The 252,775-nt window shown below is 42.9% G+C and overlaps 4 protein-coding genes across 9 annotated transcripts; all 4 read right to left on the minus strand.

Annotated features, from left to right (window-relative positions):
* Positions 1–48,875: 48,875 nt before the first annotated feature.
* GLIPR2 (GLI pathogenesis related 2) lies at positions 48,876–91,568 on the minus strand. Of its 5 annotated transcripts, none has more exons than XR_012629890.1 (7): positions 91,470–91,568; positions 88,241–88,366; positions 65,631–65,739; positions 60,927–61,030; positions 52,083–52,160; positions 50,651–51,023; positions 48,876–49,384 (listed from the first exon to the last, which is right to left on the minus strand). XR_012629890.1 is itself a non-coding variant. In XM_074876688.1 (6 exons), exons 2-6 carry the CDS (start codon positions 88,299–88,301, stop codon positions 50,863–50,865), a joined length of 513 nt encoding a protein of 170 aa, XP_074732789.1. In that variant the 5' UTR covers positions 88,302–88,366; positions 91,470–91,568; the 3' UTR covers positions 49,446–50,862. The 5 variants fall into 5 exon arrangements, 3 of the variants coding, with proteins under 3 accessions (XP_074732789.1, XP_074732808.1, XP_074732817.1); XR_012629889.1 differs by having other exon boundaries at positions 50,367–51,023; XM_074876688.1 differs by lacking the exon at positions 48,876–49,384 and having other exon boundaries at positions 49,446–51,023.
* On the minus strand, positions 90,735–97,803 carry BLOC1S4 (biogenesis of lysosomal organelles complex 1 subunit 4). Its single transcript, XM_074876675.1, has 5 exons — positions 97,539–97,803; positions 97,078–97,149; positions 95,969–96,070; positions 95,082–95,216; positions 90,735–91,723 (listed from the first exon to the last, which is right to left on the minus strand). The coding sequence occupies exons 1-5, from the start codon at positions 97,749–97,751 to the stop codon at positions 91,625–91,627; spliced, it is 621 nt and encodes a 206-aa protein (XP_074732776.1). The 5' UTR covers positions 97,752–97,803; the 3' UTR covers positions 90,735–91,624.
* Positions 97,804–98,939: 1,136 nt separating this feature from the next.
* Positions 98,940–167,930, minus strand: PARD6G (par-6 family cell polarity regulator gamma). 2 transcript variants are annotated; one of them, XM_074876742.1, is made up of 3 exons: positions 167,829–167,930; positions 154,208–154,430; positions 98,940–101,757 (listed from the first exon to the last, which is right to left on the minus strand). In XM_074876742.1, exons 1-3 carry the CDS (start codon positions 167,898–167,900, stop codon positions 100,898–100,900), a joined length of 1,155 nt encoding a protein of 384 aa, XP_074732843.1. In that variant the 5' UTR covers positions 167,901–167,930; the 3' UTR covers positions 98,940–100,897. The 2 variants fall into 2 exon arrangements, with proteins under 2 accessions (XP_074732843.1, XP_074732852.1); XM_074876751.1 differs by having other exon boundaries at positions 154,208–154,336; positions 167,834–167,902.
* A 55,116-nt stretch (positions 167,931–223,046) lies between these two features.
* Positions 223,047–251,547, minus strand: SCGN (secretagogin, EF-hand calcium binding protein). The gene is made up of 11 exons (XM_074893230.1): positions 251,475–251,547; positions 250,715–250,785; positions 238,512–238,604; positions 237,873–237,962; positions 236,948–237,004; positions 235,961–236,038; positions 227,177–227,232; positions 225,660–225,705; positions 225,483–225,542; positions 224,533–224,601; positions 223,047–223,175 (listed from the first exon to the last, which is right to left on the minus strand). The coding sequence occupies exons 1-11, from the start codon at positions 251,545–251,547 to the stop codon at positions 223,047–223,049; spliced, it is 822 nt and encodes a 273-aa protein (XP_074749331.1).
* Positions 251,548–252,775: the final 1,228 nt, after the last annotated feature.

Consider the following 252,775-nt stretch of genomic DNA (forward strand, 5'->3'; position numbering starts at 1 on the left):
AAAAAAGCATAATTCTTGGTTGTGTCTCTATTTACAAGTGTGTAAAACAAAACAAATCACAGCAGCATCACAGCTTGTGTGATTTTCTCTTTTTTAATCTTGATCCTGGCCTAGGATTAGTCCTGTAAACAAACCTACAGCTGAACAAGGTGTTATGTGTAGCAACAAACAAACCTTGTAATGATTGATTGCAGGAACAGATCCTGACCATCATTGCCTCTAGGAACACAGGACAAGAGGACGGAGAGCTATGGAAGCATGAAACCTAGCAGGAATGTATCTCTCATTGGCACCCCTCTTCTAGCACCTGGCCCTTGGGACAGACCATTTGCCTCCTTCATCCCCCCTTTTTAAAAAAACCTTTTCTTAGCAAAGTGAAACCCAAGAAGGCTAACATGGTAAAGGGCTGCTCACAGGGACCTAGTGCTTGGAGTCTAGCAGGGCATTTGACCCTCCAGCAAGGTGAGAGAGATCCAAGCAGAGCTCCTATAGGAGCAGCACAGGTAATGCAGCAGCTGAATGAAGATGCCCGATGTTCTAGTTGGGGCTCATCAGTGAGAAGGGAGAATGAAGCCATCTTTGGTGCTAATGAAGGTAACAGCACTCAAATAGTCCAGGAAGAAATCCAGGACCACCTCAATCCCCAGCTATCTCAGTTTCCCTCTGGTCAATCCTTTTTATTACCTCTCCCCACCTGTCCAGATCCAGGCAGGATAGAGTTAGACTCCCAGGGAGCAGCAAGGGCCGTTTGGTCACTAAGGGGCAGGGAGCCAGGAGCAGTGTGTAATAATGGGGTGGACATCCCACAGTATCCAGGCAAGATGTGCAGGGCTGTAGTGGTGCAATTCTTACCCCTCCCCACTCGTCCTTGTTGGGCTGCTTGGTGCTACATGTGATTCCACCCACATCCCCCAAGCTATACACCAATCTGTGGAGATAAGGACTGATAACTTTAACGAGCCTGGCTCCTGCCCCTCCCGATTGCTGATTGCTCGGAAATGGTTATAACGGCCCATCATCTCCTAATGGCCTGGCACACCCCTGCCTGGGATGTGGTCAAATGGGAACAATAACATAGTTGCACATTCATCAAATTCTTGTGTAACTGCTAGAAGGCACCAGAAGGTATTTGACAAAAGTCAATTATCTTGGACCCTATAAACTGCGACCACCAGGGAGACCCTTTGAGCTCTTCTGGATCTCAGTGGGCCTGTGACCAGCGTCTCCCCTGAGCTGGGACACCTCTCAGGTACCAAAACCCTTAAGGTGTCGTCTGCTCCAGATGGAAGGCCAGGGCGAAGTCCACCTGCTTGAGTCTCAATTATCACCCGTTGAGGAATGCCAAGGCATTGTGAGTATTTGCTCTAAACTCGAGAGGGAAATTTTCTTTGACCTAGCTTCTCTTTCACCCGTTCTTTCTCTGTTTATTGGGGGGGTACGTACCCTTGTTTCTGTGTGTGTTTGTCCGTTTTGTGTTCATTCTACTGAATCCAAACACCTTTGTTTCTGTGTATGTGTATGTCCGTTTTGTGTATGCGCATGTATATATGTATAAATTAAGGTACCGTCAAGTAAGTTAGTGTGAATCTTGTCATTTTAGAATCTGTGAATAAGTTGCTTCTCTTTCTTTCAGCATTTCTGAATTATTTTGTAATAATAAATTGCTGTTAGTTATTAATAAACCTAGATTTCTTACTAAATCATTACCGTGTCAATACTTTCATCCGTGACAAAGGCAGGCCTGGAGATGGCAGGATGTGTGATTTACTGATCATAGCTGTTGCACAGCTGTGAACATGCCTCAGCAGAAAGGGAACCAGAAGGTAGCTTTTGCTCTAGGCAAATGGATGTATCAGCTGGGTGAATGAACTGGCTGTGTAGCTGTTGGTCCCCAAGTTAATAAAAAGAATGCAAATATACCAGCATGGCTTAGCCCAATGTACAGTATAAAATACAAACAAGAAACAGGAAGAAATCTGAAGAGAGCTATGGGCTTGAGTGGCTTTCAACCCACATATTCCTTCCTGGAGGCTGGGAACACCCAGCATTGTGATGGTGAATGTATTATAGAGATTAGTAACGGAAATCACATTTGTATCGTGACTGAACTGCGTATTACAGTTGTGATATACTCCTAAGTATGATTTGTACCTGTATTGTGATTTAAGTACATTGACATTTCACTCTGATAGATCAAAATCCCATGTAACATAAGATAACTTAAAAAAACAGTAGGCTTGTTGTTAAACATTAAATCCTTCATGCATGGAATTTGTGAAAGAACCTGGTCAGAGAGAGAGAGTAGCATGTGCCCTGTGAGGAGAGGCTGAGGGAAGCGGGCTTGTTAATAGCAGCCTTCCAGTTCTTGTAAGGGGTTACTGGAAAGAAGCAAGGCTCTTTGCCCTGGTGCTTAGTAGGATGACAAGAGACAAATCAAGAAAGGTTCCAACTGGTTATAAGGAAAAACTTCTGGTCACCATGAGAGCAGACAAGCCATGAAACCAGCTGCCCAGACAGGTAGCATAGCCTCCATCTTTGGAGGTTTTCACAACCCAACTCAATAAAGTCCTGAGCAGCCTGGTCTGATCTCATAGCTGACCCTGCTTTGAGCAGGAGGTTGGAGTCTGGCCAGAGTGTATGAGTGGAGTACCTCAGAAGTTACTGTAGAGTCCAATAGTATTCAACATCTTTGTGAACAATCTGGATGATGGCATTGAAAGCACCATCACCAAGTTTGCATGTGACACCAGGCTGGGAGGAGAAAGAGATATGCCAGAAGGTAGAACCGTTATACACAAAAGTTTGGACAGTCTGGAAGATTGAGCCAATAAGAACTGAAGATAACGAAGATAAATGTCCCCCACACTTGGGAAAGAATAACCCCAAACAGCAGTACAGCCCGGGGTCTGACTTGCTTGGGAGAAGCTGTCTAGTGAATTAAAAAAAAAACCAACCCTAAACAGCCTCTTCCATGTGCACTGTCCACAGCTATTGAGCAGTCAGTTAATTCTATTTATCTATGCGGGCTATATTCTGACACTGTGAGAAGTGCCAGTGGTCTGAAATTGTGATCTGAAAGTGATACTAACAGGACTATTTATTCCTGCTCGAAGGATGGGAACAAAATGTGAAGAAAGCCTCTGGAGGGTCACTGTATGTGACTGATGTCACTGGATGAATGGAAATTATTTGCTACTGCTTCCCAGGTTTCTATCTGTTCCTTACCTTTTGATGTAGCAAACCCAGTGTCACATTTCTGTGTTATACTTGTGCTTGTGTAGATACCTAGCAGCAAAAAAAACGCTAATAGGAAAATACAAAATATTTTTTCTGGTTCTCTTGGTTATGCTGCGTTCTCCTCTGCCCAATGACACTGGTTTAACATCATGGTTCTACAGACTTACTGCAGGGTAAAAACAAAAAAGTAAAGTCTTTTTCTTCACAGCACAGTTACAATGTGGGAACTCATTTCCTTAGTGCTAAAATAACACTAAAAGCCAAAAATAAATTAAAAAATGGGTTAGGCAAATAGGTCGATTTAAGAAGTGATGGTCCAAATACAGACATTGCTTAGAATGTCCATCAATAACTGGTGATTAGGAGCTGGAAACTATATTAGGTAACACACAAATAGTACTAGGCATAAGCATCTGCTTTCAGGCACTGCTGAAAACAGAATATAAATCCAATCTGACCTCTGATCTGTATTCGGACCTCTTATGTTCTTAGGCAGAACCCCTCTATCCCTAAGTATTCCAAACTGTGGAAAGATGGATCAAGAAGGCACCCAAAGAGCACACGCAGTGCTTAAAGGACATGAAACTATTCCTGTTCCAAGAAAAATCATCATCATCATAAACAGTAATACACAGAGAGAATTCTGCTGAGAGGGGATGTTTAATTCATCCAGTGCTAGTGTGTCCTTTCATAATACTTAAAGGAGAGGATGCTTTGTCACCTATTCCAGCAGCATCTAATTTTCTGCATAGAAGTATTCTTCTAACAGTTCAGCATGAATTCAAGACAAGAAATTGTCACTTTTAAAGTAAGGTACCAATCTGTGATTTACTGTGAATGAAGTGAATAGTATTGCAAATCATCTGTGAACTTTTGATCACTAAAGCTCTATGAAAGTTCATGATAGGTGACAGGGTAAAATTCCCCAACTTCCGTTCCTGCTGTATTTCATAAATTATCTGGCATGCTCAAGTCTCAAAATACTTTGTACCCACTGTGTGCCCACTCAAAATACAAACCCACTGTGGAGGTCTGACCTATTAAGTGAGAGGGGCCCAGTCCAGGCTGCCCCCCATAGTGACAAAAATGCTCACATAAGTTTACTTTCTGCCTATATTTTCTTAAAGGGAAGTCAGTTCCTAGAATTTGGGGGTTATGGGGTTATTAGTGAGACTACATTTCTAGAGGCTGAAGGAGATATTCATTAGAATTAAATTTAAAATATTCTCTGCAGTAAGGGCACTTGCCATTAATCTAACATGGTAGTCTAACCCTGCAACTCCAACAAACTTCTATATTTCACGAGAGAAAGAGCTTTTGATTAAGCACCCGTTTAACTAAAATTAGGCAAAACAAACTCTGATTCATGCAGGTGAACAGGTTCTCTAAAATATAATTTGAAAAAATATCAACTGTGGACATCTCAAACAAAGCACCTCAACAAGGACTATAGAGGCAGATTTTTAAAAAATGAATAGATGGAAGTCCAAAAGGATTAGAGAAAATGCATCAGTTTGATAGGAATGATTAAGCATTAACATTCCTTCCTTTAAGGTGCAAAGAAGCCTGTACCTACATTTGTAGAAGATTCCTTGATTTTTATTTGGTTTCAAGCATGAATATTGATCCCAAAAGTAACTTAAAGCAGAATTCTGTAGTTGAGCAACTGAGACTGTTTTGTATGCTCCAGATCTCACAGTTACCAAGAAATGATTCACTGTTCTGCCAATCCTTATAAAAGATCAAGAGAAAGTGAATCCTGAGACCACTGTACACAGAAGAGATGCAAAATTCAAAGAAGAAAGATCTATTTTGAAGAAGCAGATCCACTGAACACAAAGCAATCACAAAAAGTATTAAAATAAATGGTTAATAAAAAGGATTAGAAAGATATGCAAAGGCCTGAAATAAAACACTTCTTCAAACTGAGACTCAGGAGAAACCAAGACTTCCAAAACCAATCATAACAAAGGCAGGATTTTCAGCAAGAAATGTGCTTTTCTCCAGAGTAAGTGACTTCCTCCTTGAAACAGTCTCCTAAAAGGCATTTTTCTCAATCAGACGTAAAATAGGCCCTAACCACAGTCATTTCTTAAAGAACTAACTTGGAGTAACAGCAATAAGTATAGATATATAAGAAATTACACATGATTTTCTTCACAGTAATAGGAATCAGAATTTATATACATGTGTATACATATATTTGATTTACTTCAAAGAACTGGAGGAAGGCACAGCATCTTCACCTAAATTCCAAGTAGATAAACATATTCTGAGTTAAGAAAATATTTAATAGAGGATCTTCTTATGAACTCAGCTGTAATATCCTTCATATCTTTGTCTAGAACCTGATTGGGTTGCCAACCACGGAATCATTTTTGTATGCGAGCAACGTTGTAAGTGCTCTGTGCTTGCTGAAGAGTGGTTCAGAAGAGAGCAAGAAACACACTGAAACCAAGATGTATTGTTCTGTGAGCAGCCACATGCCAAGTCCAGAGTCTCGCTGTGATAAGCAGCGGTTATATTGCCATCAATACCTTGTATCTGCTCTCTTTCGCTTTCTTTCTCCCCCAATGCAATGCACTTACTGTTTGCTTTTATCAGGTTTCATTTCTTCCATTTCTTTATCTCTTTATTATTATGACACAAGAGGCACCTTATTACAAAATACTTGGGAAGCTGTTCTTCTCAGACAGATTCATCATAGAATGGCCTGCTGTGAGAGACGAGAAACCAGGCCTGCGAGAAACTAAGAAAAACAGCCTGAGAAAGCAAAAGTTGAGGCTGATTAAAGAAATGCCTCAAACACTCGCAAGACAAAACTGTGAGTCACAGGGTGGATGGTGTGGAGGTCGAAGCTGATAAGGCTGCCCGAATAACACAAGATGCAGCTGGAGGAGGGAGCCCTGTGGAGACAGGACGGCTCTGCTCTGGTGCACCTGGACAAATTTCAAGGGCCATCTGTCCGGTGAATGACCTTTGCTTCATTATCCACAAAATGCATATTAAAGTTAACACCCCTCAATATGCTAACGAGGGCTAACATGATCATGCTAATTACATCATCCCATGAAACACCTTACCCCTCCCCGTACATGGGATACGTAGGTATGTGGGTCGACCTAGGGGACGGACCCAAGGAAAGTGTGTATAAATCAAGGGGGGGAAGAAAGCGGGGAAGGGGGGGGGGGGGGGGGGGGGTGGCGGGCGGCCTGAAGAGTGCAGTGAAGCAAAGAAGATGGATGCAAGTGAAAAAGACGGCTGCCTCCTGTGCCTCCTGGAACCCTCGCCAGCGGGATCAGCGCAGAAACCCAGACCGGTGATCTGTATTTCCCCATTCCCTCTATCTCCCTCTTTTCCCTTTCCCATTAAGAAATGCAAGGCATATGGTATTGCTTGCCACAACCTGCTATATACTTAGCCAATTATCATGTGTTCAATTAGTACATTGTGGGTAGTTAATAAATGTTTGGACTTGGAGACTTGTTGTCCACTCCATTGGGGATTTGCGAATCTGAGTCACTTGTCTCCCTCGTCTGAGCGGGACATGACACCTGCATGGTCACCATGTGCATGAAGAAAGGAGCAGAAGTTGCTGCATACTGTGATTAATGCTTCATGTAATTGTGTATGGCACTAAGATGCTATTCTCTTAGGAGCGTGTAAAAGCCATATAGAAGAGTGAAAGAAAGATTAAATCTACAGCACACTGGGATCTGTGAGACTTCTTCCAATGACCATGGTATGAATGTGAAAAAAAAATCCCTGGTGCTCAGGTACCAGTACACAGTCACTGCAATATTGCAGCTGCTTGGATGGAAAATCCTCTGGATAATAAGCAGATGATAAACAGGCAGGAAGATCAACTCCTTTTGCAACTTAATTCAAATGTCCTCTCTCTTGCCTGCAGGATTCATCAAGTTTTCACCTACCTTCTTTAGAACCCTTTTATATCACATTCTCTCACCCAGGCAAAGAGCAAAGTCATTTACAATGGCAATAGAAAGTTGATTAGAACAAATAACAGTGGCTGTAGTTTCAGTAAGTTAAACTTTAAGAGCATTAAACAGACAAAACTCAGGCAGGATCAGAGTCTGATAGACTCCCACAGTGGGTTTCAAGGCAAGTGTTTCCTTTTCATAGGACTCTACATGTTTCCTCCACTATAGTGATTCTAAGCCCTAGAAATGGGCTGTGAAGAATTAATGCACAAAAGGCCAAGCAATTGATTCCTAAGGCGCTTGCAAAATGACAGGCTACGCCACGCTCATTACAGGCCTTTACAAGCTGAGCAAAGTAACTATGTTCATATTTGAAAATCTCACCTCCCCAGAATATTCAAATTGCCTGTTAGACTGTGCTTGGTTCTGGTCTTGGTGGACAGGGATGGGAAGGATAAAGCTAGTTTATCCCTTTTGCAATGTTGTTTGCATTCCCCCAGTAACAGACTCCCTTAGCTAATTGCAAAGACTATTCCAACCCCTACAGAGGGAAAGAGGAGGAGAAATGGATGGAGGTGGGCCTACAGCCAGAAAGTTATCCATAAACTTTTAGACAACATCTCATTTAAGCTGATGAAACTCACTTTCACATGGGTTGTGACATAACCATGGCAGGAACTGACAAGTGTCAAAATCTTGCTGAACAAATAAGATTTCAAGTCCTATTCCTCTGTACCAAAGAAGAGCCAGCAAATATTACACATTTATCCTGCTTTTTCCCATGGCACTATCTCCTCTCAGCAGCTTCACTGCACTCTGTAAGCATGTCCAATTCACGCTTTCACTTAGAATAGCTGCTGATATTTAAACTGAACTTTGCATGGCTTTCCCATCAGGGCACCTTTCTAAATATCACTCTACTGTGGGGAATAAAGAGTTACTGGATGCTCTGCCATCGGGACTGGGGTTTCTGTGCAGATTCTTGAGCCCAAGAATCAACCCCTTGTGTTGACCAGGAGACCAAGGAATAATTTTCCTCACAGGCCAGAACATCTCTCCTTCCCTTTTTCCAATGCTCTCATCACACACCAGTGTCTTAATGGAACAGACCAACAAGTGTGCACCTGGGCTCAAAGGACAGATACTGGTAAAAACCAGATAGATTTAGGTATCACTGGGGAAATGGGGGAAATTTCCAGCAGCTTCTTCCCCCTTGCAGTCATGTAATAAGCATACACCAGGGGATATTGTGACCTCTTGCAACTAATCAGGTCCTACAGCCTATTTTTTTCCAGAATAGTGTCTACCTGATGCTGCCGCATAGAGACAAACCACACCACAGGGTGCCTTCCTCGTAGCCCCTCTCTGTGCCTGTAACTGCAGCCATGGGTAATGTCTCCTGACAGCTCTCACCCCTACCTCAGACCAGGTGCTCTGACAGGCACTAGGTCTGCAAACTTAGTGTGGCTGAGGGAGTGGGGGAGACAGTCTCAGAAAGCAGAACCATCATGACCTGGAAGGACTGCAGTTATTATTTCTTGGGAAGTAACAAGCATTACACAAGTGTCCACGTTATGCCTTTTCCTCTGTTCATGCCCTGCTCCTCATGTGAAGGTGAAAGTTGCCTTCTGCTCAGTCACTCTTTTCCAAGAAAGGTTTCTCCATCTGTCTAACCATGCTCTGACAGCTACTCCAAACCAGGCACAGCCTTCCTCAGGACAGTCTCCAACATGAATTATCAGACTTACTGAGGAGCGGAGCATCTCAGAACAATGGAATGAGATGGAGTGAGCCTGTTCATTTGCTCTGTCAGAGCAGGCTCAGGAGACATGCACAAATGACAAACTGGACAGAAAGTTCAGGAACTCTTTTGCTAATGAACCTCCCTTTGCTCCTGCATGGATTTCCTCCTGGAACTCTCTCACTTGGTTCCTTCCAGATGTATGACCCCTTGGGATTGTACACATGGGTGAGTCGTACCCACAGCAGGCTCTGCTTTATCTTTACCTCCATTTTCAGGCTCAAAAAATAAAAGACCAAGCTGCTGATGTTTATTTGTCAGCTGAAGTAACTTCCCATGCTTTGGAAAATAAGACCTTTAGCCCTAAGGAAAGGATCCTTCATTGCAGGAATAATGGCTTGTGTTAAATGTCTTTGGGATAAAAATGACTTCACTAAGAACATTAAGCACTGGCTATTCCATGACACCTTTCAAGTACCACTCTCCTTGCAGCAGAAACTAACAGCCTTGAGAATGATGTCCAGGCTTCCATTTCAGTGTCTCAAAAGCATGTGATAGCTCGGGATGGGAAATGAAGGAATCAGCAGGAAGCCCAATGAAATAATGAAGACTTCTTTGCAGACAGAGAACAAATGGGAACATGACTCCATGGCTGAGTGCTGCTTCTACTCCTGGTTCCTATGGAGCAGGCCTGACTGAGGGGAAAAAAAAAGTTCTCCAGCCTATGACTGCTTCACACATGTCTGGGGACTTTTGGAGAGAAGTGGTGGGGGAAAGAGGAAATACTATAAGGCTGAAGTAAATGAGTTCTGAATTAATAAGGTGTGGTGGCAAAGGAGGGAGAGCATTTGAGAGACCTGATAAAGGAATCCACAGCTCTATAAACTCCAGATTAACACTTTTTCACACACTGATGCCATCTGCACGTGTGCAGTACCCTGAAAAATTATAGTCATGTTATCTTCATATCTCATGAAAGAGTTTCCCCAAGGCTTTGCAGAAACTACAGAGGGCACAACAGATGGCACATGTAAGGCTGTGGTAAGGCTTGTTGGCATTTAGCTTGTCCTTGCAGTCAACAAGCTGAAGATAAGTCTTATATTCTGCCAGGCAGGAGTTCAGGGCCTCATTGAGACCCCTGAACACCCTGTGACTGTGGCTACACATCCCAGGGGTTCAGACAGCCTCAGTGCCATGATGCAGAATGGTAGCCAAATATTGAAAGTGTCAGTGTCTCCCAAGGGACAGAATAGCAGTTCCTGCACAAAGACATCATGGGCACTGTGAATGGATCACATCACTGTCTCTAAGTAATCTCATATCCCATCTCTGTCTGTTAATGCCCTGCTGGATCATGGATCAGCATCCCTTCCTACAACACATCCTGCAAAGAGTGCATCCATCTGCAGAGCATGCTGCCCCCACCACAGCTTGCACGTGATGCGGGCAAGTAGGGAAGGCTAGTACACTAGACAGGTCTATATAGCATAAGGAGAGATGAGAGAGGTTTGCTCTTGAAGCTTTGGTATGTTCCCAGATACTTTACATTACAGACAGGGCCTGGGACCATAAAGGCTCTGAGATATGGGCAGCACAGGCTCACCAGGCTGCTCACTCATCCAAGTAACAAAACATATAGATGATCCATCTAGGACAGAATGATCCATCTAGGACTGTTCAACCTACCTGCAGTAAATAGTTTATCCAGTGGCTTATCTGCAGCCACCAAAGGCAACAGAAATCTCTCCATTATTTATTGTTAGTACCTCATGGTTTGACATTTAATTTAAGTCTTCCACTGTGTTTTGCCCATCAGCTTTAGCATTATAAATAGGGAAGCACTTTCTTTCCCATTTAAGAACTAGCCACAAGGATTCAGATCTGCTTGATGAACTTTTTCTTAAGGCTTGCATTATGTTGTCATAAATGGGTGATGTTCAGAAGCTTACAGGCACCTCTGTTATGAGGAAAGTTACTTAATGACTGAAGGCACTGTTGCTTCAAGGCATCTATCCATTTCCAGCCTTCATGGGAAAACATGTTTCCCTAAATACTGTAGAGATGAGAAAGTTGTTTCTTTTGTTTACAGTTGCAAACTTCTTTACAAACAGCTTTTTTTTGAGAAATTTTATTTTCTTCCTGTTACAAAAGCTTCCATAGCACTTGGGATACCAGGCATTTTGACACAGAGGGCAGTCAGGTTGGCCACGGACAATATGCCCTTGGCAAATCCATGTTGAGTATTGCTGATTACTCTCTCATCCTTCACGTGCTTGGGTATGGATGCTAGGAGGACACGCTTCATGATCTTTCCAGGGAGGGCTTCCACTGTGTGCTTTTCTCACTTTACTCATGCTGCTATAACTGCCTACCCTTTACAATATCTTAGATGCTGTATTACATTTATTTGTAACAATGACAGTAAGCACACTCACCAGCTTCTATCAGATGGCACTCGATCTCCAGCGTAACAGTGTAGGTCATATAAGCATGTAGCCTTCTCAAAACAGAAGAGACTAATGCCAAATCCAAACATCCTTCAATGCTAAAACTAACCGAGACACATAAAATAAGAGGTTTCTCCTCATTGAAACAGGCTGTTAGGGCCTAGAAAAGTCTAAAAGAACTAGCCACTCTTACTGCTTTTCCAAGGAAACCTCTCAATCCTTTGTAAGCATGGACTGAAACATACCCACACATCTTGCAGCTGGAACTGAGAAGTAAATCAGGCCATCTGGTCTTCAGACCCCTTGCCCATGTAACAGATTGGCCACTTTGTCATTAACTGCTTTTGAAAGCACCCATAAAAGCACTTCCAGCACTTATGCTTTCATAGATACTCACTTGTATTAGCATTTGAAACCTCTTTATCCACATTAAATGTTTATACTATACTTATTACCATAATGCCTGAGTAGCATAATATATGTGGCCTCAGAGCTCTCCTGGGAATAGGAAAATAATATTACCTTCGACTTACAGGCAAGGAGAGGTCCACATGTTTTAAGCTGTCTGTGCTCAACTTTCATCTTCTGAAAAGACTTGCCCTTTCATTTCTGAAAAAAGGACATTGTTTCGGTCCCATAGACCCTGAATGCTGACCCAGACACACATGATTAGAGCGCACTCCTTGGATGCAGAAGCTGCAGTATGGGAGATGAGGAAGAGAGCTGACAACCCCAATAACAGAAACCACCACTGAACTCATGTTCTCTGTTTCGGACTATAGATGGTAGACATCACAGCCTTCTTTTCTGCCAGCTGCTTCTATGTGGAACTGGACCCACCAGGCCTGCCCTAGGAGCATCTGCTGGATCAGGTTCACTGGCTGAGGGAGCAGCTGCCCAGAGGGACCTGAGCCATTCTGAACTGCAGCACTTAACCTGGAGCACACACTGTGCCACGGGCTTATCCATGTGGTGCCCATGAACTAGAAAAGGTTCCTATGCTTATATATGTTTACTTAATTATGCTCTTATATGCTTACTTAATGTTTGTAGATGGTATATTTTAAAGTGGTTTTATTAAGACAGCAATTGTGATTACATTTGAATAGCAGTGGGAGCTCACTGTTGTTAAAAATAGCATTTTGACCATTAATTCTTTACATTTTATTTTTGCTTTCACATTTCTTCAAGAAAAAAAGCATCTTATATTCTCTTAAGGGAGAGGTGCAACCAATTAATGACTTATATACTTGGTCTATTGCCTTGATGAATCTGCTTCCTAGGTTCCAGAAAGACTTACAGTTTTCCCTCGTATCTACACATCTTGAAGACTGCATGGACCGATTAATATTATTTTCCTTCCTACAGTCTAGAATAGTCTGTATTCCTGAGGTTTTGTTAATATAACTATACACAGGAAATCTGAAAGCTCAAGATAAAATGGAACTTTTACTCAACAGATGCCAGAGTTTTACCACTTATCTATATGTTTCTTTAACAGAATAATATATAAGGGAACAATTCATCTTTATCTTTACCTCCATTTTCAGGCTCAAAAAATAAAAGACCAAGCTGCTGATGTTTATTTGTCAGCTGAAGTAACTTCCCATGCTTTGGAAAATAAGACCTTTAGCCCTAAGGAAAGGATCCTTCATTGCAGGAATAATGGCTTGTGTTAAATGTCTTTGGGATAAAAATGACTTCACTAAGAACTTTAAGCACTGGCTATTCCATGACACCTTTCAAGTACCACTCTCCTTGCAGCAGAAACTAACAGCCTTGAGAATGATGTCCAGGCTTCCATTTCAGTGTCTCAAAAGCATGTGATAGCTCGGGATGGGAAATGAAGGAATCAGCAGGAAGCCCAATGAAATAATGAAGACTTCCTTGAAAAACTTCTGGGTCAATAACTTTCCACTCTTTTCCTAGCTACAGTAAATTTCACCAGTAGGAAGACTGGCAAGTTAAAGAAAGTGACCCGTGCCTCTACCACACAGCCATGAGTACTCATCTTTACCTTAGAAAGACAGATAAGAAACCTGCATTAATTAATGTATATTCTTAAAAGAGTTCTAGAAGTTGTTGAGAAGCATTATTGTTTATTTCTGAGGGAGTTTTGCTATATGATTAGAGATACACTAGACACATACCTAAATAAAGTTATAAGGTACAATTTTTCAGGTATCAGAATTGTCCCCATGAGCCCCTGATTTTCTAAGCTATCAGTAGCCCTTTAGCTACTTATGTCCTAAAGGTAGGGTTTTAACTGTGTTTCTTAGATCTGAAATAATGAGGGATATAAACAAGATGGAGAATCCCCTCAGACGTGCCCAGAGAAAGGACAAGAGACAACAGATATAAGTTGCAGAATTCTGACTAGATATACAGGGGAAAAAAAATCACCATAAGTGTGATCAAATACTGGAGCAAGTTGCCCAGAGAGGATGTGGAATCTCCATCCTTGGAGATACTTAGAATTCAACCAAGTGTGTCTCTGAGCAAATAAAAGGGTATATCCTTGACTGGACCAGATGATCTCCAGAGCTTCCCTCCAACCTAAATTTTTGTATGAACCTATAATTATGACTACATAAAGACCTCTGTCACATTCACATAAATCATGTGATGTCACTGTGTGAGCTCACATCAGTCCCTTGATGTCATAATACCAGTCTTGTGAGGTTCATTTCTGTTCCTATTTTACACTATGTCAATCTTGACAGAGACTGAAAAGTTTTAAATCAAAACATTGTGTTTGCTGACCTACTCTAAGCATGACTGTGGTCATATGTTAAATGCTTATTACGTTAATTGCTTTTTTTGGAGAGCTTACCTAATACAGCTTGATAACAAGGTTCCTAATTTTTCACAGCAAATGTAGTTTCATAACTAATAAAACTAGTGTCACCTGTATTATGCAGAGTTTCAACATTTTTGAGTTATCTATATGGCCTCTTATTCAAGTGGAGTTACTTTAGAAGTGTCTTGGAATATGTATATCAGTTATATGTGGCTTGTATGTGTTTCTTCTTGGGTGAAATGAAAAATTTAATTATATGAAAAAAATGCAAATTGCTGCCAACTGTGTTAACTGTGAGAGAGTTGCATTATCTTCTAACATAAATTGTCAGTGAATTGAGAAAAGACGTTTTGGAAGCTGATCTGATTACTGTCAGAGAAAGTGCTCAAACTCAATTGTTGGCAAATGTCCAGTACCCATCACTGAACGATCATCACCTCATCATTCAGCCTTCTCAACTGACATGCAAAACAACATCCAAATATTCATTGCACATCTGTGCTGGACAGATTATGCATTAGCAATTCAAATCAATTCAATGTACAGGCAGTTTCTGTAAAGGCGTCTGTTTGGGTGAGATGCCTTGTTGTCTGGGATGGATAATAAGGCAACTCTGTCTAATCTTGGAGAACAATCAACCCATCTTGAGAAGGTGACTGACTACGTATGCTCTTGCCCTGACAGCACTAGAACAATGGCCCCATAATGCACTTGACTCAGCTGGTAATAAAATCTACTTTTGATTAGCAGCCATGGCTTGTGTCAATCACTGCATGATGTACCATTGTCCTCTGGTCCTGAACACAGTTTATTTACAGGGAAACAAAAGCTTTTTGGATATGGCTGCTGCCCAGAGATTGCAAAATAGATTGAGCTGTCAGCCTCACACACTAGATGAAGATTAATGAGTTGTGCAGACAATAAATATGAAGCAATGACCATAAATATGCTAATAGGTATTATCCATATACACTATAATTGCTACAAAAATTAAAAAGTAGTGTGAAGGAAATAGGTCACAGGGTGACAGATAGATAATCTTGGATGCTGAAGATCTTTGGTTCAGTCAGATTCTCTACAGGTTTATTTCCTTCAATTAAACCCTTCAAAAGAGTAATTGTTTAAAAGCTGTTTGAATAATCTCTTTTGAAACAGAGGTTTATGGGAAAATGTTTATGAAAAAGTGACTTCAATGAACATGTTATTGCAATGAAAAAGGTGACTACCAAAAGCAGGCTACGCAGAGATTAATGTCTGTGATCAGCTGCCCAGCTTCACTATGAGGAAAATATCTCTAAGTGGCACACTAGTGAGGACTTCAAGGAAAACATACTCAAGAGACACAGTAGTTTATATCCACAGACACAAGTGAGTAAGGTCATTCCTGAGCAAAATATAGAAGAGTTGCATGCACATCTGGTTGTGTTGGTTTGTTTGGTGTTTTCAGCTTAGCACACTTTTTTTCTTTTTTCTTTTTTTTTTTTTTTTTAAACTGAAGAAGGGAAGGATGCCCCTGGCTCAAATTTTCGGAGTACTCCCAATCAAGCCTCTGGTTTTCCACTTCCTTTCAAAGAGCACACAATCTAGACAGCACATAATTTCTGAAACTTAAGGATTTCATTTGAACCTGAAACTCAGAGAGTTAAACATCAAACTATGTTAGCTACATGCTTCAGCACCTAAGTCTACTGAATTTGTAGTGACACCGAAAATAAAGGCAGTGGTACTCTTGGTATTCATGGCTTTGACTCTCTGTTCTCTGAGACTTGGAAGTACCACTGGATGCTTTTTAGGTCAGCTCACACTACCCATCTCCTCTCCTCAGATTTTTAGTTTCTGGAGCAGGGAAATTACTCAGGTACTCTCCCAGATACAATTTACTGTTATAATGTCAGGCTCGGTTATACAAATGAGTTATTTTCTCTTTCCTTCATACTTTAACAAGAAGTTGCATCAGTTTGGCTCTTAAATTATCACTGTTTGAATTTTTGGCAGTCCACAAAGACACACAACTGCCTTAGTGCTTCTGTGCTAGGCTCCCTGCAAACTCAGCTGGACATCAACTACACTTGTCTAACATCTTGGAAATTACACTTTCTATCCAGAAATACCAGTAAAACAAAGCAAAAAAATGTAGGGGACCATTTAGGAAAATTTTTCACACAAAGCCAGCAGGTCAGAGGAGAAGCACTTCTTTCTGGATGAATTGGTGGAGAGAGAGGACCTCTGGAAGATGTGAGCTCAGGGACTGAGATCTTGTTTCCAGTCCCACTTCAGCAGTGACACTGGGTCTTTTTAAATGGGAGACTGTGATGTTAGTCACGTCACATGTTGCCAGGGCACAGCGAGGCCCTGTACCACCACCCCAAGCAAGGTGAGCACAGCAGACCCAGAGATGATAGGCAGGTTGAACCAAGAGTCCAAATCATCAGGCAAGTTTGCAGTGACGAGGCAAGTCTGAGGTCAAGCCAGAAACATGAATCAACAAATCAGGTTCAGGTCAGTTGATGGTAGCCAGCGTCAGACACAGTCCAGTGATTGCTGGGCAAGTCTATCCTTGCTAACCAGGCAGGTCCAAGTTCAAGCCACGAAGACAGGCTGAAGCTCAAGGTGGATCAATGAGGTATGGCTGTGATGGAGCTGCAGACAGGTGCACCTACAGCATCACTCAGGCAGGGAGGCCCAGGGGAGGCTGGCAGGAGCTGCTAGAACCTCATAGCAGATTCAGCCCTGATGCAGGTACAAGAGATTGACCTTGTTTTCACTCATTTTCATACAAGAGATTGTCCCAAGCTTTCGTAATAAGCTGAAAACAAGTAAAAGCAAACCCCTTCCATCCATAACTTCCATTTGCCATGCCATTACAGTAACAATAGCATGAAGGTAGGCAGAGCTCACCTGTTTTTAGCACCATGTCATCTGCACCTACTCACAGGTTCCTCATCCAACTCACTGCAACCACATAACAGTTTTTAGAGCCGCCTCCTTGCTATGTCCATGTCACACTTGTAAACAGAGGCTTCCCTTGAATCCCTTCAGTAGTTTTCCTCTCCTTATTACATTGAGTTTCTTTGCCTTGTTTTTATGAGACTACTATTAATTTCCCCTTTTCCTGCTTATTCACTGATGTCTCTGCCAATCATGAATTGCCTTGAGGCACCTTGCTTACAATAAAACTTTCATTTTATCTAACTTTAACTATTTTTAGTTAAACAACTTTGCGTGTATCCATTATGAATTGTGTTTTAGGATTGAGTAAAAGGTCATCACATATAGAGTCTCTGCAACTTTGTGAAGCCTTCATTCCCCATGGCTTTGCCGGACTCTATCATCATTTCCTGATGGGCTGTTTGGAATATTAAATAAATTATATTAACAAAGTACCAAAAGATTTTAGCAGTTTTGAAGGAAGGATCTGTAGTAATATGTACAAAGAAAGTTACACTTTTGGTTTTGTTGTCACTTTAAAGAGGGCCTATACCATTAATTATCCTATTCTTACATGGAATTTTACTTGCAGTTAAGCTATAACTTTAGATATTTTATGAAATTAAGTAATTCAAAAGGATCAATGAGAGACCTGAGAAATTATGGGGATAAAGATATATCATAATTACAGAAGCCCTAGTGCAAGCAGAGTAGAAAATAGAAATAACAAACATTAGAATTAAAGAAAACCAACATATATGAATTAAAGAAAAATTGAATGAAAGAAAAGAGTTAAAAGAGCAATGCTGCTCAGGTGTACATGGGCCAGATATCCCACTGCTCAGATAAACAGCACATATAAGAAGAGAGGAATGAACTTTGTATCCTTTGTTCTATAACCCACCATGTACAAGATATAGATATTATATAACCATGAAAATTCTTTATTTTTATTCTGTATATTTCCACTTGAGAGCCATCCCAGTGGTAGTGTGGCATAATCAGATATTCCTCTTTATGTAAGGGAGGAGGCCCACTTATTTTTAAATAGCCTTATTTAAACTACTGGTTAAGAAAAACTGTGATAAAGGCGTGTGTGCCATTTGCAAAGGCCTGTTCATTAAAGATGGAGGCTCTGTTTTAGCAGGATTTGCATGAAGAAGAACAAAACATCTGTGTCAATCTGCTCGTATGACGCAAGGTCCCCTAACAGTTCCTTCCATAAAGAAATTAATTTTAACCATCCGTTGTTAATTAAGTTCTGATTTCCAGCTCTCTGTAAACCAGTTTTTTTGAGGGGGATAGCTGTACCACAGCTGAAGTCTGAGTGCTGCAACAAACTCAAGTTGCAGTTTCTGCATGACCACCCTATTGCTGCTTTTTTGTCTATTGTCTTTACTCAGAGTTGTATTAATTCTTAAAATGAGGGGCTATCTTCTACAGTTGCAATTCAGTACAATAGACGGCAGTGCAAAAGAATGACTAAGAAAAGTTCTCAGCCATTCAGTTGCCAATCAGTGATTCATATAATACTAATTTGTTTTAGTATCATAAGAGCAAATTAGTCGGTTTGCTTAAACTTCACCCTGATAACAGCAATAAAAAGACAAGTTCATAAAGCTCAGTTTCTTTTCCTGGATGAGGATAACTGATTGTGGTAGCAGTTTCATTTCTTTGCTGTGAGCTAGACAGTGTATAAAAAGACTGGCTGAGCCTCACAATGCTTCAGTGGATTCCATACCACCAGAAAGCAAAATGTCTGACCAAAACGTCCACAATGCTGGTTTCACTCCCTCTGGGATCAGAGGAGGATCACTTGCTTCATCAATGATGTCACAGGAAGCAAGAGCGTCTGGGGGAGGCGTGCATTCTGGAGGCCCTACTGCTACTCTCCAAGAAATGGGTATGTGCAATGTTGTGTTTGTGTGGTTTTCTGACTTAACACATAGGGCCAAACAATTTTTTTTCCTTGAAAATAAGATTGCCAAGTAATTTCTTCTCTCCTACATTCCTGTATTGCACTGAAGACAAAAGATTCCTATATTTAACTTCATGTTATGAGTGGGATGCTATTAAGGGTGTTTTCTGTGTATGTACATATGCATGAATGTACACATACATATGTGGTATTCATGAGATTCCAGGACAGTGTTTATCTGAAGTTTGTGCTATCTCCATTCTGCTAGGAATCATCAATAATATGGAAAGTCATGATAGCAATAAGCAAAGATACACTTATGCAAGAACACGATCTGTGTACCTACATTTCATATAAATTATCAGATTTCCCTTGCTCTTTACTCACAGACATCCATACAGGGACAACCCATAAAACCTTATGCAAACGCTATAGCAGAGGGAAATTAGCTGCAGTCCAAGAACTGAATTCACTAAGGGAATATATACACATCCTTGACAGCACATATCTAAGCACTAAAATTAGGCATAGCTGGCTTTCACATGAGCTAACACTGCAGGTGCTTGCTTTTCTGTTGCATGCACAGAGCAATCTCTGACCTGATGACTCTAAGCAGTTCGGCACTTGTTTAACCCCAGATCCCGTGGGATTCATGCACAAGGTTTTCTCCCTACCAGTCCTGTCTGTGTGATCGGATTCAGCAGGCATCCTCTAAGCAGGCATAACTCCACAGAAGAGAGTGCCCCATGTAATCCTGCTTTACCCAGCAGCACAGTAGTTAGATCTCTGACTTTGGATAAAGGCTTCAAAAACCCTTTCTGCCTTAGGGGTCTTGGACCCACATCTCCCACGTGTAAGGAGAATGCTAATCCGCAGGCTGGTTATAGGGGGGGGATCTCTAACATATTGGTCAACCACTGGTCTACTCCTTTTGTAGTAAGCAGCTAGAAATCTTCTGAAGGATGGAGATAAACCTGACTCTTCCAGCCATAAAATGGGTGGTTGGCCAGGTGAGCTGGCCAGGGTCCAGATTTGCGGCATCTTTTAACAGTAAAAAATGTGATAAGCTTGATTGAGAGGAGGTAAGTTATTTTTTTAAGATATGATTTACATTGCTGCCAATATTATTCATAGCATGGGGCTCTCTAGACAGTGAGGGAATAAGTAACCTAAGGGTCATTTAGAGAGATACTGCATGTGACTCCTGTGAGGCATTTTTTAATTTTTACTCTGTATGATTTGATCAGTGAGTTTAGGTTACTGAATACATGTTTATTGAATATTCAACAGCAAAGAGCTTAAGGGATTGTAGCAGCAGAGGGACAGAATATGAGAGAGAGTCAGGAGAGGAGGAGGACCTAGGGAGTAAAGAACAGGAAGAGATGCTCTCAGGCAACACATTGCATTAGCAGCAGAAATCCTGGTATACAAGAGATGCCAGTTACTTAATCTAACCATACACTAGAGTGGAGTCAGCTGCACAATCTTGCCTTCTGTTACAGATAAGGGTGGTACAGCAGTACTTAGCACACCCATAACCAGTGGCAAACTCTTCAGTGGTGATGCCCTATAGAGAGCATGAAGTTGCAGTTTCTAAACTAAAAGACTGAAGACTTGTATCACTCTATGTGCTGAGAATCTTTAGAAGAGAGAGAAGCAAAGTAAACATTTAACAATGCCTAGTTTTACTCTTGTAATATCTGTATCAGCTATGGACTTTCATGAAAACCACTATTTTGGTGAAGAGAAATCTGAATGACTCAAGGAAACCTTAACCATGCCTACAGGAGATACTCCAAAAGAGCTTTTATCCATGTGAAAAATGCTAGCTCTGTAACATTGCCAAGACAGGTGTGAGTTTTGGCTCCCTGCAGCAGGAGAGCTTGCCACACATTCTTTGCCTGATTGAGAGCTAAAAGGGCCTGATTTCATTTCCGCAGGTGCTCACTGAAATCTCTCACTCTTCAAACACATCTTCTTAACCTTTTCATTCAGACTGTAACCCTTCCTCCCCCCAGAACAAACATGCTCGAAGAAGCAACTTATTCTGCAGCAGGGCACGAGTATTGTTCAATATCACTCTACAGAAGATGTTATAACAAGCTCATCACCAAACTATTTGAGCATCCTCCAGGAATGCTTTAAGCATTATTGCTAACATTTGTCATCACTAATGTTTTACTTCTCTCCCAGGAGAAGACGACTTTGCAATAGAATACTTTGATTGGGGCTTATTTATACTGAGATGGAGATATACATATAAATTGGTCACTGGCTATCACAGCTTGCTGTGTTTGAATTTTACAGGTATTTATTATGTATAGGTTTATGCTATGGAAAGTGAAAGGAACATATCTGTCACCTGAAACAGTAAGGGTGAGGTGTGCAACTATCCTTAGCTCCTGTTTGTCCACAGTCCTCGGGCAGCTCCTCAGAAAATTGTAATTTCAGCAGAGACAAACTGCTGAAACTGTTCTGGAGATAAAAACATTATCAAAAGCAGTCTGTGAAAGAACATCCACGAAACACTTCAAATATCTTTTCCCCAAGGTGGCAGCTAAAAAACAGTATACTGATGAAACAAGTCAAGTAATCAGCAGTCTCCTGGTCTTTTGATACATTTGCTAGCCTTGAATTTTTTTAAAACAGAGTAGGTTATAATTATCCCACAAGGTTCCTCCTAGTCAACAACATCTCCTTTGTAACTGTTCTAGGTGCCAGAAGCTCAACCCATTCATCAGGTTTTACCAGCAGCGGGATCTCCAGTGGATCCCAGGCCTCCCAGATGATGTCTCAGGAGGCCAGATCTCATGGAGGTGAAACTCCCAGGGGTGGTACAACTTCCACTGTCCAGTCCATCTGTAAGTGAGAGTCGTCCTGATAACGATGAATTTTAACAGATGACTTCTGAGAAGTCAGCAGTATTTCAGCTTAAATGTACATTTACTGGATGAGGAGATGTAAATAAGAGAAGTGGCTGCACTGTACTTAAAGCAACATTTCTCCTGACTGTGCTTTATACTTGGTGAGAAGCTGAAACTAAGGAATTAGTGGAAATAACTATGCCATAAAGTTGCAAAGACATGGGTGGATAGCAGAGACAGAAAGCTGAAACACTAGTGACAGCAAAAAAGGCCAATGGAAGTTTAGCTTATGCTTTCATCAGCACCACAGTGGAAATCCATTATTTTTTTTCAAACACAAATTCAAGAGATTCACATTTGATCATACAAAACAGATTAAGTGGGAGGAAACAGTGAAACATGAGAATGGAGTTATCAGACTGACAGACAGGAAGCATTAGTCCACTTCTTGTGGCCTTTTAGAAGAGCTTAGATTTCTCTCCTTTAAAGGAAATTCACTGGGTCAAAAACAAAGGGATCTACCTGCACTTGCCATCTTAAAGCAGAAAACAACACAGGTTTTCCTCATCACCCTGCTAAGTAATGCAGCCTCCACCTAGATAAATCAAACCAAGGTATGAGGAAGCCTAATCTATACCTGAATGCATCAGTAAGGATGCTAATTATGGTAGTGGGATCCTACGGGATTTAGAAGAGAAATGGAGACAGGACTGAAGTTCTTAGTTTCAAAAAGTGTCTTTCAAAGTGTAACACAGACCTTTGGTCTCTGACCTGGGAACATTTGTAACCAAAGCTCAGATATTCTGTACGTTTCCCTGTACTGCAACTTTGCTTCAAGTTGTTTGTTTTTTTTTTTTTAATTTGTCCTTAGCCATGGGTGGCAAAGGAGGAAGACACTGAATAGAAGAAAAACATCGGTCCAGAACCACGCTCTGCAAGCAGTTCATCCTTTACCAACAGTCATTATTTCAGCTTCTCCACTTCTTTTCTCTCCCCGTCACTGACATGAAAGGCAAAGCCTTTTACACATGCATAAATAAAGATTCTGTTAAAATGATGGACTCTTGCATTAAATTAGTGGGGACAGGGTTGAGGGGAAGTTTCTTCCTTGATTCAACATTTTCTGAAGCACAGGCACATACAAACACAAGCCGATAAAGGGAAGCTAAGGTACTTTGGACTGCAAGGATTTTACAAAAATCCTGGGTGTAACAACACTAGACTCTCTGATTACAGGTAGCCTGCTTTGTTTATTTTATGAAAAGTGACCACAGTGCAAAAGCCAGCCTGTTGTGAGAGGGAAGCATAGAAACACTTGATAAGAGGCATCCAGCAGTTTGCTTTGGATGCACTTCTAATGGGCTATCAAATTTAATTGTACTTAATTAAAAATCCACATAAGGAAATGAGAACAGGTCCCAAGAAATGTCATACCTCAGAGATGCAACTGACATTTGTATGTGTATTTCTAAGGTACCTTTCACACTAATTTAATTTCAAGTCCCTGTTTGTTTATTGAGAGGTGTCGGCTTTGTCACAACTGGACCAAAACTACTCCTGTAAACTTTTTATGATACCTGAGAACAGATAAGGAAGAGATCCATCTTCTCTGGTACAGGTCTAACTATTGGGGCCTCTTGCTGTTCCCCACACACCTGGCTCCTTTCCTTCATATGTACTCATATGATGAAGTTTCTCTAAATACACGTAATGTTGTCTGTTCCCTATACAAATTCCTACATGCACACTCCCACACACTTCCATCTTCCTCCTGTCTTTCTGGCTCCTCATCTGTCCTCCCCTATCACCTCCCTCCCTCTGTATTTCTAACAAAGCCACACAGTGCAGTTTCTCCTTCCCCTTCCCCACCCCAAGACAGAGGGAGAGAATCTCACAACTTCAGACCAGAAGTTAAGAGTTGCTGGATTTTTGGTGCTGCAGTCAGTGATTTTCTCCAACAGCTTCTATCAGCCAACTTGAGCATTCCAATCTCAGCTGCATCTCTTCATGGCTGGGAGATGTGTTTGTACCCATGCACCTCATGGTCTCAGATATAGTCTTCTCCCTCCTACCTAGGCACTTTCCTGAATGGACATGAGAAGTCAGTGTTTGCCTTCCATTGCAGCAAAGTTAAATTGAAATATTTGTTGAGGGGGGGAGTACTAGCATGGAGGAGAGGCTAATGAAGAGGGAAAGAAAGGTATTTTCATTTGCTGTGCTATGGAAAGTATTAAAATGCAATTGAAAAACAGTCTTCATTTCATGGGATGGAGCTGCTCTTCTAGCTTGGGCAAATACTTAAATGTAACCAGGACTTGAAGTCATAAAATCATACAAATATTTAATTTCAAAGAGACCTTGGTGTGAGGAGAATGGGGGCAGTTCTCTAGTTCAACCTTTTCCTCAAAGCAGGGTTAACAATGTTAGACTTGTTTGCTCAGGGCTTTGTCCAGTCAAATTTTTAAAATCTTCAAGGATGCAGATGTCACAGCTTCTCTAGCAACCTGTTCAAGAGTTTTACCACTCTCACAGTTGAGATTTCCCTCCATATGCTGACATAGAATTTCCTTTGTCACAAAGTAGCACTTACCACAATAAGTACATACTTAATAGTGATGTATTTTAAAGTTTTACACTTTAGAGATTCACCAATAAATATGCTTTCCTGAACTGGCACCTAAGCCTAAAAGTGGTGAAGATGGAACTAAAAACATCCTTTGCAGAGCTCAGTGCCTCCCAGTGCTGCTGCTGAGAACAGACTTGCTATTTGCAAATCACACACTGTCACATCAATGGGAATGGATGTTTTCTCTCTCCTCATACTTTCTGTATAATTACAGATTTAGAGATTTCTTTGCACAGTAGTAGTAACTTATAATTATGTGTTAGCTTTCATAGTTAAGGATCCTGAACTGTTTTGTTTGCTGCAAGGGAAACGCAGCAACATAATCATACATGTTGGGTTTATTTTCCTAAGGTCAGATACCTTTAACTTGACTTGGGTGGTAGTTTACACATTCGCATGCATATGAAAGCTTCCCTGATCATTGCCTGCATGCTGGCTATCTAATACTAAATTCTTACCACTGCCGTAAATATCTAATTGTAATATTGTTGTTGTATGTAACAAATAAAGACAAGGAATGAAGAACTCCATGCTCAGGTGAAATATTTTTTTTTTAAAAAAAAGTAAGAATTAAGCTGTTATGGAGTAAAAAATTGAAGTATTCAGGACTCAGAGAAAACAGCCAGACTCAACAGTCTGTGAATCTGACTGAGAAATGTGGGGCATGCTCTCTGAAATGGTATTTAAGATGTAATTTTCAGTCTTTCGTCCAGCCTGTCTCTATTCTCCTCTAGCATCTCTCCAGATCTCAGTCACCTCTCTGTAGCAATGATTTTCACCATTGCCCCAGTCGCCATTAAGCACAAAGCAAAAGTTTTGGCTGGACACAAACAATAGGACTTAGAAACTGGTGTCACCAACTCTGAAAGAGGGGACGGGGAGGCTGCTGTTTTTACTCTGATGAAGTTTTTGTCTGGTTCTTCTGTTGTGGTTGTCCCTTCTTATAACAGGCCTGCCTTTCCCACTGTCCCTACCAAAACAGCCTCCAATTAAGCAATCCCTTTTCCCTCTCATTTTCAAACCTGCTCCATAGTCATTTTATGGCAGCAGCCTCACAACTGCTGCAGGACATCAGCAGGGTGCTGTTACTTTCCTATCCCACCTTGGCTCACCCTCTGCGAGAGCTGTGTCGAAGCACTTTGCTGGCTTGGGCTCTGTCCCATGACCTCATGTCACCTCTAAAAAGGGCTACAGCAGCTTTGTCAAACAGCTACTGGTATATAGGTGGAGAAAGCTGGCTACATGCCCAAGAGCACAGCAAGATTTTTCTGAGGCACTTAACGTTCCTCGCTCATAGAAGCTTCATCACAATTCTGCCATCTCTTTTCACAGGAGGGGGGGAGCATAAGGCTGGTGTAAGGCAGTGTGATTTTGACTGAACAGCATTTTACGTCTATTTACTACAGATTAAAGGATGTGGGCAAGTAAAAGGCAAAGGAGAAGCTGCATCCTGTCTTTATTGATTTTTACAGATCACCAGTGATTCTGCTTTTGCAGCTTTGTCCACTGACAATAATAAAAATAAAACCATTGAAACTCCACATATTTGGCATAGCCTTGATGCATGTGTGCAAAACCAGACTCAGTTGTCTTTAAGTCTGGGCTTGTACATGACTCTAATTATGCCATCCTGCACTTTCCTCCCAAGGCCTAATGCAGCAGCCTATGACTACTAAAATATAGCTGTGATCTATCAGCAGATCTTTATTCCCTTCTATGCCCTTAGCACTGGCCTGAGGTACAGCAAGAAGGTCTATCCTGGCTTCGTCCCATTCAGAGGTTCCTCCCATGTGCAAATGCCAAGGTATGCTCTCAGGGAACAGAAAGGACATAGATTCCCACAAGCAGACAATCAAACACCCGCTTTAACACTGATGATGCTAAAGTGAGTCATAACAATGAAATTAATGTCAGAATGACAAGAAAAAGTCAAACACATACAGAACTCGTCAGACCAACAGTTTTGTAAACTGAAGCTGGATTATCCAAGAAAAAATGTGTGACAATTTCATGAAAATTAAAGACCTTGCTTCTTATTTACCTACAGAAAATTTAAAACTGCTTTTCAACTTTGATGTTGGCAATTCTTGACCTCAAGTGTTTTTGTCTTGTTAAAAAATTACTATCATTAGTGAGAGCTGACAAAAGGTATTTATGTCTAAAAGAATGAAAACCAATCCAAAGCAAAGCAAGGATCCTTGATCACATATCATTTCACTTTTCAACACTTATGTGATTCTGGCATTACTAGTTTGGATTATTTTTCACATCTTTAGATCTTGTTGTGTTGAGAACTAGACTAGATAGCTTCAGTGAAGCAGGGAGCATCCTCAGCTGCATCTGAATTCAGTCAACTGAGTCAGCTCTGTTAGGTCAACAGGAGAACAAAGGTAAATGCTTCCTCTTGAAAGCCTTACTCACAGACCACTTAAGCAAATTCATATGTACATTACTACAAATGAAGTATTTACATTTTTAACAGAATATAATTGAAAAGGTCAAATAACAACAAATATGGCAATCTAAATCCCTCATGTCTCTCAATCAATCTTTCCACAACAAATAGACAGAGAGAGAGAGAAAGGAAAAGAGGCAGCAGTGTGATTACCAGAGCAATAGCACTGAAGCAATACAGTGCAGAAAGCACATAGCTCTCTGCACAGAAATCAATTTCTCCCATGGGATGGGGTCGATAGTTGTCTGACAGGACAGTATACAGGCAATTTAATAGCATTTTATCTAAATGAATCTATTCCTCCCCCCCACTGGCCTCACAGTTCATGAGAAGACTCTCTTAGTAAAACAGATGTATTTATTTTTTATCATACAACAGGAAAGTATTTATCATTCTGAAGACACTACCATTGTCTATTAAAAATCATTTATCCCTGTTAATTACTCATTACCCACAACTCTTGCCCAACATTGTTATTCTAATTAGTTAACTCATGCACACAGCCCATAAAAATTACTTTCAGTTGCTCTGGAAACATTTTTTTACCCCAAAACATTTTCAACTATAGATCACCCTTTCAGGAAAAAGAAGCCCACAAAGCAGGCAAACTCTGTTGACTCAAAGCAGTATCGGTATCTGAAATGACATTTTTATGCAAGAAAAAGCTTATTTTTTGAGGAATGCATTATACGCAGAGATTGGTTGTCCAGTGTATCTATTTTAATAGTACTTAATAAATAATAAATACTAAAGCCAAGCTGATCTTATTAGTGGGTATCTGTGTGAAGTAAATGGTAATGAATGAGAACCCTTAATAACCATAATTCCAAGGATGGATCTTTGGCACGCTGGGAGTATGGTATTGTGCCCCAAAGGCTCTTGTAAATCCAGCTGCAGTTCTTGCTCATCATTTAGAAGATTAGGGGCTGATAAGCGACAGTCAAGCCTTATTAGAACAGACTAAGGCAACAGGAAACATTAATTGGGTAATTTAATGCACAAGGAGACAATAAATGCCTCCATTGTGGTTCAGATACTGTTTCCTCTATTGATTTGTTCATGTCTTATTTTGTAAAATTCTTACAAATTCTTGGGGGAGAGACTGTAAGACAAAGTCCAAGTTTAAAAAAAACACAACACTTTTGTTATTTCCTAGGGCTTCCCTTTACCTCTTGTGTTACCAAGGGACCCACCAGTAGCCCTGCCCTTGGAAGCCAAAGATTGAAGACTACTCCCTTGACCAAGGACTCCTACAATAAAGAAGAGGAGAGATCCAAGGTATAGCAGCTATCTGCAGTGAAATGGTGTCTCACCATCTCACTTGTGTTACAATCATGTGCACACGGCATGAGCACTGTGACTCTGGGAGGAAGTCCAGTCTCTCTTTTCATCTAGAAAGCTGAGGACACTTAACAAAGCTCTTCTCCCTTTACCATTCTGGAGGAGACATGGAAATATTTGCTGGACTGATCTTCCTCTGGAAGCAAGGAAGATGAGAGTAAGCCTCTGAGATGTGTGTTTCTTCCCTGTCTAATGCCAGAATTAATCCACTTGTGTGGGTGGATTCACTCAGTCCCCTCAGTGGTGGATATTGGTGTCTGGAACACCAAAATCTTTCAGTTATATAGCAGCTCCTCATTTGGGTCCCATTCTAGGATTTCCTTCCCTGAGATATCTTTCCCACAGCTGAACAGGAGGGAAAAGAGGTTCTCTTGCAGTGGAAGGAATTTAACATGAGAAGGGGAGAGTCTTTCCTTTACTTAGCTGATCTAGGCACTCTTTCCCTCTCATTTTCTATCACTGTAAGTTGGAAGATTGGGGGTGATAATTCATAGACATTTTATTTTAATAATTTACATTTGCAGCAATTTAAATATTAAAATGCAGTTTGAAGGCATACAAGCATCATTAATTTCAAATAAACATTGTACATTATGCTCTGTTTAACAGCATTCAATCTTACTTTTTGTAGCTTTATTCCACTTTCAAGCACGCTTTTGAATTATTCCTTTCAGAGATCCCTGACCACAGACTCTCCCTTCCACCCAGCAGCTTGGCACGGTTTCTGCTGTAAGCAAGGTTCCCCGTGTCCATGACCCTGGCTGGAAGGCCACTCCTTGTTGCCTGTTGCAGCAAAACTCACTGTGGGCAGAGCACCCCCTCCACTTCAAGCTTCTTCAGGACTGCCACATTTGAAGTTGGTGTCCTCTTCACACCTCCCCATATTTAAGGAAGGAAGTAGTCTCTCTAACTCTATTTACTACATGATGTGGTGCTGCAGGGTGCCTATTAACAGATCCTTAAAGCCATGGAAGCCTTGGTAGAAGAGGCAGGGTCCACCTACAGCCCAACACATTCTCTCCACCACCATATTAACCAGCGCTCTAGCTGTGCTCCTTGCATCTCCTCAAGGACTGACCCAAACACAACAATCCTAGACTGTCCACTAGACCAAAAATAGGAAACGTGCACATCTTCTTGTTGATACAGTGCTTATTTGTACTTGCAATGAACACCATGCAGGACAGCCAGTGGCCAACCTATTCTGCTGGACACAGCGCAAGGGCAGGTTAAGGCAGATCTCCACATCTCAGAAGATCTGAGAGTCTACCTGCAACAGGACCAACACATTTCTTTCAAACCAGCAACAAGGTACCCAGTAGCTGGGTTAAGCAGGTTAGCCCCTTTCTTCTTACAGAGAGAAAGACACCCCAACACTCTTTCTCTGGGCTTTCTGTGGTAACCGTACTGAAAAACAATAAAATTGTGCAGGCTGAACGGTCCATTTCCTTAGGGCCTCACATAGTAAAGAGACACAATTAATAATTCCAGTTAAATACACAGTAATGCAAAAGATTGTAAGTACATTCCCTTATAAAATTATTCATCATTAATGATTACAGTAATCAAAATAGTTCCCCATCCTTCTCTGTTTCACTTTGGGGGAAAAGTGAGCATTGAAATATAATTTGGTTTAGTGCTCATCTAATGCAAGTAATATTTTATCTAAGCTATCTTGTTTTTAACCATTGTTTGGTGGGTTTTGGGTTTTTTTGCGGGGGTGTTGTTTGGTTGGGGTTTTTAAAAGAATGCCTGAATGTGAAAATAAATAAATAAATATATTTCCCTTAATGTAATAAAATTTCATAGAAAATATTGTCCCTAAGGAAAAAAGTGTATGCTACAAAAACAGTTCTTAAAATTCAGATGTTGCTTTTTGCAGTCTTTTGCAATTGGATTTTCCACCCAGCCAAGATTTTTACTGGCCAGTTTTAAGCTACCTCTGCAATTTATGTTTATACATAAACAGCTCTGATTGTAATTGCTATCAACTTCTTATACTTGATAGATGGTCTTAAACATTTTTTGCCTCCAGAGACTACTTATTTTGCCAAGTATTGACACACTTGCAAGATTTATACTTCTCTAAGGAATGAAGTTTACAATAAAATATAATGTATTCCGTGGCTGTGAATGGTAATGTTACTAAACAATCCAAAGATATTTCACAACTGATAGTTATTTCCCTCTCACACCAGCACTGCACTGTTTTAGTCCTACTGTAGACTTAGGTCTTTAAAGAAAAGTAAAATGCCTAATTTGCCTAATCTAATGTTTCAGAGATCCAGTATGACTTAATTTATGTTTCCTTCCACTAGAGCCATTATTGGACTAAAAATTGCACTTTCATTTTCCCAATAATTATTTTAAGAAGGTAACTCTTGTAGAAAGGATTCATTCACTTATGCGATTGGAATAACCCCTCAACTATCACACTGCAGTCAAAAATAGGAATTGTTACAGAGGTGGAAAATACAATGTCAAACATACAAGTAGTTACTAACTATTAGACAGACATAACTCAGTAGATGATTGAAGTCATATCTAGATGTAAATATTTGGAATGGATCCAGTTTGCATGGGTCATACTGCCTAGAGAAACCCCAGAGGACAAGGGAGGGTTCTTAAAAAAAATACATCCATTTGTACCATCTCCATGCAACTGGTATTGCATTACTGCAGAAGTAGCATCATCAAGCTCTATCAGTAGCTGTTTTAAAATCAGCTGAAAAGATCTCCAGCACTGAAACAATTCATAGATGCTACTTTAGTGACAAAGTGCAGCTCTCAGCCTTTTAAGAAAACACTTTCAAGGGAGATTTCATTTTCTTACTGTATTTTTTCCAGCCATTTCACCTCTTTAATACAGCTTTCTGTATTAATCTATTTTGTAAATAAGTGATTTAATGTCACACAGCTCCTTTGCAGAGGAAAAAGAAAGAGAGCTCTGGATTGCTCTCTTTTTATTTTGTTGTTAGCACTTCCCAAGATGAGCGGGCAACAAAAGGAAACACGCTCCATGGGTTGCACAACTCATCCTCCTCATTGACTGTGGAATGGAAAGGATGTGGTCCAAGAGGGTCTGTAATTCCCCTGGGGTAGGTGGTGTTGCAGCCTGTACGAGAGTAATTTGTTGTAAAGTTTTGAATTTAAACATCCCAGCTCTTGGTGAGACTACAACTCCAGATTACTTGGCCTCTGCCCTTGAGATGGAGGAGACATTTCCTACAATTTCTGTAAGAGAGGTTAAAAAGTCTAGGAACAAACAATTTTGCCAAAGTCATAATTTCTATAATTACTCATTGGGAGCCTTTGCCCTGGCCATCCTCCCTCTCCCACCCATCTCATAAGGATTCTTCTAGAGCAAATAATAGTTTAAACTGCAGACAGAATAAAAACTGAAGAAAGCAGAACAGAAGTATAAAGAGACAGAAATGAGCAGTTGCTTATATCTGTTAGTAACCAGATATAGAAAAAATTAATGAGAATGATCAGAAAAGAGACCAGAAAGGAAAATATTCTTGCAGATTTCATCTCTGAAATCAATAGACATAGAGACCTAATTCAACTTATGATTCAAAAAGCATGTAAATGCTTACTTAAGCACTTATAAACTTACTTAAGCATTTATATACAAATGGTTAAGAAGTTCCTCATGTTCTGTCATCATGAAGTTAGTTTTTACTTGGGCCTGGTAGTTTGTGTTGCAAAGATTTTTTGCAATACCACTAGTGTGTTTCCAACAAAAATTTTATTAGGATGTAAATTAACTCTAGAAATCTGTTTCAAGATATAAACCCAATAATTCTTCTGTAATGCATTTTATTTATTTTTTGATGCAAGGATATAAATCTGACAGTAATTTTGTACCAGTCCAATAGAAGACTTACAAAAGAAAGCAGATAAGATAATTCATTTCTGATTATTCATGTTTATTTTATCTTTAACATAAATAGATTATGAAAATAATCTGTTCCATGGATGGTGCTTTTCTGATGAATTTAAAATTACATGTGGAATATTCTTAAGAAGAAAGATACTGAAAATATAAATTTATTATTATTTTGACTCCTGTTGGCTCCTGTGCTTAAAAATGGTATACACACAAAGAGGTTAATGGCATTACAATTTTCAGATAAACTGTTTTTAAACTGCTGACTTGGAAACTGTGAGATTAATAGCACTGAGAACATCTAAAGGTAATAGGATTACAATTTAATATTAACTAAGCGTTTCTTGGTCATCTGCTGTAGCAGTGCCTCATCTATGGGATACACTAGAGTAATTAGTCTATAGTGGCATACAGTGGTGATGCATGATAACTGCAGCTTTTTCCTGCTGCAGTTAGGGTTTTCCATTCACTGGTAACCAGTTTGTACTTGTAATACCTGTCATAAACCAGCACAGAGCAAGCTTACAATGCTCCTACCCTAAATTGATGCTGATTGGGGAGAGACCAGTTCTCAAAGGTCCTATATTGATCCAAACGCACAAGAATAATTGCTTTTCTCCTATATAGCAGAATTGCAAAAATTATCTGCTCTCACTTCTACTACACTCCAGGACTGGTGGTGATACTGCACAGTCTCTTTAGGAGAGCCTGTTGTAGTCCAGGCATGAATGTTGTGCTGGCTGCAGGGCAGAAGGACAAAGGAAGTAGCAGCTCCTGCCATACTAATCATCTAAATCTCTAATTTCTTTTCTCCTCGTTTCGATAATTAATTCTATCCATGTGAAAGGAGTTGGTCTCCTTCAGCCCATGTTTCCATTCCATCTGGGATGACGGGGTAATTTGGTTCTGCTGTCATGTATGATTGTCTGACCAAGCCACACCTGAAACACCAGTCACAGCTAATCAGGGCAGTGAACTGAGGGTTCTGGAGACTTTCCTCCAGCTGTAGGAGTCTGTAACAGGAACATTAAGGTAGCATGACTGAAGTGCAAGTGGAAGAGGATCCAAGAACACAGCAGAGCAAAAGCCACAAGACCAGCTTTTATTTGTAAACAAGGGCACAGTCAACAGCAGGCAAGGTCCTAAACATCGAAGGTGGTGTTGCTTACATCAAGATCAAAAGGCCTGTGACTCAGTAAGGCTAAAGTACAGCTATGTCAGCAGAGGACCTGGATGGGAGGATGGTAAAAAGGCACTTTTTACCTGGCATTGCTTCTCCTGCTCTCCTAACAGGAAAATGCAACATTACTACAGGGATGCCCAAATTGGGCACGGCAACAATGCATGGTAAACTATGCTTAGTATTTACAGGGTCTGAGGGTTAAAGAAGAAATATTCAGAAGCAAAAGATTATCTTATACTAAATATCAATCCTTAGAAGCTCAAACAGATCACTTCATGACAACCGGTCCCTGCCAACCCCAGGAGTGCAGTGAGGACTTTGCAGCCAGAGCCCCTCTTCCTCCAGGTAACACAGAGGGACTTCTACCCACACCTTGTGGACACACACATCTTGCTGCTTGTATGCAGGTTTGAGTGAGTGAAATCTAGGAGACTTTCGTATATTTGGTAGCAAAATGAAAGCATTTAAGTTAGAAAAGTAGGCTAGCAGAAAACCCCTCTATACATCTTCATAATTGTTTGAGGGGGATGTTTTAAAATCTCAGTTTGTGGGATGTCCTCACAAAATACAAAGCTTGAGAATTTGATGTACTTCAAGGACTACCTCCCACATAATGTTAGTAGGATTTAAATGCTGTTACTTGTGCATTTTTAAATCTACCTTTCAGGTAATGAACAACAACTGAATTTTGATTACAAGGTTCCATCCACCTAGAAAATTCAGATCCACAGAGGATCTCATGTAGTGTTAACACTCAAAAGTAGCGTCATGCTCAGTATCGATCCCTTCCATACCTGCATTCAGTTCAACTGATCAGCTTTCCAGCTATTTTTACCAGTAATTTTTAATCCTTTGCTTGCTAGGGTATGTCTTTATACCAGTAGGAAAACAGTTAATGATGGAAAAAAGATAGTGACTCAAAGAGTGAAAACCAATAACAAACCAAATCAATGTAATACATAGAAGATAGAAAAAAAGGACTGGGGTCGAGATCTCTGTAGGTCAATGAACCCCATTAGATTAGCAGATGTGAGCCTACTTTACACTCACAGTACCCCTCTGAGGCAGAAAATTTTATCTGGGAGCAACAGCGCACGAGGAACCTGAAGAAGCTGTTCATAGCCACGCAGCAGAGGAGGGAACCAGGGATTGCTTAGATGGCACTGTTACAGACCCTTTTTTTCCCTCCTAGATAGCTACAGAGGCTCAAAATCCACATTTTAAGTCACTCACATGACAAGAGCCACTGCGTATCCCCACTTCTCGACCCTCTGCTTCCCCACTGGTGTATTACATGGTCCGTAGGTGATCCCTGCCAAAATCAGCCCTACTGATATGCTGCACTCATACACGAGCTTTCCTTGTTCGGAGGCCTCTGTAAGAAACTCGGTCCCACAGCATCAGAAGCAGACAGAGGAAATGGAAAACAAATTGCCCAATATCAGTGAAACATGCAGTAAAAACATGTGACCACCTGCAAAGAAACACCAGCAGAATAAAGAGGAGTAGAGATGGAAGGGAAGGTAGGATGCACGTTTACGACAGAAACATCAATGGCAACCTCGAACCTCTGGACAGAAGGGAAAAAACCTAAGCAAGAAGCAGCCATAAGCATCATGAGCTGAGAGGGTAAGGACAGCACCTGAGCACATAGCTCTTGTAACCACTTCTTAACAACACTGGGTCATAGAAATGCTGACCAGAAGGGACCTCTGGAGGTCATCTCTCACTCAAACTGGGACTATTGCCCACACTAGATTACATCAGCTTTGCCTAACCACGTCTTGAAGTCTTCAAAGGTCGGAGGAATCTCTAAACATTTTCATGCATGTCATTGCCACTGGTTTCAAAAGAATTTGGAAATTTAAACACATATAAAAATCTGTGTTTAAAACAATAAGGCTGAACAGTTTTCCCACTACTGGTAAAAACGTCACTGCTTTTTGAACCCATGATAATTAAATTTGTGCAATCTATATCATAGGGTTATCAGCATACCTTGTACAGGCAAACTTACTCCTTCTTCCCTATGTGAGCCATAGGAACTTCTGTAGGTGCATCTGTCTTATCCCTTGTAAGCAGTAGAAGAATGGTGACAGGACAGCATCCACTGCAGGACTATGACAGTGTATCTGCAGTGCATGAAGAGGCGTTTAAATGGATCCCTTCTCAGTGATATTTGCAAACGTAGGCAAGCAGTCATTCCCTTCATATAGACACCATCTTAGCCCACCCAGGAGTTGTTTTTGACCATTGCTACGGATGGTTACCTGCAGTGAGCTAGCTAGCAAAAGCATTAAACATTAATATATTTCGGTTGTGCCTATTGACTGTGTATTTTAAATAGACTCTGCTATTCTCTCCCAGTGGAAAGATTTATTTTACTTTAAGAACATACAGGGCTGTGCTTTCAGTACTTTTTCTTTGTTTAACAAGCAGCTCTCTTACTGAAAACCCAGTAGACCACAAAACCAGTCAGGGGCTTTTATCCAGGATGTCTGACCCATCGCCTGACAATAATTAGTTCAGGTTAATTACAGCAAATCTGTAGATTTGTAGCCTGAAATCATCTCATCCCCTAAGCTGAACCCTCCAGAGGTTTCTTTTATGAGCTCTGCATCCTAAGGGTGGACTTAAAGTAATGAATTTGTCTCTAATAAGATTCATAGGTTTGTTCCCTAAGCAATGGTGTCAATTATAGAATCTAACACTGATGGCTTATTTTGCTGAAAATAGAGAAATCGAGAGTTTTTAATGAAGCATGCAGGATTTTAAACATTTTTGTTTAACTCTTTGCATTGTCGAAAAGTATAAAAATGCAATTATGCAGAATACTGCACCACTTTCTGTGTATTTCTGTGTGTGTCAATAGCTAATTTCCTTCTGCTCTATAATGGAAAAGGTTAATGTAATGACTCTGAGATTTCATTTGGAAATGTTCCAGAAGAGTGTCTGAGTATTTGCTGCACTTAATGGCAGGAAGTAATGAGTGAGGTTATGTATTGGTGAAAAATATTTCATGTACTGAGAAGATTAATACTGGAGAGAGGCACAGGGGACACAAGCCTGAGGCTTCCTCCTCAATTCTGACACAATATAATATGTCCATACTTGATACGTGCCCTTCTGTAGTTAGTTCTTAATCATTAACAAAGCAGACAGTAAGTCTCTGGGTGACGGGGTATATCGGGAGAGGAGAAGGAACCAGGCATAGGATTCTCCTCTTTCCTACAAATAAGTGACAGGCACCTCCAACTGGGAACACTGGACCAGATGGTACCGGTACCAGCAAGGTGTCTACATAGTAAGATAATGCTGTAATGCCCTTCAAGGGTTTGACTCTGTCCTGAGTATTTCAATGTCTATACTAATTTTTGTGCATAGTTATTGCATTTAGAGTTCCTGGAAGATGAACCACCATGTCACGGCTGTGTTTCAGCATTTTATTTCACATTAGATTTATTACTTATGAAAAATTTCGCATTATTGTATATGAAAGATTTAGCCATCTCCTTTATTCCAAACTTTTCAAGTTTACTTTTAATTCAGATCCCATTCCTGTTGTCTGAGTCAGTCCGAGACACAATGCTAAGGTTTCAAGCTCATGAGAAATAGCTCAAATCATTTATTTTACTCATTTTAATAATTAAATTATTGTTTTGCTTTTAATAGCATTGAAAGAAGAGACAAGGTTCCAGGACTCTTGACTCCATTGGAAAGAGATTGTTGAAGTTGGACCTGGAAGGGGGTAAACGTGGCAGTAGCCAACACTGGAAGGGTGGATGTAGCTAAGAGTAACAGTACCTCTACACCTACAACAGTGCCTAACTTTTAAAACACAATTTACCTGAGCAAGGTAAATTGCTAAAAAATTTAAACTAACCCTCCACTGCTGGTAGACTACCACAAGAGCTTGTTCTGCTCCCCGGCCAGGGGTCACACAGGCAGGTCAATGTAAGCCTCATTTTCAGAAAGACTTTTAGATCAGCTGTGGTCTCTCTGCACCTTCAGCTGAGGGGAGAGGAGAACCTCCATGCTCCTTTGGTTCTTGGGTGCTCAGCTGAGCACACAAATCACTGACCCAAAAGGGGAGTTTGGGTCATGAGTACAGAATGTTGGGTTAAACTTAGAGATATGTGTCACGTACATGAGACAGGCATCAGACAGGACTGGCTGCCACGTTCACTGGTGGTCTAGCTCACACTGGGAGTGGGGATTGAGGGTTGTGTATCTCCTTGCCTACCCCAAGTCAATGAGTTCATTGAATTCTCATTTTTTACTGACTGTCATGCATAATCTTCCACTGGACTCCGCTCTGAAGGCTGCTTATCTAATGAAGTCTATTTCAATGCACCTTTGAAGCAATAAAGACATCCATTAAGAAGAATAATATTTAGGAAAGGAAAAAAATGCACCCCAGATGCAAGATAAAAAAGAAAACTCCCTTCTCTAGATTAAGCACTGATCAGATGCTTGCAGTGACACACTTTTCAGGTGGAAAACATTGAAGTATTGTATAGGATTTACGTGGCAAGGTTCTGGTAGCAGGGGGGCTGCAGGGTGACTTCTGTGAGAAAACACCATGAGCTGCCCCCATGTCAGACAGAGCCAGTTCCAGCTGGCTCCAAGATGGGACTAATGCTGGGTAAACCTGAGCCCATCAGTGACACGGGTGGTGCCTCTGCAATAACGTATTAAAGAAAACATAAAAAACACTGGGCAGCATCTGTGAGAGGGGAGTGAGAACATGTGTGAGAAACCACCCTGTGAGCCCTGAGGGGAGAGAAGAACTAGGTGAGGGAGGTGCTCCAGGTGCCGGAGCAGAGATTCCTCTGCAGCCTGTGCTGAAGACCGTGGTGAGGCAGGCTGGGCCTCTGTAGCCCCTGGAGGTTAACGGTGGAGCAGAATCCACCTGCAGCCCGTGGAGGACCCCACACCAGAGCAGGTGGACATGCCCCGAAGAAAGCTGCAGCCCGCGGAGAGGAGCCCACACAGAGGCAAACTCCTGGCAGGACTTGTGACCCCAAGGGGGACCCACACTGGAGCAGTCTATGCCTGCAGGACTGTGACCCATGGGAAGGGCCCATGCTGGAGCAGGGGAAGAGTGTGAGGAGGAAGGAGTGGCAGAAATGAAATGTTACAGACTGACCCCATCCCCCTGCACTGCTCAGGAAGAGGAGTTAGAGGAGATGGGAATGAAATTGAGCCTGGGGAGAAGGGTGGGGAGTGGGGAGAAAGTGTTTCTGGTTTTGTTTTTACTTCTCACTATCCTTCTCTATTATTAATTGGCAATAAATTAAATTAATTTCTCAAGTCAAGTCTGTTTTGCCAGCGACAGTAATTGGTGAGTGATCTCCCTGCCCTTACCTTGACCTATTTTCTCCCCCTGTCCAGCTGAGGAGGGGGAGTGGCTTGGTGGGCATCTGGCAGCCAGCCAAGGTCAACCCACCACAAGTACCAAGACCTAAACCTTTAATGGAAAAATTGCTTGATTTCATTATTTTCCCAACAGGGTCCAGAACTGTATTTCTGGAGAAAGAAACCCAAACCAAAGAAAGCAAATGGATTGATCACTCGTCTCAGATGGCAAATGCTTCAATACCAGCTGCCATTTTCTCTGTTTCAGGACAAGGAGCTGAACTTACAAACTGGATGTTGTACACAGGTATCCACTCTGCTTGAGAGAAGAGAGGGTCTATGACAGCCTACCTGTAAGTCAAGCTGGCCTCTTACTCGTTCATGCAAATAAAAACTGTTTCGAGACAAGCAATTGAAGACTGTATCTACAACCTGGCAGTTGCAGCACTTGTCTTAAACACAACTTGGACCTGAGACTTATATTATTGGGGAGACAGAAGGGTAGGAGGACCATGTTAGAAAAGCTCAATTTTCTTCTGATGTTGAATCAAATAAAAATTCTACAATCTCTCACATCTCTCATAAAACTAAAGAATTGTTTTTCAGGTGGCCCTAGGGACTGACTAAGTGGTGTTAATTACTTAGAAAACTGTTTTGGCCACCTCTTTGAAAATATTTTCATTACAAAGTTATCAAGCAGGGGTTTAGTTAGGGGAGGCACATACTGCGCTTGGTTCTGTTAACCCTGTAAGTTCTGCATTGCGACATATTTTGCCACATAACAACCTCTCCGCATAGAAAGACCACAGAAAAGCTTAGGTGTACAGAATATCCGTCTTTTAATCCTGTATTGCAGTCAGAACCCTCCTCACTTGGAACCTCTAACCTGTTAATTGCCTTATCCTCATTTATATGATAAGTGGTTCATTTCCTTTATTGTGATTGAATCCCCTCCCTATATTACAAGAAAACCGGAGCTGCAGAGAGTGCTTGATTGGATTTCATTGCTGTAGGCCATTTCTTAAACAGGTTACAGGTTGACAAACATAGAAGGGGGATCAATATCCATCCTTTGCCTCATTGACAAGCTAATCTTTTCAGTAAACATTTCATCAGTACCTGCCATTTGTATACATACCTGCCTCATGAGGATGGAGCAAGCTCTGCTTTATAAGGTTTAGGTAACTAATAAATGAAAAGACAAGAATATAAATGGGGCAAATCATCAAGATAGCATTTTTAGGAAAATAGCCTTTCATTGCCTGCAGAATATAACCAAGCACGTTTCCAGCCATTCTTAATTATAATTAGGTTGCGTTATACTCAGACCTGGTGTCAGCTTCTGTTTCTGTAACTCAGCTTGTACCGCTCTCTCGGAAAGGTCTGCCCCTCAGCCCGAAATCTCCAACCATGTTACAAATGCTTGTGAAGATCACACTTGCCAGAATTAGAGATATTAAATGAGCTCAGCAAATGTAACAGGGGAACTAAACTGCTTCTTTTCAATGCACAGGGCCTGCCCACTTTTTGCCTGCTTTTTCACTCCAGTGTAGATGAGAAGGGCCACCACGCTCAATAAAGTGACATCTTTCTCTCTTATCAGAGGTAACAGGACTATTTTGAGTGGGGGTTTAATGAAGTTGAGGCTCTACTAATCACTTAAAACTCATGAGTCATACTCCAAAATAAAGCAAGAGAGTTATGCTAAGTGTGTTTGGAGACATCTTTTTTTGTTTGCTTTTGTGTCACATGTTGAAGTCTCCTTCCCCCACAACGACGTGGGCTAGAAACTGGCATTGTCTCTGACATAAATGAGGGCCAAGATGATTGCTATATTTAGGCTTCTCCTACAGTCCTGCCTATTAGAATTGCATGGTTGAATGACAAATGCTGCAAAAATTGGCGATGCCGAATTTTGGTCTAACGTGAAATGGAGCATAAATACATTCCCTGCAGGGTCTGGGGTGAAGGAAAATGGACAGCAAACATGAAACTTTGGGTTCACAAGAAAAGAAAAGAATTCTGCTGTTGGTAGTTTAGAAATAAGTTTATTATTATCTTCCTATCTTCAGTATCAAAGAAAGTAGATACTAGTGATGCAAACAGGCTGTAAAGCATGTCAGGTAATCAATTTCTTTTACAAGCCCTTTCTCTGCTTCTAGGTTCCAGAGCTACTACTGGCTGTACTAGAGGACTGCACTATTTCCTCTTGCACTCTTGAAATACAGCAGAAGCCAGCAGAAGGATGTACACATTAAAACAGCTCCTTTCCATGTCCTTTCTATGTAGACAAGTCTCCCTTCATTGCTCCAGTCTCTGCCTTTTCACTAAGGCTAACAGCAGTGGGCGTGCTGGTGCAAACTGGCAGTTGGTGCGTGTGTTGCTGTATCTAAGCTGCTTCTGATCCCAGTTACAGGACTTGGCATTCCTCTAGCTTTGGGCAACGTTAAGGCTTCTAGAGCATCTCCATACAGAACTGCCAGTGGATGCTAGAATGGGAGATACCAGTCCTATCAACACAGGTAGGATACTGCACCTGGGATACTGCACCAACTCTGCTTATGGTGTATAGTCGTTCCTTTGGACATTTTTAATTTGCCGTCTTACCAAGTCCTACAAACCAGGAAAGTCCCCTGTAATAATTTTGGAGGCAAACTCTTTCTTCAATTTCTCACGAACTTTCCTGTTTTCTTTCTTCTGCGACATAAAGAAACTCTATTAAACCACACAGTAATATTTAGCAGTCAAATAAACTTTGTAGACAGTAGAAAATATTAGAGGTGAAGATTGCCCTGGATGTAACTTCACTGACACCACTGAAGTAACAGAAATATTTTGGTCTTGCATCTTGCTAGTGAAAATTGAGGTGACACAACTATTTAGTGCTTGAGGAATGAGAATAGAGAAAAAGTGGGGCAGTGTAAAGGTCAGGAGAACACATACACATTTTCTTTTCTTCCCAAGAGAGACTTTCAATAAGTCTTTTAAAATACGTATTAACTAACTGCCACACCCCTCAGATGTCTGTTCTATCATCTATATAATGTTAGGAAGAGCAAGTGGAAAGGAAGAGCTCAGCTAATGCTCAGCAGTATGGGAAAGGATTTAATGTAACATATTTCCAGCATATTGGATGCTCTCTTTTCTCATATCAAGCTGGTCCATGTAGGTCTGATAACTTTTGTTTTCTAGTCTTTACAATTAGCAAAAGCAGTGTTAGGATGCATCTTTTATTTGATGTGCAGACTAGAATAGAAACGTAATAGGGAAAAAATATTCCCATAACCGTAGGTTAATTGCTAGTAAATGTTGCTCAAGCAGTCTCGGGTATGTTGATTAATGGCCTCAGTGAGCAGCTGAAAAATAGCTAGGCTGCTGGAAAGATCATTAGCAATTTTAACTCTTCAGCTATTGTGATGGGCATAGAGAGAAAAAATTGCTAAAATTTATAATACATTTCACTGAGTACAGTGGCATACTGAAATGCAAGTTACAGTGAGGAGGAAACAATTACTGAGTTTTTCTCACGTCCAATTTTATAGAAGTTTACAAGACAGAGAGAGACAAGGAATACTTTTTTTCTTCTTTTTCTAAAGCTTTTGGACACATCCTTGATAAATGAATGGAAGATTTTATACATAAACACAAATACTTAGTTCTGCTCATTAATCCTACTATTTGAAAGAGGAGAGGGACAGAGATGCTGCATGAAAGAAAACATGCTGGCGAGCAGACCCTGTTTTAGCTCATAGAAGCACAGCAATATTAAGCCATGCCTTGTGACAGCACAAAGCTTGCAGTCCAGGGGCTGAAGAAAAGAATGATGAGCTTTCAAGCTGCCTGTGATCTTTCAAAGCTCTGAATACCACAGCCTTCCTCAGACCATCCAGGAGACCACGGTGCTTGTGGGAATTCATGACAATACCTCTTCTTTCCTGGAGTGATTGCAGACCCTGACTGTGCTACAGTGCCTACTGCAGTTCCAGGGAGGGGATCTCTCAGCAGTCAGAAGAGGGGATTTCAAAGCTCTTATAGACCACTCCAGACTATTTACACTGCACAGAATCAGGGCAAGGATCTTATCAGCAGCCTTTGGATAGTCACCCAGCTCCACAAACATGGTCATAAATTGCCTTTTTCAAACCCAGTCCTCAGAAAAGAAGGAAAGCATCACCTTCAGCCTGCCTCTTCCTAGTGAGGCTTCTACAGGCTAGAGCACGGCCACACAAACACCTGAAGTATTGCACCCAGGAGGGTGGGAGAAAAAGCAGCTGAGCTAAGAAAAAAGCTCATAGAAACACACCTGCATACACGGCAGCTAACACTGCTTCATTCAGGTATAAAGCAGCCTCTGGAAATTACGATCACGTTCCAAAATAACGCACCTTTCAGCTGTCTGTGGGGTAGGCAGGGCATATTGGTACACAGATCTGCCAAAATCAGCTCTACATTGCTGAATGCTCTTTCTGGCCCTAAGCTGACCACCTTCAACTCTAGGAATTTCTCAATGACTTCTGTTGACCAGATCATCTCTTTACTGAAGAGTCTCATAAGGGTGATACACTCTCATGAACGGTCATCACTGCCTCCTAGATCATCACTTGGTAGGCCCTGGTCTAGGATAAAAGCACCATATAAAGCCTTGATGAAGTGTCTGTAGTGCTCAGAGCCCGCTCTTCCTGCCCTCTTTCTGTGCTAGCCCAGATGAACTTGTGCCACCTACCTTCAGAGATTCCATGACCCGAATTAGCATTCAAATCCCAGGAGGGGAAAGTAAAATAATCCTGAACTGCAAGAGAAAAAGGATGGCAAGAAGCTGAAGGCTATATTTGGCTGATAATGAGACAAGTTCAATTGTATCAGGCTCCTGGAAAGCTCATCAAGAACAATCCCTCACATGGTTTCAGAAAATATGCAACAGGAAATTACAGCCTGAAGGCACTGTGTTCACTAGCAATTCCCAACCAAGAAAGGAAGAGAGAGGACAAACCAAAATAATTGAATAAGACTCTTTGAGCTTTATATGCAAGCTCTGCACTTGCCAAGGGAAGTGGGCAAGCAGCCAAAAGGGACACAATATATCACTAATTATCAAATATAGGAGGGAAATGCCTGCTTGTTGGAGAAACAATTCATGCAAAGCTTTCTCTATATTTTCTAGCATAAATGCTGTAACATTGGCAGAGTTCAGCAAAAACACATTTTCCACAATATAACTTTGCCTGGAGTGAGGCATTTGTTAATGTACCTGTGATGGAAGGACAGGGGGAAATCCCCCCATGCTTCTTACAGTGGCATAGCTTTTGCATTGATCCTTCCAAGAGCCAGTGCACAACATAGACACGGAGAATGCAAGGCACTGTAAGCTATTGGTTTTGTGGAAGAAATGTATGGGATAGATAGCTGTATGCAGTGATTTGCCACAGTCGTAAGGCACGTGAACCCCTTCTTGGCAATACCCCACTCACTATTGCAGGGGATTTCCTCTCTGTTTTGCAGAAAGCCTAAGTAAATGTGGGGGAATGAAGAAAAGTGGAGGCAGGAGGAGAGGGGAAGCGCTCTACACCCCCTGTGTAGCCAGGCGGGACATTGCTTCCTCCCAGATGGGAGCAAGGGCTACAGATCCCGACTGCACACCAGCCAGCTGCCTTAAGCAGCCTTCCAGCCTCAACTCCCCTGGACCTGTGACCACAGATCTCCTCTTCTGCCTTCTTCCACTCCCTACGCATTCATAGACACCCGTCAGTACACTTACAGGTACCTTCTCTCTGTGCCCAAGGCCGGTGAGGGTATTTAACTATTGAGTCAGTACTACAAAACAACATTGAGAAGTGTATCAGCCAGGACGCTTGAATAAATGCAAGCTTTTCACACCATAAATTGCCTTGTTGGTACTTTGTTTTCTGGAGTTGATGTTTAATGTGAACTTTGGATGCAGGTATGGATGGAGCAGCAGCCCCGAAGCTGCCATGTGTGAGGCAGCAGTAGGTGCAGACTCTGGGCTCACCGAAAAAGGACAGGACAGAACAGAAACCCACTCTGTTCCCATCACTTTACCTCACTCTATATTTGTATGGGCTCAGCTAAATCCCTTTCAAATTACATTTTCAGTCAAATCCATGCAGAAAAACAAAACAACCTCAGCCTGTCTTTATTCCACTGGATGCTGTGATTATTTTTAATCTATTCAATAAGCGAGCCGTGGGATTAAGAACATTAAACGTTACGCTTAGAGCCACACCTGCGGTGGCAGGGCACCGGGGAGCTGGGGGATCCGGAGGGGAGGCCGCGGGGCCCGGGCAGGTCGGTGCCGGCTCCGCTGCCGGCAGCGGGCGGGAACCGCGGAGCGACGCTGCCACCTGCCGCCCGCTGCCTCCACCGCCCGCCGCCGGGCCGGGCCGGGGCAGGCTGGGCTGGGCTGGGCCAGGCTGGGCTTAGCCGGGCTGGGCCGAGGCCTGGCGGGGACAGCCGGCTCTCCTCTGAGGTTTCGAGGTCACCCCCGGGGAGGGCAAAACCGCACCGCCCTGAAGCAGGCGGCCGGCCCAGGGTGGGTACTCCTGCTAAACTGAGGGGTGAAAAATGGAAGCAGCCATCCCTTCAAAAGGTTTTGGCAACCAATCAGCAAAAAAAGACAAATTAAGGCACTGATGAAAAGTCCAGGGTGAAGCAGAAGTGGAGGAAAGACCCCGATGGAAATCTGTCAGAGCCCCCGGATGCATGACAGCAAAGCAATCATTGCTGTTTCTTCTTTTCCAGCCCACAACACATTAACCATATTTTACAGCTGTGCCTGCCTTAAGGGAGAGAGGGGATATCTAATGCCTTGGCATTTATTGTTGTGAGCCCGCAATAGCCTGTGCCTGGGCTTTACGGGCCTTACAGGGCCTTGCAGCAGGAGCAAAGGGCGTGGAACCAGAGACTGGGTTTCCCAAGTGCTCCAGCTCTCCCTGCAGCTACCCTGCCAACGGGACACCAGCGGAGACTGCAGCCCCACAGACACAGCTGAGGGCAAAGGGACCTTCATGATTGTCTCCAAAAAAATGGACAACCAGCTAGACTTCCCTCCTGACACATCATTGAGCACCCCAGCGCTGATGGATAGGGGAGAAGTTGTTCTGAAAGTTCCCGGCTTTTCGTGGTGTGACCCCTGACTCTGGATTTTGATGACCTATCACCACAGCTTTGCCCAGGCAGGCCACCCCCAGGCATTGCAGATTAGCAGGCTCTGCATCCTGGCCGTGCTTTAATGTGCTCTTACTCTCTGCAGACATCTTTACAGCTTTTCCTAGGTTACTCAGATCCTAGTCTGAATGTTGTCCATGTAATTCATGTCTGCTTTTCCTATGTTACTTCTTTCCAGTTCACCTGGCATAACCGAAAGCCAACTGCATTTCATTGCATCAATGACAAGATTCTTGCAATCCTGTCTTGCTCAGTGTCCTAGTCTAGCTGCAACAGACAGCTCAGGATAGACAGAGGAATTAATGTTTGAGCAAAAGCAGAGAACGTAAAATTTCTTATTAGGGGATATGGTAGTTAGGCCCCTGAGAGCACTGCTCAAGAGAAACAGCTCAAAAAAGGAACCTTGCAAGGCAGATTTATAGTGGCTGCTAGGTCATGCAAGGGTAAACTCAGCTAGAAGGCCCTGCTCTCCCTGAGGGAACAGAGGAATTATGGAGTGTGAGGGGAAGAGTAGAGGAGAGAGGGGGTCACTCAGCCCCCAGACTGCTGTTTGGGGCACGTGGGAGCACAGGGATGGCACTCATCCCAGGAGGGTGTCAGGGGCATCCACTGTTAGCGCATGGCTCCAGAGACAGGGAAGCGGAGGCAGAACCCAGGCACTGCTGGAGACTGTGGCCATCCTTGGCTTTCAGCATTTAATACCTTTCACAAAGGGCTTCTTTAACAGCTTGAAGAAGCAGATTATTCTCTGGATTGTGACTTGCTTCAGGATGATCACATGGGAAAGCCCAGGCTTAGTGCAACTCCTGTTCTGTGTTCCTGCCACGAGAAGTGAAATCCCACAGACTGGTGTGCAGAGCTTTGGGGAGCAGAAATTAACCTGTGATGTCCCCCAGAGAGGCAAAGAGAGAGCTGAAACACATTAAAACTCAGTCTCACCACCTCCTTATGGTATAGTCTGGGAAGGACAATACAAGGATGCAACAGCTCATTGTAAAGCTGGATACGCAGACAGGTTTTCTGGTCTTTAGTTCGTGTAAAGGAGACAGAAATAATTATGTCATTTTCAATTTTCACTTTCCTACCATGTTATAACTGAAGCAGCCTACCTCTGGCTTTTTCTTGTGTTCTCCCTAGAAATGCAGTTTTCTGAGATTTCTAGTGCTCGGTTCAAGAAAGAAGGGAGGTGGCTTTGGCTCTCTGGCTTGCTTTGTGCCATCTCAAGCCCCTTTTCCACACTGCTTGGGGTCAAACAGCCTCCAGTTGCCATCTTACACATAGCCCTTCCCTCACAAAGCCTCTGGGGGGAGAGAAGATGTAGCACTGGCATGTACCGTGACCACAAGACCAGCAGCATCACTGTTTGTAATCAACAGATCAGGACGGGTTATGGTTTTGTTCACATTACCATGTTCTAGGCTTTCTAGTATAGGTCAAAGCAACCATCACCACGGGGGCAAACTAAATGCAGTGAGCACTTTGGGTCATACCTGACTTTTTTGCAAATGGCTGCTTGGACATTGTAGGAACTTGAGAAAAAGGATGCTGAAAAGACAGCTCAAATTAGCGTTAACACCAGCCACATGGAAAAGGGTCTTTAAACACTGAATTAGGCAGAGGGAAGAAAAGGCTAGCAAAGTCAGATACCCACAAAAGCTAAAAACATTCTTAGGGCACATGTGACACTTGCAAAAGTCTTCATATCAGCAGTCCACCAGCCTAACATGACTACTCTGCAGTCTACCCAATCAAGTCAAGCACTTTGTTGGAGGCAAATCCACCTGAAAAATTAGACCTGGAGACAAGTAGAGCAGCTAAGCTCCCAAAAAAGCAAAGCATTTCCAAGTACAATTTGCAAGATTTCCACTAAGTGCTTGCATCTTTTTTGCCCATGGGCTTATTACTGTTCATGTGGTATGGCTTTCTGTCTGATCTGTGGTCTTCTAACAGTACTTCTACCACTTCTCAATGTCATCTTCCACTTTTTGGAGGAGGAATTGCCTGGGTTTTGTCCTTTTGGGAAGATAAAGGAGGGAACTTGGAAAATTAAAATGCATAATGCAGGCTCCCCCTTTTAGCCCTATTTTAAGACCAGTCCCAGTTCTCCCCTAAGTGCCTAGAAACGAAGCCTTGGACCAGCTAGAATTCCTCCTCTTGCTGCTGCAAAAAGACCTTAGAAGCCATCTGCAGGCCTCTAAAGATAGGTATTTTTCTCTTGTATCAGAACTGTCATATCAGCCTTTTCTTTCTTCCCAGGGCAAATGTGACTTCTATCTGTATAGCCCTGGCTGAAGAAGCTCTTAAACACCTTGTTCTGCTCTAGCATGACAGGAGATAACCTTTCTTTGCCACCTCCCAATCTCCACAACTCTCCAAGATGTGGTGGAGAGTGGAGCAATACACCTACACAGAGTCTTTTAATACAGATGGCTGGTAAGTCAGGTTTCAGCATACACTTCCCAAAAATCATATGGCTTTTCAGTGAGTCACATCAGCACTGTTACCCTTCCCTTTGCATTTGGACTCCTACGTACACCACCATTTACTGCGCAGCCAGAGTTCATTTGCAGAAGGCATCAAGATCTTGGGTCATGAAGAATTAAACTGACTTTTTTTTTCCTTTGTTAAAGTCATATTTGCACGGACTCTGTGGAGTGCATGAAGCATGCATTGAGTCTATTTGAGTGGCTTTGTGCTTCTTCCATGTCTGATTACCTCTGATGCCGTCTCAAAATGCTCTGTCTAAAAAGCTCTGGAAGTTCACTTGCCACTATCATTTTAAATAAAGATAACTCCAAGCTTTGTTTTGTTTTGTCCTTTCTTTACCTACCTTCCCAGTTCTCTCTGACATTAAAATAAAACCTAGGTGGCAGCAGAGAAAAATTCTGACTTGACTCACTCAACTAGGATTTATACAGTTTTACACCAACCATTCAAGGAATTAGAGGACCAATAGCAGTGCTGTAATTAGGAAAAAACAGTATTTTAATACCATTAATTTATTTAACATCAGCTTTTACTTTTACGTCAGTTGCAGCAAGCTGGTTTTTTTAGAAAGTCCCGTTTTCATTCTCAGGGATGAAAATGCGCTACACATAAAACATTAGCCTGTCTGGAGCTGCAACATTCGTCAGCTGAGGGTTGGAGAGAGGAAGGCCCCAAGATTGCAGTTACTGAAACACACAGGTCTGAGTGGGAGTCGAGTGAGTATTTTTTACTGAGAACACGTCAACCAAGAGAGGGAGCAGCAGAAATGAAACGAGAACAAATCAGGAGTTCAAGAAAGAAAGAGGTACGCCTCTTCAGCTTCAGCTTCAAGTGTTAGCTCGGTCTTTGTATAAAGGGATGATGTACGATCTTCTGTATGATTTATCATTTCTTAGAAGGTCTCTTCTTTCTTTTGTGGACTAGAATACTTGCTGCTTTTATTTGCTCCACGTTGAAAAAGTAATAATGGCATACGTTAATGTCCTAGAAATAAAATTGGAAGATTATTCAGCAAAGACTCAGGTAACAGCAAAGGCTTGAGTAATTCATATTCAAAAAATATTTAATTTTCAGACGTTCATTATATGTGTTAAATTCTTGGTTACAGCAAAAAGATTGTAACATTCAGCATCACAGTGACATATAATCAAGCCATAACAGTGCAGTTTATTACAACTGTGTAAACAAAAGGAAGTATTTCTGTAATGGCACTCTTCATGAACCAAATTCTGGCATACAGAATCTCAGCAGACATCAAAAGAAACATTTACAAAGAAAAGAAAACCCCAAATTGAAGCACAGTATATGAACCTGGCCAAAACAGCCCAAATCCACATTTCATAAGAGAAAAAAGGGTCCTCAGAAATTTTGCTTGCTTGCTTTTAAGGAAATTCAATCTGATTTTTTTCAAGGCATCACTCCAGCATGTAAAATATTTTTACTATTACTGAATGATATGAACAAAGAGTAAACATCTCTTAATTATGACCATGTGTGTATCTCCTACTGTGACATTATTAAAGGAGACAAGATATGATTTGGGAATGTTATTGTCTGTATAGCATGACACCTGCAGAAGGTATTCCTTAGGAAATAAAAATAAGTTATTGAGAAATAAAATCCAACGTGCTCCATCAAAGACATTTTTTGTGCGTAAAATATCTAAGAGAAAAAGTAGTATCTTACTTTCCTGTAACAGAAGGAAGCGATTTGATTATAAGACAATGTACATACTGCAAACTATAAGATGGGGTTTGAATTTGAAATACACTCATCTCAAATAGATTTTAAACATTAGCACCTAAAACGTAACTCTGGGATTTAAACGATTTTAGTAGCTCTCAGGTCATGCATCAGTTATGGCTTGCTTGACGGATACGGTCTTGCCAGCAATGTTTTAGTGTTCTGTGAGATCCTCTTAATGAAAATGCGTAAGTCTGAATGCCACTACATTTTGCATGTGTACCTTTCATACGGGAAGTTTTGCATATGTTCCATCTGCAGAGAGAAGGCCCCACAGTAGCAGGAGGTATAGATAGAGCAAAGAAGTTACAGTTATTAAAAAATACTGGAAAACTGGGAGTACGTGATATAATTACAAGCTGGTATCTTCAGTTTACACTAAGCTATAAATCCGCTTGTTTAAAAAAAGACATCCAACATGTGCTTACTCACATGCTGACACAGAGTTCATGCAAACTATTAAAAAAAAACCTTATAAATGTTACCCTTCAGAAATGCTGCATATACCTCATCCTCAAATAAACTGGAGCCCCCTCAGAAACAACAGGGACCTCAAGTGCAGATCAACTCAAGCAACATGTAATTGCTTCCTCTGTAATGAGAAGTGAACAGCAGTATCAAACAGGAAATTTCATCGTACTTCATTTCAAACACTGTTAAGTCCAAATCCAGGTTCACTTGTCATTAAGCAATAAGACTAACTTTTAAAAACAAAAAAGTTATTTTCTTGGAGGAAGGACATTTTCTTCATAATAGCCTGGATTTACTACATTTCCAGCTGGATCATATCTAGCCACCACAAATGTTGAGCCATCACTAGCAGATGCTTTTCCAACTCCCATCTTTTTTGTGTTCTTCCAAACCATTGCTGTGAAGTGACCTGAAGAAAGAGAGAGAAACATACGCATACATTTTAGATACTAAATCTGTAACATTCCCTTTAACACGTGAGGGGTGTGAAAAGAAAGAACAATACAAAAATGTTTCTTTCTCTAGCAAGAGAACAAGCTAAGGACATGAATAAAAACCCTACATCTAGCATTTTGTCTTGAAAAAGCCTGATCTGATCTGGTTCCATGCTACTATTACCATTTCCGTATCCAAATAAGAACACTTAGTAGGAGAACCATAAAAGAAGTAATTTGATGAGTATCTGATATAAAATTTGACAAAGACATCACAGTCTTTACCCCCTGCAGTGTGAATAGCAGTTCTGACAGTGACTATTATTCATTTACTTCAAGCATCTCATACTCCCCCATTGTCTGCATGCGCAACTGTTCAAAATAATACTGGTTTTGTGGCTTCTTCTGCCTAGCTGTAATAGCCACCCCTGCATTGTGCTGCTCCATCAGTTGTTCGCTCCATGCATAGACAAATCCCATGGGAGAAAAACATGATTTTCTTCATCTGAAACAAGCTCAGGCATATCTCTTGCTTGAGCATTATTCAAGGAACAATGTTCTTATGTTCATTCAATACCCAATTGTCAACAGGCAGTCAATGGCCTGTCCTGATATCCAAATTACATCTGAAGTGATCTCTGTGATTGGAGTGATAGAATTTGGTAGAAATCACATGTCAGTGTAAACAACAGCATAGTACATTTAGTAAGACACTTACATGGTTCCAATTTAGTATTTTCTACAAATTAATTTGCCTTAAAAATAAGTTGCCTTTCAAAAACTTTGGAGTTGGAGGACAAATACAGTATTAAAAAACCCTGCAAATTTTGCTTACTTCCTCATTTCTCAGTTTCCTTTTACCCTTTTGTGAGTTTCTAACATAAAGCTTCGAGGAGATTCTAATTTTTTTCCCCTCTCATTTTTTTTTCTAAGAAAGAAAGGAAGATTTTTGAAAAATACTGAACAAGTTGGCTAGCCAAATTCTTAACATAAAAGATGCACTTTTGAAGAAACAGTGCCCCGTCTGAACTTACCTGTCCCAGAAGAAAACCCTGGGTTTTGAAAGCTGTAATTTTTTATTTCACTGTACCATCTGTCAGCCACATCCTTTCCTGAAAGACAAAAGAAATCTGCTGTGGAATCATGACATAAACACAGAAGTGTAGCTCGTTCACAGCCTCGCCAGCAAAATCTTCTGTTAATAGCTGGCAAGAACTTCTATAAACATGGAGAAACAGTCTTTATACAGAAAAGAGTTTTTGAAATGTAGGTAACATGCTAGTACACGTACCTTACCAAATCTTTATTGTTTTGCAATAGCTGTTGCTACTCAGTTATCATAGAATCACAGAACTGTTTAGGTTGAAAAAGACCTTTAAGATCATCAAGTCCAACCATAAACCCAACACTGCCAAGTCCACCACTAAACCATGTCCCTAAGTGCCACATCTACATGTCTTTTAAATATCCCTAGGGGTGGTGACTCAACCACTGCCCTGGGCAGCCTGTTCCAGTGTTTGACAACCCTTTCACTGAAGAAATTTTTCCTAATATCCAACCCAAACCTCACCTGGCACAACTTGAGGCTGTTTCCTCTTGTCCTATCCCTTATTACTTGGGAGAAGAGACTGACACCCACCTGGCTACAACCTCCTTTCAGGTAGTTGTAGAGAGCGGTAAGGTCTCCCCTCAGTCTCCTTTTCTCCAGGCTAAACAACCCCAGTTCCCTCAGCCGCTCCTCACAAGACTTGTTCTCTAGACCCTTCACCAGCTTCATTGCCTTTCTTTGGACACGTTCCAACACCTCAGTGTCTCTCCTGTAGTGAGGGGCCCAAAACTGAACCCAATATTTGAGGTGTGGCCCCTCCAGTGCTGAGTACAGGGGGATGATCACTTCCCTGTCCCTGCTGGCCACACTATTTCTGATACAAGCCAGGATGCTATTGTCCTTCTTGGCCACCTGGGCACACTGCTGGCTCATGTTCAGCCGGCTGTCGACCAACACCTCCAGGTCCTTTTCCACCGAGAAGCTTTCCAGCCACTCTTCCTAATTTACTAAGTTACTAAATTACTAATTAGTGCGATTCTTTTTGTTAAGCATCTCATGCCATCAATGACTTGAGTTCTGCTCGACACAAACACAGTCCATCAGTTTCTCCACTGGACTACCAGGGACCATGTGGCCGGCACTGCCTGGCCAGGCAACCCATGAAACAGCTGTAGAACCAGGTAGAGTTCATCCCATTCAGGGAAGATCTCTGCAGCAAGGTGCTCACCTGATAGGACAGAGCTGATGAAGAGCACTATACTATCACCAGCAGATGAGGAAACAGGACCATCCACCAGTTCTTGTCTTCTGTTAAAACTTTACAAGGTAGAAGTTAGAAGAACCTTTGGACAAGAGAGATCTGTGTGGCACAGCATTTGGATCAAGATGGGGCAGAAATACCTTTAGTACTTAAAGAAATGTCCTCAAATAAAGCATGTGGCAATTTAACACATTGAGTTTACACTTCTTTCTGCCCAGAACCTTCTGTAACTTTCAGCCTGGAAGGCTCCTCTTGGATGAGTGCTCCTGTCGTTAGCCTTCTACATACAGCTTTCACCACCTCCTCCCTCTTGGAACGTGTTTGAAAGGACGTAAGTGAGCCTTGCCAGATTTTCTGAGCAAAAGGGCACAGGGACCTTTCTACAGGGAGGCTGCCCACCTGTGGATGCAGGCATATGAAGATATCCCCTTACAGCTCCAAGCAAACCAAGGAAAAGTGACACTTCTGACATCGTCTGGTTTTCCATGTTCTCATCAGCATTTAATACTCAAATTTCTGAGTGCATTTCTTTTTTAGTGGTTCTTACTTAGCACTTGAGCTATTGTGAGTGTCCACTTTGAGGCACTCTAACTCAGGGTACTACAGACACCTCAAACATACATGCCTAGGAGCTGCTGCTGTGTGGAAGTCCTTGTGTCCAGTACTGTCTCATCTCATCAAAGGCTTTCACTGACCACAGCTGTGTGAGGGCTATGACTATGGCCTGCAATGTAGCACTACATGTCTGTGGCTCTCTAAGGTTGATGTTTGCCAAAGAAATAATCCTTCCTTGTTTTCTGTTGAACAGTTAAGGAACCTGATAGAAAGGAGCAGATTCTGCTAATCTGCAGTGGGCCCCATGGAACAGGCAGCACAGAGGGCAGAAGCTCAGACCAGAACTTGCAGATTCTATGCACTCGAAATTAAAATGTTACTTTTTTTCCATTACTGGTTGTTAGGAAATTCTTGTGTCAAACACTGCAGGGGGAAAGGGGGCAGGTTTTTCCCTGAGCTACATCAATAATGAAATTTCTGCTTAGCATTCCAGGATGTATAACGCAAGGCCAGTTGATTTCATAGCAAGCTGCCAATGCTGTTAAGCCTACCATCATGAAGAACTCTGGTCCCTGGTGGACTGTTGGCTGCAGAACAGCAATGACTCATGTTTTGCTATTTTGCAGCAAAAAGTCTTAAACTTGCACTGTTCTAGAAATCAAACACTGCATTAACTTCTTTAAACTTCAGTTTCTTATGAGCGCAGTCTGTTAAAGGGATGGTGTTGTTAGCCTGGCAAGTCAGAGCTGTCATTGAAAACAAAATATTGAATGAAATGCCATCTCTTGAGCGGTTTGTGAACCAAAAGTACTATGAACTTTACCTATGCCACACTGCTTGTTAGGAATATCACTCTCTTAGCAGAGTCAATATACATTTTCTACATTAAAAAGTACCAAAACCTCTCTTGCTTCCCAAAGTAAATGTTTCAGGAATAACAATAGGTTCCTTCTTTCCCTGCTCTCTCTGTGCCAAACAACAAACCCTGCAGACCTGTTTTACAGCTGAAGTCTGTAACACAAATAAATATGTGTTCATTTGTTACTCACACTAAAGCTAAAATGAGGACTGAAAAAAGTGCAAAGAGCAATCTTTATGCAATACCAGGGGAAAAGAAAAAGCACACAGTAAAAAACAAAACAAACCCAAGCAGATCATCCTGTCCCACCCTAGACTTCAAAGCTATGAAAGATATAGATGTGTCAGTGGTAAGCTGGGTGGAACAGAAGTACAGAATGCGACTGCAGACATGTCAGGCCTTATGAAGCACATGTATTTTATGTATACAAGTGCTAAGTGATGATACTATGTAAGTAGCATGTTTACAGATACAGGACTGCATTCCCACTGCTACCAGCACTTAATTCCCTCTGTTACCATATCACTTCGATATAGTGTAAAGAGTATTTCAAGAGAAAGTCATTCCCACACTGCTTACTGTAGCTCTAAGAAGTGTACCTAGGTTCCATGTGAAAAGAACTTAAAAATCTCCATAATGGAAATATTGCAAGACACATGGAAGTTTTGATAAACACAATAGCTATTCATATGGGGTTTTTTTCCTTTTTAAAGAATACCATCACGTGAAAATTTGGTAACTTTAATTCAAGGGAGATGGCAATGGCATCAGGTAAGAATACCTCAATCCTCTACATGAAAGACAACAAGCACAGTCGGGTAGCAAAATCTATGACATGTTAATTCCCAGCCTTTGCGGATGAAAGCTTGCAACTTACTGCAGCCAGGCAGTGAAAGCCTAGAAGCTCATACCTACGCTCCGTTTTTCACGTGCAGGATCAGGTTATCATTATATGGCATTGCTGTCATCCGCCCTGAATTAAAAGAGTCATTGCATCAGGCTATGAGAAAGACTAACTTGTTCCCGGCAAAAGAGAAGGTGACCAAACGACTAGGCAAATTTTGACAGACTCTGTCTTGAAATCATGTTAAAGAAGCGTCCTGGAAGTGAAGGGAATGAATTGTATCTGTCATATGTCACAGGAGGTGAGGGGGGTCCTACGTGGAAGTTATTACCATGTGAAAAGACAGGTAGGTACCTAGTGATTAAATGCACTCTCTTTCCTCTGAAATACTTTTCTTCTGATTCTCTGATCCCTGGGGAGCAGTAAATAATGTGGTGCTGGGACACAAGCCAAACCAGTGTTGAAAGTGACAGCTGATACACAGGGGACTAAGGAGAAACTCTGCTTTGAGCCCAGTGACCCCCGGGCTTCCAGAGAGAGAGCAGCAGAGGGGTCAGCAGAGCACTGAGCCTACCTGTTTTAGCAGCAACTTGCATCCTCAGACTTGCTGATTCATAGAACTGACCACAGTATTTCCATTTCAAATTATTATGGAATGAATGCTGCAGTCATATTTAGCGTCCGCTTCCCTTGCATCTCAATGTTTTGTTGAAAATAGCTCCCACTCCCCCCAAAGCTCCCCCAAAACAGGGGTTGGTTGCTGTTCAAAATGCATTTCAATCAGAAGGAACGAACATAGAAAAGAAATCTCACTCCCACCACTCATTCCCGATTATAGCAGAAATGGTAGAAGTTTACTTCTACCAAAAAGCATGCAGATCTCTCCTACAGTCAGTGTTGCAGCTTCTCTTCTGTGGCTTCACTTGCAGAACCAATTAGTATACTGCTGGTTTTTTAGAAGTACCCTTCCTGTTTGCGTTGCTGTAAACCTCATTCACAGTTTCAACACCTTCTCTATGGAAACACAGTTTGACTTCACCCTTCTCCTAGCTATAGCTGACTGATGACCTGCTTAGTTAGACTTACTAGATGTTCATTTCAGAGCAGGCTGAATCTCACTTTAGCAAGTTTCATCAGTTCCATGACTCTCTGGACACATCCACATCACATAAAAACTTGGTGTAACAATTTTTGAATTATTGTCCAACTACAGTTCTGCTCAAGACTAGGTCTAGAATTTTATTTTATTTACCCAAGCTATGAGCTAGTAACATGGCCACACTGACTGAGAGGATTGACCATATGAGGTCGGTCCATATATAGGACTAACAGTCCTGGTGTAAAGTTCTTCTGCTGAAACCAGTCTCTGAAGGATAGAGATATAGATAATAAGGGGCCACCACTTGTAAAAAGGTGTCAGTACTCTTGCCTGGCCATGCCCTGCACCTCATCCGTTGTACTGTTGTCTCATTCAATTTCATTTCTACCTATTCTCCTGGGTGAGGAGCTCTATTCTGTGTGGATGGCAGGAGGGGGTGTATGTGAGTGCCAGTAACTGGTATCAGACCAAGGGTTGCAGGGACTGGGTGTCTGCAGTACCAGCAACTGGAGCACCGGCGTAGGTGTGAGTGTGTGAGCGCTAGTGAAGCACCGGCTGGACTAGGTGGCTAGCAGGTGAAGTGGTCTGAGAGGAATTGCTACAGAAGTGTATGGCCCCTGGAGGGACAGTGCAGGTCCTGGGTGACGATCAGGGAGCTGCAGGTGTGTGTGTGCAAGATGCACTGTCCTGGCAACTGGAGTGAAACCACAGCCTTAGAGGTTGGTACGCCCGTGTCCAAGCAACTGGGGAGACTGGGATCTAGGGGCAGCTACTCAGCAGACTGAGTGTCTGTTAGGCATTGGAATGGACTGGCCACGGAGGTGGTGGAGTCCCCATCCCTGGAGGTGTTTAAGAGTAGGGTCGACTTAGCACTGAGGGATATGGTGTAGTTGGGAACTGTTAAAGTTGGGTTGATGGTTGGACTGGATGATCTTCAAGGTCTTTTCCAACCTAGACAGTTCTGTGACTCTGTGTGATTCTGTCTGAGCTTAGATGCTGCAATGATCCACACTAGAATTTTATTTCCATTACTGGTATATACATATATATATATAAAATTTAATGCTATAAAAATATAAATTATATCTATTTATCCAAATCCATTACTGGGAAATATATATTTTTATATGCTATATTATATTATTTATATACATTCCAGTAACATACTTCACTGCAATCAGCCAAAAAGGGAAGAGGATGAGGCCACTGGTGCTGTTCCTTTTAATGTTGATTGCATCTGTTTGTGCTGATTTGTGTGGTCGCCTGCATGTATACACATGTACATGCTGTATATGTGTGTAAGCCTGGGAATACACTCTCAGCCTCACAACTGGGAACACAAGGCTGTGGCAGCCCTACAACTGTATTTGGCTCCCCCTAACATTTAGTTTCTCTGGGCCCAGCCTTACTGCTTCTCCTCATACCAAAGAATCCTTAAATCTTCAAGTAATCCCACCGAGAAAGCTGCCAAAAACATTCTAATAAAAAGCACATCGGACATATTTCTGTGCAAGAATGGGCAGCACCACAGTGATCTAGTTAACAATGAGGTACCCCAAACCTCAGATTTTTCCTCAAACATTTTTCTAGCTTTTGTTATCACAACTTTCCTTACACCAGTCTGAGAGGAAAGAAGGTAGAAGTAGATTTAAATTTGCCTCAGAAATCTACCTAGATTTAAGTCATACTAATGATTTTAGGAAGTAATCCTCTACTTCCAGCATTCATCATGGAGGTTCTTATTTTATTTTGCTTTATTTTATTTAACAGTACTGTATGTCTGGTGTTAGACAGCAAGTGATGCATCAAGGCAGGCTCTCAGGCAGAGCATGATCCTCCAAGGCTGGGGCAGAGGGTGTCTTGTGCTGCCCTGCCCACTAGCCCCAGTCTGTAGGCAGACCCAGGCTCTTCCCTTAACAGATCTGGGTGATAACATACAGTGAATTTCTCTTACGAACTCTCTAGAGTTCATAAGCTGCAGTGTTTTCACAGGCAACACGACATGTTCTTCATGACCACACCAGCCATCCCAACCAGAATTTAGTCATCCAGCGCTTGTCTTCAGCCTCCCGACACATGAGAAATGAGATGAGGCATCCTGAGAAGCCTGACACACTACAGCTGCCAAGGCAGGCTGCAGTCTCTCGCATTAGTGGCAGATGACAGCTCACTTATTTGAACACAGACAAAGAGAAGTCTGCCACAGAGCAGTTCCTGCAGGACTGGAGGGAGGAAACAGCTGTCAACTATTTCTTGGATTACAGGGATAAACATATTTCCAGTGACAGCTTTAGGCTATGTAACTCTAAAATCCGGAATACAATTCAAGGTATTCTTGTACCAGGAGAGGAGTCAAACTAGAAGGCTTTTATAGTTGAAAGCTTAAATCTCCTCAAACAAGAAATGCATCTCCTGATGTTATTACAGAATTCAGTAAGAGCCAAAATAAACAATAGCATCACTTTTTTAGAGAGAATACAGAGTATGTTGGGGGTTTATTGAGTTTTGCTTTATCTGGGAAAGAAACACTGCCTGCCTTTGTTAAGCCCTTGAATGGATGCCTTAATACAAATTTCAGCCTCATTGAGCAGGGTACAAATCAACTACCCAAAGGAAACTATATGAAAAAAAGAGGAAGAACGAAGCAGTTCCACAGAGATGAAGACTAAGCCCAGACGAGAGAATAACTTTCTTTGAAGAACTAGTTTTCTCATTCTGGTACTTTGAATGATCCTGCTACCTTGGAAATGTAGAAGTGTTTTACAGAACAAAAGAGGATGTAGCTTAATTTTCTCAGCAAGACATTCAATCCTGTGGATAAAAAAATAGCAACAAAATTGCTCAAAACTGGCAAGTTATGTATGGAAACAGTGCACTGAAGAAAACAAATGGGATCCAGAAAAAGACAGGCATTATACAATTTATGGAAGGATTCATGTGTTTTGTTTCCAGCTCTTTAAATGGGAATTCTGTGACTTTAACCTCTGGGGAAGGAGCACAGGCCATTAACACAAACAAGAAGGAAGAAGTAAGCTCAGTCAGTGAGTCACAGCCACTATGCAAACTTTGCCGTACATCTGTGTTTTCCCATGCTGCTCTGAACCCTTGCCTCAGACTCTTGCAATGGACAGAATGCCAAATATGCGTAGATCAAATTGTATTTTTCCACCCCAGGTTTCTTTTTCAGCATGAAAAAGTACCTATTGGAGACTAGAGTTGGCACTTGCAGAGGAATTGAGCAGTGGCCCTGGGTCTAAAACTCACGTACCGAAATTTCCTGGTCCTTCAAACAGGGCCTCCAGCCTGCAGAAATGAGCTTCTGTCTCCCTGAGGCTGTGCTGGAAATTCCAGGAGTAGATGGGAATAAAGAAAGCAAGTGGTCACTTTTAATACGTCCCACCTGCTGTCTCAGCAGGCTCAGGCATGAGCCCTCCCTGCTGGAGGAGGCAGGAGGGAAGAGCGTGCTGAACATCACTGTGACTGGGGGCTCACTGGAGGCTGTCAGCCTGGCCAAAATTCATCTGCTCAGGCATCCAAACCAAATAACTGCAAAGTTATGTGTTACATTTATAATCAGAAAATATATGGAGTATTTTGTCATCAGAAATGAAGGCATGGAAACGGGCTCAAAGCCTGTTAGCTGACAGAGCAGAAGAGACCAGGTGTCTAAGACTTTAGTCTCTGTAACTTTGGTGTCTGCCCCCCCCCCCCCCCCCCCCCCCCCCCCAGTTTTTACTCCCACAAACAGGACCTGCTCTGTAGCATGAAATGGCCATTTTTCCACTTTCCTCACCACAGCTGGCCTGTGGTCAGCCCCCTCTTTGGCTGGGACAAGCTAAGGATAAGGGTGAAGCACAGGGCATTGATGGTTTCCTTCTCTCCTCCCACTGACATACAAGTAGCACTCAAGACAGCTCCACAACGGGGACACACGGAGCAGCCTACCTGCCAAGTCCTGCCTCCAAAGGGACACAGCACCACTTATCAGAGTCCCTTATACCTTCTGTGCCTACACATGCTTCTTGCTCTCAGTACATGTAGATGACTGCAAACCACCATCCTGTCCCCAGGGAGCCTGGGCTGGGCTGTGCTGGATGCATTTTTGAAGCAGAGGAAATGCCAGTACTCTTGCAACCAGATGCTCTGAGCCCAAAGTACATGACACAAGCCATTTATCCAGTGTCTGTGAGACACCAAGAGAAGAAAGCTTACCTGGTTGGTCATAGGATGCCCATGCTAGGTTTTCTCCACATTTTCCGTTAGCAGACTCAGAGCTATGTTTGAGGACCCTTGTGGTAGCCAGTTCTTCTGCATACCTAGCAAAGGAATCCACACATTGAGTCACAGACCACAGCCACAGAAAGCAGAGAGGAGGAGGAGCAGTAGGAAGAGAAGGCAATGCAAGCAAGGAATTTTCCTGGAAGATGACAGTTTAAGTCAAGTTACTCAGCTGCAAAGCCCTGAAGCCAGGGATGCTTTAAGCTTACATAAATCTAGGAGCCGGGCAGAAGGAAGGCCTAGAGGCTATTTTCCCTGTCTTTCATGAGCATCTATGTCACTGCTGAGAAGCACCTAGAAGAAACTGAAGGGCAGATCTCCCCCCACTATGTTCTGCCCAGCACCTGGAAATCCACCAGTCACCCATAGCTGCAGCTGATGGTAGAAAGGGAAGTACCTGCAGCAATTGCTACAGGTGTCACATCCTGACATTTCTAGCCCCCCCTCACAGGAGTAACTTCAATGTTCTCAGTGAAATGGAAAAAAGACAAAAGACCACAGTGGGGATTCAGTCAAAGCAAGTGTAAAAAACCCTACAATTTACAAATGAAAAAAGGTCAAATGAAAAACAAGCGCAATGGGCTTGGTGACAGTATGGAAGAGAAGGAGACCACACGAAGAATCTGAGGCCACAACTGTGTACACCAACATAGGGATAAGCAGCACTGTTTCTATAGAAGTTGACATGTGTGAGAGCATGGGATGTATTTTATTGTCTTAGGACAACAGGGTTAAGAAGAAAATCATGTGTAAACCAATTATTCTCTTTATTCAACATTGGAAAGACTTCAGTCCAGAAACAGTGAAATTGGAAAGGCCATTTGTTATTTCTCATGGCACAAGAAATAGGAGGCAACACAAGGAATCATCAGGACATAGATTTAAAAGTCAAGTAAGACAAAGCACTTTTTCTGCACTGTGCAGCAGACGTCATCACCACAGGATGATGCAGACACCAAAGCGCATGGGGGTTTGGAAAAGAGCTAGACAAATTTACAGTGTGTGTATGTGGGGAGGAATCTTCAGGGCTTATTAAATAACAGCAACAAAAAAATGAGGATACAACGTACTGCTTAGGAAAACCATAATTTCCAGGAGAAATCTGTAATTTCCGGGAGAAGATAATGGGGGAAGGATCACCACATTTGTTTTGTCCTGCTACTCCTTCCCTAATCATGAATTACTGGCATCTGCCATAGACAGGAAATTTGTCCAGCTGAACATTTTGGCCCAAGCTAGTACTTCAGTCATTCTGTTCTCATTTCCTTCTGTCCTAATCCTCCCACCAAACCGGAAAAAAAAAAAAAAATAAATATTTAGCTACCTCCATTAATTTAGAAATAATGAAAACTTGTCAGTTGTCAGTCTGCTAGATCCTGACTAGAGGATCTCTAGATGCTCTTTCATGCCCTGTATCACTACAGTCCTGTAATTTTTCTCTTCAAGGATTTCCACATCCCAAGGAAGAGGCAAGACTGGAACAAAGTACACATTGCACTCAGACAAAGTTGCCAAGGATTTGAGACAAAGGGTGATTAATTCATTCTAGCTCAGGCAGTTGAAAGCATGAGATTTGCATCTGAGATCATCACCCTATGCTTCATTACAGTCAGAGATAAACAGACACCTGCTGAGGGTGAATCATCTCATGCTAAAGCAGGGAACCAATAGTCAGTTCATCTAACCTGCCACAATTATTGGAACTGAAAGTAGTAGGAAACAGACCATTTTCAACACAGATAGAGAAGCACAGAAAAGTACCCAGAGATACATGAAATATATACCAACAAATTCAATACAAACAAATATTCCCACAGCATTCTCCTGGCTTGGATGATCGCACGCTTCGCTGGGTAAAAAACTGGCTGGATGGCCGGGCCCAAAGAGTTGTAGTGAATGGAGTTAAATCCAGTTGGCGGCCAGTCACGAGTGGTGTCCCCCAGGGCTCGGTTTTGGGGCCACTCCTGTTTAACATCTTTATTGATGATCTAGACGAAGGGATCAAGTGCACCCTCAGTAAGTTTGCAGATGACACCAAGTTGGGTGGGAGTGTTGATCTGCTCGAGGGTAGGGAGGCTCTGCAGAGAGATCTGGACAGGCTGGAGCGATGGGCTAAGGCCAACTGTAGGAGTTTCAATAAGGCCAAATGCCGGGTGCTGCACTTGGGCCACAACAACCCCCAGCAGCGCTACAGGCTTGGGGAGGAGTGGCTGGAGAGCTGCCAGTCAGAGAGGGACCTGGGGGTGTTGACTGACAGCCGGCTGAACATGAGCCAGCAGTGTGCCCAGGTGGCCAAGAAGGCCAATGGTATCCAGGCTTGCATCAGAAATAGCGTGGCCAGCAGGGACAGGGAAGTGATCTTACCCCTGTACTCGGCACTGGTGAGGCCGCACCTCGATTACTGTGTTCAGTTTTGGGCCCCTCACTACAAAAAGGACATTGAATTACTCGAGCGTGTCCAGAGAAGGGCAACGAAGCTGGTGAAGGGTCTGGAGCACATGTCATATGAGGAGCGGCTGAGGGAACTGGGGTTGTTTAGTCTGGAGAAGAGGAGGCTGAGGGGAGACCTCATCACCCTCTACAACTACCTGAAGAGAGGCTGCAGAGAACTGGGGATGAGCCTCTTTAATCAAGTAATAAGTGATAGGACAAGAGGTAATGGCCTCAAGTTGCGCCAGGGAAGGTTTAGACTAGACATTAGGAAGTATCTCTTTACAGAACGGGTTGTTAGATGTTGGAATGGGCTGCCCAGGGAGGTGGTGGAGTCCCCATCCCTGGAGGTGTTTAAGAGTAGGGTCAGCATAGCGCTGAGGGATATGGTCTAGTTGGGAACTGTCAGTGCTAGGTTAACGGTTGGACTAGATGATCTTCAAGGTCCCTTCCAACCTAGATGATTCTGTGAAAGATATCAGATATACCTAAAGAAAAGGTGAAGTTCTTTGAATTTAAGATTATGCAAAATCTGTCTTGACAAATATGAGATTTCTTTTATTTCATGTCTTTTACTCAGATCAAACCAGTTCTGGTTCTTGCTATCAACCAGTTTCACCAGTCTCTGAACATGTGTCTTTTCATTCTTACAAGTTACAGATCGCAACCAAACAAAGCTTTACTATTGTTATTCATCACAGTGGGGAAAGTCAGCTGAGACCAGAGAGGACTGTGAGGAATTCCAGAAGGATCTAAAAATACCCAGCAAGGGCAATAGCACACTTAGAGATAAATGTGGAGCAATGCATATTTGACAGAATAATCTGAACTATTCATACAAGTTGACTTGTTCAAACCAACTGTAGCACTTTGGAGACACAAGTGTTATTGACAAGTCAATTAAATTTCTTCCTCGTTGTGAGGCATCATGTAAAACAGAAACAAAACAACCCTTTGAAGAACAGAAGGAAACCCCCAGCAGATTACAAAGGTATGTGGATGAGTCACTGGCATTCCATCTCTTAGAAATACTGTATCCAGTTATCATGGTGTCTCAAGAAAAAAAAAAGAGTGAAAAAGTCAAGACAGAATCAGGTTTTGCTTGCTACTAGAGTGCATGTCCACACGCCACATATATGGTGCATTGTACAGCACAACACCTGGCAGAGATCTCTGATCTAAAAGTGCGTGAGCTGGTGCATCTGTGTGACAGCACAGCACCATCCTGGGACAGTAAATCAGGTTCGGGAAAGGCTACAGCCTCTCTGGTTTCCAGCCAGTCAGCACAGAAGAGTCTGCACAGTTACGGTATAAAGCCTAATGGGAGATGAGATCTCATGTCCGCAGGGATCAAACTGGCCACTACTTAGCTATTATGGAAAGACATTTACTTTCTGAATAGTTTAATCAGCATTTACTCTTTCAGGTATCTCCTTTGTACTGCGAGGATTAGCCTGAAAAAATTGAAGATTTTCAAATCTACTTTGAAAAAGGTTGCTGTAAAGGGAAAGGAAATTATCTGGTTGTTGTATCTACAGCAAAGAGGACAAGCAGTATTGGACCTAAACTTCTCTGAGAAAGACTTAAGTCAGACAGCAGGAAGATGGATCCACTGTACGTTAGACTGACAAGAAGTTGTGCAGTCTTCAGCACTGAAGAAGAGGTAAGATGTGTTCCTCCTGACATACTAGAGAACAACATATACTGATTTTTCTTCTGGGGCAGGGAGATAGTGTGATCTGAAATCACTTCCTTCTGATTGCATTGATCTTAGACCAGTCATCACTTCCTACCACAAAAAAGTTCTTTTCTCACTATTTCAGCAGCAGTGGATATTCTCCATCAGATGGCAATCCATCATCTGACGGAGGCGGTGGAGAAGCATGTTTTAGGCAACTACCCTCTGCAGAGGAGACATACCAGTGTAGACAGATACAGCCCACATGTGGAAAAGGGTGCAAGAAAGATTTATACAGTTGTGACTACAGAAGCATCCATGTGACCAGCTGGTACTACGTGATGGGGAAAGAAGGGATGACAAGGGTTGGGGAGGGAGACAGGAAGAGTAGAGTCCCTCACTTTCCACCCAGTAAGTCTTAATTAAATATCAGAACGTCAAAAGGCAAATATTTTTGCAGTATGCACAGTCAAACCTTACGGAAAAAAGTGTCACAAATCTCATTAGAGAAAAGAAAGGACTGAACTCACTGTTGGGCTCCTCTGTTTAACTTCTTGCAGAGTTTTAATGGGGGGACTCCGTGTTTCTTCCTGTAGTCATTGTGTGCTTTCAAGACTTCTTCAGCAAATTGTTTGGAAGCTGAAATCACATCAAAAAAATTGGAAAGGTCCGTCAAATACAGACATTAGTGAAGACAGAAGAATATCACCCTCGTTACCTGGGAGTAGGATGAAATGAACCATTAATGCCTTCCATCCAGGAACTAACTCTTAAGAGACACTCCCATTGGGATGGTACAGACTCACTAAGGTCAAAGAAAAATGTGAACCTTATTCCTTTCCTCAATAGCAAGGTGATTTAAGGTTAGTTTGACTGACTTTCATTTTAAGATTTCAGCGCACTGCATCACCGTTGCAAAGAAGTCTCAGACTAAGCGACAAATAGGTCCTTTAAGGAGATGCACTAAAAATCCAAATTATTGTCACTGCATGCAAGAATTTTCCATGCTAGTCAAGACAACACCTAAAGAAAACAGAGATACTAAAATGCGTAGAACTATGCAAATATTTTGAAACATGCAGCACTCTTTTTACTCATTATACAGTGCAAATTCATAGAAATCTCAAAATGCACCTTTATTTGGCTCAGGACAAAAATAATTGTTCACAAACAGCAAGTGATAAGGAAAGAAGTGACTGCTGGGGATGATTTTTTCCCCCCCTGTGCTAGAACTCATTTGGGAAATATCTGAATTCCAAAGTCACTGCAAAGCTTTAAAAAAAGCTCCTGTTTGTACCTTGATAAACTTGGGACTTTAGCAGCACAAGGCAGCGACAAGCAACAAGTCACAGTGCAATTCACCTTGATGGCAATTTCACGTTACCTCCTTTTATGAGTTTGCTGATTTTTTTTTCCCCAAGATTCAGAGACAAAAAGTCTTCCCTGACACTGGCCACCCTGTGGAATTTTCTGCTTTAAAAGAAGTTTAGAACCTGAAACAGGGTACTGGGGCAGTTAGAGAGGTAGGGATAGCATCTTCAAAACAGAAGAACAGTTTTGACTTCCCCTACATTGCTGAAGCTTCTGAACAGACCAAGACATCTTTGAGTATTTACTCCACTTTTACCATGACACAGGTTTCTACATTTATTAATGATACATCAGCTTTATTTCAGAATATCCTAATTAGCACAATTATCACCATTTTCCTCATAAGACACTTTTGAAGCCCAAACAGACCTCATGACTAGAAAGTGTTTTCTGTTATTAAGCTTAGCTTCCTCAACTTCCTCTCACTACTCAATCCTAACAACTATAATCAATCACTCTCCTTTATTAGTGTGTACACTATTCTGCTGTTTGTAATGATGTATTATCTTCCAGTAGAGCTGTCAACTTGCACATACTGCTCTTGTAACTTTTTTCCTAAGGTGATTATTCAACCCATGCTCACGCTTTAAGCTGTTCTCACAGTTCTCTCCAGTTTCCCCAACAGCTTTGGGATAATACAGCAGCCGAAGATAATCTCAATAGCCAATGCACATAGAAAGCCATTACTGCTTCATGCAGTACCTTAAACCTTTTGAAAACAGTCTGAAGTTGGGTTGACCTTTTCTAGACCGAAGTGTTATTGTGGACATATATCTAACATATTCTTTACCAGTATGCTTTCAGGCTAGATTTTTTGGTATAAAACTGTTGGCATAAGACAGCAATAGGAACCCTGTTGAGTGAGATGAGATCTGCCCACCACCTCTTAGGTTTTCCTTCAATTTTGTATGTCACAAGTTGCATATCATCAAATGAAACAGGAACCTCCACTCTGGTGTTTAAGCACCCACACACCCTTTTGCTGACAAGCCTGTCCCATCACTCTTATTACCATTCCTCCCAGCTCACTGATTCCATCAGGCCAGAGTCCTAAACCTCTCATCTGCTGCACCATGCAGGGTCATGGCCTATTTCTATGGCATCTATCACAGGTTACTGAGAAAAGCAAGCCTGCAGCCAGTATGCTTAATTTCACTGATGCAGGTGTCTCGCTTCCATCAGAGAAATTTTCAGACAGCCTGCAGATCAAAGAAGTTGAAATACCCAGCTTTGGAAATTGCATCATATACTCCAGGCTGCATTTTTCTGCACGAGATCACCTTAAAGCTTCTGGCTGTTATCACCTAGACTTAATATCTCATCCACTCAGCATTAAATTGTAGATAAACAATCTGACCTACAAGTTTGAAAGTTTCTATACAAATTATTTGCTCTCAATTACAGTAACAAATTGAAATTCTAATAAAAAAAATAAGTCGACTGAAATACAGGCTTTGTCAACTGTCAGTCCATCCATTAACAGAAATCTTGTGTAATCCAGCTCTGTACTAACATTTTGACTTACAGAGACCAACAAGACATGGACAAAACTGAGTTTCTTCTAGCCATGGCAGGCACCGTTATGCTGTCCCTAGAGAATCTCAATCCTCCCCTTCCCTCAAAGGTGGCTGCTAAAGAAACACTTATCTACTGTGACTCAAGCTCATGTGCTAACTGCCTGCCTCTGCACGGCTTCTCCCATACATGCTGATGTGTGGAGAGGGACGCCCAACTGCCAGATGTATTTCAGATTTGTTTTGTAAGGCATGTTAAGTTTTTCCATTTTACCAATGTTCCATACACTGAGAAGCCAGATATTAAAAGTGAGAGTTAACAGGAGTTTTCAGGCTCCCACCCAAATGGCAACAGCTTCCCAAACAGCTTTGGAGACGTACTTTTTTCCCCTTCATGTAGGCTGCTTAAACTGCTAGAAAAATTATTTCCTACTGCCAGGAAGTTAGGTTTGGTCATGAATCATTACACAGCTTAATAAGTAAAACCACTAAAGCTATTAGATATAGTTGCTTGCTTCTCATTATTCAATTATTTATCTCTATTTTGGATTCTTTTGGAACATTGGCTAGGGTAATGACAGCACGTGACAATGAATTTCCAGGCTATGATGTGGTACAGAGCACATCTTACAGTTGTTATGGTTTTGGACTTTCAGTTTCATTGATCAACTTTGTATGACCACAGAAAAGCAAGCAGAGGCATCTAGGTTGCCTTTTCCCATCAGATTTGTTTTTCTGAGTATTCTATTTCTCCATTCTCTTATGGTCTCTAAACAGTGCCGATCTACTCAGTCTTTCTCAGGTGAAGAGCTCTTCACTCCTGAATCCTTCCTGCCTCTTCTCTGAACCCTGTCTTCTCCTGCTCTGTTCTTCACTTAGTTTGGACATCAAAACAGAAGCAGGTTATCTGAACTTGTCTTCCACAACACTAGCTGCTCAGCATCACCGCTGCAGCTGTCAACTGGTCCTAGTCCACTGGCCTTGCACAGCTGCAAGATGATGTGGGGAAAGAGTAACAGCAAAATATTTCACAAAACATAAATCCTCTCTACCCAATACTTACACAACAGAAATGCTATGGGTAGCCCTTATGTCAGCACTCAGGACACACAACACTATAACAGGGGTACACTTGCCTAGCAAAAAAAAGCGTATTTTTTTTTATGGCTAAGTATCCACTTCAGTGATTCAAGAAAGAGCACAGTATCAATTTTGAGAAGTATCAGTGTCTTCTCAGTGCTCTCTGTCCTATTGTTTACAGATTAATATTCATTGGTAATATTGTACTTTCTGTATATACTATGGTTTTCTATTTAGCCTTCAGATAATTACTATAATACAATCAACAAGAGAAAACTGCGGTTGTTTACCCTGGAGAAGAGAAGGCTCTGGGGTGACCTTATTGCAGCCTTTCAATACTTAAAGACAGCTTATAAGAAAGAGGAAGACAGACTTTTTAGTAGGTCCTGTAGCGATAAGACAAGGGGTAATGGTTTAGAACTAAAAGAAGGTAGATTCAGACTACATATAAGGAAGAAATTTTTTATTATGAGGGTGGTGAAACACTGAAACAGGTTACCGAGAGAAGTTTGTGAAAAAATTCATTGGAGGCTTCAGGGAACTGTAAAGTGATTATATCAAGAAATGCTTTGTTACTGTCCCACATAACTGAAGATACCTCTATTTCAACAAACTTCTCAAAGTATATTAACAGACTGGAAACAAACAAAATTCTTGAGTAAAAGATATCCCTGCTTCTAATGATCACATTTTCATCTAGACCTTTTAAGAGACCTTACATATTTATCATTAATAATCTTTATTCTCACTTGAAATGTAATTCCCTGGAAACTATCCCTAGCTGAATTTTTCACACTCTGAGAATAATGTTCCTTCAATGGAGAAGTGATGGCTATTTAACTGATAGGAGAAATGTTAGAGGACAGCTATGCCTCTACTGCATTTTGACTCAGCACTTCGGTTTGAAGTCACAAACACTCCAGGATGGTCTTATACTGGCTGGCCTCTGCAGTGCCACAGGGAGAGAATATTCCATGTTTCTTTCTCTGTGTATTTGACTGCACTTTCTTGCTCCCTATGTGGGACAGTAACGTCTTCAAAGACTGGCCCTTAATGGTATTCCTAAATATGTCATTTGGGAGCATGGATCTGACACTTCCAGCCGTAAAAATTGAGCTCCTTCAGTGCTCAACTCCCCTGTTCTCTAACAAAACTGGCCAATTGCTTGAAAACATAAAGAAATGAAATCACATATACATCCTGGAGGGAAGGAAAGATAAAATGATACTATGTTCAGAAAGCATTATATCCTGGGTGGGGTTTCTTTGTCTTCTTTTACACTTCTGAACCAAGAATTCAATGAAAGGGCAACATGTCCATCCCATACAATAGGTATTTATGGGAGATAAAAAGTGTTGGTACATCATTTCCCTTCCAACTTAAATTATTCTATGACCCTACTAAAAGTTACAAGAGAAAGTATTGCTTATGGGAAGGAAAGGAATTGAGGGTTACAGTTAGACAGGAGTTTGAATGGGAGTAGTTTCCTGCAACATTCTTGTGTTTATCAGGCTGCTCAAAATAACCTTCCCTTCAGCTCAGAAGATCCCTTTTCAGGGAGGAGATTCTCTAACGTCTTTCAGCATTCAGTTTTGCCTGAACTTTTCTTACACACCTGCTTATCACGGGGGTAAGCTTCAGGACAACAGTAAGATGTCTGAGTTAATTGAATCCGATGGACAAAGTCCACACATTTTATTATCTGGGTTTCCTCTACAGCAAACCAGCGACTTAATAACCTTGCCATATGACCTGTGCCATATGACGTAATATGCTGTTTTCCCCCATACCCAATTTGAGGCATATTGCCTGAGAATATGAAGCCGCTGGTGAAATAATGTTTCAATGACATTAGTCATGTCACTATTTGATTGCAAATCCTATTCTTGCTATAATAGACAGTGTTGATTACTTCCTCACTTAAGGCCTTTTATAAACTGCTAGGCAATTGACTGCCCTGATTAAAAAGGAACACCTGGTAAACTGGAGACTGCACAGCTCTGAGAGGCAGCAGAGCTTTCTGTGATATAAGCATTTAAAAAAAAAAAAAAGCAACACTAATCAGCAGTCTTGAGCACTGACAGAACCAAGTTGTCACTTTTATCGGAGCCAAGGGTGGGGGGAGAAGTTCGCTGCTTGCAATCCCTCCCTCCTCCAAACAATCAGACCAACAAGCTGCCAACAAGTAGTCACTACCATGGAGTGGTCATCTTGCATAAGGTTGGAACTGAGTACTCATCACAGCTACACAAGCCAGTTTTTGGTTTGCATGAAAGACAATCAAAAGTATAGTTTTTATTGCTATGCTGCCATGGAGGACAACTAAATATTGTAAGCATGCCACACATCCACACAGACAACCCTTGCAGGCAGTTAATGTGTAAGGTGCTAACCCTTTAAAAAAAGGCTAAGGAGATCCTCTCATTAGTAAGGCCTTGTATTCTTAAACCTAATTGCCACACAATTCCTTGGGTACATACATTTCAAAATGCAAAACCACAAGTGATCTGCGTGTGTTAGAACTGACCATGCTATGCAGGAGAAGAAAGTGAAGCAATCTTCTCCATTTCTTATCTTTCTCCCTTCCCAACATCATATCTGTTTAGAGTTTCTAATTACAGTAATTTATGAAGAAAATAAGGTGCAGTTGTACTCACTAATGAGTAACACCAGAATCAGAGCTTCCCTACTACTAAATCTGAGCTTCAGCCATTAGGTTGTGATTCCACCTTTAAACAATGTTTGCATGACAGCAGCATGATAGTATACCTTTCAGCAAATAACAACTCTTCTAAGCCCTTTGTAAATCATTTGCATGTCTAACGGGAGTAATTTTTGCTGGTGACTTATTCATATTTTGGATGCTGCATATTCTTGGGCTCTGTGGATGGGCAGCAATAAAGGGAACCTTGTTAGTAGCCAGTGCCAAGTTCATTTACAAAGCACTGTTAGCTGTCTGGTGTCAACCAAAGTCCTTGCTAAGTGAAGAATTCTGCAAAGAACTGAAGAAGGGTAGAACTACCCCATATCTCCTGGGATATACTCTGCCATTTTATACCTCTAGGATTTATGTTCTACCATTGCTTGGAGTAGCTATACTTGAACTACTTTTCATTTCATTAGCTCCAATACTCTCCCACCTTGCTTTTCTGCCAAGGACATCCAAGCTAGCTGGAGCAATGCTCGAAATATGTTTATTTATGCACCTCCCTGAGGCATGGAAATATGGCCATGCGCATTTCTTCTGATCACTGATGTGTAAACTCACCTATCCAGTAGCCCAGACAAGGCAGGGAGACACAGGAAGCTTTCTTTACCCATATTTACTATCAATTACATCATCTCATTCTCACCCCCTGCTCAACAGGCTAAACCCCAGTTCTCTTAACTCAGAATCTTGAAAAACATGGTGTTTATTTCATAGAATCATAGAATAATAAAATGGCATGGGTTGGAAGGGACCTTTGAAGGTCATCCACTCCAACCACCCTGCAATGAGCAGGGACATCTTCAACTCAGAGCCCCATACAACCTGACCTTGAATGTTTCCAGTGATGGGGCATCTACAACCTCTCTGGGCAACCTGTTCCAGTGTTTCACCACCCTAATCATAATCCATTTAAAGGATCAAATAGTCATATAGTCCCCACACCACCCCCTGGAAGGTAAAATTTCACCTAAAGCCCAAAATCTTTAAACCTCTTGATTTCAATGTTCCTTCTGCAGCTCCTGTTGCTTACACACTGGCCCAGTGCTTGGGAGCCAAAGAAAAAAAAAGACTGCAGTATATGCAAGGAATGTACATGCATGCCTACACCCAGAGACTGCAGTTCCAAAGGGAAGCCCTTTGCATCTCTCCAGAAAGCTAGTGCCATACCTACAACATCGTGTCATAGACATCCCCTCCTATGACCTGCCATGGGGGCGGTTCAGGGGAATATACTCCTCACAGTCATAAGTCCTCATACAGTTGAGCTGTGGAAACTATAGAAGCTATCAAAGTCTGAACATGAGGAGACACTTTTTCATTGTTAGGGCAACAGAGCACTGGCAGGGGTTGCCCAGAGAGGTTGTGTAGTCTCCATCCTTGGAGATATTCAGAAGCCATCTGGACATGGTCCTGGGCAACCAGCTCTAGGTGACCCTGCTTGAGCAGGGGAATTGGACCAGATGACCTCCAGAAGTCCCTTCCCACCTCAACCCTTCTGTGAGTCTGAGCTGAGAGGTCTCTTAGTAATGGGTCTTCATAGGGAAAATTCAAGAACAGGTTATAGCCTACCGCAGTTCATCCCAAACTACTTTCTGAGGGTCACTTAAGTGTCCACCATGTGCCAATGGCCCACAGAATTTACTAGGTGTGACAAACACATAAGGTATGATTAAACACGTATTCGAAAATTTCTTAACATCTGCCTATCACAAACTATCATCAGAGCTGTCTCATGGAAAACAGTCCCCCTGCCCCTGTATTTACATTTACAACAGGGCACGGAGGCTTCAGCGACACATGCAACCCCATTTCAGCTTTGTTTCAGTGGGGACAGCCCTCACAATCTATGTTAGAAAATGACTCCCAAACACCACACCTACAACAGTGGCATGGCAAAGCTTCAGAAGGACAGTTAACTTACCATCTCATGCAGCTCTGCAGTAATCATGCTTAAAGCTGAGACCAGGCAAAGCCCACATGATTTCTGTTCAAAGCCGAGATTTGCTCTGGTAACTCAGTTCAGTCAATTTTAAACGATATTAAATAATGTTTGTGATGGCCTTAAACGGGTCCATACTGTCTTCCTTCACAACACCTCAGACTACTACCATCTCCTCATACCTGCTTGCGCAGGAGCCAGTTCTGAACCAGAGCGGTTGGCCACCTGCCTGGCCTCACTTCAACCCCCTGTGCAAGGCCACCCGGCCCACCTCTGGCAGAGCTGCTGTTCAGACCTTCAAAGACAAGGCAGAACTTGCTTATATCTGCCTGTAAAAACATAACATAGATATGTTCAGGCTAATCTTTCAGAGAACAGCACGGCCTCTACCAAAATAGTGATCTGAAATAGCCTTCTGGCCTGTTGAGATATGTAATAAACAACAAAGAATCAAGAGACTCATTTTCTCATACTTTTTGTTCCTGCACACAGAGCAGCAAGTGAGGCAAATTCAAATCCAGGCAAGACAGACATGATCAACTGTACAACTGTACTGATAGAAAACAAAGGGTTTGAATGTTTGCAGTAATAAAAGCTTTCTTCATGCTTAAATTATTTTTTTTTGAGAAACATTTCTTGAAGGATTCAGAAAGAAGAGCTGATGTTTTTTGATGTGCAACTCTATGGCATCAGAAACCTTGGTAGGAATCTTGGTTACTACAGAGCATTACATTCTATGCTATTCTTTGTAAGCCCTTCACACTTGTTTTGGTACTTATCCCACTTGAGCATGAGGAGCTAAGGCTACTAATCTAACAAGTCAACAGGAGCTGCCTTCTCCTCCTCTCCCCCACCAAAACCCTGATGGCTCAACAGACATGTAAAAATTGAGCCCAGAATACTGTTTGCCAAAACCCGATGCCTTCCTGGCAGATTTTTCTCTATTTCCCATTTATTGAACTTGAATCACGTAATCAGTGTGTTTTATACACAAAAACTGGAGAAGTGTGGGGGTTTTAATTGAATTAACTTGATGTTTGAAAGGTCCTTTTTCCATCACACCTTCCGGTTCAGTTCTGGTGTAAAAAGAAACAGCCAATAACTTCAATTGATGACAAGTTCTGCAAATGCCCTGCCGTTACCAAACACAAATGTTTGGTTGCTAGCAGTTTAGACTAATTCATTTCCTCTCTCCCCACCATTCCTGTAAAACCACTCAGCATGAAACTCCTTGTCATTGTGGCAACTTATGAGTATCGCATTTCTCAGAAAGCAAACAGGTCACTTCTCTAGTATGCTTGTACTTTTGTTACAACCTGCTACAGCTGTCTCCTACTGAGATGCTACAGTACAAATTTGCACTTCAGCTGAAGATGTATCTCACTCCGCAGAACACACGACAATTCTTTTTACTGTGCTCCAAAGGTGCATCTTAAGAGTTAAAAACCAGCACATGCTTCTAAGGAAGATTAAAACCAGCACGGAAAACTGCACCGAGTTTGGTTCCCGGCTCTTCTTTTTGTCAAAACCCTTTCTCTGCCCTTATTTTTGTACTGACTCAACAAGCAGTACAGTGGGTAACTCCCAGCCCTTTCTCTGGAGTCCCACCCATATTTGCAGAAGGGGGAAAAAAAAAGAAAGAAAAAGAAAACCAAACACTGTAAAAAGATAGCAAATATTTACGAGCCCACCCTTGTCTTTGTCTGATAGCATCTGCACCCGCTAGCTAGAAGAAGCAGGGCGATTCCCCTGCCATCACCTCTGCCTGGTTTTCGGAGAGCGAGCGAGCCGAGCTCCCTTCTCCTACCAGGCCGGGCCAGAGGGGAAGCGGAAGAAATGCGACTTTAAGCAGCCTTTTTCTGCCGCCATCCCAGCCTTTTTGGAAACTCCCGCCGCGCAGCTGAAATCCCCGCGCTCCAGAGCGGAGGAGTGGAGCTGGCAGCCAGCTGCTTCCCCGAGCATCGCCGCAGCTGCTCGCATGGATATCCCCTGTGGGGCGAGGGCTGCCCGCAGGACCCCGGCCTCAACCCCGCACAGCTGCAGGGGGGTCAGCACCCACCTGACACGGCAATCTTAGCAACAGGGCAACAAAGAGCAGCCAACTCACCATCACCTCATTTCCTGCAGAAAATACTTACCCCGGTCTTTTCGGTTCAGGCTTTCTGGGATCTGCAGGGAGGGGAGCCTGCACCGCTTACTAATCCAAATGCTGTCCGAAAAGACAAAAGCAGGGGGAGGGCAGAGGGGATCCTTGTGTTTGGCTTAAGTATTTGCAGGAGCTATGGCCATGGGAGGCATTTTACATGATGAGGGAGTTTCAGTATGAATTTGGTTTTAGCAGCCTGCAGCTTCCAAGGGAAGAAAGCTGAGTCAGAGGTACCGATGTCTTCCAACACCCAGCTCTATTCACTGAAGCAAAACCAATGCAAAGTCTCTAGCTCTGATACTTGCAATGAACATTGCTTCGAATATAATTCAACAGCTAGTAACAACACATTACTAGAGAGTTTTTAATCAAATAACTGAGATTTTCAACAGCAAAATTTCTTTGCCTGAGGATATTTAGACCTCAAGATAAGATTTACTGAAGACAAAAAGTTAAAGAAACTGCTCTGAAGACATTTATTCTAAACCAGTGGCCCCATTTTACATGAATTAGAGCATCCTCAAATTTGTCTCTGCCTTAAACTTTCTGATGCAGGAGAGGAGCCTCTGTTTCAAGGTCAGATAGATCCCAACCTGTTACATTTCCACATACCTAGTATAGAGAAACATGCCTGCATCATGTCCTCAAGACTACTGCAGCAAGAACATGAGGTATTTTACACAAAACACAGAGGAAGTGGTACTCTGTAAAATAGCTGCTCTCACCCATTGAAAGGCAAACCACACCAAGTGATCTCAGACAGGAATTTGAAAACTTCAATGCACTGGAAAGGGCAGATGGGATTTAGTCAATAAACCAATTGTCAGGACAGGATCTCAGTTTTATGATTCGTCTAAAAATACCACATGCAGCTTAAAGACAGTAACCTGGACGCAGTTTACCATTGATTTGAAAAGCGTGACACAAGTGACAAAACATTTTTAACATGTACTTAGATCTCAAGCTCTATTTGTATAACTACTTAGAGATGCAAACATCACCCAAACCTTGGCAAAAGGAGTTTCTGGTCTGTTGTTGCTCCGAAGTGTGAAACAACCAACTGATGTATAGTAATAAATGTGCAGGAAATAACTAAGAAATTAATCGCCTTATGACTGTATTAGCAGTTTGCATATCTGAAAACAAAAGGAGATTTTAATCGTTTTGGGATTGGGAGGTGCACAGTAGAACATCTCTACTGCTTTTGCACAATATGTTTTGCTAATGTAATGTACAGCCACTAGACTTATCTGGTATTTGTACTTTTTATGCTATTAGCAAGGAAATGCTGAACTTGATACTTCTCAGCAACTACAGTTATTTAAATTGTTATAAGGTTATTTACTAAATCCCAATCCACTTGAAAACATACGCAGCTTCCAGGACACAGGGCCAAAACCACCCACTGGCAGCTATATGGTGCTTTGCCTGGACTGGGTGTCATACCACTAAGCCCTTTACAGTCACATTTGCAGACAGCTCTGATCTCATCTAGGATGCTGACCTTTAAAAAATGAAAAAGGAAAAAAACACACCCATGCTGAGGCCCATTAACATGTTACCCGCACAAAGATTTTCGTCAAGTTTCTCTGGAAGAGCCTATGGTTCTGAGTGAATAAAGTACTAGGTTTTGCTGAGCATGTCCCATACGTGCTGTTTACGCACAGGACAGACAGACAATATGCTGCCAGACTGATTTGTCACAGAAATAACGTCCTAACCACAAGAACAAAAATAAACCATCCAGTTTCATAGCCATTTCAGAAGATCAGCACAGACTTTCACTCATGACTCTAAGAGGACAAAGATGCAGAAAGCCCTGGGTACGAGCTCTCTCTTCTTAAGGTCTCCAGCTCCTTGGCAGCTTCAGAGGGGTCTCCCCCAGTTGAGACTGTCAGAGCAGGACACACAGACAGCCAGCAGCAGCGGGGAAAGGACCAACAATGCAGCCAGCAGCAGGGAGAGGCTTCACAAATATCTGCACAGCTGGCAAGAGACTTAGGAGCTGAGCAAGGCTCTCCTCAGTTAAACGGTAATCAAATCTTAAATTTAAATCCTCCTGACAGGAAGGGTGATAAAAAGCTTCCCCCACTCAAAGCATCCTGCTGCCTATCTGCAAGGCAGGTAAGTTTTGTCAGACAGCTAGACACAAGATAATTTTAAAGCTATAGGGCTTATAATTATTTCATACAGTAAAGCAAAACTACTGTTACCAAATGTAAACTGTATATAAAATACAACTACCTCGGCATTGTGCAGGTTGGGGAAAGCGGGTCGTTTTTCTTGTTTTTTTAATCTAACCCTGTGTCAAGAGAGGAAGCTCCTCCCAGGCTGTACCATGCACAAATGAAAGCAGCTTTCTCCGAGGAAAGCCACTAAGCTTTAGCAATGCTTTCCGAGCACAGAACTAGGCACGGACATTGTGAGAATACACAGCCAACTGCACGAAGGCATTTGCTCACCTGATTTTCCCATGATCAAGTGGTGGCTTTGTTTTTTTTTTTTTTTTAATTTCGCCTGCTGCCTCCTCTCTTGACTGAGTTTCGCTGCAAAGTGCCGGCGAACGAAGCGTTTGCAATTTCAGCGCAACTTCCTCAGTCGCCTGCGACCGCAGCTGAAGAAAACTCAGCTGCGTGAACCCGCTACCGCCCCTTCAGCACTGGAGTAAGCCTGCCCATGCCTTATAAGGCATAGGGACACCGCTTTATTTTCTTAAAAAGATCCTGTTTAGGGTCATGAGCTATTTATCCACCACAGTTACCAAGCAGCTCCAAAACACCATATGGTTTCACATACCAATTTAGCTTAGTAATCACGGCTGTCTTCTGATAAGAGGCTGTGAAAACAAATTCTGCTGACCAATAATTCTGCTGCCACAGCGGGCATAATCCCTGAGGTTAATTCATACAGCTAAATACTTGTTAAAGTTTTACCCAGTAACTGTACGTAACATTGAAACAGGCTAATGATAAGACAGTTTGAAGTATGTTTTATGTCTAAAATAAATCACTTTCTTGCACTGTTACAACATAATCTGTAGAAGGTATTAGTAAAATGCAGCATAAGATTTTGCAGGTTAAACAGCCACTGTGCTGATGTTGTATTTCTGTAAAAAGAGTTGGACGTGTGTATGCCTCATTTTATCTGTGCAAGCACACTGTGCCACCGTTATCTTCACACTACAATGAAATACCTCAAGCTAAACTGGCAAATATTAACTAGTTCAACTACAGCAAACACGATACTTTTAACTTCAGGACTGCATCTCCCCAAACAATAGTTACATGCTCCCTAGTCCCTTCTTTTCATCATCACAAAAAATGATCTGAGGTTAACGCTTCCCAATTTTTTACAATGCCTTTCAAAATTTCAAGGTTCTACTTGGTTTTGTGCCAAGTCCGCTGGCTCAGCAGGTTTTAATTATCTTTTATCTACCTCCAGAGGCTGAGCTCCATGACGAGAAAAGAAAACAAAACTCAGAAATAAAAAGATTAAGGGTTTGTTTTTTTCTCCTTTTTAAACAAGTAGCAGCAGCAGGTAGGGAAAGATAACCTCCCTTTACCAACACACTGCTGCTCCTAAGGTTGCTTCACTGTCAAGGCTGAAACACAGGTCAAGGGGGTGTCACTGTCTAATAGCTGATGGGATCACTAAGAAGAGGTATGAGGGTAACTGATCACCACCCAGAGGAGGAAACCGCAGGGTGTGAGATCACACTCATCTCCACAGCTGCCTGACACTTCCCTTCACTGGTAGCAAGGCGGGCAGCAGAGCAGGAGGAAGAGGTCAGAGAAGGTGCAGAAGGAAATCTCTTCCCACTCCCTCTGCTGTGAGTGGCAGTAGTTGGCTGGGGAGCAGGGTGGAGAGCTGGAGCTGGCACTATCAGAGCCCTTTATCTGGAGGTGAAAGCTGCTGTTTTATTTGCTTGCAGGGGTGAACAAACCATGAGCCAGTCTGCAAACCCTAGCCTCTAAAAGCGCTCTGCTAAACTTGAAATACTGGGTTGTACTACTCCTAGGACATACATCAGTGCTCAGCAATACCCTGTACCACCCTATGGCTGTGACAAGGAGTAGAAGGGAATTTAGATTTGCATAGTTGGGAGTCTCTGCTATATGAAATGTTCATGTATATCCTCACAGTTGATTGTTATATTTTATACTGCTTATGTTTTAGAGCTTTATAATATTCATCTGCATTATAAAGCAATATCCCCTTGGGATCTGGACTGCTACTAAGAAAACAGCATCAAGATCTTCAAAAGTGACCAGAGACACCTGCATGCAATTTCCACAGCATCCTCCGGAATCATAACTTGGAAAAGAGGGTTTCTTTGATCTGGTAAAAATCCAGTGTTACCTAACAGGAAAAAAATGGTGTTTTTCCTGATCAGAAAACAAGGAAATCAAAATAACTTCTCAGGCATGAAATATGAAAAGTATCAGTACAAAGTAAACGCAATGACTCATCAGAGACTGGAAAGCAATATAAGCTGAGATACACAGAAACAAAGAGGAAGGAGGGAGCTGGGCTTTTTTAGCATTTTAACATTAGCTGCTGAAACTTCCACACTAACGAATATTGCTGATCTTATCAGATGGAAATTTGGAGGAAGTATGTACACTAATAATTAAGAATGTAATCAAGTCTTTGAAAATAATAAAAGTGATTAAATTGCTAGGGAAATTTGCAAACTGTAAATCGTTAATATCCTTTTACCAGTTTCAGGTAGTATCAAACATACTGGAATCTGAGTGGAAACAAGCAGGATTTTCCATTTGCATTATGATGTATCAGAGCATCTCCAAATGCATTCTTGTTTAATTACTGCATTTTTGGTTTAATTTAATAAATTAATGTGGTTTAATTACCACATTTACACAGACAAAACACTAGGATGACACTGGTATTATCTAATAGTGGGCACTGGAAACTATCTTACAGAAAAAGAAATGCTCTGACACAATCAGACCTGAGTCCAGCATTCTGCCTCCTATAGCAACACCTAAACACTTCTGGAAAAGATGCAAAAAAAGTACAATGTGGATTGGCTCAGTTTTAATTGTTCCATCTTTCTGCTAAAAGGAAAACAGAACAAAAACAGCTGGCTTGAAAAAGTAACACTTAACTATTAAAGACTGGTGTAATAAATATTCTTTCTCAAAATAGGTTATAAAGCACACAAGAAGGAAAAATGCAATTTGAAAGGAAGTGCTTGAATCATTACAATCAGGGAGTTAGAGATAATTCATCTGCAGTAGAGCTATTTCACCTGCATCCTGAAAATGTGTGGCTAAAATTTTGGTGTCAAACTAGTATGTGGCATTCAGATGACAAAAAGATTCCTACCTTTCCTTTTCTCCCACAAAGCAAATCCATTTCACCCATTCACATCAACTGCTTCTCTTTACCTTGCTGTGACTGACCTTAATGCTTGCAGTCTCATAACCTCCTCTGGTACCACCATATGTAAACCCACTTCCTTCCCCTGCTTTGCTTTCCTATCTCTTCTGGAAGCTTCCTGCACCTCTTCCCACGAGCGGTTTCTCTTTGCTGTCCCCCAATCTGTCCTGTGCAACCTGCAGTTCGCACTGTGATCAGCCCTGGGTAGCCACTGGTACGCCTGTGGTGCCCCACAGGTTGCCTCAGGGCATGTGGACCGTTCAAGGCCAGTGTGGTGGAACTGGCAGTGTGAATTTCCAGGCCCAGCTGGGATTGTGCTGCTGCCTGTTGTCTCACACAGCTTAGTCTTCACAGCCACGTGCTGAGAGCCTCCTATATTCCTCCAGTACCTTCCACCAGCCAGCCAAATATGGCTAAATCTGTAAAGACTCAGGACTAAACAGATGTCTTTTTGACAGAGCAAGAAACCACAGGCAGACCCCAGGTAACCTGTTGTTGTCCCAGAGGTCTGCCTCCACACCACGGAGTACCCATCTCCACCTGGCAAGAGAACCCACCTAAGCAGGACTCTGCACCAGCTATGTGTCCATTGCGAGGGCCCCAGTAGCATCATGCATTTCAGCCTGCAGATTTCTGTTCCAGCAGCAGTGCAAGTGATGAAGTAACAGCTGGCCAGCTGCTGCCTATGCAGATCCCCAACTGCTGGCAGGCAGGTTCAGACACATTTAAGGCGGCCTGAGATGAACCTTTTCACATGTGCATGCTCTGATGGGTCCAGTTGATGCTAATGCCTGTCATCATTAATGTCTTGAATCATTCATTCATTCCATCAGTCGGTATGAATCAGGTGCAATTAGGTGTCCGCACTGACTGGGACAGACATATGACAACCTTGTCATACATAAGCCCTGCCAAGGAGGTGTGTATGCCTCCCAGCCTTCTTTTAAACACAACGCTAAGCAGTTTCTCCACAAGTCAAACCATGCATACAAAAAGTTTGTGAACAATACTAAATGTAACAAATCTGTTCTCCCCAGAGACTCTTAACAAGTGACCCTAAGGACCAACAGTATTTCTATGAATATAAATACATGACATATGAATAATGTTATATATGGTGACAAGAACCATGACTGAACAATAAAATTATGCACCAGACTAGCAATCAACTAGAAAACTGCATATTGAGGTAAAAGGAAAACGGGGCAAAAATAATGGTAGAATACTCGAGAATATTCCTCCTGTTCCAGTTTTGCCAGGCTTTGCTTGTGGGACCCAAACTGGTATTGCCATTTCACCTGTAAAGTAATCCAGGCTGTGAAGCAGGTCACAAAAAATTCAACTTTAACAGTTGGAGGTGTTAATTTTTCTTGCAAGAGGAGATATTCATCTCTGCTTTCTAGCTTGACCATAACTCTCAGATGCTGAAGAAAATGCAAAGAACTGAGCTGAAAAAATTACAAAAGTAAGGCTATTCCTCTCTTCTCAGCACTGTGCTGTTACCAGCTGGCCACATCCACAAAACCCTCACACATAAAACAGGAGACTGTCACCGCAGAGTAGTCGTTGACTTTAACTTCTTCCTACACACTGCAAGATAAAAATAGTGCGTGATTAATCACCACAACAGTCTTAAGGGCTGGACTCAAAGCAAAGGTTTGGGGGACAGAATGTGGGAATGCTGTGCCAAAGGAGAGTGTGGCACAGGCACTGTCTTTCTCTGGAGAGGCCCATCAGCCTCCCCAGATCACATTCTTCAAGCTCAGTCCTTGACCATCTAAATGTCTGAGAGCACAAGTATACAGATCTCACCAGAGCAGGGCTGTGAAATGCCTGCTTCAGCCTCAGGATGTTCCTCAGCATGGGCCAAACTACTGGGCTTCTAGCTTCAGAAAAGCACCAGAGGAAAACCCTCAGCATGGTTGCTCTTCGCGAGCTCCAAGCATAAACCTCCATAAGAAGCATCACTTCCCACCTCTGTGGATGCTCAGAGTGGTTCCCCTGCTCCCTGCCATGGAGAAAGACATGGAGCCCCTATGGCTCCATAAAAGGCAGAGGCCAGCTCAGCCTCAGGGTACAGAGGAGTTAAGATAAAGAGGGGGAGGAGAGGGTACCCTGGAAGGACCCGTGGCACAAAAAAGGATTTGAGGGCATTCAAAAGGAAGAGAGATTCTGTCAGTGCTATAAAGTGTTACCTCTCTCCTCCGAGGCTGCAGTGGGCTGAACAGTACCTAGCACATGGTGTTAGGACACTTCATGGGCTCTCTGCTTCAGCACAGACCTCAGGCTGAGGTTAAACACCATTCTTCCAGGACCACTGTTCTGTAGCTATGATCAGAAAAGTCCAGTGACAGCCCAGGTGAGCACAAATACACAAAGGAGTCAGATGACTGGGCCAGCTGCTGACCTCCAGTAGCAGCATATCCATACAGAAACACAGTGACTCTGCAGCATCTGTGGTTTTGCCTTCTTGTGCATAGCCCCACACTCTACTACTTTTTATATCAGATCCACATACGCAGTAACCTTTGTTTTAGAAAAACCTCATCCTACTAACTGGAAGCACCTCCTGCTTAACGCCACATATTTAGCCATTACATTAAAATATCCTTGTATATGCACCACTTCATGAGTCAGAAAGTAAATTTGAGCAGTTACTCATGAATGAGATCACACAATTATGATAGGTCCTGAAAACATCAGTTTAAATGTTCAGAAGACAACAAGAAAGCACATCCGATATTGGGAATAACTAGAGAAGAAACAAAGGCAGATTGTGTTACTGTTTAAACCTCTGATTTGCTTGTGCCTTGAATTACATGGGTAGCCCTGGTTTCCTGATCTCAAAAAGGATACAGCAGAAGTGGAAAAAGATCAGAGAAAGGCAACAAGGGCACAGAAGTTTCATACAGAAAACAACAAGGCTTTGAGCAACCTGATCTAGAGGAAAGTATCCCTGCCCATGGCAGGGGAGTTGGAACTAGATGATCTTTAAGGTCCCTTCCAACCCAAACCATTCTATGATTCCATGATTCTTCAGCCAAGGGAAGAGATCATGGAAAGGGAAATTACAGACATTACTACAAGATGATGAGCAACACAGATGGCTAATGACTGTTGATTGTGTCCTCCAATACCAAAATTAGAGGATATTAAAAGAAGCTTGTGGGAACAAGGTTCAAAAAGATGGATGTGGGATGCAACAGAGAAGGTGCTTTGGCAAGGAGTTCTGAGTTTTGTGCACACTGCCTCTTGTCCTACCAGCAGGCACTGCTGAGAAGTGTCTGTCTCCCTCTTCTTCACTCCCTCCCTTCAGGTATTTATACATGCTGATGAGATCCCCTTGAGCCTTCTCGCCTCCAGGCTGAACAGTCCCAGCTCTCTCAGCCTCTCCTCACAGGAGATGTTCCAGTCCCTTAATTGTCTTTGTGGCCCTGCGTTGGACTCACTCCAGTACATCTGTATCTTTCTTGTACTGGCAAGCCCAGTAAAGACTTGCCAGTAAAGACTGAGGTACGGAAGGTATCGAGTACCTCGGCCTTTTCTGTGTCCTGCATCACCAGGCCTCCACCGCATTCATCAGTGAGCCACATTTTCCCTGGTCTTTCTTGTGCTGTTTATGTACTTGTAGATGCCCTTCTTGTTGCCCTTCACATTCTTCACCAGATTCAAGTCCAGGTCGGCCTTGGCTTTCCTAACCCTACCCCCGCAAGATCAAACAGAGGCTCTATTGTCCTGCTGGGTTACCTGCCCCTGCTTCCATCTCCTGTACACTTTCTTATTATGTCTGAGGTCAGTTAGAAGGTCTGTGTCTGTTCCTCCATGTCACCCCTCCATCATCTCCTCTCCAGCAGCTCTCCTACCTGACCTTTACATCAGGCTCTTCTCTTCACAATTCCCCTGCATGAATGTCATGCCCGTATTAGTGACCCATTTAAGTCCTCAAATATAAACCCCAGCACCATCACATCTGCATTCATCACACAGCTTTAGTTCAGTCTTTGTACCCCTGCAGAGTGCTGTTTACCACCCTGGGGCTACGCCCTGTCTTAGCAAGTAGTTCAGCACAGCAGAGGCAGATTTGTAAGGAGAAATCTGATGTTCAAGCTAAATGTTTCACCGAGTTTTATCTTGACCTAAGATTAGCTCAAGGCCAACAGCATGGAATGAATACCCAACAGCAGCTGTAGCTGTCAGATAAACCCCTGGAGCAAGTCTCTGGCTATATTCAATCCAAAAAGAATCCATTTCACACCCAGAGACAGCTCCATGGTGCAAACTGATGAGTGCCAGAATGCTGAGATGGGCACTGGAACATCATCTAGCACTGCTTTTGTTGATCTCTCTCTGTTGTTGATTCTGTGTCCTTCTCATAATTTCATCCAAGTCATTTGGCAGAGTCTTGACTTACCTCACTGGTACATGCAATGAGTTTGCAATGGCACTGCTCATCTACCTTGTTAGCTAACATCATAGTTGGTTTATTAGGCAAGATTTCTCTAGCATGACTGCTTTGTGTTTTCATTCCTTTGGCTACAGAAACACAATTAAATCCAGAAAAAGTCAAGCTAATAAATCCAGAAAGAAAATACGATTTTTGTTCAATTATATTCTTTGGTACTTTTCCCCTCAATAAGTATTTTTTCCCTTAACAGTCCTCCAGTACACTGGATTTTAGATGCAACAGGCACACTTCCAAAAAAATTCCCAGCGACCACTGACACCAAGAATGAGGTCACTGCTTATCACTAGCAGTTGAACCACTGTATTGGAGTTGATAAAACATTGCTGGAAGTAGGCATCTAAGCAGGACACACAGACATCTCTGCAATGACAATGAGAACGCTATTCCCAATGCCTTATTTTTTGTTCTTCTTTCCCTCTATGCTTCTACTCAAACTGAAAAGCCACCCCTGTGGCTGAAAGGGCTAATCAAAGAAACCAGAGGAAAACAAAAACAGATGCTAATTACACAGTAGGCATCTCCCAGGCTGCACATCTCCCTGGTGACACCAGCATGGAAAGTGAGTCCCGCTGGCATGCAGCTTTGCTTGCCTTCTCAGGGGGACAGCTGGGGGTAGAGGTGTGTCACCCTTCACCCCTGGGCCTGGACATCAATGCTGGGGCTGGACTGTTTGGCTTGGCAGGACTGATTTTTAGCCAGAGTAGTCTAATGGTCTGGCTAACTCTGCCTGCAAGTCCTACTGCTTTTGTGAAAGAGGCAGTAATGGTGACCTGGTCCAGACTGTCCTTTCACAGTTCTTCTAGTAGTTAAAGCCCTTCCTAAAACTGTGTACTTGGGAGTAGTGCATGCTGAGGCAAAAAATTAAAAAAGCTCAACTGTGAACAAATAACAAAATCACATGTGTATGTCAGGTCTGCTGTGGATCTTCATTCCTACTTCCCAGTTCAGGGATCTTGCCCTCATCTGTTCATGCTGCTCAAAGCTCTGTCACCACAAGTTTACACCTTAGCATTTAGCCTGGCTTATCTCCTGGCTATGCTATTTTCCACCTCTTCCATTCTTGCATGAGGCTCTTACTGTTCCTTTTTGCCTTTTTTATATGAATCAAGCTGAACCAGCTTTTCTGCCAGTTTGCAGTTCTCTGCAAACCTTTTAGGTTGACTGATACTCTGAGAAAGATTTCAGATCCTCCTGTCAGACTTAGTGCCAGCTCTCAGTTTTAAAGTCCTAGGATTGCAGGAAATTTCAGCTATTGCTTTTTCTTTTTTTTAAAGATTGCTTTCTAGACTACTTGCTCGTAAAGAAAATTCTGAGTGTCACCTGTAAGAAACAGATGGCAATTAATTTATTTTAAAATAATGTAGGCATCAAGCTATTCTCAAGAAACCTACAGTTTGAACAGTGGGAGATGATAAATCAAATTGGAAACTTGTCTTTCTCCATTGATGCTCAGCAAGTGCTTCCCCCCCCCCCCCCCCCATGAATTCTGTGTTTTACTCAGAACCCTCTAATAAAATCCTTTCTAACAGAATCCTTGCTAACATTAAGTTCATTTTCCTAGCTGTCAGCTGTTATATACCTGTATTTTCAAGATACTTAAGACTATTTAAGATCCTGTATAGATAGCACATTTGACTGAAAACATATGACTACTTATGAAATTTTAATGTCTCTTTTACTATTGCTTAAACTAATAGTCCATCAAATAATGTACAGCCAATATTAAAGTTGACAAAAACTAAATGAAGTTTTGAGTCTTTCATGTGGATTTTAGACAGGATACTTTGGTTTTCCTATCTTATCCTTTTGTCTGATATAATTTTCAAGGTGTTATTTCAATTTTTCTTTTTCAAACTATGCATCTACAGGTGACTGCATTCTGTCTCACCAGTGTTGTTCAGTACTGCCCAGGAGCAGTACCTTCTGTTTCCCTTTTTTCTTCTTTGTTTGTTACTTAACACTTTTAAGATACTGATCATCATGCATAATTTGAATACTACTTACACTGTTTTGCAAAATCATAAAAATGACCAGCATTTGAGAGTAGATAACCTCAGGAAGGTAAAGAAAATTCCCTAAATCTCTGAGACCAGCTGGAGCTGGAGTCTGTACTACCACCTTTAGGCTGTACTACCACCCATCGGCTTACAGTAGAATCAACAAAAGCAGCCGAGTGGACACAGCCTCTCCTCTGCTGTTGCAGCACAGCCTGCCACAGTAACCTAGCTCCTACAAAGGCTGTGGATCCCAACAGCTGAAGACTCCTCATTCCTGATGGATTTAGCTGCAGTAGCTAGAAAGATTACTCACCCCCATTATGGTCCTCTTTGACCATAGCTAAATCTGACAGGGATTTTGGCTTTTCAAGGCAAGGCTTCTGTCTGGGCATAGGGGATTTTCTTGTTAGCTGGTCCAAGACTAGAATTTTTTTCTACAAAAACTGAGGGAGTTTAAAAATGTTATCACACCTCTCTTTTTTTTTTTTTTTGTAAGGGAACCTTAAAATATTTACCATTTTCAATTGTAAAGTTCTCTTCATAGATGTAGATGCAAGCTATCTTGCTCCTTCTCATTCTGGAAGGTGTTTCACTCAGGATCACTCTCTACAGCTCGAGATCTTAGTATTTGGAAACAGTTCCTGTGCAGGACAGAATCCAAATTAAGCTTGCTAGTGATTTCTTAGTATTGCAGGTAAAACTAGTTAACCTTGAAAGTTATTGTCAGCAGAAGTAATGAACTGCTATGGGTTTTGATAATGTCAATGTAATCCAGTGCATCTTTATATCTTTAAACAATTTATTATTTGGCCAGATAAATCATCAAATCTGTTTTTCATGTCAGTAATGTGCATCCTTCTATAATTTGTTTAGGCTTTAGAGCACCTGCAGTAGTATTGCTCAAGAGTGGAAAAAAATATGTAGATCCAAAAATAATTAAATACAAATATCAATCTTTATGTGCCTACTTCAGCCATAGTTTACCATATAACTAAATATTTAGGTAAGGCAGATGATGCTGATTTTTGTCCAGGAGCGATGAAGAATGTGGACCTGTAACATTCAGTCCATCCTGCATACTTGGTGAATGGAGATTTTGTTATATATATATACATACATCTTACAGTAAACAGGTATTTTTTTAGTAAGTTGCAGCATTAGTTTCAATGAGACATTTGCCTAAAATTTGCCTATAAGAATATAAACACTTGTAGCATTATTAACATTTTTGCTTCATGTCATACAAGAAAAGTAAGATTTGTGCGTTGACTCTTCTGCTGATACTAAACATTAGCTCATTTCATACAACTGATAACCAAACTTTAGCAGCCTGGCTCACTAAACATAATGTCTTGCTTTACATCAGTTCCATCTGAAGAGCTCTTCATGTTAAAAACAGGTAATGTAGCATTATTGTTGCTGGCTTTGTATCTTGGAACCCAATCAAGAGGGGAAAGATAAACATTGCACAGAGAAAGATACAGGTACAGCTTTCCTGGTATATGAATATTGGTATCAGTGGCTTTTGAGATTTGCAGGTGACAAATATAGCAAATATTGAGCCTAATTCATAATATAGTTATTATTGGTTTTACACAAATACAAGGCAACAGCAGACAGAATAAGGGAATATTCTCTGAGTCTTTACTGAATGTGAACACTTGGGATTTTTTTTATGCTATTCCTGCTGGGTGAGACTGACAAGGAGACAACCAAGGTAGTACAAATTCAAGAGCAGAGTGCATGTGTGGATCTTGTCAGCCTTAATTCTGTATAATTCTTCTAGACTGTAGTTCACAGATGAACTGTGACATTGCTATTCTATATCATGTATATAAAAAAAGCCACAATCTATTTATTGTATGTACTTTTATAGCATTTCCTTTATAAATCTTCCATGTACTGTCCATTATTTTCAGTAATAAAAATATTTTGGAGCATTTCCAACATAGAACTATACCAGTTATAGGAATTGCATGATTTTTTGTTTGTGCTGTACCCTGAAGATAAAACTTATATTTTCCATACAACTGTTTAAGATAAATGCCCACTTCAGAATATGTGAATTTTTTCTCTTATTAATATGAACAACATTGCATGACAAATACTCAGCTGTATAAGCTTGCTGAGATCGTTATTATTTTAATATTTTAAATTACATCATCTTCTGTTTAAAAATAACCACGTTTTAGCTCCATTCAGCAGAGGGCAAAGTTATTATTTGAGCAGTTGATTAATTAGAAAGCTGTTCTAAAGTCACTTTAAAATTTTTTGTAATGTTAGCGTTAGTGCGTTTAAGAGTATTCATAGCCTTACATTGCTACAGTAAGTTATAGGTATCTCATTTCACTGGATTTCACTGAGGAGTGATAAACCTTCGAGGATTATTTATGCATAAACATAAAGGTACCACACCTTTGGAAATGCAACTGTTGCTGCAGTGGAACATCTAAATAGTAAAATATTTAAGAAAAAGGTGTATGGGAGGCAGGGGGGAAGCTCTTCAAAGTCAAATGTCTGTTCCTTTCTGCATGTTCACATATAATTATTTTTCTAGACCCTTAATGCTAAAATTCAGGTAAGTTTTACATTAGAACTGCTTTTGGAGCCTACTGATTTTGATTTCACAATCTTTTGGTTTTTACTAAATGTTGCTTCAGATACTGTTTAGAACCTGGTCCCTGCTGCTGTCAGGAGACAATCCCATATGGTTTTCAAAGCTTTATCTATTAATATATAATCCTTGCTCTACAACTGCATACCTTTTTCTGTGCTTGCAACACAAAATCAGCAAACATGCTGTTGTTTCCTTAATGCATTCTTTATTCCTCTGAAATTTGAATTTTGGATATCTGTAGTGAGTTATTTGGCAGTAAAACAGCAGTGGTAAAAGTGTTGTTCAGAGGATTAACACCTGCTAGATATTATATGAGGCTGTATGCAAAAAGGTTCTCAGAAACAATGGTGCAGTTTGATGCTGTCAGGTGGAACGCAAGACTACAACAGGGGTTAGATATCTATTAGTTTATTGATAATATACTCACACAGCAATCGGCACAGGGAGCCCCAGTAACTGCATGGAGGGTTGTGAGGGAAAAGCGGAGAGTCTGGTCAGGTGCCCGATCAAGGCTCAGTCCAGGGACATCCCTGCCTCAGCTTAGACACTTTTTCTTTTTGACAGCAGGTTTTATATATATATATATATCTATCTCATGCCCACCTCGTTACACATCAAACAATGTAATGCTGCAATAATTAGAAGCTCAGGTCGCTGTGACCTGATGACCATTAGTGAGGGCAGGATGTTTGCTTTGTGAACTGGGACTAGATCATGTGCATCGAGCCACGTCCTTGACTCCTTGCCGATCTTCCAGGTCTTCCCCTTGCAACTTGTACTTCCCAAAGTGGTGCATTTCTCTGTACAAACTGCAGGGACCAGGTTCCAAAGCTTGGAGTAGATGTTTTTGTGCATAGTTTTTTCTTTCACCTCAATCAGTACATTAGGAACAACAACAAAAAAAAAAAAGACATCCTTGTGGTATAGTTATTTACACTTGCAGCAGCACAGATATTTACGTGTTAAAAGATCTATATATAAAAGTATGTTTCCTATTATTTCCCTGCTTAAAAAAAAAAAAAAAATCTTTCGCATAAGTATCCTTAAGTTACTTCCCAAATATAATCTGAAAATTTATACTGTGCTTTAGGAAGACTTTTGAAACAATGTACACAAACAAAGATTACCTGAAAATACTGCCTCAAGGAAGACAATGAGAATCAGAATGGCAATATGCCATTAATAATGCTCAGAAATGCAGCTATTTTGAAGTCAGCATTTCTTTTGTTCACTTGGCTGTCTCTACTCTGGCTGATTCATATCAATCTCGAAGCAAAAATCATCAGTAAGGTGCTTCATTAAGACACGGAAAATAGTCTTCAGTCTTGAAGAGGACTGGAGGTTCATAGAGGATCTGTTGTTGTCGTGAGGAAGATGATTTCTGCAAATCAGATAAATTTATTTTTCACCTTCTTAAATAAGCAAGTTTTAAAACAAAGCCTACAGAGCTAAAATGGAAAACAAGAAAAGTTTTAAAGGCATATCTCCTGGCAAAAATTTTTAATTGTAGCTCAGATGGGTCTGGCATATTCTTAGTGAAGAAAAGCAGCCTTTGACTTTTGCCATTCTATCACCTGAACAGACTCAGTCCTGGAAAACGTATGATACGCCAGCTTTGCAGGAGCCAAATGGTGATCTTTTCCAGCTGATGGTATAGTCATTGTAACCTTCATCCTTCCAAAGCCTTTACCTTTCCTGCTCCGGCCTTTGAGTTCTCCTCAGCCACTTTGAGTTAACCCTAGCCTGTGTTCTCATTTATTTAGTTAGGAAAGTCTTCATATGGAAATACACCTAGCAAATGTTTCTTCCGAGAAGGTTGCTGCTCCTGCTGAGCTTCTTCATCAAGTATATGTTAGAATATATGTACTATGACATATAGTTAAAAGTAATATAGTAGTAGACTGAAAAAGAGCTGTTACACTGTTTTGCAGGAAAAGTGTACATGTTTGTTTTAAATATTAACTGTACATTGTTTTGCTAAGCCAAATGACTCATTTAAAGAGACAACAGCAAGGACTACTACTGACTATCATGTCAGCCTTCTGGCATGTAAATAACGTTGCACTGCAACACAGACCCAGTGTGTGTTTTCAATATATGGTCTTAAATAGAAGTCTAGAAATCAAGACTTCATTCATTAAAAATTCTTTGGACTCATGAAAAGATTTGGATGAACTATTTTGCAGAGCTCTCAGTCAGTTTGTCTGCAGAGTTTTTCAGGTACTTTTTTGCCTGTCTGGGATGAGGACATTAGCGTCTTCACCAATAATAAAGTTATAAGCATACCAAATATTAGTACGCTTGGAGTTCGGAACACTTTTACAGTACCAAAGTGAGGATATAATTAAGCATACCTACAAAACAGCTAAGTGTAATTTTTTCAATATTCAGTTGAGCTGTATACTTGTACTCATATGAAATAAACACATAGTCTATTGTATACAAAACTGCTGATTTATGACATCTAAATTATATTTGTCCTTAAATTTACAGTATCATTAATTTACGTGAAATCAGTTTGTTTTGCCATTCAAGTTGTAATGAAATAAAAAAATACAAACAAAAATCGGATCTTTGAAGAGTGGATACTATCAATGTTCTCTAGATCAGAAATTTTGCCAAATGTAAAAAAAAAAAAAAAAAAATATCTTTGAAAGCAAAGCTCCTTTTTTAAAAATTATTTCCTATCCTGTACTGCCCTATGAGAAAACACCTTGCAAGCAAGGGAAACTAAGGTCACAGGAATTCTGCAACTCATGACACTGATTTAAGAGGCACTATATTTGCTATGTGTAAGGGGATAATTTTGATCCAGTGAGGAAATTCATAGGCAGGCACAGTACCCACAGTTGCCTAAGTACACATTTATGATTAGTTATTTGTGCAGCTGCTTAGCAGACATTTTTACCTTTTGAGAGAGTCTACATCCTTAGTGATATTAGAAGTCTTACAGTACTGTACTTTAGACTGCCTGGTATCACAAGGGAAGAACTTGGGGCAAAATCTGAAAGTGAGATTACAAATACACAGCTTGAGAAATACAAAATATATCCTTTGTGTAAAGAAACAGATACATGTAAATGGGAAGAGAGTGACTGGACTTGACTAAATGAAAATTGTAGCACAAAAAGGTGAACTACAGATACAGTGAAAACCGTGACATCAGTATAGCCTTCTGTTCCAAAGCACTGACATAGTGAGTGAGCTAGTTAAATGTTAGGCATGAGGAGAAATCTCTGCAGGCATTTTCATTCAGACATGCTTTTATTTACTAGTGAAAATAGGTATTTCACTATGTGATACTCAGTACCACTGCAGAACAGTGACCTGCCTTTTAGTTAATCAAGTAATACCAGTAAGTTCTGAGTGTTGATTTTATTGCTAATCATACTCAAACCAAGAAACCACTGGACACATCAGGTTTGGCTTGCTGACACATTCAAAGACTTTCCACCTTATTGTGAAAAATCTGCTAAACTGACAAAGTATTCCCATGCAATGCTAAAAAAAGCACTTTCTTAGAACTTTCAAACTTTTCAGTTGAAGAGTATAATCCTGTGATTGACAACAGTTTTTACCAAGAAAATGGAAAATACTGTTGAATATCCAAGGCAACTGCTGCAGTTGTTTGGGTTTTGTAATTGGCCATAAATAGCATCTTTGTGTTGTAATTTTTTCTTTAAAAAACATTAAACTTAAACACCACAGAAAATGAAGGAAGAAAAAATTAACTAACTTAAAAGATTGCACACAAAACAGCAGCGAAGAACAGGTTTCCTGAACTGCGTCTTATCAAGACAATAGATACTCTTTTTACATCTGTTTTTCTCTGCTGCCACACATGCTTGCAATATGTAGGAACACAAATACCTCGAACAGCCACAACCATCTTCCTCTCCCCCTCAGCAAACCTACTTTATTTCAGCATTCTCACCAGTGTTATGACACAGAAACCTAAGTTACTACAGGGTGAATATAGGAAAAGATAAAGAATCTGGGAGCTGTACATGAGGAGGAGTACTTATAAATGGTGTACCGGCAGGTGATGCCAAGAAGTATCAGGTGTTCAGAAGATTACTTTTTTTTTAAAAAATCAGAAGGTTCTTTTAAAACTAGGGCCTAGTGCCAGTTTAAGGTCAGGTAAGGCATCTCTTTGAAACATACCAGACAGAGCACTTCAAGTCTTCTGTAGAGAAACAGTCCACATGTAGTAACAAGGAAAGACACCAGAAAACCAGTTTAACAAGGTGCTTACGTGATTACTGAACTGCGTGGATTTAGTATAAATAAAATCTTTATTTTAAAAATATTGTGCAGAGTAGCTTTTATTTCCCTTTTTAGTATCACTTCTGCAGTGATATTATCAATGCAGTATGATCCTTTAACCGTGCTGTCTGTACAGGCTCTTCCTACTTGCTTTCATAGCATCAGAGATCAGGGGTGCTTTAATATAAAGTCTTGTGCATTACGTGCTTGGTTGTGCCCTTCACATTCCCTTCTCCATGTATTCAGCCTTATTTTGGAAAGTTACACAAATCCTTGTCAGAATTTGTGATTTTTAAGTCTGGGTTGTTTTTTTTTTAATTAAGTATGAGAACTTTGCAAAAATCCTAATAAAGTATATACAAGTTTTACAGTTAAATTCAGATACGTGTGTAACAAACTTACTATTATTTTAATCATCTGCTCTGGTAAGCAGAGCAACTGAACTGGTCACACGGTAACAAAAGTTTACTTACATTAAGGAAGGATGGCATGCTGATTGTGTGCAAGATTTTCTTAAACGTGCTCGGAAAAGCTCCAAGGTCTGTTTCTGCCTTTATGACCCGTTCTTCCAGTCCAGCTACGCTATTTCCAATCATCTTCACAAAAGCCTAGTATGAAAAAACCAAAAGAAATCCAACTTTTTCACTAACAAATTAAAACAGGATTATGTATTGCACGACAGTGGTAAAAGTTCCATTACTTAAATCAGGAGTCAAAAACTCCACACTATTTCCCTTCCACCTACAAGTCCATTTTATTGCTAAAAATTACGTGAGATACTTAAAAGGCTGCAAAACCAGGTTAAATCTAATAAAACAATCAAGTCTTCCTTTTCCCATTTGCCTTTCAAATAACTAGCTTAGACAAGTTAGAATCTAGGCTTCTATTTGCCTTTCTACCAAAAGTGGGACCAAGGATCTGAATCACAGTTTTGAAGCTTCACCAGGGATCAACAGACCTCTCATTCCACTCGTCTCCAAAGAGCTCCCAAGACAGTAACTTTGAAAGATATTATAACACCCCCCGCCCCCCAAAAAACAGCCCCTCCCAACCAAAAAAACCCTCGAAAACAAAACAAAGAAAGTGGTACTACAGCTTTCTGAAAAAAAAAATGCCTGCCTTGCTCCAAGTAGTAAATAATTTTTTTTTTAAAAAGACATTTTATTTTAGAATGCCCACAGTCTCAAAAAATTAATAAATTTATTAGCCTTGAAGTATTGAACCCAGATTGGACATGGAGAACAAAACAGATCTGAGTCCACTCCATGTGCATGCATGCATACACACACAATTATAGCATATCATTGATTCTTCCCCCCATTAAGAAACAGAATACATCTAGAAGATATCAAATACATACCTCTAGTTTGTCAATCTTCCTGTATATGTGTCTCATTTCTGTAGCTTTTGTGTAAATTTGAGGTATGCTTTCATTGACAACTTGAGAGGAATCACTTCGAATCTAAAGAGGATTCAAAGAAATAATACAAAAATTGATGAATAAAACAAAACATTTAGTAGATTTCATTCTGGAAACTATAACTGTGCTCCAATTAACAGATTAAAACTCATAGTTTAAAAATATCAGATTCATACTAGTATAAAAATACTAGATTAAAACAGACAAGGTATCTTCTTTGTATAGTTTAGTAAGTGCCTTTGAATAAAATTTATTTTGCATAGGCAAATTTTTACCTTTATAATTATATTAAAAATAAGATACTACAGCCTTAACAGAATTAAGAGATGGAACCTTTCCCAAGACATGCTGAAGAAGCAAATATATTAAACTAAAATTTTGACTTAAATTTTACTACCTGTACATTTCCTCAATTTAAAGTCTGGCCATAAAATCTTGTTTTATTGGTGTATATACAAAAAGAAAAAAAGTAAAGTTCCTCTTAGAATAGTGCAGGAGAATCATATGTGCTATCTTTTAAAAGACAGCCTGTACGCCACTGTCAGCTTATAGGAACCTTCCATTCAGTTCCCCCATCTGCCCCCATACGAAAGTGAAAACAATGCTGCTTTTCTGATGAAAGGGTAAGAAAACGTCTCCTAAAGACAAATCTAGCTTTGAAGGTTTGGCAGCTCTGATTAGACACTTTGATTACAAAAAACACAGAGGATGGCTTTGCATATTTTAAAGGAGAAGCAGAATTATCTTTTACTGTTCTTTTAAACATCTGTCACTACACCACTCAAAATGGGATTCCATGTACATACATGGACAAATATACAAATACAATTATTTAAATACGCAGTTATACAGCTATATGGGCATATTTTGCTCTGACGTGAAAGTCTGGTAGTTTTCATCCATAAGTCCTCTAAATATCAAATGTGTTTTCATACTGAAACCTGCCTAGATCAAAGGCTACTTCCTATCTCTGTCTCATTTAAAAACACAAGCACACATTAAACTGTATTCTGACTTCAAAACCACAACTAGGCGCAAGTTATACACACCATGTCCAACATTCCCACAAATTCATCCACTCTGGTCAGCAAATCTTCTAGACTCTTGTCTAAGCTTTCTATCTGCAAAACAAAAATCCTTTAAAGGTACTTGAAAACGCCAAAAATCTCCCCCAGATTTTCCCAAACAAAACCTCCGAGCACAGACATCAGCCAGACTAAAACCAGCCGAGCAGGAATCACACCGCTTCCCCTTCTTTTGGCTACGTTAAGCCCAAGAGACTGGACACACCGGTACGTCTTGTCCTGCCCCGCTGCACAGAGCTGCCCTCAAGCGACACCCCGATCCCGGGGCGGCCTCGCTCCCCGCGCCGGACAGCGGGCTGCGGGGCCGGGCCGCTGGCAGGGAAAGGCCGGCGGCTGCTGCCTCTCCGCCGGGAGCTCAGCGGGCCCGGCGGCGGTGCGGGGCGGTGCGGGACGGGGCCCCCAGCCGCTCCTCCCCCCCCCCTCACCTGCTCGCTGAAGAGGCTGCGGTCGGCGAGCAGGTACGCGGAATAAGCGGCGGCGGTGGCGCTCAGCGACGCCTCCGAGGCGTCCTCGTCCTCCGGCTCCCCGAGGCCGGAGGCGGTGCTGTGGCTGTGGGAGACGTTCCCGCTGTCCGCGCCGGGGCAGGCGCCCGGCAGGTCAGCTCCAGCCCCCTCGCCGGGCCCCGCGGCGGCTGCCATGTTACCGCCACCCGCCCCCGGGCGCACGTGAGCGGGGCGGAGCCGGCGCAGGCGCAGTCGCGACGGGCAGGGCGGGGAGCGGCCCAGCCCCGCCGCCTCCCCCGGCCCCTCGCTGCGGGACTGGGGCCGGGCGCGGCGCACGTACGGCCGGTGTCTGGGCACGGAAGCGCCGTCCTCGCGTCTGGGCTCCGCAGGCCCGGCAGCAGTCGCTGCCTCTCACCGGCCGCGGGGCGGGAGCGTGGGCTGCCGCCGCCCGGCCCGGCGCAAGGGGAGTCACGGGCAGGAACGCGGCTCCTCCTACACAACGACGTTTACGGAGGATTTTTCCTCTCAAGAGGGCTCATGTGCCTGTGTTCCCTCAGCCGCCCACGTTTAAAGCCCCGTTCAACAATTTAATCTCAGACCCGAAGGGGCCTCGATGCCTAACACCTGAACGGCTCAGTCTTGCTTCCACATAGAGGTTTCTGCTGGTAACAGTAGGAATTGGGAAAGTTCATCTTAAAAAGACTAGTCTAAGACAAGGCCATGAATATAGAGAAGCTTTTTTTTTTTTTTTTCCCTAGCTGATGCAAATGAGCACAAAATGGTTTCAAGCCTTAAAAGTTATCTGACAAAGTGATAGCACTAAAGCTGATACATCAATACTCCGCTATTCTCTGCTTGCAATTTGTCTTGGGCACAGTACTTCCGCACCACAGTGTGAACTGCAACTTGTTTTCTACCTCTCAGGATGAATTAGTTGGGGAGTTTGCACGTTTTGTACTAGCACAGTTGCTTTGGGCAGTCACACTGAGCAGCCCTCAGGTAAAGGTGTGCAGTGTGGTACCCAGCTAAAGGCATCGTGGGCTTTTTCTGGGGAGCCAGAACTACCACAAGTCTTCAAAGCCATGAGGTTTGAAGGAAGCCATGCTATGAGGAGCACAGCAAACTACTTGGTTCCCATGGGAATCAGTGTAACAGTACTCTTTAGTAAACGCAGTACTAGGAAAAAAAACAGTATGGAAAGAAACTTGGTATCACCACCAACAAACAGAGGAATCAAAGTCTGTGCTGGCAGAAAAAAGCAGTCCTAGAATGGCTACGTATTTGAAGAGTCATCAAAACCAAGTATCTTGTTTCCACAGGGAAGGGAGTTAACTTCCACAGAAGGATGTGCTTGAGCGTAGTGGAAAGGATATAGCATAGAAGTAAGACAGTGCACATTTTATTGCAGACAGGTCACATTTTCATCAGTTAAATAAGGTAAAATGAGTAACTTCAGCCAGACAAATCCACTTATTCATAAAAGTAGTCTTATTTAAGGTGTAACAAAATTTTCCTGATACGATGGTCTGACTGAAGCACATCCAGCTATTTTTTTTTCACTGCACCAATAATCAGATTTAAAAAAAGAAAAGGAAAACCTTTGGTAAAGTACAAACACAGTTTTAAGACAAACAGGACCAATGTTCTATTCTTACTGTGCTGGAAAAAAATTAAGTACAGCTCTATAACTGCTGTGATACCTAGAAGAGGTTTAATTAGAGTAAGTGAAAGAATTTTAAAATAAACTTTTAAAGCAAATCTAAAAGAAATACGCTAAATTCAATGTCCCAAACATATTTAACAATAAGCAGAAGACTGGTTGTTCCACAGGTATTCTAAATTAGCGACAATGAATTAGTCCACACATCCTTTGTCCAGCCATTACAGATTCCAAAATGGAATGTAATTTTTTCAAACCAAGACTTCTGAATTTTCATATCCATACAGTATTTAAGAAATGTCTATTCCACCATATAAAAAAGCTTTAATGTACTACAAAGTTAAAAACAAAAAGAAAATGACACAAGCTAAAAGTAGAAAAATACATTGTAAAACATTTATATTTTGTTCCTTACACTGATCGAGATATAACAAAATATTTTAGATTAGACCACTTTCAATAAATTCATGGCATTTTCAGAAGCAGACAGTTATCAACTCAACAGTCACTGGTTACCACTAGTCGGCATCCAGTAAAGATGTCTGACCATCGTAAACATCCTGTGTATTTTAAGTTTCTAGAAATCCTGTGTAGACATTAAGCTTTATCACTAGGAGAGTCCAAAAATAGCAGAACTATTCTAAGTTAGGTTCGACAGGCAGTCAGCATCCCTCCTCTGTATAGCAATCAGCCAATCTTTTGTAAGGAAAGACCTTGTGGATTTAGGTTGCCCCAAAGGTACAGCAAGGATTTCTGTCAGCTCTGAGGTGAAGGGGAGTCCTAGCACACTCTTCCACTTCTGCTGCCTTCTCTCTGGCATCCCTAAAATTCACATGAACCGTGATACTGAAAAAACAGAGATGATGGGAAAAAGAGGTATTATCTAATAAATACTGAAAAAGAATAAATTTACACATAATGGTGCTGAACCTAGTTTTAAGCCCTTATTGTCATGTTTTTCTTTCCCTGTGCTGCAGGCAGGCCTGCCTCTGACCAGCAGGTGGTGATGAGCTCACAGCAATAATGGCAACATCCTCCAACATCGCCTCCTTCCGCTCTTAAAAATATATCTATCTATCTATAGTGTCATTTGGAAAATGTATTTGCAGCATCTCCCTAATGTTGTTACCACCAGAGTAGGAAACCGCTACTTTTACAGAGCTTATCTGGATTAGACATAAGGTTGCAAATGCAGTGTAAACAAGTTAGTGGAAGGTCTGTATGTAACAGTAGAAGATCGGATGGCTATTAAGAAGCACTCTCTTTAAACTGGTATTAGAAGAAAACCAGATTTCACTTCAAATAGACATGTCTGTTACTATTAAAATCTAATTCATTTACATGCATGTATAAATACATCCACCCATGCATTCAAACCCAAGTATGCAGCACTGCCATTGGTAGCCTGTAAGACCACTTAGATTTATACCAAATAAACCAATTTGGTGTTCTCACTTTAGGGCTGGTAAAACCAGGTTTTACACTCTGGCTTTCTCCTGACAAATTTTGCAGTGCATGACAGTTTTTATGTCTAACTCCAGATGCCATGTTTCCTAGAAAGCAACAATTCTCTGCACCCGTGAGGTCTATTAGAATATCATCTCTCTGTGCATAACATGTTGCAAGAGTCAATTGTCCCAGTTGGCACTTTAGACTGGAAGGAGAGTTACAGGAATTGCTACTAAAGTGTAATGACTGTTCCATCCTCCTCGATTCCTCCTCTGGGGATAACCAGACTGTGTCGGGGATCAGTTTTTAAGGAACTGAGTAATTTGTGGATGTTGCCGTTGCTTTCTCGGCCAGAGTTGTTGTTGAGCACCAGGTCCCTTTGAAGTCTGTGGCTAAGGCTGCTGCCATTGATTCGAGAGAGGCTACTGGAAGTAAGGCTGTGCAGTTTAGGAATGTGCTGTGGCTCCAGACCGCCCTCAATGACAATGTCAGCCTCTTCGTCACTCTCCATTTCATCGGGGTGGAAGTTCTGCAGCACATGGGATGTAGGCAAGCTATGGTGACTCGCAGTGCTGTCTGTAGACTGGCCAGAGCTACCAGACATCCTACTGCTTCGAATAATATTGTTCCTCTGGTTTGCTGGCTTGACCGTGATAATAAGATTATGGCTGTTGGCAATCATCATGTCTGTGACTTGGTCGAGAGTTTTTCCTGCTACTTCAATGCCATTAACTTCCAGGACTTCATCATTCACAGCCAGCAAGCCTGTGCTCTCTGCTAAGCCTCCAGGAACCATACGAGAGATGAAGATACCAGGTACTTTTTCTAGTCCATGAGGAGTAACCCTTACGCTGGTGCCATCGCGAATATAAAATCCTAAGGGTTTCTCACACCCATGTCGGTACAGCCTCACTCTCCTGTGTGTTTCAGGAAGAATGTCCACATCGATTATGGAAGACACTGGTCTAAAATCATGAGGCATACTAATGTTAATGTGAGGACGCCGGCGGAGGTTGTCATTGCGGAGTGTCACCAGGGCCTTCTTCTTCCTTGATAGCGTGTTGGTCCCAAAATTACTGTAGTCCACTTCATCTGAAAGAGAAACAGTACCAATGTATCAATAAAACAAAGAATAATTCAATCTACAGGGCATTTTCCTCTTAAATCTGGCTCAGTAAAGCCATACCCCTAATATGGAAAAAAATCAAATGAATTCTTCCACTTACTCTAACTTTTGTTTCATTTTATGTCTGTCAGCACATCATTCAGAATGAGTTGTTTTCAATGACTACCCATATTTCTTCCACATTTTGAGGGAAAAAGACTTCTGATTCTCAACTCCTGTTGTCAGCTGCGCAGAATGCAATTACTTGCAGCTGCAGGCCTGATGCGAGACCATATTTTCAGAGTTGCATTGTAATTTTACACATACATCTCAAGTGGGCAAGGAGTGTATACACATTCCTAACCTAAAAGTCTGAATCAGGGAGTATTTTAATATCCAATACACAGCCTTAACTGATAGCAGACCTTAGGTACAAACGTGAAAGCAGGGTGTGAGAGAGTAGCTGGATATGTGTTTTTAGCCTAGCCTTTTTTAGTAAGGGATTTATGTTAATATGTCTCTCTCGGTACAGCACTTTTCTCTTTGGAATATTTTACTTCATTTCAGCTGAATTTGACAGCAATAAAGTGCTAAAACTGCCAAATACCAAAAAAGTTCTGTGTAAGCAAGCAGCCTGGTAGAAAGAAAATGCTCTGCTGCCTAGTCCATATGCTACAGATCACAGAACAGACACAGACTGACTGACACACACACTCCTGCCCTTGAGAGGAAGATCCACAGGAAATCATCCTTTCCAGGGTCTACTCTTTAAGGAATTGTTTAAATAATTCAGTCTCTGTAGCAGTATCTAAAGGGCATGTGCAAAGTGATCAACTTTAAATCAGCCAAATAATATGACAAGCTATTCCATATAAGATCATCATGTTGTTCCTTGCATAAGGAATACTTAGTCATGAAGTTGTTAGTGTACAAAATGCACCACTGCATTTCATAATAAAAATACTGTGCATATTTTACACATGACGCATCCACTAGCTGGAAAATTATTTCACCCAGAGTTTAAGCATGCTAACACTTTTCAGATAAACTAACAGACTTTCAGTTTATTCTGCTGTTGAAGATGAGCAGTAAAATACAAAAGTACAATTATAGAACTGCTGCTAAGAAAATTTTCTCACCAACACATTAACCTTGCATAGTAATGTTTGAGAAAGGAAGATAATACTTCTCCCCGATAAAGGCTAAAAAAAAGAAGAATGTAATTATAAACTTGTTTTTACTAACACATTTCTTGCAAGGTCTCATTTTCAAGTCAGCTTTCAAGCTATTATTGACAGACTTCAATTAAGTGACATTAAGTTACACAACTCAAAGGACACTAAAAAGTGCTAAGCAGCAACCTGATCTAACTGAGCCTGCTTGGAGTAGGGTGTTGGATTAGCTGGCCTCCAGAGGTCCCTTCCAGCCTGAATTATTCTGTGATCCTACATAGTTCTTTGGGCTGGGAAAAAAGATTATTTAAAGACTTCAGAAAGACTATTTCTGCATTCTCCTATAATTTATTTACATGGGCTATACTAACACTGAGGACATCACAAGGCATCTAGAAGGTCATCATGAAGAAAAAGATTCTGTGAAATAAAGAATCATAGAACGGTTTGGGTTGGAAGGGACCTTAAAGACCATCTAGTTCCAAGCCCCCTGCCATGCACAGGGACACCTTCCACTAGATCAGGTTGCTCAAAGCCCCGTCCAACCTGGCCTTGAACACTTCCAGGGAGGGGGCAGCCACAATTTCTCTGGGCAACCTGTTCCAGTATCTCACCACCCGCACAGGAGGTAATTTCTTCCTTATATATCATCTAATTCCACCCTCTTTCAATTTAAAACTATTACCCCTCATCCTATCCCTACACTCTCTGATACAGAGTCCCGCCCCACCTTCCATGTAGGCCCCCTTTAAGTACTGGAAGGCTGCTATAAGGTCTCCCAGGAGCCTTCTCTTCTCCAGGCTGAACAACCCCAACTCTCTCAGCCTGTCCTCACAAGAAAGGTGCTCCAGCCCCCTCATCATCTTCATGGCCTCCTCAGGACCCGCTCAAGCAGGTCCGTGTCTTTCTTAAGCTGGGGGCCCCAGAACTGGACACAGCACTGCAGGTGGTGTCTCGTGAGAGTGGAGTAGAGGGGGAGAATCACCTCCCTCGACCTGCTGGCCACACTTCTCTTGATGCAGCCCAGGATACAGTTGGCTTTCTGGGCTGCAAGTGCACATTGCTGGCTCGTAGTCAGTTTTCCATCCGCTAATACCCCCAAGTCCTTCTCTGCAGGGCTGCTCTCAATCCACTCATCACCCAGCCTGTATTTGTGCTTGGGATTGCCCTGACCTATGTGCCGGACCTTACACTTGGCCTTGTTGAACTTCATGAGGTTTGCACGGGCCCACCTCTCAAGCCTGTCCAGGTCCCTCTGGATGACATCCCTTCCCTCCAGCATGTCGACTGCACCACACAGCTCGGTGTCATTGGCAAACTGGCTGAGTGTGTTGAGGGTGCACTCAATCCCCCAGTTGCCAACGAAGATGTAAAACAGCACTGGTCCCAATACCAACCCCCGAGGAATGCCACTCATCAGCACTCTCCATGTGGACATCAAGCCGTTGACTGCTTGGACAAGTTTGTTATGTTTAACTTCACACTTGCCTCTTCTCTCTCCTTCCAGTCCATTCAGAGCTTTACCAATTGCACAGGCCCTACTGTGTTAGTCAGGCTGGTGAAGCACAGGACTGGAAGTCCTTAAAATCACCCAAACACAAAAAGCTCCTAACTGGTTCCTGGAAGCATATTCACAGTCAAGACAGTGACTGTGTGTAGATGGCACCTTCTCAAGTCCACCTGATGAAGAGAGTCAGTGCAGTGTCTGCTCTTCTGAATGTACAAGCTACCTGCAGCAGCCTAAGCCAGGTATTACTCCTTTTCTTTCATCAGCAGGATCACCATCTACATTCACCTAGACTTCAAGTTTTGATGGATGATTTTGAAGGCTGGCAACCAATATTTTTTCCTTGTAAAGTATGGGTCCACAGGAGACGTCTTTCATCACCACAGTCTTAAACACTACACCCTGCCCACCCTCACAATTCACTAATAAATTTCTGTGACAGTCCTATGAAAACAACTTGCAGGTTCAGATTTAGAACTGAAATTCTTCCTCACTTCAAAACAGCTGTAGTGCTGTACCTTAAAGCCCAAGAAAACCTTTAGCCCAAAATGTCAGTTTAAGATGGCAATTAAAACTACATGTGGGTTTATGCATTTAAGACTGTCTCTTGCAGTACTGGCAAACCAAACTCAAAACAGAAGCTGTATCCCTTAAAGACTCAGAAAATTATGTTGGCAAGTGGGGCTTATTGTATTGCAGGTAAAATAAAACACATGTCCTAGTTATCCATCTATTCCCTGAAAGCACCCAGGTAACTGTTCTCTCCCTCTCTATGTTAGTATATTAATACTGAATTCCTTAAGGCAGACTTGCAAAAGCTTTACCAAATAATGCACCTGGGAAGATTTGTTGACAACACTGTTTTCTTCCCCTTCAATTAACAACCACCCAGAGAGTTAACTCTCACAACATGCAAGTTCGTGATGACCAAGTAGTAACATCACAGGAGAAGTACAATGGTCCTCCTGACACACATAGGTCATTTCTGAAGCAGCTTCCTTTGGCTGAACCACCACCAGGGCACTGGCACAAAAGAAGTGGTTGTTTTGTGCCTGTGACCTCCTCACCTGTGCTCAGCCCACTAATCTGTCTCCCCAGATGACTGCCAGCATTCCTAACCTCTGAGCAGCTTCAGAACAACCACCTCCTTTAAAAACAAAAAGTCCAGCTTACCACAAAAATGCTATCTTTTTTCCTCCAAACACGAACCAGGCAGAAGCAGGGATTACAAGTGATATGGGCTACTTTCAGTGTCAGACCACTGACCATTCTTGAATTTAGCATTTCAGGGCTGGAGCATGTTAAAAAATGAAGCCCATGTCCTGTTGATGACTGGAACTTTTGTTTTTAAAAAAAGTGTCAGGCATTAGTTTCCAACTCTGACCCTGAACAGCAGGACATATGAGAAAGATGAAGTCCCAATTTTAACAGGTAAAAACTGTTCAAACCTAGTATAGGTTGGAGAAATGAGAGTTAATTTGGAGAGCTTTTAAGAAAAAATACCAATTAACTATTTTCTAGAAAAAGCTCAAGTATGGAATACATGCTCCTTGACAATAGAGGGATTATTACATTACTTGTATTCAAGATGACCTGCTCACTAGCAGTCACACTCACTTGGGACATCACCTTAAAATAAAGAAATAATTAAAATAATTAAAAAAAAGCCCAAACCTGGAACAAAACAGCTACCCCCTGATGCTATTTAGAGCCACTACTCTTGCTGCAAGAATAAAGCAAAGTATCTCTACTGAAATTTAACATCAGCTGTTGTTGTGGCCACAGAAAGTCATCAAGCCCTAGCACAATGAAAAAAATTTCCTTCCTCCTGAGGGAACTGGGAGAAGTCAGCCAACATCATTCACTTTTATCAACTATAGGGTGGTCACACAGTGGTGTATTACCTATTTCCAGTAATAAACTAACTGTTCAGATGGCATGTGTCAGACTGAAAACTGTATCATTGCATAATTTACAATGACACACTTTTAATGAAGCTCAGCAACTTCTTGTTAGGTTTTGAGTTTCTCACCATATAGGATTTCAAGCAGGAATGCCACTTCAGCTAATGAAACAGGACTGTGCTTGATGCCAGGTCTCAGCAAAGACCAGTATACACCATATGGAAACAGAGTGCACTCATTTTTCTTGTTTCATTTGTTGCAATATCAAATTCTCCTTTTGCAGAGCAAAAAGTCTACAGAAGTCTGCATGCATACTGGTTGAAGTGCCATCAAGTGACACATCTGAACTGTGCTTAGCGCCTCGTATTTTACAGGGTGTCATGTTTTCCTATGTCTTGAATGAGGCCAGAGTGAAATGTTACATGCAGGTGACAGAGGAAGAATTAGTCTCTTAGTTGCTGAACATGACCCCCATTTCTTAGAATGGGGCAGATTACATGGAGCATTTTCACATGCAAGATGTAATGCCTTCAGACAAAGATGTACTATGAACTGGACAGATAATCCTGGATAACCACTAAACTTTGAAAGACCTGAACCTGAATTTCACTTGTGCCCATAATTTGCTTCCTACTGAAAATACTGTTCCTGTAAAAAGAGGTGAAGAACATTTACCACCATTGGAGGAGGACTCCTCAGCTTTCCAGTTCTCTCCTACTTGAAACCACAACCCAAAGATACACAAAAAATACCTCAAACTCTTCTGTAGGCACTGAATATTATTGCAACTCTTCCCCAAAAGCTTCAGTTCTTGGTACATTTTCACAAACATTTTGTTATCTGGCAATGAATTACAGAAACCTTAAGTATTTTGGCTGAATCCTTTTTGTTAATATGTGGTTTGTTTTGGTTTTTTTTAATAGTTGTCCCTACCTTTTTACCCATGAGGACCTTTCTGTTAGAGAAGATATACGCTACAGATCTCTTCACGCAGAGATACATACCTGTGCTCACTTTACAGTGGTGGTTTTGTTGGATTTTTTTTTTATTGTTTCATTTTATTTTAAAACTGGTGGAACTACCTTCACTTGTCCAGCAACAGTAAAACCCATTAAAGGAGACTTTCACTTCCAAGCATGGTTATTTTACTCAGAATATTTTAAAAATATTTTTTTTAAATAACTTTAAGACATATCTGGAAAGTTACAGATAGTAATATCTTTGAAGTACTCTAACAACTCTGTAGTCAGCCTGTGACTTTACAGAATATATTATACCTTCCTGGTGGGCATCATGAATCCTATCATTAAGTCATACATTACATAACAGCAAAGCATATTTAAAGGGCTACTTATAAGGGGAAAAAAACTGCTTAGAGCATCTGGTTGTAGCCAAAAGAGTATTGTATTTCTTTAATTTACATGAAACAAGAAATTATAGACCTTCTGAAAAAAACACCAGGAGCACCACTCCCACTGCTTGGACAGCTGCTTTTCATAGGAACTGCCTGCCAGATGAAATACCAAAGCTTAGCCAGATAAGATTGTATAAACAAGCTGAATTCCACAGAGAAGCAGACTGCCAGGCTCCTATAGGAACAGTTCATTTCAGACTCTACGTTTTCAGTGTACATGCACTCATGGCTTATTATTTCCTCTGGGAACTGTGGAACATTAGTTGACAGCTCTGGAAAGTACTTCAAAGACAAAATTACTTCCACTAGGGAGAGCAGCACTTCAGGCAGCTTGGGAAGGAGGCCAATGAGTCATTAATAGCGAAGGGTAACCCCTCCATCCAACAGATCTCTATTACTGAGCATTCAAACTAGCAGCAGTCATAAAACAGTTTCAAGGGAACGTGTCATGTTTAACCCTTCTACCTTTCTGTGCCCCAGCTACAAAACACCGTCTGTGTTTGACACAAGTTGCATTCAGTGCCTATTGTCTCAGAAAGATCAAAACCAGAAGCATTTGTGAAAGCAATCAGACAACAAATAGGCTGGCAGTCTCTCATTTGTGACCTGTAAGGCTGACCACATGCAAAGGGATTTAAGAGGAAACAGATATAAAGTGAACTATGGCCTGGGGGGAGGTCCAGTGCCAGTTATCACTCATCAAGGAGTATTTAATGGGGGGAAAAATAAGGTTATCTGAACGCTAATGTTGCACTATGTGTGTTACAGGAATATTAAAAAAACCCAGCTATCGCTGCTGCCAGCAACCTCTGGGTGAAACAATCTGAAAAACACAGAGTAGGTAAAGTAGTTGTAGCTGCTATTCCATCGAAGGTGAAGTAATACATCCCCACATGTGCGCAGGACACACACACACACACACACGCAGTCCTCTCTCTCCCTTTGTATCACCATATCACAAGGAACTAGACACAATCTCATCAATGTTTAAAAGACTACCTAAATGTTATAGTTTATCTATGACATTCAACAGGGCTTTTGAAGCACAAACAAGATCAAAAAGGACAAATTCAAATTAACAAGAGAGAACATTATCCTTGATTACCCTTAATCTCAATCCTTTAGTTTCTAAAACAAAGTTTTCCAAACACTTGTTTGTAGACTGTAAACTCAATGACAGATTTTTGAAAAGAAAGTTCACCAAATAACTGCACTGAAAAGAAAATTTGAGAACACCATCCTACTCTAGTCAAGTCCTACTAAATCTAGTAATCTGCAGCTCTGCAAAAGGCAACCTTCCTTCTATAGTGATTCAATGTTAAAAAGATAAATTTGCCTTCCTACTTAGGAAGTGTTCATTAGTAGGTTAGGATTGAAATCTGAGGAACACAAATGTATCTCTCTACTCCCAACACAGTTATAAGGTTAAAATATCCTACCAACTTTCAAGAAAGTGAACATTATTTTGTTCCTTGGTTTAGCATGTTACAGCAAGCAAAACTGTAATTGTATTAGGCTCAGGCTCTCTTTACGGTGTCAGACATGCAAAAGAAACATTTTTAGCCTGTTCACTTTGAGGATGGAGACAACCCCTTGGCAATTTAGCCTGCGCTGCTGGTGTGGCCTCCTGCACTTCTCACTGTTTGTCATCAGAGGCCACTGTTCCCTTGCTGAACCTCTTCCCTTCTCAGCAGAAGGCCCTTATTTTTGATTCGCTGAGCTGCTCCAAAGGAGCAGAAGCTGTTGCTCGACCTGCAAGTTTGCCCCATGGAACAAGTGAGGCCTCTGGAGGAGATGGGTGCTACCAAATGTAAGCAAGCACCCAGGCCCGTACCCCCCAGAGCTATTCTTGCCCTCAGAAATATCCAAATCCAGCTGCCCAGAGTAGCCCAAAAGCCAGCTATAGGACTCCAAATTTTACAAGTGAAGTTGTGGATGGTGTTTACTAGGACTGTATTTACTAGGACTGTCAGGGTCTTTTTCCTCTACGTTTCATATGTGACTTCTCTCCTACTCTAAAACATGACAGAAACAGCACTTCTCCCCTTGTTTCCTTCCACAAACCACATCATGCCAAGGTTACGTTATCACAGCATTAGAAAACTGTGGGTTTTGAGCTTTGACTTCGTTGTTCTTTTGTTTTGGTTTTTTTTGTTTTGGTTTTGTTTTTTTTAAGTATTAGTTAATATTTTCCTTTTCCTGCAGGGAGTCAGTGGGAAGTCATATTTCTGTTGCACATCTTGACCATCAATCATTATTATGTTCATCCCAAGGTCGCAGGTGCTGCTATGGAGGCTTTGCTGGTAAAATGGTTTCCCAGGCCAGACAGCGCTGAGCAGACACCCAGCAGCAGCAATGGGTCTGTGACGCACGCAGAGATTAATAGCATCACCAGTAAGCAGCTTTCCTGCTGGCCAGAGCCTATCACCATGCTCTCAACTCCCAGCAGCCATCAAAAATTGTATTCACTCAGCCGATGGTATCAAAATGAGAGGGCTATCAATCCTATTCAAAGATGCTTTTTGGGGGGGGAGGGGGGGGGGAATCACCCCCCAAAACCCCAAACCACCACTCTCCAACCTGTAATTACATGCAATCTCTTCAGCAAGTCATCATTGTAAACTTTAACACTTAAAGTTATTAAAAAGCAACCTTTTCATTATTTTATTTCATCCACTCCATTTTTGACCTGCAAATGCACTCTTCTATTCACTCAGATCAAGCAATTGAGGTGAGCACCATCTGCCCCCCCATAAAGGCACAAGGAATCTCTTCTTTCCAAAAGAAAATGTGTATGTGTTACGCAAAGCAAAATGAGACCAAACTATAACCATAGTTAATACACACTGCAGATACAATAAAAATCTTATTAATGACACAGAAAAGCAGTGGATTTTATCATGTATTCTGTGAGTATTGAATATAACTGTTTCCCAACTGCTAGTAGAAAAAGTTACTTTTTGCACAAGTCTGAAGTGTGAAAGGTAAGAAAGGTAAACAGTTGACAGATTGAACCAAAGAGCAAATTCGGGAGAAAAGCATTCTAGTTTTCACAGCTGCAATATTTGGAAAAACACCACAAGTAATGAAAAAACAATCATCTTGGGATTATACTCATTCAGAATAAAAATTCTATATATCTGACAAGAAACAAAAGTTTTTTTGTCTTGTAGTCTCAGAAGAAGCTGCAAATGAAGCTTGGAAAGGCAGCACAACATTAAGCAGTACAAAATAAAGGTTGTGTATTTGTACTAGAGTATTACACAGCCACAGGTCAAAGGAGAAGGTTTTGAAGAGCTGCAGTACTGAACCTGATCAGAACTGTCATCCTACAGACTCCAATATTAAAACAGAGCATTTTCCTCCTTTCAGAACTAACTGCGTCAGCATCAAAGGCCATTTCAGGGCTCTGCTCAACAACCAGAAGTGAACCACACTGGGAAGGCAGGACCTATATTACCCAGCTAACACAGCTTGTAGCTCACCCAAGGGAAACTGAATCTAACCTGGTATTTCACACTCCCTCCTGCTGCTTTCTGCCACATACCCTTGTCTTCTCTGCTGGGTCCCCTCCAGTCCAGAGTGATCCTCCCTCCCCAGCTAAAATCAAAACTGGTGGTGATCGAGAATCATCTAGTACCCTATGCTCAGGACGCTGCTAATCACATTTCTGTAGCATGCAAGTGGTTTTTCTGTTTGCAAGGAAAAGATATCCCAGAGCTGGGAGCACTAGTAGCTTATTCAAAGGTGGCAATGGGGACAATTCAATTGTTGCAAACATTAAATCTGTGAGATATAAGGATACTACCAAGAAAGACTGTTTTCTGTTCTGAAGTAGTTCTCTCTCATGCATTCTTTTGCTGAGTAACCCCTTATTCATCTCAAGCTAGTTCAGACAGGCAAGCTAGGAAGCGCCTTTTTGCTTATACTTCTAAATTCCCAATAAAAATAACTAAAAAAACACCCCAAAGCCTAAACCGTGGAGAAGTTCATATTTACTCAAAATTGAAGTCTCAAATAAATAAATGGTGGCCTCTTTCGCACTCTTTACCCTGGATTGTTCTAAGAAGTTGCTACTACATCTTCTCAGAGAAAGATGTGGTTTTACGCAGTTAAAATTCTTCTAAGATGTATTTTCTCTCTTCAAAAAAAAAGAATGCAATCATGTTTTTATAGCTTCACTGTTGTGGTGTGATAATACCGCATACATCCTGCAATGGGGGGGGAGGGAGAGAAAAACATTTACAGTGCTTTACAAAGCACTTTTCTGGTTCCTGCCTCCAAGCCGGCAGATTGTAAACAAAGTCCAGATTCTGCCTCTTATCACAGAATTAAAAAGGTTTCAAAACAAGTGTGGCATAAGAAATTAATTACAACACTTGTCTTTCAAGTCGCGACCTTTGGGAGACTCCCAAGCTTTGCTGACTGGAGTCAGATTAGTCACAAGATAAACACCCCTCCTGGGCCAGCCCTGCGCAGGGCTCCGCACAGCTGCACCCTCTCCTCTCAGCCACCCCACACAGCCCCTGCCCCACTGGATGCCCCTGGCCTTACAGTGCTGGCAGGCTCTCACCTCACCTGCAGCCTCCCTGATGCACCATGATGCCCTCCTGGCTGGTGGGACTGGGGAGCTGTGGGAATCCCACCCAGTTTACCTCCTGCATCCTGGTGGGACAGGAATGGGCGGCCCTGCCCCAGCGCAGACACGTTTTCCAGTCCTCTGCTCCCCAGGCTGGAGCAGGCCAGGGCGGGCAGGATCAAGCCTGCAGGCGGGAGGAGAAGGAGCGGCACCAGGCCCTGGCAGAAGCGAGTCGGAGACAGTCGTCCTCTGCACCATGGGAGTATGGCCAGTGCAACGTTGTGCTTTGGACGTGGGAATGGTGGGATGGAAAAGGAGCACCAAGAGCAAAGAAAAACCGAGGCCCCCTCAGGTGGCGGGGGGCAAACGAGGAACAACCTCAAAGCGCTGCTGGTACAAAGTGGAAGAGTTGCAAACATGTTTTATATAAATCTATTTAATGGTCTGTTTTCTGATGTTGAGGAAAAGCAAAGTCAAGAGCCCAAACTAACTAGTACAACTCAAATTGCATCCGTAATGCTTGATTTCCCCAAGTTGCCCCTCTGACACCCTTCCCTCTTTGGAGGACAAGGCTGCTCACCTCACAAAAGGAAAACATTACTTCTAGATATAAACAAAGCAAGCCAGTAAGCCCTCTTTCCTGAAGAGAGGTGGCAAAATAGTAAAAGCTGCCTGCAGAGTGCAAAATAAAATTTTTCCCAATTAAACACAAGAGCATAAGCAAACACTACTGTTCTCAAGAGCTCAGTTGCTCCTGTGGAAGCCCTGCCCCGTGGCAGGCACTGCAGAGCTGATCTACCCTACAGAGAGTGCCTGGAAAGACTCCCCACTTGGGGAACAAAATGCCAACCCCATCCCCAATGCATGGCTGCCCCCAGCTGAACCCTGCTATTGGTGTACCCCCAGCCCCTGCCCACTGGCTAAGAAAGGGATGAAAAAAGTCCAAGGAGGGCTGCCTGTCTGGGATTTGCCCCATGCACATCCTCCCTACAGAGCCAAGCACATGCTGGTCATCTCAGTAGAGGGAAAAGCTCCATAATACACTTTTTCTTTTTTTGCAGCAAACAGTGGACATTTAAAGATTAAAGCCATATCTCACAAGTTCTCAATGTGAAGTTTATCATAATCCCTGCGGTCTTCACCCCCCTGCCTTGTATGGCACATGACCATGTAGTACCCATAACCTCTGCTGAGATGGCAGCACTTACCTGGGCTACACCAGCATGCTACCAACTGGTTTCCTTAGCAGCCGTAACAGCATGAAGCAAGAAGGTCAGAGCAATGTCCTCACCCCGCTTCTTCAAAACAGAAACGAAGCCTTACCTAATGTACAACTACCATGGCTTCTCCAACTGAGAGCAAAATAAATTTGTTACTTTTAATGTTAGACTAGCAATGTCCTTTGCTGGCCATCACCAGAAAGCAAGAGGCACTTAACTCTCATCCCTCCTCTGTCAGTAAAAACTGCATGTTTTACTTAAAAACAGCTTACAGGATCTTGGTGACTCTGACAGAAGGCTCAACTGTGTAGAGTTATTGGCTAAGTGATTTTCCCAACATTATTTTTATAATGCTGTATTCCTTTCTCCATCACTGGCTAGGGCTCCACACCCAATTGTGTACACAAAGTAATTAAAGCTGCAGCCTGGGCAAACTTTGCACCTGAGGGGACTCTCCAGGAGCTGCAGACCTTAGCAGAACCTGTGTACTTGAGTGGTCCAGCCCTCAGATAACCACTAACTGGACCATGAAGCTTCTCTTTTCCTGGAATACCAAGCACTGATCTGCAAGACTGAAAAAACAAGCACGCAAAAAACCCACCCCAAATATACCACCAATGTTTACACCACTTAAAAAAAAAAAACATGGCTTCTTTCTTCAAACAATTTTTGAGACACCCCATCATTATGTGAGTGTGGTAAGCTAGTGGCTGGTGTACTTTTTCCTTTAAAAAAGTGTTTCTTCCTATGAGCACATGATACAAACAAGGGAGTGGCAGACAGGAAGTGATTATTCAGAAATGAAAGAATTAGATCAAGTTCCATGATATCAGAACAAAACATGACACATGGCAAGTGAAGCTTACATTTACTGGCTCAAATGTAAGAAAAAACTTTTTCTTTATTTACTAAACCTAATTCTGGGCTCATGTAAACATTTTGTCTCCTTAATGAACATCAGTGTTGGCAGCTGTGAGCATCGCTATGCCTCCTGGGGAGCACAAGTTACTCCAGCAAAGTTAAACTGCAGTACAGACTTCCAGCTTCTACTCAGACAAGTTTTTTTGAATGAAAGCATAGGTCTGCCAGTAGTAGCAGCAAGTCTCTGATGGCACTGCTGCTCACGGTTTAACTGGCACGGCTGCTCCAGAGGTGCTAGATGCAGACACTGCTCCAGTTCAGCCTTCATCTCCGCTAACAGCCATCTCTTGCTATTACAGAGTGGAGGTTCCTGGTGCCACGCTCCTTGTATTCCTGCCACTGGGAATTCCCTTCATGATCTCAGTTTTCCTGTTACACAGGAGATAACACTGAGTCATCACCACATTTGCTTGTTAAATTGCATTGTTGGGTGGTAGGGGCAGACATATACCCAAAAGAACAGAGTATTCACAGCCTGATCCCTGCTCCCAGTGAAGCATGCGGACTATGCTGGGACATGGCTTTTCCCGTGCCTGGAAAAATTAAGTTGTGGCCTGACCACAGCTGTGCAACACCTTAGTGTGCACTGACTGATCTACTACCATTGTAAGTTCCAGAAAAGTCACCTTAAAGAAAAGCATCCCACACAAGAGGGCTAATTACACAAAGCACTTTTCATCTGTGGATCCCAAAGTGCTAAATATAAAAATTTACTGTTCAGGAGGGACTAAGGTCCCATTAGAACGGTTAAGCTAAAAACCTGGAGAATACATCAGAGGTTACACAAAGCCCAGCAGTTTTAAAGGAAGGAGGAGAGATTTGCACCATTTAAAGGCAGGAAAGAACAGATGCAGTACCTTAGGACTTATTTTCATTACACTGGATAGCTTATTTCCAAGAATGCTTTCAACAGAAGTATCCTTCCAATACAAAAGGCAAGTGCTTGCTAAGCTGACTTGGACAAGCTTCAATACAAGCTGTGCCCCAGCACAAAGACAGTGAACTGCTACCAGTAACCTCAGCTCACCACTCACTTCTGACATGTAGTTGTGAGACCTTCCTCCACCTTTAGTGCCTACTGGGGTACTACTGCGAGCAGCCAGTTCACACCCCATATGAAACAAGAATGAATTAAAAAACCCCTCTGCTTTCTTTAGACAAAAGCAGAGTGTTCCTTTTCCATCTCACTCTCTGAAATTGCTAGACAGCATCAGGAATTGGCAAGATCTTTAATAATAAGATCAGGCAGTATTACTAAATCCATACTAAATTCCCACAACAGGAGCCAAATGGTGACCAAGACAAGAATTTTTATTTGATGATGCATTCTATCTTCAGAAAAAGCTGTTCCAAGGACATGAAAGTGAAGACAAATAGTTACATAAAACACAAACACTGGCTCACAGGTTGATGTGATCGGTGTGTCTTCTTGCTAAGATGCTCTTAGGGGTATACAAACACTTAGAACTAAGTTGTGCTGTATTTTAACATGTACTCATTAACACTCTAGCTAATGAAAGAGCTTATTTAAAGTCTACCAACTCCACAAAGTTTGGTGGCTGCAGAGTAGAGATCAACATCAAGAACCAACAACTCACTCTCAGTTAACAAAGAAGTTTGCTTTGTGCTTAAGTTAAGCCTGACAGACACGTTTAAAAGCAGCCAAGAACAGAAGTGCAGAGCCTTTGTGTTTGGTACAGCACTTGGAGGCACAGCACCAACACAGGGCACCTCCTGCAGAAACTGAAAAGATCCAAGTTCTTCCTCCCATGCTGAGGGACAGATAGAGCATCAAGGAGACAGGTTAAACAGGTTTTAAAGTTAACGACACCTGCCCTTGGCTTAGCAGCTAACACCACATTAATCCAGGGAGCTGTGGTGAGGAAAAAAATAAAACAGGTAGGAAAAACATTTTCCAGGCTTCTTTTCACTTTACCCACCCAGATTGTATTTATCTGTTCAGCTCCAGTTTTTCCTTCTGAGTGGATGCAATTTAACATCCAGATCACCACGCTAAAACTCTACACAAGGCAGCTCATCTTGCCTTTCTCTGCATCAGTTCATTTCACACAAGTCAGGTCTTTGGCCACGGCAAGTCAAATGATAGGTTAGTTGAAAGGAATCACCTCTAACCCTTAGTCTCCACCTTTTAATACACAAATATGGTACTGAAAGTTTAAGAAAGAAAACGTGGAAAAAGCAAAAGGCTGTGGCTATGAATCACCTGCTTGACTGGGAAAGAAAGAAATCTGGAAAATCCTGATCCTAAGAATACCTGAAGTATACTGAAAGAGTGGCGAGGCATTCAAGACCAGATAGGCTTCATAGATACCAAAAAGCCAATCAATGGAAGGGAGCATCTCATTTGTAACACACATTTCTCCTGGGAAAGCAACACTGTCCTGTTTGGTTTTATGACTCTCGTGTCAGATCAGTCAAAGGCCAATGTAAAGTTAACATGCCAGATTTCACATCACCTGCTTGCCCAAACATCTGGGGAGACTGTTTTAGCTGAGCTCTGCTCTTTCACTCACTTCAGATTGTTGTGTTAATTAAAAAGTCTTGCTCTTGTGTTACACAGCCCACAGGAAGCGAGGAGGAGATTCCTAGCTTTATAATCATGTTAGTCAATAGCTCCCAGCACTCTCACCACTGCTACGCAGAGAGCCAGCACTGTGCTGTCGGTTTGACAGGCTGTGGGAGGATGCAGCGTAGGAGAGTCGTCACGTTATGCAGAGTCAGCCCGAGCTCCTTCACAATGGGAGCTTTCTGCAGAAGTGTAACATAAAAACCTCCCTAAAACTACAGGGCTGTCTGAGCAAAATTCCCAAACAGAGAGCCAGCCCCACAAAAATCCACTCCATAAACAAAAGACAGTTAATAGCTGGCGAGTTACTGAACATGGATGTGTCACCTTTGGGCTCACCCCAACCCCTAACCTAACAAGTAAGTAAAAAATATTACTATTGTCACCTCCAAGCTTAGACTTAAGAATTTCCATCTTGGAAGCGCTACAAGTAGTGAGTCACTCTATATACCTTGGCAGTGATTTGCAAGCCAACAGGGAATATCCAGAAGGAAATAATGTCACCAATTGGTGAGGCAGCAATGTTTACCAGCTTAAACAAGTTTGTGCCTTAGTACTTCTAGTTAAGTGTTGCCAACAGCAAATCTCCAATTCACAAGTCATAAAACTTTCAATTCAGAAGTAATTTACAACTTAATATGCCTGAAAATTAGAGATCTTTAAAAGTTATCCCAATCACTGAAGAAAAATACTAGATATTAGGATCACACCAAGTGGTGAATTCTTTTGAATACCTGTATTGCCCTTGCCCAATCTCTGCAAGGTCTTTAGCAGAGTGGGAGATTTGGACACTGGAAATGCATTTGGTATGAGGCCACAGCAACTGCCACCTTGCCCTCTCTTTGGGCAGCAGGAGGAACATGGGGAAGAGCCACCAGCAGAAGGAAGCCTTCACAAACAGGAGCCAGGCGTGGTGACACAGGGCGCCCATGGGGACAGTAACCAGAGCAGCTCAGCATAGACAGGAACAGGGTGGGGAGCTTCCAGCCTGAGTGACTTTGACAGCCTGAGGAAGATTTAACTTTCTGAAGCTAAAGCTGACTATCGTCAAGAATTTACAAGGTGTGAGCAACTAGTTAGAAGGGGAAAAAAAAAACCAACCCACACAAAGGAAAAAACCCCACCCAAACCCATTCTGTATTGGTCAAATTAAGTTTTGAGGGAGGTACCAATAAATGAGACACTGAATAATTAAGAGGACTACTTATGTGTCAAATGAGATGCTTAATATTGTACAAGATGACAACTATTCACTAGCTGAAGCTAAGAATAAACTGAGGAATTAAGGGCTCTCAACACATCCATTTACTACATAACCTCTAGCAATTTATACCTTTGCTACCTCTTTGATGAGCAGTGCTAAAGGCGCATGGCAGTGCACTTAAGGAAGTCTTCCTTACTTCACTCAAATAAACTCTTCATGTGGCTTACTCGTATTCTGAGCTAGAAGTTTACTTTCAAGAAGGGCTAATGGAGCTGCATCAGTTTCACCTTTGAAGCAAGGCAGTGAGGGGACCAGCACAGAGCCAGGCTTACGGCATACTAGAGTTTGGATGAATGTCAGACCAAATGCTGGCTAAGAAGCTGTGAGAATACCACCAAGCAGTCACTTCAAAGAAAGTGTATTAATTGAGCAAGGTCCTTAAGCTGGTTTACGTCTGTCTACTTCTAACAGATCTATTATCCTCAGAGGATTTATTCTTTCTAGAGCATGCCAACTGCCTTCATTACCTCAAATGCTTTATAAACAGACACTTGTATGAGCAAGGATTGCATGCAGCAATTTGCATGTTTTCAAAGTGATTTGCAAAAAATGAGGATGCAAACCCCTTCTACTACATTGATTCAGAAAGCAGGAGACATACCTTGTCACCTTCTTCTAGACAGTTTTAAAACTATCTGACAAAAGAGTACATAAACATCCTTTCTAGCCTTTTATTTGTGTGTATTATTGCAAGTCTCTATGATGCTTTCCTTAAGGCCTCAAATGGAAGAAAGTAACCGTGAGCACAAACTCTTCCCTCTTCTCCTCTGGAATTTATAGATGCCTTAAGTAAGCATTAAAATACAGTACAACAGTTTGACTAAGATGCTTCAATCCTCATGTTTTATCTCATTCACTGTGTACAGTCTATGTCCTATAAGCTGCCAACAGTTAACAGGCAGAAATGAAGGTGGTGTATGTTTTTAACACTGCAACCCCAAAACCACAAAATAAAAGCCTTGCAGGTCTCATCTTTTAATAAAATACTAGGTCTGCTGAGCACTTGGAGGACACTTTAAACATCCTTATTTTCTAAGCAGACAGAAACTGTGTCTTTGCAAACACAAGGCATCATTACAAGACCTCTGTTCATTTCTTCTCATGAGGAAACAGCTCTCTGAAATTTTCTTTAAAATCTCCATTTTTGAGGCATCAGTGTATGGGGCAGCACACAGAAGGTGTCCCTAATTGGCATTTGCAGTTATTGCAGATTGTATTAGTTGCTCATGCAGATATTACAGCTGTCAGCACACACATATCACCAACCACAATTATTTGCAGACTCTTCAAAAAAGCCTGCTTTTCTACAATAGTGTTAGCACTATACCCATACCCATCACTCACGTTACAATGGAGATAAATAGATGTAAGTGACCATCTTACTAAAGCATTTACAAAAGGAGTAACTTGTAAAGTTTGAGAACTTGGTGTAGGCAGAACATTTGCACAGCAAGTTCTCTTCAGATGACTAAATGCCACTGAAACAGGCTGAAACGCTGAACCACAATTCCTCACAGGGGGCTTTACCAGCTCTGCTGCCTACTGCCAGTTTTCACCAGCTCAGCAGCAGCCACCACCACCTGACAAACCACTTCCAAATTCAACTTCTGTATCAAGCCTCACAGTCTAGGGGCAAGGTAAGGCAACTAGGCATGGCAAGGAAGTTCAGACAACTTGCACTGTGGAGCACAATGACTCAGAATGAGGGAGGAGAAGTTCTTTCATTGCTATGAACTAACACAAGATCAATACTGATAATTTGTCTCAATTGCTTTAGTAGGGACGGCCACGTTAAAAAAAAAAAAAAAAAGACTGCATCAGGCTTCTTCCCTCCTCTGACATTTTTATTTTCCCCTCTTCACATGTCTAATGAAGCATGAAAGCTGTTGCTCTGTCCCATCCGCTGTCATTCTCTGCCAGCAACACAGCCAAGAGACAAGAGATTCTAATTCTAGAATTTACAGGCTGTGTTATAACCTGTCAGCACATCTAGTGTAAAAAATATGCCAGATTGCATCCTTCAAACAGTTTCCATCAGAGGAAGTCATGCTGCCAGTGGGGTGCAGAAAATGGAGGAATTCCTGTTTACTGTTAGACTTGAAAACTTACTTGGGAGGGGACTTCCAATTAAAAGTTAACACCTGAAATATCACACCAATTTGTGTGTCATTAACACATATGCTTATCTAGAAGACCAACCTAAAGTGTGTTGATGAAGAATCATTGCAGCAGGTGAACAGCAACTAATGTGAGAGGAATGGGACATGCAGGAAAACACTGCTCAATGCTTGTTTAGGGTAGGAAGTGATACCATAGGAGGGACATGGTCCTGTCCTCTCAGAGAACACCCGTGCACAAAGGTGTACGCTATGTCACCCTACTGCACTCCTAAATGTCACTGTCAGGGCTCAAACTGCTATACAGACTCTGATACTGAGCTGCCAGGAATGCAGAGACTTCAGCTTACAAAATCTATGAGCTGCCATTTTATTTTAGGACAGGCTTGATTTTGTGATATGCTATGTTTTAGACACGCTGTATTACTCTTACAGGTCCCCTGTCCTTCCAGTTAAATCATGAACTGTTATCTGGATGTTGGCTCACTAAGAGGTACCTCAGACTTGCAACTCAAACCTGACCATGTGCAAATGTAGGCAAAGAATCACTACAGTTTCCAAGTGCAAGAGTCAAATAATGTTGGCAAAGCTGGGACTGCCACTGCAAGGAGAATATACCTAACATCCCGCAGTATGCATGAGTGGCTTCCACATGCTCCAGCCAGGGCTGAGCACAGCTCTGTCTCAGCCAATTAATCACTGCAGAATGGGCAGAGAGGAAGTAGACATACTGTGGGTCTTCTCATGAGCACTCCCACCCCCAAATAAAAGCCAGATTCCTACCTAGTGCTGGGAGGGATGAATGCACCTGCTCAGACTGTCACCACCCCTCTCATGAGCAAGGGCAGTGAGACCCTTGGAATAGTAACTGGCTCATGACAGACCTGTAGTACACACACAGCAGATTTCAATTCTGCTTATTCACAGATGGCTGATTCACACTGATAGCACACCTTTGCCAAACCCACCCAACAGGCCCAGTTTGAACCCTCCTACTCTGCCAGCTTCCCACGGACATACCTGATCTTTGCTAACTAAACTCCACCCTCCACTCTTTCATCTTGACAAGCAACCAGGCTGATAAGCAAACTCCTTTTGATTACTGCTGATTGTATTAATAGGAGCAGCACTTCAGCAGCTGGCTCCACACAACACAGAAAGGTTGCGGGGGGGGGGCGGGTGTGAACAAAAAACAGCCCACACCCCAGTAAAAACCAGGGCCATTGATAGGTGAACCACCTGGAGAAGCAAGTAATTTGCCAGCTATTGGACTGATTCACTCTGCTCATGCAGCAACCCCTTCTGTCTAGTCTCTCCCGACAGATATCCTCAGGGCAGGGACTGCATCCACATTTTGGTACATTAAGTCTTCAAATTCTAAACACAACATAGAGATCGTTCAAGCTTGTGGAAAAGAGAATGCTTGCAAAGAAAGCACTGGTTTGTAAACAGCCTTCAAAATTTTCCCATAAAAAGAATGCCATATTTTCCATTTATATAGATATGAAATATATATTTTTTCATGTTCATACATCCATATAAACATGCATTTCACAATTTTCAAATCACACCTTTTAATTTGCTTTGGCCCACTGCTGTCTGGAAGACAAGACACATCTCATAGCCAGAAGACAATCTGGATTTAATTTAAAAAGCAACTTTGCCTCGACTGAACTTTACTGATGATTCTGCTTGTGAAGAGGCAACTTAAGAGAAGGTAAGGCCCACCCCAGCTTTACCTTTCACTTTGGCCACAGACTTTCAGTGTGAAGGCTTTGCTCTGTTTCCACCACCAAGGGTAGAAAAGCTGTATAGAAAGCACACTTGAGAGGCAGTATGAAAGAAGTAGCGATACCGTAAAGTTCTGAAGAAGGGCTAAAAACGTGAGTTATGAGGACCACATCCAGCCAAACTTTTGCTGGAAAGACAGATTCTACCCATGAGCAATGCCAGCATGCATCTCCATGCCTCACAGTGCAAATTCAGGTGTCAGACTGAAAACTTTACACGCTGCTGTACCCAAGCTTGAGTCTGGGCAGGTTTCTTGTCCATTCTTCCATCTAGTTTTTGTGCCTAATTCAATGCCATTCCATGGCATGACCCTAGCCTGATCTCAGGATTGCTACAGCAAGCCAAACCCACTGCTGTATCTTTCTCTAGTTAGAATAATGGGTTTTGTGGCCAGGTAAAAGTGTTTCCTCTTTGACAGCCTCTGAGCAATGGGGAGGAAGTCACTGCTAGTTCCTGCAGGTCACTGACTATGGCTTTTAGCCTCTCCCCGTGGGAGTCTAGAGGTTTAAGGATTTATCAGGTTAATGAAAGAGCAGTAATACTGCCAACAGTTCCATAGACCAATATTAACAAAATTATTTTCACCTTAACCTTTTCTTGACTGTGGGATATCAAATACATTAACTGGTGGTTCTTTTCAGTTCTTCTAGCTGAACAAGGAGAAATTTCCAGGCCAAGCCAATTCAGCCATCCCTCTCTCAAAATTACTACTGTAATTATGAAGTCTCCACTGTCCTCCTGCTCCCTTCCTAAGAAGTTCCTGGGGTGACAAAAAAAAAATCATCACATAAACATTCTGAGAACACAGGATTATTTCATGCAGTTTACGTGCAAGTTTATAGCAGAAGGCTACCAATTCAGGACCAAGAAGTTACAGCGCAGGCTGAACACATTGGTCCTTAGACGTAACTATTTCCTATGTTGTCTTAGCCCAAAAGCCTGAGCCTAGCCTGCTCCATGTCTGATTTTGTAGACTTTGCTTTGGAAAGGATTCTTTTCAAATCAAGAGAGGTCTGTTAAATAAAGTCAAATATGCATGATAGCTCTATATCAACTATTTTTGTATGCCTTTACAGTAATCAGTAATCTTGTGGATGTTATCACCTGGATATACAGATACCACCTCTAAAGGAGCTACTGAGGAAAGCAGGCAGGAAATAAAGTCATGACTTTTGCTTTGGAGATAAGGGACTTAAGGAGAAACACTTGAAGGATCATTGACAAAAATCCTAGTGACAGTGAGCTAGTAATTCGTGGTCCATCTATCCTGGCTTCAGAATACATCTTTGAAATTTCTTTACCAATCCTCAAGGAGCCCCAGATCAAAAGGACAGTGAAGAACCACTGCCCTCATCAAGCTCCTCCTGGGAAGAGAAACATACGTGTACACACACACGCTGGGGTACAGATAATGAAAAACTCTGCAAAGCACTCCCTGAAGCTAGGCCATGTGGCTAACATCAGAGCAGTGGTAAACTCTGTGTGAATATATCTGCATAGAAAAAGGCCTTTAAAGTAAGATTGCTGCCTGCACGACATGCACTGCTTCTACCGTTACTGGCCAGTAACTTGCTCCAAAAGGATGACTGCTGTTTGTACGGCTGCTCAGAGCCTTCTGGCGTGAAAGGGGAGCCAGCCTGTGGATTTACCACTCATGGATATAACTCCTAAGTACCCAAATACCAGGCTATAACCCAGATTCTGCTCTAGATGTGGGAGACCCTCCCAGTCCAATCTGCAGAGAACTGACAGCAAGTTACTTCAGTATGAACAGAGCAACCTTGGAGAGGGGACAGTACCACAGCTTACTTTGGTCACATTTTGAAGTGACTATCTAAAGAAAGGAAAGGTTTGCATCTGACATCAAGTAAGATCTGTAGTAAGAGCAGATAAAAGACAGGGTTGTTTGACCTAGGAGGTTCTGACAGGAGCTTAAATCAATGCTTATGTTCTGGCCAGCGTCACTGATGCAGGCCAGGAGAGCCATGGTGATGGGCCAGCAGATGAAAGCAGTGTTAAGTGCTACTGTGGGGGGAGCAGAAAGCATCTGAGCATCTGCTGACCTCACTAAAACAGTGGCTACTTAAGTAAAAGAAAAGTCTTCCAGAAAAACAGAAGCAAGAACAGCTTGTTCTTCAGACTGTCAACCTTATAGATATCCACTCAAAGAATCTGGATTTCACAGCAAGGCAGGAGTCCAGTGTACACACAGAGTGCCAAATGCTGTCATGGACACTCAGTCACAGAGATATTTAAAGACATACAAAGGGGAAAAAGAGAAAGAATCAAAGCAGGAAAAGAGGAGGGAGGGGAAGAAAAGGGGGAGGGGGGCAGTTAGTGCTGAGCTGATGACTAACTACATGACAAGCAGCACTGACTACCAAAAAGAAGCACTAAAGAGTATTTAGGAGAGTCAAGGTCTGTATAGTCCTAGAAGGTTGGCCACAGGGGAATAAGTTAAGAAAACAAGAGGGTCAGGCTTCAGATCATGAGGTAGAAAGAGCACTGTGGCCAGCACTGAGGAAAGCTGAAATTCATTATTTGGGAGAGGAAAGTACCAAAACCATTGCTAAAAACTGAAAAGACCTCTGTAAACAGACCTAAGTACATTTCCTCAGTCACCTCACTTCAGTCTGAGATATGTATTCCTTAATGCAGGTTCCAGGAAGTAGACGGAAGAAAAATTCTGCAATTCACACCATCTAAACACTAATTGCTCATTTATTTGTATCCTCCTCTCTTTCCACCAAAGACACTATTCAGGCAGAAAACCCTATTCCAACCTGACACCAAAACCTTTTATTTTCTCCCCTAGGGGAAAAAAGCTTTAGCTTTTATCTTCAAATAATACATTAAGAACTCTAATTTGTAAGGCACCCATCTGCTGTGACTAGATTTCCAAGGCCACATCATCAGTTATCATAGATCATCACCACTCCACTGAAGTCCGCAGAGCTGCAGCTGGATCTGCTTCATGAGCTTCATGGTTTAAACATCACAGTCTGATGTGCCATCAAGTTGCAGAAAAACAATATTATCTACGTTTCAGAGATTTATCTATTTTCTATTAAGACACTGAATCTTGGCTTTTGTTTTTGGTCAAGTCTTCAAGGTCTGGGCCTAGTCTTTTGTGATCCTCTTCTTGCTTTGCCTCTCAGCATACATCAGGGGAGTTGCAGCCCTTTCACTAAGCCAAGTTTGAAATACAGCACTTGGATTAATCATGAAATTCTACTTTTTAGGGCCAGTTTGGGCCCATTAACTCCCATTATATGGTGAAACTCCACAGTGTCATGAAGCTCACTAGACTTTACAATCCCTTCTGCCTCTCTGAAGTTATCAGTTTCCTAAATAGCAGAGACAATTACTTCCACACAGCAGTTATTTCAAGCTTTCCCACCCCATGAAGATGGGTTGCTTGAGGTAACAAAGATGGTCCAAAATGCTTTCTGCTCAAGATACCTTTCTTCTCACTTTTCAGCAAAGTACCTCAGGGCACCACAATGCAGCTGCTTCTGGCTGATCTGGAAACCTTCAAAGGCGGTGCCCACCTCAACTGTTCAGAATTTGGCACCAAACACCCCTTGCAACCTCACCATGTTTTACTCTGTTTACCCTTTGCAGAAACAAGTGCTGAGATGTCTTCTCTGAGCAATCCCCAGCATCAGCTAGGCAGCAGTCCCATCAGTGAAGATTTACTCCTGGCAACACGCAGACAGGTGGATCACATGGCCCAAAGTCTGCATAGGTGTTCAAGGAACAGTGCTTTGTAAACTTTTTATCCTACAGGGATAGATCTATCACATCACATCTGGGTGACTTCTCTATGAAGACTAAGCATAACTTACAAGTGGGCAGGAGGTACACCATCTCACTTCAATGCTCCTGACAGACAGGAGCATTGATTAAAACCAGGAAAAGTCATAGTATCTCCAACCCAGCAACCCATTATGCAAAATAAACTTTGATCCTACCCTAAAGCCATTTCATGCCTATTTACATGCTTCTCCTCTCAGCTGCTTACGTCACTGAGTTGTACTGCTCTACTTTTACAGCAGAGCATAAAAACAGTACTAAAGGCAGAGCAGACAGGAGGTTGGGCCAGCAGCTGCGCTGCACTCAGTAGAGAATTCTTGCTCCCTGAAAAGATGAGACCACAGCAAAACATCTCTAAGTCTGCAGAGTAATGTTAGGTGTTGGGAAGAAGGATAAGGGTGGTGGGGGTGGTGGTAAAAGATGATCTCATGCAGCTATCAAGAAAAACAGGAGGGAAGGAGAGGAAAGAAAGCACACCTGACAGACATGTGAAGAGATGCCTGAACAAGAACAGGGCTGGCCCAAAAACCACACTGCAGTCTCTTGGGAGCAGTGGAAGCAAAAGCAGTTCTGCAACTAAAGGCTTATCAATCACTCGTGTGCGTGCGCTTTACTGAACTCCAGAAGAAAGTGATTTAAAAGACAGGAATCAAATGATCACTCTTAACAGACTCTCAACAGACAGGAAGAGGAGAGCAGATATGGGCAGAGGGGGCAGCACAGGAAGAGGTGCAAACGCTATGTCTGGGAAAAGCCAAGACATACAAAATGTCCATATGCCATACCACTACCTGGAATGATTCTTATCTCCTTTTCCTTTGAATAACCAGCACCACATTGCTGACTTCCATCATATTCCCACTTATATCAGACTCTCCCAAAATATCCTTTCTTCTTCAGGAGTGGTGACTGCTAAGCTGCAACCCATGAAACAAGCAGCTGCTGAAAGAAGGATGCACTGAGTCTTCAGTTGATTTATAAGTCATGCAACTCAGTCAAAAGAGAATAATTCACAGAGCCACTCTGTGGAACAGGAGAACGAGAATTAGATGCTGAACTATCACCATTAGTTTACTATACACATTTGGATCCGCTTTGTCCACCATTCCAGCAATCCAGAAGAGGTGGTCAACTTACTTCTTAGGGAAAAAAGCATGCCAGCTAACACCAGGTTACACACTTAATCCTGCAAAAAACGACACCGCCTTGCGAAAACATATTCTAGCCTAAGCTTGTTTAGGTAATTAAGAGAAAAGATCTTACACCCTACCTTTGCTATAAGGTATTCCAGTACAACTGTACCCAACACTTAGCCTCAAAACATGCCCATTCAAGTTTGAATACTGGATTCAACCCACTTAAAAATTCTTCTGCATAATTTGAAAAACTGAGCATTTACTTCATTAACAGCTGGTTGATTAGCATTAATCAAGCCATTTCACTCCTCTCCCAGTGTCCTTTTAGCCAGCCAGGGGCAGAAAGCATTCACTATAAAAGTCATTCAATTTATAAAGCTTTGTCACATGATAAATATGGTCATTACTTAAGATTCCCAACAAGCCTCTCCTGAGTCAGCACCACCAGACTGATCCAGCTCCTGCAGTAAGTGCCTGCCCAAGCCCAGCCACATTACTCTGCAAGTACACATACAACTCTTACTTCTGGCAAAACTGCTCTACCCTCATCAGAGCAGGATTTCCCATATGATATAACTCCAACACTATGGCATAGAAGAACACATCTGTAAAGATGGAGCTATAGCTGTATGTCAGCATTCAGTGCTGCAGGAAGTAAAAAAGCAGACAAGATGCTAAACTGATTTAGTGCTTGTTATAGTTCATTCATGTTTGCATATATAATTCTCTAACAACTCTCCAGCCAAGGACAGCACACTCGGTAGCAGCACAAGCCATACAGCTCTCCTCAACTCCGAAACAGCAGCACTAGAAGGGCAGAGTAAAGTATTTGTAAGCTTTCAGGTTTGGAAGGAATTTCACTGGAGTACATGTGTCCAATGCCCCACTACCATACCCAATACCGTAGGGTGCTCTCCTAAAGACAGTTAGTTGCCTTTTTCCACTTTGAGTCCTGGGAGCATCAATGCCCCATTGATTAGAGACTATTTCAGCTGCAGCATGGGTGTATTTCTGATCAGTTCATAGGCATTTATTCTCATGCCAAAACAAGTCTTCAGCTTCTTCATCTCCTTCCCCTTCCACAGTGTCACCCATCAGTGCTTCATATATTAACATCTGTACAACTCCTCTTTACATTATTCTCTCTCCAGAAGCAGTCACCTTTGGACTGGTACGGCCAGGTCTTTACCATCTAACGAGCTCCCACTTTCTGTCTCTGGATGATTTCAAGGCATCTACCTGCAAGGGTCTGGACTGTAAGGAGATGCATTTCAGAGCTGCTGTTCCATTATTTCACTTAAAATGAAGTCAGGAGTTTACAGAAACAGAACAAGACTGGGCATGTTTGTTTTGACAAGTTGAGGCTTGAAAATGTGAGTGGAGGGCAATGGCAAATAAAAAAAAAAAACAACCCACAACAAAAACAACCCCAGTTCTCTGATTTTTACCAGAAGTTTACTGAGAAAACATGCATGTTTTCTGGCTGTATTTAAAACTTCACCCTTCACTTTCAGAGGAGTTAACAGAAGATAATTAAGTCCCTTGTTTACTGCATTTGCTTATGTTGCCCTTTGGGGGGGCAGAAATCCAGGCTTTGGCATCTGTTTCTCTCTCCTCAGCTCCCCTAATATCCCTTGGCACACCAGACAAAAAAAACTCCAACAAATTGCTTGAGCATTTTCAAGTATGTCAAATCAGCTTTACCAGCCCTCACCCAGTCTGCTCTCCCACACCCCAGGTAAAGCTATTCATTCTATAAGCACCACCTACTTGGTGGAGCTCACCAAGTGACATGTTTTTTACAAGGCAGGGAGACACCTCCAGCCACTCACTTGCCTGTGGATCCCCACCAAGGATGGTCTGCTGAGACTACAGGAATGAGAGAAAAAACAAGCAAACAAAAAAAACCAAGCCACAGTTTCACATCAGTAGAACCCAATGTTTCTTCTGCGGCAGGTAGTTTGGAGAAGACATTTCATGACATCTGCCACTGGCCTCCTCCAGACTCCAACTGCAGACTTTCTAATCAGCGGAAAGTCCTTTACTTAAGAGGAGCAAGGGGATAAGAAGTCAGCTGTCCCATACAGTCACGGTCCTGGGAGACCACTGCAACAGTCAGCTTGCATCTTGCCAGCACAGATGTATTTGTGAAGTTAAAGCAGCTCAAGAAACCCACTGCATGGCCACCTACACATCTGTGGAAGTGACAGCTTGGCTCGATGTGCTGAAGAGACCTACGTAATGGTGGCAAGTAGAAACAGTGGCCAAAACCAGCAAACCAAAGTGGCATTAGCATTGTAGGGAAACCAGTGGTTAACCCTGCTGCTCTAAGTGAAACCTGAAAGCAAGCGAGGTTGCAGTGAAGAACTTTTCAAAGGCACATACAGGATTTAATCAAGTCCTACAGCAGGAACAGGAAACCATTCATTTTGGATGTTTCAGGCATGAAAACCTGTTCATTTCTACTCCACCATCAGACAGCAAAGGCATTTTCAGTGAAGCCAGAAATAAGATAAAAACAATCAATGAATTCTCCACTCCTCATACACAGCAGGACAGGGGAAAGCTGCCTTCCTCATTCAGCAGAGGCAGCTGCTGAAGGAAGGCAGAGGGCCGTCTGGGGTGGAAGGAGCACTATTACCAAAATCAGCAACACAAACATCAGAACAGCTTCAGCATCTCACCCCCTGCCTGCTGGCAAAGCAGCTGCTCTTCTGCCAAGGCACAGGAGAAGGTGAGCCATTACAGAAGTAATTGAAACAGAGATGAGCGCTGGATAAATTTCCTCGAAGAGTCTCATTAGCAGAGCAACTAGAGCCTGATCTCCTCCCTCTTTACTATAAAAACATAAAAACATACTCTTTATTAAACTCCACTTGCAAGTGATTTCAGAGAGACTAGGAGAAGGGCACACTTAATAACAGAACATGACTGGAAGGGCTAGACCCGATTTAAAAAGTCAATAAAGCGTGTGTTTTCACTTAAGAAACAAAACGTAGTCGTGGTTTTAATAAAAATCCAACCCTTATTTATTTTGGAGGAGGAGAAGGGAGGTCAGTGTGCTGCTCCCCTTACCTCCCCAATTTTGAATCCATCTCATTGCTCCTGGCAACAACAAACAAAATTCAGCTCACCCCTAGGAGAGGTTTGCTCCTAAAACAAGTGGGAAACCCAGGCACGTGCTGGGTGGAGAGAGGAAAACCACTTGGAGATTCTTGCATTGCTTCAAAGATTAATCTAACATTTTAATTTTAGACCAGAAGCAGCACAGCAAGATAGGGATTTTGTTTTTAAAGGGCAATTAGAGCCTTCCTCCTCCATTTGTTCTTTCTTTAGAAGAAATGTTTCTATTGTCTTGACATTTTGGAAAGGAAAAGCCCCACTGTGATTGTTTTACAGCAGTTATGAAATGCAGCGGCCACACAATATGCAGCCCTAGGTTCGTATTTTTCGTTCTCTTAGGTGCCCAACCCGGGCTGTGCAGGCATGAAATCATTTGCCCAACAGCTCAGCTACTGTTCACTTATCTAAGGAGAAAATCACTGATGACTGCAAACCAAGATAAACACCCCGATGTGCACAATGGAAGAACTTTGAAAACAATATGCTCTTTTAAAGAGAGCCCACACATTAATGACCTATTGCTTTTTTACCTTAAGTCACTGCCTCTACCATAGTCATATCTTAGTAATCAGCCTATTTGAGATCATTTCACTCCTATGGAGGATATAAAATATTTGGCTTACAGAGCATAAACAGACCAAGAACAAGTTACCCTGGAAAGCATACTGCCAGATTTATAGTCTGAAAATACCAGGACAAACGACCATTACCTACTCCACTGAAATGGCATCTGATGAGCCATTTTAAAAGTCCTTTAATCTTTTATCTCGAGAATACTTGCCAGTACCAAATGAATCGCAGTCATGTTGCCTGCTAGCTAAGGTCAAGAGTTCTGCAACACATTGCTGTATGATTTTATCAGGCATGAGAAACGCAGAACTCCTCACATGTGCCAGCAGCCACCCCACAACACTTGCAGTGAAAACTGGCATGTATCAAGTGAGTGAACAAGGAAGATGAATTTTCTAACCATAAGCAGTTCCCTGGGGACATCTCAGATTCCTGAAAATCTTGCTGTCCATGAGGTACTTGATTTTTATGCAGCAAGACTGCAACTTTATTTCAGAGTTTGAATGAGGAAATTTTGGGCAGCCCCAGTAGTCAAGAAACACCAGGACAGAAGCCCACTGCATTTTTAAAGGCAGGGTCCTTATTTATCCCATACAGCAGTCATTAAAACCAAAACCAAGAACTGCCAGGACTTTAGCCTCACTTCAGGAAAAAAAAAGTTTAAGAATTTGATTCCAGATTTCCCACACTGATTAACATGGTTAAAAAAAAGTTCCCTGGTAAGACACACAAGAGCTGTACTTATCCAATCGATTTCATGCTATGACACTGACAGTAAGACGCCTTCCTGCCAACAGCTGGCTCTTACTAATCCTTCCATTCAACCTGCTGAAACACGATTTTGCACCCAAGGCCACATGCAAAAGCATCTGGCTCAGGAGCAGAAAGAGGGATGCTGTTAAGCAGGATGAAGTCCACACCTTTCCTTTCTATCCTCATAAATGAACACAGTGTTTGATGCCAGATCCCACAGGCCCTGAGATGGAGGCAACAGCCAGGAAATGCTTCTTTAGAAGTGGGGGTAGAAGCACATGCTATAAATTAGGTACAGCCCGATGCAGATGGCCACAAGGTTGTAATGCAAAGCATTAATTTCAGATTGAATGAATCCTAAACCCAGAGACTTATAGTATGTTGTTGAGGTCTCTTCTGCTTACTCGGTAGAAAAGACTAAGCAGTCAAGAGTCTGCTGTGAATTCCTTACACCTTATGATCACTGACTTAGATACAAAGATCAAGGAGGTGAACAACAGCTTCCAACATAAGTGGACTCCAGCAGAGAAAATTTTAAGAGGTTAACAGAAACTGAGCTGGACAACAAAAAGTCTAAGCAGGTTCAAGGCACTCCAAGCCCTTTCCTGCTATAAGATGTCATGTTCAAATGGAATCAAGTTTTTACGCCTTGATCCAGGGAGGATTTCCTTTTCTAGGACACAGTAGCATACTATTTCCTTCCCTCAAATAAAGGCAGCAAAACTAGGTCTTCTGAACTTAACTTGATCCAGCAGTGCTGGCATTGAGTGCTGGTCAAACAAGAAGGGAGAAAATTAAAAAAAAGTAACATAATAGTTCACTCAGAGACTACCTTTACACTAAGACGCAGGAAATGGAGGACAGAAGTTTTATTATAACTAGAGGGGGAGCATTTTTCTTAAATAATCTCCACAACTGAAGTTACTCAGGTGTGTCTCCAGCAGACCTCGTCTCAGACACAATGCATAGTCAAAAGATGAAGTCATCATCAGTGCAAAAACCAGTCTAGCCACCAAAGACAGAGGCTTTTCTCACACTCAGCTACTTCACAGCAAACATCTTGTATACCTGCAGAGCAGAGCATGGCCAACAACCACTGCAAGCAGCAAGCTCCCCAAGAAAAAGCAAAGCAAACAGTGCAAGCTACAAATTCAGTAACAGAGAGCCCTATGAAAGAACTCGGGTTGCTGAGCTGTGCAACTGCATCACCCCACCAACATCCCCAAGGGTGTAAGAAACACTGACACATGTCTGCCTTCGAGCTTCAAAACAAAACAACTAGCATTTAATGCATCGCATCCTCCTGTGTCAGGAATGCGTCGCAACCACATGGGCACAGAGCAATTAATGGCTGGTTAATGGTCAGAATTGCTTCTCGAGCTGGCCAAAGCCAAACATACAGCATGATGAGCTTATGTGAAGTGTGTGTCATTTAGGACACAGCATCCTTAATTCTGACTAGGTTTTATTCAGATTAGGTTTTATTTATTGACTATTGACATCACTCAATAATGCTTCCTCCTCTCCCATCTTGGGCAATTTCAAATGTTTGGGGGTGGGGTGTGGAGGGTGAAGACAGAATAGGAAGCAATATGCTCTTCTTCCATTCCCCTGAAAAAAAAAAAAAAAAAAGACTTGCAGCTTTGGGGTTTCAGTTTTAACAGGAAGCAAGTACTTATACAGATGGTGTTGGGAATTGCAGCAGTAAGATCATAATCCAAGCACAACAGCATTGCACAAGTTTACGTACATTTTCCAAGCTGCTAGTGGTTTGTTAGATGAGACAAATGGTAGATTTGAGCTTCAGAGGGTCAGAATAGGACACCTCTTTAGATCAAGTGTGTCTGAAAACAAAGTCATCCAGACACATAGAGGGCAAAGGGCAAGGAGATCCATCTCCAAGATTGCAGCAGACTGCACCATGGGATCTCTAGTATGTATCTAAACTATGTTGTTTTGGAACAAAAACTACCAGTGGGTTTGAGGAGACAACAGAGAAGCTGACTTGTTATTTACTCCACCTGCTCACACACAGTTAAGAAATATGATCAGCCAGAAACTGGTTTCAGGCACCCTGTAGCACATGCAGGCCATTCAGCACCAATTCCTCCTGCACCTTGCTGACGTAAAATAAGCAGTGTCCACAAGGAAAGCTAGTACTTCACTTCTAGTGGGTTCAGTCTTTCTCACGCTACCTTTTCTTACCTGTTCTAGAGAAAAACACGTCTCTTCTTCCCCCACTTTATGTTTGATTGTATCTTATTCATCTTCCTAACCATTCAAATCTGGGCAAAATACTGTAATACTGGAACAAAAGCATACGCTTATGTTGAAAGGTACAGATGCATTTCTGAATAGCTCTGCGGGAGCACACAACAGGCGAAGAGAACTCCTACCACATACCACTCGTACAGGAGTTTGATATGCAGGGGCTGAGAAAGCACCTCAAGAGACCATTTAGTACAATTCTCTACAGTGAGACAAAAATCAATTATCTCCCAGGAAGGGAGAGCAGCAAGATGATGAGAAAAGGACTCCTCGCAACTTTCAGTGACAGCGTAAAAAGGTAGCTATAAAAAAACCCCAACCACCCACAAACAAAGAGAAAGAAAAAAAAATAAAAAACCAAAGCCACTAGAAGGGAATGTAAAAGTCTGCCAGACATCTCCACTAGCACATGGGGGTCTGCAGCCACAGAAGGCTGAGATCCACCATTTCCAGCCTTCCACCTGGGCAGTCTGTCCTTATCACCACACTAGACCTAGCTCTGCATGACCAAGTAGTTTGGCCCACTTGAAGCAATCTATAAGACAATGATATAGAAGGTCCGACATCCAGATTAAAGGTTTACAAGGCTTCTACTTCATACCAGGTCTCCTGCCACTGACCAAACACCCAGCACATCAGGTGAGCTGGGTCGGCTTTGGAAATGCAGCCTCAGGTTTTGTTTTAGGTAGAAGGAACCCAGCTTGCATGCCCTGACACTGCTTTGCAATGTCAGCCAGCACACTGGGCAGGGAACAGGGGAATCAAGAGGTTTACTTCAGAAGTGCCCTCCTGATCCAAATCAAAACATAAAAGGCAGGCATACCTATCTTCCAATGCCTTTACCCCACACCAGCGTATTTTCTCCTCCCTCAATTCATCTGTTTAATTTGGGGAAGAGCAGAAGGAAGATTTTCCTAAGCCTCTTCACCTTCTCGCTGCTCACCTCTGGACCTTTCTTTCCCAGGATGAAGAGTTAAGAGCAAAAAAAGGACACAGCACATTAAATAAAGGCTCCTCCTATGCCAGATTGCTTCTCAGATGCCAGTATGCTAGTTTTATTGATGAATGCATTCTGCCACATTTGTCTTTGCAGAATGTTTTTCTGTGGTGTTCTCTAGTTTGCCATTGACAAGGCTGGATGAAACTACTGACTTGAAGAGCAGCTTTTACAGCTACTTCTGAGGCGGCCACCACCACTTGCAGCATCATTTACAAAGTGGCAGTGACCTGGCAGCGGTGAGGGAGGACAAAGACACTGCACAGAGATGTTCATCATAGGAGCCAGGTGCTGGGCTGCTGCTGGAGCAAGGAGGGAGCCAGTAGTTGGGAAGCAGCAGCCAGGGCTGCTGGCACAGCGGGTCCAGCTGAGACTACTTACTGGTGGAGTGGGAAAGGTGGCAGCAGCCACTGCTAACTCAAGAGCTCCTCAGCTGAGGAACCTCCCCCCAGAAATGGGCATTACCACAGCTTGCACCAGGCTTCTGGGACATCGCTGTGCAGGGCCATAGGACGAGAAAAACTGGATGCTTTCCTAGGCTGCAGAGTCTGAAAGCACAATTTGGCCCTATATAATAAACTCTCTTAAAAAGAGATTGTAACTTGTGGGAAGCTTTGGCAGAGAATGTAAATTCCTCCCCCCTCCCTTTTATAAACCTCTAAGAGCTTGAAGCAATAGTCAAAACACTCTCAAGACTTTCAGTTGCTGTCTCAGCTTAATACAGGATCATATACTTTTTCCCCTCCCACATGCATGTCCTCCCCAGTTTTCTGAAGACCCACCTTTGCCAGCATGAAGACAGGCACAGGTTACACTTCTGGCAGCAGGGGGGACAGGCTACACAAACTACACAGATCTGCAGCAACTCCTCACAGCACGAAAGAGTGCTTGGGAAAGGGGAAAGGAAGGCACAAGGGGAACACTGTGCTTTTCTCCAGATTGAAGATACCGTGTGGGAGTGTTTTTGTTCATTTCAAGGGCAAAAAACAATAAATTCTTATTAGCATGCATACTATAATTCAAAGTGTTATGACCCTCAGTGCAACAGCAATGTGAAAGACGTTGCCAAGCAAAGAATCGCTGTACTGCAGAAAACTGGGTATAAGTGGAAAAACTTCAGCAAGTAACTTTTCCTCCTCTTCAGACAGAGTTTTACCACTGGCATTTAATCTCCTCCCTCCATCACCCCAGTCACTGATGCTCTCAAGGCTGATGGCAATTGCCTGCATCATTCTCCCCAGCTGGTTCAGGAAGCAATGACCAGCTTAACTCAGTGCATTCAAAGGGGGACTGAAATCAAGCTAGGAAAACACTGAGAGTAGCAAAGCCAGACACCTGTGCTTTCAGGAGGGTTTGCTTCTGTGCTCTCAAATGGCAGCCTCCTTCAGTCCTCAGAGTCACTCAGTTTTCAAAAAGGCCACTTCTCCTTTCAGTCCCCATGGCTGTGAGTCACCATCGAAGGACTGAGGTTAGCCTCTGGAAACCACCAATTTTCTTCCTTCCTGTGTAATGCTTGGTGATAGAGCCCATACAATATCCTAAAGAAAAACCTGACCCTGGAGGGCATGCATTTGTTCACTGTCACATAGCAACCCTTTTTGGCACACAGATACCCGTATTAACACTGCTAAAGAACTTCACACCACATATGCTAGAAAAATTGAGGTGTAGTAGAGCAAATATCTGTTTATAGTATAGTGAATATCTGGTGCTTGCCACACATAATTTCTCTTCTCCACTTCCTCACCCAAAAAGAGGGCACAGCACAGAGGAAAAAAAAAATAATACACATAGTCTGTTAGTTTACTCCTGGAGTGCCAAGGCCAAGGGCACTGGCTCTCTCATCCACGGTGGACAGCTGCTCTCCCAGCCCGCTTTGGACACTGGGCACAGGAATTTGAGCTTGGCACCATGCTAACCCAACTATGTGGCTTCTGGAGCAAAACCAGTTCATGTCCAGCCAAGAGAGCTAAGAAGCAGCCAAAATGCAACTGCCTGTACCACTGTGTGTGCAACTAGGCCCTTAGATACTCATTCTGCTTGTGTTTTCAGGTCAAAGTTTTTTTCCTTGGTAACTATGAAAACTAGACAACTTGCAGAAGTGCCTCAGAAGTTGACCACAGGCTCTAGAAGCAAGGGCTTTGCAAATAAAAATACCCAGCATTGCCAGAGCTAAATAAAGCAGCTGAAGTTTACCTAACTAGGAGTATGTTAACTATAACATACTTTCTCTGGAATCACTGTTTAGTTCTTTGAAGCTATGAACAACTGCATGCACCACAGTGCTGTCTCCCCAGCCTGGACTGAGCATATACCCTCTGCTACTTTAATTTTCTACTCCTTGAGTTTTTCCTTGAAAGTCTCCACCCCCAAGCACTTGGACTAAATTAAGCCAAAAATCAAAGCCAGCTGATTATTTATTAAACAAACAGGATACATTTTGTCTTTGGTAGAATTGAGCACTCCTGGTAGCTGTAGACTTTAAACTTTACTTGGGGGGGGGCGGGGGCAAAAGGAAGGAAGCAGTGTTTCACTTTAGGAGAGCACACTGAAAAGTCGTTATTTTACTTAAAAGCCATCTGCCTATAAAATGAAACTGTACACGCACGTAAGACTTAACAAGCTATAAACAAGCATCAATAGCAACACTCATATTTCAGTGATAATAGCCAGCTTTGATTACATTTCTTTGGACTACTCTCCCCTTCAAACCATTTTCAACTCTCTCAACTCCTGTCAAGCCCATCTCCCACATCTGCTGATTAAAGGAAGAAGCAGAAATTGGAATTAATGGGGGTGCAGGGAGGGAGCTAGTGCACTTTGTTTCTGTGCCAAAAGCTTCACCAGGATGCAGAGAGGTCTCTAACAAACAGAGGTCAGCAACACGTGCAAATGAAAAAAGCCACAGTTATGTACATGGAAAGGCATTCCTAAATTTTTCCAGAGAAATTCTGAATACTTTGTTTCCTGTGAGAAAATGAGCATTTGACTAGAGATCTCCTAATCAGGAAACAGACACATCAGGTATTTCTAGAATGCTAATGACTGTACAGAACAGAGCAGGGATTATCTGCTGCCTGCCTCAGCTGACACTAGGGACTCTCAGCATCTGAACTCCCTCCTGCTTTTATTCAAGTCACAGTTCGCAGAAAGATCTTTTGCATGAAAACAAAACAATACCCAAAGTCAGTTCCCAAATGGATACAGAGAGCTACATGTGGAGCTACAGGAAAACAGAGCTTAGAAGTCACTTGCATCAGGGATTGTTTTCTTCTTCTGGTTGGGGAAAAAAGAGAAAACATATTCAAGACAAGAATGTGCAATAAAATCAGATTAAGGAATGTTAGTCACTCCTGGCTTCCCCTCAAAACAGAAGTCAAAGAGTTTCCGCCATTCATTCAGAAGATGTCTAAACAGTGAGTCTTGCTGAAAGAATACAAAAGAAGAAAAAAAAAAAATGAGAAAAGTGAAAAGAGGCAAAGGAGGTTGCTCTCCTCAACCTACTAATAAGCTCCCAAAAGTGCTTTTCCTTCATCCATGTGCTAAAAGCCAAAGCAATCCCTGCAGCATCAGCAGGCGCTGTGGTCAGGGCTGGGTCCCAGCCAGCCAAGAGTGCAAATACAGTATTAAATGCATTCATACTTTCCTACTGAGACAAAGCCTGAAAAGCCTAACCACTGCTCCATCCTCTGTTGCCTCTTCCCAGTTAAGCCTCCTGATATTGCTCCTAACTAAAAATGTCCCTGACTGCTTCCATCCATGTTTACACAAGGAAGAGGCTGAGGGTCATGGGCTGGAACAGCTGAGAAGAGCAGGCACATTGCTGCAAACGTGTCCACTCTTCTTCAGATTTGGCTTAGGTACTCAGTGGCTTTGCTGTTGCAATTTGGCATCCATTTACACAAACACCAGTGTGGGTCTTGGAGAAAGGAGGATTGTAATTGAAACCACCAAAAATAACCATTGGCATACGACACTTGTTATTTAGCACAGACCCCCTTCAGCAGTTTTCATGGTCATGATTCAGCACACACAGTGGCAACAATCCAAAATAAGGTGTGTCTCTCCTTTTGCTGCAGAAGGACCACGGAGCTGCACAGAGCAGCCCGGGACAGGACCTCATGCCCCAAGCTTAACCCATTTACCACCACGCTGCATCCCAACCACAAATACAGTCTAACACAGTTGCAGACAGAATTTTGCTAAGCCAAACCCTCTGTGAGGGAACCCTTTCCCCACAAGCAAAATGGACTTGGGCTGCTATTCCCAGCAGCTGATGAGTCAAGTAACTTCATTATGAAACACTTACTTAAGACCAGAGTTGTTATTTAAGGAGTCAGAATCTCACCTGCCTCACAAAGATAATACAGGTACATAAGACACACACCCAGAAAGTAGCTCCTCTCTTTACCTACAGAAGTGATGTGCTCTGAAGCAGCTTTTCTCTATTTTAAACGTGTCATGCTAGCACTGGAGTTGTTTACTCAGCTTCTGCTGAGATAATAAATCTGGACATATAACAGTTCCCAGCAGTTGTAGAAGCTAGTGAATGTACAAAAAAAGTTGTTGGTTTAGAAGGTTGTTTTGGAATTTTTGGTTGTTTTTTTGTTGTTAAGTGAATGAAGATAATTTTAAATTAAAATCCTTCATCTCAGAGGGCCTGGCTGAAAAGGTTACTGAATGACTACATGAGGTGACATTTCTCTATAATTTCTGCCACACAGAGCAGCAGGGAGTAACATATGCCCTAGACTTCTTGTAAATATGTCTCAATAAAAAAAGGTTGTAAGCCACACAGTTTCAGAACAGTCGAAATAAAACTCCCTTCCTGTCTACAAATCTGTGCTTAAACTTCAGGCAAAAGGTAACATATTTAGCATTTCCAGAGGGACACACACAGCGATGACCAAGAGGAAGATAGCCATGGTTGTAGACTTCCCTTTAAACACTGTCTTTTGCTCTGAAAACAGACAAGCACACTGTGTCTGAAGAGAAGCTATTTACTAGCTCCTAATTTACACATCCATTGGGCAAGTGAACTCCCACAGACCTGAGCGGTTTTGTCTTGCACTGGTTGTCAGATCCTCTGAGCTATCGGACACCACCGCATTCATATATGAGAACTCAGAATCTTCCAAACCAATTTGGAGGAACAATTCTGCTCCTTGAAGTCTTTATAGGGTTTGAATTGAACGTGGCACCTCAGTTTTGAATCTCATCATCCTTCAAAGGTCCCAAGCTGCTGCCTATTCAGATTGTCACTGGTCATTGCCCCCTTGGCAGGGCCAGGAATCAGGGTACAAATTCTAGGCAGCAGAGCATAGCAGCTGCATCATGCTGGTGCATGGATAAACAGAGAGAAAATGACAGACAGGAAACAACTTTTTTTTTTTTTTTTTAAAAAAGGTGGAACTGTGCATTTGACAGTTTTTTTAATCAAAGTAACCATTGTATATATGGTATATATGTGTATAAATGTATATATGTGTTCTGACCAAATTACTCATTGTAACTATTTTAAAACCATTAGTTGGCAACTATTTCCCAGCTGATGTAGATTCCCAGTTGAAGGTGCACTAGACAACACACCCAAACTCTTCAGTTCTTTTTTTCCTCATTTTATCATTATAAGTAGCTAAGTGACATGGGATCTAAGTGTCTTAAGAATACCTGATGATTTTTTTCATCAAGAAAAGCTTATCAGGACAGCGCAAAAGCTGTTCACCTACCTCTTAGTGGAATGATAAAGAGTTAGACATATAACCCATTCACAAAAGAAAAAAAAAATTAAAATGAAAGCTTACTCATCTTTGCCTGTTGGGAAAGTGAAATTCCACAAGTTGCAAAAGCTCACATACTTTATCATGGAAATGACTACAGTATTCAGGAGTGGCTAGTGGCAGTGACTGTGCCACCATGCTGGCAGACACACCACTTGTGTGAACTAGTAGCTTGGTAATCATCAGCCTCCCACCCTCTGTTTCCAAAAGAAACAGCATTCTGAACACTGAAAAGCTCCCCATAGAAGCACTACAATGCAAGCAAATTCAGAGGCTGTATTTCAGCAGCTATATTGTTCCACACCTTACAGAAGAACTTGTCTTATTTTACTGACATCCAAGCTGCCAAGAATTGATGTTGAGATTTAGATAAACATATCAACTATAGATAAATATTACATGCCACCACTGTTTCTTCCAAGTGCCAATATTCTCAGTGCCATTGACACGGATAAAAAGCTTGAACCATATTCTGTACTTTACTACCCAAATTCAACAACCAGCTTTCTTGTGATGTCCTCCCTGGTAGGGTATCTCCAAAAGCGATTCTAGCCAGACAGCAAGATATCAGCTCCTTAGGCCTCTCAGATTGCTGTTCAGAACAGCTACTGTTTCTGCACAGGCATTTTCAAGCCAGATGGTTGCAAACCCTAAGTGCTATAAAAAAATAGTTAAGCTGATTATTTGTTTTAAAATGATTCATGTTTTAACTACATAAGAAAAAGTCTTGAGGCAAAGGAAGCGAGGTTTTGCAGACAGAGCATGTGAATTCGGAACCCAAGTCCTTACTGAGTTCTTTTTTAAAACTAGTGAGATTTTGCCAGTTTCTTTTCCAGTTCTTTCCCATAGATGTTTATAATTTCCTGTGCGTTCTTGCTTCCTCTGCTTTTTGAATTGTACTAAAGCTTTCTGTTTGTGGGTAGGTAGATTCTGGAAGAAACCTCAATCATATGAAGACTGCAATCTCAGAATCACTAGACCCCTTCCTGCAAGCTAACAAAGCAGCCAACTGCACGGTTGCTGGTTACATGTAATGTGAGCCCAAAGAGACCCAGACTGCATCTGCACAGGGACAAGACTTCCCCTTCGATCCTGAACACTGCCCTAGTGCTCTGCACCAAAGCCCACTGGTTCTGCTCTTCACGCATTGGATCAGCTCACAAAGCCCATCCACGTCCACTGTAGCCAATCACCACATTCAAGAGGAGAGGGATTCATTCACTGCATTGAATAACAATTCCTGATTCATTTTAGGCTGTGTGAAAGCTAGTAACATAAGCAAATCTTACGTTTCCCTTGAAACAGTAAAAACACTAAGAGTCACGAACCATTTCTCAGCAAGAACCAAATTTGAGTAACAGACCCCACAGCTGCATGGCACAGAGCATGAACATGCTCTGCTCTCTAAGTCACGCCAGTCCACATAAGCCGACATAGCCCCGTCATGCCAGAGGGATAGGAGGCCATGCCAGAGCCTCTGTGCACCTTACAGACACGGGACTGCAGCATGCTGCCTTTACAAACCTTCGGACCTCAGCACAACCCCAGAAATACCTCTAGCAGCATTCCCCCTGCAGTGATCCCTGCTCAGCAGGGATGCAACTTCTTGTTATTTCTATGTGCAAGCAGCTACCCAGCAATACATGCTGCCAACAGTGACATGTCCTGTAGTAGTGCCAGGAGGTCCTTAAGGCAGGGAGACCTGGTTTGCTGGAATTGCTTGGTCTACACCAGTTGCAAGCAAGCCACCATGAAGGAGTACCATTCAGCAAGTGCTAGCAAGCAACCCAGCCAACCACGTTTACACTAGCAGGGAAATTATTTCCTCTCACAGCTGCTGCTGCACATACAGAATTATGTTCTTCACACTTCTCTTTCAGCCTTCCTGTGACATCCACATGGAATTGAAGTGGTCTGAGACAGAGGCAATAATGTTTCTGAAGACAGATGGAGCTAGTGGCTCTGATTTTCCAAGATAAGCACAACACACCCATAAACCAGACCAACAAGACTCAAGAGCATGCTACCCACACGCTGCATGACACCCATCAGGGTAGAAAGACACCCGCACCACACTCTGCAGCTCCAGCACTTCCTCATGATGCAATATGGCTCTGGGAACTCAGGATACAGCTGGTGAGAGGAAGGGCGTGGGACACAGTCACCACTTACCAACTGAACTGGGACCAACTGAGGTGCAGAGGTGAAATAAACCACGCAGGGGAATAAACCACGCTAAGTCTAGCCTTACTCCAGGCACCCAGAGGTAGGACAAGCTAGTTGCAGGGGATGCTTTCCACATGGTCTGTGGTTCAACACTGGTGAAGCCCACTGCAAGACAAGGCTTTGTGCATTCCTCCAACACCACCTCTTGCTCGCCACCACTATGCGCTTCCCAGAGCTGATGCAGATGACACGTACCCTTGCTGAGGGTCATCTGAGCAGAGGAAGCCAAGTTTGTTGCGGCAAGCTGTTTCCTATGATCTGCAACCCATGAGCTGGCTCCTGTGGCCAGCTGCTTCTGGGAATGTTTCAGGGAGGGGAGATGCATTTTGAGGTACTGCCAAGCCACTTTGCCCACAGCAGCACATATTAAATTACGACAGATATCCAGTCTGCAGCTTCTCCCAACATTCCCCCTCTCCTCTCCATCCCCTCTGGATGACATGGGATGTCTGAGATGAGTTTAAATACCTGTCCCTATCCTAGAGTGCCCTGCAGTGCTTGTACAACAGAGATTGGTGTACAGAAATGAACAACCTCTTAACACAGACCCTGTATTACAATCCACAGGTACCATACTTCTTCATTGCACCCTATGTCCCTGTAAGGTGACTGGGAAACTGTGTGTGTGGCAGGGGGAGGTGTGCTATGGTATGGTAGACAAATAGATCAAGGAAAGAGACATTAAATCCTACTTGAATGAAATACAGCAGGTCAGTGCTCTTCTAGGGGGCAGGCTGGGACCGTCAGGGCAGCTTGCAGACAGCTATTCAATTCCTCTCTTTCAGTGTAAAAAAAGATGTTAACACACCAAACTCTACACCTGTGACAAGAGCTGCCAGGTAATGCTGTCACACAGCCTGTGAAGTCAGCCAAAAAAACAGGGAAGGGGAAATTCTGCAATACTCTCACCATCACCTTTGCATCCACAAACAAAAGGCAAGAACAGAAGACTGAAGTTAAACAAAAAAGTTTCCTGTTTTTCAGAGTCATGGCCCAGTACAAGCACAGATACCTTGATGAGGTCAGAAAGGCACCAGCCACACAATTACTGAAATCAACTAAAAGAAAAAAGGATCTGATGTGCCTCTGGGCTTGGCCTATTTACACAAGAAGAGGTGTTAGCCAGATCTGGTGAAAATCATGACTAGAATTAGCATTTTCAGTCACCCTTGCAAATGCTAACCTCACTAGCAAATCAGTAGCAGCACTATTTGGTCTCAACTACTGTCTGTCCAGGGGAAACCCTTGGGATACAACCATTCAGGTACAACAAGCTGATAAATGGAGACATGAGGGTGGTTACCCACATGGAAAACTCTCTCAAAAGGAGCCTAATGGATGAAGAAACAACTTTTCAACCATAGCACTGCAGGACCCAAGCTCAGTTTAACACTGGAAACAATGATCTCGCATTTTGTGAGAGGTATAGGTAAAACCCACCATGAAGAGGTCATCTGTAGCTTTACAGACAATTTAGTCTTGAGCAGAGATCCTTGTACCAGGGCTTGATACATAAATGTTGCCTCCCTGTATGCTACCCTCGTCTCTCTCAATACTCAGGCAGAAGTTTTAAAAGCAAGTGACTGAGGAGTAATGCAGGCAAAGTAGACATTGTCACTCCTCCTGCTATTGATACTTTGTCTCATCTAAGAATTGCTCTGAAACAAAATTTTTAGAATGTTTTGTTGCATACTGTACTCCAAATGTGCAATACTTTTATTTTTCTCCTCTACAAAGGATAAGGCATGTTAGAATTGCAGCTTCAAGGAATGCAAGCTCAGGGAACTCTTTCTTGTTGTTAGCCACAAAGACACTACCCCTGGACGTATTTATGGGCTCTATTATAAAGAATTCATTTATTCATTCAGATTCTTGCAGTTTGGGGGGAATGCTTTCTGAAACTCTATGGTTTTCTGGTTAATACAGTGTGTTTTTTCTCCCCTTTACTCATGCCAGCTGCATTTAAAACTAGACCTTAGTAAGTACATGAAAGCAAAAATGTAAAGATTGCATTATTTGGTAAACAAAATCACTGCATCTGCTGGATACATACTACTAGAACTACCTACTAGAACTTCCAAATTGCTTGGCAGAATGAAAACAAAGCAGGCTAATAAAGCAAACAAACCAATTGCCACACGTGTCCAACCATAACTGACAGACCTCCTCTTATCATACCTCAGTGGCATTCAGGGATGAGGAGAACAGCTTTAGGCCTTTGCAAATCCTCAGCTGGTACCTCAGCTTTAAAGGAAACAGTTGTGCTCACCTAGGAGGAAACACTGTCTCGGAGCTCACCACTGCCAGCAGCTGGGTAGCCTCACAGTGCCCTCACTGTGCAAAGCCAGTGCCTTCCACCAACTCTGATGGATTCCAGCTCTCTAACTTCCACAGACACCAGGCAGTACATAAATTCAAATTAAATAAGTGTTCTCCTTCAAAGTTTCACAACATTTACTTTTTTAAAAAGTCAGAGGAGTCTCAACTCCTCTATTACTTCTAATGCAAAGGGATAATCAGAGAAGAAAACTAATTGGTCTAAGACCCACAGTAACATGCAGTTTTTCCTCACTAATTGCCACTTCCATACCTGCTCCACCCCACTGATGCCAATGTTCTCCAAGCCACCTTCTAACACTTGGAGTAAAACAGGCACCAGCACCTGCGTGCTTCCAGCCAACACACTCTCCTGACTGGTGAGCGACAGCCTTACAGAGCAATTAAAAAGCTAAAGCAAGGAGTAGGAAGCTGAGACCTGAAAGGAAGAAAAGGCAATAAATGGGAGAAATAAGAATAGAAAAAAATGCAAGAAAACTAGAGGGGGCAGATAAGTGGTGTAAAAGTTGTTCATATGAACTTTTTAGAGGTTACTTAATGTCAGCATATGGCAGGGGACTGAAGCACAAGAACAACAGTGAAGTTTTCTAGGTTAATAGTTTCCTTAATATTCCCACAGGACTCTTTTGCTACTCTAAACATAGCACAGAGGAAAAAATAAGATTCAAATAGATCATCATCATGGGGCAGGTTCAAGAAAGAGATCTTTCAACCTCCCCTAAACCGCTTTCTCTCTTGGCATTGAAAAACATTCAGAGTCCTTACTCAGTATTAATGTTGACACTCATATTTAAATTTGGAATGTGTAATCCCAACAACACAGGCAGTCTGAAGATGAGAGGAGCTTTCAGTCACTTTAAAAAAAAAATGGTTTGAGTTATATTTCAAGTTAATTTTTCAATGCCTACTACAAACACCTAGCAGAAACACCCTTCACTGCATGGTTGCTTTCAGTGCAAGAGTCTACTGATTAAGTTGTCATAAGCCCTTTAGTGTACTTAAGAAGTTTAGGTACTGCAGAAATTTAGCAGGAAGCCTATTCCTGAAGGCCTCAATCTTGAGTTAATGTTTGTATTTGCATTGTGCTATCTACCCTTTCTCACTACATGAAAGCTCCTTTGAGCTTGTGAGGTCTCTTCAGGTAAAATCCGGTGTCAAAGAAGACACTGTCAAGTGTATTTTGTTATTATCTGCACATTGTACTTGTTTCCATCACTTACAGACGGGAAATGACAACTAGGCACAACAGGAAAAAACCTGAGCCATGAGCAGGAAACAGAATCTCTTGTTTTGACTACTAAGGTAAGGAAAGATAAATAGTGGAAAATTCCCCTTATAGGAACCTTAACAGAAGTGGGTCATTTGACAAGTCTTCCTCACCACTGTTTTTATATGGTCAAGCCACCTGTTAGAGCAGCTTCACTATCTTAAATAAAAAGGGTCAGACCAAGGAAGAAAACATTAAATAGTTTTATTTGAGACTGTCTTTAAGTAGACATAATTGGAGGGTTCTTCTATTTTGCTCTTTTAAGTACTATCAGAGCAGCAGTCATCTGTAAGACAATAAACAGGAGTTGAGGGACAGAAAGGGGTGTTTATTTGCTTGTTCTTATGTGGGTTACCAGCTAAAGCTAAGCATGGAGTTGAGTAGATGTTCCTATTAAAGGCTGCATAAGTTCCCACGGTAAACAAGTTTCTTCAGTCTAAATTCAGCAGAACGTGGGGTGCTGGTACCAGCTCAATGCAATTCTGAAGCAGCATCAACTGTTAAAGTCTATTTTTATTATTAATATATTTGGTTATGTGTAGTTATTACTAAGTTATTAAACTTTGAAACTGAAACCAAATCCCATGTAGCTTTAACACAGAAGCAGAACAAACGTTTGCTGTCACGGACAAAACAGCAGCAGAAGCATTTTTGCCAGGCTTCTGATCCATGCTTACTGTACACTGCAACTACTAATGTTTATGCAGCGCATATTTCTGCAACAGTTCCCACTATCTGTTACTGACCAACTCCACAAAGCCTATCTGTAGGCTATGCTATTTCCACATGCTTTCCCTTCCTTTCACTGAAAGTTCTTGCTTACCAGTTGTCTGGTTGCAATTAAAGTAACTGGTGATGAAAATCAAGTATCCTAATACTCTAAAAATTGAGTTTTCAAGGAGAGAAGCACCCTCCTGCTGGCTCTGCTTAGCCACCAGGTATCACTAACCATGCCAGCAACAAAATCCAAGGCTGTTCTGTGTTTATGTCTGACAAGCCAGATAAAACATAATGTTTTTAAAGATACTTAATAAAGTAGTTGAAAGATAATGATTACCCAGTCTCACCATTTGCACATGAAAGGTGGAGCAGAGAAGTTACAGTAATTTGTTGCCAGGCTTCACTGGAACAAACAGCTGCATTTTACTTATCTTCAGATATCAAAGAACTTGAGTGGGACAAAGATCACTCGGCTTGACAAGCATTCAAAGACCCCTCCAGCTCAAAACCAGAGATGTTTCAGAGGAAAATCACGAAAGGATTTAAACTTAAGCCTAGCAGCAACTCCTATTATACTAGCACGAAACCTACCACCATCCTCTCTGATCTTGTCAAAGCTAAGACAAGATGCTTTGCCTCCTTTCCCAATGCAGTGGCCTTGCACATTTCCAAAGGCTACAAGCAGACAGGTTCTTCCTCCCAGGAAACAAGAAGCTTCATGGGAGTTTTAAGCTGCTTTAAATCTGCTGTGGTCCTGCCCATCCCATGCAAGCTCCTCACTCAAACAACTAGTTTTCTGCCAAAGAGCTGTCTCAGAGACCTCAGCCACTGGGTCACACCAGTGCCAGGACAGAGGAGACAGGGTAGCAGCCCTGGGACAGTCTGACCAAGAGCAGACCGCATCCTCCAGCGCACCAGTGAGTTACACCTACACTGAGTGTCCAGAGAGCTGCTTCTCCCCACACCCCCCCTCCTCTTATACCGGAGCAGATAAACTGAAGACCTCATCACCTTCTCTGCACCCTTAACTTTATTGCCTCAGACTCATATAAGACTATTGTGAATATCTGTGCAGCTCAACCAAGAGCAAGATCAGAAGTGGTTCAGTATTATCCCTCAACATGTGCTGCAACCTCCTTTATTATTTAATATATCAGATGCCTTTAACAACAGCGGTAAAATCACATTGATCTTGTTTGGAAATACAACAGTTTGAGAAGGTGAAGTCAATGCCTGTGCATAAACAGGAAAGTTACTGAAGAAGCAAAAAGAAGATGTAAAAGACTTCAACTCAAGAGTTTTCCAACTATACCCACTCTAGAAGGCTGAGCATAGAGTTAAAGGGTTTAGGTAGCTGGAAATACGTTTCATTTTAGTTGCTGCCTCAAAGCCAGTTTTTGTGTTTAACACATGTGGTTAGACAGCCAACCACCATTCCTGGGGATTATCTGCTTAGAGTATGAAAGACAATAAAACAACCCACCATCGGTTTTTCAGTCAGACCTGGGCATGATTCCCATTAGCACATTTTTATTTTAAAACTGAGTGTGATTGCTCTGATTTTATAATGCAGGAAAGCTAAGCACAGATGTTGGTACTTTGAGCAGAACTGAACTTTGCCAGGTAAATAACAAATTGCAGTTATGAACCACTTCTGAACATACAGAAATATGTTGCATGGCACAGCAGTTTAAGTACATTAGTCACTGCATGCTGTTGAAGAAAAACAGTATCTTCCAATCTTTCATTTAATGTAAATGAAACCAAGCCAAATCCAAAACCCAACCAGGTAAATGCACATTTTTCCTTGTTGATTTTGGATCAAGCTTTAAGTGAGAACTGATGGTAGACAGCAGCTCTAACTGCTCAAGGAGAAAAGCAGCGACTGGTATTCAGTACTGGTTTACTGTCACAGTAATGGACTATTCAACTATAACTAAAAAAGAAAAGACATAGCAAGTTTCTGAAGATGGTACTTAATGGCTTTTTATACACTATCAGTTTTCCAGATGGCAAAATGCAAGACAATAGAGGTATCAGAAGACATCAGCCTTCTCCAAGTTCAGGCCACCTCAATTAACAGCAGCAGTTCATTTGTGGCATTTACTAAATTATGTAAGGCCCTGCTCCAGTTAGCTGTAGAGTGTGTTTTAGGGTTATTTGCTGTTAGAATGCTCTTCAGCTTCTTCAGTTTTTTTGCTCTTTACATCCCTGCAAAAAGTGTGATATTTGATAAAGTTATGCTGAAATACAGATCCAGCATCTGACACTCCAGCACTTACCACGAAAACACTTAAACCTTTAGAAAGCTTTAAAATTAATTTTACTGATGGAAAGATTGTGAATTTCATCTAGAATCTGCTTTAGGATTGACAAAGTGCCCCCACATTCATTAATTTACTGTTATTTTTATGGAAGTTGCTTAAGAGCAGTAGTAATACACCTGATTTACAGGAATAGCAGCTGTACTCATGCAACAGCCACATGCACAATCCCAGTCCCTGCTGACACTCTGTATGTCTTGTCAAGACTGCCTGAATATTTAAGTAAGTTTGTTATTTCTCCAAACCCCTAGTCCTTCAAGTTTTCCTTGAGAATTGTTCTGCTGAGGGACATGTTTTCATCAACACTACAGATTTATAGGAACAAGGCCACTTGCTGGAACTCAGGCAAAGAAAGCAGAGGTCCAAAACCTCAAACCACCATCAGGACACACCTCCTCTTGTGATGGGGACAAAACAAAAAGGCTTCTCAGAAGAGTTCATTTGACCTCAGTCTGGGATCAAGATGAGGCCTGGCAGTCTGCTCAAAATCTCTCTCACCTCCTTTGCTACTTGAGCTACAGCAGATTTTATTACTGCCCATGCAAACTCTATAAACCCTGAAGATGGTGGGAAGTGAAGGTCTGGTCATCAGCAGCCTCCATCACTTCTCCCAGAATCAGAATCATTAGTCTGGATTTACAGTGGTGTGCTCAGTTAGAATTAGAGCCAAATATTCCTCTCCATTCACTATGCTTGCTGTACTTCATCTTGGTCCTGGATCTACCCCTTTTCCTTGGAAAAATGCTGCACAGAGTATTTACAGAGTGATCAGCATGTTCATTTTGCAACACTTCCCTGAGCTTCTGAACTTCCTAGGTTAAACACACCATGGTAGGAAACCAAGCAAAAGAGGAAAATTCTTGAAGTCTCTGTTACCTAGTAGACCTCCACTTAGATCCTTATACCCCACTTACAAAGTTCAAGGAGTTGTTTCAGGCAGGTTTACAATGAAGAAGTCATTATAATTCTGCTATTTATTCCATTCTATTTAAAAGCTTCCAGTACAGCCTGGTTTGAACACATACTCTGCCTCAGGGAGACAGGCATTAAAGCAAGATTTGATAATAGTATTATTCCACTTCATCATATAAGGAAAACTGTAATGCATTCACAGTATGTAATACTAACTCCTTTCAGTTTTTCTGTTCTTTGTTCCTGCTTGAATTCATAGCTTACACTTAAATATTTTTGCAGTATTCAAGAGACTGTCTCAAGTACTGTAGTTTGATTTAAACACAGAACAAATGGAGTCTTGAAAAAATGATGACCAACTGCATCATCAGATAAGCTCTTCCTTCATGCAGGTCTTGGCTAGAGTACAAGAGTTCAGTTATTATGGAGCAAGTCAAACACATCCATAATTCCTTGCATTGTTCTAAGGTCTTTGAGACATCCGTCCCTTCCCCAGCAGCAGGCACCTTCCATAGAGAGTTCTGGGTATATCTGATACCAGTTACAGCCAAGTGAATAAATTCTTGGGCTCAAACCATCAACTGATATAAATCACTACTGTGCTAATGAAGTCAAAAAGAGCCACATCAGTTTACAACACAGGACACGACCCATACTTGCAGCCTGGGAAAGCAAGTCAAAGGAAAACTGCCTTTTCTTTTTATAGCCTGGTTCTCTAATTAGGATTTTTGTCTCCACTGTAATTTGGTATTGGAGATTAAAAAAAAAAAAAAAGATACTTTCAGATACCACATACTTCCAGCAAATGGACCACTATGAGCTATAAAAACTTGTCATAGCTGAGTTTACTCAAACATAACCTGCAAATGCCTCGGAGCCTTCAAGACCCCAGAAACTACGAACAGCAATTGTTGCAAGCACACTGGGAATGGCAATTCAGGTTTTTCATAAAAAAGCTGGCTAATAAGCACTGACATCCCCTGCATGAGGAGGGAACAGCTACTGTGATCCTGAGAAGTCTGGGGCTCAGGAGACTTGAACAAAAAGGAGGAAGTGGAATAAAACAGCCATCCCACACCTAGACACCAACCTGGCATGTAAGAGTCCAAGCAGCACGCATGTGGCTTCCCTCTGGGGACAAGCGAGAGAAGTGCTTTTGAACTGAAAAAGTGCAAGACTAAGCTCAGGTGAAAAACAACTAGGCAAACAAAAAATCAAACTAGTAAATATTTGCTTGATTATTGTGCAAAAAGTAAGCTACCTATTTTGCCACTCTGGGAACAAATAGCTAAGCTGTTTTAACATGACTGTATAATTCACTCAACAAGTGAAAGAATAACCCAGCTATAAACTGGGAAAACAGATGATAAATGCAGTTGATGAACAGCTTGCTCTGCTAGAAAAAAGACCTGAACTTCAACTATTCGGTCCTTCCATGCCTGCACACTTCTGTCCAGTTCTCTCAAACCCTCCCTCCTCTATAACACTATGAGAACAAGCTTTGGCAGCCACCTCCCAGGAGTTCTCCCACTGAAGGGACCCCTGATCCAACAGGCTAGGGAGCCCATGCCCTGCATTCTCCTTCAAAGTCACAAAGAAGGACTGGCCTTGTATTTTACTAGCATCCCTGTCAGCTTAATTTTCTATCTCTTAAGTCAGAGTTTAGGGTGTGAGCTGAAGCACTGCAAGCACACCACGTTCCCCTGGATGGCACAATGATTTCTAGTCACTTTGTTCTCCAATGCAGGTCTCCAAGAGAAGGACTAGCATTGCTCTGTCACCCCAGTCTGAAGACTGGGAAAACAGCAGGGGAGCAAAAGAAGAGGCAAACAAGATTTCAGTAACTCATTATTGTTGAAGGGATCAATTTCTAGAGACTTCTTCTCAGAAAGGGAAATGGACATGATTGTTTGGAAGCATTCACAAGTATGAATCTCAAATGTTAACCTCAGGAGTCCCTAATTAAAAGTGCCATTAATCAAAAGGATGGGCCAGAATTTACTGTTCGCTTCAGCTTTATAGAGGGAGCACAGGATAATGTGTGTTGTGAAAGCTTTCAGGCTTTGCCACACTGAGGTGGCATGGGCTCGTCTTCCCTCTTGCACGAGCTTCCTTAAGTGTCAGCATGATTCCTTCTGCTGAGCAACAGGTAAAAGAAAAGCTTTTTAAAATGGAAATACTGCACTTTTCCTTTAAGGTTACAAGGTACAAGCTTCCACAACTAGCATACCTCTACTGAAGAGGAGGGAGCATTTTTTCCACATGTAGTCAACAGTCTTCTCTCATTTGCCTACTTCTGCAATCAGCATTTTGGTGGCAACCCCCCTCCCAATGCAGAGTTAGGGATACTCAGTGGCTTCAGCAGTCTGCCCAAGCAGAGCAAGGACTGCTGCATTTGAACAGGATTAATCCAGAGACATGAATAAACTCGAACTGATGCAGGCATGACAAAGTCATGCAAGTGATTTCTCATGACCTGACCCACCATGAACATTCACAAGCCCTAACAGGCACTGCAGGAAGGAGACTTAATAGGACTTGTCATCCACCTTTGTGTTTTCTGCACAAGAAGGGAGAGCTAGCAACCCAAGTCCTCTTCCACTAGACCCTCTTCTACATTGCCTCCTTGAGCACTTACTCCCAGATAAAAGAAAGTGGCAGACAACATGCTCTGAATGGGCAGGGCCATACAGCCCTGGATGTATCTGACAACATTGAATCAAACCACATACTGTACCAGCTCATACCAACCAGCAGCCTGGAGCCGGCTGCTAAATCCTTATCAGTACAAACGCCCACACAGCAGAGAGCCCAGGCCCCAAAAGCTACATGACTGCTCAAAGTCTCAGATCAAGTCTCATTTCTGACTGCTACTGACAAGATTTTAATTCCAAAAGCCCTGTGCTATAAATCACTACATGACTGAAAAAAACTGTGGAGGTAGCATTAACACAGCGTTAGGTTCCCCTGGGATTTAAGGAGCACTGCAAAGAAGACAACTCGTTATAAAAAAGAATCCTCACCTGAAGTAACTGCCAAACATGGTCTTTAAGGAGAAGGTTTCAGGTATCTGCAATAAAATCTTGACAAGAACACACACAGCCACTTAAACCTGCTGTCATCTTGACACTTGGGCAATTCTGCCCAAGGTTTGCTTGATGATTCAAAATGGGAAGATTTAACACTCCTTAGTGTAAGGACAGAGGGGAGAATCATCATTTGTTTGTCTGCCAGGTCAACATAGTCAAGCAAGACTTCAATTGTGACAACTTTTTTTTTTTTAGTAGCTACGTATCTGTGTGCATTCACACACTATACAGGTATGAATCATTTGGGTAGGACACTGACTATTGAGATGGACAGATAAGATTTTAAAACGTGAAGTAGTAGTACTAGGATCCCCTCCCTCCTCACAACTCCCTCCAACAAGTGGAGTGGTGCAGCTGGCATGCTGAAGTGATGACACGGTACCAGCCGCAATAGGTACGCTCCCCTTGGAAAAGAAGGAGCGTATGGTGATTCTCAGCATGTTATCCTTCAAACACCTTACAGGCAGCAATGTGGTCTCTCCACCTACCCTGAAGCCATGCCATTCCTGCAAGTTGTAATGAAGTGCCTGAGAGGGCTCCTAGGTCCCTCTTACATCATTTCAGCCTTTAAATGGGGGCCACAAATCCACTCTTCACCTTGCCCCAGCACATTTTGAGGCATCAAAATTAAATCGCATCTTACCTTGTCTTTGTATAAAAACCCTGAGCAGTGGATGAGCACTTGAAACAGCCTTGAAGAAGTTGTCATCATTATTAATAGGGAGAAGGTCTCCATGCACATCAGCATATCCGATCATCACTTCCAGGTTGGCTATGTGATGAATGTGAAGAATTAGTTTGTAGAAGTCTTCAAACTTTCCTGGCTTGTAGCGATCCAGGGAGAACCTTCTGAATTCTGCCCCAAACTGCAAGAGAAAACAAACAGAGCATCTGCTGTCAAATGTCACCACAGCCCAATGCTCTAGCTTGGCATTTGAATGTGGTGTACACCACCCCTCTCTTCTATGATGAATTTAGTCACACACAGGTGCTTTCAAGTCTACAAATGGCCTTTTAGGTGCTCGCATTAGAACATAACCATGGCTACCAAGACACCACCCTGCTTGACGACATGCTCAAGTGCGCCACCTTAAAAGAAAGTGTATTTTTCAGATATTAAGTTTTCATTAAATCCTCTAGAGGATAAATGCATTTGTAGGATCTAACTTTGAAGCTCCATCATTTATCATCATCAATTCGGGCATCCACAGAACCATTTTCTCTGAAGCAAAAGTACTCACTCTACTGCTTTCAAAAGAAGTTACTCAGCTATTCAAACAACCTTATAAAAATTCTTTGCACGTTTCTCATCAATACCATTGGGATCCCAACCACAAGACCTTTAAAGAAGTGTGGTATGCGAGCGCACAGCTTGTTAATAGGAAATACACTCACTCTACATGCCCCCTGAATTTCCTGGTAATCCATACAGGAGGAGGAAAGTTCTTATTCTCAGTTAGTTTTCACAATTTTTCTGTCACTCCACTGGTTTTTATTTTTGAAGCTTTACAGACCAGTAAGTGGCTGTTAAAAAAGGGGGGGGTGTGGGGGGGGATTTGGCACAAGACAATCCAGGTTGTAAATCCATGAAGTTAGTTTAAGTTGGAAAGTGGTTGAGAAAAAGATTTCAATGGACCTTATTTCTGATATTAGAAACCAAATATGCTATTAAGAACAGGAGGAAAAAAAATAGATTCTCTAATCAAGGAAACAAAGAGTGAAAACAAGCATCTTGTTAAACTAAGTAGCTTAAATCATCTTTCTGGTACATTTAATTTCATAACCCAGATTGTACAGTACTAGTAAACTACTGTTCATCAACTGAACCTCTAAAACCCTGCTAACTCAATCCTGAAAGCATGGAACTACATCAACAAATCCAAAACCAAAGAAGGCTGTGACTAGGATCTCATGGAAGTTCTCATTTGCAAGTCAGTCATTACCAGGGCAAGAAACCAAAGACAAAAAACTAACAAGCAAACAAGGGAGGGAGGGGGGAAGAGATAATTTTCTGTAGATAAAATTCTTCCTCAAAATGGAGAATGACTTGCTTAGAGGTTCTCAGATGTTAAATCAACTATACATGCAAGCCACTCTTTTGCTGAGACTAACAAAAGTATGAATCATCACCACAATCATCTTCCAGAAAGAAAAAAACAAAAAATTACAAAAAACAACCCAAAAAAACCCACCCAACCAACCCTACTGGCTTTGGGTGCAAGCATGTTCTCAAATTACTTCCGCAGTTATAAAAATCCCACTCTTCAGCATCAAAGCCTAGATGTGATTATCTGAAAGCTTGTTTAGTCAAATTATGCTGCTTGTTTGTAATATTAACTGCTAGTTCCAGTTTGGATTTCAATTCAGAGTGCCCATCCAAACGCACAAAAGCTGAACAAACCACAGCTGGTTCCAATGGAGGAAAAACAGTCCTCCTTTGTCCTGCACCCCCTGCTCCTCTCCAGAAAAATCCAAGTGGCAACTTACTTCTGTTGACACGTTTCAAACTGAAAAAAGCTTAAGTCTTTTTATTTGGAAAGTATTTTAAAGTTTTCTTTTTCCTAAACTCAAACAAGAAGCAACCATCCATCTTTAAGTGACAAGTTTAACATCTACATGGTAAACTAAATGAGCAGGAACAAGATCTCTGTAGGCTTTGTTTAAAGCTGCACCTCCTGCTCTGCTCACCTGAACAGGAACACAATTCTTTTAGCCAAAAAAGCACCAGGCCAGGGTATTCAGATGCCAATCCCAGTAACCCCTGGTTTACTGGTCAGACATCATGTTCAGGACCATCAGCACGCACGGTACTTGCAAGGAAGCAGATGCTGTGCAGTCTCACCCCAGCCAGTCCAACACTCATCCTGCAGAACAACCACCCGGGCACTGGCCCCACACGGGCTGCTGGCGGAGTCCATTGGTCCTGCTCTGCCCGACGCACCCGCCGAGGCACAGCCCAGTTCTGTGCTGGGGATTCACACTCGGCAGGAAAGTGACATGGGAAAGGAGAGAGGAAAGAAGCAAATATAGTTGTTTACACATCGGTATGACCCACAGTTGAGCTTAAGCTGCCACAGGAGAGGAGGACAGGTGGTAGAAGGGCCAGGCCTTCCAGCCTAACGCCCGCAGGCACGGTTGTATCGGTGGAGTGTGAGGTGCGGGTAACAGTCCACCCACAGGGATGCAACTGCAGACTTGGGGCACTGAGGTCTGATGCGAACACTGTATAGTCAAATTAACTCGTTCACATGTTCAGCCTCAGGAAAGCCCAAGAGACAGTTTCCTTTGCCTAGGAACAGGACAACGATACGCAAATGCAAGCAAGGGAGGCAAGGGAGCTAGAAGGTGATTCTGCAGAGAGTCAGAGGAGGAGGGCAGAGTCTCTTCAAAAGAGATTTTAAGCAGATAACGTGGATGATGTTTTTTTGTTTAAAGGTTAGTATTACTGTAATAGTAGTTTAGCCCATCAGTTCACCCTGTGCATATACACAGGCAGCAATCATTGTCAGCGGGTCTTTTCAGAAGAGGGGAAAAAAACCGCTTCAGCAGTGACCCTTCATTCATCATCCCTAATGAGGCTGATAGAGAGTATCGCAGTAATAATAGGTTTTGCAGTACCACACAGCTTGGAGACTGGGTGCTCTGCATTGTATTCAGCCAGGATTTCTAGATAACATCCACCACGTATCTGCCAGAAACTACAAATTCTGAGGGCTGAGGGCTTTGCACAGATAGCCAAGGTGACTATGCTTTTCTAAGCTACAAACAAAGCTCATCTTTAGTATATCCCTCCACAGAAAGGCACACGGGGACTGGTGTCTGCCAGCAGTTTCTGCTAGAACAATACTGTATTACACTGTTTGATAAACTAATAGTTTTGACAAGCAGATTAGTTTTCTGTAATGAAGTAAATGATTCTGACTTATTTATCTAATGCAAATACTGCTTCTACTACTGCAGAAGTCAGAGGACAGGAGGGTCCAAGGGAACTGAGAAGAATTTAGTTTGACAGAGCTAATTATGACTGAAAAAAAAAAAAAGAAAGAACTGTATGTTTTGTTTCACAAACAATAAGCTCTGTCCCAAGAACCTCTGAAGTATCAGCCAGCCACTATACTTGCTGTCTGCAGCTAGATGACAAAAACCACCCAACAAAATACTATACATCAAGCAGGAACCTTGAGCAAAAACAGATGCCAAGAAAAAATTGCAGAAAAAAAAAAAGTGTTCTGATAAAAGTTGTGTTGAAGTCACAGCTAGCTGACCAAAACTTACACAGGCTGATCAAGAGCAATCAACTGCTTTTTTATTTTTTTCCTGGCAAGGGGAGACAAGAGGTCAGAGGAGAGGAGGGAGAGCAGGGAGCAGGATATTGAGGTTTGTTTACTTGGAGGGCTGTTATTTTGTGAAGTGAAATGGAAGAGTTGTTTGCAAGCAAAAGAGATCAACTTTTTTTTTTCTTTAAATTTTAAGTTTCAAAGTTTACAGGGTCAAAAATAAAGCTCTATGTTTATGAGGTGCCATCCCTCTAGCTTATTGCTGGCTTTGAGTTCAGGCTATTGTAATAAGAAAACATCAAAGAGCAACATTTAGCAATAAACATGAATTACATTAGCCACCTACTTCTCCCATGAAGTAAAAATCAGGAACAGAAAGAAAAACAAACACTCTCATCCTTGCATCGACAGTAATTTCTGCTTACCTACAAGATTTTCAAAATGGGGAAGACCTGATCAGGGCAGCTTTATGAGTGAGAAGGAGCAGAGGCCAAGGAGGAGGCAGAGGGAAGATGGTTTTGTGTTGGCTGACTTCATCTGGGACTTCGGAGTTCTGCTGTCACAGTCATGTCTATGTTTCTTGGTTCCCTCTTTCTCCCCAAGCCATGTCTTCCCCAGCTCACCCAGCACTCTCTTGCTCTGCTCCCAGTCTCATAGTGATTGTCACTAGTGGCAAGCAGATGTTCTCTGCAACAAGTTCTCTCTTCCCTTCAACCGCCTGCCCCAAAGCAGCTCTGCTCCATCCCAATGATCAAACTGAAGTGTGGGATTTCATGTTCTGCTCAGTCCCCTGCTCACCTCTTGCTATTTCTTCCAAGAGACAGTCACAAAAGCAAGACAACCATCTATCTGCCCTTCACAGGAACATCATCGCGGACAAAATTTCACTATCTTTTCCCTCAAACTTTTTTTCTGATTGGCATCATGCCATACTCCTACCCTCCTCCCTTGTATTCTCCCTTCACTCCCCCATAAAAATACAGCCATGCTTTAATATCTTCAATTCTTAGAATAGTTTCTCCCCTCAGAGAAACCCAGTGGTTCCCCTTCTTTTTCATGCTTCTTGGACACAACGCTTCATGTCTCTGCTCTTCATGTGAAAAACAGCCTTTACAACCCTTCCAACCCTCTCCAGCAGTCTGTGAGGCTCAGTCCATGACAACACTTTTCCCTCTTCTGCTTCTACTCGGAAGACAAATTCAGTTTCTTTTTCTGTCCCAATAACTCAGATCAACTTCTTAATGAGACACACCTCCCATGCAATCTCTTATTGATCTCTTCACAGATGCTCAGCTGCCAGCCCAAGGGCAACTTAAAGCTAAGCTTACCCTCTTCCCTGCTTCACCTACCTTCTTTCATGATTATCAGGCACAAGGTCATTACGCTGCCTTCCCAGCAACTGGAACTCCTGTACCTCCCTTCATCCAGGCAGTTGCATATATCTGTGTGTTAATTATCCAGATCTTTTCTGCCCAGTATCTTAAATCCATGGACACCATTCAGCTACTCATCTGCTCAGCTGGACTTTGCCTTGACTGCTGCTCTGTACTTTTCCCTTGTTCTCCTAAACGCTATTTTGCCTCACTACCACCCAACTATTTCTTAGTCAGTGGTACTTTGTGAAAATAGCTATCCACAAAATCTATTTGCCCAGCCTGTTTTTATGAACCCATTATCCCTTTCTTTGTTGCCCTGCTCCAGTAGCTCCTCTCCTATCAGGTCACCCACACAGCTGCTTTCTCCCTACTATCTCTCTCTTTCAGTCAGGACTGCCTCCAAGCAGCACACTGTGCCAGCCTTCCTCACTGCCTCAACTCTTGATATTTAAAGTTCTGTTCTCCTTCAAGAAACCGTCATTCACAGAAAAGCCTTTAAAAGAAATCTTTGCCTTAGGTAGTTGGTTTACCTTTCCAAAAGCAAATCTCCTCCTTTTTCTTCCAGTCCCCTACATCTCTGAGAACAAACCAAAGTCTGTTTGCAAATGATGCAGACCAAGCCGATCCTGTATTTTCAAGTGAACACCAAGCACCACACAGCTTTAGCACATATAGTGCATGGGATGCATGCATCCATGGCATGTCACCATCAGCACAAGGGGGAAAGGAACATTTGGCACCTTGCCACCCAGCGAGACAAAGGACCACCGAATCAGGAGGTCTAGTCAACACTGCCAAAGGCAGATAAACCCCAGAGCTTCCTGCAGAAAGGCAGCCCTGCACTAGTACAGGTCTTTAGCAAGAGCAAACCACTTTCTGAACATTTACTAAGAGAGATATCTGCGTGGTTACAAGACACCTGTATCCAGTAAGGGCTCTGGCTGGTTGCAAACTTTTTTAAGACCCTTTTAGTTTCCACCAGAGGTTTCCCCATGAGCTCAGGGCCAAGAACAGCTGCAGAGAAGTAATTCGATGCACACACACACACACCTAGCCAGACCTGACAGGGGACTGGGAACAGCTGTGCAGGGCAGAAGCAGGAGGGATGGCCCCGGGCTGGGTGGCCCTGGGCTAGAGCACCACACCCTGCCCCAGCGCTTCTGCCTCAATTAACTTCAGAAATTGCCAATGGGAACGGGACTACCTCTGTACTGGGGGATTTTGCCTTCACTTAGAGGGAGAGAATGTCTCCAAAGGTACATTTCATCTTTAACTTCTGGCCTGCATTGTAAAGGCAATTAGGAGCAAGCAAGCAATCCCTGGAAGAGCGTTTCTTGGTTACTAAAAGCTCAGATTAAGTGCATGCAAAGTCTCTTACAATGGGAATGATAAGGGACTACTGAGGACAGCACTATTAATTGCACCCCTGAAGAACTCCTCGGGGGTGGCTAGTCCTGCAGCCTACCAGACAGAGCCTCCACAGGTATTTTAACCTCATATGAGATACATTCCTTTCTGACTTGGCTGTAAACAACTTTTCAACTTTAAAGAGCACCTCAGCAAATTAAAGGTCCATTGTTTAGTGTCCTTTAGGACTGTTCCAGTGTGGCCAGACCAAAATTCAGAAAACTACTTGCATAAGACAGATGGGCTGGACAATTTTTTAAGCAGATCAGAAACGTCCAAGTTACTAGGCTAAAAATGATTACAGAAGCAAAGTCGAGAACCTGGAGGCAGGATCAAGAATAGGGCAGTATGGGTGATGCCAAAACAAGGCAGCAGCCTAGTCTTCTGGTCAATGCATCACAAGGGTATTGATAACCATCCAATTAGCACAGCTAGCACCCAAGCCTCTAACAAAAGACTAACTTTGGGAACATTGTCAGAGGAACTACCATCTTTCAGTAACTAGATTTTGACTTTTTTTTTTTTGTTTCGCAGGACCCGAGACTATAACCCTAGCACCAGAGCATATCCTCCCCCATTCCATGCTCTGTGAAGCCAAAGTAGCTCAAAGCACGTGTCCCAGCCTTCCCTGTATCTCCTACAGGCACTACTGCTCACATAGTACCAGGGTACAGGACAGCACTGCAGCTGTCACCTGAACAGAACTATCACAAAATGACTTGTCTGTGTGACACCTTTCCAGCTGAAAAGTTTGGCCTCTCATCTGTGAAGGGCAGCAGGCATGCACAGAACCAACTGTTGTGGCTCAGCTGCTGCACGGCAATTTGTTAAGCTGTGGTCACTTTCTCTAAAATCACCTAAGCATTTAAAGACAGGCTTAAGTTTACTAGATAGGACTGCTTCAGAAAGTCATCCTACTATGGGAAAAAAAGATTTGTAATAACAGAGGAACCAGGAGATTAGTAGATGATATTTAGCACATCAGAATAAATGTAATACCTGCTGTCAGAAGCTCAGCAAACTGGGAGGGAAAGGAACAGAGGTAAGATTTCTTAAGAGATTAACCTTTACAGTCTCCCTTGACATGTTTTGCAACAACCCAGACCATCTCAAGTTGCTATTGCTGTGGCATACTGTCTTCATTTGAGAGGGGGAAGCATTGCGGTTTTCTGAGTCCATGCCACATTTGGTTTGCATATAATCAAGTATGTTTTGAAGCTCAAAACCAGAAGTTAAATCAGCTGGTTACAGGGCTTTTCACTGCACTTATTTTAGTTTTATTCTTGGTATGACAAGTATGACCTTAACTTGGAAGAATCTAAAGTACTGCTTAAAAACTTAAAGCAGACTTAAAGTCTGTTTTAACATCCTGTAGGTTTAAAAAGAGTGATGCTTTTTGATCAATTTTGAAGTGTGCAACACATGGAAAACATTTCTTAAAACTTCAGAAGGCCTGTAAGGCTTCGGGGTTAGAGTGAAATCAAAGTACAAAAGGCTGGAAAACACAATTTGTAGACCTTTCTCACTTAGTTAACACCAGACAGAGAAGAAGCAGACCTTTAAAATCTCTTTACAGGGGACCGGTAAAAGCAAGTTCCTACCGCTATTGCTACAGTTACAACACTGCTTGATGTTCTGCTTTATACCTTTCAAATACACAATGTATGTACATACTGTAATAGCTAAACAGTCATGTGGACATCCAATACTGCCCAGGGACTGAGCAGTATCAGCAACTTGGGGGGGGGGGGGGGGGGGGGGGAAATGGGGACATAGGGCCAGAAGGATGTGAAAGGTTTAAAACAGCTATCTTAATGTAAAAACCACAGGTACAGTCCTTCTAAGAAAAGGAGACAACACATGAGCGGGACAAATCACCCACAAGCTGGGTATTACACCAATCTAGCAGTTGGGCAGGCTTGCTGAAGCAATGATTTCTACACTTGCCCAAGACCAAAACACATCATTTTATCTGCTAGCAACTTCCTAAGAGCACAGAGCACAGCTGATCCCAAACATGCTCTCTGTCTTCAAGGTCCAGAACACTATCATGTCTATACTCTGGATACATCAAAATATGTTTGAAAATTTGTTAGAAATCCATTTGCAGCATTCATGTGAACATCAATATTTATTGGAACAAAGTCAAAACAGGATGGGAGAAGAGAAAAAAAAATATGGTTATAGTTAACTGGATATATTAATGGGTTTGTTTATAGTAGTAGGATGCTAGTAACATTATTGTTAATTTGTAAATCAGTTTGTAATGCAAGAAAACATGACACTATTAAGAAGGCAGAAATGTCACAGTCAGCACTTGAGTCAGGTAGCTGCACTTTTATAATCCTCAGCCATCATCAAAAGTTCCTATTGTTCAGCAACAAAAAGGGTGTTTTTCCAAAGGACTATTTTTCAGTGAACCACGAGTGTATTTACCCACTTTTGAAAACATGAAAATGAATTCTTACTTGTACATCCAGCTTTCATGAAAGAATACAGTAGTAGTAAATACTCTTCTGCTGCTTTTGCACCAAAACCATAAAACTGTCAGTTTCAAAGTGCAAAAAACCACACTTTCACAAACAATTCAAAGGGCTACCATTTAAAGGCCTGAGGCAATCTTAAACATCTACTATTCCAGAATATCCAAGTGACTGGAGAAGAAAGATACACTTGGGCTGCTAGCTACCCTCCTATTTGAAAAGCTGTATATACAATTCAAGGGAAAAAAAAAATAAAAATTTTTTTCACTCAGAGCAGAATGAGAGAAGATTGGCTACATGGAGCTATAATTGAAGAGGTCTCACCATTAATGTAGGAATTCCTATTTTAAAAGCATTTGTTCTTCTGTAGACTTACACTCATGGGGAAAGAGGCCTGCAATCTCTCTGTAAAGCTAAGGAGAGAAAATGAAAAATAGGTTTGGGATCTCACAGCCACAGGCAGGATTCTTAACAAAACAAACAAGAAAAGCCTGACACATCGCATGCACTGGAGCTCTTGGTAAAAGGGAGAAGAGAGAGAGAAAGGGTTATCTAGAAACCTTTTTCAGAGATTACAGGCAATTTCTTCAGAGGGGACAGATACTTCACTTGTCACCCGACAAGGGAAAGGAGACTGTGAGTACTAGACACATGAGAATACACAGTTGTTTTAAGCCAGCAAGATAATGTGTTTTTGAATCCTGTCTAAAAGGGCTGAAACATTAATCCTGAGCTACACAGACAACACCTAGATAAGAACCAAGCTTCTAATGTATTCTGTCGTGAAAGACAGGAGAAGAAGGATAAAGTGTAATTACAATTCAATTAATATTTTCCTATGACATGTGCCAATTTCTAAGCAGGTTTCTCTTTATCCTTCCGCTTTCCTATCTCGCAATAAGCTTTTAAGTGTTTTGATTTTAAGGCCAGCTCTCAGGGGAGGAGACAGATGAAGGGAGGAAGCCCTGAGCCTGAAGAAAGAAGACTTCTTAAAGCAGAAGACAATAGCAATTCCCATCACTGCCATGTCTGAAAACAGATGTGCAGAGATGGCTGATGCTCTGTTTTCTCCTTCAGTATTTGCTCTAACACAGTGATCTGAGAGGTTTCTGCAGCACCTTACAGTCACCCAGCAAAAAACTGACCTGACGTATACCAAAAGGTATTACACAGCACCAGAAAGCTCATCCTTCTGCAAAGGCACACAGCCAAAGAACATATCACTGCGAATGTTCCCACCAAGTAGTCACAAGGCATTAAGATATCCACAGACATGACCATCAGGAGCTGAAGCACCCTTCTGGGCCACGTTCCCAGCGGGGGTGATCAGTCAGGCTAGGTCCAGGGATGGTGCAGGGTGGGTTAGACCAGCTGAACTCCCATCATCCACAAAACTCACACGTCTACTGGACAAGGAAAGAGGAATACCGCCTGCAGTTTTTGGCCCTTCAGCACAAAAAGGATGTTGAAAAACTGGGGTGAGTTCAGACAATAATATGCTTCCCCTCTTCTTCTCCCCCTACCCTTTTGTTGGGTTTTTTTGGGGTTTTTTTTGGTTTTTTAAAATAATCCTCTAACACGCATCAGGAATCTTAAAACTTAAGGATACATGGGGATTGTCAGAGAAGCGTCTTACCTGGTATGATACTAAGGATCTGACAAACTCTCCCCTTCCAATAATGAAGGGCACAAACCAACTTTCACGAACTTTCTTTTGGAGGAAAGGAAACAAACTCAGGAAATCCAGGCAAATATTGGTCAGTTTTCACAGGAGCCATTTCTGAATTGTGACTAATGCAACACACTATCTGGATGGTGGTTTATCCTTAAGGAAGGAACCAGCTGGTTATTGTAACAGAGGTAGGGATATCAAAACCCCAACATCTGCAGACTATTGCCCATCCAACTCTCCACAGCTATTTTTTGCAGGGCTCCTTCACGTCCAACTCGATCTCCAGAAAAGGAGAAAAGCTATTTCACGCCGTTGTGTAAAAGTGGCACGCTCTCACACCCAGCTCCTCTGCTAAAAGGGATTCCACCTGCCCACGGCCCGCCACTTCCCCAGCCTTTGAAAAGCCACCTGAGAATCCCTTGATCCCCAGCCAGCAGCATGCCCCAGCGCAGAGGCTGAGCTGCACCCACCTCCGCTCACCTGGCAGGCTGCGCTCTCAGGCGATAGCTGCAAAATCATGAGCGCTCAGACTCAACTTTCCAGTTTTCAGGCAGGTCTGGACAGGCCTCATACTTACAAAACACAGGCAACTAAATGTTTAAAAGGCAGACTACAACAGCTACCAAGAGCAGAATTATTAAATCTTTTTGTTTCCCCAGCCTTAGATAGTCCACCTAAACAAAAAAACCCCAACGCATATTTCTAGATGATCACAGCAAGACAACCCAATGACCCACAGCGACAAGACAGACAGCATCAGAACAGACCCTACAAGATTACCATGTTTTAACAAGAGGTATAAGGTCTTTAAACAGTACCTTGCCAGGTACCATTGGCCAGAGCTTTTCACTGGATCTGCTTCTAACCATTAAAGAGTAACTCCATGAGAGGGAACCTACGAGCTTTAGAGACAAAAGAACTGCAATGTCAGTACCAACCTCTGTTTGCCAACAACCTGCAACAGCCCGCTACATAAACAGTCTAGATGTTACTGCACACAAGTCACACCGACAGTATAACCCCACCAGCACCAGGAAATTCAACAGCACAGCTTCCACTGACCCATGCTGCATGTTGATGGATCATCACTAGGTAGGTGTAGGCCCTCAGCACAGCATTTTGAATTGAGCCTCTATTTTAAGTTTCCTTCCAATGCAGTACAGTTCTCTAAAGTAACTTCTGGGCCATCCGCAGAAACAACCCTGAGCTACAGAGGACCTCCAGTAAATCCCTCCCACCCACACAAGTTTATTTTCCTTCTCTCCAGAAGTCCACAGTCATTTGTACACTTAGAACCTCGCTCGCTCACTCTGTGTCTGTACAACTACGTAGGATTCACTTACAGGATTCCTGCAGCCATAAAGAAGGCTACGAAGTTGCTTTTTAATTGTTAATAGAACAAACTCAAGCTATGGCTATATTAAAGTAGAAAAGAGAGGATGAACTTTAAAAATAATTCTTATCTGTGGTCAAGGTTTTAGTTTGAAGCTCATACAGTGCATGGAATATAACTCAGTAACTGGAAAGCAGGACCTGGAGCATTTGGGGGCCACAACAGATACACTGTGTGTAGGTTACACCTTAGAACCAGTACAAGCTGAAACAAAACCTTCCAGGAATGGAAGCAGGATAGAACCTTCCAGACCAGCTGAGCCCCTTCAAGTAGCAACAGGAGGTTAGGAAACAAGGGCCTCAACCTACATTTCAGGTGTCACATTCCAAAATGACTGGAGAGACCCTCGCACATGAGTTAGTTCTCCCACTGAAGCCATCCCATCACCTCGGGTCTATGCGTCGCTCAAGGCTGTTTGATTTGAATGCAGGTATTAACAGCAGCAAGGGACAAAACCGGGGAGCACCAAGCACAAAGTCCCAAAGACATCACCTCCAACACCATCTCAGCAGGTGATCAGGACTGTGAGCAATTCCAGGCCATGCTAACATTACTCTGTACTCTTTTCAACTGTTGCATTGCCTACACCTTTTCTGTTGTATGTGTATAAACCACAGGCTTCCAGGGAGATTTCTCAGTTTTGCTTAAATGCTACTTATTTGCACATAGAGATGGCAAACAAGATTTTGATGGGCTGGTTGAAACGAGAGCGACCAGAGCCTCTTGAAGAGAGAGAGCTCAGCAAGGCCAACCATAGACACAGCCAGCCGTATCATCGTTTTAAGAAGCCGAGCGCCGGCAGACAGCTGTTTCTGCACGACAGCCCTGCAGATCACAACTCCTTCCCCAACAATACGAGCGTACAAAAGCTGGCCGGCTTATGGCGGGTGCGGGCACCCCCAGGTAACACCTGGTAAAGCCGCCGCAGGAGGGTGAAGCTTCCCGCAGGCCTCGCTCCGGCTTCTCCGACTCGGACCTACGGCAGGATTTCGGTGCTGCCATCCCCGGTGGGGGGGCCCGGCCCTTCTCCCTCCCAGCCCTACGCTCCTCTTGTCAAACCACGCCGGGGGACCCGACCCCACCACCCGGGAACGGCCGAAGCGCCGGGACGGCGTGGTCCGGCGGCTGCGGGGGGCTGGAGCACCCCAAGGCGGCATCGCCCCTGCGCTCCCACCCGCTCACCGGCGCCCCCGGCTCCAGCCCCAGCCCCCCGCGGCGGGCGAAGAGACCGGCGCTTTCCGAGCTGCCCCAGAAAGTTAGCGCCGAAGTCCCCGCGGCGAAACAAAAGATCGAGCGGGAGCGGCGGGCGCGGGGCCCCCGGCGCCCGCCCGCCCCGGCCCCGCCGCCGCGCCGGGGGCGGGCGGGGAAGGGTCGCGTCGCCGCCGCCTCACGCCGGGCAGGGGCGGCTCGCCGGGGGCGAGGCCAGGAGCGGCGCCCGGAGCGGGGATCCCGCCTCTCCGCGAACTGCCGCCAGCCGGTCACCGCTCTCCGGGCTGCGGCTGGGGCACGGCTCCGGCACAGCGGGCGGGGAGGCGGCGGCGGGGGGGGAAGGGGTACGGGAGGGGCTCCATTCATTTTGGGGAGAGCCGCTGGGAGCGGGCCGGGCAGGGACGCACCCGGCCGCCGCCGGTCGAGGCCGCGCCGCGCTCTCCTCACCTTACTCTTCACTTCCACCGCGCTGCACTCCAGATACCGCAGAGTCTGAGATTTGTTGAAACTCCGGTTCATCTTCCCGGCCCCGCTGCCTTCCCCCCCTCCCTCCCGCGCCGCCGCCGCCTCCCGCCCGCCCGCCGCGGGCCGCGCGCCCCCGGGCCGCCCCCGCGAGCCGATCGCCCCGCGCGCGGCAGGCGGCACGCGGCGCCCCGCTACCGCTCCGCTCCGGCCACTTTGTCCCGGCGCGCCAATGAGAGCGGCCGCTCCGCTGGGCTCGCGCTCCGGCTCCCAACAGCCGCGCGCCCGCGGCTGGCCGGCGGGCGGGCGCCTGGAGCGCCCGGGCACGCCCCCGGACACGCCCACTCCCCGGTTTAGCCCCGCCCCGCCCGGCGGCGCCCCGCCCCTCGGCGGCCGCCGAGCTCCGGGGCGGCGCGGCCCGGCCCCACGCGTGTGCGCGGCGGCGAGGCGGGGCGGGGGGGGGAAACGGGCGGCGCTGAGGACAGCCCCGGCAGGGCTGCCGTGCCGCAGAAGGGAATTGCCCCCGGGGCGGTTAAACCGAGGGCGGGCGGTCAGGCCAGTGCGGGGCCGGCCTGCCGTGCGCGCCCCGCCGAGGGCGGGCGGCAGCCGGGGCTGGAGGGGCTGCAGGGGCGCCGCGGTAGAGCTTTGCCCCGAGAGGCTGGCGGGGCTGCCGGTCCCAAAGGAAGACCCTTTGTTCTGGGTCGGTGTGAGGCCCCGGCGCTTGGCAGGCGAGTGCACCTGCCCGGGTTCACAGACGGTGAGCGGTCCCGCTGCCGAAATCACCGATGATGCGGAAAGTGCACCCAAAGGAGCCGTGACGCGATGGGCCCAGCCCAGAGCAGGGGTGGTCGGAGGTGCCCGTTGTGTGCCACGGAGACCCGCACGGACTTTCCAGACAGCACTGATTATCCATAAAGTGTGTTGGGACCTGAAAAGTGCTGCGAGTCGTTAATTTGAGACCACAGATCATCAGGTTTGGGAGGAGAGTTTCCACCACTCCCTCCTTGAAATAAATCAGTGGACTGCCTCCCTCTGCGAGCGGCCCTTATTAATTAGGTAAGATACTAATTTGAGAATCTCCAAGGAACTTGTTTCTTTCCATCTTCTGCCAAGGATCTTTATAATTCTAACAAGATCTTTTCCCTTCAGTCAATTTCTTTTAGTCACTGAGAGCCTTTGACAGAGGTATTTTTTCCTACACAGTCCTGCCCAAAACATCAGTTGTGATGTAAAGAAGCTGAGGACAAGGCACAGACCTGTGCAACCAGTTTTCTACTGCTGACATCTCCTAGGATCGTCTGCCCATCTAAGGAAGGAGCATAAAGTCCTAGCAGACGTGACAAATCGCCCATCTCCCCTTCTCCAGACCCTCTGGGCAGGTGTCGATGGCAGCAATGGGGAATACCTGCGAATTTAGGGGCAAAACAAAGCACTGAGTTGACTTTTCATGTGACTCCAAGTGAGAGGATCAAAGCAGATGCCCCAGCTACAAACCAGCTCCAGCTTACTGGAAAATGGATTTGAAATGAACGCTTGCCATATGTTCTGGGCTTACACTGTGTTTGGAAGGCTTGCTGTATGTTAAACTGGAAAAATAAAGTCTAGAGAGCTGAGAAAGGAAATGTTTGTGTGAAGTTGATCTTTTTCTCTTTTTATCTTAGCATGAGCAATGCAGCAGCTTTGCTTTCCTGCTGTGATGGCCAAGGCTGAGCTGTGCAGGGAGATAGAGCATCCCCCAGGGTGCTCAGGGGCTAAACATCCCTTTTGGGATGCTTCCATTTAAAGCTGGACCTTGAAATCCAACAGCTGGATCCACATGGTTTAGTGGTTCAACATCTGGAGCAAGAAGGCCAGTTCGCTGGAGTGAAGTTAATCCGTAGCTGAAGGACCGGTCTTGTCCTGTAACCTCCAAGGGGGAAATACTGGTATTACTCGCATCACTGGGAGCATTAGCGGGGACTTTAGGTGGGATGTCATTCCAGCCCACCTGTCCTCCAGCTGACCCTCGGAAAGGGATCCTGCTGTTTGCATTATCTCCTGGGTCAGGAAAGAGCCCCCGGAGTGCGCGTACACATTTCAGACACGTGGTGATGTGGTTGAATTCAGAATCACAACCACAAAGAAGGAAAAGTCTTTATTAATTTTTGTTTCAAATTTTCAGTTTGTTTGTTTTTTCTTAGAAAAAGTAAGTTCTCAGCAGTTGGCAATCGATAAGCAATTTAATTTTAGTCTTAAGTTCAGATCCGGTACTTTTTCTATTTGTGGTGTTCATTTGAGAAGTACATATTAAACTCATTTGTCTTTTTTTATTTTATGCTTCCTTCAGGGAGTGCATGTGCTTCATTACCATCTCTTTTATATTAATAAAGACTCTTCAAACTAATAATGCCTACCAAGCTGTGTGTAACCAGAATGGGCATTCAGTTAAAATGAACAAAATATATTTTTGGGTGAGATAAAAGCTGGTAAGCCATGCTGGATTCATAAAGAATAAAGATACATTTTTCAAAGCATAAGACAGGGGTTGATTTACCAGTAGGGCTAAGGGGACTTCCACTCTCCCTTCCCAGTCAGCAGCAGCCATTGAAGATCCTGTTCATATTTCCACCACCACATGAATACACAATCCTGTTCTTCTCATCTACCCTGTCTTTGAAGCTAGAAGGTATATTAAGGACACAAATTACTGTATTTGGGGAGTGGAGCTAATGTTCCTATTTCTTCCATCCTACAAGAATTTAGAAGTGGTAGTCCACTGCCTCTCTTTTTTTTTATTCACCCATAAGAGGAGCTGCTTTTCTGCTGCTCTGTTCCTGCCCACTTTTTCAACCTTGCATTAAACATTTATGGCAGCAGACAAGGTGAATACACTAATAGGAGGAAATATGCACTTTACACCTACACAAAGGCTCTTGCTAACAAAAGTTCTTTTCAAACTACTTCAACAAAATTTGGTTTCTGATGCTTTTCCTCTGCTGATCAGCTTGCCTCTTTAAAAATTCCATCAGCACACTTGAAAAAAAAAATTCCAATTGTTTTTGTTCAGGTTTTAATATATGTTGCCATGACTTCAAATGTAAAGATGAACATACTTTTAAAATACAAACACTTTGCTTAAAGGAAATCCAATTTGACTTGAATATCCATTCTTTTGTAAATGAATATGAACAATTTTTATCCACTCTGATCCAGGGAATGATCAGCTTCTGGATAGCTCAGTGATTAGGCTAAAATAGGCACACACATGGGTAGAAGGTCACAGTATGAAAACTGGCTGTATGCTTTAATGAGCAGACAAATACAATAATATTATATAATTATTTATTAAACAATGTATTATTTAATATTATTTTTAATATTATTTATTCATATAAGAATTTATTAGAAGTGAGTGCTTCTCAATGAAGCTTCACTGAAATCCAGTTTTGTAAATTCGCTAAGATACTCTTTTTTTTCCATTTCCAAATTACTTGCAGGTTTATTCCCCTTCTTCCTGAGCCAAGCTGAGGCACAATTAAGACATCTTGAGAAAACTCCTTCTCTTGCTTCCCCTTCCTATGCCTTCTCTGTGCTGTAATGAGCAGTGACTTCAGCTCCATATACTAGCAGGAACCAAAACACTGTGTGTGCTCCCAGGCTGCCCTGGCCCCAGGTTGTACCAGGCGCTGCAGCCCCTACCAGCTGTTTTCCTCCTCAAACTCAGTCGAAAAGATGGTTTTAATTCAACGGCTTTTGCTCAGGCACCTTTTAGTTTTTGTTTTTTTTTCTCATTGCTTGCCAAGGGCACCTCATTCCTTTGACAATTTCTATAAATCTTCATCTGTTTTAGTAATCCTTGGTTAGTTTACCCTGTTTCTGACCTGCAGAGCTTTTAAATCACTGTTTCTTCCCAGGTGCCCATCTCTCAGCCCTTCCTTGCAGCCCTGTCCCTGGATGCATCTGGAGCACAGGGACACATTTGCTCTTGCCCAGCCCCATAGCCCCTTCCTGTGTGCAGCACTGCATCAAGTAGCCTCATTTCTTGCCCTAAACTGGGCAGGGATACCACAGCCCAGGGATCCTAACAGCCCATTTGAAAAATATTCAGATATTCCTGTTTTCAAAGATTTTTATTTACCAGACCAATGGAAGGTGCTGCAACATGTGCCTGACTCACACTCCTGCAATGCTGTTTTTCAGCACACAAGGGGCTTCCCTCCAATTAGCTGCATGCCTCATTAGTATTAACAAATCATCTACAAGCTCTGATAGGTGAAAAAATACCCCAGACTCACATCCAAGGATTTATTTCCCCCCCCCCCCCAGTCCCTGCACTGAATTTTCAGGAGATACAAATAGCAAGTCCTAAGGGCTTGGGGGAGCTGATGCAACGACAGGCTGGTTTTGGTTTCTTTAAATGTAAACCAAAATGAAGCATAGCACAAGGGAGAGAAGAGGGGAGATGACAGCTATTGTTTTGCTTGCAGTGAGCAGTGTTCCTGCCACAGCGAGGAGGGTTTCTACTTCATCAAGCGCAGAGGACAATGCCAGGGAACATCAGTTGCCCCAGTGCAGGAGCCTACCTAGAGGGGAGGGACAAGAATAGTGCCACCAGCCACAGCAGTAATGGATGCTCCAGGACAGGAGACCAGCTGCTTCAGTGGTTTTCCATTGTCCCATCCCTCCTGGTTGTGAAATATCTTCTTTTGGTTTCCTTTTAAGAGCTTTTGCCTTCAGGCCTTCAAGAGATGTACGTGCATTTAATAGGAAAAAGCGCTAAGGGATGGTTTTTTGTTCTCAAGGGGTGGGGAAACCTGATGCTTCTCTTCTACCAGGATGATGAAGCATCCAGGAAACCTCTTGCATGACTTTACTACAAAATACTCCAAGAGGAGAGGCCAGAGCTGTAGCTGAGGGAACAGCACCTGTGGAGCTGCACTGCATAGCTCACAAGCAAGCACGGAGATGGGCATTTGTTATTGCAACTCCCAGGATTTCTCCAGAGAACTGCTCTGCACTACTGACATCCTTTCCCTTTTTTGTTTCTCCAGAATTCTACTCCCCACCCCAGCGCTGGGCTTTGCTATCACTTCTTGGTGGCTAGCTGTGCCCCAAGATATTTCAGGATGGTGTGCGTGCCAGCTCTACCCAAAAGCAGGGGGGGAAGCCACGCTCACCTTCCCCTTCCAAACAGGTGTGAGTGCTGCTGACGTGTCAGGGGGAGCAGGTGGAGGTCCCCAGGCCATCTGCACGCAGGTTCCCTGGCTTCAGCAGATCAGATCAACGTGCTCTTGTGTCAGCTGAAAATTTGCCCCTTTGACTTAAGTGGTGGGTATTATATAACCGATTACATATTGACATGTATCAGTGTGCAAATAATTTGGGAATCAAAGCTGCTGGGATACCAGAATCCCAGCAATCAAACGCTGAGCATCACCAGGTAGGGAGTAGCGTGGGTTATCAGACCGATTGTCCTCTTTCCAAATTACACCTAATTTGGGTTAAAAGCAACAGTGTTTTGCAAGGATGGCAAAGGTGAGTTTGATTGGCAGAGGTGATTTTTAGGGTGGGAGGAGGGAGGAGAGAGGATTGTGTTCCTTCTTATGCCCCCAAAATATGTTCTGACTGCATGAATTGCCAGTATAAGACGTCGCCCACAAAATATAGAAATATTCAAACTGTATTTGTTCTGCACATGTATTTGCTGTATTTCTTGGTTTTTTTCTCCCTTTCAATTGCTTTGATTCTTGGTTTTGCTTTGAGTCTTGGAGAAAAACATGAAAAAACAGTAATGTTTTCCAGATGTAATTAATTTCAGCAGAAAAATAGGTCTCATCCTCCACAAGTTGTCCAGAAGTAGGTACTTCTACTTCCATATGGGGCAAAAATGTTGTTTACAATGTGATTTCTTGCCATGGAGCACTGGAATCAACACAAACTTTACATGCGGTAGCTCATACACCTCACATAGCATAGCAAGGTTTCTGTGTCCACTGCATGCTTTTATGGCTTGATAGTAAGTATAACAGAAATTATTTAAAAAAAAAAAAAAAGTAGGGAGAAGAAAAAGTGAGAAAACAGATGTTCTATCAAAGAGATGGTTCTACTGGCTCGTAGTATGGGTTTGGGACATTCAGTGGCTGTGCAAGAAGCACTGAGTTGATTTTTAGAAAGCTCTTTTAAGTCTCTAGATGAAAGCTGCTGTGCAGATAGCATCTACCTATGATGTTTGAATGAGGACTGCAAATACTTTTAAAATATAATTGATTTAAAGGCAGCACTGATGATCACAGGGCTGGGATGTGGGAGCGTCTGCCTGATTCTTTTCCCCCAGGAAAAAAACTGTGCTTCACTTTGTCTCTTTAGTGTTGGTCCTGCTTCTACAGTAAATTGAAGCATAATTTTAAGTTGGCAGGTGCAGGATACATCTACTGATTAGTCCTATCAAATCTTTTATGCAGTTGGTATCATGTTTATCTTCCCAAGCACCTTTTCTGTGTGAAACTCTGAATAGGCTATTGAAACACACAGTATGACACTGGAGTAATTTTTCTGCAGTAGTTACCAAATTTTCTAATGGAATTAAGCTGACCAGATCTTCCTTAAATTAATAAAATGGAAAGAAAATTAGTGCTGTTAATTTTCAAAGTTAATGTCTATACAAGAAAGCTTCTATCATGAAGATATAATCATGCCTTCCTTCTACTTAAGGTCCAAGTGCTTATCAAACTTGCTTAGTGAACAGATAAACCTCCTTGTGGCACCCCTCTGCAGTTCTTCTCAGTTGCAAACTGGGTTTATTCTCTTTCAGGTAACCATTTCACTCACATGAATGCCATCTACCATCTTTCTTAGCCCTGGCAGATGAAGCATGGGGTTTGGCAACAAAGTAGGAGAGTACGACTTTTGCTCAGCCTAACTCAGTCCCTCACCAAAAACACGCAGAGGTTTTGTAGCCTGAAATGAAATTAACTGAAAAGAGCAACGAGAATCTTTATGAAAATATAATTTATTGAGAACTTCCATTTGAGAAGTGACTAAAGATTACTTTAAATAAACAATCCCAATATTCCTGAATTTCAGTTTTCAACAGTTCATAAGATACTATGTCTAGCTATTAAGTCAAGCCCTCTCAGAAGTGGTAGTTAGTGGTCTCACCTGCTAAGAAGGGAAAATAATAAGAAACTGTCCTAGCCAAGCAAGTCATACAACATACAAATCTCGACTGTCCACTTACTAACTTGAATCCCTAAAAAATGTAACACACTGCAGCTGAAAGTTCTTAGTAAAAAAAAAAAGTCAGATGACTTTTTAAGTCTTCTCTTTGGAAGATTTTTTTGGCAGATCTGCTAGACCAGTGGCAGTGTTAAAATAATGATAGAGTCAAAGATGTAGTTCCTGCTTAATAATAACAATAATTTAAAAAATGGTTAAAGGGAAAGGTCACATATATTCACATAGCAAAATCCATCTGATGTTTGCCAAACCATTGCACATAGTTGTACCAGGCAGAAATCACCTGATCCTATCAGAACTACTGAAGCAAACTCCTGTATGGAAGGGCCCTGTGAAGCTCTTAATTGTCTGGGACTGGACATAATCTCTTTCTCACCCACCTGATTTGCAGAGAGATTTGCCAAGAAGTGGCTTACTGTATTAGAGATGTCTTTCAGCATGCCTTTGTGCCCTGCAAACACTGAAGTTTTATATCGTTTGTGCACCAGCAATCCTTTCCAGAGCTTTCAGCAAGGGCAAACAGTCTCGTGTGAGGCTTGAAGGAGTCCTTCAAAGCAGCTGTTTAGAAATGCGTGAAGCGTGAGGCACATGATATCCTCTTCCCACAGGCTGAGGGCCAGATGTTCAGTAGGTGTAAAGCAACAGAGCCTCAGTGTGAATTTTTTTGGGGCCACGATAATTTATACAAGCCAAGAATCTGGCCCTAAATGGTTCAGCCAAGTGACTTCCCAGACGTCTGCTGCTGAAGGGCCCGGTTTTGTAATCTCTGGTCTAACCTCAATCCCTCACCAATGTCCTCCATGAGGTGTGAAGGGATAGGAAGTGTTCAGGATTGCTGGCTCAAGGTGCTGAAAAGAGAAATCTCTCAGAAGATTCCTGACACCCCTTCCCCTGGCCAGTTTGCTGAAGTCATCACAGGTTTTTGGTTATGGTGCATTTACATATTTTCCTTCCCGTGTTTCTGCTGCTAGCAATGTAAGTAGGTTCTTTATATCTGTTTCCTCCCAAAGCAAGTCCCCTTTTGCACCCTCTTAAAATCAGGAAATGAGAATATTTCTCTGCAAGGGTGATGTTCCTGTACATTTTTTTTTCCTTCATAACTTGCGTCTTCCTGAAGCATGAACGAGGATTACTTGTGGGAGTATGGATTTCAGAATCAGGCCTTTTGGCCATTTTGATAGCGTCATGGGAGGAAAAACTGTTTCCCAGAACCAAACAATTTTATTGCATTCCAGAATCATGTGCAAAACAGGGATCCCATCTGTTCGACAGCATTCCCACTAAGTACAGTTCTGCCTGTAGCTCACCAGCATAAGCAGTTCAACAAAGGAGCCTCAGTTTTCAATGATAAGGTTTTCTTCAAAATACAAGACACTAGTAAAAATGGCTTCATAATAGCTTGCATGTTTGTCAACGTGTGTTTTCTTAAATACTGTTTTGACTGGTAAGGCCACTGCAGAGTAGTATAGTGCTACAGCAACTACTCCTAAATTAAGCCTTCTCTGAGATCAGTTTTGCCAATTCCTCTAAATCCACAATAAATGAATAAATAATAAAAACATTAACCTCAAAACTGATGGATTAAAATTGGGCTGAAATAGACTTCCTTATTTTTAACCCTGACAGCTTGAAGAGTTTTGAACAAAGGATGCTTGAATGCATTCTAGGTTTAGGCCAGTTTACCAGAGTGATTCTGCAATAAAAAGATTATGAAATAAAAGAGAGAGAATTTAATTTGTGAGATTACTCTAACTGAGGGCTGGTACCTGGGATTTTTATCATCACCAAGCAGTGTTTTGCTTAGCAAGTACAATAAAGGTCTTCTGGAAACTCTAGGTGAGGGTTTTACAGTTGCTTAATTCTGACTGTCTCAATTTCTAAGTGTCTGTTTTGAGTCACCTTAAAGTCCCTTTAACGATCTCTCCATCTGCCAAGATTTCCCTGACAGCTCTGCTTGTGCTTTTTCTTTCAGAAACTGATCTGAAAAATAAAATGCAATTTCAGGGGATGCTTGCCCATGGAAAGAGATCATAGTTTGGCTGGGAAGTCAGCTTTGTGCCCATGCTTTCCCTGTGCCCATGCTTTGCCTGCGGGCAGGGATTGATGCCCACCAAGCCTGATTTGCCCCAGCCTCTCTGTTTCCAGCCCCTTCCCAGTGACTAGAGGAGCTGGGAAATATCTGTGTGGCTCTGAAGGGACCCAGCTCGTGGGTACTGGCAAGAGGGCTGGAAGGGAGATGTCCTCCAAGACAGGGGGACAACAACTTCAGTTGTTCTTTCCTGTGAAGGTTCAGAGGAAGAGCAGGATATCTAGTGAGCATTATTCCACCCTTTCCCACACAAAATCCACCTGAACACGTCTGGTGCACTGGCACAGCTTTGCAGCTGTGCCAGCTCTTTTCTGTAGTCCTCCTATACACATAGTTCTGGGATGCATCACTGGAGGGCATCAGCATCCTGATCTCCCAGGATGTTTCTCACAAGACATAGGTATTACAGCTGTCATCCATTGCCGAGATTTTAATGCTGGCTAGGATCTACCATCACGCAGGCAGTTCAGCGTAGGTGGCCTGTAGCGTGCAAGGGAGACGGGTCTGACTTTCACTCCTTGGGTTCATCTGTAGCTGCAAGCGTCACAAAGGCCATGTGCTTGGCAATGACAGAGAGATACAACTCATGGACAATTAAGAGTCATCCCTTTCCTGACTAATCGCTCATACGGGTATGGGTGCCTTCAGGAGTGTATCCTTGGTGAGGCCGTGGCTGGACCTTGGGTTTCTGAAAGGGGACACCCCAGGCTGGAGATGCTTCCAGGACACCGAGGTAAGGAGAAGTAATGAATGTTGAAACTCCTCATGATTTTCATCTTTGTAAGAAAACTTTCTTAGGATTTTGCAGGGGTAGAGGACGTGGTCTGTTAATTTTATCAGCAATGGGTCAAAATGCGTTGATCTGGCAGGTGAGAGGGCACCTAGTGGCTATGGTGGAGAGGCCAGGGGAGGGCTTGGGCTTCAGGACCAAATAGCAAGTATAAGCTGGTCCCTCAGCTTCATCTGTAAATCAGAATGAAAAAAAAATAGCTGTATCTCTGCATCACAGGGTTAGCATGAGGTTTAATTAACTTATGTTTATGGCACCCTGCCGGAAAGGTGTTAAGATAATTAGAAACGTAACTGTTACATCTGTTCAGGTCTACTCCGTAGGGGCCACAACCCATGATTAAGATTTCTAGCAGATGTCTCAACACAAATGGTGATGACTAGTAAGTGGGAGTACAGTAACGAGAAGCATGAGCAGCTCTCCTCCCTCTGAGAACAGGCACGCTCAAGTCATTGCTGCTGTCCACACACCCTCACATCGGGTGAGGTCCCTTCGAGGGACCCGGCCCTACACCACAGTGCCACTCAGCTCCGTGTCTGGGGGGGAAGGGAGTCTATGCTGAAACGTAGTGTTTTATGACAACCATCTAGCCTCTAAAAAGCGGACTAATCTGTTCCATGCCTTCTACCCTCACTGCAGGCAACTGCAGAGAGAGGCACTTGCCATTGGAAAGGATGTTTTATTGATGCCGTTAAGGAGTAGAGTGACATCATTTGAATTTTTTGGAACAATGGTCTTTTTCCCACAACTGCCTTGGCTTTTGTTCCCTTTGCACTGGCGCCACACAACTGGCTGGGATCTGCTGTTATTTGTGATGCTGGGTGCCAGGAGAAAGCAGTCTCTGGAGAGTGGGTGATCGGGAGGAGTCAGCAAAACGCTGATGGGCCCTGGTTGGTTTTTTTGTCTGTTAGGAGGAGTGATGGTATTTGGTTTTGGCCTGCTCCATATTTCAAACTTGTAACTTGTTGGGAAAATGCCTGCCTGCAGAGCAGGGATCCAGCTTGTTGACATTGGACACATGGACAGGAGGGAGCCAAAGTTGGGCCTCTAGGTAAGGGCTGGAAGCTCGCTGAACTGGAGTCAGGGACTGATGAACTCAGGACATACCGAAGGACAGAAATGAAACAGGATCCTATAAATAACAATATGCCCCTCATTACTCTCTGTCCTCTCCAGAGCAGGTCAGTCTTTTGCATCAAGGTGAATCTTGGTTCTTCTGCTCTTTTCCTGCTGCTTCCCTTAAGTTCCTCGGCTTCCTTTGCTTCACTTCATTCCTCCTCCTCAGACTGATGCTCTGGTGCAACCTGGAGCTGTTTCCCACCAAACCTGGGGTTCCTGCTGTTCACAGGTGTGATGGGCCTCCTATCCTGTTTCGGTGTCTGGGCCCAGCATGGCCTCCTGCAGGAGCTAAGTGTGCCTAACCTGGGGAGGGGTTTTCTGCAAATTTAACCATTCAAACCTCTGAAGGTCATACAAATGTGGACTCCTCAAATACTAAGGGTTTGGAAAAAATTAGATGCTTGTCAGTGGTGATGCTGGAAGTCACCAAAACATTTAACAAAACACTGTGCAAATATCATCTGTGTGAATACAATCTTTTTCTCAAATCCTGCTAACATTAGTAATTTCCAAATGAAAGATCACACAATTTATTTCTTTTAAATATGGGTAAGAGGTGCATTCCCTAGCCTCTTCCTTGGCAATGGTGGAGCTGTTTTGTCTGAGACAAACAACCCCCTCCAAACCACAAAAATCCCAAACTGAAATCGGCTCCCAACAAGACTAAACTAGCCTGAGGTAGGCACCCGGGGAAGATTTCAGCTCACTGACGATTGGCAGTGCCGTTAAGAAAGTGAAGGCAGGATCTCATGTCAGGAAATGCCAGACAACCTGAACCTGAGGCGGGCTGCCCGTCTTGCCCGCTGCAGATGGTCTGGACACTCGGCACCCCATTTCGGGTGCGTTGGCTGCACATGGCAGGTAGTGTCTATTATGAATTCCTGCTGGCAATCTTGCACCTGAAAAGCAGCTCTGGCAACTTTTTTTTTTTTTTTTAACACAAAGCAGTATGAAGTATGTGAAGCAGTAAGGACTATGTGAGGCTGTTTGGGTAATCACTGTGCGGAGACTTAGTACTTGGTTTCTAAAACAGTGGTCTCCTGGGACACTGATTCAGTAGTAGTCAAAAAGACAAATTGACTCTTGGGTTTATTAGGAGGGGAAGGGCAAAGCTACAGCAGTAGCACAGTGAGAACCTCTCTTGAATATCTGTTGTGTAGTTCTAGTCCCATCTCTCAAAGATGGAATAGCAGAATTTGAAAAGGTGCAGAAAGGGCCAACAAAGCTGTCTGGTGGTGTGATACAACTTCTCTGCTACAGAAGATAAACTAAAGCTCCACAATCTGGAAAAAAAAAAGAGAACTGAGAGGAGAAACTGGAGAGGTTATAAAATCATTAAGTGAATGAAGAAGGTGAATAAAGAGTAATTATTAACACTTTATCATAACACAAGAATTTGGAAGCTTCAGATGGAGTTATCAAATAGCAGGTTTAAAGCAAAGAAGAGAAAATATTTTTCTCCCATAGCATATCATTAACAGTGGGATGTCATAGGATGCTGTGAAGGCTAAAAGATTAAGTTAGTTCAAAAGCACTTAGACTCATGGAAGAAAGGCTATCAGAGCTAATGAACACAGAACTGCAGATACGTCCTTTGACTCTAGAATCATCTGTGCTGCCAGCTGGTAAAAGTCAGAAGAGCATACCAGGAGGAGCAGCACTGTATGCTGGTCCTCGACCTTGTCCTTGACTATTTTTTTGTTCCTTTTGTATTAATTCCTAACCTTTTTCAAAGACTACAGGCTGCATGGCCTTACACATGTGGTTGTTCTTCTACTTATAGTGCAACAGCTGTGGAAATGCACTATCTATCACTTGAGGCAACAGGGAAAGCAACGTGGCTGAGGTGCGGTTCTCTGGGCTGGAAGTTCATTAACACGACACCAGCAGAGCTACATCAGGGATCAATTTTTACTGTTTGTTTTTAACTACAAAAAACTGCTTGGAATGCTAGTCCTTTCCAGCTAGGTTTGTTGGATTGTGCTTCCTTAAGAAAGGTCGCAGTCTATAAAATACCCATAAGCAAGACAAGTACAAACTATGCTTTGGCTGGATGATAGTCTTCTCTTTTCATAAAAGGTATGAGATTGGAGTAATATGCAGCATATTTTAAGTTACATTGTAAAGTTGCCTTAAAACCACTTCTTAGGGGAACAATAACTCCTGGGAAGAAGTGCCAACTAAGAATTAATACTGATAAAACTTACTTTTTTCTTCCTGAGGATTCTCATGGGAAATGTCTAGTTTTGCTATTTTGAATTATTTTTTGGAAAATCTGCTACCAGTTGTAGGTGTTTTGGAAATAGATTAAGTGAAGGAGTAGGTGACAGGCATAAATACAAAACAAGAATTGTGAGCCCCATGTCACTGATCTTGTCACATGTTTTGAATAGCCCTGAGAAGATAATCGGTACCTTACAACATGCTAGTTTTTAAGCCAGCCACCAGATTACAGGCGCAGGTCTCCCAGCTTCAATCAGCTTCAAGGTGGATGAGTGAAGAATGTTCCTGGAAGAAAAAAAAAGAAAAACAAAAAAAATCTCTAAAGGTATCTTTTTCCCTTTAATACACTGCCAAGGGCTTTCTTTCAACAGGAAGAGTTAGTTCACAGTGACTGGAAAGCCAGGATTTGGGCCTCAGACATAGAAGCAGGAAAATTAAAACATGTGAAATTATGCTGCTAATGAGCCTAAGACAATTGTCAAGTCATTATCTCCTGTCAGAGAACCTGGAAAAGCAGTGTGAGGAAGAAGAGCCTGTGCTGCCTGCAAGACAATTTTGGCTGCTAATGAACCTGTATGAATGCAAGAACATCAAATCCAGGCCAGGAGTCCTTCTCATTTGTTTATTTCTTCCTGTAGGAATTTGTCTGAAGCTGCTTAGTACACTGCTGTCTGATGCGTTCAGGTATCAGGCAGTATCATCCCACCTTTGAATAAAGGACCTCAAACCTGGATGGACATGGGTAGCTTTAGACAACTGCACCTTTCAGATCCCCCATGTTCTGCCTCCTCTGCTGTCCACCATCACTCTGTTGTGATGTTGCTGATGGCACTGAAGCGACAGCCATGACCAGGCATGGTCTGACACAGGATGGCGCAGCTCCTTGCTTTTACCTTGGTATTCCCAACCATCGTTCTCTGCATGACAGCCTGGACAGTTTTGATTCACCTCATTGTTTCCCCAGCTGGGGAAAACCCAGTGGCTTTGTGATAAGAGTATGGTTCCTCCTAGAAAAGAAAGCCATAGGGAATTTTTTTTCCCCCTTTTCACTGACAATGTGTGTTCTCAACTTTCGGATTAACGGCATCTGACTGCCAGTTTAGGACTGAGCTTTTCTGTTGTTAGTAGCATGTCTGTGTTGGCATTTTGTTCATGACTGACTGGAACCTGTTGTTAGCTCTTCCATGTCTTCCTCAGCGTTAGTGGTAGGACATCAGGCTGGACTCTATTCACCTCCTCACATTTCAGACTGAGCCTTCAATACCAGGCCCCATGCCATGGTAAGATTTTCCTCTGGCCTTTAAGAACATACTACCCCAAACTTCACCATCGCTTCTCCATCTGCATTTACACATCATCTTGGCATTGCCTGATACAAGATTTTCTTTCCTTCAGGCCATGGACCACTTACTGTCTAAATGCCTTGTGTTCATTTCACCAAGTCCTAATAATTTCTGACTGTTTTTCCCATTTCCCTACCTATTTGGGCAATCTGGTATAAAGCAGTCCCAAGTCTGTTTTTAAGAGGAAGGCAAAGCTCTCCTGGGGTTAACACATTGCCTTATTTTAGCACTTTCACACTAACCTACATTATGTCCACCATGGAGTGATTAACTGTCACTCCAGCTTCCATAAATTTTAGAAGATGGCTAGCCTGTATTTCCCAGTGGAGAACAGGAAAGACATTCAGGGCTCCCAGGGAGGATGAGGGAGCTCTTGGTAGACAGTGAAGCTTGCCCTGGAATTATGTTGGATTTTATATATAACAGGATTAAAATTTTCACTGACCTTGTCAGGGATTTCACCATTGGTTCCACCCTTGACAGGGCAGAGGAAGTACCCTTACATCCAAGAGACACAACATTCAATATTGAGTGTGTAGATTCAGCTTTGCTTCCTGAAGCACAAGCTCATGTGGAATAGATGTTTATTTCCAGTGACAAAGAGGAAAGAACTCCTCATTTCTCAGAGCTTATGGCAAAAAAGAAGCTGACGAGGGAGGCAAGAAATTATAGAGATGAAGTAGTCAACAAAACTAGTTTCTCATCCAAATAAAATACACAGGCATGGTATATTTTTCCTGAAAGATCCTGATATGAAAAATGTTATCTTTGCTGGGCTATGGGAAAGGAAGCATTTTGCCTTCTCATCTCAGCTTGGTTTCAGCAGATAGGCAGAGCTAAATCTGCCTCACACAGCCCACAGAAGATGAATTTGCTTATCTTAGAACCAATGTTTTCCAACTGGAACCTGAATCCTGACCATACGAAGGCACCCGTGTATCCAGGGAAGCCGAGCATCCACAGAACTGTGATGCTAGCTGTGTACCATTGAAGTCAATTGAACTTTGGTTTCTGAGTTCAGGAAAAAGTTTTATGGATTGCCTGGGAATTGCATACACTCGGTACTTCATAAAAAGGGCTCGTTTATTAAGGACGTTCAAAGTAGAGTCCCATGATGGGCTGATTGATTGAAAGACTGAGCAAGGAGGTGAAGTTTATGCGGTTTGTGGGTGACACCAAATTTGTGCTGCCAGGCTACAGCAGCAGCTCTGGGGGCAAAAAGCATGAGGCTGGGACTCGAGGTGGGCCTTGCAAGCTGAGTTTCAGCAAGCAGCAGGAAAAGGAGTCACATGCAGACGTTGGTTTACTAGCCTAGGAACACCACCATTGACAATGCCAGGGACTGTTCCCAGGAGACAGAACTTGCTTGTTCCCTTGTTAAACATCTTTATTCAAATTGTTGAAGAATTGCAAAGTACTGTTAAATTGTTAGCATAGCTCCTGCCAAAGACCACCTTCCAAAAAGTGCCCAGGGACTGTTCCCCAGAAGGCAGCTTGGGTATAGGCACACTCTTTGGTAGGTAGGAGAGGTTAAATATATGGTCATGGGGCACTTAGTGCCAGGGAGTGGCGCTGGGCACAATGAATTTACTATACAGACATAGCTACTTGTACAAAGGAGAAGGTAACAGAGCTTGGTTTGAGTACTCCCGAACAACCTACTTGGGAACCATCAATGATTGTAAAAAGGGCTTTACCAAACCAAAAGAAATGCCTGCAGCAATGCTCTGGATGATACCAACCCATGAAGGGCTGCAGGCAATCTTTGCTGCTGCCCTGTCAAAAACTCACATGAATAAGCAAGCGGTTATCAGCTGGGGAATGTCCAGCTACTGAAGTGGTACTTGCTCCGTGCCGGGGAGTTTAGATACCAAGTGCTGGCTTTGTGGAGGAGAAGGAAGTGAAATCACACATTACAAGCCCTGTTTTTAATAAAGATTTTTTTGCTGTTGAGTTAAAACATCCACAGAGACAATTCTTTTGGGTTGTAAACATTTGCTTCTGGTAGATTAACTTGGTTGTTACCCTATTTGTTGTGCTGGTACTTGGGAAACTGAAAGCGGAAATGGGTAGAAAACAAAGGGAAACAGCTGAGCTTGTGTTCACCCTCTGAAGTAAGTAAATCAAAAGCAAATAAATAGCATAGATAATGCAATTGATTATTATAAGACTACATAGGATCCTTCCAAAACGTGGAATGAAATGAGCTACTCTCTCAGTCTGCCTGTTGCTTATACTGTTCTTGTTTAAATGTCGTTGAAATAAGTGTGCCAAGAAATATAAACTGCAAACACAGCATTTTAATAAACACAAAGTGAAATAAAACAAGCCAGAACAGATCTGTTGGCTCTTGCAGTTTTTTCTTTGCAAGATGGGGAGGTTGAACGTGGGGGGCATGCAGGGAGGGTATTATTTCTTGCACATGTTTGCCTGGTGCTGATTAACAGGGGCGATGTTAAAAACTTTCTGTGACTTGTTACAGGCTATAATCCTCAAATTTAGGGCCTTATACTGCTCTCAATGTAGTCACACAATCCCCATTAAGGAGTGTAGAAAGCCCTGAGGAGTTTATGTAATAGGCTTTACTAATGTCTAAGAAACAAAAATCTCCTCCTTAATTGTGCTCAGACTCTCTTTTCTCACATTTTGCAGAAGGACTTTGGGTGCTAATGTATTTTGCAATCATAATGTGTTGTTCTTTAAGAGTGCTCATGTAAATATGGACTTAAACCAGATCTAATTAATAGATCTGATCAGTTGACTAGTCAGATATAACAGCAACTACATCATAGAAACATTAAGAACATCCCAAATGTGAAGAAAGCTTAGTGATAACCTTCCTTTTTCCCAAAATTAGCCATACACCTGTCATTTTCCCTGCCACATGCTCTACTGTCAGTGCGTTTGTTAACAGCAGCATCTCCAAACTCGCATTGCTCAGTTTTACTTCCACCTTGCTCAGCCAAAATCCCCATGAACTTCTGAGCTGAAGCTCCTGCTTCGAATCCCAAAGGATTGAGTCTATTACAATGTGTGGGCAAATGGCTGCAGCTGTGGTGGTCCCCCTTTCCCTAATCACAAATGTCACAAGTGTGACGGCCCTGTGCTGTTGTGGACAGAGGAGCCTCATGGATGGAAAGAGGGGGGCAGCTCAGAGACCTTCTTTCTAAGCAAAAGCACAGCCAACACGAGGCTAGGGGTGGTGGGGCTCAGGGACCACAGCTGCTCCCTGCCTCGCACAGCGTGGCAGTCCCCAGGGCCACACCACGCTAGCCCTGTCCCCTGCCACTGCATCCCTCCTCCCCTCTGAGCAAGTGCCCACCTGATGTTTTAGAAAATTAATGCTAAGTAGAAAATGATGAAAGCATATTACCTGTAAATTACCTGACTAATCATATTCTCTCTCCTGGGACCTATTACGCTTCCGAGCCTGCAACTTAGTCATCCTTGCAGGCAAGCTCTCCTTGTTTCCCAGTTTTGTTCATCAGGTTCATCCAGAATATTTGCTAATTTCTTTGTTTTCCTCCAAGCTGGCAGTTCAGTCCTGCCAGGCACTCAGCTCGCCAAGCTCTCTCCGGGAAAGTAATTAAGCACAGCCTTGACTTTAAGCATGTGAAGCTGATGGCAAGTAGGAAAAGGGCAGGCTCTACAGCACTCTTTTTTTTTGCTGGCAATTCCTTATGTAGGTGGGATGAACTGTCCTCTAGAGATGCTTGCCTCTCTCCATTGAATTATGAGGAAATCCTGACAGCCTGTACACCAGTAAGAGCAGTCTGAATATACCAGCCAAGACATAGCTTGTGCATCCCTTGAGAGGGGTATTTTGTCTCGCATGGAAGATAAGTCAAACACTATTTTTAGCATCCTTTATTGATTCCTGTATAATTTCCCTTGCTCTTCCTGTGGAAGTTCCTTCCTTTCCAGTAACACCAGCATTTGAAGTAGCACATCAATCCCTATTATGTGTCAAACTTGACTTTTTTTTCCCAAGCCTCAGCATGATGCGGAAACTCTTAAACACAAAGTCTTCCTGTAATTTAAACACCCAACTGTATGTGTAATTCAAATAAGATGTGGTGAGTGCTAATGAAGTTACCCCTGGGCTCAGCAGATAGTACAACTTTCTGGATTATTCGTGGGAGGGTCGATATAGAACCACAAAATACTTTGTCTTGCCAGAGAAAAGAAGGAACAGCTCAATGAAGGCTAAACTCTAAATTACTTGGCTCTGCTGACTCTGTAACATCCCTTTTGTGGTTCTGGTTTATTCTGCCCTTCTGAAAATTGCAGGAAAAAAGTGGTTATTCACAATTTTAGTATACTTGGTCTCAAGCAAGCTGGCTCTCTAGCCCCCGAAACTTCTTCGAGGGTTTGATGCTTTTAAAACATTTCCACCACCAAAAAGAATTTATGTTTAAATCAAACCAAAATAATGGAGGGAGTCTGGCCATTAGTTATGAAAGTCAGATTTAAAGATTAAAGCAAAGCATCTAGTACAGGCACCTACTGTATCTTGATAAACAAAATCAGGCTGTATAAGATGAAGAGTACAGAAGTGTTTTCAGCCTCAGCAGTGGTGTGTGTTACATCAGAGGTTTTTAGACTAAGATCTGCCTATGCATGTTTATCCATAAAGTACAGAGCGAAGCAAGTGCTATGCATTCTGCTCATTAATTTTTCCTCATGCATTTAGTATTGGTATGCCAGTCTTTGTCTCAGGATGTAGCAAACACTATTGATTTTGCATGGGATGACAGGACCTTGATCGTTTTTGCAACTTAAGGACAAATAGCAGGAATCTCTATTGCTTCCACCAAAGGTCTTAGGGCCACATTTTTAAGAGGCATTCAGCCCTGTAAAAATGCCAAGGGACACTCAATGGGACTAAAAAAAAGCTGAGCTGTTTTTTTGCTTCTACTAAGTATAAAATATTTGGCCTTAATCTGTTAGAGACTGTTTTCATTGCAAAAACTGTGAGCAAAAGCATTGAACACAATCACATTGAAGCACAGGGATCCACCACCTCCTCAGGTTTCACAATCTACCACACATGTGCACACGAGAGGGAGATAGATGAGTGGAGGAAGATTTAGCTGTTTATGCTACACATGGGGTGTGATGCTCTGAATTCATGGCTCTTCCACACTGGGCAAAATCCTCCCATACACTGCCATATTTGGGAAATGAAGGAGTTAACCGAAGTGATGATGCTTGTGACCCTGCCGTGCTTCCCAACAAATTCTATTTTTGACCACCACCTAGGTAAAGGCATGCCAGGTCCATGCTGAGCTGCTCAGTAAAACAAGGAGCTTCTTTTGGCCTCCCACTGCCGAGGTTTGGTGACACAAGCATGGAGCCGATACACAGCCAAGAAAGGAAAAGGGCCATTTTTTCCTCCTAAGGATATCATGACAGCCAGCAAAGTATGGGAAAGCTGTGTAAGCTTTTCATTAAAGCTGCTTTCTGTTCAGTTCAGGTGAGCTGTGTGGTGATGTGTGAACCCCAAAAGGCTTTGAAGGAGGCTTGAAATATTTGGTCATTGGGGACAAACTGATACACTCAAAGTCACAGAAGAGTTTCTGTCCTCATACCTAGATGACTAGTTTGGGTTTTGAATGCCAAGACCAGATGTTTAATAATTCACAGGCTGCAATATTTTTATAATCTTCTTCTAAACTCTGAATAGTTTTAAATGCTTCATGAAATCAAGTAAAAGCTAATCTCAACAACTGCTAAGCAGCTTGCTCAAAAATTTACCTTGCTTCACTGTCTACCATGTTTTGCAGTTCTGAAATGCTTTAGATGAATGTTCTTGTGCAACACTAGCCCCGGCTTCCACGGTGTGCATTAGGACTGTTATAAATAAGTTGCGAGTTACATGGGCTTGACATGGTATTTATGAAAAGATCATATTTGCTCCTTTGAAATAGCCACCCTGTAGAAAGTCTGGCTCTTGTACAAAGGCATTTATTCGGTGCATCCCCTTTAAAGGTCAGGAAAGAAAACTGAGAAGATGGGTAATTGCAAAACTGGTTCTGGAAATGTGCTCTTATCTGCTGGACAAGAGGGGAATGCCAAGAAGGCAGGGATGTGAGCTAAAGCAGGCTCAGGGAAGATGCAAATTCCAGGACCCTCACATAGGCAGATGTTATGAAAGGAATTCCTCCTGCCTTTGCCAGCCCCAAGGAGCACTGTGCTGTCTCCGGCCAGCAGCAGAGGCATCCAAGGGAGGGAAGAGCCATACAGCATTTACTCTACCTACCAAGTTTTTGCAAGAGTGGGAACAGGGAGGAAAAAAAAAATTTTGTATTTTAACATGGCATTTGGGCTACCCTGTTCTGGTATGAACTATCCTTTTAAATCCCAAGTCAACCTTCCTATTCAGTCATGAAATCTGATCTGGCAGACATTTCAATGATAGAACCTCTTTTCTGTTGACTCCAGTGGATTTAAGGAGATTTTTTGACCAACGTTGCTGTTAAATTCAAATAGATACATGGCCTATCTGGTAAATAACAATTTGAGAAACAGCCCAGTGTTTTTCTACCCCCTCTTCCTTAGGATTTGTTCTCCAAGACTGACATTACCCTATTTTGCTTACTCCAGTACTTTCTATACACATTCTCACTGATCCCCAAGTTATGTCCGTGAAGCACTTGCTGCACTTTGTTACATGATGTTACATGATGGTGAAGACTGGTGTTTCGCTCTGTAACTTATGGAAGCACCTAACTATCTTTTAGCACACGTCTTTGTTGGGACTTACAGTGTCCACTGAGTAGAGCATTATTGCACACCTGAAGTACAAGCCTTCATCCTTTCCTTGCGGCTGAGTTTGTACTGGTGTGCTGGGGGGCTCGGAATGGTCCATCACCAAGCACAGTGCAAGCTTTTAAACAAGGCTTTCCAGGGCAACTCCAAACCAGGTACCATGGTGCAGGAGGGAAGGATGGACAGGACTGATCACCTTGCAAAGTGGAAAGTTTCTTACTCAGGAGAAGGTGCTTTTGTTGCAGGTGCTGGTTGTTCTCATGAGTAACCATAAATTACAATTTCCAAGTTTCTGGCAAAACTTACTGAGCGGACAGAGCGCCCAGCACAGAGGTGCAGGGAGGCACTGGGTATCACCTGAAACCATCGAGGCTGAAATGGAAGATGTCCAAGGATTCCCAAAGCAGCAAAACTTCTCCTCCATAAAGACCAGATGAAGATGTAGTTAATTTGAAATCACGAGACGTGTAATTCCTCTATATGCACCAGCTGTTTCTTCTGTTTTATTCATCTAGAAATAACAAAAGATGTCAGAGCTTGTCTAGAGTTAGGTGACAAGCACCATGTGATAGAGGTCCACATTTCTTAGCTGTAAAATGAGACAGGCAGCAAGCCAGTGAGACCACAAAATAAAGGAAAATAAATAATCATTTGTGGCAGCACCCTAAAATGCCCACAATTTCATGTCTCCCTTTTATTTACAGTATTTGTGTGTTGGTACTACTGTATGACTCTGAACCTGTCAAAGAAACCAGAATTAAACCCCAGAGTGCTTGTTTCTGAACTGGTATGGGCCGTGTCACCCAAGAGCAGTGCCTGCCCCGTGGGTGCAGCGCTGAGCCAGGGCAGAGGTGCTGGGAGCCAAGCCCCCGAGGGGAGAGCTGTGGGCTCCACTGCCAGCATTGCCCTGGCCCTGCTGTGATCTTGAGAAGGTCCCCACTGCCATCATTCCTTTTATCACCCTCATGAAGGCGTTAATTGTTTCATGCTTCCAAGGGCTGCTCTTTTAATGATTTGCGGCTTCATCCACTCAGCTGACTGGGAACACTGGGTTTTGCTGGTGTTTGTGCCAATGCAGTGGGAAAAGAGAGCCAGTCACAAATCAAGCAGCAAAACCTGTAAGTGCTGAATGGTCTGGGGTATACAGCCATCTCCTGCCAAGTGAATGAAACGTTAGCATTCTGCTCTCCATCCAACGTCCGCAATTGTTAGGGTAAGAATAAAATATGAACTTAAAGCATTTGCACAACAGCCATCAGGCTGTAATGAGATTTCTATCCTGTGGTCTCTTGGATATTTTAGACTGTCAGGCCCAGAAGTTCACAGCATATGGTTTAGATTTATGTTTTACGCATATCAGACTTAGGGCATGCATCTGGAAGAATGCATTTATAGTGGATAAATGTGGGCCTCAAACCTGAGCTTCGCTTCTGTTCTATTCTATTCTATTCTATTCTATTCTATTCTATTCTATTCTATTCTATTCTATTCTATTCTATTCTATTCTATTCTATTCTATGCTATGCTATGCTATGCTATGCTATGCTATGCTATGCTATGCTATGCTATGCTATGCTATGCTATGCTGGTTTTTTGCCTTCCTGCTTTCCACCTGAAATCACACATGTACGATCATACCTCATTTCTGTCCCTGGAAAGGTTACAGTAATTACTAAATTACAAACTTTCTCTCCTCAGTGTTCCTAAACCAATCCACAAGAAAAATACTGGAATTAAGCATAAAGAAACCTAAATGCTGGGATTGCTACTTCAAACACATGTGTCAGAAAAATGTTTACTTGTGGATGAAAAACCAAGTACTGCTATTTACCCCTCTGCACCTGGCATAATAATGTAACCATCACTTCCAGCAACTATACAGATTTGAAAAGCAGAGCTCCACGGTAAACTACCTGCCCATCTAACAAATTGTGAATGACAAAAGGGAAGCTGGAGCTGACACGTGGGGAACCCTTTTCCTCACTTAACTTTGGGCTTCTGCAGGAGCACAGGCTGGTGCTTCATTGGAGCACAAATCTCATAATACCATGACAGTGTAACATTCATACCTCACAGCTGTGCCGGTGGTGGTGTGTCCATGTTGTTTCAAGCCAAATGCATGGCTCTTGAGGCACAGGTCTGGGATCCACCAAACAGGCACTAGCAATTCCTGTGATAGATTCCGACATCCTCCTTGCACTCATTTTCCTTCTTTTATGAGTTACACTCATTGGGAACAGACAAGAGGGAGGGAAGATGTAGCCTGTGCTGCTCAGAGGGGTCTCCTCATGGTTATCCTTGCAGATTCTTGTGGAGCTATGTGATGAGGAGGAGCGCTGGCACTCATTTTAGTACAGCTAGTAACTATCATTTTATTCTTTTAGGTTTTTAATTTACATGCAGTGGACACCCACAGTCCTCTCAGTGACTCTGCCCATCACTGAAGATCTTCAAGAGTCATATGTGTATCTGGAAAGGGAGACTAGATCCTTAATTCACTCATGAAAGGGCTTTGAAAATGCATGTATTTGATGCTGTTGAGAAGTGGGAGCCATGGTAGGGATGCAAAGAAAGTAATATGAGCCTGGAGGAGATCTTTCAGCTGTCTAGGATATTAGAGAATGCTGAATATTTGGATATGCATATGAGCTGAGTAAGAAGCTGTGCAGAAAGTCATCATGATTTAGACACTGCCAGCATCTGAGGATGTGAAGGGAGAGAGTAACAGGTCAAAGATGATCGATAAGCGGTAGGTGTATGAGAGGAGCCTAATGGCAGTGATGTCTGTAGCAAGCAAGGGAGCAGGTACCAAGGGTGACTTCAGGAGGATCGATATCGCACTTTGCTAAGGAACACATTTATTCAGAAGCAATTAAATGAGAGTGCAGAGCAGCTGCCCCCTGTAGAGTAGCTCGCTATTTATAGAAACCTCTCTCACACCTTTAAAACCATCTCCTTTCCGCCCTGTCCTTCACTTTAGTGAGTATAACTGACTTGGTCAGTATTTCTCAAGGCCTAGCATCACTGGGAGGGATAATGGAGAACCACCTGGAGGCTGGCTGAGGAGGACATCTGGGCTTCGCATCACCTCTGCCCTGAGGGAGCATCCAGTGAGCCACACAAGCACATGAGTGAAAGTGAGCCTTAGTCAAGAAGGTGGCAGTGGATTTAATTCAGAGGTTGCTTACACCTGTGCTGTGAGCAGGTTGAGTGTCTCTGGCCTGATGCCCCTTCCTTTGCTTATTCTTGGTGTCTTGTGTCCACTGTAAAGTGTCTGATAATGGCTATGTCTTGACTAAATTGCATTTTCTACTGCACGCCTTTGTAATATTTTTTAAGAAATAGATTCTGAGCATTATTGTTCCCCATGAGGATCTGAGGACTTTTATGATTGGTTTTGTTCTGGGAACAACCTTTCTGGCATTGATGAACAAACCGCACAGGCTTAAGGCAAACTCTAATGCAAAGCAACAGGCTCATTCCAGGAAAGATTTTGCTTGACATACTGTTGATAGGCAACCTCTGAGGAGACATTAACAGCTGTCCTCTTTGACTTGAATGCCTAGAATATTTAAAAACCTAAGTAAGTTGCTTTCTTTTGAGAGGTGCTGGACAGGCAATGTCCCTTCATTTGTCAAAAGGTGTTAAATATAGATCTCAGAGCCTGCACTGAGGACTTCAAATTTGAAAACACTGGCTTGTATTCTTGCCATCTCACTGTTTCAGTTCCTGCTGGTCATGACATAAACTGACTGGGACACGAACCACTTTTTCCTGATCTCAGTCTATGATGTGTCTGTTTTTATAGGCACATGTAACTGAGAGCAGAATTTGGGCCACTGCGTGGTGTGAGGAAGTGCAGGCCCAGAGGTGTTAAGAGCTGACCACAGATCATGCTTGTACAAAATGAGTGTCCATGTGCATGGTCTAAGCTCGAGAGAAATTTCAAGTGATTTGAGCTGATCAGCTAACTGTGTCTCATTGAGGGTTACTCAAATTACCTTGGGCTAAAAGCATACACATGGGTAATTACCACAAATCACGTGGAACACTGACTACTTCATGTGCCTGAATTCCTCTCTTCTCCTCCGGTCTGTCACTGAAGTGCCCACCATGGATCAAGGACGGATTCTGGCTCTGCTGATCCTTGGGCAGCTCCAGTGGGACAGGCAGTGAACCCAGCCTCATGAATAAGAATATTAGTCTGTTCCCTCCTAAATACCTGTCACTGCTGCTGAGGTTTGGTAAATACCTGTCACTGCTGCTGAGGTTTGGTTACATGCAGTTACAGAGATTTCTCACTATTTGTTGTGCTGTGCACTTTCAGGAAAAGCTTTCTTTGTGCAGACCCTTGTTAGCTGTATCTGAGGTCTTTACCTTGCAGCCTTTTAGTGGACAAAATGTTGTTTCGCTTAAAAAGGTGCTGCCAGCCAAATGAGCCTTATTTATCCCCAAACATGACTTTGAGAGGAGTAACAAAGTCCAGCTTGTGGTCTTAGGCAAGCTTAGGCTGGCTCAGCAGCCAGGACTTTGGTAGGAGCTGTGTGAAGTCAGCTGTTAAGCCATATGAATAACACATTGGTACTTTTACAAAAAAAAACCCAGACATCAGGAGAGTTTTGGTTCCTCTGTTCCTCCTTTCTATCTCCACCGTAAAGTGCTATCGAATAGGCCACAATCAATATCTGCTTCTTAACAGGGAACACATGTGTGGCCAGACAGGTTTATATTTAGAATGGGAGTGGCTTAAGATGAGGACTGGGAGTTGCGTCCAAACATTGCCATTACTTCTTTAATGGAATATATCCTTGCCTCTCTCTTTAAATAGCAGAATAGCCCTATATAACCAGTTATTAAAGCTTGCAAGCCTTCCTCAGGCCCATAGATGGCATATTCCAACTACTTGTGTTCTGTGAAACCAGCAGTGAGATGGAGAGCAGAACAACCTAAAAGACAATATTAAACCTGAAACATTTCTTCACAGACACAAGGGAATGGGAGGTTTTTTCCTGAAATTCAAAGGCAGAGAATTGAGGAGCTCATAGGAGACTCGGTGAATGCCCACAATGGATTCTCACCAATTACCCCTTGTCTAATGATAAACAAGAAAAGCGATGTGATGTCACAAGCATTTATATTTTATTGAAAACAAAAACAGACTGGAAAATGAGATGCAAATTGTAATGCAGATGGGAATTACAAAAAAGCCCACCACCGATGAATCCTGGAAGAACCACAGACTCTCTTCCACACTACCTTTACAGTGATGTCAGCACGGCAACAGTTCTTGTCACACTGGCTAAACTGTTGAAGGCTGATGAAGTGTTACACCAGTGAGTGCCCTTCCCAGACAAGAAAGGCAACAGAAGGGAAAGAAAAAGGACCAGGGCTCAAGTCTTTTCTCTGAGACCTAGCTGTTAAAAAGCCTGAAGAGGATAATAGATGGGCAAGATGAAGTAGGACCCAGCTGACCCTTCCAGGCCTTTGGTCTTGAGCTTCCTATACCAAAGTCTAATCCAAGAGCACACACAAAACTAAAATTGCATCTTCCTCTCCCATCTCAAATTCATGCAAATTATGTATGCAGAATCTATATAAAGGGTAAGGGAGCTGGGTACAAATAGTGAAGTCATTTGGGAATTAGTTATGGATAAGTAAGCTCATTTCTGTGAAGAGAAGAAAATTATCTTGTGTTCTCAGAGCATTTTACAGGCAGACCTAATTATTGGCCTGCTGTGACCATCAGTGCTGCATTCTGGTACTGAAGGGCTCACATGGAAACACAGAGAACAAACCAGCGCAGCACACCACAGCCTTCAGCAGGGGTAACCTGTTATGGAGGATGTTCAGAGCTTTTCTGATTATCTATATGCCCACCACAGAAGCCGAATTCACTCCTAACAGCAAAATTGATACTCAGGGCTGTTACATATTTCACTGTGCAATAGGAAGGAATAATGTTGACTAGTATCACTGGTGGGGCAGTTTTCAACGTCTTCAGATACATTTCTGCAGCCACAACAGTATCTATGGCAGGCCATGATCCCCAGCACCCAGGTCAAGTGGCACAGAGAAGGGCTCACCCATGCCAGTTATGGTAGTCACCTCCAGTGCAGACTGGTGACACCTGCCCTGCAAAGTACATGGCCTGGCTCTATCGTGCCCGATGTGGCACCCCAAAAATACCTTTTTTTTTCATTTCAGTGCATCTGAAATGGATGCATTACAGCCAGAGCAGGGGTTTTAATAGCAGGATGCGGAAGTTAACGCGTTGTATGCTCTAACATGTGGCATGAGGAGCAGCCTGAGAGTATGGGTCGTGAGTGGGACTGAAACCTTGTGCAGTCCCAGTGTTGTTCTTTAGAATGAATCCTTTAGTGCTTTAGAAGATGCGCTTCAGACATTGTCCTAGGGGAAATCAGAGAGCTTGTTCCAAAGGGAACCCTTGGAGCTCTGTATTCCCTGTGCACTGCAGATAGTTAAAGGACTACAACCCAGCAGCAGACCAGGCAACAAATTTATCTGGCATTTCAAATGTACTCTGACCACTTGCTGGTTCATAGGTTAGTTAGGCCAGAGTCAAATAACCCTTTGGGTCCATCCTTGTGAGGAAAATACTTCAAAGATCTGCCCACATGCTTCTTCTATGAGGAACATAATATGCTAGTGAAGAGCTCAGCAGCAAATCATTTTAGTAAATGTGTGTTATGCTGATGAGTCAACCATTATCGAGGTTTGTCACACTTTTTTGTGGATTTTGGCACCTTCTGCACTGTAAACAAAAGAAAAACTTGTGTTTTACAGAGCAAAGTTTGCTGTTGCAGAGTTAAAGGTACCTTTGTAATCTAAACTGCAATCCATCTGGAGATCTACCGCAAATCTCACCAAAACCTAATAAAATAAACAGTGGATGGAGAGAGTTTATGTTGAAAATTATATCAATAACAGCATTAGCGAAGCAGACCACATGCAAGGGTGCTGTGAATTCATCAGAAATTGTTCTGATGATCCTCAGATAACAAAGACTTATTCTTTGTTTTTGTAACACATGCAATGGTGAATTTTCCAGTGTCCTTGAAGCCTGCCAAGAATAGGAAAAAGGAAAGGAAAATTAAGGAATGAGAGGGGAATGTACTGCAAATACAGGATGACAGAGGGCAGAGAAATGTGGAATGAACTTTGATGTGGAGCAGATGTACCCCTGCATTCCACAGGCAAAACCGATGCTGAGGCGGCTCTGAAAACAATGAGGAGGGAAACGTCTCCTGTCTCCCTTTAGCTTTAACACAGAACTGTTTCAGAAACTAGGATGGGTAACAGAAACATTTCTAATAAAACCCCCAAACTTTTCCCATCAAAGGAGGGGACAAAAAAGCAGGCAGAGATAGAATTACACTCTCGGGTACACAGCAGCGCTTTCCCAAATTACTTCTGGATTCAGACACTTTGTGAAGTGCCCTATGTTACCCTCAATCTGGGGATATTTGCTCTGTCTCCTAGAGATAAAGCTAGAAAGTCATATTTAATGTGTTCTAGAGAAGTGTTCAACTGACACAATATGCAAATAAGGAAATGTATCTATTTTTTTATATATTGCAATAGCAGAAAATACAAGACAAAGGCATAAGCAATGGCAGATTTCATTATTAGTTCAAATATTTTCTCTTTTTCTAATAATGTTAGATGTGATCCTTCAAAGCTGTTAACAGTATTCAGAAAGGGATGGGGGGAGGGGGTGCCCACAGATTATTTGGTATCAGCACTGAATCCAAACCCACGAGGAAAGCCTGTAATGTTAACATTTCTCTTAATTTGGTCTGGACAGAGATTGCTGTACAGTTCTGGCCTTACAAGAAATTAATGGCAGAAGCTATGCTGACTCCACCAGAACTGGTGTTTAACCCTTTGCATGGTTCTGCTTTATTATAAACATCTGTCAAAGACACAAAGAGCTGACAAGGAGACGAGAGGATTTTCCTTGTGGTTTTGCATCTATAAGTATATTGAAATGTATACATCTATGTGTGTGTTATAACATATGCACTTATTTGGTATATGCGTGTGTGTACATGTACACATATATGTAAAGATACAATGCTTTGAGATGCCTTTTTTCCATGAGTCAAAATGAGTATATTTTAAAACTTTCGAAAACTTTTAATAAGAGGAAAAAAGCCCCATTGAATTAGATGAATAGAAAAGCTAAGAAGCCCAAACTATGCAACCTCAGATATTTTTTTAAACAGAAGCGACTTTTTCAGAGAATGAGTTGTGTATTATACATTATTCTTTTTCTGCCATTTATATGGTTGAATGTTAGAAGTGTTTGCAATCTTTTAGATTAAAATACTCTTCCCTTTCTTTAGCCTAGTCTGTTCAACAGGAAGAAATTACATGTGCCAGCAATACAGCAATTTTATGTAAATTTCCTGCATGATTTAATCATTTCTATTGGATGTGTTATGTAACAGTTAAAATAAAAATCAAAACATAAGAGAACAATGAGAATAGTTACTGAGGACACATACAGGTGTCAAAAAAGCTCCCTACAGCATTTGGGGCTCCAGTGCAACATGCTGTTACCTTTCCATGCCAGACCTGATGCACAAGGAGTCACCTAGGACCAAAGTTTTTGCAAGCAGGATTTGTTGGTCAGGCTGAGCCCACACAAGAGGACGTTTGAAGAATCAAGCAGCCAAGGATGAGTTGTGTCAGAAGGGATACAAGCACTCCTGTGTTAGGATACAACCCAAAGCACTCAGCGCCTTCAGAAACTTCCTCTCATGGGGAGCAGTGGTATGTCCTCCACTTTCATCTGAAACTCCTGATGGTAGCTACAGCCAGGAAAAGAAGCAAAGAACCTTGCACTGGCTAAACTGTGGTGGTACCCAGGAGCCCCAGACAACCGGCTCAGAGTAACTGATTCTCCGAGGGTGGGAGAAACTGGTGGCATTTTTTTTCCTTGGCCATTATTAGCACCAGCTCCTAGAAACCAGGGGAGAAGCTATGGATGAATCCGCACAGATGTGGCTGAAAAGACCCCTTATTGATTCAATGGGAGATGTCACACTGGGGGCTGTAATAGAGATGTCCCTGGCAGACCTGTGGGAGAGGTCCCCACAGAAGCCCCAGAGCCATCTACTTGACAGGAGGTCTGAAGAAAACAGTGAATTAATACAATCCTTTTTGGTTCAGGACCCACGGGTCTTGTTGGACGAGTGCACAGAGGCCCACCAGGCTTCCACAGCCTGCCCTGGCCAATACAAGAGCCCCTGGGGGAGGCAGGATTAGGCCTGAGAATGTCAGTTAAGGTTTAAGCTGAAATAAAACCTGCCCTATGGCAGCAAGGGAAGTCTGATGTTTTATTTCACACGTGATGCAAGGGATTCTTTGGAGTCCCCAGTGCCTGAATGAAAGTGATTGAAGTGTAAAAAAAAGTCAGGTATAAAACCCTGAAAGCAATGTAATTGCTTCCAGATGTTTTAAAATTGCCTTCAGAAATGAATAATCAAATCCTGCATGAGCAAGACACAATAGCAGAGGCAAGAAGAGTCAGGAATATTTATGAAGGATGCCGAGGAGGGCACCTCTTCTTTCAGCAGGCACATAAAAGACTTAACAGCCAACAGCATCCAAAAATCTTTGTTTTGGATGGTGGCTTGCTATAGATTTTCAGACTGTCAACCAGTTAAGCAGAAAGGATTGACACGGTGATTACAAATGAACACAGCCATGACAAGTGGTGTTGGCCACAAATTTTTAGGCCTTAATTAAATGTGATAAGACACACAAAGCCTTGTTTTATTGAACTGACAGCATGGGACACTGCATGTCACTCATCTTTGCATGTGGTCTTATAATAAACAGAAAGGTAAACTTAGAGCCTTATTTCTGTTTTAACTGATTCAGTATATTTGGGCTCTTTTAACTTTATTTCAAAATTAGGATTTTCTTATTAGGTCAGTCTGCATTATTTTTTTTTGCACTCTGAAAAAAAGACACCTGCACTGCCCTTTAAACTGTTACAGACAGGTCACGGCTGAGACCTGGCTCTGATGCCTGCAAGTCCTCCTCCACTCCCTGCCCTTTGGAGCAGATCCCAGGCTCACGTACCACAGTGCTTCACTGTGTCTTGAGTCACACAGCCAGCGTAAAGAACTGAATTGCCCAACAACATGTATAAAAAAAGCCCTGGAAGGCCTTCAACTTCCTAAATATGATTTTTGAGGGACAGTGCCCCTACTCACAGCATACCTGAGCCTGAATTGAGTACCAGAGAGTACTGTCTTACCCTCCACTGTCCAAAAGCAATTTAATGGGACTGTTTTTCAAGAAAGTTGCACCCACTGTGAATGAGCAGTTTAAAACATAACCCATATCCATATCAGCAGGTACCATACTGATTGATAGACTTATATGCAGTATGTAAATAATTGAATGGATTATTGAAGGAAATGAGAGAAAAGATATGGCCACAGGAAAAATAAATATATATAGATTTTCAATAACATTTACACAGTCAGTTTTGTTGTGTTGTGGGTTTTTTCTTTTTTAAAAAATGAACATCTGTATCTATGTATTCTTCAGCTTAAAAGGCAAGCAGAAACCAGAAGGCAATACAGCTGAATGTGGTTCCTATACAGAGATCAGTGTGATTGGAGCACAGCTAGTTCTTCCATGCCAAAGTGGGGCTGGAGAGGTAATCTGTTTCCCTCTGGGGTAGATGTTTGTAATTAAGACACCATTCCTCATCAGCCTCTAGAAAAAATAAAAGGTGCTTTGTTCTCTATGGTTCCAACAGGCAGCTGGGGAAAGGATTAAAGAGATTAAACTGAGCTGAACTGCTGGAGTAATTGTTTCTGAGGATGGACCATGCACTTGCCCACCTTGGAGCTCAGCAGCAGGTCCCTTCCTGGCAGTGGGGAGCTCCACGAGCATGTGTGCACTGATGAGGGGAAGGGGAGCACAGGTGACATGCAACGTCTCCAAGCCCATGCTCTTCATCTTCATTGAACTCTTCCCCTTTAGCATCACGCCAAAGTTGGCATGAGGCTGTTTCCTGGTACTGCACTTGCATGTTGGCATGGTGCAGCCGCACCTCTAGAAGATACAGCACAACAGATCTGTGGAGAGGGGACGAACAGAGTAGAGGTGCTGTGCCAAGGACTTCTTCCTTGTACTCACAGGTCCAGTGCTCTATGATTTCATCCACTTCAGGGTCACTGCCACTAATGCAGGTTAAGTACAAGATATTCCAGGTCTGGTTTTGTAGCACACTGCTTCTCTTATAATGACACGAATGACCAGCTATTGCAAATGATGAAGTTAAAAATGTAGAGCCTGGTTCTGTCAGGCAATATTGTCCCAGAGGCTCAGAAAGTAACTTGTTGCTCCATCTGCCAATTCAGTCTTTTCTCTGGGAGGGAAAAAAGAGCTTTCTAAACTGCTTGTGGCCTAGAACTTACATTTCTGTAGAATATTTTAAGCAAAAGAATTTTTTTGCAAATGTCTTCATGACAAAGCTACTATAACTTATTTTAAGAAAAGCTAAGACCATGCGCCAGCTTCTCTTTTAATGGCTACAGATTTATTAAGATAGGTTACGTTGGGGTCTAAATTTGTTGATGTGGTCTGTGTCACTTTGTAAAGAAGCCTTACACCTCACATGTAAAGGTACATTCAGGACATGTCCATCACACTATATTCACAATTATACTTTTGGTGTCCACCCAGTCCTGAGTATAGTAATTTCTGAGGAGGTTAACAGGTGACCAAGCTAGGCAGGAGTTGCTCCCATGGTTGGCTAATGATGCTTCTGGTGCTCTACAAAAACCAGATCCTCCAGGGAAAGAGACTCCTGATGCCTAGAAGGTGCTCTGTCTGTGTGGGCAAAAGATGCATGTAGGAGACTGCGGCCTGTCAGCTTCGCACAGCCTCTGAGAAACAGCCAGGCTTTGATGAAAAACAGGCCTTGGAGAAAGATAAGAAACTGCTGAGCGGTGCTAAGGTGGCAGGGAAAAACAACGGACAGCTGCAACACTAAAACTGTGGAAAAGTACTGAACTGTGAAAAGTTACTGCTGCGTGAACAAGAAGTTGATTGGTCTGCATAGCGCGGGTTAGAATGTTCTTATGCTGATAGGAGAAAAAGTTGATAACTGTCTAATTGCTGATTTGTTAATTATGAAGCAAGAGCTTTGGTGAGAGCATAAGAATGTACTATTGGAAAAATAAATAGCTTTGCTTGTTAAACTCTCATAGAGTTGTGCGGGTCCGATATCCTCTCACGTCAGATGCAGCCTGGGAGGAGCTTGGTCTATGGCACTGTGTGCCCATGCCAAGGATGAGGTGCCTTTGTTTTGGGCAGCCCTAGCCCAATCACCATCCGGAAAACAACCCAACACCCTCTTTTTGTCAGTCTGATGAAGCTGGCATTACATCCTCCCACTGAGTAAGGGGAGCAAAGCCAGATGTCAATTTTCCCTCCCCAGCTTTTAGTGTTTCATGTCTCCTTGTCACCAGATACCTCTCTGCACCTTCCCCTGACCCTCACCAGGAGGACACAGGTTTCAGGTTCTGGCTCCCAAGCAAAGGCAGACGGCTCTCAGCTCCTCACCCAACACTTTACACCCGCTCCCCATCCTGGCACAAAGCACTGCATGCCCTCGCTTGGCCTGGGCATTTGTGGTCACTTGTGGTGGAGGGGAGGGTAGTGACTCACCCCACTTGTCCCAAGGAGGAATACTTCTGCTACAGGGAGACTTATACTGAACGAATAAGTAAAATCTCCAAGTGAGAGAAGCCCACTGTGTTATCGGATTTAGCAGAACTGTTGACATAAGACCAAAAAAAAAATGGTCCTCAAAGGTTAAGGGACACCAGCCTCTCTAGAGTAATAAAGGCTGATTCCAGGTTTATCCCTAGACCCTCTGGCAGTCTGTTGATATGCCTGAGGAAAAAAGAAATAAGTCAGCTTTTTTTTGATCAAAGCGAAGTCAGTTGCATCATGATCTTCTTTCAGACTTGCACAGGGATACCCTGATGGTCAACAGCTTCCACATCTTTCTATTTCCCTCCACTCGTATTAACACAGCCTGTGACTGTGTCATGTGTTTTCCAACTAAGTTTGTTATATGAAATAAATCATGCCTGAAACAACCACTTCAGCGGCCTTTGCCTCCCTATTATGCTGCAGGCAGTGTGCCTGAGAGCCTTCCCTCCAGAGCCAAAGGCTTTGACCTTCTCCCATTAGCAGCTGGCATTAAAGCATTTGTCTCTCTGCAGCAGTTGTGCACCAGGAGGAAAGAAGGAATGAACACCTCCTGTAACCGAGCTTGCTGCTGCCTCTTTGATGAGTGATTTAATCTTTCTGACACAAATCCTCCCTCTTGCAAAGAAAACTTTTACTTTTTTAAACAGCTCTGGCTACACTCTTAAAAGCAACATTTGAAAGCAGAGGCCATGGATGCACAGTTGGACTTTCGCTTAATTGTTCAGAGCTTATTTCATGGCTCATCTACACTTGGACAGTCTCCTGCCTTCACAGGCACTCTGGAGAGCCAGGACTGATAGCAAAAACAAGGGCAAAACTTTGTATCGCTACAGTGCACATAAATACTTCATTCTCCTTGTCTGAACAGCTCTCCTGTCATCAATGGGATGGGAAACCAGAGCATAGTTAAATACAAGCTTACACATTTGAAGGACTTAGACCTTAAGCAAGCAATGGGTTGTTCCACCTAGAAGGATTTATTTGTTAGGCTTTCAGAGAAGGCAGGCAGAATTGAGCAATGGTTCAATACAAGATAAAGTTTTTGTGCAGTGAGACATATGCCATTATGAGCACAGATTTAACTGGGAAAGCGATAAAGATCACAGTGATTTTCTAGACTCAGGATTGACTACATTTCTACTCATCCTGCACAGCAAGCCTTTTGACAGGTTAATTACTGTGAAGATGTCTGCACAAACAAGAGAATTTTGACAAAATGAAGACATTCTCTGTACGAGAAGTGGAATTAATTCTTTCCCTTTTGGATTCCTTTCCTGTCTCTCAGATGCAGAGGCACCTGTGCATGGGTCCTGTTAGTCCTTTTATTGTAATATAAGTTTATTTTGCCTTCCATATTCTCCTCTTCCACTTCCTGCTTCTCTCCCAGTCTCTTCAAGGGGTACAGTATATAAGGATAGAAAGAATTCCCACCAGCACTGGTTGATCAAAATGCTTTTCCAATATAAACAACCTAAAAAAAGAACCACAGGGAAACTTATATATATAAATTTTTTAAAAAAATCAAATAGATGCACTTCGCATAGGGGTACTTCCACTGTTTGAGTTTGAAGACTGGCACAGACCTTTGTGCCAACACAGTCTATACAAGCTACCACAACTATGTGCAAATTTAATTTTTCGAGGAACTTTCCTGCTCTAGAACTGTGGCCTAATGCTTCCATGAAATACCTTATTAAACAGCGTAGAGGAAGTATGAAAGATGATAGAAGCAGATAATGTGATATAAATCTCCTTTCTTTCACCTACTATTTATTCAATTAGATGGTCCTGGATAGTTTTCTGCAAGAGAGATGAGTTAGCAAAGGAGATATATAGCCAAGGAAAGGGAAAAGTTCTGCAACAGAATTCTTTTTCTCAGCCCTGCAATGAACACGCATAACATTAAGGAGATGATACCAGACAGTAAAGAGTAACTCTGCAATAAAACCCAAGACAGATAGACAACATGACTTCCAGCTGTTCAGTGCCTTCACCAAACCTTGAGAGAGCTGTAAAGACAGAAAAGTTTTTTCACAAGATAGCAGAACAGGGTCACTTTTGCTTTAGCCTAGGAGAATTGTTGCTCTCCTAACAACAGTAAATCAAGAGTAGAAAAGAATGACCAGAAGGGGCATTCCTGCAAGCTTTGCCATCCAATCAAACCTTCAAGCAAAGATGGCTGCTATCACTGCCCAAATTTTTAGTGTGATATAGCTGCTACTTTGAGGTCATCAGTCTTTAATGATCAGCAGCTGCATCTAGACCAGTTCTGATGGCTAATCTTCAAACTCCTTGAAAGGTCCATGTTGTCCAGTTAATCCATTTTGAACTTCATCCTTTGTAGGCCAGTAGAAGCCTTGCTTTTGTAGAAAAAGCTCTTATCTATAACCGTTCTTTCCTTTTGTGGATCTTTTTCCTGTCCCTCAGGTGCAGACAACCCTGTGCATGGCTCCTGCTAGCCCTTTATTATAGTCGGGGTTTATTCTGCTTTCCATAAGCTCCTGTTGCATTGCATATTGTTCAGCTGTTTCCTGGCAGCAGCTATACATTCTTATTTATATCAGGTGTGCTTCGTGGTTTGAAATGCCTTGTTTTCAGTGTAGACAACACGAGAATCAAATAGCACAACTATACTGTCATCAGCAGTTAGTCTACAGCACCCAAGGCATGATTAAGAGCTAAGATACTAGGTTGTCAAAGACTGAGTTCAGTCAACCTCAGTCTTATATACTAAGCAAAACTGTATCATCCGTGTGTCACTGGAAGCTTAATTATGCATCTCCTATGCATTTGTCACAGCATGCTCCAGGCTGCCCTGCTTTCCGGGAGCACCTGGAGACCAGGCTGACTTTCCAAGCAGCTGTCCTGGCCATGTGTGTGAGTAGTCAGTGGAGCAAGCCTAGATTGTTATTGCCTTTACTGCTCATGTCTGGTTTAAAATCTTTGTCTTTAAAAGGGATACTGGAAGTTTCTTCACCCTGCTGTCACCAGTTAATTACACTTAAGTGAGTTAGTTAAACATTCACATCCACATTATGTTAACAACAACATTAGCATCTGTTTATTTATTGGTATGCCTCATTAAGAATAAGCAAATAATTATTTCCAAGAGTGTATTGCAGTCATTTACATACAAGAGGTGTGTTAATGCTACCAGAGAGAGCTCATATGGACCAGAGACAGGAGTTGTCTAGAAGCCACACTGAGCCTGAGTAACTAGGTTACACAGCAAGCTTACACTTATCAGCAAGGATGCATTTGCTTTTTCTCAGGTGCCAGGGCAAATGGCCCTGGGAAAGCAAAGGCCTCACACACATCTGCCTCAGCTGCTGCAATGAGCTTTCCTGATTTGCTTAGTGAGTTTCACCACGTGTACGCTGTTCTTGACAGCTACCCAGCAGAGAAGCATCTAAATCGCTCTGAAGGCAAATTGTGTCCTTTAAATGCCATTCTTATTGCTCTACCTTGAGAGGACTCAGCTAACTGGGCTAGCACATTAAGTCCATGATACTGCAGCTAAGAGATGTTTGCCCTGAATAGCTGGAGTTTATAGTTAGAAAAGCAGTACTGGCTTCATCAGCCTTTTCTGTGAATTCATAGCTAAGCAAACACACGGGGCCCAGGGAATTGGTGCCCTGCTCTACAGAAGACCATGTGCAATTATGCACTCTACGAGTGAAGCTACGGATAAGTATGGAGACCTTCTATTACATGTTTTCATCTTACTGGGATACCAACTTTTTGCTATGAACACCATAGGTAGCCTTGGTCTAGCAGTTTGAGAGCAGGTGGTCTGAACAGCTTATCACTGCCTTGGCTTTAGTTGCCAGAGCTGGGACGTCAGGTGAGGCACTTCTTGCAGGAGGCCTGGATATTCATGTGAATGGCAATGGCCAAAGACTCTGAAGGAGTCTGAATTTCCCCATATGCCTTCACCCCTACTTTTGCACATCTAAATATGTTACCAATGGCAGGGCAGTTTTACAGTGTAGGTTAACTCAGAAATGTGAGTAACTGAAACCTGAGATGGTCCTGGCATCTCAGCTAACATCACACAGCAGAAAGAGCACCTCAGCTCCTCTAAGAATATAGAAAAGGTACATTCATGAATCCCAAAATTAATTAAAAGCAACATAATGGAAATGAGCAATAAATTATTTTACAGCATTATCACAACCTGGGATTTAAGATAGGGTACAAATATTATGAAATAGATATTATAAAAGACTAGCTCACACTGTCTAAAAGTCTAGCTTCGGACTTGTGAGCACTGTTAACAGGAAAAATAGTAATTGCTGTTAACATCTGACACATGTTCTTCCTCTGAACTTTCTGCTTAGTGCAGCTTTTTGAAGAGATGTATCAAATTTTGTCAACTGAACTTTGGCCCCTCAGGGCCACTTACTCAGCTGCCACGGAGTACCTTGACCCAGGGCATCCTTTGGGGGCTATTTTGAAGCAGAAAAATTTTGTCTTCCCAGCTCTCTCCTTCCCCTAAATGGTCTGTGCAGAAGGTGGAGTGTTGTGGCTGCTTCTCCAGGCACCCCTCTGCAGAGATTGAACTTCACAGCTGTGTGTGATCAGCGAGGAGTTCCCCCTCCCGTTACCCTGTAAGGATTAATAGCAGTCAAAGGGTATTCAAAGTCAGTGGTGAATCTGTGGCCTTTGGAGACCTCTTAGCACAGGGAAGGCTTAGATGAAGTGGAAGAGATTTCATATTTTGGATTTTGTATGCTGCAGTGGGTATGCCTTTATATCAGAGAAAGATCATCACAGTGCGAGATGAAGGAAGCAGGTCAACTTGTTTTCACCAGCCCTGTCACCAGTAACAGATAATAGACCAGCCTGTGGATGCTGTAGAAATTATGCCTGCCTATGTCCTCTTGCCAATTCAGGAGTAAGTCTTCCATAATACTGTAATAAAGGACCTCGGTGCATTAATGTGTTAGCTAGCGTGAAGGAGAGCAGCATAAGAAAAGAGTGAAAAAATGGTGTTTGCTCGGAGAAGAGTGCTCTGTGGTTAGTGGAATAGAGGATACTTCCATGGGCCAAGTGAATTTTCCCTTTATATCTTACGAAGAGCAGTTGCCTCGTAACAGATTGAACTTCAGGTGCTGTGGCTGAAGCTGCCGCACAGTGCTCTTACAGCTTAAACACTTCACTCTGGGACTGTGTCCTCACCCCACCAGACAGGGCTCTCTGGGGTGCTTTAGTTGTGCTCTTGAAACACATTTCCTTGACCTTCCTGGCTGTAGCTCTGGTCAGGCTGTTGAATGTTTAAAGCAATGTGGGATGAGCCATACATGGCTGCAAGGGAGTTTCTACCTCCTCACAGCTGTGGGCAATTTTCACTCCTGTGGTCAGCCAGATGCTGACAGTACCTACCACAGTCATAATCAGTCTTCAACAAGTGTCTGAAGGTCTGATAGAAAGAGGTTAAGAGAAAAAGAGTCTGAAATCCTCCCAGCCAGGCAGCCATCTCTGTGTACATACAGTGCCTGGCACAGCCAGTGACCCTGATCTAATTTGGCATCCCTGGGGCAACACCTTTTACATGCCACTACTTCAACAATAATGATGTTGATGTTTAATGGACAAATGATCCCAGGCAAAATAACATAGTAGATTTCATAAACCAGGGCAAAGCTTTAAGGGAACAAGCTGGACATGAGTGTTTCTTCAGAGTGGAGAGTAATGGATTTTCTGACTGGGCAGGCCTGCAAAATAATCTCACAGCACTGTCTTTCCAGGATTCATACTGGAACCCCATGTGTCTGGTTTTCCTCTGCTGAGTCAGATTTTCACAGCTGGCCAACAAACACACACCTCAAGAAGATTTGCCTTTTTATGATCTTTCATTTGAAATGCAGGACTCAGAAGAGAAGGAGATCCTGACCCAAAAAGGAAAGGGACACCTACTCTGCAAAGGGTCAGCAGTGCAGGAGCCTAAATAGAGTGTGGATCACTCCAGCCCCCCAAAATGAATCCTAACTGGTGTTACCCCGCCTCAGGCTGACTTTCTGAGCCCTTACATGTGCCATGCTAAGCCATCGTGCAAGATGGTTTAGCCCCTCTTAGCCCGTCAATAGTCTTTAATGATAGCCCGAGAAAAAGTTGCTGTCTATCCCAGTGGTTGTGGGATATGTTTTCATTTAAAAATGTTAATGATGATTTCTGTGATGAGAAAACATACCCAGACAGAAATGGATTGAAATCCTTTTCTTGTTTTACACTGTACACTGCAATGATTATATGAAGATCACTTTGAACAAGTAATACCCTGGAACCATGACGACATGTAATCCAAACCCTATCCTTATTCCACCCTGTGACTGAACAGAAACAATTCCAATCAGGCCAAATGCAGTGAAAGAATGCTTTTCGTCTATATGTCGTCACCTAGTCTTGCTATATCCTGCAGTCATTTAATGCTTTATAAGCTTTCTTTCAAAAAGTTGGACGTGCTTATCCCTCTCTAGGGATTGTAATGGAGACCGGCTCAGCAATCTGCTGGTTGCAAGGATCAAGCAGGAGCCTAGAGCTGAGATGAAATTGTTCATGTCAGGTTGCTTTTGGAACCCCTGAGTTGTCATAAGTCTGTTATAAGGTGAGATGGTCTCCCAAAATTTGTTTGCAAGGCTTTTTAAAAACTTCCCCTTCAGCAGCTCACCTTTGTGAGTCATGGTACCCAGCAGCTGAGGGGCACATGGGATTTGCAAGTGCTTATTACAGAATTTCCCTTGAACTATAAAGCTCGAAACGTATTTTGTGTTTTCCTGGCCACACCCCGGGAGCAGTCATTCAACAAGGCTGTAAGAACTTGGGGCAGGGATGACTTTCCTTAGGTGTATTGATTCAAAAGCTGGCACAACAAGGTTTTCAAGCCTAATTTAATAATTACTTGCTACTAATAATTACCACCTGTGCACTAATAATTATGTAGGATAGCTTTAACAATCAGTTGGTCCAAAAGGTGCTGTTAATGCCAGGCGCACTGTTTACTCAGGGACTCTACCCGGCAGCGCTGCTGTGAGCTCCCTGGCCACGTGGCTGGCGCATGCATGCTGCCTAGTCCTGCAGCTGGGGAGAAGGGATGTCAGAGCCTTCATTCCCTGCCAACAGGAGAAATTGGCTGCTGGAGAAGGCTGGACCAGACTCGGTGGCAGCCAGCTATTCCCAGCTCCTCAGTGGCTACACAGTTCCAAACCATCAAAATTAAATGTCGGTCTGACTGAATTGCTTACACCACAAATGCTAAATTACAGTGTAAAACAAACCTCCAGAAGACTTGAATTGCTTAGAGGGTAATTTTACTATATCTCTGGCATCCTGTGCGTCCTTCCGTCATGGTTCTCCCAGTCGGATGGCCCTGTTGGTTTTTGTTTGATTGAAGAGTGCATGCAACCTCAAAATAAAACAACTATGCATATGCTTAGATACTATACAGAAATTCTGGCATTTAATCTGTGCACGTGTGTTAATATATTTGCATATACACAGCCACTATATGTAGCAATGTGTGACTGATGTAAATTGGTCCCAGAAATTTGGGACTGTCTAATTCAAGTTATAATCGATTTTTGGATTCCTGCCCATGAAGCCTTGTTGCACACCCCAGGTGTTACCAATGCTAATGCGTCCTTGGTAGATGAGGCTTCGAACGTCAGAGGCAGGTGCTCTCAGCCCAGACTGCACCCACTGGAAAGTGTTCCTGAGCCAGGAAAGTCTGGCAAACCTGCAGATTGTGGCTCTGTCCTCATACAGATGTAAGCAGAAGTATTAATCTGTTTTAGCAAAACAGACTAAATAAGATAGATAAGAAACCAGGAAAAATTCTGGAACACATGGTTTGTTTTGACATCAGGTTGGGAGTAAAGCATATCTCGTTACTGCTAACCATCAGCCTTTAAGAACCTCTATCCTGACTTGTCCACATACTCTCCTAGACTACAAATTAGGAGCTCACTTAAGAGTGAAGCTCTAGTGTCTTCTGTAAAATATTTACTCCAAGTTCAATCAGTTGTGAGCAACTGGAAGGTATTAACATGACATTTGTAGCATTAACCAAACACTCTAGCCCCAGACCAGAAAAGAGCTTAAAGTTCATGCCACTGAGCTGCGATCTCTGGCCAGCAAGATAAAAAGGTTTTTTACTTCTGTTGTGCCAAAAAGCAGCTGAGCAGCCTCCAAGCTGGGGATGCAGCACTAACACTGCCGCTGTGCCTAGTTGCTTCCTCACCACCTGCAAACCCCACAAGCCGCCCCTGCACCTCCCTTCCCTGCTGGGCAAGGGTCATTTTGGAGAGCCCTGGAGAAGAGCTTTGTGGAGAGTGGGGAAAGCAGGTGAAAATAATAAACCTTGCTAATTCTTCACAAGCTCTTCTGTTGGTTTAACACCGCTCCCAGTGTCCATACAAGCTAGAATGAGAACAATGAAAACCTCATGATTAAGAGCCAGTTCCTCACCCACTGTAATTACCTGAACTAGTCTCCTGGCTTTCACTGCTCCTTCATCTCCAGTTATGAAAAAAGCAGCCCCTCATTATGGCTGCTCAGCATAGCTGCCATAAATGCAGCTTTATTACCCTTCAGCATCATTTACAAAGAGGAAACAAAGGAAACAAATTGCCTGTACTTAAAGGCAAGAAGCACAGAATAAAAAGGAGAGGGATGCGAAGGGACAGGTTGCATCCTGGGCAATTAAACTGAAGATTGGGGGCGGGGGGGGGAATTCTCACACCAGTGGGAGACTGGCGTGTTAGCTTGACATGAGGGAAGAGTCTGGCTTGGCACAGGCTAGGCCATGCGAGATGCCACCCTTGGCGCTACCGCCGGGTCCAGCTGGGGTTCATTCAACCCCATGCCATGGTGTGGAGGTGCAAGTGGCAGCTTGTACTGTAGTCAAAATCATACAAATCTCACCTCTGGCTCTGTTGTGTTGGATAGAATTCTTTCTAGGTTGCTATTAGTGAACAAGTGCATAACTTGTGAAATAAAGGCCTAAGACAAGCTTAAGCTGATACTTAATAAGGGTTATTGGCCGTATTCTCCTTGGAAAAAGCTACACTCCAGTGGATGTAGCTCTAGCTGACCCAATGCAGCATGATAATGCTGCTTTTCAGTATTCAAAGAGAAACCCAGAAAAAGTCCTTGCAAATCCATGACAAGCTCTATGAGCCCCACAGGTCAGCGTAGAAGCCTGACTATGGCACATGGTGATTTAAATATACCGCATTTAACTGCAATTGCAGATCATAAAGGGATGGCTGTGCAGCCCACTGCAGGCACAGCAGTATCTTCCAGTCAGGAACAGTCAGGAGCAAATGTCCCAAAATCTGTCCCCACCAGCCTGGGCGCTGTGGGCATATGTTCTGCAGGTGGTATTTTCAACACATCTCTGTCCATGTTGCTCCGTGCATTCACCTCTGCAAAACCTCTAATATGTGCATGAAATGGCCATTTCCTTGAATGCCATGAAGCAATCACATCTAATTTTCTAATTTGTAGTTTCAAATGCTTGTTTGCACGAGGAGTTATGTCTGCAGGCAAGGAGGCTCAACTGTGCAAGCAGAGACCGCTATGCATCTGGACTACAGGATTTAAAAAGCACCAGCAAAATAACAAACCTCATGAAGAGGCTTCAAAAAATAGCGTGACCTTTAAGTGGCAATTACCAATAGAAAACATAAAGGGAAGGAAATGGGGAGTCATTTAATTTGAGTCAATTCTCAAATATAATGTAGTTCATTTAAAGTTAATTTAATTTGATGTTAATTTTAATTGGCTCACATCTGTTGCAGAGATCCACAGGACTGATTTAACCTGTGAACTTTGGCTGGTTTTCCTGGCAGTCCTTTATATCAATTACAAAATCCCACCACGCTGTAATGCTACACATCTAATTGCTCCCTTGGGAAAGGAGCAGGGAGAGGATGAGTTATGCAGAACGGACACTGGTTGCATTGCTTAATGCACAGCTACAAGACCTATAGATTCTGTGCTGACAAGAAGGAAACAATTCCAACATACACAAGACAGAGCGTACGTACCCAGAGCTGTAATCTGCTTAATATTGGTCCCTGTGCACTTTTCTGTGGAAATGAAGATGTGAAAATACTTCCATGAGTACTGCCTGAAATTGGAAAGAGTTTTGGCCACTGGTCTCAGTTCTTTCTTTTCTTGTATGCTTATGACTGGCTGAAGTCTGCTTTTCACACTTGCTTGTGGTAAGTGAATTTTAAGACTGTGAAATAGTCCACGCTGGAAAATTGCACTGGGGACTCGAATAAACCAGATGAAGATGATTTTCTGAAGTTGGATTAGATTTTTCAAAGCTGATGTTATGCATTGTAATGATTTTATATGGATGTAGTACTGCAGCGTACAGGAATGTAAATAGAATTGAGATCAGGATGCTCTGAGTACCCTTAACATAACTCTTAAATGAAATCTGCAGCAATTTAAGCTAATGAATCACTAATTTCCCTCTCTTTCAAAGAACTCCCTTTACTGTAATAAGACTTCATAAAAACGTATGTACACATGCCTGCTTATTTAGTGGCTGTACCTAAAAGTCCCAAACAGAACCATTAAACTAGACAAGAAAAAATATATGGTGCAGTTGCACCCATGATGGGCTTTGTTATCTCTTCATCCAAACACTGCATTTTATAGCACACTCATTTTTCGAAGTGGGGGTACCTGTGGCAGGTTTACATGGCCCTTAAAGGGAAGCATTTGACATTTAAAAAAATTTCCATTTCTTCCTAGACTGAAATCTAAGCCTGACAGACTCATGGGTTAAATTAATTCCTTAAGCCCTTTGCCCAGTGATAAAACTTATCTGAAGCAGAAAATGGAAATGTAGAGTGTGTTTTACAAAGCTGATCAAAGATCTCCCAGAAAGTGCTGAAGCAATCAGAATGAATGATCTACTCCCATTGATGGGAAAAGTGGATATTTTAATTGCATCAATTATTCACCACCAATTATTTGTGAGAAGTCTTTTATGTCTGGGAGATTGAGAGGCCTATCTATGTATGTTAAAATAAGCTATTTTCTATTATATTTCTGTGGACACCAAGCTAGCTGTGGTGATGGTTCAAATACAGAGATGGAGGAACTTGCTGAATTTTGGATGGCTACTGTGTGGCTCATTCCTTACTAAAACTTAAAAAAAAAATTAACAGTGTGGTAGGAAACTGCTCCTTACTGACCTGGCCTTTTAACAAAAAGGAAAAATAGACAACCTCCTGAAGAAGACAACCATGTACTGTATTTTAACATACGCATATGTTATTAACCGGCAGAAGATAACACACAGAGAGGATGTTAACACAAGTCATTTCTTCTTGTTATTCTTCCAGTAGGGTATGAAACATCTTTGTCACCAACTAATCCATCACTCTTTTCACATCCAGGTCTACCCACACACAACGTGGTTTTGGGGACTTCTGCTTTCCTGTATTTTTGTCAAACTATTCATCGCTGCTGAGGAAGAGCAGTGCCCATCTGATTAACAGGAAGGGAGCTCGTCCCTCCTCAGTGCTTCTCCACCCTGTGAGGATGCCCATCTGTCTCAGGTTGCACAGGCTTTGAGGCCCTCAAAGCCAGGTGTAGCACCTGTGCCACTGGCTGGCTTTAAACAGCTCAGCAGGGGAGTTTATATCCCAGGCTATTGCATCTGTGGTGCCCCTTACAGAGTTGAGGTTGAATTTCTTCTCAGTTAACATTAATGGGCTTGCGTGGGTTGACATGAGGACAGAATTTGACCTGGGAAATGTCTGACTGTGCTGCCAGAAAGGGTGAATGTAGGTGTTGATAAATCAGCCAGCTTGCTCACACTGTTGGCCACAGATGAACCTGAGATATTTCTGTGACATTTGGGAACAGTCCCGCCTTGATGGCTACTGTGCCTGGCAGGAATCGTCCGCGACATTTCATATGGAGCAGATACCTACAGCATATCCTGCCTTGTGAAACAGCCAGTACAGACCCAGCATCTCTAGAAACGGCACGATGTCCTCTTCCCAAGCTGTTTCCTGAACCAACCTGTGTTTTCTGCGATGCTGCTGTCAGCCAGCTGTGGTTGGCAAGAGCAGTGGTTAGCATGCATAACCCACGGCTGAACCCCAAATACCCCAGAGACAGTAGTTGCCACAGAGTGCTTTAAGAGTCCTTAAGCAGAGTGGCAAGAGATCAGAAAAATGGAGGAAAGTCTTTGCAAAGCTAAAGAAAGGCATTGTATAGCTGGGGCAGGAAGAGCAATAGCTATGCATCTGGCAACTGGAGGCATTGTCAGACACAGGCACAGGATGAGTAAAGTGACAAAACGTCCCAAGAACAGAGGTGCTCTGAACCTGCAAACACCTGGGGCTTGTGGCTGCTTGGACACAAAGGGGTCAGCCCTGCCAGGTGCCCCTGACCAAAGGATGTCCCACCAACACAGTGGGATGACCCGGGGAGAGTGACTAGATATCACAGTGCTGCCTCGCTGCTGCCTGTGGTCACTAAAGCTTCTTTACAAGGTTATGGGACTTTGTCTTGGTTTCTGCTTCCTTCCCAGATTTATCACTTTAGGAAGATTGCTATTCAATAGGTGTTCCGTACTGAAGTGATACACATTTCTGTGTGTTTATTAGGGCATTAGAGCTGAATTTTAATGTTGGGGGGTTTTTGATGAAAAGCTACAGTTGGACTTGATGGTCTTAAAGGTCTTTTCCAACATAAATGATTCTGTGATTCTATGACGAAGTGGCAAAAATCAACACCAACAAACACTAATTCACTGTGAAAGAATTTTTGTTGCATTTTTTGTTGAAAAAATGAATTGCAGCAAAAATCCTGAAGTTCAAGAGAGCATAAAAATCATCCCAGTAGTGTGAGCTGCCCCCTACCTTGGGAGGAGTGCAGTGTTCAGCCATCAGTTGTGCACTGCTGGTGCTACTCTGTAAGGCACTTGACAGAAAATGTATTAGGGAACAGCCGTGTGGCAGATGTCAGGAACTTGTCATTCCTCAGCTACCTGCTCCTGCTGTGGCCACAACATCTCTCCAGGCTGCCCTGGAGGGCTCCATGCTTGGGGAAGAGGCACTTTGCAGCTTCCCTTCCAAATGCCTTCCAGCTGAAAGGCAATGTCCTCACCACTCTTGGGACAATTTCCCTGGGTTGCTTTGAAATGCCAGAGGTGCAAGGAATTTCCTCAGCTCCTCTGCTGTAGCCCCTTGCACACAGCTTTTGAGGGTTTCGTGTGGTCAGAAACAGCCTCAGCAATGCGGTTTGCCCTGCTCAAGCCCCAGCAGTGTCTGCCCCTGCCTCCAAAAACCCAGCAGGTTCATGAGGAATTTTAAAAACTAGGATTGTGGCCAGCAGAGGACACCCCCAGCACCAGCAACTTCAGAGACAGCGGAAAGAAGTTGTTGAGGGGAAAGCCTCAGGCATTCCTCAGGGCCATGCTTGATGTTATCCTGCACACCCTTCTCTGTGTGGACTGAAAAGCCACACACCTTCCTGATTCATTGAGCTTGAGCTCTATTGGGAGCCTGGTGAAATTTTAACCTGCATCCCAGCAGCTCTAAGAAGACACCTCTCCCAAGTGTAAGGGAAGGAGAGCTGTGCTGCCATCAGAGTCGACAGAGGTGCCTAAAAGTGTGAATTTAGGCAAGAATGCGTGTTTGGTGATGACACGGCACATACCACTGCCTTGGACTGGCATGCTATTACCTTTCCTTTCTTCTTTCCACTTACCAGTCTGGATTTCTGTCTCTCCCAGAGCAGTGAATCAAGGAAGAGCAAAGCTTGCAGATGTGGTGGCCAAGAGGCCTCAGACCCGAAAGGCATGATATAAAGAATCCCACAGGTTTCTCTAAAGAGGAAAAGCCAGACAAAGATGAAGGGAGGCAAGGAGAGAAGGGCAAAACAGAGATTTCATAAGTTAAAGTCAGCCACTTGATTTTGTGTGGCCTGATTCATCACCGCTGCATGTCAGGTGTTGGCAGTAACACTTCTGGATCCCACCAGCTGAAGAGTGGAAATGGTGGCCAGTGAAAGCATATGTTAAATTTCATAGTCAGCAAGCAGGGAGGAGGCAGAACATGCACTATAAATTTTTGGAACCTAAAAATAACACCTACAAGACACTTTTAAAATTAGGCAATTTCTACCCCTTAAAAATTAAACAAACTATCTGAATGTCATTAATGGTAAGCCCATAGGATCTTCCATTCTTTAGATGTGAAAAGAAATCCTTGCTGAAAAAATATTGCTGAAGAAATTCTAGAATGAGTCTCTAAACACCATCCTGTCATTGTATCAATCATGTATAGTCCTTGTAATATGCCATGCTTATTGGCATTGTATGCCTTATGATAAAAATGGAAGTATCTATTGCTTTAGTTATGATCTTCTATGTAGCCCAAACCCAAGCAGATTACTCTCAGCTTAATGACCAGGAAATGTCCCAGACTCATGCCCATGCTCCTGTACACATTTACTCATCAGGAAGGAGGAAACAGTTGCCTTTGACGATCTCATTAATTAGGCCTTAGGCAAACAATCAAGTTATTGTGGTGCCTTGGCAAGCACCGCATGTTGTCTGAGCTGTCGCGTGCATACTCTCTGCTTGCAGGAAGAACTGAAAAAATGGATTGGCCTGAACTTCGTGTGTGTTCATGGGTTTCCCGATGATCCAGTTAGCATGTCTGAAGAAGTCACTGCTCTTCCCCTAAGCCGTAGCAACCAGCTGCCCTCACTCTGGCTGCCAGCTGAAGCAGGGTTCACCTAAACCACAGGCACTACGTTCCTACAGGCTCTGCTGCACAGCTCCTGACTGGATCCTCATCTAAAATCAAGATTTCTCCAGGCACATCCTCACCCCTGCTGGCAAGGAAAATCCTGGCAGTCTGCTGGCTCCTAGTTTTTATGCACTGGAGAAATGAACCTGTTTCCTAAGGATTAACAACAGTAAATAAAAACTGTGTTTGGCCACCCCACCAAATTTATAGACATGTTAGCCAAAGTGACAGATGACAGCAATCTGTTCAAACAGCCACCCAAACGAGATTTCTGAGTGCATCTCTCTTCTCCATCTTCCTCTCTATGAGGCATTGGGAGTAATATCTTACATGAGAATTTGCAGGGAATCAAAAAATGAAAACATGTTCTCCTTAGCTCTACCAGCTGCAAGAAACCCCTTGGTGACTGCGTTACAACCCTTTATTCATATAAAGCAGACACAGTCCTAGTAACATCCTCCCTCAGAGCTAGAGGTATTCCACTGTGGTGTCGGCTTGAGCAAGCCTTGATGCTGGCACTTTCTAGCACTGGCACTACTTAATTTAGAAACCCCCAGCTTTATAAAGCTTTAAAATATGTCTGGTAATGGAGACACGGCCACATCTCCTGCCGTCCTGAGCTGGCCCAGCTCCATTCGAGCCAAGGGGGCTCTGCCAGCTGGCAGCAGCTTGGAGACAGGGGACTCAGCCTCCTGGCTGCCTCCTGCAGCTTCTGTCTGCACAGCAGCATTACAGCCCAACTCCCACCTCACAGAGAAACATGGGAAGGGTGATTTCTTCAGACCCCATCAGCAGTGACCCTTTTCTCTCTCTATGCTCTGGTGTTGATTACTTTACAAAGCAGAACCATGGAGAGTTGGTAGAAACATTACTGTACAGGGATGCCGGCTGCATCTGGATTTAAAATTAATCTAGGGATTAAATTCCCCGTATTCCCCCATAACACCTGGAGATCCTTCCCTGGGCTTTGTTACCAGGGTCTGGTGCAGAAGGACCTCAAAGGGGCAACCAGGTTCACCATAAAGTGCAGCCTATGCAGTCCCTCACACTGCATGTGGGTACCAGCACCTTTAGCTCTCCTTTATTTGGGACTGTGATGGCCATTATTGTTAATATATCCCTTCCAAACCAAGATGGCTGATTTTCAACATGCAGTTAAGTGCTCTCATCATCCACAGCAGAAACCTTCCCCTGGTATGACTGCAGGTTGAAATCATTCGAGCTTCACAGCCGCGATGCTGGGGAGAGCAGAGAAAACAGGTCTCCCTGAGCCTGGGGCAGATGCCCGTTCCCCAGCCACATAGCCTAATAATAGCTCTCGTGGACTGTGGTGTCTCCATCAAATACAATCAAATTAATTTTTTCTTGAAACAGCTCATCTGAAGAGATGCCAGATGATGCCAGAGATACAGCCTGAGCGCTTGTCCGGACTGTGCGTGCCATCGCGCCAACCATTTTTCCTGGGCAGAGATACCCTCTCCAGTTTTCCCATCACCCATGAAGTTTCCAGCACAGCAGCAGAGTGTTTTTTATGGGCAACAGCAAATGTGAAGGAACAAATCCAAGAGGACGGGCAATGCCTGAAGCTGGCATAAAGGCTGAGCGTATGGCAGGTGGGCAGCAGGACATGTTGCTGTGGGATGAGCTTGTGAAAATCGGTGGTTCCCAGCTAAGCAAGAGAGGGCAGGGAAATGGTTTTACCTCTGGGACCCAGTGGGAGCTCCCTGTAGATGTTTCTTGGCATTAGGCAGATGGTTCCCTTATTTTCTCTCATAATGGTCATAACTGGCACTCTTTTCTCCCCCTTTTCCCATGTGCAAATGCTCCTTAAAGTGAGACACAATTCTCCATGGAATTACTGAAAATCCAGGTGCCAGAAAATGAGAGCTTTTCTTAGCAGTCAGTGTAGCCCTCATACAAAAATGACTTTCATAGTTACTTTACCCCATGTAATTACATGGCAAAGCCCCATTTAACATCTCACTATATAACGGCAACTTTCTATTTCAAATCAGATTAATGTAAGAGTTACCCAGCCATTTTAAGAGATAATAGCTGTAATTAAGGTGTTTCTCATGACGGGTTCCTATTATAATGTGACAGATGATTCTCTGATAGTCTTGTTGGCTGCATTAGTCACAATTGTTTTCATTAATATTGACACTATTCTCTTGCCACGCAAACAGAAAAGGAGATTAATCAAAATGTTGTGCTGGTTTCCTATGCTCTGAGCCCTTCTTTTGGGCTGATGCTCAATTCTTAGCTTTCAGTAGGAATAAAAAGATGTTTTTGTAAGATGTGCAGGCAGCTTCACCCATGTTAGTTAAAGTAATATTGTGAAAACAAAGGGAGAACATTATTTTACTGAAAATCTGAAAATAAAGCACTGACGAAACTTAAATGTTACAATTTCTAAGCATCTCATCTGGTTCTAGTTTGGGTGCCAGTGATGTGAGATTCCTGGAGTGTGTTCAGACTGGGGAATGAGGCAAGACTGTGTGCATTTAGGTTCATTATTCTGGGGAAAAAATTGCACAGACCAAGGGACAAGATGGCATGTGAGCACTTTGGCATTGTGAGACTTGCTCAGGAAATTGGGGGTCTCCAGTGGCAGATCTCCATGGTGATGGCTCAGGATAAGCAAGCAGCTTGTTGAGGTTCAAAATGATGGAAGAAAAGATTGTGTCTCTGTAATATCATTTCCAGTGAAACCAATGAAGTTAAATGAGGGATGGATTTCAGTTAAAATGCCCTACAAATGTTCATTTTTCATGGGTATCAATTCTACATAGTCAACTGAAGCTGTCAGAGACAGCATATGCCAAACAAAGTTGTCATGACAAGTCATCCGGAGAAAAATGATGTCAAGTGCCAAAAATGAGAAGGGCCGAGATGAGCAGGGAGCATGACAGGAGTGCAGGGCATGATCTCCAATAACTCACAGTGAAAAGGGAGGCAAAGGAACAGCTTTGCTTTGAGGAAATTCACACACTGGTTTCCAGATCCAGCAGTTTGCCAATTAAACAAGGAAAGGATTAAAAAAAACAACCTTAAAATGACACATTTGGGAGCACTGTCCATATTGACCACTACACCAGTGGTGACTAAATGTCTTTTGGAAATATACCTGTTAAATATGATGATATAAACCAGTTAAAATTGATTTCAGTAAATTTGCATACTGTGAAGAAGTAGGAAACTGTGAATCCCTTAATCCCAGTTTTCTAGAGAAAAACATGAAAATAGCAAGGGAAAGTAGCTTGGCAAACAATTTCATTCACTTTCTGCATTCAGATTCTAGTTACCAAGATGCAGTCTCCTAAATATTGTGATACCCACAGAATTTTGTTGGCAGAGGATGCACTGACTGAACAGCCCCAAGCCTTCCTTGCATATCTTCAATATATTTACAGCACAGAAGGCATCATGGTGTGTAAATGCTTTTGGTTTTATAGGCATGATGTTTTCATATAATTAATGTAAAACATGTATTTTCATGTAACCATTCAAATGTGAAATAATATCTCATATTTTGGTACCTATGATAATCCACACTGCATGTAAAAGTATCCTTCAAATTTGCAAAATGGCAAATAGCTACATTTTATCAAAATGTATTGGGTATCTCTCTCTATCTAGCATCTTAGAGGGATGAATTCACCACAGCCTGCGTCCAAAGGGCCTTACAGATCATTCATTATTGAAGTGAAAATAATAATTACAAAATAAATAAATCCCTACAAGCAAGGAACACATCTTCTCCCCAGGAAGTCTCAAAATGCCTGCCTCCTGCAATAACATTGACTTTTAGAGGCTAGAGGGTTATAAGACCATGGGTCATTAATAATTCCCTTGCTGACCTTTGTAACGTTGGCTCAAATGCCCCTGCATCTCCTGACATTTTGTCTTGCTTACAGGGGAACTGCAGTTCATTTGGGCTGGAGTCCCACTGGGATATGTCTCTCCCTCAGGGTCCCTGCAAGCAAGGCAGCATGCATGCCTGTTTTCCTGCTCTCTAGTCTCTGCTTGGGACACAAAAAAAATCCTCATGGGAATGCAAAACTAAATAAGGTTTTAAAAAACATAAAAATACCTCTTCTGAGTTCTGTATATACACTTTTAATCTATGATCTCCAATTACTCTTTATCAATGTTTTGTAAAATGCTCTTGTAAACTCACTTACTGAAGGCTACACACTCACTTTTTTAAAACTAATAAAACTATTTGTGTGAACTTGCAGAGAGGAAGGCTTCAGCAAACTCAGTATTAAAAGAAAAATCCCAGATTTGTACAAAAGAAGCAAAATACATTGTGATACTGACATATCAAATTAATTACTGCTTAGTGTCTGTTGAATAAAAACTATTGGCTGTAAAGGATGTGAAAAGCATAAGATTTCAATAAAGATGAAGAGCTGTATAATTCTTGAAATGAGAGCTGTGGTTGTATACAGTCTTTAAAAGATTATTTTCATTTTAAGTTAAAAGTTGATGTATTTTTGGTGAGGCAAGGCAGGATATTCTTTATACTTTAATAAATGAGAAAAAGTTCTACTGATACGAATAGGGTCAAACAGGTGTAGAACAGAATGGACCTGTTATAACTGAAAAATACAAATAGCATAAAGATTATATATCTACAAGTATATGGTACAGAAATTGCTCACATGTCCAAAGTAATAGAAACTGTAGTTTAAGAAAGTAGTAGTAACAATGACAATGATATAAGGACTGAAAGAAGAGAGACAAACAGAAGACTGTACCTAAAAGTATAATTATTTTGGCTGATAAGTCTCATCCTTTTGGAGGTATGATGGAAAGATGATTGGTGATACACTTAGCACTTGTTCTGTCTGTGATCTTATAATTGATGTAAATACAAAATGAGCACATCCCTGAAGTTGTGTATGTTCTTAAGCACTTTACTGACTGACATCTCCATCGCTATTCGTGTTGAATGAAGGTAATTTCTGATTAATTTTTATAAAACCAAGTATAAAGGGAGTGTCTCATTGTACCACCTTGTTGAAAGAACATAACCAGAAAGACACTTCGTAGTGTCAAATCTGAGTCTCTCATCTGTAGGAGACATAAATGCTGAAATGTGCAGGAGTTTTGCCAACAACCCTTCCTCTGCAGTTTTCTCTCTGGAAATGAAGAAAGGATTATTTGGGCATAATAGTAGGTGTGGCACTTTCTGAATATCCAGTCAAAACCTTTGGAATAGGGAAATATGTGGCACAAATGCTACTGCCATTAGGCTCCAAGATCGCAGTCATGGCCTGGGAGTGATGGGAAGCTTTAAGTTCAATAAAGGTTAAGAGTATTTACTAACTCTTACAGATTTAAAAAAACAAGCATGTGCTTAAGAGCTTTGTTTATTAGGCTTCTGTCCTTGCAGTTTTTCAGTTTATGGAAGCCTTGTACATTATTTCGGTTTGGGTTGGAAGCAAGACTGATAGGCATCACAAAACCTCTTGCTCTTTAATGTGTTTTACATAAAATGGCTACAATGCATGGTCTGCCAGTCTGTGGCAGATGGTTCTCTGTACATAACACATAAACTCCAATCTTACTGATCTTCTGTAATTGCCATTTTTTATTTCTGCATAAATACACTGTCATCCATCCAATATTTTAAATGCACAAACAAAGCACGACGCTCACCAAAGTAATGACTTCACATAAAGCAATCATCAGAAACACCTAGTAGCTGCACTCTGAGAGCACTGGCATTTTTAAGGAGATGCTTGTCCCTATCCTAGGGGATGGGCAGGGCACCATTTCATGGGGGGAGGAGAACAACATCAACCCCTTTGCTGAGCAGCTGGTGTGCTCGTGGGCAGAGACATTGCTAAGGGGACCCACAAGCGGCGGCAGTGAGCAGACACCACAAAGGGACTATCAGAGCAGGGAAGCCTTCCATGTGAATCCCACTCTGCCATGCCATGTCTTCATGCAGCTGCTCTCCAGGCCGGTGGTGTGGTGTCCCAGCTCCCCGCCACCATCACAGCAGCATGGAGGACACACTTCTACGAGGAGAAGCAGGCAAATCTCACAAGGGAAACACGACCACAAGCACTCTCCTGGCTACGGGTTCATTTTAAGCCCGAGACACAAAGCCAGTTCGGATTTCTGAATTTTCCCGTCCTTGTTCACGTCGCAGTGGTTGAGCAGGATCTGACGGAACTTGTCCAGGTCTACCCCGCTAATGCTGGGCTACAGGCAAAAGAGAAAAATAATGTTGAGAGAGAAAACGACTCTGAATTTCCCCAGCCCTTCAAAGCAACAGGTCATGCATTGGCTGGGAAATCCACCCAAGGAGGGGTGACTAAACAGCGTGACCCCACATCAGCTCACATGCGATGAGGAAGCAAACAGAGAACGGGGAAAGGGTGACCTGCAAAAACAGAAGTATGGGGCTGTGAGTAACTGTGGAAATGTAATTTGATTTTTGTGCTTAGTCAAGGCCATCAGTATCTGATCCATATCAAATAAAAGTCTGCAGAAAGGTGTGCAATACAGATCACTGCATTACTGGACTTGTGCTTTCATCTAGTTTCCTCTCTCAAACCTGCTACATGAGGAGAGATGTGGAATTTCTGTCAGCAGGCTATTTTACAGGCTAGTCAGCAACTTTAAAACACCTTTAGTGGATCAAATGAATGCTAAAGACACATTTTACAGGCTATCTCTGTATGCTCCTAATTCTGTACCACTTCCTCTGCTTCCCACTTTCTCAGGAGATCAAATTCACATGCACAGCTTGTGGTGCCCAAGGATGACGTTGATGAAGGCCCTTAGGGAAAGTACAAACCTCCTTCCTTTGTACACACATGCACAGAGCACAAATCCAACCTCCTGCCTGCCCCCACACCTTCCCTGCATGCCGCATGGCCAGAACATACACATGCAGCCCTCAGCACGCAGCTGCAGGCTCTGCTCTCTGCTAAATGGACATGGGAGCACAGGTGTCCCTGTGTTGGGTCACATCATGTGGAAATGCCACAGTTCAGGCTCAGAGGGAGCCAAATACCACATATATTTGGATCAAAAGCTCTATCTTGGACTACATCTGGATACTCAAGGTAATCCAATGCAGATGGAGTCTGCTGTTCACAAGAAACTGAAGTGACACACTGAGTACGGTATTCTTGATTGGAGATAGACCTCAAGTAATTTTCAAGTGTATTGCTGTGCTGAACTGATGAACTATGAGGTCATTCTGGTGAGGACCACATCCACAGTGAAAACAGAAGAAAGAAATTCTGATGACTGGTCCACATTAACACAGTTGATGTGGTAACATCTGCCTAATTCAGAGTATGAGCTAGAATGGACCTTTCTTATATAGAGTTGCTAAGTGAAGCTATATTAATGTCAGGCAGAATTTCTGTGATATGGTGAAATGCAGCAGTGTATATGCTGAGACTGTGACATTCATTTCTGCTGCTGATCAAAGTGAAATTTGACTCCATGTTCTTAGTAGCCTCTCTATTTACATAACTTTTCCAAACCAAGCACCTTCGTCTCAGAAATATAGGGTATTAACAAATAGAAAGAGCCATGAAGCTACCTTGACCAGTTCCATCATGTCTTTGACAAACCCATCTACTTCTGGGCCTTCAAGTGCTCCTGTTTTACTCTGAAAGATGAAATAAACATCAAAATGCTCCAGTGAGTCAAAAACACTGCAATGGTCAGCAAGTCCACCTGGTCATCAAGCTTTATAGCATAAAGATCATAGAGTCATAGAATGGTTTTGGGTTGGAAGGGACCTTAAAGTCCATCTAGTTCCATGGGCAGGGACACCTTCCACTAGACCAGGTTGCTCAAAGCCCCATCCAACCTGGTCTTGAACACTTCCAGGGAGGAGGCAGCCTCAACCTCTCTGGGCAACCTGATCCAGTGTCTCACCACCCTCACAGTGAAGAATTTCTTCCTAATATCTAATGTCTAAGATCCCTCCCTTTTTTACAAACCATCTCTTCCCCTCAAACAGGAGCAATGTCTCCCACCATTTTGTGAGGCTTGCTGGCCACCATCCTGAGGAGTTGTGTGACTGTCAGAAGTGGACTGAATTGCTGATTTCTAACAGGCAGTTAGGTGGTCATGTCTGCCCTGGACCAGACTCCCTAAATAACCCTTGGTTCAATACTGGAAGGGGCTTTATTTTTCAAGGTGGTGGTGATGCAGGTCCCAAACTGCCAGAGACTGCAAGATCTAAAACTACCATGTCCTCTACATCCCTTGCGTCTCCTGCAGGGAGATACTGATAATGCAGCTGCACTGGCCATGGCAATGGAGAAACTCAAAACAGATCTTTTGTCACGAGGTCTCTGACCATCGCACCCCTCTGTCCCCACCTTACCCTCCAGCCTGGCACCTGGCCTCCCTGGCCCATGGGCTTGGGCACAGCTGCAGTTCCTGAGTGACCCCCCACAGCACCCACCAGGAAGAAGAAGTCTGAGCAGCGTATGCTAAATCTGTGTCACAGACCACAAGGGAATGGCCTCTAGGACTCACAACGTCGTAGTGTGCAAATATCTTCTCAAAATCTCTCTTCCTTTCTTCCGTGCTGCAAGCCTGCTTGTGGAGAGGACAAGCAAATGAAAAAGAAAAAAGAAAAAGATTCAAGTTTGGGCCCAGGCTATCTTAGCAGAGAGAGGCGGGGTCAACGCATCAAAAAATAGCACTACTTACATCCATTTTAAACTGAAGAAGGAAATTTTCCTGGAGCGCCAGAATCCTGAATGGAGAGATTTAAATTACAGTCTTTCTGCTTTATCATCTGCACATGAACTATTCTAAACTCTTCTGATTCATAAAGCAAAGAGATTTTAGATTACAGGCCTTTAAAAAAGAAAATTGCCTGCAGGGTTATTTATGGAAGACTGTTACAGGAACACATACCCCACCTTCCCTGTCTGATGGGGAATGGAGGGTGTCCTTTGGTTCACTGCAGAGGTGTTTCTTAGCACTATTGCTTCTCCCAGAGTATTTCTGGTGGTCCAGTGCAATGGAGGTTGTCAGCCTCCGAAGCAAGAGCTACCAGGCAATCATTCCTTGTAAATGGATTGCTGTGCTGCATTCAAGGAAAGAGTAATTTATCACTCTCTGTTGGAGGGAGAATTGGCGGTTGTAAAAGTAAAGGACAAAGTAATACTGGTCTGTGCACCAAGACTGGCCAGATTTCTCTCCTTTCCCCTCCGCACTGATAGAAGCTTTTCTCTCTCCAGCGGCTCTGCAAACCCCGAGGTTTTTAGAGCCCACAACACTGGGCATGCTGAGCTGTGTCCGCACACAGAGGGGTTTGGGGTGAGAGAAATCTGCTCAGATCGGAGGGGAGCCTCAGCTGCTCCGGGGCAAGGGGGCAGTAGGGAACCATATTTAAGGGGAAAATGGAAGAGCAACCCCTTTCTCCATTCTGCCTGTTTTTCTTCATATATTCAATGTTCAATGCGAACTGCCAGATGCACTGCAGTTACTTGTGTTGGCATTCGTTGTGATCCCAAGCAGAAAATAACAGTAGCAAACCAGCACCTCTCTCCTCTCATCCCCCAAACTGGTGTTTTAAGACTGTACCTGCACTTAAAGTCCTGTCCGGTCACTGCACTTACATTTACAGAGGAGACATACTCTCTATCTGTATGAGGTGAAAATCATACAAAAGCCTCTGAGGTATCAAGGACAGAAAAGAGACAGAGGCCCACGACTGAGTCCCCAGCTTCATTCATAAGTGTCTTCACCTTGGCTCTCCAAATCCTTTCTTGCTGTCATTGGCAAACTCCTTTGCAGTGGCTCTTTTATTCCTCAAACAAGCAGCAAAAATTCTTTGCAATCCCTGCTGCGCACAATGATGTGAAATAAATGCACATCTGTGACCCTGCTGAAGGGGATTGCCATCCTTCTTTTGGAGAAATGGTGCCACTGGCTGTTTCATCATCACCTGAGGAGCATCGCAGAGGTAGCATGGATCATGCCAGAGTGTGTTGGTGATGCAAAAATAGGTTCTGACATTGCTCACTGTCACTGGCTCTAGGTTCTCGGATTATTGTGATGGGGACCATGCGTTAGAGACCTGGGATACCTACATCAGAGTACCTGATTTAATTTGAAAGGAGGTAGGATTCAAATGCATGTCCCCAGAGGGAGATCATCACCTTGCTTGGATCTGCCATTGGGATCTGAAAAACCTCATCAGTATTCTTAAAGCCTACCTTGCCAGGTCATTCAGGTCCAGCCGTCCATCTTTGTTTTTGTCAAAGATTTTCATCTAAAAATCAAGAAGACAGAGATAAAATACATAGGTCATGAGGAGAACACACATTCAAAAAAGCCAGCAGACATCTTGCTCTGCCCTGTGCCCTCACCTCTGTTTGCTCAGGGTGCTTGCCTAAGCCCCAGGCAGCATGGCGTCCTCTGCTAGCACCAAGTGCAAGGGTGTCACAAGAGCATAGCAAACCCCCCTGCTTTCTGACAGCAATAACCCAAGCAATCACATACCAGCACCATTCCCTTTCCACCTTACACAGGGATAAAGACACCTGTCTTTATCCAGCAAACACCTTAAGAAACTAAATACTGGTCTTGCCGTGGCCCTTGAAAAAAGATGCTGAAAAAAGATGCCAAAAAAAGAAGAGAACTTCTGAACACTTCCAGTCCAACTCCATCCTTATCTTTCACTGTTGCTGTGGCTACCGAGCAGCTGAGGTGCAAATGTCACCTTCTGATAGACACTCAGGTCAGAGTTTTACACCTCTAAAGTCAGCGGGCTTTCCTTGGCTCAAAGCCTGCCGTCACAAAGTGCTAAGACTTGGAAGAAGGTTCAGGCTGCCAATGTCAAGAGGTTAATCTGTGTGAATACAAGACTTATCTTTTCCTTACTATTACATTTGCCTTAATATGTTCTTTTCAATGAATCAACACCATAAACTAATTATTTATTTATTGTATTTGGTACTGTGTTTCTCTGCAAGGCACAAAAAGAGTCTGTTACAGGGAAAGGGAGGGAGATATTTAATGGGTTACAAACCTGAAAAACTCATGGTTCAATGTTCCAGAAAAAGTGTATTCCACACTGTAGGAGGGAAAGATTAATATTTTTCTAAGATGGGTGCCATTCTTTGTCAGATACTCAGTAATGGAAGAGGCATTAATATTACCTTGATAAATCTCATTTGCTTATTTAGTGGTTATAAGTAATCAGGTCACTACAAATCTGTGGTGTAATTGCACCCTTGCTGGAGAAGGCCCATACCAGTCCCCATCTCAGGAGGCTTAGAGGGAGAAAACCATCCCCTAAGACACAGCCTGAACACATGGGAGCCAGTAGCAGGTCCTGAGCATTTCCCAGCAGCAAAACTGGGGCAGAGCCTGACACTTGCATGAGGAAAGGTAGTATCTGGAGAGCTGCCTTTTCTCAGGGAGACCTTGCCTATTTTGTCAGTGCTGCCCCCTCCCTGCCCCTTGCTCAAGGGCAGGCAGCTATGCTGAGGATGGTGAGTCTATGGTAACTTTTTATTGTACTGGGTTTAGGTTAAGATTCTGCAACAAGATTTTATTCCATTAATTATTCTGCATGTTTTACACTACTGAGGTTTGGATGGGATTTTTGAAGAGCACTCAGTATGGGCTCACTTTTCGGCCCGCTGAAAGACAGTATAAAACTCCTACGAATGACTGAAGGCCCATATTGATATCTTTGGAAAAATGACATCCTGAGAACCATGCAGGTATTCAGTGGCACACAGAAAAGTCACTTTAACTGTCTCATTGGCCTCTGCCAAGCATGTGCTCTGTACAGAGCCACTAAATGACAGAAGAAAGACTTCTGAATCTTCCTTCACTCTAGAGCTGGAGAGATGAATAAAACTGCCAAGCAATCCTGAGGACTTCTCTCAGGCTGCATCAGTCCAGGTTGTCCCTTTCCAGCTTATCTAACTTCCATCCTGCCTTTTGCCCCATCAGTTATCCCACTGCAGTATGGAACTTTTCCCTGGTCTCTGCTGGGGCCACAATGGGGCAAGGCTGGAGGAAGGGTTGGGAGGAGGAGCTGCCTTCACCGGTGCCACGGAGGGGAGAAATGTCCTTGCAACAACAGCCTCCTGCTGCGATCAGAGAGACAAACCTGAGCTTTCAGTCCTTGGCTGATAAAGGAGTTATTCTCCAGGCAATAGAGAATGGTTAATGTTCCTTCTAGAAATAAGTCATCCCAGATAAGATTTTAAAAGCCTCTCTCCAAATGGGACATCAGAGCCTAACCTGGTTTTGTTTGTTGTGTGAGGAGAGAGGGAGGTACCCCTACTAGTTCACTTTTACAGACTCTCCACGCCAGGTGGCTTTGCAACATCCAGCTTACACTATTACTCTGAAAAATGCTCCTTAAAGGAAGCTTATGGAGGACAACCCCTACTTAGCCATCTAGAGAAAGTACCAGCATTTGGGTGGTGGGAATACCATAGTCCCTAGGCCTTACAGTCACTTAAGTGCTTTTGAAAGTGTTGCTCTAAATCCCTCTGTTTAGGCCACTGAGGAGCATTAGTTACCCACACAGTCTGTAGGAAGTCACCATAAAGCGTCACACCTGGTGTGGTGGCAGAGGACAACGTTTGGTGGGAAGCATGGAGAGAAGCTCTCAGGGACTCCACTGCCTGTGGCAGGGCAGCTCTGGCTGAAGGCACTAGTCTTTTCTTCACACAAAGGTACAATATCCTTACCAAAACATACTAAAACTTACTGCCTTTAGCACTCTTTGAACTTCAGCCAGATTCTTCTATACAGTTCTGAGTTCCTGAAAGTGTTTTTTATTTTCTCCCACTATCTGTGTTTCTCAGAAGTACTCTCTTGAGGCTAAAAGCCAGCGTTTCAGCCCAGAATTCAGATTCAAACAGAGCCCCAGATACATTTTTCCCTCTGTGATGCCTCAGGAAAGCTAACACACAGCTTTTGGGAGAAGTTCAGCTCTGTGACCACGAGGTTCTGACCTTTGCACAAGCTCACCTATAAATGCTGACTGTGGTGTCAGCTTCTGCGACCAGGACAGACCTCATGGTTCCCAATGCAAGGGGCAGACTTAGGCCCACTATTCATTTCACATAGGCCTGTCAGACACAAGCCATGTGTTTCTTTTTCAGTGAAACATCTCAAGTCTCATCTCCTATTCCACAGAATAAATAAACAAAATTCCTAGTGTACTTATTCTTGTCTTGGGACTTTGGGTCTCCTGTCTGACCTGCATCTGCTCTACTTTGTGGGTGCAGCACGTTTTCATGGTTTCAGAAGTCACAAATAGACAAGGGAGGCTGAAGAGCTTTGTGCACCCATAAAGAAACAGGCTAGAGGTGATGGTTTAGATGTGAAAGTCTTTCTCCTTCATTATCATTTTTCTGAGCCAGTGGTTTCCAACTCTATCCACTTCTGAAGCCTTTACAATATTCCAACAGTAGCACAGACTCCATTAAAATTCATTTAACTGCAGAGATAATACTTTCCTTTGTGGAACACTTAATGAAAAACACCATTCCCACTCAATTCGTTTCATTTGCACCCAATTTTTGAGCATAACATTAAATTTTCAGGGGCTGACCATGTCTACTTAGAGCTAACTAGTTCCCCTCTCTGATCTCCTTCACTCAGCTTGGCTTTTGCAATAGCAAAAGCCAAGCTGAGATTCTCAAGAGAGAATCTTTGTGTTTTCAAATTGTTTTTCTGCAACAAGAATCCTGAATAAAATTTTCAGACATATGCAATATTTTGATTGTCCATACCAGTGAACAGAGAGAAAATAAAAGTCTTGCTGGAAGAGCTAGGCTGAGCTAATTCTTGTCCAGTGACTTCCACATGAAAGATGAAGAACATGTAGGGAAGATGGACTAGTGTTCACTGAATTAGTTGAGGTACCACAGCTAATAAGATAGACCTAATCCTGTTATCTGGACAACCAGAGCTCATGCATACCCATTACATAGCAATCTTGGGTTTTAATTAAACTTTCAAATTTCAAGCATGCGAGTGTTTGATGTGATCTGCTAATTGTGTACATAAGTACACAAAGAATGACAGAGCGTACCTGCCCCATGTGACAAAGTGTACGCCATGGGAGAAGCAGATATTAGAAATCAATATGAGATTGTTTCTAATTTAAATGTTTGCCTTTACACACCATCTTGATATGTTAAACTTGATGGATTTTCAGTTTACACTCTTCAAAGGTATATTTATGCTGCCAGGCTGATATGAAACATCTCAATGTGGTTAAGGATAAGGTCTGGTGTGTTTAAATAGCACTCCATTTTACTAAAAGCTTTGTTACATATAGCAGTATGCTTTATAAAATGATGCTTTTATTTTACTGTCAAGCTACCCCATGTTTTAAAGTGTTTGCACAAATTAATTCACTGACATTTTAATGGCAGTGCACCAGGGAAGTCTTATTTCTGTTTGTTTGAATGTAGTCCATGCACTCTGAGGTAGACAGAGCATAATTAAGAGCTGGGTTTGCAAAATAAGAGTTGTTACATCTTGGTTTTTTAAGTGCAAAATCGAAACTGCCATTGGTTTTGAATTCAGCAAAGGAAATCTCTCTGCTTTCCCTGTCCGGTGTTGTAAAGAAGGCCACTGAAACGTCACGATATGATAAACACACACATGCTTTGAAGAGCAATATAAGATTATAAATCTGAATTATCTTCTGTGACCGAGATAGGAAAGAAGTAAACAACCAAAAAAAATAGTTCTGTGATTAGCAGACTCACTAAATCCTGCTTTTAAACCTTCTCTGGTTCTCTGTGTGTAATAAAGTGTTTTATCCCTCAGGTGGGACACGGAAAGAGTCAGCTCTTTGTCTGACCTCTGACTCTCACAAATATATACATCGGAGGCATCTACACCTGACAACTGTAACTAAAATAAATAGGCCAGTGAATACAAAAGTTATTGAGGGTGTGTAAAGACAAGCATGTGCCTGAGCTGCAGGACTGCCTATGGCTTCTTTCCTTAGGGAAGGATGGGGGCACAAAGGCTTTTGCAGAGTGACAGGAGGGCCCTGTGGCCAGCAAGTTACCCCCAGGACAAAAGCTCAGTGCTCTGCCTGACCACATTGCCTGTGTAATCTAGACAAGTTGTTTAGTGAGGGATTTCTAAGAGTGTTTTGGTTCCTGAAAGACCAAGGCATTATCTGCTGGGGTTTTCAAAAGCCTGCAGGCTCCTGAGTTCTGTTGGTTTTGATCTTCAGAAATGAAGTTTGAACTTAAACGGGATTTTCTGCTTCTCCTAGTTTATGCCACAGCAAGTGTGGCGCAAAACTGGAGGTGACAGCACTGCCGGGATTAAGACTAGAAGGGACACAGGAGGCAGATTTCCCTCTGTTGTGTTCATCAGCAGTGTGGGTCCATTCTTTATCACACACAGCAAAGCAACAAGAGGATTCACACCCACCCAAAGGGTTAATATTCCAGGAGGAAGCTCTCTGGGAGTGGGGTGGGGGGCGCTCCCATAGTGGTGGCTGGGGTTAGGAGATGTGGTGGCTGCAGTGCCAGTGCATCACTGGAGATGCAGCCTCCTGGGGGTCACAGCATCCTTACGGAACTGCCTGGGAGGGAAGCCAGCAGGGACCACTACCAGGAGAAGGGATGTACAAAGACTGCTCCTTTAGGCAACCAGTCTTTTAGGCTACACTCCACACCTATCATATTTCTAAAGCTTTGGGAAGTTTGTTCAGTGTGTTAACAAACAAACTCTATTTAGGCTTTTGTCAATACAATAAATATTTGTCTTTCCATTATTACACCATTTCTTTGGTGGTCATAAGAGATTTCATTAACACAGTTAAGCTAGCACTACAATAGCAGAGCAATACAAGGCTTGGCTTCAGCCTCCAAGAGCCTGCACCCTGTCAGCAGCTCTCAGACTATGCCCATGGGAAGGTGACAGACCTACCAACTGTTTTCAAGGATTCAGAACTGCACATGACTATATATCTTCTCATGCAAGTGAGCATGTAAATAAATATTAATACCCACTTAATGAATATTGATACACACATATATATAAGTAGTTATGAAAAATAACAAGAACTGTGCCTGCAAAGGGGCTTCCTCAGCACAGGGTTGCTACTTTAATTCCTCCATGAAGAGTCTCGAGAATTTAAATGTTCTTTTGTGACTTTCCCCAGTGACTTTAGTGCTTTTTAAGATTTGATTTAGCAGACTCACGGGGCTTTTGCAATGCCAACACATTCACTATCTGTTTTCTTTCCAGGGGTTCGTCACTTGTTCATCAAATCCCTGATCTATATCGGTGTTCTCTGAAGAGAGGATGTCAAGGTCACGAGGGAACAGAATAGCCTCTTAAGAAATGGCTTCTAAGCAACCTGATAAAGTGATGTTCCTTTCTGAGGACAACCAATCTCTTCCAAAAGAAATATTTTCTCCCTCTTCCCAGCTTTTTTTAAAATGTGGTGGATCATTCACAGCAGCATAAGTGGCAAGTATTTAGCATGCCCTGGTTGATATGATATCTACTCACACTTCTCACAAGATAAAGCTGCAAATACCCAGCACAGAATCATAAATTACCTATTTTCTTTTTTTACTCACATCTGGGCTGGTTTCATTAAAATTATAGTTTCTGTCTTTTCCCCTTCCTATCTCTTGATTCCTATCTCCAGATTGCTCTGGGGTCCACTCAGTATGTCAGTAGCTGCTTAAGATGTGTGCAGCCGGCTGTGGATGTATAGAAAAGGTGGCAGAGATCTGTAAATTCCTGTGGAGACAGATGGGTTTACAGCTCCTTGGGACACAGCTTATTTGAACTGAATGTTATTACAGTGGCATTTGAAAGCCCTGAACTGGATAGATGGGCCAGCCTGAGAGATCCTGTAGCTGTGTGCAGCAGAAACAGGTCCTTGTTCCGAAGACCTTGTGTTCTAAACAGATAAAAAGGTGAGAGCAAAGTAATAGGGGAGAGAAATATAAATATTTCCATTCTGCAGTAAAGGAATTGGGCTGTTGGTTGCTAAAGATACAACAGAAAGTCCGTGAAAGCCTCAGAAATGAAATGTAAGGGCCACTGTCCCCCTGCTTTCCCAAACAGTGGTCATGGTGACAGAGTCCCACTGGGACTCCACTTCCACAGCTCCCCACTCTATGTGGAAAGCAGAGAGAGAGAACAAAGAGCTCTCACTGCCCTGGGCCTTGACTCTTGGCCTTTGCTCTTGCCTCCTTGACTCACTTCTCCCTTTTTAATCCAGCACTGCAAAGTAAGACTAAATCTTTCTTCTCTCCTGTAATTTTGGCCTCCCACTTCAGATAAGTTCCCACGCAATCATTTTGTGAAGTGTATCTGCTACTATAGAGATGCTGTCCATGTGGATACTTTGCCATGACGTACAGAATTCAGATCCTCTATTTTACTACAAGATATCACAGGGTAAGATTACACGTGTTGTAATTTCACACCCTGCCTTAGCTCTTGGGATCAGATGTGTTTGTAAATATCCTTGATCTTCAGTTTATAGCAAAGAATTGCAGGGAAAAAAGCCTCATCTGCCATATCCTCATTTTCTAATAACCATTAACATTTCTGATTTTTTGGCATTACAGCTTTGCAAACTTTTGTCCTCATGAGCCAGATCTGCATTTCAGGTCATAGATTTTCCCAGATATACAAAGCATCCCTTCTCCCAGATCAAATCTTATCCTGTAACATAGAGACTAACCTGCCTCTCCAAAGATACAAAGCCAATCTATAAAAACCTATGGGAATAGAAACCAGACCTCCTGAGGGTGCCAGCCCCAGGCTGCATTGATATGTAGCTGCATTGGGGCAGTGGAAAATGCGGATCTTTCTTGGGAAATTATGGGAAAGGGAAAGGAGTTGGAGGAAATGAACCGCCCAATGTCTACAAGCTTCAGACTGCCTATTCTGCAGCACCTGATCAGAGATTAGCCACTGGGGATGGAAACCTTAATGGAGCAGCATAAAAGCTATTTGCTACCTGTAAATGTTACCAGAAAGATTTTTGTTCTAGCTGTAGCTTCTGGGGTTTTATTATTTTCAAGCTCTGCCAGTTGGAAAATAATTTCTGTAGCTCACATTACTCTCCTTTCACTGTCCTATAAATATGAAAAAAAGTCTACACTCTTCTGTAATGGTACAGTTTTTCATTTTGCTCAAAAGGGTCACATTTCTAGGCACAGATGCATCATGCATACATAACATGGTATTGCAAAATATGTGGAGAGCTCTTTGCTTGCTTGCATACCAAGCTGGGTTTTAGGTATAAGCACAGATTTTGAGTCAATACTCAAGGCAGTTCCGTCTGAAAATCATTTAAAAAATTGCAATGGTATATGTCTGCTAGAGGAAGGCAAATGCTATCCTTGAGAATGACATCAGAAATTAGCTTTTTTTTTCTTTTCTTATTTTTGGATATAATAAGTTACTCTGAAATCCAGGTGACTGATGCTAAACTTACACCAAATATTATGTTGCTGATTGCAGTATAAAAGCTATATTGTGATAAAGCAGGGGAAAAGTTGAAGCTTTCAACCTCCCAGTCTTTCAGGGAAGCAGCAGGGAGCCAGCAAGGCTTGCTGGGCTTTGCAGAGCAGAAGAGCCGGATACCTGCATGTTGGGAGCAAAAAGATTCGCTAGGAGGGAGGGAGGGAAGGAGCTGGAGGTCTGGCTGAGGCTGAATATACCCTGAAGAAGGATGCACCTCACCCCCTTTTAACGGGGTTTAGAGCTCAGTTTGCTTTGGTGTAAAGTCGAGCTGTTTTCTCATAGGAAACAGTTCAACTTAAAGCAAAAATATTTGAAATGCTGTTCACAGTTGATGTCCAGTGCAGTGCAAAGAAACAGCAGCAGCATGTGCTAGCTTTCTACAGGGACATTTTGGAGAAGATACACCTTTTAAGAGGGCACTTATGGCCCTATAGACATTGACTCTGAAGGAGATTTTTAGGCAGTACTATAACCTAAACAACACTGGTTTTTCTTACCATGGTATCAGTATATTCTTCCAGCTTTACTTCAGCAACCATCTTGTTATGCTGCAAAAAGAGATCTCGCAGGAAATCCTGTAGTAAGGAAGGAAGAATAAAATAAGAACTTCATTCTTTAGAGTAAATTCAAGAAATGACAGTAAGAAATTCAATCCAAATTCAGCAGCGTTACATGAATCTAATTGCACATTCCTGATTAGTACTAGTGTCTTCAATTTCATATAAGCTTCACATTTTTTTAGTTGAAACATATTTTTTCAAATAAATTATAAAATAACCAAATTTCCACAGAGCAGGCATACTGGAATGAGTGATAATTAAGTCACAAGATAAGCAGAAGATAAAATAAGTCTTGCAATATTTGCTAACTGATTTCAAATCAAAGTATTTGCCATTCGGCAAAACACTTAAGTGTCCTCTTATGTCTTTATTGGGGCACAGGCTGGAGCCACACACTGAGACATCAGCGCAGGGTCTGCAGCCCAGGGATGGACTTCTGTGCCTGGCTGGCTCAAAGCCTTTGAGTTATGGTTTCTGAACAGGTTTCTGCCTTGATGGCCTGAACTTTAAAAATAAATCAGTGTTCAGAAAATCTGCAGGCTCAGGAGGAGGTTGTAAGGAAATCCCATTAATAAAATACAATGGCTTTGGCTCTGTTTAGCTGGGAGAGGCACATGCGCAAAGCCAAGGTGAGGCAGTGCTCAGGGGCTCCTTGAGTGCTTGGAGGTCACCGAGACAAGTGAGGTCATGGGACGAGGCAAGGAGGCAAGGGCAACAGCAGAGCATCCTCCCTCCTGGCAGGGTCCCTGCAGCTGTGCCAGAAGGCTGGAGTGTCCACAGTCCTTAAACTCTCCATGAACAACCTAGAAATGCCATTCGCCAACTGCACAAAAAGGCAGAAAATTGGTAAAGGTGATGGAAAGGCTCCTGTTGACATCAGTGAGCTGTAGATCAGGCCCAAAGAGACTTGTTTGAATAACTTACTTTGAGCTCGCCAGCTGAAATAAATCCACTGCTATCAGCATCATAACTGCGCCAGATCTGAATGGGGATAGATTGATACAACCACATAAATATTGCAGTTAATCATCTGCTCTGGTGATAGATTGTAAATATTCAAATCAGGGCTTCTATAATGAGCAAGCTGTTGCATTATCCAATATTTAATTAATTGTAGATGAAATAAAATAAACTTGTGACACAATAGCTTTTACTCTCACTTGGATGCTGTACATGTGACATGATGCTGTTACATATTTAATGCAGACACACTGTCTATGAAAGGAAGAAAGGACTAAGAAACCACTTTGCATTTCTTACCTAATTTGTACATTCAGTTTCATTTATTGCCCTGAGTAAAAGTCAAGACCATACACAACTGGCCACTGATCTGCAGAAGCCTCCAGTTCGGATGTGAAATAAAAGTAACTGCAAGCAGACTTGGAAAAACTGAAATTCTGTGCTGGAATACGTAGGGGCAAAGACTGGAAGGAGACTGGGCAAGGTTAAGGAAACCTTATGGGCTTATGCTCCTCAGTTGGTCCAATTTATGGAGATTTCCACTCCACACCCAGCCAGGCTAATGCTTCAGGCTAAAATGGTGCTATGCTGCAGGTGAGGAGCTGCAGCTTTGGCTGTAGCTCCCAACAGGGCTGAATTTATCAGTGGTTAGGTACTACGTAAGGTTTTGTCTCTTGTGACATGACTGATAGGTGGCCGAGAGGGTTTGCGAACTTTAATGAACTCTCCGGGTGCCCTTGGTCCAGTCCTAGCTACCATGTCTCTGCTTTGCTGGTGTAAATAATGTACAACCTGTTCCACTTGAATAGGTCAGAACATGTTTTGCTTCCACAATACCCATGTATTTCCCATGTTATGTTCTAGGGAAGGTGGAAGTGGAGATACAGACCCGCATGAATTCCACGCTGTTGTCCAAGGGAGTTTCCCGTCGGAAGAGCAGCAGAAAGTTCTCATCATCTGGCAAGATCATATTTGCAAGCTGGAAAAAAAAAACATAAAATCCCTCAAAACAAACCCAAACCATGAAAGTAAAGAAAAGAAAAAACTTGGGTGGCTGCTGACCCAGTATGGGAAATATAAGCTGGGCATGTTGTTGCCTTGGAAAAAACCCAAGAGATTTGGCTAATCTCCATGACTCATCTTGTCCCCACCCAGGCTCTATCTTCCACATCTCCCAAGTCTGCTATAGGCCCTAATCATAGAATCAAACAATGGTTTGGGTTGGAAGGGACCTTTAAAGTTCATCTAGTCCACCCCCCCTGCAATGAACAGGGACATCTTCAACCAGATCAGGTTGCTCAAAGCTCCATCCAACCTGACCTCATCTACCACCTCTCTGGGCATCCTGTTCCAGTGTTTCACCACTCTCATCATAAAAAATTTCTTCCTTATATCTAGTCTGAATCTACCCTCCTTTAGTTTAAAACTGTTACTCCTTGTCCTATCACTACAGGCACTACTAAAAAGTCTGTCCTAATTCTCCATCCTTCTATAAAAGAAATCCTGGGCTGGGGTTCGGGATAGACACCTCTTGGATTTGCAAGCGTCCATCTGTGGTGACATCGTAGGTAGACACGAATTGCTCCTTCATCCTTCGAACTTTTTCTTCCGTGATGGTGTTCTGCCATGGGGAAAACAACATGCACATGAAAATTGCTAAGGGCACTAGAAGAGTTTGCTGAAGGAAATCTCTCCTCACTCACAGATAACCACCAGGATCATTGCATCCTTACAGTTGGGGATAATGCTTCTAAAAGCCCACAAAGACACCACCATGGAATTTTTGAAAATAAGCCCTATGAATAGCTTCGTAGCAACTAAGTTTTCAGTTGGAAGACCAGTATTTGGAGACCCCAAAATATTTCAGTGACGTCTGTTTCTTTAGCCAACTGTTCCCACTATACCACTGGTGTTTGGTTTTGTGTGAGTGTGTGTTATGGCATTTTTCATGCTGCTCATTTTCAACTTGTGCTTTTCAGGAAGGTGTCCTTATCCTTGAACTACATCTCTGTAGTTCATTAGATCATCAGCCTTGAAAGGTGTCAGTGGAGCTAGATTGTCACTTATTATTGCCTGTCAACTGGTTCAAGACCTGGCACCAAGCCCTGTCAGTGTTTCTGGGTTAATAGCATGGAATTTCAAGTGGTTCACATTCCCTTTGCATCTGCTCAACCCCATGATCAATTTAGACATAGTGAGTTTTCAGGACTTGTCAGGTTATATGTTTTGACAGGCATCACTGTGACAGGTGAAATACAATGCTTAGGTTCATCAGGCATGATATCTTTCTCTTAGCAGTAACTGTTAGGGTGTCTGGTCTGACTGGGCTACACAAAGTACAATTTACCCACCCTGGGGAAAAGCTTCTGGTCAGATAAGCTTTGTGTCTGGGCTGGGAAGCTCACCTCGTCAATCTTGCCCAAGTAATTAATGAAATCCAATGTTACCCTCCGCACCTGCACGGAGCAGGTCCTGGCTCCTCTCCCCGTCCCATGGGAGGTGGCCCTCTCTGGGAGGGAGGGAGGGAGGGAGGGAGGGAGGGAGGGAGGGAGGGAGGAGGATAACCCAGACTGGTTCTTGGCATACCTTTGTAGCATTTATTACAAGATAATAAAATAAGTTCTTCCCAACCCCTGAAGAAAAGCTCTTCAAATGTTTTATCATCTCTATGTCCAGGTGGTCTTAGGACTACAGCTGTGTCTTCCTGGGTCTTCCAACCCAGTTTCTCGTTCTTTCAGCTACTATTTCAGGCTCATCAGGTTGCACAATCTCTTTCTTAATAACATGACACAAAACCATGAGTGACTTTCTCAGTGCATAGCTCAGTGCAGCCTGCCTGGCTGTTCAGAGGCTGAGCAAATATAAACCCCACTCCTAGGGAAGGACACTGTTGTCCTGTCCAGACAGAGTGAACAGTGGGCGTGCATGCTCTGTGTGATGCCCTGGATGTATCATGTCCAGGCCTCGGATAATTCACTGCCTTATGTGCTCCTTTAGGCTGTGATTCTGCAAAGCATGAACCAGAGCAGCAATTGTGTTGTTCTGCAAAAAGTCGCATGGGGTAGAAGGAGATCTATGTAAGGTTTGTCACCTCTGAGCACACACAGTAACTGCAGCTCATGTTCTCACTTGGGATGGGTATTTGAAACCACACTGGAAACTGAAGATGCCTCACACCGCAAAATGTCCTTGGCCATACCCACCCATTCAGTAGTAGCCAGATGATGATAGCAATTTCCAGCTGCTCTCAAGTGGTAACGCCACAGAGCCTTTGCTCAGCAGCCCCTGCCACAGTCAGTGATGGAGATGTAAAGTCACAGATGAGGTAAGCAAAAAGAAAATGAGATATCTTCCACCTAGGTTTGTTAAGCTAAGGTCTACCTTTGCACCATCTTTCCTCATGTGTTTAGATGTGGCTGGTATTTCCCAAAAGCCTTAATTTGCTGCTAGTAATAACAGAAAAAAGATATCTATAGGTGGATGGATAGGCAGAGAGTATGAGTGGTCATTTACGGTATAATTTGATTTGTTTTCACCTTACTTCTGAGCAAATCAGCTCATGAGCATTTACCTGCACAGAGTTGTTATGAGCTTATAGAGAAATCTTTAATAGCACTGTCAATGCAGAGGATCCTACACTGAAATCAGGGGAGGAAGTTAATTTGCTTTGATTTATAAACATCAAGTCAAAATAACCAAGAGGGAACTCTGCTTAGAACAAGTGAAACTCTTTAATCTCTCCACTGTCTAGGGTAACACAGGACTAGGATGTGCCAGAGGATGGAAAGTTTGTGAATCTGGGAATGGGAATGGGGCACCCACATGGATCTTTGTAGGGCAGGTGAGGTGCATCCCCTGGGGCGCATCCTTGGGGTACAACACTGAGGGCTGGCAGCTCCTGGTTAGGGCATGAAACACCCAGCCGTGATCCCACAGGGATGTGCCTGAGGTGGCAGTCCCCCTCCTGGGGCCTGCTGTTGGCCCTGAGCAGGTCCCAGGGCATGGCTGCAGGATACTCCATCCCTGCTGTGGTGGCCAGCAAGCCCTGTGGGCTGCGTGGCTGGGCACCCACACCACTGCCCCAGGTGGTCCTCACTGCTGGCCCCCCAGGTGCCGGCACTAGGGACACAGCACACCACTGAACACACACACACATACAGTTTTCTTTCCCCTTGGCATTTTAACTTGCCCTCATGCTATTTAAACTGCCTTCTGACGGCACCGTGGCACTTTGAGACACCTCACAGGAGTTAGACAAGCCTATCAGTTGCCGACTTCAATAGGCTTGTAAAGTACTCTGAAATTATCCTCCTCTGTGCCCAGTAGGATAAATTATTTCTGAAACAATAATCATAGCTGATATTTGAAAAGTGTACTGTGGAGTTCAGACTAGTCATTTGTTAAGAAAGCTTATTGCTCAACTTCGTGTCAGCTATTAACCACCACTTCATTGAGCTTTGTGTGGCAGGAACATTGTTATCTGCATAAAAATAGGACTGACTCTTTTCTTAAATTATTTTTAACTGATTTAAACTATGGGATACATCAAGCAAATACCTGAAATACTTGCAATCTTTACATAGCTCCAACAGCTTTTAGTCCAAGGGGTTACACTACAGTGTTTTTTCAAACTGGACAATCTGTTCATGAATATTCTACTTATGAAACACAAGTGGTAATGGGTTTACCAAAACCCAACATTTACTCCCAAAGCATAAAAGTGAAGTAAAAGGTACTGCACAAACTGGCTTACCCAAGATGTGTGCTCAAGGCAAAATTATTTGTGTACTACAAATTTTTACACTGAGAATGATACACCTTGGTTTATGACCATTAGGTTTCAAAGGTGACCTTTACATTTACCAAAAAACCCCTAATCCCAGAAGATTAAAAAAAAAAAAAAAAAAGATCAAATAAGCCATGCCACTTCCAAGCAGCAACCAAGGTTGGGAGACCTGATGTCCACAATCAACCTGCTGGTGTTACAGACCAGTAGCTTGCTCTGATTGCCTTTCTGTTCCAAAAAAATTAAAAGGTTGGAAAAAGCCTCACATGTAATCAGTATGATTTGTTCCCCTTGTCCAAGCAAGGATATGAACTGCAGATTCCTGCTGTATTTGCTGACTCCGTAATCTGATTTTGGATGTCTGCAGCCTGCAGTGGGGCAGCCTAGGCAGGCTGCAGCGCAGAGCCAGGACAGTGGGACAGATGGGTGGAGCTGCTGATCCCTCCCTGATGGCTTAGGGAGCAAGTTCAGTTCTCTGGCTTTTTTAGATTTTGGCTGTGTATTGTTTCGCCTCCAAATCAGGGCTGCGGCATTGTTACAGTGAGGTAGAGACATTGGGAAGCTTGTGAGTGGTTCATCAGGAGCTACACACCTAGACAAGAGCATGCTGCAGAAACAGGGAGAAAAGTATTCAGGCAAAAGTACTGTCTATGCAATATTCCAGGATTTATGGAGCCAAGGCAGGATTTTACTAGCCAAATGTGTTGTCCCTGGTATTATTTGTACTGGTTCAATGTCCTGGGAGCCCTAAGATGGCTTCAGGAGGGGGCACCCCAGCTGGGACTCCAAGAGCTGCTCAGAAGAAAGGAGGTGGACAAAGACAAATAGCAAGAAAAGGCAGTCATTAGGGAAATAAGGAGGCAATATGGGGACTATTAACATTTTTAAAAGCCTTGTAGATATAGCAACCAATTACAGTCATGTAATTATATTAAGCAGATTTTTTTTTCAGTAGTATCGGTGGTTTGTACAGCCAAGATTCAGGTATCCCTAAAAGGGACAAAATAACTATTCACAGGTAAGAAATTAGAGTTGAGGCAGTTTTTGCAGACACGGCCTGGGCAGGGATCCAGCAACTGGCCAGTGGTGTGAGAGGGCACCTCTCACCTGGCACTGGGGTCGGTGCCAAGCTGAGATGCCGGGGCAGTGAGGGGCTGCACCAGCGCACCGGCCAGGCTGGGAGGGTACAGGGAGCCCCTCACTGCCTCAGCTACCCTGCGATGAGATTGCTGAGGGGAGGCCAAAGGTAAAAGCTTGTCAGCTCACTGGTCAAGAGGCTTGATTTTTTATTCTCTGCCTTTGGGGTCCTACAGATATTTCCTTGCCTCACAGGTTGGGGCAAGTCTTCTGACAGGAGAAGGTGCAGGAGCAGGAGAGCAAGAAGGGGAGACCTCCAGGCAGGTGCATGCAGGGACTTACATCATTTACATGGAAACACAGGTGCTGTGCCAAGTGCTATGGCCACTGGCTTCCCTGGGAAGTTTGTTTTTCCTTCCTTCCCTTTAATCATTAACTCTGCTCAGCTACAGATTGTGACAAGCAGGAAAGCCTAAAAGCCAAACATGCTCTGCTTTCAAATGCCTCAGGCTCACGCTCCATTTATTCAAGTGCTATGAATTACTGGGGGAGTAATAAAAAAAAATACACCTTTCTGCTCTGGAAAGCAACTGTACAAATAGGACAATACAAATTCGTGCCTCTTGTCTCTATGAGCTGGGACATGGGGAAATGGCTTTGCAGCAAGTAAACAGCTGTAGCTGAGCACAGCTTTCTTCATGCTGTCTTGATTACATTGCCTGTCTCAAGCAGCAGATCTCTCCCCAGTTTCAAAGGTTTGCAAAGCTTTCTCAAGTGTTTGCTGCTTGGCCTAAAATTTTGCAGACTTGTTAGCAGGTAGATAAAATTTCCCTTTTGTGAACATTTAAATGTTGCATCCTTTTCTCTGGTAGCTGTCTGTACGGGGAGGCTTTTCTTGTCATTCCTCGTTTTTCCTGCTTCATGCATCTCCCTGAGTTTCTGAAGGAGAATTTAATCAAGAGGTAATAGCCCTAATTGACAGAGAAGCACAATTTCCCCCCAATTTCTGCCTACTTAAGGCAGAAACAGCTATAGAGATGCTCATGTTTAGCATCAGTCAACACCGTAATGAAGAGGATTCCCTGTCAGAGTCTGGAAAACATACCTGAGCTAGGACCTGCCTCCAATTTCGCTCAGGATTGGGCTGAGGAAGAGTACAGTTGCTGGGTGAGCAAGTGTTTGGCAAGAAAGTGTCCTGCAGCAGAAGTAAACCCCCAGCAATGTCTTCCTGATGCTTATTTAAGGGAAATAATCCACAACCCTCTGCTAATTTGCATGAAATATGATCTTCATTGGACCATAGTGATGATGAGAGCTAGCCTGGAATGGAGAGATGCTTTAACCCCTTTTCAGATTGCTTCATATGAGTTATTAAGCTTCAGCTGCCTTGGTCCCTCACAGATTGGATGTTGAGTGGTTTCCAAGAGCTGCTGCATGTTCTCACTGTCCAGTGAAGGAAGAAATCCTTACTATGTACCATGAGGAGAAGGCCATGTCATTTTTGTCCTCATAAAAGCACACAGTTTAAAATATTGCTGTGGCTTTGCTCATACACTTCTCAGGGTTAAATAAAAAATTGCTTACTATGGATGCTCTTCCACAGAGTTTTGCAGAGAAAAGCTTCTGTGCTTCAAGTTTGCATAACAAATGAATTTTCTGCTTTCTCCTTTCCATGTCCAGTCTTCATCTTTCCTTTTCCGAAAACTTTTTAGAAGTATTTAGCATCACAAAGGTAATCTGTTTTTTAGTATTGTTTGTAAAAATGGAAAGGACATGCTCACATTTATTTTTTTTTTAATCTCCACAGCATTTAATTTCTTTGTCGTGGTTGGTTATGATTCTTTGGAAACCTGGCTGTAATCTGTCTTCCTTGTTAACTCCTTCCTTTTATATTGTCACACTCTGCCTCATGCTGTCTAATTAAATTTTTATTCCTTAAGGGATCTATGTGCCATGTGCATGGCAACAGCTTGCCTTGATGAAAACACAACTGTGAGTCATTTGTTTTTGTGGGGTAAAAAGTGAATGTGTGGAGTGCTGTGGAGCCTTTCCTACTTGATGAAAGGGGATGTCTCTTTTAATTCCTGCTGATCAAGACACTCTTGTCATAAATTGACTTTTTTTTTTCCCTTCTTGACATGATTTTTGGAAGCAAGCTACTATATTGATAAGAGTATAAAAAGCAAGAAGAAACTGAATGTGACTATTGTAGCCTGTTTCTTGAAAAAAAGAAAAAAAGAGGTTTATCTGAAAATGCTGGCTTGAGCACGTTTCTCATAATAACAATTCAGCCAAATTTGATAGAAGGGCAAAGAGTCCCAGAGATATCAAGTTCCTACAAGACCTATGAAAATAAATTATGTCTGCCAAGAAGGCTAGTTGGAAAACAAACTCAACAACTGTTACCATGCCAAAAGCCACAGACTACAGACAGGAGGCCAGCAAAGACCAGATGAGACCTCAGTAACGTACACTTTGACCTTAGAAGAAGAACATTTTTTTGGCCAAACATTTCTTCTTTAGATCCCATAGCATTAAAAAAATGAATGATGTGAATGACTTCATTTCATCCATGCAGTTGTACACTGAATTGCCTGTATTAGCATGGGATTTCACCCTGCAGCTCCTGGGCCAACTTCTCATTTAGGTCAGTCTTGCTTACTTAACTGCAGTGCTATCACTTGAAAATTTGGCCCTGTATTTTGGTTAGGATTTACTGTAATCCTGCATGCTACAATAGATGAGTTCTTATCCTGTCATCCCATGTTGTGTTTTGGTTCTTTTTTTAGCTGTCATCAGCACATATGTGAAAAATATTTTTTCACATAGAAGACACCATCATCCAACAAAGGCTATTACAGCCTTCCCTGTGCCATCAAAGTTTTGTGGTTAGGCTTTGGACAGGTCCTTTGTTCTGCCCTTTCCACTAGACTGAAAGTTTTTTGACATGCCTTCAGGCAATGAAAACACATCATTTTTTCTGTTGTCTGTTTTTTCCCATAGGCATGTTGAGTTTGCATTTACTTCCAGGCGCTTGCAGTGCCCTGCCTTAATGTGCAGGAATAGAAATAGGAACTGGTCAGGCTAATCAAGGTTGACAAAAGCCACACCTAAAGAAATAACTGTATTTGGCAATAACAAGAATCATAGAACAGTTTGGGTTGGAAGGGACCTTAAAGATCATCTAGTTCCAACCCCCCTGCCATCAGCAGGGACACCTTCCACTAGATCAAGTTGCTCAAAGCCCCATCCAACCTGGCCTTGAACACTTCCAGGGAGGGGGCAGCCTCAACCTCTCTGGGCAACCTGTTCCAGTGTCTCACCAGCCTCACAGTGAAGAAGTTCTTCCTTATATCTAAATAATCAGGATCCACTCAGGGTTTAGATTTCTGAATTAGTCTGGAGGAAGATGTAAGATAAATGCCTTCTGCTAGGGCTCTTCTTGCTGTTGACTTGACAGTCACTGGAGATCTGGTATGTGGTCTTGGGTCTCTTGAGGTGGTAAAACATAGGAGAAGTCTGCTTTGGATGACTTTGAGGCTGGCTGATATTTTGGCCATTAAACTTTGTTTGAATGACTGCCTGATGAATTCCTGACCATACTAAGTTAAGCACATAATTTAGATAGACAATACATCGTGCAAGGCAAGGATGGAGTGCAAGAGTAGCTGGAGGCTGCTCATCTTCTTTGAAAGTAGAAAGCAAAGACAAATCCTTTATGGCTGTTCAGGGTGATCTCCTGAAGATTAACTTCAGTCCCTTCCAGTCATAACTATCCAGGTGGTTTGAGGGCAGGGGGATTATAACAAGGCTAATACCTGTCTTGCCCGATCAAATTTACACCAGAAGTTTCCACACATGTTCTCTTACACACTTACTATTAGGGAAGGGTGACTGACTTTTACCTGAAAGTCTTCTGTCTAATTTTTGTATAATTTAAGCAAAGTGAAATACCTTTCTGTGAAAGCCCTGCAAGCATAATGGCAATGTGCATTTCCCTCTGTATTTGCCCAGACATCACTGGTTTTATGGAAACTTTCAGTAATCCAAACCCAAAATTTATAGCCATTCATCTATAAAACTCTTCTTGTCTAATTATTATGAGAATATACAGAGAGCTTCATTAAAACTATAGCAAAGAGCAAGCAAGGAAAATCCTAAATGATGTCTATACAGAAAGAAAGATGTACAGCAATGTAAGAGAGAAAGGCAGGGACTGTACTTCCTGTTGCAGCAAGATTGCTTCTTCAGTGTTGAAAGAAACTGTCCTTTTCACTAAGTTTCCACCTCAGTATAAAAACTTTTAGAAAATGCATGGAAAGGTGTCCATGGCGTAGAAGAAAGAGGTTTATGAGTGAGCAGGAGAGAGCACAGGCAGCTCACAGCAGCCATGCAGCAGCAGGTTGGAAGCTGGAGGCTCAAATGGTTAGAGAGAAGTCACAGGAGTAATAACGGCAGCAGATGGATAATGCCAGCAGTTCCAAAACCTGTGCTGGTGTGTGGCTGAATTATCCTCGATTCTGTCTCACATCCCCCAAACAAACCAAATCACAGAAGCCCCTCCAGCTGATGAAGAATTTATATAAACTTTAGTGTCATAAATCACTGAAGCCTTATGGATATGAAGTACACACCTAGAAATCAAAGGCATTTTCTTAGGAATCGAATCGAATCGAATAGAATCGAATCGAATCGAATAAGAATATTTCAGTCAGAAGGGACCTACAACGATCATCTAGTCCAACTGACTGACAACTTCAGGGCTGACCAAAAGTTAAAGCATAATTTTAAGGGCATTGTCCAAATGCCTCCAGCAATTGCCCATTGGTGGACGAAGAGAGACAGAATACAGAATCTGGGATTTGGGTTGGTTGCAACATTTTTCCTTCATCCCCCCTAAATTCTTCATGGTTCAATAAAAGATGATGAATTAGCCTCCCTCGTTGGATGGTATTTCAAGTTTCCTTCCTTGCCCAGAGCTGTCAGGAAGAGCTGTGCCTCTCAGCTTCCCGACAGGCTCCCTTTTGCATTGTTTTCCCAGCTGCTCCCATCCCCTGGCATTTAGTGTCAGCTGGGGCTGCTGCAGAGTAGCTGGGAAGAAAAACAGAGCTGAAGGACTACAGTGGTCATTAAGAAAAATAACAGCTTAGAGAGTGCAGGCTGAAAAAATATAATTATGAAGCCATTCACTATTCAAGCAGAGACAACTTCCAGCACTGATAACATTATTTATCACTTATATAGCACTTCAGACACAGTCACTAATTAATCCTTGCGACACATCTGGAAGTTATGCTAGTGTATTACTGTCTCCCTTTTTACTGAGCAAGTAAACAGAGACATTAAGGGCCCAAGGAAGAAGTAAAGGTCAAAACAAGCACTAAAGCAGAGAGATGCTCAGTCCCAGCTCATTGATTGTATCACAACAGACATTTTCTCTCTGTAGGACCATGAAAACCAGTGGAAAGGGGGTCTTTTACCCCTCCCACTATAACTACGAGCCTGTACAACATAAATCACGTGAAAAAGAGAAAAATGGCTCAAAGTTGTTAGACAAAGTCATTGTAGAGACCTTTGTTTGCTCCGGTGCTACAGGTGATCCCCATCCCTAGGGGAGCAGGGCAGGGGACCTCTCTCAGCCTCCCAGGACAAAGCTCCCCTTGGGTTTTCTGCCACCAAGGCAGGCTGCGCTGCCTGCCGCCCGCTGGACAGGAAACCATTTTGTCCCTATACAACCGTGAGAACTGAAACTGGACTGCTGGCAAAGGGGAACAGGGCAACATGTCGTCTTATCACTCAGGGTAATACTACTTGAGTGGAAATGCTGCCAAAAATAGGCAAGAAAACCAGGGAAGAAAACCAAAACCACTTGATAGCCTGTTTGAGCACCCTGGCAGTTAGTGAGCACTGTCTCCCAGAATTAGCCTATTTCTTCTATTTAATGGGGAGAGAAGGAGTTGTTTCTTTCTTCATTCAATTTATGTTAAGCTTTTTCTTTTAATGGCAAAACTAGACAGCAGAAGCAAAGGAGATGCAAGCTAGATGAGGGTGCTGGTTTAAGCTTGGAGTCATCCAAAAAGTTACTTCTGGCAATCAGTGACACTGCTCTTGATTTCTCGAAGCAGAATAGTTCATTGCTAGAACATGCTCATTCTGCATGTTCTGTGTGCTGATACCTAACACAGTAGAACAGAGTTCACTTTGATATCAGCAAGACCACAAAAAGTGCTGTAAGACACCAGGTTCGCAACCCAGCTGATGTGATGCTCTCTCCAAAAATCTCATGTGAGGGATGTGCAAGGGCAGCTATGGGCCAGAGTGGGGCTGGAAGTTTCCTTTTGCCCTCTCATCATTAGGACGCTGCCTGCAGCATGAGATCCCCGGCTAAACCTTGGTTTTATCACCAGCTACAGCTCGCTCTAGAGAGCCCCACTTGGAGGTCCCTTGCTTCAGTGACCCGCTGCAGCATTGAGCTCTGTGGCCTCATTTTAAGCCTCTCCTTCAGCATCTCACATTTGCTGTCACTGGGTTCACTTGAGTGTGCTTTGCGCTGGTGTTTCAATAGCCCAAGACTAGCAGCTCCCAATTTCATCTTTTGTTCCTGGGTAAATGAACATGAGCTTTTCAATTTCTCTTCAGATCAGTTTTTCTGTGTCCCTAATGATTCTTAGTGCTTATTGTTGAATCTTTTTTGATTTCCTTTAAAGTCTTTGTACGTGCCTATCTGTTCCTCTAACAATCCATGCTCTAGAAAGACATTTCTGCAGGAGCTGCCAATATTTGCATCCAAATTTACTTGCAAATTAAACAAAAACATGCTTGAAAAAATATCCACAGCTTCTGGTTTTTTATTGCAGCCCCAGAGATCCAAGAATCCTAATTGGCTTGTAAGTATAATTCTGATTTTACACTTGATATTCATGAACGTATGCCTTTTATCAGCTACCTTTTCCCTTTTCATTAATTACTTTTTGCTCAAAGGAATTGTTTCATCTCTGGTTGTTGGCATACCCTCTCCTTCCATTTGGAAGATGCTTACTCCTTTTCTCTTCCTAGTTGGGCACATGCTGCATAGCAAAAATATTAAGCTCATTATCAGAATATATTCTTTACGTACTTCTGAGCAGCTGACCTTAGTGGCAGGATTTCTTCTTCACCGATGGTGATGGTCAAAGGCAATGTATGACGTGGAGCTGAGGAAACCAGACCCTGTAAATTGTCATGCAACTTCTGGTAGGACTGAGATGCAGAGAGTGAGAGAAGGGAAATGCTGCCAAAAATAGGAAAGGAAACCAGGGGAGAAACCCAGAATCACTTGAGAGCCAGGTCTTGACCTTACGAGCAACAGAATTGACTCCTGTTTGGCTTCTAGCCATTTTTGGCAACGAAGACATACGTCTTCTTCCTAAGCACCGTTTAAAATTAATGACAGTATATTTGTTAAAAATTGACCTTGGAGAGAAACCTATCATATTAACAAAACTAATCAGCACTCGCTTGAATAAATCATCAATGTTGTCCTCCCCCTCACCCTGCCAGACTGCGTGCGGGTGCTTTTTCATTTGTTTCTGTACAGTGGCAGTAAATGAGTTTCCCTCTGCGCTTCCAACCAGCCTCTTCAGCTGGTGCCAACTGTGGTCTCACCACGACAGCGGCTGTTGGACTGAAAACAACTGATCAGACTTCTCAGGTGATTGCACTTGTTGTCACGCCTGCTTAAATGCCACCCTGTAACCAAGAGAAAGGCTCTTTACCTGGGGCATTGTGAAGGAAGCTAGCAGTCAGAGAACAACAAAGACAAATCATCCCTCAGCATAACAACATTTTTGCTTGGACTTGATGCACAACTAACGCGGCGCAGTACTTACTTCTGGTCCCAGTTTCTCCAGGAGATGATGAAAAAAATTGTCAAGTTCCTTCCCTTCTATGTAACCGTTGTCTAAAGAAAAGTCAAATACATTAATGGTCAGGTGGCACTGTCTGAGCTCTGGGAACCATGTCCTGGGCTGCGAGCGGGGAACCCAAAGGCTGCACAGTGGGGGTCTCGGCTGGGGGCCCTGCCTGCCCACTCGGGGGGTTTCCTATTCAATTTGACCAGTTCACGTCTATGAGGATGCTGGGCACAGCGTTGTGGAGCTCCCTTAGAAGTTCTCCTTACAGCAAACTTTTCAGGAAAAAAAAACCCACAAGAGGGAACATGAGAAGGGATGGGGAGGTGATGAAAAGGCAAAAACTTTGGAGTGAAAAGGGGGGTTTTCAGACCTGATATTAGGGCATGTGGAGGAGGAAGAGGGGGGCACTGAAACACCTACAGGACCCCATGGGGTGAAGCTTGGGCATGCTGGCAGGCACCCACTCGTGCAGGCACCCGTCTGCAGGTGAAACAGCCCGGGCACCCCAACTGCACCTACCTGGGCACCCAGACGGGCACCCACCTGGACGGTGGCACCCACCCACGTGGGCAATCCCTACGTGGCACCCACGCAGACGGGCACCCATCCACCCCAGCACCCCCACACACCGCACCCACCCGCGTGGGCACCCTCTAAGTGGCACCACCCGCCCAGCAGACACCGCCGCGTGCCCCCCCCCCCCCGCGCGCGTGTCCGCGTCCCCGTCCCCACTTGCCGTCGGCGTCGAAGTGCCGCCAGGCGCCGAGGAAGGCGGCGGCGTCGAGGCGCCCCGCGGCGCCGCTCTCCATGGTGCTGCCGCCGGCGCCCGCTCCGCGCAGCTCCCGCGCAGCCCCCGCGCAGGCTCTGCCCGCGGTCCGCCGGCGGCCCCGGCTTTGAGGGCGGCGGCCCCGCCCCGGGGGCGGCCCCGCGGGGGGCGCCGGGGGAACGGCCCCCCCACGCGTGCGGCCCGTCCCCGAGGGTACCGTCCCACCGACCCCCGCCCGCCCTGCCGCGCTGCCGCAGCTCGGCCCGCCCCGGAGCCGCCCCGCTGCCCGGGTCCCACCCGCTGCAGGTGCCTCGGGTGGCCGCGGAGCAAGGCCCGGGCCTAAACCAGGGCCTGCGTGGGCACGGGTTTTGTCAGGCAGGGCCCGAGCCTTCCCACGTAGGCTGGAGGAAGACCCGAGCCTGCAGCCACCTCTTCGAAAGGGCTGTGCACCGCTTGCAGGCAACCTTTAAAGTTTCAAAACTCCCCGAATGAAAGAAGAAGTGCCGGAGGGAAACGTGAGCCTTCGGAGAAGAAGTAGTGTTTGGGGGGAAAAAAAAAAAAGTTTGCTAAAACTTGTAAACCCTCCTCCCTGGTTCATGAAAGCAAAGCAACAGCCAGCAGTGATCTCTCACGTCCTCATCCCTCCCAGCGGTCAGGAGGGTGGGTTTCCCTCGCAGGAATGAAGAGCAGCAGAATGAAAAATGGTGGAAATCCACACCCTTTTCCTCCTGTAATAATAATTGAGAGAAGAAACTTTGGCATTAGAGGTCTCGATGCTGGTAGAAAAAGGCTGATATTTATATTCATGATGGTCCTGCTTGGGACTACATGTGATCTGAATGTCACCTGTACATTCATCTGCAGTGGGACTGGGCTCTGTGGTTTTGTGCTCCCAGAATCATTTCTAGCAACTTTATTATCTCCTTTGAGACCCCTTACAGATAGTTTTTTCCAGGTTGCTTGTGATTCGATGTATATATTTTGATTTTATGCAAATACTGATTGCTTTAGAGAGGCTCCTAGAAGCAGAGCAGAAAAGGCTTTTAAAAAGTATTTAATGTTTGCCCCAAGCAGGTTGCTATGACATCTGAGAAAAAAAACCCACAACAACTGAAGAACTAAAAGTTGCATTTTACTCAGGAAATACCAGGTCTGCAAATTGCATTCTCTGGGAGAGATCACAACCATGACATCCAGGTTTTCCAGTGTGCAAAGGAAAAGGAGACTCTGCGGAGCTGATGCCTTTAAGCAGCAGCGTGTGAACAGCTGGG

This window comes from Strix uralensis, chromosome 1 (assembly GCF_047716275.1).
Source record: "Strix uralensis isolate ZFMK-TIS-50842 chromosome 1, bStrUra1, whole genome shotgun sequence".
Taxonomy (NCBI): Eukaryota; Metazoa; Chordata; class Aves; order Strigiformes; family Strigidae; genus Strix; species Strix uralensis.

Excerpts from the sequence above, each read along its gene's own strand:
- BLOC1S4 (XM_074876675.1), bottom strand. The coding sequence starts at position 97,751 with ATGGCAGCCGCCGCGGGGCCCGGCGAGGGGGCTGGAGCTGACCTGCCG. Across the intron at positions 96,071-97,077 it reads TTGTGGGAATGTTGGACATG|ATTCGAAGTGATTCCTCTCA; the intron begins GTGTGTATAACT and ends AATCCTCTTTAG. Across the intron at positions 95,217-95,968 it reads GGAAGATTGACAAACTAGAG|GCTTTTGTGAAGATGATTGG; the intron begins GTATGTATTTGA and ends TTTTCATACTAG.
- PARD6G (XM_074876742.1), bottom strand. The coding sequence starts at position 167,900 with ATGAACCGGAGTTTCAACAAATCTCAGACTCTGCGGTATCTGGAGTGC. Across the intron at positions 154,431-167,828 it reads CGGTGGAAGTGAAGAGTAAG|TTTGGGGCAGAATTCAGAAG; the intron begins GTGAGGAGAGCG and ends TTTCTCTTGCAG. Across the intron at positions 101,758-154,207 it reads GGTTTTTATACAAAGACAAG|ATGAAGTGGACTACAGTAAT; the intron begins GTAAGATGCGAT and ends TTTCTCTTTCAG.
- GLIPR2 (XM_074876688.1), bottom strand. The coding sequence starts at position 88,301 with ATGAGAAGGAGCAAGATAGCTTGCATCTACATCTATGAAGAGAACTTT. Across the intron at positions 52,161-60,926 it reads GGCATCCTATGACCAACCAG|GAAAGGATGTGGCTGACAGA; the intron begins GTAAGCTTTCTT and ends TTTGTCTTTCAG. Across the intron at positions 51,024-52,082 it reads AGGGTTTTCTTCTGGGACAG|GTCACTTCACAGCAATGGTT; the intron begins GTAAGTTCAGAC and ends CTCTTTCTTCAG.
- SCGN (XM_074893230.1), bottom strand. The coding sequence starts at position 251,547 with ATGGAGAGCGGCGCCGCGGGGCGCCTCGACGCCGCCGCCTTCCTCGGC. Across the intron at positions 227,233-235,960 it reads AAGAATATACTGATACCATG|ATGAAAATCTTTGACAAAAA; the intron begins GTAAGAAAAACC and ends CTTGATTTTTAG. Across the intron at positions 223,176-224,532 it reads ACATGATGGAACTGGTCAAG|CCCAGCATTAGCGGGGTAGA; the intron begins GTAGCTTCATGG and ends TTTTGCCTGTAG.